The sequence below is a fragment of the Lactuca serriola genome, chromosome 7 (genome assembly GCF_051521515.1).
Source record: "Lactuca serriola cultivar US96UC23 chromosome 7, Lser_US96UC23_V15, whole genome shotgun sequence".
NCBI classification, from domain to species: Eukaryota; Viridiplantae; Streptophyta; class Magnoliopsida; order Asterales; family Asteraceae; genus Lactuca; species Lactuca serriola.
This window is the reverse complement of record NC_136414.1, coordinates 165,407,601-165,695,958: the sequence shown is the minus strand read 5'-3', so window position 1 is coordinate 165,695,958 and position 288,358 is coordinate 165,407,601. Positions and strand designations below refer to the sequence as shown.

The 288,358-nt window shown below is 37.4% G+C and overlaps 1 protein-coding gene across 1 annotated transcript; it reads left to right on the top strand.

Moving 5' to 3' along the window:
* The first annotated feature begins 51,691 nt into the window (after positions 1-51,691).
* On the top strand, positions 51,692-53,849 carry MYB101 (myb domain protein 101). Its single transcript, XM_079009600.1, has 3 exons — positions 51,692-52,193; positions 52,297-53,113; positions 53,415-53,849. The coding sequence occupies exons 1-3, from the start codon at positions 51,858-51,860 to the stop codon at positions 53,720-53,722; spliced, it is 1,461 nt and encodes a 486-aa protein (XP_078865726.1). The 5' UTR covers positions 51,692-51,857; the 3' UTR covers positions 53,723-53,849.
* Positions 53,850-288,358: the final 234,509 nt, after the last annotated feature.

The following is a 288,358-nucleotide window of genomic DNA, read 5'->3' as shown; positions in this document are numbered from 1 at the left end:
TACTGCTCTCGATTATTCTGATTGGGTTCAGGCAATGCAAGACGAACTCAATGAGTTCGAAAGAAATAAGGTCTGGAGACTTATTCCAACACCAAAAGATGCATCGGTTGTCGGTCTCAAATGGCTGTTCAGAAACAAAATGGACAAGGAGGGAAATGTGATCCGGAATAAGGCTCGGCTAGTGGTGAAAGGATATTGTCAGGAAGAAGGAATCGATTATGAAGAGACATTCGCTCCGGTTGCAATGTTGGAATCTGTTCGAATATTTCTTGCCTATGCTGCACACAAGAAATCTGAGGTCTACCAGATGGATGTGAAGTGTGCCTTTCTGAATGGGGAACTTGAAGAAACCGTGTACATGGAGCAACCTCCTGGTTTTGTAAATGAAATGCATCCAAATCACTGCTACATCTTGGATAAGGCAGTTTATGGTGTGAAACAAGCTCCTAGGGCATGGTATGAAACATTAACTAAGTTTTTAAAGATTTCTAAATTCAAACAAGGTTCGGTTGACCCAACCTTCTTTCATAAAAAGGAAGGTAACCACCTTATGATCGTTCAAATCTATGTCGACGATATCATCTTCGGCTCCTTGAATCCTAGCCTAACAGCTGAATTCAGGAAGTTGATGGAGACTAAATTTGAAATGAGCTCAATGGGTCCGATTAACTTTTTCCTTGGTTTAAATATTAGACAGGGACCCAAAGGCATCTTTATCAACCAGGAAGCATACACAAAGACTCTCCTTGCCAAATTCGGCATGATGGGAGACTCAAAGGTCAAAGTCCCTATGGCGTTTGGCACCAAGCTCACACCATCTTTGGAAAAACCGGCAGTCGACATAACGCTATATCGCCAAATGATTGGTTCCCTGGTGTACCTCATAGCTAGCAGGCCCGATATAATGTTTTCAGTATGCTATTGTGCCTGGTTTCAAGCAAATCCTCGTGAACCACATATGCTGGCAGTGAAGAATATATTCCGGTATTTGAAGCGAACCACCTCTCTCGGTCTCTGGTATCCCTCAAACTCAGGTTTCTTCGTTCAAGCCTACTCAGATGCAGACTTAGGAGGATGTGGTCTAGACTGAAAAAGCACCACAGCAGGCTGCCAATTCCTAGACGGGAAGTTGGTTAGCTGGCAATCGAAGAAACTAACATGTGTTTCTCTATCTACAGCCGAAGCAGAGTACATTGCAGCCGCTTCCTGCACATCATAAGTGATTTGGATCCAAAGCCAACTCCGGGATTATGGACTCAATATGAAAAAGATCCCACTATATTGCGACTCAGAAAGTGCAATTAGGATTTGTCATAACCCAGTGCAACATTCCAAGACGAACCATATAGCGCTGAGGTATCACTTTATTAAGGATCATGTGGAAGATGGAAACGTCGAAATTCACTTTGTTCGAACCACTGATCAACTGGCCGACATCTTCACCAAAGCCCTTCCGGAAGCAAGTTTCAATAAAATCCTACAAGGCCTAGGTATGATGGAATCGGAGTCAGTACAAAAAACACCTTCACAAAACTAAAAGTTGGAAGCGAAATGAACCGAACTCTCGGTCTATTTCGGGTTCAGTCCCGCTGCACTTGTTTTCGCTTATCTCAAAAAGGTGATGTCTTTGGTTGTATACTTTTGTACAATTGCTTTCCAAAAATTCAAAAATATATTTTTTTAAGGAACCGAAATGAACCGAGCGTTCGGTCCATTTCTGGTTCGGTTCAAAAAAAAATTTGTTTGGTTTGTTTTGTTTTTCTCTTTACAGTTTCTGGAATATCGATGGGGCAGGTATCAATCTCACACTTTATACTAGCTAAGTGTCCCTAGAAGCATGCTGCTGCATGTTATCCAAAGCCTCAACTGATTTTGAATAAAGCCTTATTGACTGGGTATATACAAACCTCGTCTTCCCAATTAGGCTGCTAAATTTATTCTAATCATGAGCTACCTTACTCTTTTCTCATATGAGTTAAGAGTTTTCTGCTTGGTCATTCCTTTTATAGCAGAGGTACTTTGGTTTCTTTACAACACCTCAAACATTTTTCTCCATCCTATTTCGGTTCATAAATGTAACCCTTGAGACTCTTAGAAATAACCACTGAGGTTTATGGTTACACAATCTCTGTGTTTATGATCTTAGCTTCGTGTCACTGCGTACTAAGTGAAACCCAAAATTCAATACCCACTATGAGTTGACGGTGAACAATTAAATTTGCTCTAGCTTTCACCCATGAATTAACGAAACCACCCAAGTGGTTGTACCATGAAATCTCTATTTTTCTTTTTCTGTGATTCTTATGAAATTGTTACACACCATAACATTTCTTCCCATAGAATCCAGTTTTAAATTTTTTTTGAGATTTCACACCAAACATTTCCAACAAGTCACTGAATATAGTCCAAAACTACTTGTTCAACAGACCACATCGGTCTCACAGGTACTTCATTCGGTTTCGGTCTTATGTCAAGATCCGGAATTCTGAACTGGAGCAAAGCCACCCTTCTAAGCCTCATCAAAAGATGCCTTTCAACACTTCTTAACAAGTGCTTGATCGTAATTCAACGGGAAACCACACAGACACTTTAAAGTCTCTCTTGACTTTGAAGGAAGAGATTTGTGCCCCGGATCCACTATTTCGTGTCTATATTGACATCACAAATTCCCACATAGATGTTACTTTATTTCTTTATCTTTGAAACTCTATGGACGAAAATCTTTTTGATTTTCCAAAAGTCTGGTTCGGTTTTCTACAAGCTACTTTCCTTTATGTAGCCACAGTTCTTAATGATATACTCAACAATGGATTGCTGTGGTTTTTCTAAGTGTTTGATTTTATTTAATGATGACAACTCATTTAAAAGATAAGATAATGACTCAGTCGGAAGATTAAAGGTTTCAAGAATTCAAAAAGGGATTTGGTGGGAAGGCGTGCTAAATGGAAATGATTTTCTCTCTCATCCGTAATCATCGGGGTTGCCAACTGTCACGTTTCAATCAATTCAGGAACTGTTTCGCGTTTCAAGAGGATTTGGGGGCGAACTTTTCTCTCACCTCCACACCCGGTATAAAGGGTTAAACCCTAGTTGTTTTACCTCTTTATTGCAACCCAAATTTCTGAGAGCAAACAAAGGCGATTTTTCTCCCACTGTTCATCTTCTTCTTCGAAGCATTCAACAATGGCGGATTCCTCCTATGTTCATGAAACATCTTCTAGATCCAACATTCTCCCAACCAGACCTCAACAAAGCTTGGTCATCGACCTCACCCCAATCTCCTATGATTCCTTCATGTATCCCATAGTGGAGTGTTTGAAATACTCTCCACTGGTTCTCGCACTCTCCAAGGTTGAAATTGTGCCTATGGAATGTCTATCCCAGATTTTCTCCACAGCTCACTATGACAAATCCGTTGATCGCATCTACTTTGACATCCTTGACACCAAAACCTCCATCTCAAAGCAGCGATTTTACTAGCTTCTAGGGTTTGAACCTGACGAATCGAGGGATAACCCTGATTCGATCTCTGTGGTTCAATTATTCTCCATGTTTTACAACATGGGTTACACTCAAACCCTTACTACTGTCACGAAGTTTAAGAAGTCATGCCTTCCTCCTCAATGGAACGGCTTCTTCACAATTTTGTTCAAAGGTTTATCTGAGAGGAGTGCAGGTTCTGATGGGGCCAGTCGTTTGTTCATGACAATTCTTTATGGGTTGTACAATGGGATCAACCTCGACTATGGCTCGGTTCTCTGGCAGCAGTTGATTCAAAGCCTCGGCTCTACTTCTCGACATACTGAAATCTCCTATGCCAGGTTTTGGACGCTCGTCACCAAATGGGCAATGGACAAGTATCATGTCCCCACTGTGGCCACTTCGATCCACTATCCTCGATTGTCGTGTTTCACACTACAAAGATCATCGTCACTGATCCCTCCAAGTTTATCTTTTTTGGCTCAATTCCTGAGTCCATGTATGCTTGTGTATAAAAGGAGAGCCACATCATCAAGACCTACAAGGAGTCTCCTCTTTCGAGTCCAAGAGAGCTGACTGTAGAGATGCTTCAGTCCATCAACGACGCATACAATCCTGCTACCAGGGGCAAGAAACCAGAGAAAGGGAAAGGAACGAAAGTGGTCAAAGGGGCGAAAGGCCCTACTCCTAAGAAGAGAAAATCAACAAAGGTAGCCCAATCACCTCCACCGAAGAAGGCGAAAACACAGCCTAAAAGAAAACTTGTTCTTGCTTCTTCCTCAAGCGAATCAGAGGATGAAAGTTCAGACTCAGAGGAGTCGGTTCGAGGCGACTCTCCTCCCCGTTTACCTTCACATGAGGTACCAGTCACAACCGAACCTATCTCTTCTCCACCTATCACTATCTCTGTTTCCATTCCCATCATAACCTCCTCTATTTCCATTCCCCCATACCTTCCTCTACTTATATTCCACCCACTTCTATTCCTATACCACCTCCCATTTTCTCTGAATCCACAAAAACAAGAACCACTGGAGTTCGAATCAACGTATCTGATACGGGGGATCGTACTTCAGCACCCGAACACACACCTACGATCGAACCCACTTCCACACCCGAACCTACTCCCACAACCGAACCTCCAAAATCGCCTTTATCTCCCAATCACTCAGCCGAAACCGAGACATTTCTAGGAGGGGAAGATATGACTTTCGATTAAGTTTACTACAGTCCCTACCAGGTTTAGAGCGATGATGATGATGATGCTCCTGTCACCAAAAAGCACATTAGGGAACTTCACGAGAAGATTGATAATCTCGTCGCTTCTTCCTCCTCCTCTCGGTCCCACATCTCGGAAGCAGCCATTCAGGGGATGGTCGATACTTTCACTAAGGCACACGAAGCCTCCATCAACTCTGCTACTGTTGCTATAGATGCATCAACAAAGGCTTATGCTGCCACTACCGAAAAAGTCGAAAAACTATTTCGAGATGCTACCCTCTTTTTGGAGTCTTTGTAGGGGCAGTCGAATCTAATGCAGTGAAGGTTAATTCGGTTGTTAAGAAGCTGGCTACGTCCTTTGAAACAGAACAGCACCACTTTGCCATTCTTCGTCAGACCCTAGAAGCAGACAACAAATCCTTCCAGACAACCGTTGAGGATCGCCTGACCAAGCTCCAAGAAGACCTTGCCATGGAAAATTCTGTGATGGATGCGCTTGCACGCAAAACAACTACGCTAAAAACCAAGAGTCTTTGACTTTCCCAAACTGAGAAGGAGGTTGATTCTCTTCGGTCCGAGCGTGCTGTGATTAAGAGTTGTGTTTCGGATGTCCACGGAGCCCTCTCGAACATCATTGAAGCGCATGACCCGATTCTCAACTACTTAGTGAGGTGAACTCTTGCTGAGAAACTTGCTCCTTCCCATGCCATGCTTAGTAGAATTGAGGGGCTTCATGAGCCAGTGGTCCATCCAAAACAAGGGGGAGAAGGAGCTTCAAAGGGCAGTAATCAATCTCAACCTCCTCCTGTTTCCATAGCTCAATCTCAACCGCCTCCAATTTCTTTATCAGTTCCAACTAAAGCAACCGAACCACCACCAACTGGTCATGCATCAGGTTCCGGTGCTCAAGACAAAGGCAAAAAGGTTCTCGATGACAGTGATGGAGACGAAGACAAAGAAACCATTGCAAATATTTTGAAGAAACAGGCCAGGGACAAGGAACTAGACATAAATGCTCGGATTGCTAGGGAGGCCGAAGCAAATGAAAGGAGGATGAAGGAGGTTCATGATCTCCTTGAAAGTCGAAAAACCTTATTCCCTCCATGGACTCTTTAGAATCTTCTCAAAGAAGCTATCGAGTCCCCCAGCATCCTCTGGCTTGAACCTGTGATCTCTTTGGACAGGGCTAATTCTGTTGAGTCTCAATTCGACATGCCCTTGACCAGAAAGGCATTTATCTATCATGCATTTTCCCACATAGCTGAAGTCCTCATCCTCACCCAAAGGTTGATAGGGAACTTATTGATTTCTATCTGAGGTTTGCTCAGCCTCAGTATCAGACGTGGAGTGCATAGAAGATTGTCAATGTTCGGGTCCTCAAACCCTTTCGGGAGGGTAACTTCATGAACGTCAGATTCAAAGTCTTGAGGGGGTCAGATAAAGCCGAACATGCCATTTCTCTCATTGATCTTCCTAACCTAAATCCTCACGATTGGATCATCCTGCACAACATCCTCCTCACTAATGAAACTGAGTATGGGCCAATCATAGATCACTTCAAGAGGATGTTGGTTTGTTATATCTGGGAGGTTGCCAAGTTGGATTAGGAAATTGCTAATGTATTTAGAAAGAAGCCCACCATCTCCCCAGTCGGTTCTGCAAGTGATCTGAATAAAATGCAAATGGGGAGGATTGATCCGAAGCGAAACTCGGTTATATTCACCAAGAAAGAAGGCGAGAAATTTCTGTTTGCTTTGGCTGACAAACATCTTTACACCACTTCGTGTCTGGAGCATGTTCTGGAGATCATCTATCGGTGTAAGCTAAATTATGAAGATGATAAGAAATACTTCAATGACATGGTCCACTGGTATATTCATTTCCGATGAACTCTTCTTGCCCTCATTCCTTGCGTGTTCCCAACCACGAAGAAGGTTGATGCAGCAGGATCCAGTAAGCCAAAGTAGAGTCTCGCCCCAATTGACGCAAAGGGGGAGATTGTTGGGTCCATTATGTGTTGCGTCTTGGGCTCGGTCCTTAGCCTAGTTTTGCATCCGGATTGGGCCTGTTCATCCGTGATTTAATTATTAAGGTTTAGTATTTATAGATGCTTGCATGCATCTTTGTACGTAGTTGTTTAGTCGATCATTCAAAGCGGTCATTGTTTTATCGATTGTAACCCTAAAAGCCTCTATAGTGGAAGTTCTTCATTGAGCTCTGCTGAGGCGTGAATCTATTGAATCATTCAGCTCATTATTGATTCATTCTCTTGTTTGTTATTTTGTTTGCATTATTCTGATTAACCTGTGTAAGATCTAAACGATCAAAGAGATTTTCATCTCATCAAAAATGAATGGGTCATGCATGTCCATAGAGTGTGGATTTTTATAAGCCTTTAAGGTCCCTTGAAGTCTTTTAGAAAGTTTGAGAAAAGAGCTTATCAGATTATGAGCTCAATCAAGTAAGTTGTCTTCAGCCGGAAACCACGATGTGGCAAGATGCTCGCCATGATGTGGTGAGGGAGGGTTTCACGATTGTTTTGTTGGTTTGCTGGCATGACACAACGGTATGATTGCCACGATGTGGTGGCGGTGTTGATCGCCACTATGTTGGTTATCCACGATGTGGCCATAGATTAGCCATGAACTGGGGACCGTTGACCGTTGGCTTTTTGACCTAGTTGACTTATGGTCATATTGCTAGTTTTAGAGTGTAGACTAAGGTTTGAACTTGGTTATTTCAATAAGTGGGTTGTAGCACCAGTTTAACATGCGTATGAACAGTGGTATATTTGGTCTGAGTGTGAGGTGAGTTTTCTTACTATACTATGTAGGATGCTAGTTGTCTTTATGACTCTTGCATGTATCTTGGGCAGAGCCCGTTATGTATGATGGGCAGGTCCCAATATGTGAGTTGGGTGGGGCCCGTTATACTAATTGGGTGAGGTACATTATGTTTGTAGGTGGGGGCCGTATGGTTATGTGATATTTTGGGGAATTCACTAAGATTTGTGCTTACATGTTTTATATTTAAATATGTAGGTACTTTTGGTTCCAAAATGAAGGACTCGACTTGATTGTACTGCATCCCATGGAGTTTTTTTATAACCGCATTATTGATTTATGATTTTGACTCTGATGTTGAGAATACATTATACTTTGGTTGTCTTTTGAACAAATGATTGAATGATTTTGATGGTTGAAAAATGAAATTTGTACTTAGTATTTTTAGGATGTTATAGGATATGATATGCTAAACTGGTTTAATCAATTTTCATGCCTAATACGCAAAATAATAATAATAATAATAATAATAATAATAATAATAATAATAATAATAATAAAAACACATAAGATCCCGCGGCAAAGCACGTGCTCAAATTACTAGTGAAAAATGAATGGACATATTTCTTGTAAGTCCAAATCTCCAAATTGTTTTCATAGATCCTCACAAATTAATTAGAGAACACACACACACACACACATATATATATATATATATATATATATATATTACGTTAATAAGCATTTAGCATGTTTTGCTAAATTTTAGGAGGTACACACCTTACAGAATCAAATACAACAAATTTATGCATTATATAAATCTTATCTGAAAATAAATCAATCAAAGCTATCTACAAAGAATCGGTCAAAGATACACCTATATTCGTTATTTTCGGCATCAATTGAATCAGTCAATAAGAAATTCACTTTATAAATCATCTCCTCTGTTGATAACACTCTCTATCGTCTCTTCTCTCACTAGGGATTCAGAACACTAAACGCATCTCTCAACCCACCACCACAACTCTTCTCCATGGTGTTCATGTGTGTATCTAGATCTAGCTTTGCTAAGCCATTTGAATCGTTCAAACCTCACTTTCAACCACTTGAATCCGTCAAAGACTAGCTATATTAATACATCTTCGATCTCAATCATATAAAACGCTAAAATTTTAAGCTCTCTCAATTGAAGACCAACACATCTTCACCATCGTTCCCTATCTGCTCCAGTTTTATAACTCCTCTATCATTCTTTCCTTTTCAGTATTTTCTTCTCTGATGATTTGGTTCTTTTTTTATTTTTTGCAGGAGGTTTTGGAGGTGGTGGTTCTTAAACCAGCGACACCTTGTATGATGGTTTTAGGTAAGAAGTAAGAACCCTAAATCAATTTTTGTTGTTTGGCAACACATATTTGAACCAATGAAAACATGACAACACATCACTTCCACAATAACTTCCACAATACATTACTTGTGAAGAAAGAAATGGACACATGTCATTTGATTATTGGTTCCGGTAGATGTTGCCCTAGTTATTTGTTTTCCATAGAACTCATTCCTATATATATATATATATATATATATATATATATATATATATATATATATATATCTTAATTACCTTATAAAGCATTTTTGGTCAAATGCTGAATTTTAAGTCGTACAAACATACAATGCATTACAAAAAGAATAGAGTACATATGGTCAACAGTTGAAAAGGTCAAATCTCTTATCCCCTATTCTTAGGCTATTTTGACCCGGTTCATTCCTTATCTCCGTATTTCCCCAAATCTCGCAATTTCTGTTCACAAATCTTGGATATATATCGCTGACGTTTCCATTTCTAGGGTTTAATTCATCTTTCAGCATTCAACCACCATTGTCACACCCGTCGTTTGGCACGGGTAAACGGCTAGTATGTATATATATATATATATATATATATATATATATATATATATATGCTTAAGTTATTCTATTCTAACTAATTATTGTGCGGATATTGTATGCTATGAGAATCATAAAGAAAATATGTTGTTTGATAATATAAATACGTTCAATCTTACATAACTATTATCATTAATACACATTCTCACTAATTAAATCGTCTATAAGGTTATTATACACTTATTATTATTATTCTAATTTATGTCAGGATGTTTATTACGTCGTATTCTCTTAGAATGAAAATGAGTGAAAATGGATGCGTGAGAACAAAAATAAATAATAATTAGCGAGAATGCATGAAAATGACATTATTTTTGTAAGGTTGAATATATTCGCATTGCTAAACAACTTATTCTCTTATTAATTTTCATAGCATACGATATCCGCACAATAATTAGTTAGAATACCTGAACCTGTACATATATATATATATATATATATATATATATATATATATATATATATATATATATGCCCTAAAAATCATACAAATCTTTTTTTTTTTGAGTTTTTATATAGAAAAATCGCTACTTTTACTTTAATTTCACGGAAAAAAAAATTAAAAACAAAAACAAAAAAAAACGATTTTTAATTTTTTTAAGCGATTTTATAAAAATACCTGCGATTTTTTCATAAAAAAAATTCAAAAAAAGTTTTGTGATCTCTAAGTATTTTTTATATGCATTTTTACGATTTTTAGGGTTTTTTGTTTTCCAAATAACCCTTATATATATATATATATATATATATATATATATATATATATATATATATATATATATATATATATATATATATATACCTTAAAAAACATTTACAAGATTTTGCTGAATTTTAAGAGGTACAAACTTTTAAACATCATATACAATAATTTTATGCATCGGAGAATAATAAATCTTATCCGGTCAAAGACAGATATTGAATAGGTCTTCTAAGCTTATCTTCAAATTGAATGGGTTAAATATGAAAAAGTCAAATAAGATGATGATGATAAGATTTTGAATGGGTCAAAGTTTGACCAAGTGTTCCTCATATCCAATTGAATCGGTAAATACTGAATCTTATCCCGTCAACATTTATGAAAAAGTCAAATAAGATGATGACGATAAGATTTTGAATGGGTCAAAGTTTGACCAAGTGTTCCTCATATTCAATTGAATCGTTAAATACTAAATCTTATCCGATCAACATTTATGAAAAATTCAAATATGATGATGATAATAAGATTTTGAATGAGTCAAACTTTGACCAAGTGTTCCTCATATCCAATAGAATCGCTATATACTGAATCTGTAAATAATAATGAAAAAGTCAAATAAGATGATGATAAGATTTTGAATGAGTCAAAGTTTGACCAAGTGTTCTTCATATCCATTTGAATCGGTCTAATATGATGTACACGTTCTAAAACATTTCATATAAACTGGAAGAGGCGCATTGATCTAGCATTCGTCTATCATGAATATGTTGCCATTGACCGCAAAACCTTGGATCTCTCTCATGCTCGCTACCTCCTCCTTTGTTTTTCTTTCTATTAAAATCGAATAAGCCCAAAAATGTATTACGTTTTATTCTAGCCCAGGTATAAGAAATTTCTATCTTTTCTTCATTTTGTTTAACAAATTTTTTTATCATTTTGTTGATCCGCACCCGTCGCTTTGCGCGGGTAAACGGCTACTATATATATATATATATATATATATATATATATATATATATATATTTTAAGTTTTGTTTCTATTTTATCATTTTTTTTGTTTTGCAATTTATATAACCCTCCCTCCACCTTTCCTTTGCTCTTTTTCATTCATCGTCTGCGTCTCTACCATCCACCACATGCACAGCAGAAAAAAACCCTAATGGTCGCAGGAACAAGAAACCCTAACAACAATATATTGATTATTTGTTTCTCGAAATCGAATATGTCGCTTCCACATAAACCCACCATGTCTCTCTCCGACATGTTCGTTTAGCCAGAACAAAAAAATAGTTCGAAGATTTAGTTTTGCTACTTGCTGTGAAAGGTAAAATTCCTAAAATCCATTTTGTATTTATGAATGTTTTTTGTTTCTAATTCTATTTCATGTGTTTTTTATTGTTTGTTTTTGAAGGGATCACATACACCATTTTTTTTTATTCTTGATTTATGGTGGTTTGTTTGCCATTTTTGCCAAAATGTACCATCTACTCATGCAAATGACTCTTTTGACTCTCGGTGATCACTCACCGCAATCACTTTCATCTTAGACATACCTTCCTGGTCGATTTCATATTGTAATGTTATTTCTCGGCTTTAAATCTTTTTTTTTCATGTTTAGTTGTGATTAGATAATGTTGTGAAACACTATGAGCGACCACTTGACACATACTTATGAGCCTTTTTATTTGGTACACATTTAGTTGTTAACACTGTTTACAGTCCTAATGTTTCACATTTACCACTTTTAATGTTTAGATATGTACTAATTTGCACAGGGAAACACCATCTATTAAAAAAAACAGTATAAAAATTGTTGAAATACTAGTTGGAGCTTTAACTTATTCTTTGGGTTTATAGTTACTTTACATGCTGAATTGTTTTATAGCGCATGTAAATTAATGGGCAATCATGGTAATCATGTGAGCAAATAGACATTATGGTCCACATATTGATAGCTTTTGGTGAGTCAAATTTTGAGAATGTTACCTTTACCCCCCTTCATTTTGTATATAATTTTTAAATAATGTATATATATGAAACTGAAGCTTAGTTTGTGTGATTTGATATCAGGTGAAGGGTGGTGTTAGATTTCAATGAGGTATGTAAGGACATTCTCGGAATTTTGGTTGACAACATGGATGAAACCATTAAGAAATTGGCTTCTGTAAATATCTTCTTGATTTCTAAGCGTAAGAACAAAACCCAAGAGGTTTGGCTTCTTTAAATTGATTGTTTCATGTGTTTATATTTTGGTATTTCTAATGACAATCAATAGGCTTTCTTACATTAGCTAAATTTATGTTCCTATGTTTGCTTGCTTTAGGTGGCATCATTAAGTAGTAGATGCATGTAGTTGGTGGTAAATATAATTAAGTATGCTTCAAGTGGCATCATTTTCTGTTCTTTAAATGTTCATTAATAGGTTATTTTTTTGCCTGCAGTTTGTTCAACTACTTGAATGGTCTTGCTTTTGCAGACCATGTATCATCAACCTTACCAACAATTAAGATATATCACCTTGGTAAGTACATACATAGTCTTAGGATATTCTATTTTTTTTAAACTTAATGGGGACATACACAAACTAAGCTGCATAATAATAGTAGTGATCTTAACGTTAGAAGGCCGAGATTTCCAAACATTAGAACAGTGAAAATTCATTTGGTTTTAAACAACTTGATTGTCTAAAATTGGTTTGTTTTTTGGTTTTAAAAACTAAAAATAAAATTTGAATAGCCTTGAATTAAACATCCACAACTTCAAATGGCAATTGTTTCAATAAATTAAAAATTTTCATTTTTAAGTTAAAAATAGAAGAGTGAATTACATTTTTCGTCTATGAGCACAACTGATTTTCAAATTTTGGTCCCAAAATGATCATTTACAAATTTGGTTTGAACTTTATAATTTCTATTGATTTAAGTCCTTATGCAATCTAGATTAATATTCAACGCCTAATTTGCCATTGGCTCAATCTAAAAAGTAATAATATACCACACCGAAACAATTCTTTTATTTCTATTATCCTTAATTAAGTTTTACAACATTTTAATTTTTTTTTAAATTACAGCAAAATCAAAGGATAAGAGAAAATTAGAAATTTTGTTCCTGGGTTATGCTTTATTTCAACTTTTCAAGGTTAAAATGGTAATTTTTAAAGTAAAAAATGATAATGATTATAATATGCATTGTTTTAATATAAAAAAAACTACCTCTACTAACAGAGTTGTAGAAAAATACATTTTTCTTTTTATTTTGTTTTGATAAAGATAATATCCAAAAGGTTAACGATTCTTTGGTACATACTGTAGGGTATTGTTTCTAGACTTGCCTACTTGGTTAATTGAGTTTGCATTTAGTATCGTGTAACTTGTAGGTTGTAGACATAGCTAAAGAGATACATTTATGTTCATGAGTTGGAATAATAATTTTTATAAAGCAAGATTACATACAAGGAATACAAAAGTCCTATTTAAATTCAACTACATTTTTGTTTTTATGAATTTCAGAAGCTCGAACTGACATTTACTTATTTTCAGTTGTGAAATCTCCTAAATAAACTACATGTGAAAATCATATCGATTAGAAGTGACTAATATTCATGAAATATTTGTATTGAATTACTTAAAAAAAGATTATTTTCGAGTGAGGTTTGATGATTTATGTAAATGTTTCTTGCATTTAACGATTCATAATATGGCAAATGAGATGCCTATATCATTCAAAATTTCTAAAAATGTCGCCTATTTTGTATTCGATTACAAAAGACAGACAAAAGCTTTATTTGCATCTCTGATGATATGTTTATTCCCTACACTAATAAAGTTAAATCAATGGAAGCTTTGATTGATGATGCAATATTTCTGTGTTTGCAAATCAATAGATCTATCTTTTCGCGGGCAATATAATCCACCATAAATGAGAGTATCGATGAGATTATTGAGTATTTGATTTGTTGATTCGGTGGAAAAGAGAGAATTTACTATAGTTTTGATGAAACAGAAGCTGATAGAAATAACTTATATTCGGTGGAATTCTTAAACTCACTTATTGTTAGTGGTTGACCCTCACTACCTTTGGTTAAAAGTTGGATGACTGGTAATATTGCTACGAAATATTAACCCATCAAATGGATTGTGTAATGTCAATTGGTTGATATGCAATAATTGTTGGTCAACATGCTGACACGAGGGTATATTTGCCAAGGATTCACCTATGTCCATCTGACGATGACATGTTCCTATCCAAGTTGAAGAGAAAACAATTTCCTATTCGACTATGTTTTGCAATGACAATCAACAAAGATCATGGACAAACAATTCCAACTATAGGTATATATCTACCAAAAACGGTATTCTCGCATGGACAACTTTACGTTGCATTGTCCAGAGGGACATCACGTGACAATATAAAGGGATTAGTGAATCCTGGAAAAAAAAGGTTCAACGATGATGAAATCTATACCTCAAATGTGGTGTGTAAATAAGTGTTGTGTGATTAATATTGTGCAATCAACCATTAGTAATTACATGTATGTGGTTTTGAGTTTGTCATTTTTTTTTGGTTATTATAATCTAGTGATTAAAAGTTCATAAAATTGTTATTAAAACTCTTAATAAGTTTCAGAAAAAATTACATAAATGGTCCATGTGCTTTCACAGATTCTTGATTTTTTCCCGAACTTTTTTTGTTAGTTATATGCTCTAGATGGTTATCGTCCGTCCAAAACAATTCAACGAATATGAAGTCTATGCTTCAAATGTGTTGTATAAAGAAGTCTTGCACACTTGATAATATGCAATCAATCATGTGTTCGTACACATTTGTAAACAATCCAAACTCTTCATTTTTATTTTTACTAATTTTGTATTTGTTCACATAACTTTTAATGATAGTTGTTTATATGTAGTAAATGTTTGCGCAAAAGAACTAATCGCCTATAGAAACTATATTCTGAAAAATCTATACGCACCCGTCACTTGGTGTGGGTAAACGGCTAGTGTGTATGTATGTATGTGTGTGTATCTATATATATATATATATATATATATATATATATATATATATATATATATATATATATAAGTAAAAGATCAAATGAAAACTCGTGAAGGTTGAAAACTCTATGAAACACTTACTTTTGATGTATTTTTGTTTTTTTAATGTTTTTTTTATAAATGTGAAAAGCAATAGAGACATTATGGTTATTTTGAAGCCTTAACATCAAAACAATAATCACTTATAAAAATAAGATCTAGTGATTTTCTTTCCCTCAAACTTTCTTACAAACTACTAGGAACTTATACCAAAACTCTACCACTATCGCTTCCGACCACCACCACCGCCTACCCCGTCGCTGCCACTTGTCACCACAACTGACTTACTACCATATGTAACATCCTGATTTTCGGGAATGAGATTTTAGGGATTTCATGCAATTACAGAAGCCTACTCGATGAGTTGAAGTCCCCAACTCGTTGTGTAGAGAATAGTTAGCCCGCGTGATTTATGAGGTCTACTCGACGAGTCGAAGGACCCCAAGTCGACAAGTACGAACTGAATGAGAAAACCCTAATGACAAGGTTTTACACCATATTTAAAGGGTCATTAGCCTCCCTCTGCATCCCTTAGCGTCTCCCTTGAGCTCAGAAAACCCTAATCGCGCCTACTCTCCATTTTTGTGTGTTAAGAAGCTTGGAAGGTGGATTTTGTGAAGTGAGCTTGAAGTCTAAGGAGCTTGGAGCAAGGAGAAGCTTGTGAATCTTATTTCTACCTCATCTTAGCATCATCTTGAAGGTAAAAAGTCATTACCTTGACTTCTCTCTAGCTAGATCTCTTCATGCAAAGGTTTAGGGCTATTTCTAGTTCGTTATGGAGTTATCTCTATTTTGGGCATGATAAGAAGTTGTAACTTCAGATCTGGACTCCTCTAGCCCCTTATAGTCATAAAGTTATAGTCTTTAGCAAGTTATGGCCTTCCCCTTACCTAAAACATCTTCCTTAGCTTGGTTTTGGCCTTTTAGACCTTGCATCCACACGTAAAGTTTGCAACTTTACGTGGTAACTATGCCCTAGGAAGCTAGATCTACAATTTGGAGCTTTGGGGAAGCTTAAAAATGTCTGAATGAGAAATCAAATGAAGGGACTCAACGAGTTGCATGGTCAAATCTACGAGTTAGATGAAGATTGGTTGTTTTTGGTTTCTACATGGACTCGACGAGTCAGTGAGATGATTCGACGAATTAGTTAGGGTTTTCCCATATTTCGACACTACATGGACTCGACGAGTTTTTTGGAAACTCGACGAGTCGACAAGGATTTTTGGTATTTCTCGAGTTCTGAAGGAACTCAACGATTCGGTGGGCTACACTCGATAAGTTGGGTCAACATGGACTATTGACCTTGACTATTGACTTTGACTTTAACTAAGGGTTGACCAGTTTGACTTCTAGGGGTATTTTAGTAATTTGGGAATTTATGAAAGTGGATCGTTGGTGGATATAGGTGATTGAGTTTGGAGCTGTATTTGGAGAGTTGACATTATCATCCCGAGCTACTTGTGAGGTGAGTTGTCCTCATTATACTAACAGGGTCAAAGGCACCAATGCCGGCCATTTTTGGATTTATATCAAGGTTTATTGCATGATATGCTTATTAATTTGCATCCTGGTTATTAGGATGGTGATATGCTTAGTGACCTAGTAGGTTGGTATCCTGGTATATAGGATAACGCTATGTTATACCGGTTAGGTCGGCATCTTGATATATAGTATGTTGCTATGATTAGTGATTTGTTAGATCGATTTGAATGTTATATATGCTAGCGTATGATATTTATGTGCACATGATTGTTTGATTTAGGGGTTGGGTTGAGGCGGACCTGATTTGTGCTGAAGGACAACATACCCAGGGCGGAACGGATAGACTATAGGTCAGGGAGGGCATACTAGTCAGGTCGAAGGCCCGACGAGCGGTCCATATAGGTTGAAGGCCCTGAGAGGCGGTTTGGACGTCTCGATGGCTCGGATAGTGGTCTAGATAGACTGATGGCCCTACGAGGCGGTCAAGACGGGCCGATGTCTCATTATGCATGTTGTTTACTTGCTATGATATGATTATGATTGTATGGCGTTGCTATTTTAGTGGAACTCACTAAGCTTTGGGCTTACAGTTTTTGATTTTGTTTCTGGTACTTCTGATGATCGTGGGAAAGTGAAGGCGTGATCGTGCACTTCCTTATGTTCTATGATTTGATTCTGAGATACTCTGACACTAAACCATTTTGAAAACATATTTGTAATAACAATTGGTTTTGAATGAGTTTAGAAAGGCTTTAAATTGGCTTGATTTTTATGGGTGTTAACATAGCATTATCCTATATACCAAGATACCGACCTACCAGATCACTAATCATATCACCATCCTAACTACCAGGATGTAAATCAATAAGCATATCATGCAATAAACCCGTATACAAATCCAAAAAGGGACGACATTGGTGCCTTCGACCCTCTTATTATAGTGACGAAAACTCACCTCACAAGTAGCTCGGGATGATGATGCCAACTCTCCAAATACAATTCCAAACTCAATCACCTACATCCACCAACGATCTAGTTTCATAAATTCCCAAATTACTAAATTACCCCTAGAAGTCAAACTGGTCCACCCTTGGTCAAAGTCAAAGTAAATGGTCAATGTCAACAGTCCATGTTGACCCTACTCGTCGAGTGCAGCCCACCGATTCGTCGATTTCACAAAAGCCCTAGTCGACTCGCCAAGTTTCCAGACAACCCGTCGAGTCCATGTGGTGGCCAAATACGATAAAACCCTAACTAACTCGTCGAGTTCATGTAGAAACCAAAAACGGGCGATCTTGATCTGAGTCATCGATTTGACCATGCAACTCGTTGAGTACCTTCAGTCCATTCCTCATTCAGGCGTTTTTAAGCTACTGCAAAGCTCCAAATTATAGATCTAGCCTCCTAGGGCATAGTTACCACGTAAAGTTGCAAACATTACGTGCATGCAAGGTCTTAAAGGCCAAAACCAAGCTACGGAAGAAGTTTTAGGTAAGGGGAAGGCCATAACTTTCTAAAGACTATAACTTTATGACTATAAGGGGCTAAAGGAGTCCAAATCTGAAGTTACAACTTCGGATCATGCACAAAATAGAAATAACTCCATAACAAACTAGAAATAGCGCTAAACCTTTGAGTGAAGATATCTAGCTAGATACAAGTCAATGTCATGAATTTATTACCTTCAAGATGATGCTAAGATGAGGTGGAAATCAGATCCACAAGCTTCTCCCTGCTCCGTGCTCCTTATACTTGAAGCTCACTTCACACAATCCACCTTCCAAGGTTCTTAACATACAAAAATGGAGAGCAAGTGCGATTATGGTTTTCTGAGCTCAAGGAGGATGATAAGGGAGGAAGAGGGGGGCTAATGACCCTTTAAATAGGGTGTAAAACCCTTTAAATTAGGGTTTTCTCATTCAGCTCCTACTCATCGAGTTGGGGTCCTCTGACTCGTCGAGTATACCTCATAAATCACGTGGGTTGACTAATCTTTACACGCCAAGTTGGGGCCTTCAACTCTTGAGTAGGCTTCTTTAATTATAGGAAATCCCAAAAATCTCATTCCCAGATATCAGGACGTTAAAACTCTCCCCCACTTGAACTAGGCTTCGTCTTCGAATCCTGTTGCAGTAGACAAATCTGGACAATGCTTTGCATTCCAACCTCCGGCTCCCAAACCTACTTGGATCCCCTATGATCCTGCCGCTTGTACCTTTATCAAAGGTATTTCCTTGCTACGCAAATCCTTTACCCTTCATCCCAAGACGGCCACCGGCCTCTTGACGTAGTTCTGGCACTTATCGTCTTGAAGATCACCCAATAATGCAACATCATCCTAGCCCAACATGCACTTTCGCAACTGCAAGACATGGGAAGTGCTATGAATCTAACAGAGCTCCTCCGGGAGACCCAGTCGACACGTTGCCTTGCCTTCCTTAGCAAAACCCGAAATAGCCTGATATATCGGGAAACCAAATTCCCTTCTTCCTAAAGCGAGTAACACCCTAAAAACCTGGAGTCCTTGCCAAAACACAATCATGGACCATACGCGGCTACCGATAATTCTCTGTTGGAAAAGAGTTTATATATTCTTTCCAGGGAACTCATTCTATGACCGAATTTTTAGGGATAACATGGACAACGAGAGGCAAACTAGGAGAAGAACCCTTTTGTGTTGACATGATAATGCTTCCTTCATCTCCCGAACCCACTTACAGTAACAGTCAGCTGCTAACACATAACCGCACACACCTATGATTGCCCTAATTAGCCTCGGGCTGGAATATCAATATGTCGAATCCAATCAACCACTGGATTGAAATTCTCAGGGTTTATCAGCCTGCCGCCTCAACCCCACCGCTCCTCCTGCCTTCGTGCCTACGACTTACAGTCGGCCTACACCGGGTTGTTCGGATTTGAGCATTCTAACACTCCTAAGGTGTACATGCAACCCTAAATACCTTGGATCTATATTTTCTCTATTATACATGCTAACTTGAACTTTCCAAGGTATTATCCTAACTTGCATACAAAACATTGATACTTGGGTAATAAAACAAGTTAGATAACATACCTTTTTCTTGTAGTTGGAATCCTTGGACCTTTAAGAACTTAATGCCCCAAGTGTTGCACCTAAAAAGGAATCACACAACACCAGCAACAAATGGAGGAACTTAATAAGATGTCATTTGCACTCATAAAATTGGCTAGCCCTCTTGTGTTTCTACTCTATTAGGTCTAGGTAACCACCAGTTCCAATTTCATGAGCCTTGGGGTTTCTTATATAGTGTGGAAAACTAGGGTTACACCGTGTAAACCCTAATGATTTTCCATATCCCTCATGCTCCATGGGTTAAAACCTCCATGGAGTATCCATGGGTCAGCACATGGGTTTACCCCAACATGAAGAACTATGGATCATAAGCCCACATTATAAAAATGAATGATATGATTTCATAAAATTAATTCCAAATTAATTCTTGATCAATACTAATCAAATAATATTATTTCATATTAATATATTAGAACTTATAATATATTAATAAACCATAAATAACCTCTTCTCAGTTATCCATCCTTTAGATTGTTCCGGTGCCATGCAACCCAAATGGACCATGCTACTCTCGGTTCAAGTACATACCAATTATTGTTATCGACTTAGACACTAATCCAACAGTCTCCCACTTGGATAAGTCTAATAACTATCATTGCAAGCATGACTCAAACCCGACTATCAATCGTAGCTCTTAAAAGCTATTATCGAACTCTGACGTAGTCAATGATGCGTCCATTAGATAAGGGATCATATATTCATCCATTCTAGATATCATATGGACTGAGACATGGATTATAATCATTCTCTATGTCCATCTGTTGTTTCCTGATTTCTGATTTATAACGACCGACTAATTGAACAAATCAAATCAGTCCAGGCCTGATGTCATGACTAAATCATCGAGGGGCCCATAGATATCGCTTTTATCCACATGTGGTAAAAGGAACGGATAAACTTCGACCCAAATGATCACTTGTACTTACACATCAAATCACACACAACAATATGTTTTATAACACCAAGTTACTGGTGTGTTTACATATGTCAATGTGCAACTGAATTGTAACTACAACTCACACATCTTGGTTTCAAGAATATAAGATATTATCGTCTCACAATCACTCGTGATAAAATCCATGAAGTGATTCAGATGAGCTTGGGTTGAATCCAATACCCAAATCATATTCTAGGAGCACTCATGAACACTGCAGCTATGTCCTAGACCGACCACAGACCCATTCATGACAATCTTGCCTTAATACCTACTTCCAACATATGATCGACTATGGATGGTTTGAATAACCTAGTTATTCGGGAAGTCAAAAAATGCAAAGTGATACACATGAATAATACTAATCCTATATGGCCCAAAAAAATTTGAGTCATATTTATTACTCATTATTCATTATATGATGTTTCGAATAATCAACTTAATACTTGAATTAAAACAATAGTTATGCCATGCTCCAAGCAAGCACATTATGTTTGTCTAAACAATAGTTATTCCATGCACCAAGCATGCACACTATGTTTGTCTATGGTCGTTACTTTGTGAAATAGATCAATTGAAAAACATTTCAATGATGCTCAGTTCAAAATTCCAAATCCTTATTGCAAGTGTAAGAATTCCAAATTCTTGTCACTACTAGAAAGTGCTAGATTCAAAACTATCATGCAATGATTCTTTTGTAATGTCTAGGTGCCAAAAGTCACAGAGACTTGACCAATGATATTACAAAATATTCCTTTGGAGATTGTTACAAGACAATTCCATGGAAATGAAGTCTCAAATTCAAAGTACATTCCTTTGAACATCCTTCTTGTATAAAAGTTTCTAACTTTATCATATATTCTTCAACTCCCAATATGGAAACATTCCATATTTGTCATACGACAACTCATTATTAATAGACTCCTGTGTATTCATAATAATGTCAATATGGTTAATCCATTACTATACTTCCAATTGTCCTTAAGCGACCAATCTTTGGCGAACCTTAGATTGTCCTTAACAGTTGTTTAACCACTTTAGTCATATCCGGTTCTATTCCTTTTTCCCTCTTAATGCCCTAGGAATTTGGAAAATTAGAAAACGAGAATATTCTAGCATATGAATCGATCCTATAACCGAAGCATATGGGTCAAGATTCTTAATTTCTAACTTAAAGATGTGATGCTTAATCAGTCTTTTGCTATAATATTTCTATTTTCCATGTTCCCATAATTTTGAATATGAAGAGGGATGTCATAATCATAATCAAATTTGAGAACGCAATTAACATTTCCATATATAGAATTCCCTTATGTTGAACCATTCCAACATAACATTCATATATATTTGACTAAATTTGATTAAAATCTCAATCTAAGCTTTTAAAATTGAAATGAAGTATAAATTCCTCTCCCTTAATTATAGCAAAACAACTTTTCAAACCCTGCAACTTTGCGAATTGAAACCTTTGTTTTCTATAATTAACATTGCTAACTTGCAACACTTACCATAATAATTATGCTCCCGTTAGCATAAAAATTATTATTAGCATAACATTTATGCTCCCACTAGCTTTGACATGTATTCAGATATCAACTAGACTTCTAGAAATACTTATTGACTTTTATTACCAAAGTTCAGATTTCTGATACGAGATACTTCCATAAGACTTTATCTAGGCTTCTCAAAATCATACACCTTTCCTTAGATAGCTCACATGTGTGTCTTAATGATTTCAGAACTTACAACCATAATTCTGAAATGGTTAGACCTTTTCCATTTCTCACAATTCGAATTATGAAGAGGGATGTCGTAATCATTATTGAATTTGAGAATGCAAATATCATAGTTTCTATCTCCTTAAAATCTACTTAGTGAAAGCGATTCCTCATAATCATTTTCATGAATCGGAGAGAAACCTTATGACACTTAGATTTTATAGTGTATGTTTTCATATCCATGTGAATTTGTCATGACCATAATCACAAGACATGGTTAGTGACATATCCAAATTCATAAGGACTGAAGTTGTTCAATCTTAATTTATTGCCACTTGGTAGCACAATAGCCTACCATTGCTTCCAAGTTGTTATGCAAACAACTAAGAACTCATAGAACTCACATGAATAACCAACTTGAACGGAATGGACACAGAAACAAGAATATGTCAACACGATAGGTTACAACCCTCAAGTCGTGTGCTCGTGTCTAACAATAGGTTTATTCTTGATTAGTTCTTGAAAGTTTTCAAGATCTTTAAGACTCCCACTAACCTCTTGACAAATATGATTCACTTTGTCAAGGAACATTACTTGACAAACCAATATTCAAGAGTTAGTGCGGATTCTAATTAAGACAAACACTTCACAAAATTGGCCTCAGTTGGTCTTTGTTTTATCCAAAACATCACAACTTACCAATTTCAAGTGTACAAGAGTAGAAAAGTTTTACTTTACATTTGATAAATGTTATAAACCTTTCTTAAGGTTATGTCACTCAAGTTTACAATCTTGGAGTATGACTCTAAGACTTGTTTTGGGAACGAAGTATGACTCATCTTCTTGATTTAAACTATTTCAACAATTCACGATTCCTCTTCTTAGCCATAAAAATGCACTAAGATGTCTTTATAAGATCAATTATGATATGGTTTTTCCATAAGCATTAAGATTATCATAAAACACGATACTAAAGTACTCTCCCATCTTTTTAAATTGGAGAAACTTTTATCTTTCTGCCTAATTTGATTCTTCTCATTCGCTCTACCATACATTGAACTTTTTCCAATGTTTCAAAATTATACTTAAACTTCTAAGCATAACCATGTTTACTAAACTTTAGTAAATCATGACGAATAGTCTTATCAATCTTTGTGGTGGATCTTGACCAACGCACACCCAGTGTACCCGATCCCCTAGTCCTTCACTTGACTCACATATACATGTAATTAGTCTTAATTTACCAAAGATGAAAATTCTCATTCATCATACAATAAAAACTTGGGTGATGAGAAACTTTTCTTATTTGGCAAATACTCGACATTACCACAAACGAAAGAATGAAATTCATATTGCTAACATAGAAACATACAAACATCAATTTTCACAAATGTCGTTGCAGGGAGATATAATAAAATAAAATAAAAATTTATTTATTTATAAAATGCGGAAAAAACTTTTCCTTACAATGAAATTACAAATGAAACTATGTTATTACATATTTCCTAGAAATCTATCATAACTCCTAAGCAGCAGCTTAGAAATCTGATCTTCGAACCATGCAATTGAAATCCATCTTCGCGATCAGATTCAACATACTCTTCCTTTAAACTTCCTTCCTTTTGCATGATCCTACAAAACATCAAAATGCAACCTTGTCACATCATGTATTAAAAATCAACAATTAGGAATTTAATAGAGTTAGGCAGTAGACCTACCTGAAGCAGAGTCAAACTTTTCGATTCTACCTTTTCTCAGATCTTTCAGGTAGTTAGGGCATCTTCGTAACCAATGCCCCTTCTCTTGGCAATAGAAACATATAGACTCTTTGGGAATGGTACAGGGGACAATCTCAGACTTAGCCTTTCTCTTTCCCTTGGAAAGAGAAATCTTTTCTAGACTTCCAATGTTTCCATTGTCAGTGTCCATGGAAGTTTGGGGAGTAGATCTTCCAATCAAATTTGCTTTTCCAGTGTGCCAAATATTTGTTGATTCAGCAGCAACAAGCAAATAGGTAAGATCAATAAGGGTCATGTCGTGGTCTGTCACATAGTAGTCCTTAATGAACTCACTGTATGTCGTGGTATGTCACATAGTAGTCCTTAATGACTTCATCTCCAAGACATGAGTACACACAGGCCTTCCATATTGATGTTTCATTGCAAGTAGGGCTTGAGTGACCGTGAATTTTTCAAGTCTTTGAACTTGTGGGTTAGTGAGAATTATTGGAGGAGGTGGAGGAATTTAAGTATGACTTCCATGATCCAACCGCAGGACATCATCTTCAAGAGGAAAGCATGTTCCAAAGAATTTGGGAAGACCATAGTCGTCTGAACTAGACATCTACAATGGGAGAAATTCAAGTTAGTTGATTTAAGTCCTTAATATAACACCCAAATGAATATTAAGGCTAGGACCCAATAAAATATTTTACAATTTGGAAGAGGGATGCCATAATCCAAATCGCAAAATATTTGAAGGTAGGTAAATGACGATTTACCAATTTCCACCACGAAAAATGAAGAAGAGTTTAGGTTTTAAGTGAATTGAAACTCCTAGATCCTTTGAGATTCATTGAACAAATCAATGGCATGTTTAAATCTCGAGTGTGCCCTTCAAGTCTGGGATGTCGAGGATCACAAACAAGGTGTGAATAACCATGCAAATTAGCTTGGTACAACCAATGTTACAACCACCTAATCAATGTGCCGGTTAACCACACACGCTCCATTGATCTATGATTAACATCAAGCTACCATTAGCCACGCACCGTCACCCCAGATTAGTGTGTCGATTAACCACACACGCTCCACTAACGACTTAACAAGGTGCAAAGTCCAATTTCATGGGTTAGCACCGTATTCACATTTTCCTAAGTAACTAAGATTTGGGAATTTATAAGTGTTTTGTTACTTTATATTTATCATTATACTTTTAATGAAGGGAGAATTAGAATCCTATCCTACCCGTTCGGCTAACGACCCTCCACTGGTCAAGGAAGCGGTTGGTGAGAGTGGACACCAATTAAACTGCCATTTTATAGGTAGTAACTTTATACCCCCTTATAGACTGGCTTCATGAATGAGGCCCACTAACGGTAAGACTGACTTTGTTCTTATATATATATATATATATATATATATATATATATATATATATATATATATTAAACCTATAATATTATAATAGTATAAGGGTAGAAATTCAAACTTTAAAATTCTAGGGTTTGGAATTAAATGTTTCAAAAGTTAGACTTTTACATTTACAAATTCCAAAACTTGTGGGCAAGTTTTGAACGATTCAAAAACTTTTGGAATCCATAACTTATGAGTTTAATATAAGTTTTATGAAAAGACTCTTGACATTCCATAACTTGAGGACAAGTTATGGAGTTCATAAAAAATTTATGGGAAAAAGACTCTTCAAGTTCATAACCTATGACTTTAATGATTTCTTTAAAAGAAAACTTTTCATTTTCCATAACTTGAGGACAAGTTATGGAATTCATCACAAGATAATTCACATTAAACAAATTTCATGTAATTAGCCTAACAGTTTGCATGAAGAGATCTAGCTAGAGAGAAGTCAAGGTAACGACATGTTACCTTCAAGGTGAAGCTAAGATGAGGTAGAAATCAGATCTAAAAGCTTCTCCTTGCTCCGAGCTCCTTAGACTTCAAGCTCACTTCACATAATCCACCTTCCAAGGTTCTTAACACACAAAAACGGAGAGCAGGCGCGATTATGGTTTTCTGAGCTCAAGGGGGCGGTAAGGGAGGCAGAGGGAGGCTAATGACCCTTTAAATAGGGTGTAAAACCCTCGAAATTAGGGTTTTCTCATTCAGCTCCTACTCGTCGAGTTGGGGTCCTCCGACACGTCGAGTAGACCTCATAAATTACGCGGGCTGACTAATCTCTACATGCCGAGTTGGGGCCTTAAACTCATCGAGTAGGCTTCTTTAATTACATGAGATCCCTAAAATCTCATTCCTGGATATCAGGATGTTAAAACTCTCCCCCACTCGAACTAGGCTTCGTCCTCGAAGCCTGCTGCAGTACACAAATCCGGACAATGCTTTTGCATTCCAGCCTTCGACTCCCACACTTACTTGGATCCCCTCCGATCCTGCGACTTCTACCTTTATCACAGGTATCTCCTTGCTACAGAAAGCCTTTACCTTTCATCCTAAGACGCCCATCGGCCTATTGACGTAGTTCAGGTGCTCATCGTCCTGAATATCACCCAATGATGCCACAACATCCTTTCCTGACACACACTTTCACAATTGCAAGACATGGGAAGTGCTATGAATCTGACCGAGCTCCTCCGGGAAACCCAGTAGATACGATTCCTAGCCATCCTTGGCAAAACCCGAAATGGCTTGATATATCGGGAAACCAAATTCCCTTCTTCCTGAAGCGGATCACACCCTGAAAACCTGGAGTCCTTGCCAAAACATAATCATGGATCATACGCGGCTACCGATAATTCTCTGTTGGAAAAGAGATTATATATTATTTCCAGGGAGCTCATTCAATGACCGAATTTTCAGGGATAACACGGACAACGAAAGGCAAACTGGGAGAAGAACCCTTTTGTGCTGCCATGATAATGCTTCCTTCAGCTCCCGAACCCACTTACAGTAATAGTTAGCTACTAACGCATAACCACACACACCTATGACTGGCCCGATTAGCCTCGGGCTGGAATATCAATATGTCTAATCCAATCAACCATCAGATTGAAATTCTTAGGGTTTATCAGCCTACCTCCTCAACCCCACCGCTCCTCCTGGCCTTCGTGCCTACAAATTACAGTCGTCCCGCATCGGGTTGTTGGGATTTGATCATTCTAACACTACTAAGGTGTACATGCAACCCTAAATACCTTAGATCTATGTTTTCTCTATTATACATGCAAACTTGAACTTTCCAAGGTATGATCCTAACTAGCATACAAAACATTGATACTTGGGTAATAAAACAAGTTAGATAACATACCTTTTTTCTTGTAGTTGGAAACCTTGGACCTTTAAGAACTTAGTGCCCCAAATGTTGCACCTTAAATGGAATCACACAACACCACCAACAAATGAAGGAACTTGAGAAGATGTTACTTGTACTCATAAAATTAGCTAGCTCTCTTGTGTTTCCACTCTCTTAGGTCCAGGTAACCACCAGTGCCAATTTCATGAGCCTTGGGGTTTCTTATATAGTGTGGCAAGCTAGGGTTACACCATGTAAACCCTAATGACTTTCCATATCACTCATGCTCCATGGGTTAAAACCTCCATGGAGTATCCATGGGTCACCACATGGGTTTAGCTCAACATGAAGAACTATGGATTATAAGCCTACAATATAAAAATGAATGATTTACATAATCATTCCCCATATATTTAATTAGTCTCATTTGATCACAAAATTAAGTCCAAATTAATTCTTCATCAATACTAATCAAATAATATGATTTCGTATTAATATATTAGAAATTATAATATACTAATAAACCAAAAATAACCTCTTCTCGGTTATCCATCCTTCAGATTGTTCCGGTGCCATGCAACCCATATGGATCATGCTACTCTCGGGTCGAGTACATACCAATTATAGTTATGGACTTAGACACTAATCCAACATGGGTATCTTGGGCTACTGTCGCAACCCTACTGCTCCTCTTCAGTCTCCGTGCCTACAACTTATATTCGGTTCGCACGGGGTATCTTCGCCTACTGCATCGAGCAGGACCGCCTCAACCCTCCCAAGACGATGTGTTGTCATAAATTATCAAGAGAAAGATCTAACCCGGTTCTCAGAACCTGACACACATGGACGCTCTAAACCAACAACCCTTGACTTCTCGTTGATCACATTATACCTTTCGCCTGTAACTTGCGATTCACCTCACAAACCTAAAGGCTCCCCCATTCACCTCACTAACCTCCAGAGCGCATGCCTCTCATGGATACACTTGCGATACCCAACACTGGTTTCCACTATAAACCATCCCGAAATGGCCTTCCATGAATCCACCCCAAGTTTCTGACTGAAACTAGCACAAATCATGCATAGAAGACCCTTAACAGGTCGATAATGAACCTTTCACAATCTGAATCCATATGATACACCAAATCCTTAATATAACCTTTGACTCTTTACCATGTCGTTATCAAACTCTGGAGCGAAGAAAAAAGATAATCAACCAAAAACTTCCGCATTACATCCAATCCCTAACAAAAACTTGCAAACATGCATGAATACGGGGCAAACATTCCCCGAATTCATTCTGATACCTGACTGATATACCCCTCAGTCCTTACTGCTTCCTTTATCCAACCAACGGACTTACGACTTGACAGGACCACATCCTATGACTGGAACGCTCCCGATAACCTACTTACGTTGTCGTGTTCGCATCAGTGGCCCATTCCTTCGGGACTAAAGGGATCCACCTTCCTCCGCTGCCCAAAAGGCCTAACCAACGTTTCTCACATCACTAAAGAAGCCTTGCAATATTGAAACTCCACCACGCATGATTCCTTCTTGAAACAAGTTGCTACTAAAGAGTTTCCAGGATCTCCTACATGACCACCGACGGTCGCTAAGGGCACTCTATAAGTGATAACAAGTAAGGACGGGACGTACAATTCCACAGGTTATTATCACAAAGAAGTATGCTCAAAACCAGAATATGGATCTAAAAAAATACATACAGAGTCTTCAGAACGACTGTACCGCCTCATCGGGCCTTCAGCCTATCTGGACCACACTCAGAACCTTCAACATGTCTGGACCACCCCTCCGGGCCTTCAGCCTGTCTGGACCGTTCTCCGGGAATTCGGCCTGATTGGTACCCCCCCCCCCCCCCCCCGTTGGCCTTCAGTCTATCCGGGCCGCCCTAGGTCTATTGAGCAAAACCTTGAACCCATCCTGGTGCCCTGTTCATAAATGACCAACTCTCCTCCACTCAGGGTTCGAACTCTTGATTCAATATGCAGACTATAATCCTAACCTAACCCTACACATAAGTCAAACACAACCCCAATTCTCTCTTACTTGGGACACTAACCATTACCTACTGGTGGTGAAACTAAAACACGACTTAACCGTCCCTACCAAGTATTACCATACTTAACCATGGAATGATTAACCTTGGAATGAATAACCTACGTAGAACAAGCCACCCAACACGGAGCAACCGAACTTCAAGGGAAACCTGAATCCCACTTGAATACTTCTGAATCGCCAGATTACGACTATTAGCCTTGGAATCGTGATTATCTATCCTAACTTCTCATACTTAAATGCATCCCTGGATCCTAACCATCTACCACCCTTCGATACTAGAATTCCCTAACCTTCTCATGTCCAAACGTCTTATGCAGAGGGCAAATGAATTTCACAATATAATCATAAACAATAAGATAAAAGGTAGAAACATACCAGCAACCACGTCTGGTGCTGCCCTAGCCTCCTCCGCCGTAAGCTGGAAGGCGCGTCCCTGAGCCCTCGAGGGCGCTGCTCTACCCTGACTCCCATCAGTAATCCTCAGTGTAGCCAGCGCTGGAGTCTGCGCCGGCCAGGCAGGTAGCTTTGGACAATTGGTCTTCACGTAACTAACCTGATGATAATGGTAACAGATCCTCATATCCTGAACCGAGGCTAGCTGGTGACAATCCCTCGCAAAGTGCCCCTCCTTGCCGCATTTACGGCATGCACTACTAGATCTACAAACTTCCGAGTGACCCTTCCCGCACTTTCCACAAGTATGGCCCTGCTGGCCTCCTGACCCAGAATCAACGGTCTTAGACCGCTTTGCGTAGGTTGCGACTGCACCGGGCCTGCCTCTGCTCCCACAAATGTAACTCAATCTCCATCTCACGCCGCCTAACGGCCTCCTATAACTCTAGCAGTGTATCACAACGTTGGGTAGCAACAAACTGACGGATGTCAATCTTGAGCATGATCAGATAACGTATCATTTGTGCTTGTTAATAAGAAAACTTCTGGCAAAACATCACCCTCTCAGTGAACATACGAGTGATCTATGTCACCGTCTTCGTACACTGCCTCAATTCCAGAAACTCTTGAGCAAAGCGCTCCTGCTCGACCCGTTGAATTTAGCGAGCACAGAACATATCCCTGAACTGCTCCCAAGTAACTGCATCTCTCTGATCATCAGTGTACGACCCTATCATCAACCTGCACCAGTCCTTTGCCCCGGACCTCAGTAACTTCAGGGTAGATCTAACCTTCTGGTCAGCAGGACATGAGCATGTGAAGAAACATCCGTCCACGTCAGACAACCACCTCATGGCTACAATCGGATCCTGTACTCCATCAAAAGTCGGGGCCTTCATGTTATCGAAGTCTCAGTACTGAAAATCCCGACTGGCTCCTCCCCCTTACGTCATTACAGCTTTTGTAGCTGTTGCGGCAGCCGTCTCAGCAATGGCTGCATAATGCTCATCAAAAAACTCAACCATGGTGGTCTTAATAGACCCAAACATCTCCAGCAACTGTGCCCGAAACGAAGTAGCAACCTCATCGTGCAGGATCTCTCGAATCCTAGCGTCCAGCTCATCCAACCTCATCTGACCAATGACCTCGGGCATTGTTGGTTCCTCCTGACCGCCATCTCCTGATCATGATCCGAATCCAGTCACAAATCGTCTAGTAACCACCATGTTGAAGATATACCAAGAAGATATCAGATAATCTGCATAAATAATAGGGAACCAACTCCCAATTAAAACCTAGGAGTTTTGACTTCCTTGCTACCCATATGGGTCATGTGCTTTCAGTAGTATAGGCCAATACTACCTTCCACACCTAACTATATTTGTCCCAAGTATCATCACAACACCCTAACAATATACATACGTATGGCGAGCGATCAATCCTCACTCCTAGAGGAAGGATAAATATCTCATAATTGGCCTACTGACCTCGCACAACCCACCAATGAAACTTCCACCAACCCTGCAGCACTCGTGTATGCTAGCTATACATAAAGTTGGACCCTATAGACTTTCGAATACCTGATCCTAACCTAAGCCCTTCATCAAACAAGAATAGGAAATAAGTCCAAACCAAACATTCTCAGGCTATAAGATCTTAATTATGTACGACCATGATGCATACTCTAAGCAACTACAGTAATGATGTCAATTTCATATCAGGAAAAACCCTAGGCTAGCAGGCATCATATAATCAGGTAATTCTATCATGCAATTCCTGAAGATCCCTAGCTTAGTACTAGCATGTTGTTCTAACATATCACATAATCAAATAATCCATAAGGTATTTTGGGGTCTACTTACTGGCTTCGGCTGATCGTACATTTGCATCCTCCTTTAGTATTTTGAAAACCATTTGAAAAAAAATCATTTTAAAATCTTGCCCTTACTTTGAGACTGGAGACACGCGAGTGTTTCCTCCAATTCACTCAAACCTAGGCTCTGATACCAACTTGTAATACCCATAAAAATCAAGACAATTTAAAAGTTTTTTAAAATCATTCAAAACCAATAATTATTACAAAATTGTTTTTAAAATGGTTTAGTCTCAAAGTATCCGAGAATCAAATCATAAAACATAAGAAGGTGCACGGTCACGCCTTCACCTTCCCGCAATCATCATAAGTACCTGAAACATAATCAACAACTATAAGCATGAAGCTTTGTGAGTTCCCACAAAATACCAACGCTATACAATCATAATCATATCATAGTGAGTAAACAACATGCATAATGAGCCATCAACCTGAATGGACCACCTCGTAGGACCATCAGTCTATCTGCACTGCTCTTCGAGCCATTGACACGTCTGGACCACCTCTTAGGGCCTTCAGCCTATCCAGACTGCTCGTTGGCGCTTCGGCCTAAGTAGTATGCACTCTCGGGCCTACAGTCTATGTGGTTTGCCCTTGGTATGTTGACCTTCAGCACAAAGCAGGTCCGCCTCAACCCAACCTCCAAATCAAACAATCATGTGCACATAAATATCATATGCTAGCATATATAACAGTAAAACCGATCTAACAGATCACTAATCATAGCAACATCCTATATACCAGGATACCGACCTAACAGATCACTAACATAGGATAATGCTATGTTAGTGGTGGCGTGTATGGGTGAGCGAACCCAAACCAAGAAACCGAGAAACCGACCAAAAAAGACGAAATCGAAACCGAAGAATCTGGTGGTGTTGTGAATTTTTGGAAATTTGGTTAAAACCCAAAATCCATGGTTTAAACCCAGAACCCATGAGTATATGGGTTAAACCTAAGAAACCGGAAAACCACCAAAATCGACTCTAGAACCCAAGAAACCGAACCGACCCTATTGGGTTCTGAAAACTAGAAAACCGACCATTTTTGTTTGGGATTGGTTCGAGTTGAAAACCGACCCATGCACAACCCTCGTGGCGTGTGATAATTGGTGGCAGACCTGCACAAATGGACCGGTTTCGAGCCGAACTCAACGAAAACGGAGACCGGACCGCTCTAATAAAAGACTGGACCGAAAAAAGACCGGACCGAAAAAAGATCGAACCAAAAAAAAAAAAGACTGGCTCGAGACTAGTCCGAGACAGACACAAGACCGATCTCAGAAAAGATCAGAAGTCAAAGTTCATAAATACATCATTTTTGTGTTAAATACATATTTTTTAATCGACACTATCTAACATGATTTCTTTTTTTCTTTTATTGAAGTTTAGTGTATCATTTTTAATAAAGTTTAGGTGTTAATCACATATTTGTTAAGGGAAAAAGTCGAAACTGAAACTAAAAAAACCAACAAATACCAAAACTAGGCTGCAAAAACCCGATAACCAAACCGCAAATGGAAAACGGAAAGACCGTGAGACCAAACCAAAAAAGACCAAGACTGCTCCAAAAAAAGGATCGGATTGAAAGAGACCGGTCTAAAAAAGACTGGACCGAAAGACCGGTCCGAGACGTGATGAGACCGGTTCTAAAAAAGACCACACTGCTCCGAGACCGACCGCAAAAACACCAAATCCTTTCGAGACCGACCCGACACCGGTCTGGGACCACAAATGTGTAGGTCTAGTTGGTGATGTCAGAATTTGGATTTAACTTTTTTTAATTGATGTATAATGGATTGTATTATGTTATGTTGTCAATTTTATGTATTAAACTAAAAACAGATTGTATAAAATTGTATATTTTATATAAATTTTGTGTTAAAATATGAATAAAGGTATGCATGAAAATATTAATTTGTGTATTGGTGTATTAATATGTTTATTATACTGTGAATATGTTATTTTAAACTATATATATATATATATATATATATATATATATATATATATATATATATATATTACATGATATATAGATTTTTTAATCATACAATTTAGAAAAAAATGAATTTGTCAAACCATAATTCTATTTTTTTATTAAAATTTTGTATATTTTGCTGCAAAAATTAAATGATATGCGTTAAAAAGTATTACCACAAAAATGATAACTACAATGTTTGTTCTATTAAGCTATGAATATGACCAGACAAAAGTCATTGAATTTGGTGTTAGTCTGGTGGTCCGATAGCGGCCGGACAACAAGTTGTAAACTAGGGAATGAAAAAAATTGCTTAATATAATATTAATTTTTTATTTTCCCAAAATGTTTTTAATGAAAAATTTTAGAAAATGATTTCCGGATTTTCTAATATTTTTTAGTTCTTATTTGGAATATATATATATATATATATATATATATATATATATATATGTGTGTGTGTGTGTGTGTGTATATATGTTAATTTTATTATTTATATGTTTAGTATAGGTTTATACAATTATATAGTTTAGGGGCCCTTTATATAAATATGTTACTCTTTGTCTTATATATATATATATATATATATATATATATATATATATATATATATATATATATATATATATATATATTTTGATGAATGATAATGCAAAACCCTAAGGGTTAATTTCTACAAACATGATATCAAGCCTAGAGATATACGACGCTTGAAACACAAGGGTCAATTTTCCTGCTTGTACTGCTTCTCACGCATTGCTCGACCAACCTAACATCTTCCTTGATCAATACTATTGTTGCTCATCATATATTCTGCCCTTGCTATCTATTCTTGTCGATCCTCCAATCTATCCACTACATTCTCTTCTTATGGTTTGTGTTTTAGCTTTTCTAAATTTCTTCAACCTACTGTTAGTATTCTCTTTGTTCGTATGCTTTTTTTCTGTTTGTTCTTTCGATTTCCCATCACTATGACCACATCTGCATCATTTAGCATTAATGCAACCACTGCACAATAGTTGATCTATGCTGTCAAAAATATCTATAATCAATCTAGTTTCAAACTCACCTCGGATGGTTCCAAATACAAGTTGTGGTGTAGCATATTTAAGGAAATTTGTAATGGTGCTAAAGTTCTTGGTCATATAACTGGAAAATCAAAACCAATAGGAGAAGATGATGAAGATTGAGCATCTATTGACTCTCGAGTTAAATCATGGTTTTACTCCACTTATGACCTATCCGTCTTACAAGTCATCACCACTGATTCATGCACTGGCAAAGACATATGGGATAACTTACATTAGTATTTTCTCAATAACAAGATGCCTCAGATGCTTCAACTTCAAGAGCAATTTTGTAACACAAAAAAGGTGCATCCTCCATCCATGAGTATTATCAAAATCTCAAGAATCTTGCTAATGCTCTTCATGATGTTGATGCTGAAATTTTTGAATTAGATCTTGTGATGCAAATTCTACATGGTCTCCTATACTCCTATCAAAGTATTGTTGATGTTGTCACCAACACTAAACCATTTCCATCATTTATGGAAGCCAAAAACATGTTGCTACTACATGAAGACCATGAAGAACACAGTGATACAATGCTTAATTCAAACTCCACAACTACTACATCTCATTATTCTGTGTCAACACAACCCGGGAAATCAAAAAAATAAATGGAATCAGTACCATAGTAATAATCAGAACGCTTCCAAAGGAGGGGGGATTCTAGTTTTTCTATTACTACTAACCATGTTCTCAGTACAAATACAAGTCAAAACACTTAATTTGCAGGAATTATGGGGTCCTATCCAATTTCACATGCTCCAAATCAGCATCCATATTTTTTTACGGTCAACAAACTGCTATTGGTCACTACCCATTACCTTGGAGGCATAATACTACACCTTATGGGCCACCTTCCTCAGCTATAGCTGGTCACGCTAATTACCCAACTGCTCTTGCAGAAACAACCCAACATGCCCAGTCGACCAAGTTCCAAGCGCCCTAGCAGTCCTTCTCGTCGATCCAACAATATGCTGCACTTTATAAGCAACCAATTCATCACCAATTCAATCCTAATTCTGTTAGCACCCATCAACAGCCCATCAGCCCAATTTTAACTCAAGGATCGATCCATCAAAATTCTCAACAACCCACGGATCTCGCATCCGTGTTTCAAGCCATTTCAATGCAACCTCCTTTGGATAAGCAATATTATATGGACACAGGTGCTAGCTCGCACATGAATTTTAATCAAGGTAGCATGCTCTCTGTTACACCGTGTATTTCTAAGTCCATAATGGTCGGTAATGGTGTTATTATTCCGTTCTCATATTGGCCAAACTTTTCTCCCTTATTCTCATAATAAATTCTCTCTTAAAAATGTTCTTGTGTCAAATCAAATGATTAAAAATTTAGTTTTTTTTCGTTGCTTTACTACTGATAATTGGATTTCTATTTCTTTTGATCCTTTTGGATTTTCTGTAAAGGATCTTGATTTTGATGCTCTTCTTTAGCGATGCAATAGCGTTGATGATTTGTACCTGTGCACTCCTTCTTCAATTTTGTCCACTATAAATAAATCTCTCACGACCGTCTCTCTTCCCACTTGGCATCGACATCTAGGACATCCCAGATCCTTTATTCCTAAATTTTTGAAGTGTCGCCAATTTATTTTTACTAGTAGTAATAAAGCTTTACTTTCTCATGCTTGTTAACTTGAAAAACATTGTCGTTTATCCTTTTCTTCTTCTAGTTCTAAAATGAATGGTTTGTTTGAACTTATTCATTCTAATTTAGGGACATCTCCTATTATTATCTTGATTGGTTTGAAATACTATATCTTATTTCTTGATTATTTTCACATTTTTTGTGGGGTTTTCCTCTTCGTGCTAAATATGAGGTTTATTCTATTGTTTGCGACTTTCGAATGTATGCCAAAAATCAATTTAAAATCTTTTCAGTGCAACAATGGGCGTGAGTTCAATAACCATCTTCTCTTTACGTATATTCAATCTAATGGTGTCACCATTCGTTTCTCATGTCCATATATACGTCTCAACAAAATGGAAAAGTCGAACGCTCCATTCGCACTATAAACAATATTGTTCGCACATTTCTTTTCCAAGCCTCTCTAGCTCCCAAGTTTTGGATAGAAGCGCTTCTTACAACTGTTCATACTTTTAATCTTCTCCCGACTACCACTTTTTCCCTTAAGACAACCTTTGAAGTTCTATTCAGCTTTTTTCGGGAAATATGACCACCTTCGTGTCTTCGGCTGTCTATGTTACCCTAACATATCTTCCATTTCTTCCTATAAACACTCACCTAGATTCACAACTTGCGTCTATCTTGGTGCTGCTCTAGATCATAAAGGATATAAATGTCTCGATCTCATTCCGCAACGTGTCATCATCTCACGTCACATCATATTCGATGAAGAACACTTCCCTTATAGTGATTTTCATCTTGCCCCTTCCGAGACTGATTACAATCAGTTAACTCCTGATGATGATCCTTTACCTACTCTCTCCTCTCCTTTGGTTTCCTCTCATACTGAACAAGTGGTTGCTCCTAGTCCTTATCCTTCTCCTTCCCCCACCCCTTTCTATTCCTTCCCTCACCCTTCCTTTCCCCCACTGGTCATCCCATGACCACCCGCTCTCGGACTAGTTCCCTCAAACTGCGTACCATTTTTAACCTCTCTGTGACCTCAAACTTCTCCCTACTCCTCGATCCACTATTCAGGCTATGAGTGATCTACATTGGAAGCTACTATGGATGCGAAAATAGCAGCTCTTACTAACAATCACACATGGGATCTTGTTCCCCATCCTCCCACTACCAACATCCCGCCCCTTCCAAGACTGATTACAATCAGTTAACTCCTGATGATGATCCTTTACCTACTCTCTCCTCTCCTACTCCCTCTCCTTCTCCTTCCCCCGCCCCTTATGTTCCTACCCTCACCCGTTCTTTTCCCCCACTAGCCATCCCATGACCAACCGCTCTTGGATAGGTTCCCTCAAACCCCATACCATTTTTCACCTCTATGTGACCTTAGACTTCTCCTTATTCCTCGATCTAGTATTCAGGCTATGAGTGATCCGCATTGGAAGCTTGCTATGGATGCGGAAATGTTAGCTCTTACTGACAATCATACATGGGATCTTGTTCCTCGTCCTCCCACTACCAACATTGTTGGTTTTCAATGGCTCTACTGTCATAAATTTGATTCTCAAGGAAACCTTGATCACTATAAAGGTAGATTAGTTGCTTAGGGTTTTTCGCAACAACCTGGTCTGGATTTCGATGACACCTATAGTCCGGTTATCAAACCAACCACCATCCGCGCTGTTTTTAGTATTGCAGTCTCTCCTTATTGGCCTATTCATCAGCTTGATGTCAAAAATTCCTTTCTCCATGGGGACTTAAATGAAGAGGTGTGCATGAAACAACCTCCTAGCTATGTTCATCCTCAATACCCCCATTACGTATGTTGTCTCCGCAAAGCCTTATATGGTCTCAAACAGGCCCTATGTGCCTGGTATCAGCGATTTGCTGCATATATATCTTCCTTAGGATTTACTAGCAGTCATTCAGATAGTTCTCTTTTCACATTTTATAGTGACACTGAGACTATCTATCTCATTCTCTATGTCAATGATATGATCCTCACTACTTCCGGCACATCTCTCATCACGGGAGTCATTTCTCATCACTCATCTGAGTTTTTAATGATCGACTTAGGTCCTTTATCCTTCTTTCTAGGCATTGATGCTACTCGTTTCACAGATAGTTTGTTTCTTTCTTAAACTGCGTATTCTAAGGAAATTCTATCCCGTGATGATATGACTTCCTGCAATCCGTATCGCACTCATCCAGACACAAAACCGAAGCTTTCTTCTTTCGGAAAACCGGTTTCCAACCTGAATCTCTATCGTAGTCTTGTTGGGGCTTTACAATATCAGACCTTTAACTCATCCAGATATTGCCTACGCAGTTCAAAAGGTATGTCTCTTCATGTATGGTCCTTGTGAACCACACTTCTTAGCTCTTAAGAGAATTCTACGTTATCTTCTGGGTACTCTTCATCATGGTCTATTCATACGTCCGTCTCATGTTGATCGTTTGGTCTCTTATTCAGATGCTAAATGGGTTGGCTGTCCCAAGACACGTCGGTCTACTTCTAGGTTTTGCGTTTATGTCGGTGATAATCTCATTTCATGCTCCTCTAAATGCCAACACGTCACCTCTCGGTATAGTGCCAAACTTGAGTATTAGGGGGTAGCCAATGTAGATGCCACAACTGCTTGGCCCCGAAATCTCTTTCTTGAACTTTCGTGCCCTTTATCTCGGTCTACAGTTGTTTTTTGTGATAATGTGAGTGTCATGTACTTAGCTTCTAACCCGGTTCAGCACCAAAGAACCAAACATGTGGAAATAGATTTGCATTTTGTTAAGGAACGTGTTGCCATTGGTCAAGTTTTTGTGTTGCATGTTCCATCGGCTCATCAGTTGGCAAATATCTTTGTTAAAGGACTACCTACATAGTTATTACTATATTTTCGAGACAGTTTAAGCATTCGAGAACCTCTTGCTCAAACTAAGGGGGAGTGTTAATTGTATTATTTACATCTTTAGTATAGGTTTATACAATTATATAGTTTAGGGGTCCTTTATGTAAATATGCTACTCTTTGTATTATATATACCCATATATGATAATGCAAAACCCTAAGGGGTTAATGTAACGTCTATAAAATTCATGCAAAATTTAAACTTTTTAAAACATTTCAAATACTCAAAGTTATTAGAAAAAGGTTTCCAAAATAGTTTATATCAGAGTATCCCATAAATCCAAATCAAAATATGAGGAAGTGTACGGTCACGCCTTCGCCTTCCGACAATCATTAGAAGTACCTGAAACAAAATCGACAACTATAAGCCCGAAGCTAAGTGAGTTTCCCTCAAAATACCAACACCAAACAATCATAATCATATCATATAAACAAACAGAACAGCCATGCCTCTCGAGTCTACAGTATGACTGGTCCGCCCGCACCGGCCTACAATCTAGCCCTTTGGCTCTTCATGGCTTTACCCTTCGATCCCCAGGACAGCAAATGACAAAACTTGGGATGTTACAACTCCCCCCACTCAAATTTGATTTCATCCTCGAAATCATTCCTTACCATCCTTGGTAACCCGACATCCTGAGTGGCACCTCCACAACCATGGCATCCGATGACTTTCGAAGGACACTATACCCAATGGGAATATTTCCTTCCAGAGAAAATGAATCCATAAACCCATGCGGCACACAACCCAGCTCCACCTAAAATCCGCCATCTGGAAACTTGAATTTGGTCCGTTTCCCTAACAGACCACACATACCAGCCCTGGCTAGTTCCCTTCCCATTACTACTAGCGCACTACTCAACCTTGGGAACCTGAGGTTTCTACCCATAAATAGAACCATGGGTCATATTCTGCTGAACCCCTGCGCCAACAACTTACCGTTTGCCCGTGCCAGGTATCTTGGCCTACTGCATAGAGCAGGACCGCCTCAGTCCGATCAAGCACAGCTTGCAATCTAATAGACCATCAGGATAAGATGTTCACATTATACCTACAATAATCCACCATGGCGCTCCTCGTCACCCACCACTTCCATTGAATAGATTCTCGCAAGTAGTTACCACCAACAACATACCTACCTCTACCGGTCAACCAGTACCACACTCATAACTAGTCCATATCACCCCTTCAAGTGGGAATACCAATATGCCAAGTATATTCAACCATCAAGTTGAAATTCTCAAGGTTTGTTGGCCTACCGCCTCAACCCTACCGCTCCCCTTGAGCCTTCGTGCCTACGACTTTTAGTCGGCCCGCACTGGGTATCTTGGCCTACTGCATAGAGCAGGACCGCCTCAACCCTAACCACATGCAATGTGTCCATAGACGGTCAGGAGAAAGATCTAACCCGGTTCCCAGAACCTAACTAACACGACATTCTAATTCCAAGCCTTCCTAAATCTAATGAATACCCATCCGGATCTACTACCAGCCCCCAACTGGAGCATTACCCGATCCAAGAAGATGAAACCTTGGAGACACTTCGAACTGATGAGATCACCAAGATCCTTTGTACTCCATCCGATCTCTAATATCAACTTCCGATCAAACCAGAAATACACTGGAGTCTTCAGTCCACTCCAGCAGCACGCTCAATCCTGGGACAGTCCTACTGATTGTTATAGCATAACAGTCTATTCAATACCTGCACATAGATCTACAACACATACAAAGTCTGCAGCATGACTGGACTGCCTCACCAGGTCTTCAACCTATCTCGACCACTCTCAGAACCTTCAGCATGTCTGGACCGCCTCTCTGGGCCTTCAGTCTGTCTGGACCGTTCTTCGAGCCTTCGACCTGACTGGTCGCCCCACCGGCCTTCAGTCTATTCAGACCACTCTAAACTTTTGAGCATCACCCTAGCCACCCCCTCCTAGTGCTCTCCCTCCCATGCAGCATGTTCTCACCCACTTGGGGCTTCGAACTCCTATTCTATTATGTGGACCATAACCTCGGCCTAACCCTAGGCCTCATGTTGATCGTCCACCCACTCGAAAAGCCATGGTCCAATCCCTGACCCGCACATCTACCACATGCGCTAAGTAACCCACATATATGTGCTGATAGTGCTGTCTAACCCCGACAGCTAACAGAACCCTCAATGATTGATGCTCCATCTGATAATTTCCAATTCTCCCTCATTTGGGACACTAGCTACTACCTGCTGGATGTGAAACCAACACAACTTAACCGTCCCTACTAGGTATTATCATCCTTCACTATGGATCGATTAACCCTGGAGTGAATAACCTCCGCAGAACAACCCTTCCGTCATGGTGCAACCGAACTTCAAAAGAAACCCGAATCCCAGCTGAACACTTTTGCATCTCCGATTCACAGCTACTAGCTCTGGAATAAAGATCCTATATCCTAAATTCTGATAACCAACACCAGGGCCGGTCCATTGTTTTTTACTACCCGGGGCGAAATAAAAAAATTATGCCCTTATATGTGTACCGTACAATAACAAAAACATATAATCAAACAAATGCAATAATTTCTAATATAAAAAATGCAGTAATCAGCCTCCCAATTCCCAAGTCCTGATTCACATCACAGAAACAAGAACAAAACTTTAGAAAAGTAATTCAGAAATTTGTATCATAAACAACCTGAAGTAAACCATAAATCTCATATATCAACAGCAGAATTTGATGCTCGAATTTGTATCAGAAACAAAAGATTACTTTTTTTATTGTAATCAAACAGATGAAATCCAACAGGTAAGAAAAAAATTCCTGACTCCTAAAACAAACGATAAAAGCCATATTTATAGGTGATAGATTGATGCAGCAACCAACAGGTTTGGTGTTCAAACAGAAATAAAAAAAATCATTTGAAGAAAAGTAGAGAACCTGATCAGTTAAAGAGCAGAAGATGAGAAGAGAATTCAAAAACTGATAGAAGTTGTCTATTTGAAAACAATAGAAAATTCCAAGTGTGCAACTTAAACAACAAATCACAATAATCAATTCTTTCCTTCTTCCACTCTCATTGCTAATAGCCCTGATATTCTTTCTCCTCAAGACATACAACTTTTACCCAAATTTACAGCTGCAAGGGCACCATTACTTGAGGTACCTGTAATTTTTTCACCATCTTAGTTGATTAAACCCTGATTGATGATATGATATGATCTAACTCTTGTTTGTGTGTTAATAAGGGACAAATAAGACAGCAAGGAAAAAACGAGTCCCTCCACCGTGACTTGAATCACAATCAAAACCATATTAAGAACAAAGAAACGATGATTGATGGCTAAAAGTTTACTAGTTTAGCAAAATCACAATCAATTGAAGAAAACTCACCAAAAAATTGAGTGGATTACAGGATGAGAATGAAGAATAGATATCGGCAATCGAGTGGACCGGCCCTGCTGTGTTTGATTTTGTGGGTCTCGTTTGTTGTCGTTGAAAAGGAAATCGATCTTGTCTTCGAATTCAGTAATTAAAAATCAAAAATGAGATGTTGAAAGAAAGATCGATTGAATGTATAGACTTTAAGTTTTAGAGAAGATTGAAGAAGAAATTGAGAGGGAGGAATAAGAATCGGCAAATCAAACCACACAAATAATACTTCAGTCGATTTGAACGTTGGTCGACTACTCGACTCCTCGATCTCCCCACAATCCGATTGGCGATTGCGTTCATTTGACGATTGCTTTCTCAAGTTGGCGCTAAAGTCAAGAATCGGTGATGCCCAATGTTGCCGATCGTTGTTTAGGATTGGAGTAATTAGGCTTAATTTACATATACATATTATTACTTGCTGCATAAATTTTATGCCCTATTTTTTTTTTGATGCCCCGGGCCTAAGCCCAACTTGCCCATGTAGTTGGGTCGGGCCTGACCAACACTCCTGGATACTAACCGTCTATAATCCCTTAATACTAAATTCCTGAAACTATCCTATGTCCCTATGACATATGCAGAAAGGGATGGAAGAAAAATTCACAATATAATCATAAAAAATAAGATAAAAGATAGAAACATACCAGTAGCCACATTTGGCGCTGTCCTGACCTCCTCTGCTGTAAGCTGGAAGGCACGCCCCTCAGCCCTTGGAGGCTCTGCTCTACCCTGACCCGCGACAGTAGTCCTCACTATAGCAAGCTGTGGACAGTTGGCCTTCACGTGACCAACCTGATGGCGGTGATAACAAATCCTCACGTCCTAAACCAGGGCCAACTGGCGGCAATCCCTCACTTAGTGCCTCTCCTTTCCACACTTACGGTACGCACCACCGGACCTACAAACTCCGGTTTGACCCTTCCCGCACTTCTCACAACTACGGTCGCTCTTACCTCCAACCCTAGAATCAGAGGTCTTGGACCACCTCGGCGCCGGCTGCGACTGCACCAGGGCTTGACTCTACTCTTGCAACTATAACTCTATCTCCAGCTCATGCCGCCTAGCTGCCTCCTGTAAGTCCAGCAACGTATCACATCGCTGGGTAGCAACAAACTATCTAATGTCAGTCTTGAGCATGCTCAGATAACGCGTCTTCTGAGCTTGCTCGAAAGCAAACTCTGGGCAGAACATCGCCCTCTCAGTGAATATACGGGTGATATCTGTCACCGACTCCGTATCTTGCTTCAACTTCAGGAACTCCTGAGCTAGTAGTTAACGCTCGACCCGCGGAATGTAGCGGGAGCAAAACATCTCCCTAAACTAATCCCAAGAAACTGTAGCTCTCTGCTCATCCGAATAAGACCCCGTCATCAACCTCCACCAGTCCTTCGCCTCGGACCTCAACATGTTTAGGGCACACCTGACCTTCTGCTCAGTCGAGCAGAAACATGTGAAAAAGCATCCCTCAATGTCCGACAGCCACCTCATGGCTATGATAAGGTCCTGAATCCCATTGAAGGTCGAGGGCTTTGTATTATCGAAGTCCCGGTACTGGAAGCCTCGACTGGCTCCCAACCCTATCGATGATACAGCCGATGTTGCTGTGGCGGCAGCCGCCTCAATGAGGGCTGCATAGCGATCATCGAAATACTCTACCATAGCGATCTTGATAGACTCAAACATCTCCGGAAACTGAGCCCAGAACATAGCAGCAACCTCATCATGCATGATCTCCTGGATCCTATAATCCATCTCATCTGGCCTCATCTGGCCGATAGTCTCGGGAACTGCCGGCGCCTCCTGTCCGCCCTCTCCTGATCCTGACCTGGATCCAGTCACGAATCGTCATGTAACCACCATGCTGAAAAACATGCCGAAAAGATATCAGATATTCCTCATAACAATCCGGGAACTAACTCCCAACCAAAAACTCTAGGGGTTGTGACTTCCCTGTTACGCGTATGGGTCATGTGGTTTCAGTAGTACGGGTTCATACTACCTTCCACACCTACCCATATTTGTCTCAAGTATCATCACAACGCCCTAAAACTATACATAAACATAGTGAGCGCCCAATCCTCACTCTTAGAGGAATGCAAAATATCTCATGTCTGGCCTCCCGGCCTCTCACAACCGACCCTACCACCAACTGTCACATAACCCTCCATTGGTGCTAGTTACCTATTGCATGAATACAATCACATGCCGCACGACTTAAACAATCTTAGGCTAATAGATTTAATCCCACAATGGTTGGACTCAAACAAGAGTTGCGTAGCAGGACCAAATCCCTCACCCTAAGACCGTTTAACCCCTGTAGCATGTGACTTGGAGTACTCATCCAATAGTTAGTTCACACACGAAAGAGTCACAAACAATCAATGAGGTACTCTACATAAGATAAGGCATCAAAGATCAGGAAATTCTATCATACGATTCCTAAGGATCCCTATCTTAGTACTAGAATGATGTTCTAACATATCACATAATATCAAATAACTTGTATGGTATTTTCGGGTCTACTTGTTGTCTTCGACTGATCGTACACTTGCATCCTCCTTTAGTATTTTAAAAATCATTTGAAAATCTTTACCTTGATTTGAGACTGGAGTCACACGAGTGTTCCTCCAATTCACTCAAACCAACGCTCTGATACCAATTTGTAACGTCCATAAAATTCATGCCAAATTTAAACTTTATAAAACCATTCAAATACTCAAAGTTATTACAAAAAGGTTTCCAAAATAGTTTATATCAGAGTATCCAATAAATCCAAATCAAAATATGAGGAAGTGTACGGTCACGCCTTCGCCTTCCCACAATCATTAGAAGTACTTGAAACAAAATTGACAACTGTAAGCCCGAAGCTAAGTGAGTTTCCCTCAAAATACCAACGCCAAACAATCATAATCATATCATATAAACAAACAGAACAGCCATGCCTCTCGAGTCTACAGTGTGACTGGTCCGCCCGCACCAGGCCTTCAGTCCACCTGGTCCACTCTCTAAGTCTACAGTCTGATTGGACCGCCCGCGCCAGGCCTTCAGTCTATCTGGCCCACTCTCCGAGCCTCGGCACATCTGGACCGCCCTCTCGGGGCCTTCAACCTATCCAGACCACTCACCGGGCCTTCGGCCTGACTATGTGCCCTCCCGGGTCTGAATGTCTATCTGGTGCGCCCTAGGTATATTGGCCTATAGCACAAAGTAGGACTCGCCTCAACCCAACCCCAATCAAACAACCATGTGCATATATAACAGATAATCACATAATCATCCATAGATAACCAAACTGATATAACAGATCATATAGCATAACAATATCCTAACCAGGATACGGACCTAACCGATCACTAACATAGCATCATCATATATACCAGGATACCGACCTAAACCAGGTCACTAGACATAATACCTTCCTAATTACCAGGAAGTCGATCTAACAGATCAATAAGCATATCAAACAAATACCAGTATACAATCCGAGAAAGGTTCGGCCTTGGTGCCTTAGACCCTGTTGATATAGTGTGGATAACTCACCTCACAACGCCGACATGAACTGAAGTATCAACTCCCAAATTTTTATCTCACCGGAAATCCCAAACTATCACATGGGAAATAGCAAGTCATTAAACAACATAACAATCTTGGCCAAAGGTCCACTCAATCCATCATGTTCATTTTCTTTTATTGGACCAAGGCCCAATTCCAAGTCTCCAACCTTGAAAGTCTTTATGCAAGGCCCATTATTGGCCCAATTTACTTAATTAGGCCCAACTTCCTTATTGGGCTTTACCCCATGATCCACTATCAACAAAACTAGTCCAAAACATATCTAATCAGAAAGTCCAGCAAGGCCTAAACCCTACTAGCCCAAAAAGTAGCCCAAAACACCAAAAGTCCACAGAAGGCGTATGTTGGGCGTACCCCAAGGCTACGCGCGGCGTACACGAGTGTAGCATTGATTGGAAAACGGGGTCATTGACTTTGTATGTTCGGCGTACAGAACTTTACATTGGGCATACGCAGGGTTTCACCAAAACCCTAATAAGTGCTTAATGGCTTAAGCACTTAAGCCCAAACTCCATATCCAGTGACCAAATGTGCCTAGGACTCATAAAGTCTCGAACTTTATCACTTTGGACGTCCAGAAAGCTCTTAATCCAAGGTCTTAATCAATTAAGACCCTTTACTACATGCATGACACATCTTAAGCCATTAGGACCTCATTTGTATCACTTAAGACCTCTTCAAGGTCCAGAAAGGACAACTTATCTCATCAAAAATGCATCATGCGCCATATTGGGGATTTTGGGACAAGAAATGGTTCCATAATGCTAGAAAGGCTAGATCTGTGACTTACAAGCATAAAGTTTGAAGCTTTGTTACCTTCTGGAGCTTCTAGGGCACAACATAACTTCAGATCTATAAGCCAAACTCCTACTTCAACTATTTTTTTGCAATGGCTTCACCTTCAAGAGCTCAAAATACCCACCAATTCACTCTCACACACAAGAACTAGGGTTTGGGGACGTTTCTAGAAGATGACATCTGAGAAAGATAATAGAAATGAGCCATAAGGATGTTTATATAGCCCCCAACCCGAGATATTAAGGTTTCCTTCTGTTATGAGTACACCCAGCGTACTAGGGCGTGTCCTAGTACGCTCCGCATACCCTTATGTAAGCGCAGCGTACTCCTCCTGGTCCCAAAATTACAATCTAGCCCTTAGGCTTTTCATGGCTTTACCCTTCCATCCCCAGGGACAACAAATGACAAAACCTGGGATATTACAATTAATTTCGATAGATAGTATACATAAATGTATATATATATATATATATATATATATATATACACACACACACACTAAGTGTAAGACTCATTTGTTACATGGTTTAATTCAAAAAAATTGAATATAAAGGTCTAAATATTTAAGAACTTTGGATTTATAAGAAAATTAGAAAAATAATGAATTATTAAAATTGATTTTTTTTATCTTTTAAATTTAAATAAATAAGCAAAATAAACTAATGAGCTTTAATTTGGGAATTTTGAAATAAAAAGGTAAGTCCATTAACGAAATTTATTACTACATTTATTGTAATTATTACATTAAAGTATTATGTGGAATTTATTAAAATAGAAAACCTCATAAAATGACATGTGAAAAACAAATTAATTCAAAATAACCACAAAATGACATTTGACAAATTGAATGAGGGTGTGACATATGACAAAAAAAACTTCATTTATTAGAGTATATATATATATATATATATATATATATATACACACACACACTAGGTGTGAAACACGTGTACTACACAAGTTAATTAAAAAATTATATATGAAGATATAAGATTTAAATACTTTTTTTAAAGAAAACATTAAATATCAAACTATGAATAGTAAGTATTTTTTAAAATAAAATTTCAAAATATATATACAAACAAAATGATGAATAAAGAAAAAATTCAATTTATATTAATAATACAAACTACAGAAAATAGTTATATTTTGACCATCTAATACTTTTTTTTAGTTTGTCAATAAAAAGAAACAAAGTTTGATTTTTTTTATATAGACAATTTTGCCTAAAATGACAATGAACTTTAGAAGAAACATGTCAATTTTGAATTGTATATATTGAAGAAAAAATATTAAAATTTGAAAATATAAGAAACCAAATTAATGACACGTTAATTACTTTCTATAACCTAAAAATTAGATAGTTAAATAAGAAAATTAAAAAATTACCTCAAAATCACAAGTGGAAATGAATTTCTAAAAATTAACCAGAAAATTGCATGTGTCCAAATGCATAAGAAATTGATAAGTGGCAAAAAATTATTTATTTAAAAACAAAATAACTTAGCCCTATATATATATATATATATATATATATATATATATATATATAGGGCTAAGTTATTTTGTTTTTACTAAGTATTATGTGGCAGAATGCACAGATCTGGACCAACGGATGAAATTAATCAATAGACATGATTTGAGAGTGTATGATATTACAATGGGGTAACATGTACCATATAATCACATAATTTTTAGCAAAAGGGTATTTTGGACAATTAACTACATTTATAAAAGGAAATTTTCGGATTTTTAGGGATGACTAATTCTCCTAATTTAAAAAAAAAAAAAATCTGAATTTTTTAATTAATTCAATTTCAATTTTTACCGATTTTATTCTGTCAGAATATTTTTTGTTAGAATGATGCTCTTTCAGAATTTTATTCTAATAGAATATTATTGAAGAAAAACAAAATTTTTGAATCAGATGTTGAAAAATAACAAACATTCTAATATACTCTTATACATCCATCCGAACTTAAAATACAAATTCATACATATTCTTACAGACTAAACTCCTTATACATTTTAATATAATTATACATATTCTAAAAGAATATCAACAAAAATGATTAAAATTCTTAAAAAATAACAACATTCTTAGATTGTGGGTATTATCTAACTTTATTCATTTTTCAAGTTATTCCTATTAGGTCTTCAACGCCTTCTTCCAGCCATTCCTATCACAAATACAACAAAAACCAATAATTGTTAAAAACATGTTACTTGCAATTAACTATCACTTAATATATTTTGGTAGAATACATAGCATATGACAGAATACATATAATACATTCTGGCAGAATACATCGATTTTATTCTGGTATAATACATTCTGATAGAATACATTCAAAAGTATTGTATTTACTGCTAATATAATTTTAGATTTAAAAAATACAATAATGAGAGACAACAGAAATTGAAATTCAAAATCACAAATTGAACCAAAATAATACACAGACAAATTAATTATCTTTTTAAACAATTACATAAAACATGTGTTGCTAGTAATTCTGACAGAATGCATACCACCAGGTTAAATTCTTTAAATTCTCTTTCATGCATTTCAACAAACACTTGTTAGACATTATCATCAAACAAGCCAAAAACCATATTTGATTTATTTGCAATAGTTTACCTATAAAAATAATTTCCAGCAATATATTTGATTTAGAATGCATACCACAATTATATTGTTTTACTATGTAGAAGTATCAATGATTTTTTTTCTTCCTTAAAGAATTCAATCAAATTCAGATCGAGATAAAACTGAACCTAGGATAATAAATTGGATTTACAAATAAATTTATTGATTTAAGATTTATTTAATGATTTATTTAATTGTTTATTATTTCTTGAATTCTCATTGGTGCATTTAGGCACACAATACTTGCTAAAAACATTTCAACCTAGCTCTCTCTCTCTCTCTCTATATATATATATATATATATATATATATATATATATATATATATATATATATATATATATATATATATATAACGTAAAGTTCAATAGAGAACTATTATTAAAAAGGAACCAAGAAAAGAATCGTGGGCATCAGAAATTATAATGATCAACGGTCAATGAATGGATATACACTTGTATATTGAACGCATATAAACCAAATTATATCAAAAAAAAAAAACTCACATCTTTTTTCGTTTAAATTTTTTAGGCTATGTTTTCAATGTTGATATAAAAAAAATCGAAAAAAACTCATTTCGTTTTATTATTATTATTTTTTTAATATTTAGGTTTATTTTTTTCATTAAAACTAACTATATCAATATTTTAAATTTTTTTTCCTCTATAAATAAATATTAACATCGATTAAAAAAATAAAAAAAAAAACCTCGATCAGTTCCAATTCACAATGTGAATATGAACTTTAAATATTTCAGTTTTAACATTCACAATATGAAATTAACCTACTATTTCCACTCTTTGATCATACACAAATTAATTTAACGAAATTTATATATGAATCGAAATATATATCCATGTAATTTTATAATATTTTAACATTTTGATTAGGAATAAATTAGTTTTGTAAAATCAACAAATGCATTTATTTACATTGTAAATCTAAACTGTATATAATTTAGTTTTCAGAATTCACAATGTATATCTGACTTACTATTATTCGCAACCTGAATCTGAACTGAATATTTGTTTTAAAAAAATCAATATGGATATATGTTTAAAGAGTACCAAAAAAAAATATGATTTTTACAATATTTATTAAATTTTTTGATAAAAAATAAATCTTAACATCTCAAAAAACAAAGAATGAAATGAGTTTTTTTGAATAAAAAAGTATTTTTTGTATATCAATATTGATCTTGATAGAAAGATGACAGGAAATAATGAATAATGGTATATTCGAATTCTTTTTTTCGATAAAAGCATGCCTAAATTAATAAACGAAAAAAAGAATTATGTTTTGTTATAATCCAGTGTATGTGCGTTCATTGTAAAGTTTACAACTATTCTTTTGTGTTGATAGTTTTGGATTGGTTTATTGATTCTTTGATATATATATATATATATATATATATATATATATATATATATATATATATATATATATATATATATATATATATATATATATATATATATATATATATATATACCACCCCCAATGTAAGAAACATCATGATAGAAGTCTTTGTAATCCATAAAATTTTCAATTTTTTATAAATTATAATTATATTTGGATATTTTCGGATGATAAATGCCACAATACAAGGTATCTTTATCAAGCAAAACAAAGAAAACTTGTGAATTAAAATCAAAATTAAATTAGTCATATTAAACAAGGAATATATTTGAATAGAAGCACGAGTAAATTGGTTAAAAATTGTATAAAGTATTTTTAAAAAACTTTATTAAATTCTAATTTTTAAAAATAGGAATAAATAATGAAAAGGGTGACGCAAAATAAGGAAAATAGCCAGCAATATAAATCACAAAAACAGGGGGTGCTTCCGAAATACAATCTCAAGCATATAAAGACTTGAACACAAAACCACTCCTTTCACTTTCAGCCTCCATTCTAAACTCAACAATCCCCAATCCTCCATTAAAATCCATTTCAAAAGCTTCCTAAAAAAATCCATCTTCCAACAAACTATTTCCCTTTATTTTCATATGGGTATCCATTAAAAACCTGGGAGGAATTATCAAGATGGCTCCAGAAGATGGCGCCACCTCTGCAGGAAGAAACACGGCCGGCGGTGGTGGTTGTGCACGGGCGAACAGCGGACAGGTCTTGAAAAAAGGGCCATGGACGGCGGCGGAAGATGCAATTTTAATGGAATATGTGAAGAAAAACGGTGAAGGGAATTGGAATGCTGTTCAACGGAATTCCGGGTTGATGAGATGCGGCAAAAGTTGCAGGCTCCGATGGGCGAACCATTTAAGACCGAATCTAAAGAAAGGAGCTTTTACACCTGAAGAAGAACGACAAATCATCGAGCTTCATTCCAAATTCGGCAACAAATGGGCTCGCATGGCTCTTCATGTAAATCTTCCCCATACACATATACGATTGATGTATATCATTTCTGATTATAATTATTCAATCTAAATCTATGTGTTTTCTCGTTTCTTTGTGTGTGTTATAGCTTCAGGGAAGAACCGATAACGAGATCAAGAATTACTGGAACACCAGGTTGAAACGACGTTTACGCGCAGGTTTACCGATTTACCCGGTTGATTTCCAGCAACAGCACCACCATCACCGTCGCCACCCTGAACAGCCGTTGCAGAACCAAACGCTTCCATTTTCATCATCTTCATCATCATCAAACCATGCGAACGCCGCCCTAAATTCAATCTCTCCGATGTTGTTCAGTCCTATAAACTATCCCGTTTTGAACACACCTTTGTATTACCCTAATTCACAATCTCATTACAAGCTTCTTCGTGACAACAATGGCGGTGTATCCTTATCACTACCATCACATTCAAACCCACAATTCAATAACAGCTCCGCGTCTTCCATGTCGTTCTTTAATCAAGGGTTACCTTCATCTGATCATGGGATGAGTCCGATACCCACAAGGTTATTTGAAAACATAGAAAATGAGCTTCCTTCAATCCAATCATCATATCAAGCAATCACCCCAACGTGTTCCTCTAACACAGTGAATGATCATATGATTGTCTCATCAAACGATGGAGATAATGCAATATCCCCTTATATAAGCCCTCAGGGAAACAGTGGATTGTTAGAGGACGTTTTGGGTGAATCTAGAGCTTTGTTAAGCTCTCAGATGCTTTCAAATGAAAGTAAATCGCCCGATAAGGGTAAAGAAAAGATCACACATGATTACTCATTAATGGAAGAACCCGAAAATGTGATTTTGGAATCCGTTTTTGAACCAAGAGATGACAACAAGACGATTCTTGACGAGTCGAGTTCCGGCCACTCGTCTATTGGTGAGTTTTATTCTAAATAATGTTTATATAATCATTTTATCGAGATCATATAAGCATATGTTGAGATCATCATAGAACTCCATAACGTGAGAGAACGAGAGAACTTAACTGTATCAAATTCGTCAATCACAGCCGTAAGATGCATTTGATCTGGCCGTGACCGAGTTCTTTGGTTTTGACATTATGAAGTTCTTTAATAACCGTAACCGATATAAGTATTACTTTTTAAATATACCGTGATATAATATATGTATATGTATATGCATTTTTCTAAATATTTTGTTTTTGAAATTGATTACAGATATTGGGGTAAAATCCCGAAGCAATGCATTTGACGAGATTAATACAATGGATGATGATTTCTCAACTTGGATCGACTTCCCAACAGGGTCACTTCAAGATTGGTATGGTGGAAGTGAAGATGCATCGACCGAGAAACCAAATGATGTTTTAAACGGAACTGCAGGGACGGATAATCAGGTCGAAATTTCGTGCTCTCCTGTTGGAACCGAAACGGACCATGATCATGATCATGACAATGACCGTGACCATGAGCATGACTGGACCATGGGCTCATGTTGTTGGGACAACATGCCTGGGTTTAGTTAGCTTGTTAAAGATTGTGGTTAGTTTGGTGTAATTAGGTCTTTATTAAAATGGTCACAATTTGGTTGAGTTTGTATTGTAGTATTTGAATGGGAATGTGACTGCTCAAAATGTTGTTTAAATATTAAGAATGATGAGTTTTGAATTTTATATTAGAAAAAGAATTTCATTTTGTTAGATATGGTTTTTCAGGTTTTAGATAAATTAAATGATAACAAGTTAAATAAAGAAATCTATGATTCTATGCGATATTAAATGATCTTTCTATAACAGTCGAAATTATATATTTATTACAGTTTAACAAAAGGTTTTCTAATTACATTTGTCTATTTAAATATATTTTAGACAAAACTTTAAAAATGGTCCTTGTGGTTTTTAAAAATATCAAGTGTAGTCCCTAAGTTCAAAAAACTTCATAGATGGTCCATGTGGTTTCAAAACTTTTAACATTTGGTCCTTCCGGCTCACTCTGTTACCAATTAGCCGTTATGTAAGGAGCATTTTTGTCATTTCACCACCAGGGACCATTTATGAGGTTTTATATTACTTTTTTTTTAAATAAATAAATAAATAAATAAAATTTAATATGCAAGGGGTCCCACCCACCCCTTCTCTCTCTCCCTCTCTCTCTCTCTCTCTCTCTCTCTCCATTCTTCTTCTTCCTCCAGAAAAAAATTCCCCTAGTTCCTTTTATCTGATCACGATTTTTTTTACCTAATCTAACTCCAATCTTCATCTTCGTTGCAACAACCATCGTAACTATTGGGGGTTTTCTTTGCTCATTTTTAAAAGAGTCAAAACCAGTTAATAACACTTCTACCGAATCGGAATGACAGATTCCTTCTTCCCAACAAAACCAAAACCAGCTAGCAACAATGCTAGGTCGAGATTGAGAAAAATGGTGAGGTATCAAGTCCATGGTGGCAGATCGTCAGAAAAGATGATTTGGGTTTAGCCGTTTCAAAATGATCAAATTCACATGATTGTAATGAGAATCATCTTCTTCCAAGATCAAATCCAGAAAATATTGTCAATCCATAAAAGATGAACATTCATCTGGAATCTTATTACCATGGTGAACCAACGTAGGAAGCAAAAACAAGAAAACTTGACAAATTACTCGGAATAAATTCAAAGGCGAACATGAATTCGAAGACAACAACACATCATAGTGTGCAAACGACCACTGACTCGATTTACTGGGTTCACCGGGGCCCAAGCTCATCTTCATTGTTATCGAATCAAAAGCAAATACTAGAATCGTATGTAGAATGGTTAAACCTCAATGTGATGGACCCTGGTGAAAAGCGATACCATAGCCTTCCCCTTCAATCATCTTCTAATGGTCTTCGAATCCCTCAAGCTTCTGTTGGGTTCGATGATCAACCAGCTACTGTTCATGGTTATCAGATCAAGTGTTGCATGAATCAAATGGAGTCATTAACCCCAAAATCACCATCATTTGGTTCTTTAGCAAACTATAAAACTCTGTATTCTTTAACGAAAGGCCTGCAAAAACAAACCTTGTGAGTGAACCAAACAATGGAATGACATTGGAAGCTCTAAGACATCCTCAAACACGAGGAAGAGAATCAGAAAACGCAGCAAAGGAAGCATATGTAGAGCAAGAGAATTTGTTGAAGGTCATTTTGAGACAGGCATCAGAGTTGCAGTTCTTTGCTTGCAGACAATAGGGAAGCAGGGGGGGTTTTTTTTCTGGAGGAAGAAGAAGAACGGGGAAGAAGAGAAAAAGGGGAGGAGACGAACTAAGAGAGGGGGGGGGGGGGAGGGGACCCCTTGCATATTAAAATTTATTTATTTATTTATTTAAAAAAAAGTAATACAAAACCTCATAAATGGTCCATGGATAGTGGAATGACAAAAATGCCCTTACTTAACGGCTATTTGCTTACGGAGTGAGCCGGAAGGACCAAATCTTAAAAGTTATGAAACCACAGGGATCATCTGTGAGGTTTTTTAAACTTAAGGACTAAACTTGATATTTTTAAAAATCACAGGACCATTTTTGAAGTTTTGTCTATATTTTATTTACAAGAGTAAACAGTTCAATTTGTAACGGTTTTACTTTAATAAAAGTCCCATACACTTGATGAAATCCGAAAGACTTTTACAGGATACTCAAGCCAGTGACGTAAGACAAAAAGTTCAAATCACGATAAATTATTCATTCTTATTTTGTCTGCTTTTTTTTTCCGAATAAGCGAAACATTTTATTAACACAAACAAACAGGAAGTTAGATACTAGGGGCAATACAAGAAATTAAGTTCTGTTTATAGCCAATCAGACCACGCATAAGAGATTTATTACGAAGGGAAGATATACAAGAAAAAGAAAGAAAAAGTAACCACAATTACATAATCGAATACAAACTTGTAATACAAGATATTGGAAGACAGTGGATAGCCGGTAGTTTTTTTATTTGTTATTTGAATATTTGGTAAATTTTCTAAAAACTTTGAAATATATAAAATTATATAAAAGAATAATTGTTTAAAAAGAGATTAACATATAATATATTTTTAAGATTAATTTTGCAAATTGATTAAAAAAACACAATAATTTTTCCTTAAATGCTACATAAAATAGCTTTCAAATTTGATTTTTTATTTTGTCTAAACTAAAAGTTAAATATTCGTATTTCCAAGCAAAGTTTTTTGTTTAAATCAAATTGACAAAACTTCAAACATAGTCCCTATGGTTTTCGAAAATATCAAGTTTAGTCCCTAAGTTCAAAAAACCTCACAGATGGTCCATGTGGTTTCAAAACTTTTAACAAATAGTCCTTTTTGCTAACGTCGTTAGCTTTTGGCCGTTAAGTGAAGGGCATTTCTGTCTTTTCACTACCACAGGGACCATTTATGAAGTTTTGTCTTATTTTTTTTTTTTAAAAAAAAAAGAAAATTAATAATTATTTAATATTATCTCTTTCTCTCTCTCTCTCTCTCTCTCTCTCGTATGATTGCCATAGCAGAACCCACCTCTTATCATCGGGATACACCATAAACAATCACCACCACAGTTGGAGAAACTACGCCTTTCCCTTCATCTTTCCAGTCACGAAGCCCCACCAGAAAACTCAATTGTTTCCTCCATTGTCTGCCACTAAACCACCGTACTCCACTATTGAGTTCCATCTCAATCATTTCCATTTTTATAACGAATGGAGAGTCATGGAGAACTCCCATTTTTGTTTGTTAGGGCTTCTTCTCTCAATTGTTCCCTAAGTTTTTCGCCTTATTTCTCCTAAATTTATCAATTCCTTTGATGGATTTCTTATGAACTCCAATGGGTTGCATCGGTTCCAAACATGTGGTTAGGTCTTTCAATTATTCCTTACACGATTCACATTCTTTCACGCATTTTTTGGGTCTTAATCACTGAAGAATCGTGATCATTATAATAATCATGTTACGATGATAAGATCAATAAGAAGAAGGAGACTCACGCTGTTAGCAGAAACGGCGGAAAAGTTTTGAACAGCTGAAGCACTTTTGAGGCTTTCGGGTATGACCCAACTCGAAAACGGGTTGTTATCGATTTCAATAGATTGTAGAGAAGACATACCATTGAAGAAATCAACAGGAATCGAAGTAAACAAGTTGTTGCTAAGCATTAACACTTGTAATGAGCTTAACCCGTCCAAGCTAGGTAAAGGACCCGAGATATTGTTCCATTGGAGCTCCAAATGCTCAAGTTGAGAGAGATTCGAGAGGCTTGTAGGAAGTGTTCCTTGAAGATTTTGATGCCCGATTTGAATACGGGTTACCCGCTTCTCATATAAGTAAACTACACGGGTCCATTGGCATGGATTCGGATCAGACCAATCGAGATCTGGTGGCGGGTTGAGGGCCTTCTTGGCAAAAGGTTCGACGTCACTGAGAGTGCATCTGATTGATTCCCTCCATAGCCTCGATCAAGAAACTGTTCTTGAAGAATTGTGATGTGTGTGTTATATATATATATATATATATATATATATATATATATACAGAGAGAGGGAGAGAGAGAATATTAAATAATTATTAATTTTCTTTTTAAAAAAAAGTAAGACAAAACTTCATAAATGGTCCCTGTGGTAGTGAAAAGACAGAAATGTCCTTCACTTAACGGCCAAAAGTTAATGGCGTTAGCGAAAATGACCATTTGTTAAAAGTTTTGAAACCACATGGACCATCTGTGAGGTTTTTTGAACTTAGGGACTAAACTTGATATTTTCGAAAACCACAGGGACCATTTTTGAAGTTTTGTCAATCAAATTTGTAGTTCAAAGCTGAAACCTAAAAGCTCTCAAACGCTTACTTTGATGCATCCATAAGATTAACAAGCTCTGTGCCGCTTTTGAGATGACTTTTAGGGGTCGACGATTACTTTCGGTAAAGATATGCGGAGCCTAACGTTGTCTCTCCAAAAGAGTTGTTATGGAGAGAATGGAGACTTCAACATATATATAAAGACATAAGGAAAATGTCGCATTAATGTTGGATACACAAACACTCCTCGTCTGAGACTGAGGATTGATGAGGTCAGAGAAGGATGCATTTAGCCACTGGGGTACGGACACCAAATCTAATACCATGGAAATATATATGTAGTCCAAGATTGTCTATCCAAAAAGAGCCCTTATGGAGAAAAGAGATAATCTAACATATATATATATATATATATATATATATATATATATATATATATATATATATATATAGACCTAAGGGACCGTGTCGCACCAATTGTGAGATACACTAACAGCAAGGTTGTTAGCCTAATAAAATTATTGGTGTTATTTAATTTGGTCTTTTGCTTAGTCTTTTAGCTAGGATAAGCTTAGATAATTTTTCTTTTTATAATTGTATTTTCTCTTCTTTGTAAACACAGTTTTCTGTCACTAATGAAACCCTACTCGTTTTCTCTTTAAATTGTTATTAGTTTACATGATATCAGAGCTCTGTCTGATCCAAATTATTTTTATAGATCGATTTTTGTTTTATTCATTGAAAGTCTAGAAGGAAAAAATCGACAATATTCATTAACTTGACACTGTTCATCAGCTCGGTATTGTTCATCGACTAAGGATTGTTCATCGTTTTTTTTAAAATGATTTCTTTTTTATTTTTTGGGTATGAATTTTTTTTTGGTTCATTTTTGTATTCTTTTTCGTTTGCTTTGTTCGATTTTGAGGGTTTTGATTCTTGTTGTTGTTATGTTTATCTGTTGTTTGTTTCAAATTTTGTATATGCGGTTGGTTTTGGATTATTTGTTTGACTGTTATTGGCAATTAGAAATCCATTTAGTCTATTTTAATCCATTCCAATGCTTCCAACTTGTAGATCTGGACTCCTAAGACTAGGAATACGTGTAAAGTTGCTAACTTTACGTGCATGCATGGTGTTATGAAGCTAAAATACCCATTACAAGCTAAAATGAAGGTCTAAGTCATGAAATAGGGCCATGGCTGAAGAAAGGTGGCAACTTTGAGCTTCTAAAGCTCAAGAGTGCCCAGATCCGATGTCCTTTCATCTCTAAGAGTTCAAATCTCGGAATGACCTTGGAAATGACCTAAAAATGACAACATACAAGCTCAAAAGAATATCTAAGTGAATAGAAGCCAAGGTATAAGATTTATACCTCTATCAAGACAGAAATGAGTCCTTAGCTCTGGATCTTCAACCTTCCTTCTGCAACTCCAAGCCTTTGCTTCCTTCTTCTAGCTTTAAATCACAAAAATGCCAAGGAAATAGGTCAAGATCACTCAAGGTTGATTAGGGTTTCGAGATTAGGGTTTGGAGGTGATGGAGGTTGGGATGGAGGCCAAATATGATGCTTAAATAGGGTGCAAGCCCTAAAGATTAAGGTTTCATCCAAACTTCGAGTCAGGACTTCGACTCGTTGAGTAGCTCACTTAAAAATCTGCACACAATCTGCCTTCTACTCGACGAGTTAGGGCCACCAACTCGTCGAGTAGCCCTTCCAAAATGAATAAATAATAAAGTTAAATGCATACCAGGAACCAGGCGTTACACCATTTCCCAAACAATGATGAAGACCATTATTTTCTTGATTTGACATCTATAATGGGAGAAAAGAGAATTCAAGTTAGTTGATTTTTAATCCTTAATCATTAGCGCACAAATTTTAAATTAAGGCTAGGATCCATATTTTCGATTCGAACCTTGAAGAGAGATGTCGTAATCAAATCGAATCTATTTTAGGTAGGTAAGGCTTTTACCAATTTCAATCTTATCAAACTCCTAGATCTTTTGAGTTTCATTAAATTTAATCAATGAAATGTTTAATCTCAGATTATGCTCTCAATATTGTGACTGGGATGTTGAGGATCACAAACGAGATGTGAATAACCACGCAAACCCGCTTGGCAACCTCGATGTCACTTACATCTCACTGATGTGTCAGTTAACCACACACGCTCCATAAACAATGTTAATTCTCAAGATGTCCATCATAACTCTTTATAGTCCCTGTTAGTGTGTCGGATAACCACACACACTCCACTAACGACATATAAAGCATGATGTGCATTTTCATGGAGTAGTATACTTTTCACATTTTTCCTAAAGTAACTAAGAGTGAGATTTTTAAAATTAGTTTAGTTACTTTATATCATTATACTATTAATGAAATTATGTCCTATTAAATCCGTTCGGCTAACGACCTTCCACCACACAGGAGACCAGTGGGTGAGAGCGAACACTCATTCAACGACCATTTTATAGATCACTTCCTTACACCCTCTTTATAGCATGATTTCGTGAATGAGGCGTACTAGCGATTTGACTAACTATTATTATACATATAATATATATTAAACCTTTAATTATATACATAGTATAAGGTGTATTTTAAAACATTTAAAAAATACAAGGTTTGATTTTTAATAAATTAAACTTTTAATTTAATTAAATTTAAACCAATTTATGGATTTATTAATTATCTTTTAATTAATGATTTAATTAAATTAATAATAAGATCCATAAGGATAATATTAATTAATCTTATAATTAATCGTTATCTTGTCTAAGATTGTCTCCAAACATTTAGGGTTTTATTTAATTATCTTATATAAGGAAAATTCGAATGCGACGGATTTTGTAAGAGATAATTACCAAATAACAACCATATAAATCAAATTGGGCAGAAAAGTCCAAAATTCTCGAAATATTTTGCTCACGTGGTGAGCATTAAGTCTCACCTCGTGAGATCGGTCAGACAAAAAATAAAATTCTTAATTATAATGTGCTCATGTTGTGAGCATTAATTCTCACGTTGTGAGATCAGTTTGAGAATTTTTTTTTTTTTTTGTTTTTTTTTTCAAGTTCAAGCAATAAACATTCAATTGTTAGACAACCATACGCTCTGATAGCACATATAGGTTTTACATGCAATAACGCCGATAAATCATTAACACTTAAGGGTACATGAAACCTATTAGATCTATATCATAACACTATTGAAGTAAAATTCTATTGAACAACAATAAACCTATGAACCCTACGTATTTTCGAAAAACATAAACAAGTTAGGGTTTACATACCTATTAGTTATTACAGTAAATAACTAAAAAAATAACTTATTGAAATACTCGTGGAAGCAAGCACCATAAGTGTCGTGCATCTAATGGTTCAAACCCAAATCCAAGCAACCAATGAAAGTTTAAGAGAGCCAGGAGAGAGATCGAAATTTCGACTATCCTTAGATCTAGAAGACATGGCTGAAATTGTTACGTATAGGGATTGTTATATATTGCAACTTGGAAACCCCAGAAAAACCCTAAAAGGAATAAAATAATATTATTTTCTTCTGGTAATTATCCAACTTTCTATTTATCCTCCAACGATAATTCTAGAAACCCTAGACCCTTCTAAAATTGTCCAAGGCTACAGGAAGGTTCTGGAATGCTTCTTGTTCAACTATTAAACAAGTACACTTTAACCCCTGTATTTTTAATTAATCCAATTAATCCCAAAATTAATTCCAATTAATTTCTGGTTAATTCTTAATTAAATAATAATAATAATATTTTTAATTAATATATTATTCTCATAATATATTAAAAAATCATTTATTTTGATTTCTAATTATTCTATTTATAATATAATAAATTAATAAATCAACATCTCTCTCTAAAAGTTGTCCTATTCAATTACTAGCGTTTGAGGGCAACCCAAAAGGATTGTGTTACCATCAATTCAAGAATATGTCAATTATAGTAATGGGCTTAGACACCAAATACAAAGGAAATTGTGCTCATCGAAAGGAGAAATTTTGTTGAGACCAAAAGATTTGGGATTATAGGAAGTTGACATGGTTACTTGAGTGTATCAAAAACCTTCTCTGATACCAATTGAAGGTTTATACCGATCGAATACACTTCAAGTATAATAAAAAAGAACAAACTAAACTAAGCAAATAAAGAACAGAAAAAGTAAAGAACATGAAGTATTCACCAAATTGTCTTTCATCAAGAAATGGGTTGTTTTCACCAAGAAAACTGGTTGTTACAAACACGGTCACCAAGATGTATTTTTAGGGTTTCACCCTAATGTTGAATATATACTAAACTATACTAGTAGATCCCTTGATTGAAGGGATTGTATCTAATCTATACTGAGAACTATCCTCATCACAAACATACTAGATTTTCTATCTATTCTATACATATCCATATAATTACCTAATATACAAATATTACATAAGATCACTATATACACACTGACGGTGATGCTGATGTTGGCATTGGTGTTGGCACTCAGCATATAGAATGTTTGACTCATCAGATCATAAGGTATGACCTTACAGTATTAATGAGTACCGCCGATCACCCAAAAATTGACGGGTGGAGTAAGAAAACTATCCAAACGTTCGAGGATATATTACGCGTAGGTATTATAGATTTTGGAGGCAATTAGGACGATCATTTAAATTTGGTAGAATTTGTGTATAATAACAACTATTTTTTTAGTATACAAATGGCATTGTACAAGGCTTTATATGGTGCACCATGTAGAACTCCCGTATGTTGGATTGAAGCTGGAGAGAAACCACTTGATAAACTTGATATTGTAGAAGAAATGAAAAGGAAAATCAAAGAGATTCGAGAAAACATGAGAATTGCTCAAGACCGTCAAAAAAAATATACCAACAAACACCAAAAGCCAATAGAATTCCGAGTTGGGGATATGTTGATGTTAAAAGTATTTTGAGATCGCACAAAGAATTGGAAAGTTGCATATCGCCTCAAGCTACCAAGTGAATTTGAATGTATTCATAATGTGTTTCATGTGTCATGTTTGAGAAAAACACTGTTCGATAAATCTCAAGAAGTATTGATAAAAAAAAGTTTGAGGTAGATGAAAACTAAGGTATCAAGAACAACCGAAAGAAGATTTGGATCGAAAAGACACAAAGTTGCGAAATAAACAGATTGGACTAGTGAAATTCAAGTGGTGACATCATAGAGGAGTGGATTTCACATGGAACTTGAAGAAGAATTTATAGTTAAATATATGCATTTGTTTAACTAGATTTTGGGGACAAAATCTTTTAAAAGGGAAAGGACTTATGAAACCCTTGTTGTTATAGCTAGCTAATGGTGTTTTTAATACAGTAATAGTGTAAAATATGCAGGTGTATGTGTTAAATGTTAGAAAATATACTAATAAAAGTGTTTAGACCAAAAAAGGCATTTTGATTATTTCGATTAAATTGTGAATTTGAATAAATTCTAAGTGTATGATAGATGAGTGATATGATTCTGGGGTATAAATAAGTTCTTAATAGAGAGGGCTTAATGTAATAAGAGTAGGATATGAGTTAAGGGTAAAATAGGATAATTCTAAAGAACTGATGAATTCCAGCAACCACGATGTGGTGGAAGTGGTGCCACAACATGGTTCTAAAGCGGTAATATGGTTGACGTAAAGTGAATAGTGAGGGAAATGTACTTTGTAATTTCCACGACGTGGTGGAAAGTAGAATGATATGTTCTTTTCTGAAACATGTGGTGACGGCAAAAAACGGGTCATAAATAGTGGGAAAACGACGATGTCGCAAGCTGATGACACCATGACATGGCGGAAGTATCACCAAAATGTGGTGAAGCTGATTAGGGAAAAATCAAATAAAAAGAACGGAAGTTCTTTTAGTTCTATTCATTTCTTTTTTGTTCCAGAGCTGTAAAACATGAAGAAAGGGCACTTTTGTCTATGTTTTAAGGAAAGGGCAAAAAGAGATTAAGAAAGGGTTAACAAGGTATCATCTATCACTTCTAGAATCAAAATAAGTTCAATGTGTTAATCAATCTATGATTTACGGCATAAACAAATTTGGGGTTTTGAAACCCTAATTGTGCTATAAGATTTATGTAGTGAAATTTTGAAGTGTAAGTGTAGATGGAAATTATAATTACATGATTGTAAGTGCATAGAATGATAATTCAAGTTATTTTCATGAAATTGGAAGTGAATTGATATAAACCCGAGAAATTGAAGTTGATGATTTTGATAAATTGAGTTCATAATGTGTCTAATAAAGATAAATAAATGATTCATTTGGAGTATATGAATGAATTGAACAATTAAATCTGGTGTTACACATAATTAAGTATTATGGACCTATGTTGTGGTGTTATTAGCTATGAATGAGTCATAACACTTAAAAGTTGTGTTGTTGACTAGGTTCTGGTGAAGCAAGAGTTGAAACGGGATTCCACAGAATTGGAACAAGCTCCTGTCAACCTATTCAAGGTGATGAGTTTAACTTTAAGTTGAACTCACAATATGAATTATGTTGTATGATTTGAATTATGTAATCATGTTTACGTTATTAGAAAGTGACTTATAGAGATATTGATATGAGTATTGCAATAAGACTTATAAAGATCATAAGTATATTATGCCTAAAGTATGCAAGGAGAAGGGTGTGTGTGTTGGTGCAACAATATATGAGTTTTTATGAAAGGTTTTTAGCACATTACAAGCCTCTTAATGAGTTATAGGTTAGCATTATGTTACATAATACAAACCTTTGAAAATTGTGAATGTGATCATAAGTTAAATGTTATAAATAAACTATTCACAAAGCTTGTGCTTATTTTATGAGTATGGTTTGTGTTAAGCAGGAAAGGTTAACCAAAGCTAGGTAAATATAGTCATGGAGAATTAGGAGTTACTTTTAATGAAATTTTGTATCTTTTGTGTAGAAAACTTTGTAACTCCTGTCAGGTTTTGAGTGTAGTATTATTATGTATTATATATATTTACTTATGCTTGTAAATACACAACTGAATCTAATGTTTTGATGTATACTATTTGGAAAACGTTTATGTATATTTTGGGAATAAGTTAAGAGAGAAATATAGATGTTACAGGTGAAGAGAATCATCGGAAGGCGGGTGTGAAGAAAATTGTCTTGGAACCGATGGATTTCCTTAATGTTCCAAATTCGTCTTGTGTGATCCTAAGTGATGTTCATGAGATTAGGGAAACTAATTGTTAGAATTGATGTGCTAGAAAATAACTATGTTTTTGTTCTTATGTGAATCAAGTTTTCCACACACTTAAAAACACCAATTGTTCATATAAATAATTTTAGTTATAGTTTATAAATTTTATTATTTACATAATATTAAACTAATAAGAATTAAATGTTATTCGTTACTTATATTGTCAATATGGTAAAATAAATAAATAGTTATTTATTTATTAATTAATAAAAGGTTTTATTAATTAAAGGCTAGTTATTAATTAAAAAGTAATAATAATAACGAGTTTAAGATTTTATTTATTTATATAGAAATCTTCTAAGAAGAAAAACTCAAAATGTCTTAAATAAAAAGGGGTCTCTAATAGATCATTTGTAAGAAAAATAAAGATTACACAACAAACCTTAACTATTCCCTTTAGAAGCAGCCATAGCCACCTCCGTCACCCCTCTATATCTCTCCATCTAGTTCGACCTAAGAAATGGAGATAAGAAGAAGTTAAGGTGTTTGATTAGTTGGAAGTCTAACAACTAACATTCGTTCTCTATATGGATGAATCATTGAGATTGTCTGCACTTTACAATCAATCTCTACTTCTAAGGTAGTAATCCAAAAACCATATGGTTGTATGTTCTTGATTTAATTTTTTTCTAAACAGATCCATGTCTTCAGGGATTAATATTTTAAAATCTATTTTTGCTTATGTTTCTTGTTTAATTTCTTAATTGTATTAAACTACAATCCCCAAAATTTGCAACATACACAAGATTTTTCTAATAAAGGTTTTAATGTCATGGAGATCAATTATATTGCAAGATCATGGGTGTGATTAGGATTTAGAACAAGAAGTTCATGTTTGAAGTTAGAGCAATAAGAGGTTACCAAACATGTCTTCTACTAGGTAAAAGCTTTATCTAAGAACTTTGTGGTAAACGATGATATGGTATGGATCAAGATAAATAGCCTTCCATTGTCTTCTTAAGCCCGAAGGCTTTTAATAAAGTTGTAAAGGCTTGGGCTCGATTATACTTGAAGACAAAGATAAAGACGATAGTCTCGCATGTAGAAGGGTATGTATAAAAACAATTTTCTCTCATTCATTTTCAATGAAATAGTAGTTGTGATTAAAGGAATTGATTATAAGGTCAAATTGAGAGATATATTCGGTTGGGTTCCAACCATTATTAAATAACTAGTGAATCATTAAATCAAACATGAATACCATCTTCAAGAGAAAATTTAATATGATATGAAGGAAGAGGAAATATTAGACTTGGTAGATGAAGAAGACAATGATGATGATGTGGAATTGTTAATGAGTATTTTGAGAAAGAAAAGACAAGTATGGAAATGAGAAGATGGTGATGGATGGTACTATTCAAGCAATGAACAATTATAAGATGGATTAGGTAAAAATAAAGGGAATAAAGAAGTGGGCGGATGAGATGGACAAGAAAATTATGGAAGACTCGAGTGAGGAATTTGGTGAGAAAAAAGAAAAGATCGGGTTTGAAGTGCATAAAAGGGTGGTTGCTTCCAAAGCTAACCATGCTAAGAATTATAGCCTCGTTTTGTGGTTGTTGGCTCAGATTCTCCATCCAAGCCAACATGCTTTGGTGGTATTCGATTTCATTCTTTGGGTGTATCTAAACAAGTGACGGACGACAACGATGGATCTTAGTATTTCTTTTTGCCTCTTTGGTTAGGTGCAAAAGAGGTAATTTTAAATCAAATATCTTGAACTATATATTATTTTTGAAACTAATGTTGTTGGAGTTATAATACCTTTTAATATCGTACTAGCGAACCTCTTGATCATGATCCTCACAAAAAGTGTTCTAGCATTGTCTTTTTACAAAAAGGCAAGTGAGAGCCTTAGAAATATCATGGAACAATCCATAGTTTAAAGATTTTATTACACCTTTTATAGTCATTAGCAATAACTTATTGAAATTTGTACATTATATGAACAAAGTCGCAACATAAAACCTATATGCGTTCAATTTTTGACAAGTCCTTCAGACTAAACTGAGAAATAAGAATCTACCTTGATTTAATCTAAGGTTCAAAAGCATGAACTCTTATGGTTAGTTTAGTAATTAAATATTTTATCTATCTCTAGAAGTGGATATATGGTTTGGAACCATGAACCTAAGAGTAGTTCTACCATGAAATGACCATACATAGTACATAGTTTCATCTCTATTATAAACACGGGTTTTTCTAATATTCCTAAATCATTTTGAGATCGACACCTAAATGGAGAGTATGCTACTTTTTCATGGATCAACATGTTTCAATCCCAACTAAGTGACTTGAGGATATTCTTATTCACCAATAACAAACACTTTAGTCATTACAATCCAATGTAAGGTGTGACACTAACAGAACATTTATTAAAATGTATAAACACCTTTTTACAAGGAAGATTTATATTTTTGTTATAAAGTAAGTCTAACATTGTAGATCAATAATGATGTGTGTTGATAAGCTTCTATGCGAGATCGAGCGAGTCAGTCCTATCTTGCAAAGAAGAGTTGTAATTTTTTATTAGAGCTAGTCGGAGCACTCTAGGTTGAACTGGTTTAACATGAGATAGAGATCATGTGAAGATGTTTACTCAAAATATGAAAAATGTCAGCATGTTTTTCAAAATACTTTATGTGAATGAATCATGCAACAAAGTGACTGAATCATAGTTTGTAATTGGTTTGTCTATATAAAGTCAAAACAATATATCCAAGAGTGTTTTAGTGTACATTACCTCATTTGGACAGTCAGATCAATATAACATGTAATTAATACCATACTGGATGAGATAAACGAATCAATATACTTTTCTTCCATTGATTTTACCACAAATGACATGTCATGTGCATGGTTTGATATTCAATGTATTAAAACGTTGAGTAAGAACATTATTCGTTGGAGAGTATTCCAAAATTAGATAAAGAACTATGAATAACACAGACCTGAATCACGATATCAACTATAAGTTGTACTACATATATAAACCCTTAACATTGTTGAGTATAACCTTAATTATTTTACTTCAGCATTATTATGTAGAATAAATCACTATTGACAGGAGAAATATTACATGTTCAATGACCCACTTCGAGGTTTCACTTCATTGATCTACATTGTTGAGTGAACCTAGAACCGATGGTTGTGAGGTTTTATGTCCTTCAACTTGAGAATATTTCCTAGTTTCTGAAATGAACAAATTTTCATAACTTGAGGTATATCAAATGTTAATATGGAATATGAGAATGATAAAGACTATTTTTAGATATGAGTTTAAACTCAAGAAAAATGAAAATATGTCAATATGATATTCATTTCGTTAGTTCTTTAAAGTTTGATATAGTTTGTGCTCCTTGATGAGTGAATAAGTTAGAGCTAGTTTGTGCTCCTTGATGAGTGAATAAGTTAGAGCATGTGATCACTCATGCAAAATCGATTTAGTATTAATCATTTGTAGATCAAGAAAATCACATATATAGCATGTCACTTTTCAATCCATGAATAGAACTTCATAGATATCAAAACAAAATGATAATTAGAGTGCATGAATCTTCAACCACTAAATATTAGCAGATGCTTTTGTGGATGGCAATGGCTTCACATATGTTCATGGACCATAGAATATTATTAGATGCTTACCATTGTGCTTATATATATATATATATATATATATATATATATATATATATATATATATATATTATATACTTATAAAGCTAGCATTCAAGAATTTGATGCATTTGAAACTCCAATGACTTTTCAATTTCTTTCTAATAATGATTATAAGTTGGTTAATAAGCTTAAATAAATATGAAACCTAAAGTGTAATCATATCTAAACTAAATGTCAATATTAAAAGAATATGTTTTCTTCTACTTATAAAGTTATGTTTTGACATTTAACATATTATACTTAATTTATTAAGTCTAATATGTTGTTGTATGTAAACAGTTATCATTTTAAAGCTACAACTTTTGAAAAATTTGTGTAAAACACTAAAATTGTTATTTTAAATATAACCTTACAAGATCAACTTAAATATAAATTTTAGTTAAACTTAAGTAACCTAAAGAATATTTTGTAAATAGTTAAAAGTGATAAATTGTAGTGTCTTTCTAATAAAGATTATAAGTTGGTTAACAAGGTTAAATAAATATCAAACCTAAAGTGTAATTATAAATAAACTAAATTTCAATATTAAAATTATATTTTTCCTTCTACTTAGAAAGTTTTGTCTTTAACTTTTAACATATTATACTTAATTTATTAGATTTAATATGTTGTTGTATGTAAACCATTCTAAATTTAAAGCTACAACTTTTGAACAATTTGGACAAAATACTTAAATTGTTAATTTAAATATAACATTACAAAGTCAACTTCAATATAAATTTCAGTTTCACTTAAAACTCAAAGAATATTTTGTGAATAGTTAAAAATGAAAAATTATAGTGCTAAATGCAAAAACTAAATTGTAGTATCAATTTAACTAAAACATTTCCTAAAGATATTCTTATAATCGTTAAAAGTTTTCAAATAAGTAGCTTAAAAAACTTACAATAACAATAGTTAAAAATAACTCTATATAAATGATTATATTGTTATCTTTAAAATAAAAAAAAATTGTTTGATGTTTTAAATAATTACAATGATAGAAATTTAAACGTTAAGCATATAAATCTAAAAAATATATAATTATCAATAACAACAACTATAAATAACATTAAACCGTATATTATATTTAATTTTATTCATGAATAACCCACGGGTAGAGACCATTCCAAAGATTGAGAATATACGGTTTTAATAGATGTATATATTATCATATAATTCAAATTAATCAATATATTATACCAACATAGTATACGAATTATTATATCAAATTTAATAGCCACATTATTGTTATATTTAAAAAAACGTATATTGGTATTTATTTCAGCTATATAGATGCTTCTGCGCAACGCGCGGACATTCGCCTAGTCATACATACTTATAAAGCTAACATTTTTTCTTGAATCTCATGCATTTGAAACCCCCATTCTTTTTTCCTTTCACCACATTCATTTGAAACTCCCATTACTTTTCAATTTCTTTATAATAATAATTATAATTTGGTAATTTGGTTAAATAAATATCAAATCTAAAGGGTAATCATATATAAACTAAATTTCAATATTAAAATAATATCTTTAATTCTTCTTATAAAATTATGTTTTGTAACTTTTAACATATCATACTTAATTTATTAGTTTTAATATATTGTTGGATGTAAACCATTATCATTTTAAAGGTATAATTTTTGAACAATTTGGGTAAAATACTTAAATTATTAATTAAAATATAACATTATAGGCTTGGCTTAAATATAAATTTTATTTAACTTAAACAACCCAAATATTATTTTATAAATAGTTTAAAGTGGTAAATTGTAGTGTCCTTTTAATACTGATTGTAAGTTGGTTAATAGGTTAAATAAATATCAAACCTAAAGTGTAATCATAAATAGACTAAATTTCAATTTTAAAATAATATATTTATTTGTAAATTTTCTATTTATAAAGTTATTTCTTTAAATTTTAACATATTATACTTAATTTATTAGATTTAAGATGTTGTTGCATGTAAACCATTATCAGTTTAAAACTACCACTTTTGAACAGTTTGGACAAAATACTTAAATTGTTAATTTAAATATAATATTACAGTGTCAACTTAAATATAAATTTCAGTTCCACTAAAAAAACCAAATAATATTTTGTAAATAGTTAAAAGTGATAAATTATAGTGATAAATGTAAAAACTAAATTGTAGTATCAGTTTAACTAAAATATTTCCTAAACATATTTATATAATTGTTAAAAAAATTTAAATAAGTAGCTTAAAATAACTTATAATAACAATATTTAAAAATAAACTCTATATAAATGATTATATTGTTACCTTTAAAATCAAAAAATAATGTTTGATGTTTTAAATAATTATAATGATAGAAATTAAAACATTAAGCAAATAAATTATAAAAAATTACTTAAAAATAACAACAACTATAAATAATATGAAACCATATATAATATTTAATTTCATTGATGTGTAACTCGCGAGTAGAAGTCATTTAAATGATTGAGATTATGACGTTATAATAGATGTATATATTATCATATAATTTAAAATAATCAATATATTATATCAAATTAATATACGAATTATTATATCAAATTTAACAACAACGTTAGTGTTATAACTATATATATATATATATATATATATATATATATATATATTTGTAAGGACTTCAACTATATAAGTGTTTCTGCGCATTACAATGTCAACTCAAATATAAATTTCAGTTCCATTTAAAAAACTAAAGAATATTTTGTAAATAGTTAAAAATGATAAATTATAGTGATAAAAGCAAAAACTAAATTGTAATCTCAATTTAACTAAAATATTTCTTAAATATATTTTTATAATCGTTAAAAGTTTCCAAATAAGTAGCTTAAAATAACTTACAATAACAATAGTTAAAAACAACTCTATATAAATGATTATATTGTTAACTTTAAAATAAAAAAACAATGTTTGATATTTTAAATAATTATAATGATAGAAATTAAAACATTAAGCAAATAAATTTTAAAAAATTAATTAAAAATAAAAACAACTATAAATAACATCAAATCATGTATTATATTTAATTTTATTCATGTGTAACTCACGGGTAGAAGTCATTCAAACGATTGAGATTATGAAGGTATAATAAATGTATACATTATCATATGATTCAAAATAATCAATACATTATATCAATTTAGAATATACAAATTAATTATTATATCAAATTTAACAACATAGTTATTGTTATATTTAAAAAATCATATATTTGTAAAGACTTTAACTATATAGGTGTTTCTGTGCAACGCGCGAGCATTCGCCTAGTATATTATAAAGGAAGCATTTTTCCTTTCACCACATTCATTTGGAACTCTCATGACTTTTCAATTTCTTTCTAATAATAATTATAAGTTGGTTAATAAGGTTAAATAAATATCAAACCTAAAGTGTAATCATATATAAACTAAATTTCAATATTAAAATAATATCTTTACTTCTACTTATAAAGTTATGTTTTTTAACTTTTAACATATTATACTTAATTTATTAGTTTTAATATATTATTGGATGTAAACTATTATCATTTTAAAGAGACTATTTTGGAACAATTTGTATAAAATACTTAAATTATTAATTTGAATATAAGATTACATGGTCAACTTAAATATAAATTTTAGTTTAACTTAAACAACCCAAATAATATTTTGTAAATAGTTAAAAGTGATTAATCGTAGCGTCTTTCTAATAATGATTATAAGTTGGTTACTAAGGTTAAATAAATATCAAACCTAAAGTGTAATTATAAATATACTAAATTTTAATTTTAAAATAATATATTTACTTCTACTTATAAAATTATGTCTTTAACTTTTAACATATTAGATTTAATATGTTGTTCTATGTAAACCATTATCGATTTAAGGCTACAACTTTTGAACAGTTTGCATAAAATACTTAAATTTTTAATTTAAATATAACATTACAATGTCAACTTAAATATAAATTTCAGTTCCACTTAAAAAACCAAAGATATTTTATAAATAGTTAAAAGTGATAAACTATAGTGATAAATGCAAAAACTAAATTGTAATCTCAATTTTACTAAAATATTTCCTAAAGAATTTTTATAATCTTTAAAAGATTTCAAATAAGTAGCTTAAAATAATTTACAATAAAAATAGTTAAAAATAACTCTATATAAATGATTATATTGTTACCTTTAAAATCAAATAACAATGTTTGATGTTTTAAATAATTATAATGATAGAAATTAAAACTTTAAACAAATAAATTTTTAAAAATTAATTAACAATAACAACAACTATAAATAAAATTAAACCATATATTATATTTAATTTTATTGATGTGTAACTAGCGGTTAAGAGTCATTCAAACGATTGAGATTATGAAGTTATAATAGATGTATATATTATCATATAATTCGAAATAATCAATATATTATATCAATTTATTATACGAATTATTATACCAAATTTAACAACAACGTTATTGCTATATTTAAAATATATATATTTGTGAAGACTTCAACTATATAGGTGTTTCTGTGCAACGCGCGGACATTCGCCTGGTATATATATATATATATATATATATATATATATATATATATATATATATATATATATATATGCGTGTGTATCCTATAATGGGAATTTTAGATTTAATGTGCAATGGAAAAATAAATAAATCAAGTGTCTATTCATAAGTTAATCTTAGTAATATATTTAAGAGCATATATACTAGAAACATATAAATACTAATATTTATATTTTATAAATATTTGTTATTTACCAACAATTAAAACATAAGAATTAAAAGCTAGTTAGTTATCTATAATGCACGCTAAAATAAATTTGTGGTTATTTATTGGGAAAATGAGTAATCTAACCATAATGTAATGTGTATTTGAAGAAAATAGTAAAAAAGATGGCAACATAAGCATCAAGTTTGGAAATAGACATTTCAAAATAAATAAATAAATAAATAATCCCGATGAGTGATTATATTTCGGAGTGACATTCCATAATTCGGGGCCAACATTTCAGATTCCAAACTGAAATTTTGGAGTTCGGAAAAAAAAACTTCAGAAATTTATAGAAAAGATCCGAAATCTGATAAAAAAATTGTAGACTATCGAGAAAAAATTATTTTTTACTTAAATCTACTAAAAAGTTAAACAAATATAATAATTATCAACAATATACGTTATTATGGCATTAAATCATAAATTTGACTGGAAACGATGACATTAAACACTTTGAAATTGATATTTCAGAGACAAGTAAAAAGTTTTTTTTGGAAAAAAATTAAAAAAAAAAAACAAAAAGAACTACGAAATTAGAAAAGCAAATCGGGATGTGGCTTTTGGAAGTAAGTTATCATTTTTCAAAAACTGAAGAAAAAAATGGTTATTTTTTAAAGCTAATTTATAATGATTAAGTTATACAATTTTTCTTATTTATTTAATTGATAAAAGGGTTTATTAATTAATAATTTTGATAATTATTAAGATTAATAATAATAAAAAATAGGTTTGTTTATTTGACAATGAAAAAAAAAATCATATACTTGCTATAAATAAAAATGGGCATTAACATGTCACTTGTTATATTAGATATTTAATAAAAACACATATTATTATTCTTCTAAATATGTGACCCTCAAAAGATAATCTTTCGCAGGAAAATTACGAACACATAAATTAATTTACGCCTTAATTTATCCGAAATCTCGCAACATTTTCTAAACTCCGAGGGCTCTCTTTACTTTTATTTATTTATATCTTTACGGCAAACATTTAAGAAATGAACGCAAACATTCAGCTTGAATACCAAGTATCAAGACGTATATATCTATTTTTGGCATGCTTATGCAAGTTATGATCATCTTTGTCTTTTACACACTCATTTCAAAATCAAATTGATAAAAAAAGCACATACACAAGTTGTGACTATACACAAATAGGCACGCTATTGTGTGCTACACATGATGAGCCCATCATGTTTGTATGTTTGTGAAGTCTACCAATGAACTTTTCATGTATTTTGATGTTAGATATTCTTTTGCACGTCATTGATTTGAGAAATAAAGAAAACTTTGACAAAGAACTATTTTTATCAACTTGTTTAAAGCTGAAACTTTTAACTCGGGATAGACTTATCTTAAAGCCCTTATATATGGAAAAAAAAGAAAAAAAAAAAAGACGGATATACTTCCAATTTTTCCATATTCATTTTCGAGAGGCGGTAGAGTTTTCTACTTCTACTTGGCATCCCTTATTTTCTTACTGACAAGTTTGTATTTTAAGTTATTGTGGCTTTTAAAATAATGATTTTTTAACATTCGTCCTAAGGTTATATATAAGTATTAATTATGAGGAATATTAGCATAATTAAATGTGATAAATATTAATTATAAATAATATTCTTTATAATTAATTTATTTTACATTTAATTATGGTAATACTACACATACTTATTGTTTATTATATTTAAATATGGTAATATTTTTTTATAATTAATACTTTGATTAATACTTTTTATACGTGGTCTTAGGATACACATTAGAAAATCTCTTAAAATATATGAGGAAGTTAAAGGGGGATTTGTTTTAAATACACTGTGTTAAACATAAGCTTCAACAACACTCATTTTCATTTGTGCATTCCCGTTATACTTCGCTGACATCAAGTACATAATAGGAGATAAGAGGGTTATAGGTTTGATACAGAGTATTGGAGTAGTCTAGATTTCTTTATACATTTTGTATTCGTTTAAAGTGAGACGAATTTATTTAAGAACATTGTGTTAAAGTTAAAGGTAGGCTTCAACAACACTCATTTTTTCCGTTTCTTTGTCCATTCCGGTTATTCTTTGCTAACATCGAGTAAATAATATATGATAGGAGGGTTTAGAGGTTCGGTATACTAGATTTCTTTATACATTTTTTTATTCATTTAGACATGTCTATCGGCTTCCATTTATTTATTAGTTTTTGATTTATTGCATTATATATTCTTACTATTGTTATGCATTTAACTTTTGTTAGCAAATATATTCATGGTTCATGTAAAATTTTCCTCGAATGATACAACTTGAAACCAAGAAAAGCATATTCTGCCAGTATGACCTAAATCCTAGCCGTATGTCAAAAGCATGTTGATTGAGGCATTTGTTACATACGTTTATCTTAAAACAAACTTTACTCACATTATTGGTATAACATCCCAAAATTTGTAACATCCTAAACATGGAGACCAAAAATTTCTTGTTTTTAGTTATATTACACTTAAAATTGTTTGAGGAAAACATTACTGATATCACATCAAACCACAAAATCATAGTTACATGTCTCAAAACCATAATGTTAAATAGAATAATGTCAGAGTACAATCCTAGGGTTCACAAATGTGGAATCATATGTGTGCGATACGTTGCTACCTTGTCGGCTCATTCCCCTTAGATGAAGAGGTACCTGAAACCAAAACTGAAAACCGTAAGCATAAAGCTTAGTAAGTTCCCCCATCATACCACATACCATACAACATACATGCTGCGGGACAATTCTGGGGTGCCCGACCTACCCATGTCAAGCCATTCTGGGGTGCTGACCTACTCATGTCAAGCCATTCTCGGGTGCTGACCTACCCGTGTTAGGCCATTCCGGGGTGCCTGCCTACCCTCCGGTCTATCTCACCCGGTTACGAGGAGTATTTCATCCCCTACTACTATCACACATAATAAAATATCATAATCATGTTGTCAGACATATATGGGGTGTCCAACCTACCCTTCGGTCCTAACGACCGAATCAGGGGACTATTTCCCTCCTAATACCACTATCACCTATAAGATATCATAGTGCACATAGAACACATCAGGTAATAGCAAACCAGACAATCATCACAAAGACAATCATCTCAACTATAATCATCTACTAGTGGGCAGGCCTTGGTGCCTTAGACCCACTTCTACTGGAAGGTAACTCACCTTAATGTCTATAGTGTCTGCACTGTCCTCGGTGTGGAAATCAACTCTTCTCGACTCCTCGATCCCTACACAAAATCCTTTCTAAATTTCCATTTCATACTCATAACCCTTACAAGGGTCAACTCAAGTCCAAGTCAAAGTCAAGGTCAAAACCTTGGTCAAAGTCAACATCTAGTTGACTCGACTCGCACCGTTGGTCCACCAGCTCGTCGAGTCCCCACGTCCACAAATTGCTACAATCCCGTCCCTACTCCTCGAGTCTAGCAAGAGCTCGACGAGTTCTCCTTCAACAAACATCGGGACCTTCTTCGACTAACTCGTCGAGTTCATCTTCATCTGTATGAAGGTGTTTAGTCTATGACTCTCCGAGTTCTCCCTGAACTCGTCGAGTCCGTCTTCATGTGGTTGGGACATTACCTTGAACTCGCCGAGTTCCTCCTTGAACTCATAGAGTCCTTTGATCTTCAAGTCCATAACTAACCCCAACAAGATGAGTTTTCCTTCAAATCAACCAAAGACCACTTCCAAAAATCGTTTTGGGGAAACTGCGACCCGAGTCACCCGAGCGACTCATTGAGTCCCTCTTTTTGCAAAACTATACATCCGATTTTAATCTGTCTATGCATCCAAATAATAGATCTGACCTCCTAGGGTCCATATTATACGTAAAGTCACAAACTTGATGGCCATACATGGGGTTCTTGGCTCAAAAAGCCATAAAAAAGGGGTTTATATGTTGCATGGGTCACCCATGGCCATAAAGTTGGCACCTTTATGCCATGGAAACCCTCAATGGTTCCAAATTTGAAGTACAACTCCAAATATACACACAAATCCAAGTATAACTTCACTAAAGCTTAGAAAAAGGTAGAAAATAGTCCCAAATCCAGATCTAAGTAATGAATAGCCAAGGTATCAACTTTATACCTCAAATGAACAAGAAATGTGCCAAGACTTCTGGATCTACTTGCTCTCTCTTGATCTCCCAAGCTTCCTTCTCCTTTTCCAACTTCAAGCACACATAAAAGGCACCAAAAAGCTCAAGAACACTCAATAAATGCTTAGGGTTTCTCTGGGTTGGGAGAGATGATGGGGGCTGGTTTGAGGCAGAATAAGTCATTTAAATAGGGTGCAAACCCTAAATTTTAGGGTTTCATCCAGACTGCTTCAAGTCGTCGAGTCGGTCCCCCGACTCGTCGAGTAGATCACTAAACTTCCCGGTTAAAATCGACCAACTCGTCGAGTCCCAGAGTAAAACATGAACTTATTTGAATTTAAATATGTAGCAAGAACCAGTTTTTACAAAAATCAAGACCAAAAATTTAATTTTTAATTAAGGAATTACAAAACCAATAGTTTAAAAACGTTCTTAATATCAGCCCATGTCAAAAACCAATATGTCACTAATCAAAACATGTCATAGTAAAACAACATCAGAGTATAACTCCCGAAGATCTCATGTGTGGAAACCATGGTGTGATGCGCTGAAATCCTGTCGGCTCATTTCCTTTCGAAGAAGAGGTACCTGAAACCAAATCTGAAAAACATAAGCACAAAGCTTAATGAGTTCCCACATCATACCACATACCATATAAAAAATACATTATGGAGCATATCTAGGTGCTCACCTCCCCTTCGATCCATTTCAACCGGATACTGTCAAGCATATCTGGGTGATGGCCTCGATTTCGGTCTATTTCAATCGGATACTACAGAGCATATCTGGGTGATAGCCTCCCATTCGGTCTATTTCAACCGGATATTGGGTCTATTTCACCCTACTACTACCATATAATATTGTAGCAAATAAGCACATAAAACATAACTGATAGTGGCAAGCCAAAAAATTATCACAAAGACAATCATCTCTTACTACAACAACTATAAGTGGGACGACATTGTTGCCTTCGACCCAATCATACAGGAAGGTAACTTACCTCAACTGTGTGTGCCGAAATCGTACTCCTCGAATGGATCGGGACTCCTCTCCCTAAAAAATATCAAGTCCGTTAGTTAGTTATTGGGCCCAAGTACGACTCCCTTATGGCCCAACTTCTAATTCATACCCTATGGCAAGGTTCCCTAGTGCTTGCCCTAATGGGCCATTTCCCTAAGGTCTAATCCATAATAAATTTAAGGCTTAAATCCATTACTTTAAACTTTAAGGCCCAACACCATAAATCCTAGTCCTAGGCCCAAAGGCCTTAATCCATAGTGGGCCACGAGGCCTACAAATCCAGGCACAATCAGCCAAGGACCAAAAACTCATGTAACCATTCTGTATACGTACGTGCGACGTACCTGGCACGTACGCTGGTCTTGACAACTTCGAGGAGGTTGACCCAGTACACGCAGTGTACCCATGGGTACGCCTAGCATACTAGTCAGTTTTCTTAGAAATTCCTTTGTGACTTAATCCATTAAGTCTTAGTGTCCAAAACATAGATCCATATCTTTTAAGACGTCCTAAACCATAAAGGTATAAACTTTATGTCGTTGCATGCATTGATGGGGGTTAATACATGATTTAAGTCCTTAAACATACTTTGTGACCATCTAACACTTTCATGGTTGTGGCTTAACCATCAAGATCTGATTTTTATGGTTCTAAACATCTTCAAGACCCAAAAAGGACAACTCATTTGGACAAAATCTTCTGAAACTCAAAGGATCTCAAGTATGGAACCAAAATGTGACATAAAACACCCCAAAACTAGATCTAAGCATGCAATGATCAAGTTTAAATCTTTATACCTATAATGGGTCAGAAATGATGCCAAACTTCTGGATCTACAAGCTTTCTCCAAGATCTTGCTCCTCCTTCAAGCTCCTTCTTCTTCAAAGCCACCAAAACAACACCAAAATGTTCAAAGTAAGATCCAGATAGATGCAATGGGGTTAGTATGACATCCCCAATTTTACGGTCAGAAAAGACCAGTTTAATTTATGCTTTTAAATAATTTAAGAGTAATCATTTGATTAAAAGTGTTGCGGAGTTTATTCCCAGAAAAACATGATAAATATGTTATCAAATCATTTCTGAAGAAATGTATTTTATTCACTTAAAACATTAGGATGTCATTGTCAATACAAAAACATAAGCATAAGCAAAACTTACATTCATTTACACTAGTGATCTACTTCTCTTTTAATTTCTCAGTGTAAAGCAACTTCGTATCGATACCTGTGATACAATTAAACTGAGTGGGTTAGGCTTGGGAGCCTGGTGAGCATATAGGGTTTTCACCCCATAATAAATAAATTTATTATGCTTAAACATCAAACAATCAACCCAATTACCCAATCCCTATTATCTTATTCATTTCTTAAGGATTTACCCTAAGAATCAACTATCACTCATTCCTAAGGATTCATCCTAAGGAACAGGCACGAAGTCCGTCGCTGCCTAAGGTTTATATTTCAAGTACTAACAACGTCGATCCCCACATACTGATCCTATACAGTGGTCTTACTAGATCTAGCCTAAATGATCGATATGAACAACCAACTAACGAAATTGCTTCGAAATTCCCTAGCAGCAAATGAGGATCGAATAAGACATAAAATGAATGGAATAAGTTTAACCACGAACCTTTGTTCGTAAAAGAAAGAACCACAAGACAATTAAGTCAGCGGTAGTTATCAATGCCTAGGCTGTGGTCTGAATATCGTCAAATATGTAATCCCCAGACGCACCCTATCCAACATCGAACTTTGCCTAGGCTGTGGTCTGAATATCGTGAGGTATATAATCCCCAGACACACCCTATCCGGCAATGGAAACGCTGACTAATGCTTAGCCTGTGGTCTGAATATCGTGAAGTATATAACCCCCAGATGCACCCCTATCCGGCATCGAGAATGGAAACACTAACTCATGAAGCTCGTCCGATCGCTTCATAAAAGAAACAAAGACTCCAAAGCTCTTCAAAATAAAAGTATAGGGAAAATACTAATAAAGTACTCCCGTACGCTCCCGTACCCCGACACGTAATAGTGTCAAAAAGAAGAGCTAATGGATAAACGCATAGTTCAAAAATACCTAATGAACATATAGTTTGAGAACACCTTATGAATATATAGTTCAAACATACCTACCGATTACGAGTCTGCTAACGTTCCACTGGACTATTTAAAGTAGTCTGTGGCCATTGTCTATACTCTGCTAGATGACTAGATCATCTTAAACATCGATACATCTCATCACTTTTATTTCATTACACATCATCTAATTCATCTACCCATGTTTTACCCAACATATTTGTAGATAAAAATACATATACAGTTTAAAACTTGTATCAAACACCTATTCAACTGTCACCTTCATTAAACAGTTAATATAATTCCACGTAGCACGTATTTTAAAGAAAATACTTCATATATATATGTAAGGTGAAAGTGACTGTACACTCACATGATTTAATGTGACAACCCAAAGTTATTCCGTTACATTACCCCATCACTGTTAACGAAATACTCCATTTTATAAAAGTTTCGTTAAATAGAGGTCGCAAAATAAATAAAAGTTTTGTTTATTTATATTTTATGTCGTTAACGTCGTGATAAGATAAATAAAAACTCGTAATATACATTTCCATTTAATTGGAAAAAGTTAGTTTTTATTATTACGACCACTAAATCGGGTGCGACCAAAAGCCCCGTCTAACGGCAGTATCGGGTAGAATCCCACTGAGCCCCAAATCCAACCCCTATATAAGGGTGAGTGGAGTCCATTAGAGACTTTTTACACTCTCCCCACTCTCTCTCTCTACAACTTAAATTCGAGCCAAAAATCGTCCGTTTCGAGCCCCAAACGAGTAGGTAAACTATCCTAACTCGTATAACTTATCTAGCCTGCAAATTCGAGTTTAAAACATAAAATAGGTACAAAATCATGTGTTTATGGCCCAAGAACACTATTGGGCCGTGAACACCATTTAATGGGGTTTTTAAGCCCCAAAACCCCTCCAAATTGTCCCTAAGGCTTAGATATGACTTGTAGGCTTATGGAATCGGACTTAGAACACCTTGAACTAGCATTTTGGGGAGTAAACATGATTTTACTGCCCAAGATTGTGCTTGGGCCGTAAACTCCCCTTCATGGGGAGTAAACTCATTTCCTTGTGTTAGAAATGCCCTCAACACCCCCTAAGGCCTTTGAAAAATAGCTTGAATGCAATACCATAGTTGTAAGGGCCTTAAACTTAAATAAAACCAAGGGAGTAGGAGTTCACGGCCGTGAACTCCCATAGAGGTGGTTCATGGGCCGTAAAATCCCATTTAGTGCCCAAATGGTGCCCAAACTCCTTCATGTGACTTGGAAAAATGCATGGGATTTTATCCTCTACCATTTAAGCCCTTAAAACACCAAAAGATATGTACATAGGAGCTTACGGCCGTAAACTCCCTAGTTTAGGGCCGTAAACTCCCATTTGGTCCATATAAGTGCCTTAAATCCCATCAAACACATTAGAATTGAACCTAGCAAAATTCCACAATTAGTGTAAGGCCTTTAAGCATGCCAGAACCCCTCACCATGAGTTTATGGCCGTAAAATCATGGGGATTTGTCCCAGGGCCGTAAACACCATATGGAGAGTTTACTCTTGGAGAGTAAACTCCATTCCTAAGCCATTCACACCCTTAAATGTTACCCGGGACACCCCAAACACTTAACCAAAGTGTTTTCCGCTCCTTAGAGTGCGTATACTTGTTTAATTAGTATTAAATGTACTAATTGTATGTGAACATATGTTATCATATGTTAAATAGGTCACTAAGTGTGTCCAAGTCTTTACTTGACACCGAGCTCCCAACCGGCACCTTTGTCGGATCCACTTACACCAGGTAAGTTCATACCCCTGAATGAACCTTTTTAAATGTTTTTACATGTTTTATAGGGGGGGGGGGATACAAGTTAAACATGCCAGTTATCATATCAATCACATGTGATTGATAACCCACATGCACAAGGATTTACCACACTGTAAACTGTTTTACCGAGTAGGATACTATAAATGGTTTTCTAAAATGTTTTCACTTGTTCAAAACTCTTACTTATACTGTTTTATCAAAGTTCATTTTAAACTGGTCTATGAAAGTTTTCCAAAGAATTTCTAAAGGTTTTCAAACTTATTTTACCAAAGAACACCAAGTTGTGATTTTCTTAAGTATAAAGGTTTTTCCAAGGTTTTCATCAAAGTTATCTTTCATGTCGTATACTCTTATTTGTTAGATACCGCTGCTTCGCTTTAATTAGTTTAAACTCCTACTTGATAACATTTCCACTTCGTGATACACTTATATTCGGTAATGCTTGTACTTCACGATTCGATTATTCACACTCTTAGCTTATACTTCACGATTCGGTTATTCACACTGTTCATTTACACTTCACGATAGGGTAATTCCACACGACTCGGTTATACATCACGATTTGGTTATTCCACACGACTCGGTTATACATCACGATTTGGTTATTCCACACGACTCGGTTATACATCACGATTTGGTTATACTTCACGATACGTTTTCACTAGTTACAAACTCAGACGTAGTTAGGTGTATGCCTGTGCTTGTATAGGTGCATATAAATAATGATTGAAGGACTTAGGAAGGCTTGTCTGCCCTATTTCCTTTTCTTCGTTGAGATGTGGTCTGGTGGGATCGGATGGCCGTCCGAAGGTCGTTTGATTCATTAGTTATATATTATGTATACGGGCATAGACATATAGGTTCACTCTAGTCAGTTCAGTTATGAGTCTCTACCTCTAGTTCAGCACTTATATTGGAAACCCACTACCCACTATTTGGGATGCATCTTCGGGACACGGCCTTCTTTGTCGTCTAGTTGGTAACCAGAGTCTCCTGTAGGGAGAGCGGACATTGTGTGTATAGATCTATACGGGATTGACACCCCCGCACCCTGACTACTAGCTATAGTCCACGACCTACCAAGCCAAGGGGTGAAAATGTGATATTTTATATAGACGCTTGTAGGGCGTCAGGTACTCTAGTGTCGGTTAGTATGGTTACGAGTATCCCAGGTTACCTTATAATTCATGGCCTTAAGGTAACGGTATTTTGACACTGTATTCTACACTGTATGCTGGAAACCCACTCTCAAAGTCACACTGTTTTTAGACCTTTCTAGCTGTATCTTTCATTTGATACTGTCTGGGGTCTGTATTCTCTGTTTTTAGACCTTACTAGCTGTATCTTTCATTTGATACTGTATGGGGTCTGTATCCTTTGTTTTTAGACCTTGCTAGCCGTACCTTTCATTTGGTACCGTCTGGGGTCTGTGCCTCTTTTGTTAGACTGAGCCAGGCGTGTCGTTCGTTCGATACTCTCCTGGAGTCTATGATTCCTCTTGCCTTAGTCAGCAGTCTGCACTGCTGAGGCATATGTTATTTTCCCTAATTTCTCCTGCTTTCTTTAATAATCAAATTCTGCATTTTGATAGTGATAGCGATTAAGAGAAAACTACTTTTTACCACATAACTCCGTCCAGTCTTGGTAGAAGACTGCTTTTATTAAAGAAAATATAGGATTTTCTGGAAAAGACACTAATGTAATGGACACTCTAAAACTGCCACTTTTATTAAAGTTATTTGGATAGAATGACACTAAATACTTATGAACTCACCAACATTTGTAAAAATGCTGATACTCGCTTTTCAAATAACTTGTATTCTCAGGTCAGCATTAGACAGGTACATCCCCGGAGCTTCTGACGAAGACAGTTTAGTACCAAGCTGCACCTATATATTTACTTGTATTACTTTGATGTATTGTAATGTAAACCATGTAAAACTATTACTATTAATGCAATGGTTGTTGTACTTTTATTACTATAATGCATGTGTTGTGATACTTGACATGACGTCATCCACCCCAGAACGTTTCCGCCGTTCCGGTTTTGGGGTGTGACATTTAATGATAATCGGGCAGCACTTCGTTGCTTAAAACGATCGTTTCTAATAAAATCGGGAGTTTTATTGAGAAACCGGGCTCAACGAGGGTCGGGCTTCGAAACCGAAAAAATAAATTTCCCGGGCTTCTCGGGCACTCCAGGACGTGTTCCGGGCGTTGGAAATGATCTCGGGGCTTCGGGGGATGTGAAAATAGCCAAAATATTGAAAAAGGGGCCAAAATTGCCAATTTTCCAAAAGTACACGGGAAGGCTCGCATGCCTTCTATATATATAGGGCCGAGGTTCGGACCCGAAGCAGTGAGAAGAAGACACGCGTCGTAGTCTACGAGGCTCAGAGGCTAAAGGTGGTGCGAGGCTCGGACATGTGTTGTCTTCGGATTGGTCCAGCTCCGGATGACTCACCTGCTTCGGATGACTCACCGAGATCGGACACGGGGGTGCACACACGTTGGATGTGCGAGGGTCGAGACTTTGGTCGAATCAGGAAGCGACATGCCTTGCCAGCTGGCCTCGGGTGACTCAGTAATTCGGATACGTGGCACGCTACGAGCGATGGTGACATGGCATTTCCGGATGAAGCTCATCCATGCGAAATTTCTCGAATTTTGTGCCAAAATCTTCTAAAATTCATAATTTTCGCATTAGAGCTCCGTTTTTGACGTTCTTTATATGCACACGTAGGTAAAATTACGCTCTACAGCTTTCGTTTAGACTTTGTTGGCGAATTTTGACTTTAATTTTTATATTATTATTTTTAACAGACCGGGACAGGAAATCCGTTAAAAATTCATAACTTCTTCATCCGACGTCCGTTTTTGTCAGACTTTTTACCGTTGTACTACTATAGAAGAGACATTCATTTCTTGTTTAGGTTGCATCGGATAAAAATCACTCGATCTAAAATTCAAGTTTTTAGCTGTCTACTGCTAAGCTGAAACTTAGAAAAATCATAACTTCCTCATACGAAGTCAGATTTGGGCATTATTTTTATACATACTCTCGGTTTAACGAACACTATGACTTTCATTTAGATCACCAAGGCTAAAAAGTAGTTTATCAAAAACTCACTTTTTACGACATTCGGCCCCGTGCATGTTTTGTTGCGAAACTTCGACAGGTCATAACTTGTTCGTTATAACTCAGATTTTGGTATTCTTTATATATCCGTAATCCTTGTCACACCCACTACAAGTTTCTTAATAGATATCGGCTTTATCTAATATTTATTTTTGACGCTCATTTTTATTCTTAATTAATTAACTCCTAGTAATTAAGCATAAAACACTTAATTTTCATATAATTCCCTTTCATTTCTGCAAAGTGAGTTACAAAGGTTAACCTAGACTATCATGTCAATATTAATGCCTAGCCTAAAAATACGGGCCTTACAATTCTCTCCCCCTTAAAATGATTCCGTCCCCGGAATCACACATCAGCAAACAAATATGGGTAGCGACTCATCATGTCACTCTCCGTTTTTTTCTAGGTTAGATTTCGCCCATTCGTATGTTTCAAACGTACAAGCACTAAATCGACCATCTTGTGTCACAACTTCTTAGTCTTATGGTCAACAATTTCCTCAGGTTCTACAATTAACCTCTTGTTTTCATCCAACCTTAATTCAGAAATGGGAATTATGTCGGGCACATCTCCCGTGAACTTTCTTAATTAACACACCTGAAAGGTATTATGAATACCCTCCAGTTCTTACGGTAATTCTAGCTTTTAAGCTTGATTCCCGATCCTCTGAAGAACTTTAAATGGTCCAATCAACCTTGGACTCAACTTTTCCCGTTTTCCAAATCTTATAAGTCCCTTCGACGGCGAGACTTTAAGTAAAACCGAATCTCCAACTTCGAAGGATATCAGTTGTCTTTTCTTGTCAGCATAACTCTTTTGTCGATATTGAGCAACTAACATCCTTTCTCTAATTACTTTCAACTTTTCAGCAGTTTGATGGACTATTTCAGGTCCCATAAACTGCTTTTCCCCATCTTCCAGCCAACATGACAGCGTTCGACACTTTTCCCCATACAAAGCGTGATAAGGTGCCATCTTGATGCTTGAGTGGAAACTATTATTATAGGAAAATTCTACTAGAGGTAAGTGTTCATCCCAGTTACCTTGGAATTCTAGGGTACATGCTCTTAGCATATCTTCCAATGTTTGAATCGCTCTGACCATCGGTTTGCAGATGGTAAGCTGTATTCAAACACAACTTGGTACCCAATTCCGCTTATAGACTCCTCCAAAACCTTGAGGTAAAATGGCTGTCATGATCGGATACAATCGTTAACGGAACACCATGAAGCCTCACAATTTCCTTCACGTAAGAATTCACAAGTTTATCCATAGACCATTTCTCTTTTGGCTGCTATGAAATGCGCACTCTTAGTGAAGCGATCAACGACCACCCAAATCATGTCGTGACCGTTCCTTGTTCTGGGCAGTTTAGTCACAAAATCCATGGTAACACCTTCCTATTTACCCATGGGTACAGGTAAAGGTTCTAAACTCCCATACGGGTTATGATGTTGTGCCTTAACCCAAACACATGTTACACACTCGACCACATACTTTAGCAACATCGAGCTTCATCGTCGGCTACCAGCAATAGGGTTTTAGATCCCTATACATTATTTTACTTCCTGGATGAATCGAGTACATGGTCTTGCGAGCTTCTTCCTTTAGAAGACCTCTTACTCCTCCCGTCTTAGGTACCCAAATCCTACCTTTGAATACCTTCAGTCCTTGACCGTTTGTATCAAACACCAACGTTTTATCCCAAACGTTCTTCCTTTCGATCATTTTCTCTAAAGCTTCCTCTTGAGCTTTCTTTATACTTTCCACAATTATCAAGACAACTTCAATTCTCAACGCTCTTGGCCTTTTCTTTTCAAAATTTACCTTCCGACTGAGAGCATCAGCACCAACATTTGCTTTACCAGGGTGGTAAAGTATCTCACAGTCGTAGTCCTTGAGTAACTATAGCCATCTTCGTTGCCTCATGTTCAATTCCTTCTTATTAAAGAGATGTTGAAGACTCTTATGATCAGTGAAAAGTTTGCATTTGGTATCATAAAGATAGTGCCCCTATATTTAAGGCGAATACTACCACTGCCAATTCCAGATCATGAGTGGGGTAGTTCTTTTCATGCTCCTTCAATTGCCTTAATGCATACGCTATCACTTTATCCCTTTCGGTCAGAACACAACCTAACCCAACTTCTTTAACAACGAACGCGATACTTCTATTGATCGCTTTGATCATCCTTTACTTCGATTTGACTTAAGTCAACTGCAACATCGAACTTGGTTCTTTGAACCATGTAACAAGCTCATCGTAGTGGGACTCAATTTGAAATGACCACTAGGGTCGGAATAACAATCATCTTCTTAATCATTACCGAAACGATGGTTATGACATACTAGAATAAGACAGAATTAATTACTAGTTCCTTGGTAACCTTGTGACTTTCCCTGATCTAAGTGTGAGTCATGTGCTTCCAGTAGTATAGATCTCTACTACTATTCACAACTACTCATACTCATCTCAAGTACTGTCTCGCAGTCCCCACGTCCAAAAATCACAAAACAATTTAACACATATGAATGTGTCTAATTAATTATAAAATTTTCCTAGACTCTACTAGGACTTCTTCCATGTGTATCTTCAATCATCAATTCTACTTCAACTTGGTTGGTGATGGAAATTCCAGACGATGGGACAACTTCAAGAATTACACCAATCATTCCATCATCCTGCCAATCGAAGGTGTACTTCAAACGTATCGTACCCCTCTAAACGTTCCGTTATTTTATTAGACATATTTAAAGGCATGATACCGCTTTTACGATATCTTCTGATAGGTATCATTCACTATCTTAAGCTTTTCATTTCCTCCATCTACTCAATTCTCTACGTGTCTTCACCATAATGTTTTGTACACCCAAACAGACGTTCGGCATATTGGGTGAGAATTTAAGATAGGAAAGCTTTATGTACGATAGACGTATAAATCTCCTTATCACTTCGAAATGTTCACATGCTAGTTCTAATATCGTAGTCATACGCTTAGAATCCTAAACACATAAAGTTTCCAGATCCGGTCGGCAACATACCATAGATCCGAACAAATAATAGCATATAAGGCATCTTTATAGCTATAACATAAAATATTTAACACATAAAACATTTTAGGCATCTTTCCGAAAATAAACTTGTGCTCGTGTCCAAACTATAGCGGACACTCATCTCACAATCATCGCTTAGCATTCTAAGTTTAAGTCTAGAAATCTTACAAATTCCTAGCTCGCTTAAATTAATGCTCTGATACCAAGTATGACATCCCCAATTTTACGGCCAGAAAAGACCGGTTTAATTTATGCTTTTAAAATAATTTCAGATTAATCATTTGATTAAAAGTGTTGCAGAATTTGTTCCCAGAAACATATGATAAATATGTTATAAATCATTTCCGAAGAAATGTATTTTATTCACTTAAACCATTGGGATGTCATTGTCAATACAAAAACATAAGCATAAACAAAACTTACATTCATTTACACTAGTGATCTACTTCTCTTTTAATCTCTTAGTGCAAAGCAACTTCGTATCGATACCTATGATACAATTAAACTGAGTGGGTCAGGCTTGGGAGCCTGGTGAGCATATAGGGTTTTCACCCCACAATAAATAAATTTATTATGATTAAGCATCAAACAATCAACCCAATTACCCAATCCCCATTATCTTATTCATTTCTTAAGGTGTAACGACCCAATTTTTATCAAGAAATTTTTTTCATTTTTAATTACTCAAATAATTCCCATCACTCATAATTTCCAAACCATTTGTTTTCCAAATCATAATTATTACAATTTCAATGTACTTTTGAAAACATCAGATAGTCCCATCCCACAAAAGAGAGGTAGAGTGCACGCCACGTCATCACGCCTTGCCTTTGCCCTTTGGCTCTGAAGTACCTGAAACAATCAACAACATGTAAGCGAAATGATTAGTGAGTTTCCCAGAGCATACCACACACACAAACCACATATCATATATTCTGTTAGCTATAAAAGCTACACATATATCACGTAAGCCATGCATACATGAAACCTGAGAAAGTGCCATGGGCTACCCCACATGGTCTTTGCCTAGGAATGCCATGGGCTCCCCCATATGGCCTTACATCCAATGCCATGGGTGCCCCACATGGTCTTCACCTAGGACTGCCATGGGCTACCCCACATGGTCTTACATCCAATGCCACGGGCTCCCCCCGGGGTCTTCATGCATAACATGCCATCACATAACAGCACACAAAATATCTACCACATATGTCATAAACACATAATGGGCCGGCCTTGGTGCCTTAGATCCATGGGTATGGTGAGAAGAATTACCTTTCACAAATGCTGAACTGACACTTTGCGACCAAATGTACCCCATGGGCTGCTCCACGCAACTGCTTACAAAGTGTCATACAATATCCAGTCATTTCCCCAAAGTCCATCCTGGTCAACTACAACCAAGGTCAAGTCAACTGTCCATGTCGACCCTAACTTGCCGAGTACAACTAGTGACTCGCCGAGTTTCCCAGAATATCATCTACTCGCCGAGTCATCGAGGCGACTCATCGAGTTCATACAGTCTTGATTGATAATCTAAGGTCATACGTCAGGTTCCCTTGCTTGACACTCGACACGTCTACAAACATCCAGCCATTGGGAAATCCTACTCGACTCGCCGAGTTGTTCCTTCAACTTGCCGAGTTCTAGGTAACCTTCATCCGACTCGCCGAGTTGTTCATCTAGCTCGCCGAGTTCATGGAAAAATTCATCGGGCTCGCCGAGTTGTTCATCCAACTCGGAGAGTCCATGCCTTCCTTCAAATGACTCGCCGAGTCACCCCCTGTGACTCGCCGAGTCCTTTCAGATCTCAACCCATACATACCCTTTTGAGCCATGCAAAGCTTCCAAACTGCAGATCTAGGCTCCTGAGGCATGCTTTCCACGTAAAGTTGCAAACTTTATGTGCATGCAAGGCTTTAAGGCCCTAAAATAGCAAATCTAAGCTTGGAATGGGGTAATACGCTTGAGGGAAGGTACATGCTAAGCTCAGCTGATAACTTTATGCATCTTAAGGCCAAAAGGAGTTCAGATCTGAAGTTACAACTTCAGATCTTGGCTTAAACACAAAAACCCTTTCTTAGAATCGATGCACAAGAGGGTTTTGGGTGGAAATGACCCAAGAGATAGCTTAATACCTTTAGAAAGCGCTCCACAGAAGTAGATCCAGAATCCCCACGAGCCCTTACTTCTTCTAGCTTGATTCCTCAAGTGATTCCTTCACCAAATCTCTCCTTCAAGCTTCAAAATCACAAAGAACACACTCACACTTGAATCGGGGTTTTAAGGAGGTATGGAGCTGTAAAGGAGAGGCCAAGGGAGGCTAATGACCCTTTAAATAGGGTGCAAGGCCCTGGAATCTAGGGTTTCATCTGCCAGCATCTACTCGGCGAGTACCACAATGGACTCGACGAGTAGATCATTAAACCCCCGCGTCCAAACCCGCTACTACTTGACGAGTTGGGAAGCCAACTCGCCGAGTAGGTCCTCCAAAAATCCACACCGAAATATCTTTATCAATACCTAAGGATTAGGGTGTTACAACTCTCCCCCACTTGAATTAGGCTTCGTCCTCGAAGCCTGCTGGTCCAAACAACTCCGGATAGAAGCCTCGCATCTCACTTTCTGGTTCCCAAGTCCATTCGGAACCCTTTTGGTGCTGCCATTGCGCCTTTACCAACTTTACTTCTTTATTATGGAGCCTTTTCGTCTTCTGGTCTAGAATCGCAACTGGTCTCTCGACATAATTCAGGCTCCCATCCAACTAAATGTCGTCCAAGGATATGACTGAAGACTCTTCGGCAACACACTTCCGGAGCTGAGACACATGGAAGGTGTGGTGAATCCGACTAAGCTCCTCTGGGAGCTCTAAATGATTCGCCACCTTGCCCACCCGGGCGATGATCCTGAACGGGCCTATGAATCGAGGCCCCAATTTTCCCCTCTTGCAGAACCGGATAATCCCTTTCCAGGGTGACACCTTCAGTAAGACAAAGTCTCCTTCCTGAAATTTAAGGTATGATCAATGCCGGTCCGCATAGCTTTTCTAACGACTCTGCGTGACTCGCAATCTATCGCACACCTGCTAAATCAGTCTGGTGGTCTCGAGTACCACCTCCGTGCTCCCCAAAACCCGATGTCCAACCTCATCCCAGCATACTGGGGTCCTGCACCTCCGTCCATATAACATCTCAAATGGTGCTCGGTCAATACTGGCATGATAGTTGTTATTGTATGAAAACTCTACCAGTGGGAGGTACGTATCCTAACTCCCTCCGAAATCCAGTACACATGCCCGCAGCATGTCCTCCAGTGTCTGGATCGTGCTCTCACTATGGCCGTCGGTCTGAGGGTGATATGTCGTACTAAAATGCAGCTGGGTACCCAGTTCCTCATGGAACTTCCTCCAAAACCTGGATGTAAACCGAACATCCCTATCTGAAACCACTGATACCGGCACTCCGTGCCTGGCCACCACCTCTCAAACATAAATGTCCGCCAACTTCTCTACAGATATACTCTCGGAGATCGGAATGAAGTGAGCACTCTTCGTCAGTCTATCCACAATCACCCATATGGAATCGACTCCCCTCGCTGTCCGCGGTAGCTTTGTGATGAAATCCATAGTGATCTCTTCTCACTTCCACATGGGAATGGGTAATGGTTGAACCTTACCATGAGGTCGCTGGTGCTCGGCCTTGACCTTCCCACAGGTCAAGCATCGCTCCACATACTCGGCGATCTCCTGCTTCATGCAGGGCCACCAATAGCTTATTCTCAAATCATTATATATTTTTGTCGCACCTGGGTGTATATAAAATTTGGACTTATGCGCCTCCTCTAACAATCTCCGCATCACTCCCTCCGACATCGGCAACCATACTCGGCCACACTGCGTCAACAAGCCACGACTATCCTTAACAAACAAAGGATACTGCCCCCGAATTCTTTCCAATTTCCAGTTCTCCTTCTTCACCCCTTCGACCTGAGCCTCTCGAATCATGTCTATCAAGGGTGGGCTTACCGTCACCCTCAAACAAATATCCCTGATCGGCGACCCCGTCTCTTTGCGACTCAAGGCATCGGCCACCACGTTGGCCTTCCCTGGATGGTATAGGATCTCGCAGTCATAGTCCTTTAGCACGTCCAACCATCTCATCTGATGCATATTCAGGTTTTGCTGGTCCATCAAATACTTTAGACTCTTGTGATTGGTATACACAACTAATTTCACCCCATATAAATAGTGCCTCCAAATCTTGAGGGCAAACACCACTGCCTCTAACGCCAGGTCATGCATTGGGTAATTTGCCTCGTGAGGCTTCAACTGCCTCGAGGCATATGCAATCACACGACCCCTCTGCATCAGTACCGCACCCAGACCTGAAATCGATGCATCACAATATACCACGAAATCGTCTAATCCCTCGGGTAATACTAGGATTGGAGCCTCACATAACTTCTGCCTCAGAGTCTCAAAAGCCCTCTGTTGATCCTCACCCCATCGAAAAGCCACATTCTTCTTGGTCAAACGGGTCAATGGTACCGCAGTCTTAGAGAAATCCTGGATAAATCTCCGATAATAGCCCACTAAGCCCAGGAAGCTACGAATCTCCGAGGCATTCCTCGGTACCTCCCATCGCATCACAGCCTCCACCTTCGATGGGTCAACCAAAATACCCTCTTGATTAACAATATGACCAAGAAACTGCACTTCCCGTAACAAAAAGTCACACTTGGAGAACTTCGCATACAGTTTTTCTACCCTCAAGGTCTCCAATACTTCTCTCAAATGCTGCTCATGTTGTTCCCTGGTCTTGGAGTAGACCAGAATATCATCAATAAAAACAATCACCGACTGATCCAACATCGGCCTGCACACCCGATTCATGAGATCCATGAACGCGGTCGGAGCATTGGTGAGCCCGAATGGCATCACCACGAACTCGTAATGCCCATAACGAGTCCTGAAAGCTGTCTTCGGTATATCCTCATCCCGAATCCTCATTTGATGGTACCCTGACCGAAGATCAATCTTAGAGAAACACGATGCTCCGTGAAGCTGATCAAACAGGTCGTCAATCCTAGGCAAAGGATAATGGTTCTTCACCGTCAGCTTATTCAGCTCCCTGTAATCGATGCACATCCGGTGCGACCCGTCCTTCTTTTTCACGAAAAGGATTGGAGCTCCCCACAGAGAACTACTCAGACGGATGAACCCTCGGTCTAGTAGCTCTTGAAGCTGTGCAGATAATTCCTGCATCTCGGGTGGCGCCAACCGATATGGTGCCTTTGCTATCGGGGCGACACCGGGTACCAGATCAATTCGAAACTCCACGTGCCTCTCAGGAGGCACCCCAGGTAACTCTTCGGGAAAAACGTCCCGAAATTCCCGCACCACCGGTACACCATCGATATCTGTCACCGCCTCCACTCGCATATCTGAAACATAGGCCAAAAATCCCATGCAGCCCTGCTGCAAAAACCTCCTCTCCCTCGCGGATGAACAAAGGGTCGGGCCCTGCGTAGTCCTCTCACCGTGGATAACCAGTTCTCCCCCTCTTGGGGTTCGAACCCGGACGAGCTGCTGCTCACAATCGATCATAGCCCCATTGGTTCCCAGCCAGTCCATCCCAATAATCACCTTCAATCCTCGCAATGGTATGGGAACCAAATCAACGCGAAACCTTTCGCCGTGCACATTCAGGACGCAATCCTGACACACCCTCGCAACACTCACAGTGTGATCATCCGCAATCTCCACCTCGAGCGGGGTATCCAGAGTCCCCGGTGCATCTCGGAATTTCTCGCTAAGCGCAAGAGATACAAAAGATCGGGTAGCCCCCGAATCAAATAAGACATGGGCTGTCACACCATTGACCAGAAAGGTCCCTATACAAAGCATAATAAGCGTACATACAAGCATTTAACATAAAAGAGACAGAGGATAATGAACACATACCAGCCACAACGTCTGGCGCGATCCGAGCCTCCTCGGTAGTCAGCTGGAATGCGCGACTCTTCACCGCTGGAATCTCCGCATTAGGGCGGCCATCAGTAATCCTCATAGTGGCGGGCACGGGTGCTGCCACAGATCCTCCTCCTCCTCCTTGCAACCTCGGACAATCGGCCTTTTTATGGTCTGTCTGGTTGCAGTGAAAGCATATCAACCCCTTCTTGGGGCAATCCTTACTCAAGTGACCCTGCTGGCCACATGAGTAGCATCCCGACATCCCAGCTGTCCGACAAGTCCCACTATGAAATCTCCCGCACTTGGCACACTGGCTGCTCCCACCTGACTAGTAATCTCGCCCCACCAATCTCGGGCCCTGTCCCTCAGCATACAGGAAGCAAATCCAACCTTTGCCTCCTCCGGTCAAGAACTCGTGCGCTGGGCATTCTCAATGTCCGCCACCCAGCGTCTGCTCGCAACGGGGTCCCTGACGCTTGAAAATTCCGGAACTCCACATGCCTTGAACTCCCTAAACGAGGGGGTTCGAGCTCCACCCTGGCCCGCAGAAATATCGGCCCTGAATGTTCTAAGCCTCTCTTCCATGATCTCCATCATACCCTCCTTGATCGTCCCAAAGATGATTGGGGTAGCGTCAAGGATGCCCATCGTAACCTCCGCCGCAATCAGCTCACGCAGCCTATGATCGATACCATCAGTAGGGATGCCTGACCCAGCCCCGGATCCCGATCCCGATCCTGATCCTGATCCCGGTCCTAATGCCAATCGCGTAACCACCATGCTGGACTGTCATTTCACAAAACATAATGATCAGGACACCGATAACGAGGTCACTTCCATACGGTTTCCTTTGGGATTACCAGGTAGAACATGGGTTTGGGTACGGGTCCTGTGCTTCAAGTAGTACGGGCCCAATACTACCTTCCGCACCTACTCGTACCTTACCCCTCTACTTTACCTGGTACTTCCAAAGCTATTCACATAAACCATGACTCACAACCCTCGCATGAATAAAACTTGGACACCCTACGGTCTATTTCGGGTTTTGTGCACCTGAGAACTGAAATGAACCGAACACTCGGTCTATTTCGGGTTCGGTCCTTTTGAACTCGTTCTTTTCTTTTTTATTAAAAGGGATTTTGATTTTATTCTTTTGTACACTCTTTTACATACTTATTTTTATGTTTTTCTTTTTCTTTTTATTCTTTTCATAAAAACCAAAAATATATTTTGCCTTTTGTTTTATTAAAAGTTTTCCACAAAATACAAAAATATGTTTTCTTTTATTTTTTTCATGCTTTTCTTTGTATAAATGCTACTCTCAATGGTTAACCTCAAGCAGGTATAAATTCTTTTCTTTAAATTAGTTAAGTGTCCCTAGATGCATGCTGTTGCATGTTGACCAAAGCCTCTATAGATTTTGAGTGAAGCCTTAATAATGTGATATATACAAATTATGTTTTCCCAAACTAGGCTGTTATATTCACTCTAATCATGAGCTACCTGACTCGTCTCATATTGAGTTTAGAGTTTTTCTGCTTGGTCCTTCTTTTATAGCAGAGGTACATTCGCTTCTTACACCTTCTATATCATTTTTCTTCATTACACTTCATCTCACTAATGTAACCCTTGAGACTCTCAGCACCTACCACTGAGGTTTATGGTTATACAAAAATCTATGTTAATGATCTTAGTATCATGTCACTACGTAATAAGTGAAACCCACAATTCAACACCCTTAATGAATTGACGGTGTACCATTACCATGGTCTAGCTCTCATGAATGAAATCTCTTTTTATTTTGAGCGATCCTTCTAAAATGTCTATAAGCAAGACTTTTCTTCCCCAAGGATCGAGTTATATTTTTTTTTTTGAGATTTCTCAATTGTCAACAAGTCACTGAATATGTTTCCCACCTACTTGTTTAACAGACCACATTGGTCTCACAAGTACTTTGTTCAGTTTCGGTCTTATATCAAGAACCGAAATTGTGAATTGAAGCGAAAGCCACCCTTTATAGCTTTAATTAAAAAGATGCCTTTCAATACTTCTTAACAAGTACTTGAATGTTATTTAACGGGAAGCCACATAAGCACTTTGAAGTCTCTCTTGACTTTGAAGGAAGAGATTCGTGCCCCGAATCAGTCACTTTATGTCTTAACAGACATCACAAATTCCCATAAAAAGTTTGCTTTATTTCTTTATCATTCACACTCTATGCACCAAAATCTTTGATTTTCCAAAAATCTAGTTCTATTAACGATGCCCTAATTTTTACAGCTTCGTTTCTAAAAGCATTATGGTGATTGATAAAGATAACGGTGATGACGGTTCATGTAAATTATGTGGGTGACGTTTCGGATAAAGTTCTTGGATGAGTCAGCAATTATCCAATCGTTTTGACGATTTGAAAAAGGTACTTTCTATGGAAAGGCGCGTAAAAGTGGAACATCCTTTCTCTCTCCTGCATCATCATAGGGGATGCCAACTGTCCACTCCATCGTATCAGGAACGGTTTTACATACAGCCAAGATTTTAGCCAGATATTTCTCTCTCCTACTCTTACGTATAAAAGGATTTCTCACGTTCCACTTTACCCTTTTATCACTCTCAAATCCTCAAAAAGAAAAGGGTGATCTCTCTCACTGTTCATCATCTTCTTCTCCAGCTTCATCAATGGCGGAATCATCTTCTGTTCAAGATACCTCTGCTCGCTCCAACCTTCTTACCATTAAGCCACAACAAAACCTCATCATTGACCTTACCCCCGTCATCTATGAACCCTATATGCTGTACGTTGTCAAATGCCTCAAGTACTCTCCTCTTGTTGATGCTCTTACAAAGGTGGAAGTGGTTCCCATGACTTTCCTCTCTTACATCTATTCAACCACTTATTATGATAAGGTTGCTGAGAGGATTCACTTTGATATTCACAACGAGAAGACCTCCATCTCCAAGAATCGCTTGTGTGCCCTAATTGGTCTTGCTCATGAACCCACTCTGGTAAACCCGGACTCCATTACTACTAGTCAACTGTTCTCCATGTTCTACCAAATGGGCTACACAGAAACCCTAACCACTGTTACCAAATTTAAGAAGTCTTGCCTTCCCCCACAATGGAACGGCCTCTTTACTCTTCTTTTCAAAGGTCTCTCAGAGCATAGCGCCGGTTCAGATGCAGCAAGCAAGTCATTTGTGACTATGCTTTATAGGTTGTATAATGGTGTTACTCTGGACTTTGGGGCAGTCATCTGGAAACAAATGGTTCAGAGTTTATATTGTTCTTCTTGACATTCTAAGATTTCATGTGGTAGGTACTGGTCCATTATCACAAAGTGGGCGATGTATCGTCTTCACGTTCCAATCATGGCAGACTCCCTTCTTTCATCTATCGCAACCTTTCAGACCACGAAGATCATCATCTTAGATCCTTCCAAGTACTTCTTCATTGGATCGATTCCAGAAGTTATGTATGCCTGTGTGTCTGAGGCAAGCATTGTCATTCAAGAATACAAGAAACTTCCTTCTTCGGGCCCAAAGGAACTCACTCCTGCCATGATTCGCTCTATCGAGGAAGCAGACAAGCCTGCGAAGAGGGGAAAGAAACCAGAAACACAAAAGGAGGTGAGAGTCACTGATGTGTGTAAAACCCACTAGTTTTAAACCTACTTTTAATTATCAAAAACACACAAAAGGCAGTGAACCTATGAATTGTGGTAAAGCTAAATAAGCAGGGTATCGAACATAGGGAACGACAAATTAAACTAAAAACTAATTTAATCTAAGTTAATTAAAAAGCAGGGGTTGTTCTCTAGTTTTACAAGACTAGAAACTTACTAATTATTACTAATTTAAAGCTAGAAAATAAAGATTTAACTAGATTCAATAATTGGAAAGGAACTTCTGTTTAGTTCAACTTGTTTAACTCTATGGTTGATTTTCAAGGTAATAGTGCAACAGATTAATTCTTTCGTTGGTTACCGATTCAAGTGATTAGATTGTGTTCACTACCCTAATCCTTAGCAAATAAACTAACTCAAACAGTGGCCAATCGTCTAAATTAATTATATTTACTAGATTAATTATTCGAGTTAAGTTAGACTTGCAATAGTTAACTAATTTAGTCTTTTTAATTAACCTCTTGTTTGATAGTCATCTTACAAGCTTGCACATGAATTTACTCAATTTTCTTATTAATTCTAGTTTCATATTCATTAATCCTAGACATATAACTATGTGGTCACAATATATCATATGAGGACAATAATCAATAGATGTTCATTCTAATCAATTATCTTCCTATTAACAGAAAATTAATTATTATTCACACACAAGGTTCTTTAGCAAGCTAAAATAACAAAAATTCACCAACTTAGAATTAATCCTACCAATCAATCAAACCATATTGTCAACTTTGTATCCCCAAACAGAAGTCTAAAGGTTTTAGGTCATAATTAAAGTAAATAACAGCAAACAATCAAAGTCAAATTGCTTAGTCATAATGAATAAACAAAAGAATAAATGGAATGATGAAATTTTGCCTTAATTACTCTCCGGAATTGAATTCTAGCTTCCTTCGTCGTCTTGTAGGGTTTTTTAGGCTTCTCAATCGTAGCAAGATACTTCTGAATCGTCCCAGAACTCCTCATCATCGATCTGTGGAATTATCTTTAAATAAGCGATCCGACTCGTCGAGTCAAGTGGTGACTCGTCGAGTCCCTCTCACATTCCCCGTATTGCGATAACTATCTGGACTTCCGAATCATTATCCTTCTGATTCCTCGACCGGACTCGTCGAGTAGCTATCTGACTCGACGAGTATAAGCTTTTTTAGTGTTTTTCCTTCTTCATTCCACTCTCGAGCTCCTAACCGCTTCTCTTGCTTCCTTTTGCTTCCGAGCTTCATCTTTGGACTGAAAAACATAATTTAACACTTTTAAGTACCTTTTGTCCATAATATGCGATAATTTAGCTAATATATGAATAAAAACTATACTAAATACACACTAAATATGCACATATCAAAATACCCCACACTTGTCTTTTGCTTGCCCTCAAGCAAAACTGAATTTTAACACATTAGAATTATGTATAACAACTCCAATCTAACCCAGCCATTATGCCAAGACCGCAACGCATGCATTTGTGTCTAAAATTTTTCCTAAAGAACCCCCCATACTCCAAATACTCACAATCCTCATAAACATTCGCCCACTCACCCCGAACTATGCTCATTTTATGCAACCCTCCGAATCCATCCTCAGAAAACCTCTTTACCCTCAAGGTATTTTTAATTGAGCAACCCAAGCATACATATTCTAGAAAATTACAATTTTTTCGATACCACTATGAAATTCTTTAAATTCTTCACTTTCTTGATAATTTGATCTTTGATATCTTTGAATTCACCAACTTGTATTGTTTGATTTTCGGGTATCCTCAACTTTTTTGGATTTCTTGGAATTTTGATCTTTAGATCTTCACTTCATTTGCTCCAAAATTCTTACAACTTTTCTTGTAATTCTCTTTTTTTTTACATGTATACCTCACTTTTTTTTTTCTCACTCAAAACCCTACATGCTTAAGCAAGGGCGCTCAATCTCAACCTTTATTGGCTAATGATAAAAATTTTCCTGGATACATTTCAGGTTTAGGCTGCTAAATATATTGCATCCCTCGGGCTGAGCAAGGTCGTGTTTTTGTCTCATGATTTCACTAGAATAAGGAAGCCACAAATGCACTAGAACGTATATAGACTCAACTAAACATTTGGGTCTTCATGCAATTATCAACACAATCCTAACATGGAATCCTAATTTTTTACCAAAGTTTTCTAATTAAGTCCTAAATAAAATTTTTGGTATGCAAATTTTTTTAAAATTGACTATTATGTAACCAACCCCCTACCCCACACTTATGTGATGCAATGCCCTCATTGCATATGATGCATAAAAACATAAAAAGAAACTAAAGAGGGAATTGGAACAAACTCCCCTGGGATAGCAGTGGATAGGTTGATCACTCTCATTTAAGCTCCAACTTCAATCAACTTTAGAAATGGAAACATCTCATCCATGCCTTGGGTGTCTCGTCTCGTGTGGGTCGCTCCAAATACGCGGAAATCAGTGTAAGATCTTCAAGAATGGATATGGAAGAATAAGTGAGCAAGTGGGACAAGTAGCAGCATCAAATCAGCAGTCCGTCGGTATAAAAATTGAACGACTCGTCGAGTCTTATGGTGGACTCGTCGAGTACCAGCGTGCCTTCTCAGAATATGTAGAAATACAAGGCGACTCGTCGAGTCGGCTTAGTGCACTCGTCGAGTAGGCCACTGAAGAAAAAAACTTGGGTATTTTGCAACTGTTTTAGCCTCTAAAAACTTCTCTAACTCTTCCCTATGTTTAGACTCAATTGCTCATACCCCTAAGGACCGGACTCGACACTTTGAAGTTAAAGTTCCGCTTCCTTGACTCGCTTTCACTCGTGATAACATCCAAGCTATAACTCTAAACCATCCTAAGCAAGCAATCCTAATCCAATCCTGAAAAATAACTAAAGCATACAATCATTAAACACAATAAAATCTCAAACAAGTCATACACACCAAATAAGAATAAAAACAAAACAAAAATAAAAATTGTTTAATTAAAACACAAAAATCAATCTTCGTCCTCCTCATCATTATTGGCGGCTCCACTTCCTCCGGCTCCACTTCGTCTCGCACCAATCACCTCATCCCAAGATGGAATAAAGGGATAATTTCCACCATCAATATGTGGGATATTGAAGTGGTCAAAAAGTCGTATATGGGATTGGTTGCTAAAGTTCAGCCCCCTCGCCATTTGATCTTGCATCCGTCTCATCTCCACATTGTACCAATTCGTTGGTACGTCTTCATTCTCGACCAGAATCACTGGCGGCTCGTCCTCCACATCCCGCTCTCTTCTTGATCTTACCCTCCTTACCGGTGCTTCGGGACCAACAACGGGGTCATCATTTGGGATGGCATAATGGCCACCACCATAGTCTTCAATAATCCGTGCTCTTCGGAAAAGAATGGGATTGAATGGAGTTGTCGGGATCAATGTCATGAAGTTCCATGCACCGCGGTTCATCAACCCGAATGAGTTAGCCAATCGGGTGACAAACATCCCACCATTAATACGGGAGGTTTTGCGATCCTTGACCGCACCCTCCGAAAGGTATGAAGCTATACACCAAGGGATGTTGCAAAAGACGCCGGGTGTAATTATACTCCATAAATAGAAGACGTCAAGGTTGGAAACATTGTCATCATCTTTTCTTTGATTGATGGTGGAGGAAATAAGGCGGTGAATGAGGCGGTGAGTTGGGGATCGGATGCTCCCTTCCTGTGCAGACTTCGGGATGTAAACTTTATTTCCAATGGTATTCCACCAACCCGTGCTTGTAACTCCATCGGGAAATGCCATATGTGCTTGTGCTAAAAAGGCCCGAAAGATGTTTGTTGAAACCAAGGGCTGATCATAGATCCCTAGTCGGCAGGCAAGATCCACCACCGAGCATTGACGATACTCGCCCCCAAGGCAAAAACTAAAGCTTGTTGGGTGAAAGACATCCACTCCCCCGGTGAAATACACCGTGGAGAAAAACTCCAAACAAAGCTCTAAATAGACCGACTCTTGTATATGGAAGACCCGGCTCCACCCGTCGCAGATCATTGTTTCACCTTCATGTTGGAACTCCTTTAAAAGGTAAGGAGCTAATTCCTCCTCATATCGAACACTTTGCAGCCACTCCCAATCAATCCTGTTTGGCACATAAACCTCCTTCTTCTTAATATCAGATAGCTTCTTCTTCCATTTCCGCATTGTTGAAGCGGACTCAATTTGCGAGAAGTTTAGCCATGGAAACTCCCCTTGGTTGCCACTTGAAGTTTGTCCCATTCTGAACATGATTTCTGCCAAATAAATACACAAAACCCAGAAAACACAGAATATAATTAAAAAAAATGTCTGCTGTCTGTAACTCGACTGGACTCGTCGAGTCCAGGCCCGACTCGGCGAGTCGCGCAACCTGCACGAGTCGGTCGACGGGTCACTACAAATTGGACCATAAAACCTGTAAATTCTTTCAAGGGTTTTGTCTCAACACTTAGTATTGATGTATTATGGCCAAAATAGACATTCAAAACAACTTAATTCATGAAAAATCAAAACCCTAGAAATTTAATACTTCTCAAAAACGGGTTTTTCATGCAATTACTACCATGGATGGCCTTATAATCATGCTCTTAACAAAAAATAGAAAGAAATTTGTTACCTTTTTGGATTGGGCTTGAGAAATTTGAAAGAACTTGAAGAAGAATGATGAATGCTTGAGAGAGAATGAAAATAGCGGCACCCGACGAGTGTGGTTTGTGAAAACTGATTCTTAGGGTTAAAACCCTACTTACCCAATGTAAAAGTAATTTCGAAATATATTTTTTTTTTCTGTAAATAATACCGACTCGTCGAGTCATGGTCAGACTCGGCGAGTTTGGTCGCGAAGTCAATTTTTTTCTGAAATCCATGCGGACTCGTCGAGTCGTGGTCAGACTCGGCGAGTCGCTTAAAAAAATGCATAATTTTCAAAATTTTGTTATGTATTGTAAATCATTTCACCCCACACTTAGCTTATGCACACTCTCAAGCAGACATGCCCGATGATTTGGAAGATTAAGATTTAAAAAAAAAACGAAGGGAAAATAAATAAATAAAAAGAAAACTAAAACGTAAAAGAAAGCAAACTCTATATAACGGGTTGCCTCCCGCCAAACGCTTCTTTTTGAGGAGTCATTAGCTAGACTCCTCCCCATCTACGGTTTGTCATCTTCGAGCATCGGGAACGCATGCCTAACTTTTTGTGATTTGTACTTGGTCTCGTAAGCGTGGATCTTTTTCTTGTAAGCCCTTTTTAATGCATCCCTTTTTCTTTTCATTGCCTCATCTTCAGCTGCTTGGGCTTCCCTTTTTCTCTTTTTCTTCTTTACCCCCTTCTTTTTCACCATCTCTTGAACCTCCTTCTCTTTAAATTTAATAACTTCACATTTCATAATGGTCCGTGCTCTAGGTTTAGTGGTGAATAGGTGATCAGCTTCCTCCCTCCTTTCCTTTATCTCTTCGTTCGTTCCAGTGCTTAACCCATCTTCAAGATGAACCGTATGAAGACATGCTACATCGGCGTATTGGACTCTCCTTTCCTTTCCTCTTTCTGCTATTTGTTCTTCTAAAGAATCCTGTATATTATTGAAATCCAAGGTATGTGAAGAACTAGTAACAAGCAGATCCAAGTCGGTCAAGTGTTTGCCCAAATCGACTGGACTCGTTGAGTCCATTAAAGTGACTCGGCGAGTCGGTACTAATTCCATAAAATCTTGGGTTTTTTCTGAGTGAGCTCCTTCCAGTAGCTTTTCTAATTCATCCAAGTCCTTGTTAACATCTCCTTCTTCTTCAGAGTGTATCACAAACTTGTTTGGGTCTTCTTTCATCAAACGTGCAAGCTCTTGTTCTAATATCTCATCATCCAATTGGATCATTGAGACTTCATCAATCTTTTCCTCTTCTTGCTTGATTTCTGGAATAGCTTTAAACGTCACAGCCTCATCACCCACTCTCAATGTCAATGTAGACTCACTTATATCAATTAAAGCACACGCGGTGTTCAAGAAAGATCTCCCCAAAATAATTGGAATTTCGGGGTCTTCTTCCATATCAACAACCACGAAGTCTACTGGGAAAATAAACTTGTCAACTTTTATAAGGAGATCTTCACAAACGTCTTTTGGATGGATTGTTGTCTTGTCCGCCAAATGGATCTTCATATTCACCGGTTTTGGTTCTGGTAGATTCAACTTCTTATAGAATGACAAAGGCATCATATTGATGCTTGCCCCTGAGTTAGCTAATGCTCGTGTGAAGACTTTATTACCAAATTGGCACGGAAGCACAATATTTCCTGGATCACCCTTCTTTTTAGGCAGTTCACTCATCAAGACTTCTGCAACTTCAGCCAAATCCTTCCTAGCAGCAAAAAGGCCCTTAAGCAAGTTGAAGTATTTAGGCGTTTGAAGTATTGTTTCCATAAATGGCACATTAACTTGTAAAGTGTTAACATGATTCATGAAGGTTCTGTATGCTTCAACTTTTTCTGTAGGCATGGCTTTGGTTGGGTATGGCAGTGGAGGCTTATAAGGTTTCGAAGAACTGATAGGTTTCTCAATTTCGCATGGACTCGTCGAGTCCATAGGAGTGACTCGGCGAGTCGGGTCGGGTTTGGCTGGCTCCGATTCTTCTACCTTTTCTTCCTTCTTCTTGGAGATCCTTAGTGCTTCTGTAAGTTTTTCTTCACTGCTGGAGGTTATTACGCTCATGTTCTCCATTCTTGGATTGGGCTCGGTGTTGCTCGGAAGTTGACCCGGTCTTCTTTCATTCACTTGATGTGCAAGCTGTCCCAGCTGTTTCTCAATGTTGAGAATGGAAGCTTGCTGATTCCTCAACATGTTTCTGGTTTCTTGCATTGCTACATCGTGATCATTATGTCTTTTCTCGGACGCGGTTATGAACCTTGTGAGTATATCTTCTAAATTTGCCTTCTTTTCCATCACCGACTCTTCCTTTTGATAGAATCCCCTCTCCCTCTGTTTGTATTTCTCCTCCTTAGCCTTTTTATATTCTTCGTATGGGAGCCATTCCTTCTTCGGTTTCCTCCAGTCTTCATCGTATCTATCGCCACTGGAATAGAATACTTGAGCCTTTTTATTTCCATTCTCGTTTAGATCACAATCCTTGGTAAGATGGGGGCCGCCATAATTTTCGCATCCTACCCTAATAGCATGGATCGTTTGATCCATTTTCGTCATTCTTCGGTCTAGGCTATCGAGTTTAGCTATTACCGCCGCCATGCCATCGTTCACCGAGTTTACTGCTCCACGACTCACTTCATTCCTCGGATTGTGGTATTCTCTAGAATGCTTAGAGAATTCTTCAATTAATTCCTTTATTTCCGGAGGTGGCTTTCGGGTGAGCGGGCCTTGTGAATCGAGTAGTTGCCTTGTGGTGACATTAACTTTATCATAAAAGATGGAGACCTCTTGTTGGCTATTAAGATCATGGTGTGGGCAATTTCTAAGTAGGCTCTTGTACCTTTCCCAAGCTTCATAAAGAGATTCACCGGGTTGTTGCTCGAAGTTGGCAATGGCTTTCTTTAGCTTGGCTATCTTGGAAGGTGGGCAGAAATGGTCAATAAACTCTTCTTTCATCTTGGCCCATGTGGTGACCGATCCGGGAGGGAGTGACTTCAACCAATCTTTTGCAGCGCCTTTAAATGTGACAGGAAGCATGCGAAGAAGCTGGATCTCGCGAGGCACATTGGGTACATTGAAGTAATCTGCTACACCATTTACTTCATCCAAGTGCTTATAGGCGTCTTCATGATCTCTCCCGTAAAAAGGGATCTCCTTGAGTTGAGCGAGAATATGGCCCTTTAGCTCAAACGTAGCGGTTGCGGGAATTGCGGGTTGCACAAGTCCCGGCCCGGTGTCATCACGCATCCTTTTCTTCCACTCCCCCATGGGGACTTCATCGATGTTAGCCATAGTGATAGCTAACTCTTCTTCAGAATCGGTTTCATGCTCGGAAATATGCTCTTCTTCTTCCTCGGTCTCGTACTCGATATCTTCGTGAATTGGTTCTTCAATTGTTAACGAGGCACTGGATGCTCCTGATTTGCTGCCTTTCTTCTTGCTGAAAACGGATTTCAAGTTCTTGAGTGGTGAGTTCTTTGAAGTTGCGGTTTCTCCTACGACTTTTCCCTTGCTTCTCTTTAGTGCGGATTCCGGGTCTTCCAAAGGTGGTACTAGTGGTGTGTCCAATCCTCGGGTCATGAAAAAGCTGAAAACGAAACAAAAGAAACGAAACGCGTAAAAGGAACAAAAACGGAATAAAAAAAAATAAAGACTAAAACAGCGATGGACTCGCCGAGTCAACACGAGTGCACTCGGCGAGTGCAAGGCAAAAACAGAAAAGAAAAATTTCTAGTAAAAAAAACGGAATTGTAATAAAACTAAGTCTACTTACTGGATTTGCTTTGTAAATAACTTTGTGTAAGATAAATCCCACACAAAGGATCGATTAAACTAGACTTTATTATTAATTTTAGAACCGTTCCCCGGCAACGGCGCCAAAAACTTGATGTGTGTAAAACCCACTAGTTTTAAACCTACTTTTAATTATCAAATAACACACAAAAGGCAGTGAACCTATCAATTGTGGTATAGCTAAATAAGCAGGGTATCGAACACAGGGAACGACAAATTAAACTAAAAACTAATTTAATCTAAGTTAATTAAAAAGCAGGGGTTGTTCTCTAGTTTTACAAGACTAGAAACTTACTAATTATTACTAATTTAAAGCTAGAAAATAACGATTTAACTAGATTCAATAATTGGAAAGGAACTTCTGTTTAGTTCAACTTGTTTAACTCTATGGTTGATTTTCAAGGTAATAGTGCAATGGATTAATTCTTTCGTTGGTTACCGATTCAAGTGATTAGATTGTGTTCACTACCCTAATCCTTAGCAAATAAACTAACTCAAACAGTGGCCAATCGTCTAATTTAATTATATTTACTAGATAAATTATTCGGGTTAAGTTAGACTTGCAATAGTTAACTAATTTAGTCTTTTTAATTAACGTCTTGTTTGATAGTCATCTTACAAGCTTGCACATGAATTTACTCAATTTTCTTATTAATTCTAGTTTCATATTCATTAATCCTAGACATATAACTATGTGGTCACAATATATCATATGAGGACAATAATCAATAGATGTTCATTCTAATCAATTATCTTCCTATTAACAGAAAATTAATTATTATTCACACACAAGGTTCTTTAGCAAGCTAAAATAACAAAAATTCACCAACTTAGAATTAATCCTACCAATCAATCAAACCATATTGTCAACTTTGTACCCCCAAACAGAAGTCTAAAGGTTTTAGGTCATAATTAAAGTAAATAACAGCAAACAATCAAAGTCAAATTGCTTAGTCATGATGAATAAACAAAAAAATAAATGGAATGATGAAATTTTGCCTTAATTACTCTCCGGAATTGAATTCTAGCTTCCTTCGTCGTCTTGTAGGGTTTTTTAGGCTTCTCAATCGTAGCAAGATACTTCTGAATCGTCCCAGAACTCCTCATCATCGATCTGTGGAATTATCTTTAAATAAGCGATCCGACTCGTCGAGTCAAGTGGTGACTCGTCGAGTCCCTCTCACATTCCCCGTATTGCGATAACTATCTGGACTTCCGAATCATTATCCTTCTGATTCCTCGACCGGACTCGTCGAGTAGCTATCTGACTCGACGAGTATAAGCTTTTTTTAGTGTTTTTCCTTCTTCATTCCACTCTCGAGCTCCTAACCGCTTCTCTTGCTTCCTTTTGCTTCCGAGCTTCATCTTTGGACTGAAAAACATAATTTAACACTTTTAAGTACCTTTTGTCCATAATATGCGATAATTTAGCTAATATATGAATAAAAACTATACTAAATACACACTAAATATGCACATATCAGTCACTAAACCAGCTAAAGGACAAACTCCTAAGAAGCGAAAGTCCGACAAAACTGCTCCTTCACAGCCTAAACAGAAGAAGCTGAAAAAGCAAGCCAGGAGATTCATTCGTCAATCCTCTAGTGATTCGGATTCTGAGTATGTTGCTCTTGGTAACAAACCTTCTTCTCCAACAGAATCAGAGAGCGAAAGCTCTGACGAGGAGGCTTCGGCTCGTGGTGATACTCTGCCTAGATCACCAACACATGAGGTATCTGTTCGCTCCCCAATTCCTTCTTCTCCACCAGCTACCATCCCCATTTCATTACCATCAACCTTCCCAGTTATTACATCCCAACCTACATCCACTATTCCCATTCCCATTCCTATCTTCTCTGACACATCGAAAACCACCACCACTGGAGCTCAAACCAACGTATCTGATATGGGGGTTTGGTCTTCAGTCCCAGAAACAACCAAACCATTATCTCCCACACCATCAACCGAAACCAACCTTGTACTGGGTGGCGAAGACATTGAATTTGATTCCTTTTACTACATCCCTTATCATGTTCAAAGTGGCAAAGATGATGATGCTCCTCTTACCAAAAAGCATCTCAAGGATCTGAATGCCAAACTTGATACTCGCATGGCCTCTTCTTCCTCTCACACTCCTAATTCTGAATCCGCTATTCAGAAAATGATTGACTCTTTTGTCATAGCACATGAGGCTTCCATCTCTCGTGCCACAGAAGCCATTAATGCTTCCACCAAAGTGTGTACAAAAGCGACCGAAAAAGTCGATAAACTAATTCAAGACGCTAACATTTTTCTTGAGTCCTTACAGGGAGCCGCTGCCTCAAATTCTTCTAAAGTGACCAACTCAATAACCAAGGCTGAAGAAGCCTTTGCTGTCGAGAAGCAAAATTTTGTCCATCTTCGCCAGGATATTCAAAAGGACAATGCTCCTCTTCTTTCGTCTCTCAACGAGCGTCTTACCAAGCTTCAAGATGACCTCGCTATGGAAAACTCCCTGATGGATGAACTTGTTCGCAAGACAACTCAACTCAAGACCAAAAGTCTTCAACTTTCTCAGGCGAAGAACGAGGTCACTCAGCTTCGCTCTGAAAGAGCTGTGTCTCCGACATTCACACAATTCTCTTACGCATTTTGGAGGCTCATGACCCTATTCTGACTATTTCTATTCGACGCCATCTTGCTGACAAATTCCGTCCTGCCCTTTGGAGTTTGAGTCGCATTGAAGGTGTTTCCGAGGCGGTGGTACCTCTAAAACAAGGGGGAGAAAGACTCACATCGTCGTCTCAACCTCCTCCTAAGTCTCAACCTCCTTTCACTTCCCAGGCGTAATTACAGAAGCCTGAGCTTGCTTCAGGTTTGGATCCTAAGGGTAAAGGCAAGGGTCCAATAGTGGATGACAGCGATGAGGAAGAGGAAACAATTGCTAATGCCTTGAAGTGAAAGGCAAGGGAAAGGGAAATCGATCTCAACGCCAAAATAGTGAAAGAAGTTGAATAAAGAGAAAGGAGATTAAAGGAGGCTCAAGTTCTCTTAGAAAGCAAGAAAACTCTTTTTCCCTTCTGGACATTGGAGAAGCTGCTCAAAGAAGCCATTGACTCTCCTAGCACTCATTGGCTTGAGAGAGTAGTGTCTTTGGACTGTGAAAACACAAAGGATTCACAATTTGACATTCCTATCACCCGAAAGGAATTTGTGTTTCACTGCTTTCTTCCTGTTGCAGAAGTTCCACATCCAGACCCGAAGGTTGATAGTGAGCTCATCGATTACTACTTAGATTTCGCTCAACTGCAATGTCACTTGGAGCGCTCAGAAAATCATCACAATTCGGGTCCTTAAGCCTCAAGCAGCAGGAAAATTTATCAACGTCAAGTTCAAAGTCACAAGAGGTTCGACTTTTTCTGAGCATACTTTCTCTCTTGCTGATCTGCCCAATCTTAATCCTCGTGATTGGATTGTCCTACACAACATTCTACTCTCCAACCCAGTTGAGTATGAGCCAATTATTGATCATCTTAAAAGATTGTTAGTCTGCTACGTTCTGGAGGTAGCTAAGATGGATCAAGAGGTCGCTTCGGTTCTCAGAAAGAAACCCACCATTCTGCCAGTTGGTTCTGCAAGTGATGTCAACAAGATGAAGATGGGAAAGATTGATCTAGTCTTAAATTATGTGATGTTCACCAAACAATATGGTAAGAAGTGTCTGTTCGCGTTAATGCATAAACATCTCTTCACTACTTCGTGCTTGGAGTATGTTCTAGGGATTATTAACAAATGCAAGCAGATTAGTGAAAGCGACAAGAAGTACTTCACTGATATGATAATATTGTCTATCCACTTTCGCCATGTTCTTCTTGCTATAATTCCTTGTTTATTCAAAGTGGTGAAGCGAACTTCAGCTAATCAACCGAAGTGAAGGTCTCGCCCCAATTGACACAAAGGGGGAGATTGTTGGGCTAATAGTGTTGCGTCATGGGCTCGGTCCTTAGCGTAGTTTTGGTATCCGGTTTGGGCTTGACCAACCGTGATTGTTTTTATTCTAGGGTTTTAGTATTTAAGGTGCATGCATGGATCCTTAGTCAGTAACGCTTTAATTATCTTTCTTATCAAAGTATTGTAAACACTAGCTCGCCTCTACAGTGGAAGTTCTTTATCTAGCTCTGCTGAGGCATGACAATATACCTGTGAAAGATCTAAACGATCTAGAGATTAATTCTCATCACAAGGGGATTTTGGGAATTTATGTTAATGTAGTGGTTATATATGAGTAGAGAGAATGAGTGGAAAGCATCTTTTCATTTGTGTGAAAACTGGAAATTATTCCTTTGGGAGAGGCTAGGCTCTTGATTCTCTAGGGTTGTTCATTTTGAGTGATTAATGAATATAGTGAAGCTTTTGTTCTTATTTTCCTATTCATATTGTTAACTAGTTGATAGTAGATGAGAGATGAAAAGTTAAATAATATTTTTGTGATTTTTTATCCACAGAGAGCACGAGCTGAAATAGATATATAATGTTTCCATTTGGTTTCAAGGTTGCTGAATTTAATGTTGAAGCTGCACAACAAGGGATGGTTTACATTGATGAAGTTGATAACATAACCAAAAGGTTTTAGCCAATTTAGTTTATTGTGATCCTGAGTTTTTGGAGATGTGAAAGTTTTGATTTTGCTATAAATATAATTTGACAGGCTGAGAGCTTAAACATTAGCAGAGATATCTCTGGTGAGGGAGTCCAACAAGCTCTACTTAAGATGCTAGAAGGAACTGTAACCATTATTATTATTATATTCCTGATAAATTGGGAAAATCAATGAATTGTTGATTTACCGAATTCAACAGATGACAATATGCTTATTGACTTCATCAAACACATCACTACTTGTAATTATTGACTTCATCAAACACATCACTACTTGTAATTATTGTCAAGGCATTTGTTCTATGTAACTATCTTCATTTTGTTTTGGTTATATGATAAATTTGTAAAAAAGTTAAGACTTAAATTCTTGAATGATTAGGATGTATATATTCCATTTGAAAAGGTTAACATCATCTGGTGTGGTCTTTCTGTAGATAGTGAACGTGCCTGAAAAGGTGGCAAAGAAGCATCCTAGAGGTGATAACATTTAGGTACAGTAAAGGCACATGATTCTTATGATGTACTTGTTTTGATTTCCTATTATATATAGCCCTCCATGTGCATGCCTACTTATGGTGTAATTGCATGATCAAAAAAACTTATCCAGTTTCTTTGCTTTTCCTATAATCTTGTGATATAAACATTTAAGAAAAATGACAGCATACTGACTAAGTGTTGTCTGGAATGGATAAATAATAATAGTATTCAAAAAAATACTTGTGAAAATAAATGAGAGAGACTGCTTGCTTGGAAGGAAACATACTATGGATAGCATAGCAAGGTCATCAGAGGGTTGTAATTTTAATCACAATAATAGAAAATCACAATTATACACTTATGCTTGTAATCTTTGATGTTCACCCTTAAAATTAATTTAATTAATCCTGAGGTGCAGACTTCATCATCATCTAGTTGGTTTACTTCTTCAAAATCTACAAAGAAGGTATGCTTTTCTATTTTTCTTCTCATTTTATTATCAGTCATTAAAGTATATATATTATCAGTCATGTTTTAAATATTATGTTTTCATCTCATATTATTTATGCATTATCAGGTTCCTTTAACTGTTGTTACATCAATCATCAATCATCTCACTCTCTCTCTCTCTCTCTCTCATATGACTAAGTTTTGACCATCTTTCTAACAGGAGCTCATATTGGACCTAAGCCTACTATAGATAGATTTGTAGCTGTTATGGTATGCTTTATATCTCCATTTTACTTTTTTGATTTTATTTCAACATATCTTTTTATTGATGGTGTTGTATTGTGCGCAAATTATTTGGAACTCTTCAATATGACCGGAGTTATTGAAATTTGTAGACTAGAAGCGTGTACATTGAAGTTGAAGTTGGTTTTTGTCTATGTAGGAAATTTTCCAACTAAAGGTATATATGTATTAAGTCACTTCATTAGTTTTAAATCCTCAAATAATCCATTTCATTTGTTAGGATTTATTAGGCCTGCGAGAAGTATACACAACACACCATGCAAAAGAGGAGACGATTAATGATCTCACAAATCCTAAACATTTCTGGAAATTCCGAAATAGTTTGTGCTTTTTATGTTTGTTCTTATTTGGATTAGGAAGATTTGTTTTTCTAGTTGGATTGATGTTAATAAACTAACAATTAAATGTGATTTGTTTTGAATATTAGTACATTTATTTTATGAAATTGATTATTTTGTTATATAAGTATTTTATTTTGCATTATGAGAATTTAAATGTGTTATTTAATTTTAAAATTAGTAAATCTATCAAATATATATATATATATATATATATATATATATATATATATATATATATATATTTAAAAATTTTAAAATTATGACACGAAAAAACCGATGGGTTTTAGTATACGACAACATCCTATGGTGCACGTACAACCCTAAATATCTTGGATCTATATTTTCACTAATTATACATGCAAATGGTTTACAAGGTATTAAACCTATAACTTTCATGCAATTTGATATAAACAATACAAGATACTAGTTAGAGTAAAATACCTTTTATGTGGCTTGAAGTCTTGATGTATTTGGTGTTGCTAGAAAGACTTTGGCTTTTAAGAACTTAGTCCCCCAAGTGTTGCACCTCAAATGGAATCACAACTCACCTAGGACAAAGGTGACTCTTGAGAGAGAATTCCATGCACCAAAAACACCTCCAAGAACTCCAAGAACTTCTTGTTGCGTTTTTAGGTAATGGACTGCATATTTATATATGGGATTTCAAGAGTCATGAATATAACCCAAATCCATAACCATGGGTTTTATGATCCATGGTTCATGTGGCCCAACTCTTTATGTGTCCATACATAAACTTGGTCCAACATGGATCATAAGTCCAACACATATAAATATAACTAATTACCATAATTAGTCCCCATAGATTTAATTAGTCTCTTTTGATCACCAAATTAATTCTTGATCAATACTAATTAAAACATATGATTTCATGTTAATATATTATAACTTATAATATATTAACAAATCATATATAACCTTCATCTCAAGAGTCCATCCTAACGAATGGTCCTGGTCTTATGCAACCCAAATAGACCATGCTACTCTCGGGTTGAGTACATACCAAAATAGTTATCAGCTTAGGCACCTAATCCAATAGTCTCCCACTTGGATAAGTATAAACTATTATTGCGTACGAATCCATGATCCCAACTAGCAATCATAGCTCTTAAAAGTCTCAGTCGAACTCTGACCTAGTCAATGACATGTCCATTAGATAAGGGGTCATATATTCCTCCATTCTAGATATCATATGGACTGAGACATGGATTATGATCATTCTCTCTATCCATTTATTGTTTCCCGATTTCCGATTTATGACGACGGACTAATTGAACAAATCAGATCAGTCTAGGCCCAACCGAGCACTTACGTTTGTCATCACTAAATCATCGAGGGGCCCACAAATATTGATTTTATCCCTCTAAGGGTAAAAGGAATGGATAAACTTTGACTCATATGCTTGCACTATATACTTATCAAATCACACACAAAAATGCGTTTAATAACACCAACTTACTGGTGCGTTTTCACATAATCAATGTGTAACCGACTTTTAGATTGCAACACATATCTCTTGGTTTGAAGAATATAATATATTATCATCTTATGATCACTCGTGATAAAATCCATGAAGTGATTCAAATGAGCGTGGGTTTAAGCCAATACTCGAATCTCATTTCAGGAGCACTCATGAATACTTGCAGTTATGTCTAGGCCACTGAGACAAACTACAGACCCATTCATGACAGTCTTGATTCATACCTGCTTCCAAAGTATGATTGACTGTGGAGAGTTTGAATAACCTAGTTATTCAAGAAGTCAAAACATGCAAAGTGAAACACGAGAATAATACTAATCCTATATGGCCCCAAGCACCTTTGAGAGTAAATAAAACACCTTTTATTTAAACACCATATTTATTACTCATTATTCATTGTATAATGTATCGAATAATCAACTTTATACTTGAATCAAAACAATAGTTATGCCATGCTCCAACCATGCACACTATGTTTGTCCAAACAATAGTTATGCCATACTCCAAGTATGCACACTATGTTTGTCTATGAACCTTACTTTGTGGAATAGATCAATTGAACATAATTCCAATGATTCTCATTTCACAATCCCAAATCCTTATCGTAAGTGTAAGAATTCCAAATTCCTGTCATTTACCGAAATCTGTTAGACTCTAAACTTTTATGCATTGATCCTTTTGTAATGACTATGCACAAAGTCACAAATACTTGTCAAAAGACATTACAAAGTATTCCAATGGAGATCAATTCCATGGAAATGAAGTCTCAAATTCAAAGTACATTCCTTTAAAAATCCTTCTTGAATTAAGTTTCCTAACCTTACACAGATTTAATGAAAAACTTCCACCCATGGAAACATTTCCACATTCCCATTTTGACTATCACTTTTGAACAAGAGTTGCCTCCTTTCAGAATATGTAGATATGGTCCTTTCAAAAATTTACACCATACTTCCAACTGTCCATGAGCAACCAATCTTTGGTAAACCTCAGATTGTCCTCAACAATTGCTTAATCATTTTATTCATATCCAATTCTATACGTTTTCCCCTCTTAATGCCCTAGGACTTTGGAAAATTTAGAAAGCATAAGTATTATAGCACATGTAATCGATCCTATATCTAAATCATACGGGACATGATTCATGATGTCTCACATAAAGACATGATCCTAGACCAGTCTTTTTATACAATATTATTTATTTGCCATGTTTTCATAATTCGACTATGCAGAGGGATGTTGTAATCATAATTGAATTTTGAGAACGCAATATATATAAAATTTTCCTATGTTGACCCATTCCAACATAAAATTCATATATATATATATATATATATATATATATATATATATATATATATATATATATCCTTGACTAAAGATGATTAAAATCTCAATCTAAGCTTTTAGAATTGAAATGAAGTATAATTTTCTCTCCCTTAATTATAGTTAAACAACTTTTCCCAATTGAAACTTTTGTTTTCTATAATTATCATTGCTAACTTGAAAAACTTATCATAATTATCATGCTCCGAGTAACATGATAATTATTAGCATAACAATTATGCTCCAACTAGCTTTGACATGTATCCAGAAATCAATTGGACTTCTAGAAATATATACTTAACTGACTTTCTTACCAAAATTCAGATTTCTGATACGAGATGCTTTGACAAGACTTTATCAAAATCATACACTTTTCCTTAAATAGCTTACATGTGTGTCTAAACAATTTTTAGAACTATGAAAAGGGATGTTGTAATCATAGTCTCAATTGTTTAGGCCTTTGCCATTTCTCACAAGTCCATGTTAGTGTGCCGGTTAACCACACATGCTCCACTAACGACTTTGAGAATGCAAATATCACAATTGCTATCTACTTAAAATCTACATAGTGAAAGCGTTTACTCACCATCATTTTCATGGATCGAAGAGAAACCTTATGACAATTAGATTTCAATGGTGTATGTGTTCCTATCCATGTGAATTTGTCATAACCACAAGAGGCAGTTAGTGACAAATCCAAACTCATCTGGACTTAACTTGTTCAATCTTAACTTCTTGCCACTTGACAGCACAAGGGCCTACCATTGCTTCTAGGTTGTTATGCAAACAATTCAGAACTCATATAACTCACATGTATAGTCAACTTTAACTGGAATAGGCACATTAACAAGAATATGTCAACACAATAGGCTATATACCTCAAGTCATGTGCTAGTGATAAACAATAGGTTTTATTCTTGATTAGTTCTTCAAACTTTTCAAGATCTTTAAGACACCCACTGACCTCTTCACATATACAATTCTATTTTCAAGACCTATTCCTTGATAAAGAAAATATTCAAGAGATAGTGCAGATTCTTATCAAGACAAACACTTCACACAATTGGCCTTAGTTGGTCTTTGTTTTATCCAAAACATCACATCTTACCAATTTCAAATGTAAAAGAGTAAGGAAACGTTTTACTCTACATTGACAAGTGTTTTAAACCTTCTAAAGATTATGTTACTCAAGTTACAATCTTGGAGAATCACTTTAAGACTCAATTTTGGAACGAAGTATGATTTATCTTTTTGATTTAACCAATTAAAAAATTCACGATTCCTCTTCTTAGTCAAACAAATGCACTAAGATGTCCTTAGAGAATAAGTTGTGATATGGTTTCATAATCACTAAGATAGTCATAAAACAAGATACTCAAGTACTCTCCGATCTTTTTAGATTAGAGAAACTTTTATCTTCCTACCTAATTTGATTCTTCTATTTCGTTCTGTCTTACATTGAAACTTTTCCAATGTTTCGGAATTACACTTAAACTTGTAAGCACAACCATATATACTAAACTTTTAGTAAATCATGACGAATAGTCTTATCATTCTCTGTGGTGGACCTGACCAGCGCACACGCAAGTGTACCTGATCCCCTAATCCTTCACTTGACTCACATATGCATGTGATCAAGGAATTAGTCTTAATTTCCCAAAGATGATAAATTCTCATTCATTATACAATACATGTTGCATGATTCCAAGTTTCTATCCAACTGAAACTTGGGTGATGATAATATTTCCTTATTTGGTAAATTATGACACTACCACAAACGAAAGAATCAAATCCATTTTCCAATGTTGCTATCAATGCAATCATATAAACAACAATTTTTCAGAAATGCCATTGTAAGGAATAAATAAAATTTAAACTTTTTTTTCCTTTTATTTTAAAACTTGCAGAAAACTTATCCTTACAATGCAAATGCATATGAAAACAATGTTGTTATTTATTCTTAGGCAATCTATCACAGCACTAAAGCAACAACTCAAAATTCTGATCACCGAACCATACGATCGAAATCCATCTTTGCAATCAGAATCAGCATGTTCTTCCTTTAAGCTTGCTCTTATTTTCTTTGATTCTTAAAACATCAACATGCGACCAAGTTGCATCATGTAATAAGAATATCCAAATAGGAGCTTAATAGAGTTAGATAGTGGACTTTACTCGAGGTAGAGTCAAACTTTTTGACTTTACCAACCTTATGATCTTCCAGGTAAATAGGGAAGCTTCGCAACCAATGCCCCTTCCTTTGGCAATGGAAACATATGGACACTTTGGGAATGGTACACATGACTATCTCAGACTTAGCCTTTCTCTTTACCATTTGGTCAACCGAGTTGACTATGGCCGACCCCTTTTCATTGGGAAGAGAAAGCTTTTCTGGATTTCCAATGTTACAATTATCAATGTCCATGGAAGTTTGGGAAGTCGATCTTCCAATCAAATTTGCTTTACCAGTGCTCCAAATCATTGCTGATTCAGCAGCATCAAGCAAATAGGTAAGATCATTAAGGGTTATGGCATGGTCTGTCATATAGTAGTCCTAAAGGAACTCACTATGTGACTTAGAAAGTGATTGAAGAACCTAGTCAACAACCAACTTCCTCAAGACTTTGACACCTAACTCTCCAGGCTTGTCAATATGTGACTTCATCTCCAAGATGTAAGTACACATAAACTTTGCTTGTCATTAGGGCTTGAGTGACCTTGAACTATTCAAGAACTTGTGGGTTAGGGAGAATAATTAGAGGAGGAAGAGGAAGAGAAGTATGATTTCCATGATCCAACCACGGGACATCATCTTCATCAGAAAGCTTGTTTCAAGGGATTTGGGAAAATCATAGTTGTCTGAACCAGACATCTACAATAGGAGAAATTCAAGTTAGTTGATTTAAGTCCTTAATATAACACCCAATATGAAATATTAAGGCTAGGACCCAACACAATATTTTATAACTTGGAAGAGGAATGCCGTAATCCAAGCTATAAAATATTTGAAGGTAGGCGAATGACGATTCACCAATTTCCACCATGAAAAATGAAATAGGAATTAGGTTTTAATTGGTTTGAAACTCCTTAATCTTTTGAGATTCATTAAACTTTTCAATGGCATATTTAAATCTCTGTGCCCTCTGAAGTTTGTGACTGGGATGCCGAGGATCACAAACAAGGTGTGAATAACCATGCAAATTTATTTGGTACCATTAATATTTATAACCTAATCGATGTGTCAGTTACCCACACACGCTCCACCGATCTATGATAAACATTAAGTCACCCTTTTCTACTGTTACTAGTCCATGTTAGTGTGCCTGTTACCCGCGCGCTCCACCAACGACTTGGTAAGGTAGAAAGTGTAATTTCATGGGTTAGCACCAAATTCACATTTTCCTAAGTAACTAAGATTGGGAATTTATAAGCGTTTAGTTACTTAGTATTTATCATTATACTTTTAGTGAAGGGAGAATTAATTTCCTATCAAACTCGTTTGCTAACGACCCTCCACCAGTCAAACAAGCGGTGGGAGAGAGTGGACACCCATTAAACTGTCATTATATAGGCAGTAACCTTATACCCCCTTATAGATTGGCTTCGTGAACGAGGCCTACTAACGGTAAGACTGACTTTGTTTTTATACACATATATAACTATTAACAATTAATATTATAATAGTATAAGTGTTGAATTTTAACTTTTAAAATTCTAAGGGTTTACTTGGAATTAAAGTATTCATGAGGGGAAAATTTACAAATTCCAAAACTTGAGGACAAGTTTTGAACAATTCAAAAACTTTTTGATTTCCATAACTTATGAGTTTAAAGTAGTTTTAAAGAAAAACTCTTCAAGTTCCATAACTTGAGGACAAGTTATGGAAGACTTTAAAACATTTAAAAAAATGAGACTCTTCATTTTCATAACTTATGGAAATTTTATGAGTTTTAAAAATCATAAATGTGACTTTTCATATAACTTGAAGACAAGTTACAAAAACACATATTATGAACAACTTTTAGATCAATTTGTATCGAAAACACATTATCACATAAATTTTCTATTAATCTAAATCAACGCATAAGAACAAGATAATTCAAATCATCAATCTTCAAGAAATTAGCATGAACATTTAAACTAATACAAATCTTGAAATTATGATAATTATTTTTGAGATTGTATTAGCATGAACATTACCACATCAAAAATAGGTTTATAAGTTCAAAAACATCTTAGGGTAATGTTCCTAGTCAAATTCCAGCCAAAAAACTCAAAAAAATGTTGTCAGGGGGTCCAACTCGCCAAGTGGATGAACAAACTCAACGAGTTGGATGAGTTTGTACATGGAATCATCGAGTCCCCTGTCCTGACAACAAAAAATTCTTTTTCTTCCGCTTTTTTTCAGCAATTTGCATCAAGAATAATTGAAAACAACCCATGGCTCTGACACCACTTATGGGTTTTAGTATACTACAACATCCTATGGTGCACATACAACTCTAAATACGTTGGATCTACGTTTTCACTAATTATACATGCAAATGCTTTCCAAGGTATTAAACCTATAACTAGCATGCAATTTGACATAAACAATACAAAATACTAGTTAGAGTAACATACCTTTTATGTGGCTTGAAGTCTTGATGTATTTGGTGTTGCTAGAAAGACTTTGGCTCTTAAGAACATAGTGCCCCAAGTGTTGCACCTCAAATGGAATCACAACTCACCTAGGACAAAGGTGACTCTTGATAGAGAATTCCATGCACCAAAAACACCTCCAAGAACTCCAAGAACTTCTTGTTGCGTTTTTAGGAAATGGATTACATATTTATATGTGCGATTTCAAGAGTCATGGATATAACCCAAATCCATACCCATGGGTTTTATGATCCATGGTTCATGTGGCCCAACTCTTTATGTGTCCATACATAAACTTGGTTCAACATGGATCATAAGCCCAACACATATAAATATAACTAATTACCATAATTAGTCCCCATAGATTTAAGTAGTCTCTTTTAATCACTAAATTAATTCAAATTAATTCTTGATCAATACTAATTAAAACATATGATTTCATGTTAATATATTATAACTTATAATATATTAACAAATCATATATAACCTTCCTCTCAAGAGTCCATCCTAACAAATTGTCCTGGTGTTATGCAACCCAAATGGACCATGTTACTATCGTGTCGAGTACATACCAATAATAGTTATGGGCTTAGACACCTAATCCAATAAAAATGTGTGTCATCTTTCTTTATAACAGGGGCTCTAACGATAAGCAAATGCGTGTCATCTTTTTTATGTCAGGGCCTTACTTGACGCACATTGTGTGTCGTAAGATCGCGTCTTAAATGTACGTCGTAAATAGACGACGCGCAAAAGCATGTGGTCTCTCGTGATGACAATGCCTTCATTAACACACATTTGCGCGTCATATGAGCGTTTTACAAAACGCATTGCGCGTCGTAAAAGACTGTTTTTCTAGTAGTGAGGCCCCTGAAGTTGGTCGAAGAGATCGTCAATCCTCAGGAGTGGGTAGCGGTTCTTCACCGTTAGCTTACTCAACTCCCGGTAGTCTATACACATCCGGTGAGACCTGTCCTTCTTCTTCACAAACAAAATCGGGGCTCCCCAAGGTGAAATACTCGGCCTGATAATTCCTTTGTCTAACAGCTCCTGCAGTTGTGTAGAAAACTCCTGCATCTCGGGAGGAGCTAGTAGATACAATGGCTTGGCTATCGAAGCCAGACCTAGAACTAGGTCAATCCTGAACTCCACCTGTCTTTCCGAAGGTACCCCAGACAAATCCTCCAAGAACACGTGTGGATACTCCTGCACAACTGGCACATCGCTCATAGTCGCTTTACCCTCCTCCCGGGTATTAATAACATATGTGAAAAAATCAATACATCCCTGATGAAGGTAGCATCGGGCTCTCGCTGCTGAAGACACGATCGGTCCACGATGCGTTCTCTCACCATGAATCACCAGTTCTCCCCCACTTGGGATCCTGACCTGAACCAACTGCTTCTCGCAGTCGATCACTACCCCATTAGGGTTCAACCAATCCATGCCTATGATGACCTTGTTGCCACGCAAAGGAATGTGAAGCAAGTCCATCAGGTAACGCTCGTCATACATCCTCAGGACACAATCCCTATAAAGCTTCGATGCTCGGACGGATCGGTCGTCCGCAATCTCAAACCCTAAAGGACAATCCAACAAGCTCGTAGACTCGGCAAATCTCTTGATGGGTGCAAGAGAAATGAAAGATCGGGTAGCCCCCCAATCAAATAACACCAACACTGGATACCGTTCACATGGAACGAACCTAAAACAGAATACATGGAACAAAAATATCAAAACCGAAATATAATTAAAGATAGGGAGAAAAAACATACCTGTCACAACATCTGGTGGGACACATGCCTCCTCGGCAGTCAGCTAGAAGGCTCGACTCCTCACCACAGAAGCATCTGGCTTGCCCTATCGGCCATCAGTGATTTGCAGGGTTGTTAGAGTTGGCACCGTCATTGGCGCTCCTGATACCAATCTTGGGCAGTTGGCCTTTTTATTGCCTCTCTGGTTATAGTGAAAACAAAGCATATCTGATATCTGAATAGTGGGGATAGGGGCAGTACAATCCTTGTTGAAGTGCCCAGTCTTGTCTCACCTGTAGTAGCCCGATCCCCCTGCCCAGCAACCTCCCTCATGCAACTTGCCGCATTTCCCACAGCGGCTATGGCCCTGCTGGCCCTTCTTAGCTGAAGCCGTAGTCGTCTTTCCAACCACCGCCTTCCTCTTCCGAAGGTGCTCTATATCAATCTCCCTCTCTCGTGCCCTGGCTATCATATCATCCAACATCGGGCACACTAAATAACTGGCATATTTCCGATTCTCAGCTCTTAGCATATCATGGTACCTGGTTTTTTTTCATCTCCTCATCACCCGCGTACTGAGGCACCAACATGGTCCTCTCCCTAAACTTGGTAGTAATCTTCACCACTGTCTCTGTAGTCTGCCTCATATCCAAAAACTCTCTGGCCAGCTGCTGAACCTCCACAGCTAGCGCAAACTAGGCCCGGAACCTGGCTACAAAATCTGACCAGGTGATGGCCTCAATGGATGGGGCTCCCAAAGTATAACTGATTGCCTCCCACCAGTCTCTAGCATGCTCCTTTAAACACCCAACAACATCCTTGAGGCTTAGTGAGTTCCCCCATCATACCACATATCAGATAACAAATACATTACAAAGCATATATGGGTGCTTGCCTCCCCTTCGGTCTATTTCAACCGGATATTACCGAGCATATCTGGGTGTTGGCCTCCCCTGTGGTCTATTTCAACCGGATACTGCCGAGCATATCTGGGTGTTGGCCTCCCCTTCAGTAAAGTCTATTTCACCCCTATTACTACCACATAATATCATAGCACATAAGAACATAAAACATAACTTATAGTGGCAAGCAAGAAAATTATCACAAAGAGAACCATCTCTTACTACAACAACTACTAGTGGGTCGACATTGGTGCCTTCGACCTAGTCATACAGGAAGGTAACTCACCTCAACTGCGTGTGCTGAAATCTTACTCCTCGGATGCCTCGAGACTCCTCTCCCTAAAATATAGCAAGTCCCTTAGTTAGTTATGGGGCTCAAGTACGAATCCCTTATGGCCCAACTTCTAATTCATGCCCTAAGTCAAGTTCCCTAGTCCTTGCCCTAATGGGCCTTTTCCCCCAAGGCCCAATCCATAATAAATTTAAGGCCCAAGTCTATTACTTTAAACTTTAAGGCCCAATAAATCCCAATAAGGCCCGAAGAGGCCCAACACCATAAATCCCAATCTTAGGCCTAGAGGCCTTACTCCATAGTAGGCCATGAGGCCCACGAATCCAGGCGCAATTAGCCAAGGCCCAAAAACTCATGTAACCATTTTGTATGCGTACGCGTGGCATACCTGGCACGTACGCTTAGCATACGCTTGTCTTGACCGCTTTGGAGAGGTTGACCCAATACATGCAACATACACAGGGGTACGCCAACGTACTGCTCAGTTTTCTTAGAACTTCCTTTGTGACTTAATCCATTAAGTCTTAACGTCCAAAACATAGACCAAATCTTTTAAGACGTCCTAAACCATAAAGTTATAAACCTTATGTCTTTGCATTCATGGATGGGGTTTAATACATGATTTAAGTCCATAAACATACTTTGTGACCATCTAAAACTTGCATGGTTGTGGGTTAACCATCAAGATCCAATTTTTATTGTTCTAAACATGTTCAAGAACCAAAAATGATAACTCATTTGGATAGAATCTTTTGAAACTCAAAGGATCTCAAGTATGGAACCAAAATGTGAAATAAAACACCCCAGAAATAGATCTAAGCATGCAATGATCATCTTTAAAGTCTTATACCTCTAATGGGTCAGAAATGATGCCAAACTTCTGAATCTACAAGCCTTCTCCAAGCTCTTGTCCTCCTTCAAACTCCTTCCTCTTCAAAACCACCAAAACAACGCCAAAATGTTCAAAGTAAGCTCAAGATACATGCAATGGGGATAGGGTTCGAGTTGGGCACTGATAATACAAGAGAGGCTGAGAGGATAAGGGTTTAGATGGTGATAAGTTGTTTAAATAGTGGGCAAACCCTAAAATTTAGGGTTTGCATCTGGTCACCCTACGCCCAACATACACATGGGGTTCCTCGATCCGCGCCACATGCATGTACGCCGTGCGTACATCTTGTACACCCAGCCTACGTTCCGCCCACACATCCCAACATTTTAAATAATTAACTTAGATTCATAGATAAATAATACATGTTAAATCTTGGGAGTTACAATTAGACGTCTGTCTCCTAAGATACCATTCATAAACCAGTTCTTTGAAACTACCACACATCACCATATTTAAAATTTACCTCAATTTAAAACCTTACCTCAATGTGAAAGATTGAGCTTACGCAACAATAGTATAGAGAAAAAGTAGAAAGAAAAGGTTCGATGATTTTCACATTGGCGATTCAATATGGACTAGTGAAAGTTAAAGCTTGGTGATTTTCACATAATTATCGAAGACTATAATATAAACCTATATTAATAGTATTCATAGTTAACTATTTGGGTTATGCCCCATAATGATTCAATTGTGTTATATGTAATTAGGTAGTCTGTTACAACTTCTTCATCCCGGGTATTTAATCCCATTTCTTTTAATGACCTTTCACTTCAAGCATTTTGTTGATATCACTAAAGATAATTCTTATTGAGAGTCATTGTCAAATGGTGTTATGTCTTTGACAAATGCGTCTCGACTCACAATTAATTATATTTCAATGAAAGTATAGATCTGTTCAACTTGTTGTTTAATTTAGTAAAAAAAATAAGTTGATTCTCCTGTATTTTTCAAAAAGTGTTGACTAGTAGCAATATGATTTTCACTACACCATAATCACCATAATTGGATTTCTATATAAGTGTGTCACATTAATATGATATGCATACATACATACACATATACACACATAAAATACATACATATATACATACATACATATATGTATTGGTGAACATACATACATACATATATTGGTGAATTTACAATAATCACATTGGCTATTTATGACATGTATATGTAATACACAAATCTCTTTTTGAATATCATATGCTATTTATGACATGTATATATAATATACACAAATCTCTTGTCAATATCATATTTTCCATGCAATTCTTGCATTACCATCTACATGTATTATTATTGAGAGCATCATATGTCAAGAAATCCTATACGTCAAAAACAAGGGATACATAAAATGGCAAAAGAGTTTAAAGTGTTATTTATATGGATCCATATTAGAACATAATTTATGTTAGATTAGTATTCCCACATGACATATTCAAACTTTTGATACCATTTTTTAATACTTGCTTTAAGTTACATAGTGGCTTCTTAAATATATACACATTTTTTTGTTCTTTCCCACAGGCAACATAGTCGGTAGAAAGTTTATGTCGATTTATACTTCTAAATATGCACTTATAAAATTTGGTTTCATATTCTAGATTCCAAGAAGTAATAATCACATATCGTTATTACGAATATTATTCTCAAAATAAAAACATGAATATCAAAGTAATAAAGGGATTCTTTTGTTTGTAATCTAACCTTGTATTTCAAATGTGCCCTAAACTGTTAACTCCCATTTTGAGAACCACTAAACCTTGGTGATTATTTTAACGTTGAAAACTCCTAGTTCTAATAATTGATCGTTTTGGTTTCTATAGCTTAATTTGTAATGATTTTCTGAGAAAACAAGTATTTCTCAACAACACAATTCCAAGTTTCGATTACATATATTTCCACATATAGTCATTTCAAGTTTATGTTGAATGCCTTAAGATTCATAAAAAAGCTTTATTCATTGTTTTGATAAAATTCATACAATATAATTAGATCTATGGAGATATCTCTACATATATATAATTAAGCACCACTTGATTATAGATCTATAACCATCAAATTGGTAAGCATTTATGTGAAAAACACAACCGACTATTGTTAAACAGATTCTTATATATATTTTTTTAAGACAAAACATTATTTTCATATACAGGTAAGGGTTTCATATATTTTTTTAAAAAAAAAATGTTTCATGTATCGCTTTATGTTGGATTCCTTTTACAAAGTAGACTGTATAAAGTCCATTGTTCCGTACCATCCATAATGTAAGAAAGTATATTTTGTGACTACAAATAATATCATCTTGCACCAAAATAGTTCAACCTAATCAATATATATATATATATATATATATATATATATATATATATATATATATATATATATATATATATCTTTTGCTTTCATCTTAATATTCTATTACAATGATAATCAACATCTTATAGAAAACAACCTTAACTAAAGCTTTACCTATTGATGATACTTACGACTCACGCTATCATATAACGTTATGGAATACATTCCTAATTAAGTTATAATTAATATTGTATTCACTTGGTTAATACATGAAAAACCATATCAAAAGATAAAAGTATGATCTCTTGGTTTTTTTAAAATAAGTTATTTCCATATTATGTAGAGATATTTGTTTGGAATAATGTTCTTTAATTTGTGGTAACCAAATTATCAACTACTGTATTTTGACTCGGATAAACAACATAAATGATTTAAAACATAGAGAAGTTTTATAAATTTTAAAATCTAGATTCATCAACAAGGAGATAACTCATAATTAATTTATGAAGAAATTACATTGCTCACATTGTTTGGTTAGTTTTGCATATATGTCATGAATTCCAACATATACATCTCTTTTTGATGCATCATGTAACAATAACATGTTTCCGCATAATGATAACTTATTCTTGAGTATCAAAGACAGGATACTATCATGATATTGCAAACATATTTCGGGTCGTTACAAACATATTTTGGGCTCAGAACGAGAGAGGAAAAAAAGACTCTTAAAACACATAAATTTCATTAATATTTTTATAATAACTCAATAATTGAAAGAAAATTATTTATACTAGCTTCTAGCTTCTAAAGATAACATTTTCGATTATCAAAATCCGTGTATTTAATGAAAAAATATCTTCTAGTTTTTTGAAATGCAAAATTATTAATGATATCTTCAAGATTAATCTTTTCTAATATATAATTTGAGTCCCTTTAAAAGATGGGTCATGGACGGTGGTCCTATCGCCCACCGGACGAACCCGGATACTATTTCTTTCATGATAGTCGGAATAAATGACCATTCCTTAATATTAGTAAATCTCCAATAAAGACTATTCGTTATAATGTTTCATGGTTGATCACTGCTATATCTTGATGACCATGAGATCATTCACCGTCATCATTATTTGATCCAACTTGTCAATTGGAACATTTAGCACTTCGTTGTTTCAGTGATGATGATTGTTATTAATCACAACATTACTCTATTTGTTTTCATGTTAATAATGTATCCTCGATAAGTTGACTAACTGTTTTAGCTTGATCCACTCCCATCTTCTTCATGACCTCATCAAACTTTTTCATTGTTGATTTGGATATACTTTGCACAATGATGTGTAAATATAGTCTTAAATTTACAAATCCATTTCACCAATGTTAGAGACTATGACATAATTAAACAAGAGTATCTTATCGTAATCGATCAATATAGTATAGCTTTGGTAAGACCGGAATGTCAAACTCAAAGGGAAGGGATATCTTTCAATTCGGAAAATGTGATTATTAATTAAACTAAAAAGACACTAATTAAAATTGGGGAGGTTTTGTTTTAACTAGACAACAAATAACACTAGAACGGGGAATCTGAGAACAATTAAAGAAAAAACAAAATGGAAAAATGGATTTAGAAACAGATAAAAAAGGTGCTTTCACTCATAGTTGTCAAAATCGCGATCCTGATCGTAGGATCGTACGATCCTACGATCCTAGGTATGAAAAACGATATGAATCGTAAAAGGATCGTATTTGGGGTAGGATCGCAGGTAAGATCGTAAGATCGTAGGTAGGATCGTAGGATCGAGATCCGATCCGATCCTACCTTCCTTTGATTTTTTTTTTTTTTTTTTTTTTTGCAAATGAAATTTTTTTTACCACTTTATACCTTTTATCCTTTACCAATCTACCATTTATCATTTTTTATTATGACTTATGACTAATATTTTGAAGTTTTTATAACTTTTGAACGAAAACTAAATGTTTGAAATAGTTTTCATGATTAAATATTATAAATTAAAATTATATTCTATTTTGTGGGATCTTAGGATCTCGATCCCGATCTTACGATCCCGATTTTGCAAACCCAAAATCGATCTTAGGTAGGATCCCGATCTTGACAACCTTGCTTTCACTTATATTTTATTATCCCATTTAGTTATTGTTTATTTCATAAAAAGTGCAATAGATATTAGTTTCTCGTTTACTGATTCCTAGTTTGATTATTTTTCATGGACAGGTTACTAATCCTATGACTCTAAGGAATTTTAATCACAATGGTCATGTAAAATAATTATCCCTATTCTAAGTCTTTTAGTTCGTATAATGCAAGTTTTGATCTAGTGGTTCTAATGATTATAAAAGTTAATTATCTACACCAAAAGAAGGTCATCATATGTAGTTTACACACATTAAAGTTAAATGTTTTATAACCTAACCTCAGGATTTGGTTCATCACTATTTATAACAATCTTAATGGTCATAAAATAAAACAATCATGCTTCAAACAAACTCAATCAGAATTGTCATCTGAAATAAGTTAATGCAAAAATAGATAACAAAGATAAAAACTATAACACATATAGATCTTTGATCAAACAAAGATTACAAATAATACAAATAATAATATTCAAATAGTGGAAATGAACACATAAAATTAGAGTTCATGAATTTTAAGTGAAAGCAAACAACATTTAGCCCACAATATGAAGTAGAAAATAGAAAGCATTCATAAAAGTTATGTAAAATATGATTTATAAAACAAACTAAATGCAATCCTAATGATTTATCTTCTGGTCCTTCAAATTTATGCTCCAGATATGAATCTCCATCCTTTAAATCACTAAAGAATGGGTTCCGGTCATTATAACATCTCTAAAATTATTGTTGCTTGTTGCGAACCCTTTAGGTCGAAAATAGGGTTCTATTCTTAGTTTTAAAATTTTTCGAAAGATGGGTGTCGTCATACAAGTGGACGTGTCATGTTCTTCAAAACTTTACGATGTTCTCAACCTCAACAAGTTCAATGCATCATGTGATTCTAAATTTATGCGTTGCGTAATTCTGTTGTGCAGTTTTCCTACTTCTTATGATCCATCTCTACTTCTTGTTCATTTTTAATGCAGATTTGTGTCCTCCACTTGTATAAAATATTGTCTCCTATGATGTTGTCCACGTTGTGTTGGTTCCTTACTCGGCTCCTCAAAATCTACAATCACATCAGCCTGATCAACCATTACAATCTTGAATATTTCATCCACATCCGACTAACGAATCACCCTTATAGTCTTTAAGTATGAACGCCACATCTATTTTGCATCCTATCTCAACATATTCCTCATGATCTCCCGTAAATGCTTCTTTATTAACGAGTGATGATATGGACTCCACCCCACACTTCTTCGATTATCCTTCTTTGTAGTCCTTTACTCGATTACCATTAACATTGAAACTCGTGCCATCATCTTTCATCTGATCAATTGCACCATGCGAAAACACTTTCACAGAAAAAGCTTCGTTTAGGAATGGAACAAAAGCACTCTTTTACATGGTACAACTTCCTTGTTCCATCGTAGTCTTGCATCATTCCACTTATTTGTTCAGTCTTTGTAAATTAGAGAATTAGCATAAGCTTTAATCCTTAACTCTTCTAAGACATTCATCTACATAAGACAGTTAGTACGGGTCACACCCCCGCTGGTGGTGGAAACGCCAGGCTCTGCAATGTAGTCATTAGATCACATTTATTGAACATAAATTGAACAATAAAAAAATATACACTTCTATTATTACTGAAATAGAATTTACATCATCGTTGTCTATTACCAAAACATAATACAAGCCTAACGATTTTACGTTTACAAAATGTAGTGCAAAAATCAAAGGTCACCAGTGTGCATATTCTTCAGTTGCTTATGATCCTAAGAATACATGTTTTTAAATATATGTCAACAATAATATTGTTGAGTTCCACTGATAGTTTATTTTATTTCCTTCTTTTTATATTATATTTTAAAATTTTTAGCTTATTTATTAGTATTGCATTATATATTCTTTATTTTCTTTATCATGGATCGTGTCAGGTACTTTCTATTTTGCATGAGGTATTTTGAAGTGTTTTGGTGCTCGTTGCAGCTATGGGTAGCTTGGAGACGGGTTTTGTGGGCTTTAGAGGCGTCATTAGGTTTTACGGATCCTTCAAAGAAGATTTAGGCTTAAAATGTTGAAGAATTGGATGAAGTGGCTTATGAAGATGGGTCTTGGATTCTTATTTTGGGTGTGGAATATCCACTTTTGAAGCTTGAAGATAATTGGCCGAATTTGAATCATGTAAGGTGTGGAGGGAACAAGGGAATCTTGAGTAGTGTGGTGGTGTAGTATAGAGAAAAAAAGAACCAATACCATTCCAACAACACTTGCGCGGGTGGAGTCTTAGTCATGTAACACTTGCGAGGGTACTCGTGCAACTGCACAATTTAGGGCATTTTGGTCATTTTGCATGATATACTTTAGGGGTTAGGTCTAGCAGCTCATACTTTCATTTTACATCATTAGAGCGCATTGGAGGTGATTTTGGGAGCTTTATACACATTCTTCTCTTCTTTCTACGAATTGTTAGTTTCTTGATGCAAAAACACTTTTCTGAATGTTATCTTGTTGCCATGAATGGCTAGTTTCTTTATTTTGGTTAACTTTGGCTAAAACCCTTGGATATTTGTGGGTTTTGAAGAATGCATGCTTGATTGTCATTTATCTTATGTTTATGATTCTAGTTCTTATTTATTATGCGTGTTTAATACTTTGATCATGAGCTTGGTAATTGTCACACCCCCGAACCAGACGGCGGAAACGTCCGACGGCTCACGTGACTAAAATTGAATATCATCACAATGAATATACATGAAACATAACATAAACATCACCATGCATTAATACATTACAACTGACCATGTTCACATCAAGTACATTGTCTAAATATTACATATCCATAGCATAAATTGTTTGAGAGTTTTCAAAACATAACATCCTAACACACTTGGTATTGTTCTTCAGCTTATCTACTACCTGAGAATACAAGTTATTTTGAAAATGTCAACATATTGAATGTTGGTGAGTTCATAAGCAGGGTTGATATGAAAATGTTTTGTGCAGTTTATAAAAAACAAAAACCCGGAAAATCCGATATTTTCTGAAACCACAATTGTTTATACAAAAGTGTGAAGATCCATAGGTTTATGCATGAATGATTTCAAAGCGTGTATAAATGAGAAGTTTTGCATTATAGTTATTGAAAATACAAGTGAATAGTGTTCATTTCCCCCGCAAAACCTGATGATTTCCGATAAAATAGTATGATTGTTTCAAATTATTATACCATCACAACGAATGATTATGAATTCCCTTGATTACTTAGATAGTATTGGATTTATTATGTGAGTCGTTATAACCATGCATGATAATGACTAGTTTGTCTGTCTTGGCATTTTATTGAACGCCGAAATTGATCTTAAGATTTTGTCACCCTAGACTGGCCGAGTCTAACTATAGCGAACAACTGAGGTGTGGGGGAGTCACCCCCGTATAGATTTATACACAAACTCTCGCTCTCCCTTTAGGAGACTTTGATTATAACTATAGACTACGACCGACACTTAAAGGTTTCCCCCGTTATTACTCAGTTAATCCAAATGAATTTGATTACTCATGATTAACGACCTGATTTTGTTTACTTGAATAGAAGGTAAGCCTAATAGACGAGGAGAAGAGGACTGCGAGGTTCAACTAATCGCGTGTGTTATCCAAGGCTGTCAAGTATACGAGGGGCGTGTTGGCCTACTTCGCAATATAATTTATTTGGAACTTACTAGCAATACTAGTGGGCCACTAAGGCCCAACAACATGTAGTTGGCATTGAGGGTCCCTTAAGCATGCAATTGGGTCACATGAGGCCCAAATAACATATATTATTATTGTTAGGCCCAAAAGTCATGTTTGATGGGTCACGAAGGCACAATAAGCATGATTTGAATCTTTCAAGCCCAACAGTTTGAATATTTACTTGTTTTAAATATTGTATAATTATCGGAAGGTCTGATTGATCAATTCTTGAATCGCAAAGGCACAAAGTTTGTCGATTGTTTTATAACAATATTTAAATTAATGAAAGTATATGCACACTTTTCCATTCTAAGTTCCAAGTTAGGATTTTGGTATTTTTGACCCAATATCTTATTAATAAAGTAATTGACTCAAAAATATGAGTTTGACCTTTTCAGCCCTTCTTTAAGAAAAATTACACTTTTAGTCCCCTTTTATAAAAAAATGGCATTTGAGGTACTTAAACTATTTTTCTTGATATTTTGACCCAAATACTTATTTAAAAGACTTTTTCAGCCCAAAGTTTACTTTTTGGCAGTTTCAGCCCTTTTAGTAAAAGATTTTCATTTATAGTCCAAACGTTTCGCAACTTTTACAACTGTGGCCCAAAATCCAAAAACTTTGCATTTTTTATCCTTTTTTTTGGCAAAAAGGTCATTTTAACCCTTGAAAAAGATTTATCTTCCTTTTTACCCATTGTTTTGAGAAATTTACCATTTTAGTCCCCTAAAACCCATTTTTTCGCAAATTTGGGCCTATGGGCCGAAAAGCCCAAAGTTTGGCCCAATAGAGTACAATTTGCATTTCAAGTCCTTTGAAGAGCATAATATTCATAAAAGCTTCTATTTTAACTTTTTTTGACCCTTTTGGTCCTTATAAAAACCGTGAATGACAACCTTTAACCCAACTTTTGTTTATTTGACAAAAATAGCCCAAAAATGAGTTTTATGTTATAACATGTTTATTATAACCTCAGATGATGTTTTTTCTTGACTTGTTAAGTGTAATACATCCTAGATCATGTATATTTTCCTCCTTGAGCCTTAGATCTCGAGATTTCTTTCCTTTTGGCATATATTTACCACATAAACACATGAAACCACACATAACATACACATACACAGATCTACACATTTTACTTGTATTCTCCCTCATAAAACATTTGAAAACAGAAAATAGAGTGGTATGAACTCAACTTGCTTTGTTGTTTCTGTTTGAAGAAAGAAATAGAAGAGTTTGATGCTATTTTTCGGCCCTAGCAAGCTTTTTTGGGTTGATTTTGAACTTAAGAAGCTTCTAAGGAGTAGATCACGAAAATTGTGTGAGTTAGGAAGAAGTTTTGATGAAATAAAGAGACTAGGTTATGGATCTAAACAATAACTTATGAAAGATGATGATTCTTATGGAATAACCTACTTGAAATGCCCTAAATCTCGAAAATTTTGAAGTAGACATGAAGGTGTTCTTGAGAGGATTTGGAAGTGAATTAAGTGTGTGTGTGTGGGTGTCTGTTGATACTTTCGACCGAGAGTAGAAGAAGGAGAAGAGAGAGAGAGAGGTGAAGGGATGGATGCATGGAGATATATGAAATTGCATGGAAGTCCAATATGTAATAAGGAGGTGTCTAACCCTCCTTAATTCCCTTAATTTCTCCCTTTTTTCTACTTGGGCCGAGAGAGGGTAAAGGAAAGGAATGGTTTGGGCCTTTTTGTGCTTGACTCCATAATATAGGCCTAATTTGATGGTTTTCGGCCTATTGGGCTTTTTAGAGTAATTCACGGCCAATATACATCAAAGAATGAGTTTTATGGCCCATTAGGGCTAATTAGATTTTTTATGGCCCAATAAGGACCATTAAGATAAACTAGCCCATTTTAGGCTTATAAGGCCCAAAAATGTTAAGTCTCATGAGAGTGGGTCCAATTAGAGCCCATTTAAGAGTTCTAAGCCCAAAATAGTCAAATTGGAAGCTTATTGGTCCATTAGGCCCAATAAGGAAATCCTAGTCCATATGGACTTAAACCGGGATTTTTAGGGTTTCCAACCTTTTGTTCACTATTTGAATGTTTGTATAGGGTGTTTGATGGAATTTTCTTTTCATTGAATAAGAACCATACATGCTTTCAAGTTTTAGTTACAATGTTATCCTTGTTAAAGGTTTACAAAGCATCGGAATTCCTAGTCATGACATCATCCCCCCGTTAGAGGGAATTTCGTCCCGAAATTCGTTTTAAAGCTAGATTTGAGAATGCGAGAATAGGTGAGGGTACTTCTACTTCATCTGGTCTTCACGTTCCCATGTGAATTCTGGTCCACGTTTTGCGTTCCACCGAACTTTCACAATCGGAATGCGACTTTGCTTAGTACGCTTCACTTCCCTGTCCATGATTTCAACTGGTTCCTCGATGAACAAGAGATTCTCGTTGATTTCGATTTCTTCTAATGGGATGACGACAGTTTTATCAGATAAACACTTTTTCAAATTGGAAACATGGAACACGGGGTGTACACTGCTGAACACAGTGGGTAGTTGCAGTCTATAAGCCACTGGACCGATTCGGGAAAGAATCTCGAAGGGTCCAATGTATCGTAGGTTTAGTTTTCCTCGTTTCCCAAAACGAATCACCCCTTTCCAGGGAGAGACTTTTAACAACACCTGATCCCCGACTTGAAATTCCAAGGGCTTTTGTCGTTTATCAGCGTAGCTCTTCTATCTGTCTCGTGATGCTTGTGGTCGAGCTCTGATCTGAATTATCTTCTCAGTCATTTTGCGTATAATTTCTGGTCCCGTTAATGCATTGCTTGGTGTCCGTCCTCTTGCTAGCTGAGTGTCACCTACCTCAGCCCAACAGAACAATGATCTACAATTACGCCCATACAATGCCTTGAATGGAGCAACTTTGATGCTTGAGTGATAACTGTTGTTGTACGAGAATTCGATTAAAGGCAAGTGGGTATCCCAAGACCTTCCAAAGTCTATCACACATGCACGAAGCATATCTTCAAGCGTTTGAATGGTTCACTCGCTTTGACCATCCGTTTGTGGGTGGTAGGGAGTGCTCATGTCAGGTTGTGTTCCCATATCTTTCTGAAGCGATTGCCAAATGCGTGAGGTAAACCTACTATCTCTATCTGAGATGATAGATATTGGCACTCCATGGAGTCTCACGATTTCCTTGATATAGGTTCTTGTCAATCGTTCCATCTTGTATACTCTTTTATTGGCAGGAAATGAGTGGATTTTGTCAACATGTCGACTATTACCCATATGGTATCCAAACCATCTGTTGTCTTGGGTAGTTTGGTCACAAAGTCCATAGTAATCCTTTCCCATTTCCACTCGGGTATTACTGGTTGTTGTAATAGTCCTGAGGGCTTCTGATATTCTACCTTTATTTAGCACAAGTGAGGCACTTGCTAACGTAAGTGGCAATTTCTGCCTTCATGTTAGGCCACCAGTAATGTTGCTTGATATCCAAGTACATTTTATCTGAACCCGGATGGATAGAGTATCGTGTCTTGTAGGCGTCATTCATGACTAGTTCTCTGAATCTCCAAGTTTAATCCGAATTCCGTTCATGAAATAATATGCTCCGTCCTCCTTAACTTCTAAATTCTTTTCCATTCCACGTAACACTTCGCTTGTTCGGTTTTCTATCTTCATAGCACCGAGCTGGGCTGCTTTGATTTGTAGGGACAGATGGGATTGTATGGTTATTAAAAGAGTTTTTAGACGAAGATTTGAGTATGCTTTCCGACTCAAGGCATCAGCTACCATGTTAGCCTTGCCTGGGTGGTACTTGATTTCACACTCATAATCGTTTAGCAGCTCAACCCATCTTTGCTGCCTCATGTTTAACTCCTTTTGATTTAAAATGTGTTGGAGACTCTTGTGGTCAGTGAAAATGGTGCACTTTGTACCATAAAGGTAGTGCCTCCAAATCCTCAAGGCGAAGACCACGGCTCCCAATTCGAGATCATGGGTGGTATAATTCACCTCATGTGTCTTGAGTTGTCGGGATGCATAAGCTATCACCTTCCCACGCTACATGAGTACAAAGCCTAAATCTTGATTTGAAGCATCGTAGTAAACTACGAAGGCCACTGTTCCCTCTGGTAGTGATAGTACCGGTGCACTGCAGAGTGCTCGTTTTAGAGTTCGGAATGCAACTTCTTGCTTATCTATCCATTCAAAGGGTACACACTTTCGTGTGAGCATGGTAAGTGGCTTGGCTATTTTGGAGAAGTTCTGAATGAACCTCCTGTAATAGCCAGCAAGGCCTAAAAAATAGCGAATTTCTGTGGGTGTCGTTGGGATCGCCAATCCTTCAATGGCTTTGACCTTAGAAGGATACACATGTATCCCTTCTTGACTAACAACGTGACACAAAAAGTTCAGACTATGGAGCCAGAACTCACACTTAGAGAGTTTTTCATATAACATTTCGGTTCGTAGGGTTTCCAAGATTTGCCGGAGATGTCGGCCATGCTCCTCTTCGCTTCGAGAATAGACTAGGATATCGTCGATGAAAACAATGAAAAAATTGTCGAGGAATGGTCGACATATTCGATTCATCAGGTCCATGAATGCGGTAGGGGCATTCGTTAGACCGAAGGGCATTACAACAAATTTGTAATGTCCATAACGAGTTCGAAAAGCGGTTTTGGGGATATCCTCTTCCCAAACCTTGAGTTGGTAGTATCCGGATCGCAGATCTATCTTAGAGAAGTAACTTGCTTCTTGGAGCTGGTCAAATAGATCGTCGATTCGCGAAAGTGGATAGCGATTTTTTATAGTGAGCTTATTTAGTTCCCGGTAGTCAATACACATCCTAAAGGAACCGTCCTTTTTCGTAACAAAGAGAACCGGAGCTCCCCAAGGTGAGAAGCTGGGTCGGATGAATCCTTTGTTCAAAAGTTCGCTGAGTTGGTTGGACAGTTCTTGCATCTCCGCAGGAGCCAACCTATAAGGCGATTTGGCGATGGGTGTCGCTCCTAGCACAAGGTCAATTCAGAACTCGACTTGTCTTTTTGGGGGTATCACCCGAAGATGTTCAGGAAAGACATCCGGGAAATCGCAAACCACTGGGATGTCTCGAATATTGACCTCCTCCTTGGACTTATCCACTATGTGAGCCAGAAACGTCAAGTCTTTCTTTCGTAGATACTTCTATGCCTTAATGCACAAGATAAGACGAAGGTTCATACTGGGTTTGTCTCTGTATATAATTAGGGTTTTGAGATTTGGGAGGTGAAGGCGAACGGCCTTCTCGTGACACATAATTTCAGCATGGTGGGGGCTTAACCAGTCCATGCCGATAATCACATCAAAACTCCTAATGGTTACAGGCATCAAGTTTATTTGAAAGACGTGATGATTTAAGGTCAGGGTACATCGTATGTAGATTTCCCTAGTGGATTCTTTTTTCCCATTATCCATTTCCACCGTAAAGGTTTCATTATGCTTCTAGGGTTGTTGTTTTAGCAAGTGTTTGAATTTATTACTCACAAAGCTTCGTTCTGCCCCGGTATCAAATAGGATGCATGCATATGTGTGGTTTAGGAGAAACATATCAGTGACGACAGCGGGATCCTGAACCACTTCTCCTTGACCCATGGTCAGCACTCTCTCTGCTCCTCCATTCCTAGGGTTGTTGACGGTGGGGCGGTTTCGACGGAAATGCCCAGTCTTTCCACATCCATAACAGGTGTGACTTGGCCTCGCGTTGTTGCCACTATTGTTGGTGTTGTTGTTGTAGTTGTGGTTGTTGTTGTTGTTTCCCTGCTGTTGGTTCTGGGAAGGATAGGTCCTACAGTATTTTGCTGTGTGAACCTTTCGACTGCAACTGGTACAATGCACCTCCCTGCATTCGCCATTGTGATGGAGATTGCACTTGTTGCACTTTGGGAGATTCTCGGAGTACTGCCTAGTGGCACTTGGAGTAGATGAGATTGGAGCATGTGGTGTGGAGGGAACTTGGGTGTTTGCAGCATTGACTGTCATTGTTTGTATTTTCTTCGATGACTCTAAGCCTTGTCACCCCTTTCTCTTGTTATTCTTTCCCTTCTTGTTGTCACTCTCCTTCTTTCCTTCAGTTTCCCCTGACTTCTCGCCCTTCTTGTTGTTGTGGTTGTACAACTTCTTGGCCAACCTCTTGGCACTATCGAAGGTTTCAGGATTTGCAGCTATCACATTTCCTTGAATTGGGGAGGTTAACCCCCAGATGAATCATTCGATTTTCTTTCCCTCTGAAGTAATCATGCCAGGGCACAAAAGAGACAGTTCACTAAACCTTGATATGTATGCATCAATGTCGGAGTTTCGGATGGTGAGATTCCATAACTCTTGCTCCATTTTTTGAATTTCGCCACGCAGGCAGTACTCGGCCATCAGCATTTCTTTCAACTCTACCCACTGCATGGCATTGGCTACGGGGAGAGTCATAGCCTCTACATGTCCATTCCACTAGGTGAGAGCTTGGTCAACGAATGTGCATGCAGCAAACTTCACTTTCATCTCCTCGGGGCATTCACATATCTCGAACACTGATTCCACCTTTTCAATCCATCTCTTTAGGTTTATCATTCCCCCTGTGCCATTAAAGGTTCGTGGCTTGGCGTTGGTGGAATCTTTGTAAGAGCATGTCTTGGTAGGCCCTTGATTTATTCCATTGTTTGAGCTTCCAGCCCCTTGTCCATTTCCTCTACCATTGTTCCCATTGTGGATATGTGTTAGTGCCACTGTGACCGCCACAAATATAGCTGCTTGAAATGCAACTGAGTTGATTTCTAGCGGTATCGGCTCAGGGTTTCCACGGGTTGGTCGTTGTGGCATCTTTCTATCATAGAACAGAAAGATGTTGAGTGCCTAAAATTTTGTGAGTTCGTGGTCCTATAAACTAGGTGTATTGCATGTACTTAAGTAGTTTCACATATTAACATACAATCATGGAAACATAACACATAACAGATAACAACATTACAAGAGAACACATATATTTTCCACTAATAATATTCGTACTTTGATACATGAAAATTTGCTCGAAAGAGCATACATAAAGGGGTACAAGTTCGGCAACGTAATGACTTTATGAGTAGTGTAATCAATTAAACATAGATTCGATGGTACATAAGAGAACATCGTACTAGTAGGGTAAAGCTGGTCCTAACACTCTACGGAGCGCCCGACGGTGGCAGCGAGGTCATATATCGAAGTGTTGTGCCAACAACTGGGCCATCTCAGTCATCTCTCCAATGATTTCATCTCTTTCCTGTTCAGCCTGCACCGCTCGTGCTTCCATGGCGAATAGTTGTTGCCGCAGAGCGGCAATCTCAGCTTCCAAAGAGCGATTCTCTCTCACGGGGTTCCCTGGTGGGGCAGGATGGTTCTGCTACGTCTCGCTGGTAGGTGGTGTGACAGAGGCCTCGTCTGTGTCTCGTTCTTCCTCCATGTTATCATCGGTCCCATCAAACTCATAGTCTGAGTCTGTGTACTCGTCGGGCCCAACGCCGTGTGCTCCCCCTGATCTTCCTCGGGTTCGTCCTCGATCATTCCGTGAGCAACCAAGGCCTGATGAAACTGAATGCCCTGGTGTTCCCCTTCCATGGTGACTGTGAGGAGGTATATGAATAAACTATTATTACTCCTAAGGTTTATTATTCAGATTTTTAAAAGGTTAGGTTGATGTGTTCTTCTGGGTAACAAAGGGGTATGTTTGTAAGTTTACCGACCATCGCGATTTCCACAGGGCATGTGATAGTTGTACTCCGGAGGAAATCTAGTTGATCAAGCTACATTCACCCCTTAATACAACTATGAACAGTCCCGGCTTAACCGAGATGCCAGGATCAGTTTATTTGATTTGGTAGTATGTTCTTTTTACTATATTGCACAAGTGAAGGTGTTTTATCGTTATATCTTATTTGTTTTGTTCAGAGTTGTTTAGTCCCTATTTGGTTTATAGTTTCATATCAATGTATGGTTAGATATGTCAGTTCACTATAAATAGAGCTCTGATACCAACCTGTCACACCCCGAACCAGAAGGCGGAAACTTCCGAGGGCTCGCGTGACTATAATTGAAGATCATCACAATGAATATACATGAAACATAACATAAACATCACTATGCATTAATACGTTACAACTGACCTTGTTCACATCAAGTACATTGTCTAAATATTACATATCCATAACATAAATTGTTTGAGAGTTTTCAAAACATAACATCCTAATACACTTGGTATTGTTCTTCAGCTTATCTGTTACCTGAGAATACAAGTAATTTTGAAAACGTCAACATATGGAATGTTGGTGAGTTCATAAGCAGGGTTGATATGAAAATGTTTTGTGCAGTTTATAAAAAAAACCCAGAAAATCCGATATTTTCTGAAACCATAATTGTTTATCCAAAAGTGTGAAGATCCATAGGTTTATGCATGAATGATTTCAACGCGTGTATAAATGAGAAGTTTTGCATTATAGTTATTGAAAATACAAGTTAATATTGTTGATTTCCCTCGAAAAACCCGATGTTTTCCGATAAAATAGTATGATTGTTTCGAATTATTATACCATCACAATGAATGATTATGAATTCCCTTAAAACCCATTTTTTCGCAAATTTGGGCCTATGGGCCGAAAAGCCCAAAGTTTGGCCCAATAGAGTACAATTTGCATTTCTAGTCCTTTGAAGAGCATAATATTCATAAAAGCTTCTATTTTAACTTTTTTTTTTGACCCTTTTGGTCCTTTTAAAAACCGTGAATGACAACCTTTAACCCAACTTTTCTTTATTTGACAAAAATAGCCCAAAAATGAGTTTTATGTTATAACATGTTTATTATAACCTCAGATGATGATTTTTCTTGACTTGTTAAGTGTAATACATCCTAGATCATGTATATTTTCCTCCTTGAGCCTTAGATCTCTAGATTTCTTTCCTTTTGGCACATATTTACCACATAAACACATGAAACCACACATAACATACACATACACATAGATCTACACATTTTACTTGTATTCTCCCCCATAAAACATTTGAAAACAGAAAATAGAGGGGTATGAACTCAACTTGCTTTGTTGTTTCTGTTTGAAGAAAGAAATAGAAGAGTTTGATGCTATTTTTCGGCCCTAGCAAGCTTTTTTGGGTTGATTTTGAACTTAAGAAGCTTCTAAGGAGTAGATCACGAAAATTGTGTGAGTTAGGAAGAAGTTTTGATGAAATAAAGAGACTAGGTTATGGATCTAAACAATAACTTATGAAAGATGATGATTCTTATGGAATAACCTACTTGAAATGCCCTAAATCTCGAAAATTTTGAAGGAGGAATGAAGGTGTTCTTGAGAGGATTTGGAAGTGAATTAAGTGTGTGTATGTGTGTGTGTGGGTGTCTGTTGATACTTTCGACTGAGAGTAGAATAAGGAGAAAAGAGAGAGAGGTGTATGGATGGATGCATGGAGATATGTGAAATTGCATGGAAGTCCAATATGTAATAAGGAGGTGGCTAACCCTCCTTAATTCCCTTAATTTCTCCCTTTTTTTCTACTTAGGCCGAGAGAGGGTAAAGGAAAGGAATGGTTTGGGCCTTTTTGTGCTTGACTCCATAATATAGGCCTAATTTGATGGTTTTCGGCCTATTGGGCCTTTTAGAGTAATTCACAGCCAATATACATCAAAGAATGAATTTTATGGCCCATTAGGGCTAATTAGATTTGTTATGGCCCAATAAGGACCATTAAGATAAACTAGCCCATTTTAGGCTTATAAGGCCCAAAAATGTTAAGTCTCATGAGAGTGGGTCCAATTAGAGCCCATTTAAGAGTTCTAAGCCCAAAATAGTCAAATTGGAAGCTTATTAGTCCATTAGGCCCAATAAGGAAATCCTAGTCCATATGGACTTAAACCGGGATTTTTAGGGTTTCCAACCTTTTGTTCACTATTTGAATGTTTGTATAGGGTGTTTGATGGAATTTTGTTGTCATTGAATAAGCACCATACATGCTTTCAAGTTTTAGTTACAATGTTATCCATGTTAAAGGCTAACAAAGCATTAGAATTCCTAGTTGTGACAGTAATTGAATGAGCAAGTGTTGGTTTATTTCCTTGGTTTAGCATTTAATCATTGAATTTACTTAAAAAAAGAGCTTTATGAGGGTAGAAATCATCTCTACCTTATGGATCATAACTCCTTTATGGATGTGTAAGCATTGGCATCCTCTAGGAATTGGGGATTCCTTCATTCTTAAGGCTAGTCAACTTTCTTGGGTTCAATTGCTTCAATTAAAGCCTTGATTTTGATTAAGAAGGTGTGTTGTGGGATTTCCCAACCTCCATACTACCTATGAGGAATCTTGGCATGTCACACTTCATGATTGATATAATCAATTTGGGATGAATGATAAGCTTCATAAAGATTTTTAGTTATTCAAGTCTTTTAGTTTTCAAGCAATCACAACAGCCCGTTTTAAGTTTAATTGTAGTTATTTAGTTTTATTACACTAGTTCTATTGGATTGCATTGGTGATTGAATACAATCATTTGCCCGAGGATCGATACCCCTCTTTACCATTATATTACATTTTATTTGCAAACAAGGGGTGTAATTTGCTTGGTGGACTTCACATCCCACCAAGTTTTGGCATCGTTGTCGGGGAAATTGGTTATCGTTATGTATTTTTTATTCATAGGTCTACAAGAACTGGTGAACTAGTCTACAATCCAGTGATTAAAAAAGAAGAGAAAAGGTTGAAAAAGTTAGACAAACAAGCAAAGCGACAACAACTCGTTCAAGCTTCTTCCTCTTCTCCCCTAATCAACATAAAAGACCAAGTTCATACTTCAAGTGATACCGACACTGAGCCAAGTTCTCCAATTGTTGGCCATTCTTTTGAAGAAATTCCATTTGAAAACTATATAGCCATGAATCACATTCCACCTCATAATCCTAACCCAAACCAAAACAATCAAGATGCCTATACCCCATCCTAACAACCAAGCAAACAACAACAACACCAAGACCCTTCATAGATCTGTCACCTTGGAATCAACCCTTTCCTCACCCAAATCAACCCAATTATCAACAACCACAACCACAAAACCAAAATTTCCACTAAAACAATCAAATTTAAAACAATGCTTTTCAACTTCAAGAACAATAAGAACATGAACCACAACAACCCATTTACCAAAAACATCTAATGTACCAATACCCAATGTACCCACAACAACAACCCCCTTACCACCAATATCCTAAGTACCCAACTTATCCACCACAAATGTACAATCACCAACAATACCCATACCCACCTTAGCAACAAATTCCTTATTATATGGAACAAAACCCCAATCCACCCAATCCCCCTCAAAAGTTGACACTTAGATAAATGATGGAGACGGATGTTACCCACACACCTCTTGGTATTGTTTATCCCGCAAACTGTAGAGGGGTTGAATTGAAGTCAAGTTTCATACATAAAATCACAAAGTCCCATGGTTTGGATAGAGAAGATCGTCAAAGTCATTTGAAGTCCTTTCATATGATATGTGTTAGTATGTTTCCCGAACATGTGACATTGGATGATTTCAAGTTAACCGCTTTCCCGCTCACCTTGGAAGATAAATCTAGAGAATGGTTCTTCAAATTACCACCGAGATCTGTTCACACATAGGAAGAGTTAATTAAATCCTTCAATAGAAAGTTCTATCCCACTTCCCGAATATCAAGTCAAAGGAGTGATAGTTTGGGGATTCGTCAAGGGGAGAATGAAACTTTTCATAATATTTTAGGAGCGATTCAACAACTTGTGTACAAGTTGTCCTCAACACAACATACCCGAACAACTACTTCTTCAACAATTTTATGAGGGTATGAATGAAAAAGGTGGGAGGATGAGATGATTGATGCTTTAATTGGTGGTGACATTTTCAACAAGATAGCTCAAGAGATAAGATTGCTTTTTTGTACCATTTCTCAAAATCAAAGAAACTTCGGGTCTCAACATGAAGTGAAGAGAAATTCTCCACAAGTGGTTGGTGAAGTTAGAAACACCCAACACTTGGAATCAAAGCTCTTTCATTTGACTAATGTTGAGTCAAATGGTGGTGGGAAATGGTCAACAATTGATGGTTTGTGGTATTTGTGTAATGACAGGGCATTATACGAATAAGTGTCCCACGCTTTGAAGTGAACCAAAGGATGTCAATGCAATGGGAGGATATCAAGGTCAACCAAGACCCATGGGATTTCAAAACAGATACACCTCAAATTAGATGAATAACCTAAACGATCCATACCCACCAAAGAAAAACCCACCAAATTTTATGATGAGACCCTAATATCCATAATATCCTTCCAAAAAACCTCCATATCCACAAATATATTATACCCTTCCAAATTACCAACAAGCTCAACAACAAGGCTAATCAAGTGGTAACCATCAAATGAGTCTTTTCAGGAACTTGTTACTTCTCTTGCTCAAAGCCAAACACAATTTCAACAAGAGACAAAGAACACCTTCTCCAACATTCAAGCACAAACTGGAGACTTGGCAACTACTCTCAATAAGATGGAAAAAAGGGGTAAACTTCCATCTCAAACAAAAAGAATCTGAATATGAGTGCCATAACCTTGAAAACTGGGAAAGCAGTTGAAGAAACCAACCCAAAATTTTTTCAAGAGAAGAAGAATGTAAGGTTATTGTTGTTGAATCTTCAAGGGTGGTAGTTACTCCAAAGGAACTGGTTGTGAAAAATATTGAGCAACCTGAATCTTACAACAAGACCATCAAGCCATTGGTCATACCACCACCCTTCCCTTCTCGGTTAGCCGCTTTGAAGAAAAAAGAGGAAGAAAATGAATTCTTTGAAACTTTCCGCAAGTTCTAAATCAACATTCTACTATTGGATGCTATTAAGTAAATTCCAAGCTACACCAAATTTCTTAAAGATTTGTGCACCAAGAAGAGGAATTTCAAGGCAAATGAATAGATTCAAGTCAATGAAAACATTTCCGTGGTTATCGAAAACAAGTTACCTCCCAAATGCAAGGATCCAGGAATATTTTCTATGCCTTGTACAATTGGTGATTTGCATGTTAAAAGTGTCCAGTTAGATCTTGGATCCTCAATCAATGTGATGTCATATTTGGTTTTTCAATCGCTAAATGTTGGACCTTTGGAAGAAACCAGAGTAATCATTCAATTAGCGGAAAAGTCAAGTGTGTCTTTAAGAGGAGTGTTGGAGGATGTGTTAGTACAAGTTAATCATCTTGTTTTTCCCATGGATTTTTATCTCGTTGATCTTGAAGAGAAGACTCCTTCAACATCTTGGAAGACCTTTCATGAATACCGCTCACATGATCATTGATGTCCATAATGGGAAGATCACAATGGAGTTATGAAGAGAGCATTCACTTCAACATCTTTGAAGTAATGACGTACCCTAGCAACATTTCTCCATTATGGGGTTAATGTGATTGAGCCAATAACCCAAGGAATATTTTATTTATCACATGGGGATATTTTGAAGACGGTACTAAACATGAGTCTTGATTACGAGGGTTTGAAGAAAACATTGGAAATGTATAAATTGGACTCTAAATTAGAAGAGATTGTGAAGACTTTAAAAGTTAACAACTCAACAAAGAAAGACGTCTCTCAAGTTTCCTTATATTAGTCTCCAAACAAGATGCACCCTTCCATTATCCACCCACCCACACTTGAATTGGAAGTCTTACCTAGCCACTTGAAGTATGTTTACCTAGGTAAAGACGAGACTCTTTTGGCGATCATCTCCTCTCAACTAAAAGATTTTGATGGAGACAAATTGGTTATAGTTTTGAAAGATCACAAAGAGGCCATGGGGAAGAAAATAATGGGCATAAAGGGATAAGCCTTAACGTATGCACTCACATGATCCTCATGGAGGACAGTTGTAATCCTAGGAGAGAAGGTCAAAGAAGATTGAATCTTGCAATAATGGAAATCGTCAAGAAGCATATAATCAAAAGGTTAAAAAAGTACAAAGACAAGAAAAAGGTGTTTCATGACAAGCACATAACTCAAAAGCACTTTGTTTCGGGTCAAAAATTTCTTCTTTATCATTTGCGTTTGAAGTTGTTTCTGGGAAAATTGTGATCTCGATGGAACATACATTTTATTGTTTTAAAAGTGTTTGATCATTGTGTGGTTGAAATCAAGAGTTTGGAAACGAGTAAAATCTTCAAAGTGAATGGACGTCGTTTGAAACCATTTTATGAAAAGTTTGACACGGGAGAATTCGACAACATCACATTGGAAACTCCGATTTATGAAAGTTGAAGGAAGCGGGACTACGTCTAGGAAAAGATATTAAATAAATGCATTGTGGATAAATAATCTCCGCTTGATGTTTGGATGATTCTAGGATTAAAGTGTAACGCTTGATATCTGGTATGAAGTTGATTCCAAGTTGTTTAAGTTTTATCCTTGGAACTCGGCGAGTTGGAGCCTCAACTTGGCGTGTCGAGATGTTATTGGTCGTGGAATTTAATGAACCAATGCAGCGTGTTAAGGTGCCTCAACACAGCGAGTTGGCAGCTGGGTTTGAAACCTTAATTTTTAGGGTGTTGCACGCTATTTAAAGGCCTTAAGTCCGTTTGACTAGCCTCCTTCTCAGCCTCCATTGTTATAAAACCCTAAAACGAGTTGTAGCCTCCATTCTAAAGCTTTTGAGCTTTGGAAGGAAGTTTGGTGTCCATTTTGTGTATTCTGGAGGAGTTAGAAGATTTTGAAGTTGCTAAGCTTGGAGAAGGAAGACTTGGATTCAGAATCACTACCCATTTTGCAAGGAGTTTGAGGTATTAAGTTCTTATCTTGATGGATAGATGTTTAGATCTCTCTTTTGGGTTAAATTGTTGTGTTTTAGTCATTGGTTGGATGGATGTTGGGATTAGGACGTCCCAAAGCCTTATTCTTTCAGATCCGGGGTTTTCATGGACTCTTTTGGCAAAAACGTACCAACTTTATGGATTTAAGGGCTTCATGCATTCATTAAGTCCCTTATTAAGCCCTTCTTGAACATTTGAGCCTCTCCTAGTCATGCATGAGCATAAAGTTGGAAACTTTATGTGGTCTTCTGGCTCTAGGGTGTTACATCTGCAATTTGGGGCGTTGTCTTTGAATATTAAGTGCTTAATGGTTAAGCCCTCAATCTTTTAAGTCTAGGGTTTGGGCTTGGACCCATTTCGGTGGTTCTTAGGGGTAAAGTTGGAAATGTTACCCTTCTAGATCTCATTTTGGTCAAAATCTGAGTTGTGAAGCTCTTAGAATTGATAATGTCAGCTTAATGTATTAAGATGTTGGGTTTCTGGCGAACTCGGAGAGTTAGCTTAACATATTACGGAAAACCCGCCGCTATAGATTTTGGTCGAAATCTAAATTGTGAAGCTCTTAGAGTCGAAATCTGGCGAACTCGGCGTGTTATTGGATAAAATCGGCGAGTTGGCTCGGTTTTCCTCGACTTTGCAGATAACGGAGAAACACGGCGAGTTGAAGGACAACTCGGTGTGTTGGGTCAAATCGGGTCGTTGACCTTGAATTTTGATCTTGTCTTTGACCAAGTTGTTCTAAGGGGGTTCTCGAGGTAATCAGAATTGTAATGAAAGAAATTATGGGCTTAAGATTATGGGGTTGGGTCTAGTTTGGAAAATTGGGCCATTAGTGGGCCTTTGTAGATCTTTTAGATTTGGGCCTCGATTTTGATACATGTTGGGTCAGGGGTAAAATGGTGATTTTACCCCAAGTATGGATGGTGGGCCTTATAATGGAACCCAATTGCTAATTGGGTGTTGTTTTGATTTGATAGATCGGAGGCGTCGTCAGGGGCAACAGCTAGGGATTTCTTTCTATGAGCTTCTGCATTCAAGGTGAGTTTCCTCACTGGGTTAGCGGGTCTAAGGCACGAAGGTTAACCCTATATTGGTTATGTTTTTTTATACTTGTTGTCTGTATGATACTTGTATGTTCTTGTATATGTATGATTATTGGGCGGCGCCCTTTACGTGAGTGTAGGCAGGGCCCGTATCTCACTATTACCTGAGTGTGGTTGGGGCCAGTATCTCATTATTATCCGAGTGTGGGCGGGGCCCGCATATCATTGGTTGGGGCCTGTTATTCGAGTGTGGGCAGGGCCCGTATCTCACTATTATTTGATTGTGGGCGGGGCCGGTATCTGACTATTATTCGAGTGTGGGCGGGGCCTGTATCTCATTATTATTCGAGTGTGGGCAGGGCCGGTATCTCAATTAGGCGGGGCCCGTTATATGATATGTATGGTATGTGGTATTTTGGGGATCTCACTAAGCTTTGTGCTTACGATTTTCAGTTTATGTTTCAGGTGATTCGATTTTCAAAATAACGGAAGAGCTCGGGATGATTGCAGGGCACACACCGCATGTTTCCGCATTCTGTGATATACTCTGATCTAATGATGTTTTGGTAAATCTTGGCTACCTTGGTTTTATGGAAATGATATGTATTAACGATTTATTAATCTAAAAGGGAAAATTTTATGTCATCATTTTTGGGATGTTACATGAAGTCAGTCAAATTAAAATATCTTGAGGTTTAGCAATGATTTTGGTGAAGTTTGGAAGAAAATCGCAGCTTGTGGAGCAAAAAATTGCAAAAGTGTCAAAAATCGGCAATCTGTGCGGCCTGATTGCTTACTCCCACAAAAGTTGTGTGACCCAGCACCAAGCACCAAGTCATATGTAATATCCCAAAAATTTGGATCAAAATTTTCATTTTTAAGGTAACGATTTATAAAACAATTTATAGAAAACCTCATTTAGTTATTTATTTCCATAAAAACCATAGATCATATGTCTCAAAATCATGCCATAAGATAGTAACAATGTCAGAGTAAAAATCCCAAGAATCTCATATGCGGAAAATCATGTGTGTGCGATGCGCTGCTACCGTGCTAGCTCCTTTCTTCATGGAAGATGTACCTGAAACCAAAACTGAAAACCGTAAGCACAAAGCCTAGTGAGTTCCCCCATCAAAGCACATACCATACATAACACATATTGTCTAACATATCCGGGTAATAGCTACCCCTTAGGTCGCTTTCAACCAGTAACTTGCCTTGCATATCAGGGTGCTGGCCTACCCCTTCAATCCTGTCGACCGGTACCTCGCCTAGAATATCCGAGTGTTGGCGTACCCCTTCGGCCCTATCGACCGGTACCAGGGTCTATCGTACCCCTCCTACCACTATCACATAACATCATAGCTTACTAGCATATAAGCATAATAGATAGCGACATACCATATAATTATCACAAAGACAATCATCTCTACTATAACTCTTACTAGTGGGTCGGCATTGGTGCCTTCGACCCACTTCTACTGGAAGGTAACCCACCTCAATGTCTTGAACTAGCTGAACTGTCCTTGGTGCTGGGATCAACTCCTCTCAACTCCTACACATAATAATCTCCTTTAATTAGTCTTTCATACTCATAACCCCTTTAAGGGTGAACTCTGGTCAATGGTCAAAGTCATAGTCAACATCCTAGTCAAACTCAACATCCTGGTTGACTTAACGCACCAAGTAGGTCCACCAACTCATCGAGTTCCATAATCCATAAAATCTTGAAGTCTCGATCTTACTTGTTGAGTCATTTCATGAACTCATCAAGTTCTATGATTCATAAAACTTTGAAACCCCTGACCCTACTCGTCGAGTTCTTTCATGAACTCGTCGAGTTCTTCCTTATAACGTAGTTGGAACCTTTTACTCATAACTCGCCGAGTTCCTCCTTGAACTCGTCGAGTTCTTCTTCATATAGAGTCGGGAGATTTTTTTCATAGCTTGTCGAGTTCTTCCTTGGACTCGTCGATTTCTTTAATCTTCAAGCCCAAAACATGTCCAACACACTGAGTCATCTCCTAGACTCAGCGAGTTTACTCAGTAACAGAAAAGGTTGGGGGACCACGACCCTGTTGGATTAGGTGTCTAAGCTCATAACTATAATTGGTATGTACTTGACCCGACAGTAGCATGGTCCATTTGGGTTGCATATCACCATGACAATTTAATAGGATGGACTTTTGAGAAGAGGTTATTTATGATTTGTTAACATATTATAAGTTCTAATATATTAATGTGAAATCATATTATTTAATTAGTATTGATCAAGAATTAATTTGGAATTAATTTTGTGATCAAAAGAGACTAGTTAAATATATTGGGAGTGATTTGGTAAATCATTCATTCTTATGGTGTGGGCCAATGATCCATGATCCATGATTTTTTAGGTTGGGCTAAACCAATGTTACAAACCATGGATGATCCTTGGGGGTTTAAACCCTTAAAAAGTCTAGTTTGAGACTTATCGAAGCATCGTGTAACAAAAACCTATACTTCCTTAAGAAAGTCAAAGGGTATTGATTTCTAAAACTCCAGTTACTTTATGGGTATATGTCAAAGCTAATGGGAGCATAATTATTATGTTGGCATTGCATGTTGACAATACTATTTGTAGGGAACTATGTCTCTGCTTTTGCAAGTTGCAAAGTTCGTAAAATGCTTTGTTGTAGTGGACATAAGAGATATGGCACTCATACTTCATATCGAGTCTAAAGGTTTAGATCGTATGGTTTAACAGGACCTAGTCAAATACATATATGAATATCATGTTGAAATGTTTCAACATAGGAGATTCGATATATAGAAATATTATAGCAAGATATCGAACAAATATCAAATCCTTGTGTAGGATATAATGAGTCGAGTCCCATTTGGTTCAGATATAGGATTGATCACATATGATATAATGTTCGCTTATTCTAATTTTTCAAATGCCTTTAGCATTATGTGAATAGGATTAGAATTTCATATGACTAAGTTTGTTAAACTACTGTCAAGAACATTCTTAGGTTTTACTGAAGATTGCTTGCTTGTGGACAGTTAGAAGTATTAAATTATTTGGGAAGGACCATAGTGACATGTTTTGGATTAATATGATTCTTGGTCAAAATTGATGGTCATATGGAATATGGAAATGTTTCCGTAATGGGATATGTTTGCAAAATCTAGATGTAAGTTGGACCCTATAATGCAAGAGAAGTGTTCAAGGAGTGTATCTTAAATTTAAGACTTCATAACCATAGAATTATTTTGATTAACAAGTTCCAATGGAACATTCTGTAATATCGATCGTAGGCTCGGTCTATATGACTTACAACAACTATGCCTCAACATCACAGGAGGACAATGTATGTAATTTTGGAATTCCACTACATCTTAGATAATGTTTCGAATTTGGAATTGTGATATGTGCACCATTGGAATAGTGTCTAATGGATCTATTCACAAAGGAAGGATCATTGAGAAGCATAGCATGCATGTTCATAACATAGGCATGAATAATGTTATCTAATCCAAGTTGTTAGTTTATTACTCGAAATATTATACAATGAATAAATACATAATTGCTACGGTGGTTAAATAATATGGTGATTACACTACTAGAAACAGACCTTTAATGACGCGCAATTTATGACACGCAGTGATTTATGATACGCAAAAGCATGTGAGCTAAAAATAATTTCAGCTCTCTAGAAATTTTTTGGATTTAGAACGCGCATATTTGCGTGCCCTAGAATAAGTGTTAGAAAAAAAAAGAACACGGAGCGCACTTATTATAAAATGTGCGTCATCTAAACATGTCGCTTTATAATTTTTTAATGAAACGCCCTCTTTAGTAATAAGCGGGAAAAAGAAAAACCCAAAAATTAGAAAAGCCCGCTTTTACTTCCCTCTTTACCCTAATCGGCGATACTTCTTTCCCCTTCCCACATCAACCGCTAACTACTCCCCTCACACTCCGACCACCACTTTGTGCTATTTCCTGGTCGTCGACCCTTTACCATCATCGACCCTCCGCCAGTGTCGCATCTTTTTCACACCTTCCTCTGTCATCGACCTATTAGCTCTTCGAAATTAGAAGGATTATGTAACAATTCCAGTAGAAGATCAAGGCCAACAAGAGAACAATCCCTTCCAGTTCCTAAATCTCTACGGGAAGCCGAACCAGAAGACACAAAACCAACAACAATTTCATTCACCTGGGAACAAATCTCGGGAAAAGCAAAACACCCAAAAAAACATACAAAATTTCCCGATAGACGACCAATCATAAGACGATGTTCCTCCTGACGCCATTGAAACACCAATAAGAAATCGAGAAATAAGGGTTTTGGTTTTTTCCTTCCACGAATATGCACAAAACGTAATTCATTCCTCTTGAATCCAACTCCGGTTTGCATAGAAATGGATATCTAGCTTCTTGAACGCATCTTAACACTATAAAAGTATCCCAACAGGTGCTCTCTCTCTATCTCTATCTCAATCTCTCTCTCTCTCTGTCTATCTCTTTCTCTGATACATAGAAATGGAGATCTGAGCACTCGTCCCTATCTTTACATACATATATGAAATATTTCTTTACATTGTTATTTTACTTATTATAGTTCAATTCAGGTTTTGAAAAAGCTTATCGATGATGCTTCAAAGTTTCTACACGATTGGCACCAAAGTGTTGTGATTGTTCATGTGTATATCGGTTTTTTATTGAGGCCATATGAACTTATGGTTTGCATCTCCTGATCAAGCAAAGTGTGCTCTTTTGGAGTTGAAAGATGGAGTTGAGGTTTGAGCTCTGCTTATGTGGTTTTGGGAATTTACAGGAGGTGAACTCAACAAGTCAGATTCTAATATTGGTTTTCTATTCCTAGGTGATGGGCAAGCGTGTAAAGATATAAGAAAGCCAGGACAATCATACACTATATTAGCAAAATATTAGCAAAAAATGGAAAAGGGAAGAAGTAAGTTTACATGTTTTATGGTCATTCACTTCTATTCTATTTGTTCAAGTATCAATGCTACCTCTGTTGCATAACATTGCTTTGAAAGCACCACTCAATGTTCCCATTTTCCTCTTTAAGGTGTTGCAACAACTGATACAATATGGAATTGAACACATCTAGATGATCCGTTTACCAGAGAATCCCAAGCTTGAAGGGAAAAATAAAACTTGTTATAATTCCCTGTTTCCATGCTCAGTTGATTAATGTGTTTCTTATTGTGTTCTAGGCCAAAAAGGTATATCTGGAAGGACTCACTAAAGATTGGAATGAAGAGAAAGTGAAGGAGATTTGTAAAAAGTATGGTGAGATTCTTAGAGTTGATACATGCCTAAACCCACGATCCAAAAATAAAGATTTTGGGTTCATCACTTTTGCATCAAATGCGAATGATTTAGCTTGTGTTACCCAAGTCTACAAGGTGAGCTTTGTGGTTGGACACGCTTTTACATTGGTGTGGCTGTTGCTGCTTTTGGATCCTCTTATTATCACCTCAGTTCACTGTTTTGTAATGATTAGGTTTATCAGGAAGAGGAAGAACAGCTATTTTCTTGCTCCAAAGAAGACAATAGAATTTCAGAAGCAATGGGATTGTGTCTGCATAACAATGCAGCCATTGCTGCATCAGCAGCACAAGCTGCAGGAGCAAAAAAAGTTTTGATTGTTTATTAGGTAATAATATTTATAATTTATTCAGTTTTTTGTTTTAAATTGTAGTAAAAAACTATGACTTGTAATTATCTTATCTAACCTTATTTATTTGCAGGATGTACACCATGGAAATGGAACTCAAGATATATTTGAACAGAACAAAACAGTAAATTCTTTTTTCTTACAAAAATCGATGCTACTTTTTATTCAACTTGTTAATGATATTATATGACTAACTCGATATTCCATTATTTTTTTTGGTTTAACCACATAAAGAATTTTTTTCTTGGTTAACCACAATGAGTTTGTTATATTAAAAAAACACTGTAAGTGTTTCCTGGTAATAAATTGCAGGAAATCATGGAAAATTAATATCCGTCTATTTCTGATGATATTGGTTTAATTATTATAGGTTTTTTATATATCCTTACATAGACATGAAGGTGGAAAATTATACCCTGGTACATGTGCTGCCCATGAGGTAAACTTAACCCTAATTTTTTTCTTTCATTTTTTACATTGAGAAGGGTAAACTGGTCATTTTACTCATATGTTATCAGGTGGGGTCCATGGGTGGAGAAGGGTACTGTGTAAATGCTACCTAAATTCATTGTTTTGTGATGATCTGGTTGAGTTTGCAAAAAATTCCACTCCAGAACAGAAGCAATGATGTGGAGAGGTTGCTTAACAAGGTTACATTCTTTTCATGTATATTTTTAGCATTTTACCCTAATATCCTTTTGTTGTATTGAAAAGACTAAAATACCCTTTTGGTGTGTAATATTTTTTTATTTGTTTAGTTCCAGGAGTTGAGAGAGTAGTCTACAGCATGTGTTCTGCTCACCAAATTGAGAATGAAGATGTGATAAAATCAGTGTTGCCTTTTGTTGCATCTTCCAAGTTTAATAATTTATCAATAAAAATATGGATAAAAATTACAATTTTACTCTTTTCTTGTGGCAGCCAGATCCATTGATTGAGGCTTTGGAGGCTGTTGTTGGTGATCAAGCATACTTGGATGGACAATTAGAAGCAGCACAATCCGATGAAGAGGTATTTTTTTGACATTATATTAAAAAGCATTTTCTGGATGAATTCTTGACTTGCACTGTCATAACTGTTGCTCACAGTTAGAAGCTTTATGAGACCACCTCAAATTAGAGATAGAAAAATAGACTCTCTTTCAACTTGAAATCAAGCAACACAGAAGAGAGTTACTACAAAAGCTACTGGTAATTAAAGAAAGACTAATCAATGATGAGTTACAGGATGCTCGCAAAGAGTTGATTTCTGTGAGCTTCTTTTCTTCTAACTTTATAAGCAATCATGTTTATTGATTTATAATAAAATTATGTAATTTACCTTTTTGTTATCCCACCTGATGTTTGGTGTGTGTGAAACAGGATTTGAAGGAAATATGCGGTTCTGTTAGGGCCCATATTGGTGTGAAAAGAATGGGGGATCTTGATGAAAAGCCTTTCATAGTTGATGCTAAGAAATGTTGTTTAAGTCGAGAGGATACAGTCAAGTTTCTATCAATATAGGAGGATCATCTCATGGATCCAAGCTGGCACCCATTTAAGATCATCACCATTTGAGATGATTACAACGTATGTATGAAGAAGTTAATTAACATGTATATCAAAAAACCATTTAATTTATTTTTTGAACTTATTTTTTGAATGCGTTTGTAGATTCAAAGGCCACCTTCTTGCATTGACTCAACGTGTGCAAAAGGTACAAATTTATTAGACCAATTTACATTTTAGGAAATGTATACAGACAATTATGTTGTGTTCCACACGGGTTATGGCTACAATTCCCAAATGCCATATGGTCCATATTCTCTAGTGACCACACCTCTCCCTTCTGTTAATGGTGATGCACAGCTATTTCCACCTCCCACTCAGCAATATACATTCTTTAGATCACCATATTATCAGATTATCCCTTGAATAGCTGATTGCAGCATCCTGAGAATTATTAGGACAAAAGAACATCTCATTTAGATCATTTATACCTTCCATTTATCAAATGATAGCAAATAAATACCTGTTCTTTAATAATATCAGGTTGCACCAATTTATCCTCTACATTCATTACCAAGGACTCAGTAATAGAAGAGTCTTGAGATACCAAGAATTAAAAAGGATTGTTCATAAAAGGTTAGTGTGTTGAATATAAATTTCAACTAATGAAACATTTTAATTAAGACATGGCATGTTGAATACTCAATATAATTAGTACTGAAAATTACATTGTATTTGAATAACATTGATCATTGCAAGGGACTTTTTTTCTTCTGTTTAACCCAACTTTCAATATCCAACATAGTAATAAACAACACAGTTACACTATATCTACAAAGTTTATATTATATATAAAACCATAACCGTTAGAAAAAATAACATTTTTCATTGTTTTACTAAATTTGTTTTTTGATTGATGATTGATATGATGAAGATTAGATCAGTATGAAATTGGAAAATTTGCAGAGAGCTTTGAAATGATACCAAAAACATTAGCTGAGAATGTTGAGCTTAATGCTATGGAGATCACATCTACTCTATATGCGGATCATGCCAATGGAAATGTCAAAGTTGGTACAGATTTGGAGGAAGGAGCATGTAAGGATGTCTCCACATTGAAGGAAATCATATCATTATTTCTTGTGTTGCGCTTACAGGGTTGATGAAAGCGAATAGCTCTGGAGTTAGAAGAGGAAAACAAAGCTCAAGATGAAAGAGATAAGATGCTGCAAATGCAAGTGTTGCATTCTTCATTTCAATTGTTAGTAAAACGCATAGTAGATTAGAGGAATGTAAATTTATATATTGTAAAAAATAGAATTGTATGACATTAAATTTTATGCAATGGATTGTACTTTTTGTATATGGTATTTTATTTCTATTACGTGACATTAAATGAAAATTTAATTTAAAAATTAATAAATATATAAATATTTTTTTTAAACATTTAAATTTACGATACGCAAAAATGTGTGTCATCTTCATTTATGACATGACCTTTCTTGACAGGGGCTTTCTTGATACGCATTGCGTGTCATTAACACGCGCGTCGTAAGGTTACGACACGCGAATGCGTGTCGTCTTCCTTTATGACAGGGCCTTCCTTGATACACATTGCGTGTCGTAAACGCGCGTCGTAAATGAGCGTCGTAAATGCGCGTCGTCTATAGACGACGCGCAAAAGCGCGTCGTCTCTCTTTATGACAGGGCCTTCCTTGACACACATTTGCGCGTCGTCTGAGCCTTTTACGACGCGCAATGAGCGTCGTAAAAGGCTGTTTTTCTAGTAGTGTTAAATAATATGAATTATTTAGTAAGTTTGAAACCATAGTTAATTAATTTGTTATTGTGTTTCACTTTGAATGTTTACTTCCTTGAGTAATTTTAATATTATTTAAAATTCCACAGTCACTCATACTTTTGGAAGTAAGTAATAATTTAAGACTGTCATGAGTTGATTGTAGATTGTCGATTCATGTTAAGACATTGCAATTGGAATTACTACAATATTTATGAGTACTTTGAAAATAGGCATTTTAAGTATTGGATAAACCCACGTTTAGAGTTTATTTCATGGATTTTATCACGAGTAATTCTAAGACGATAATAACTACTATTCTTAAGCGGAGATATATAGTTCTTAGTTTACGAATCAGTTTTGTATTGGTTTACCCAAATGCATCTCGTAACTGGATGTTATAAAGTGTAATTTCTTGCATGATTTGGTTAGTAAAATGTATGAATATATACTCAAAGTAATTCATTCCTTTTGTCTTAATGGTAAAAGTGATATCTTTGGGCCGCTCGATGATTTGTTGACTGACATCTAAAGTGTTTGGCTGAGCCCGGACTAAATTGATGTTTTCAATTAGTAGTCTAATGTCACACCCCTAAACCTGAACGGCGGAAACATTTGGGGGTGGAGGACGTCATATACAGTATCATAACAAATGTAAAATAGTAATTAAAGCAACAACAACCATTGTATTGATAATAAAGTTTTTACATCTTTTACATAAACCAGAGTGATTGATTTCAAGAGTAGATAACAAAAATAAAGACTTACAACAACTATGCTCCAGCTTCTCGAAACTTGAATAAGTACCTGTTTACTAGTTTCCTGAGAATACAAGTGATTTGGAAAGTGTATCAACATTTAAGTTGGTGAGTTCATAAGTATATTGATTTACAAAGTAAGTTCTTTGTTCCTTGAAAATGTTCGTGTATTACTACAAAAAATCCTATATTTTCTTAATAACATGAAATGTAGTCTTAAGCCTTAAGACCAAAATATATATGCTTCCTTACGTTTAAAGAGTGATACATGACGCTTTGAATTCGCATACGTAAAGTGATCAATACTAGTTCTTATCATGATTACCTAGTGCATACAAGTTATATAAAATTAAAAATCGAACAGACAGTCGAATGGGTGGATTTGCCCTAATCCTACAACCAAACGAGGAATAGGGAATGAGGCGGAAGTCACACATTCCATTATCTATCGAATCTTAATTTTATATAACCCAAACATATCCACTAAGTAATCACACCAGTATGTAAATTATTGTATATGTTTTCCAGAAAATCCGATATTTTCTATAAAATGAGATATGATTCATTGTGTATGAAATGAATGTAGTAGATCCGTAAAAACATATAATTTCCCTAAGAATGAGTTTGTAAAACTGTTTACTTGTAAAGTGATAGTGTTTAACCCGGAAAATCCTATATTTTCCTGAAAACTGAGATGTAGTCTAAATACTCTGATACCGTAAGTGTAAGTAAATATGTCATACTTAATTTGGTAACTTGTAGTTTTATTATCAAGTAAAACTAGTTGAAGATGTGTTTATCTTGAGTTCTGAATGTGTTGATAATACCCTATCATGATTACTTAGTTCCAACAAGTTATATATAACTAAGATCTGAACCGGCAGTTGATTGGGTGATTCTGCCATAAGTCCACAACCAAACAAGGAACAGGAAATGAGGCGGATGTCACACATTCCACTGTCTATCGAATAAAATTTATATATAACCCTGATGTAAATACGAAGTAATCATATAGTTATTATCCCTTGAGCTTGATTGAGTTGTGTATTACTACGTGCATGAGTCATTGTTTCCGCATGCGAGTTCTTATAACCATACTAATATGACTGTTATCCAGATACTTCATCACATTTGTCACCCCAGAACTTCCGTTCCAACTGCAGCTAATAGTCAGGGCGTGGGATTATCAGTCTCGTATAGATCTATACACAAAATCACGCTCTCCCTCCAGGAGACTGTGGCTATAAGTGAGGGACTTTCATTTGATACTAAACAAAGATGTTGTCTCACATAATTTGCTAACAACAAGTTCATGAGTAATATGCTGAAAAATCTTTTAGTAAATAAAAATAACTATTTTTATTTATAACTTTGTACGATAGAAATAGTGGATTGACTCATAAATTATACTTATCACAATTTATATGTTTGTTTTCATATCGTTTGCCTTCTAAATGAACTAACATGTAATTTCCATACAACTATACCTATCATAGTTTAAATGCATATTATTTGTATAATGAAATCTTGTTACTAACAACTTTTAAAAGATTACAGGTTTGATAATAGTGTTTATTATTCTTAGTTGGTATCTTCATGTAATGAATACGTAAAGTATAAGAAAAATATAAACAGTAGTTTATAACACAAGTTTCCTTGTGTTATACTTGTATCCCCCCCCCCTATAAAACATATAAAGAGTTTGGAAAAGTGTAGAGGTATGAACTCACTTGACAAGTGGTGAATCGGGCAGCGTTTCGTTTCTAGGAATAATCTTTCTTGACGTAATTGCGGGTTTCTGGTGAAGAAACGAGCTTCACGCGGGCAACACTTCGACTGGAAAGAAGTTGGTTTCTCGGGAGATTCGGGACGGGGCTTGCGTCGTGTTGTAGGGGTGTTGCCGAGGCTTCGGTATGGTTTAGAGGGGCTTAACATTGTGTAGAAGTAGGAGAGAGGATGGATTTCAGCAACCAAAGTCGGAAGGCTTCGATTTCTATATATAGACCTGAATCTTGAAACTTACGTCGTGAGTTTTGCATAACTCACGTCGTGAGTTTGGTCCTGATCCGCTCATGGCATGCGTGATCTATCCACTTGCTCTGGATGGGCCTATCAACATGTTCACGTCATGAACTCTGCACTCACGATGTGAATTCTAACATGTGTCGAAGTTTGTGCCCCGAACTTCATAAATTCATATCTTTTGCATATGAGTTCCATTTTTGATGCTCTTTATATCCACACGTAGGTGAGATTATGCTCTACAACTTTCGTTTAGACTCTCCTGGCTAATTTTGACTTTATTTTTAATATCAAATTGTTAACAGGCCGGGACAGGAAAAGTAAGTTAAAAATTCATAACTCCTTCATCTGACGTCCATTTTCGTCTGTCTCTTTACCATTGTACTACTATTGTCGAGATCTTCAATTCTCGTTTAGGTTGCGTTGGCTAAAAGTCGCTCGATCTTTATTTCGAGTTTTTTTTGTTGTCTAGTGCTATATCCGAAACTTAGAAAAATCATGAATTCATCATACTAAGTCAGATTTGGACGTTCTTATTATGTACATTTACGGTTTAATGATATCTACGACTCTCATTTAGATACATAAGGCTAAAAAGTCTTTTATTGAAATTTCACGTTTTACGCTTAATAGTGTTTTATCGGATTTGTCGCGGATCTTCGATGAGTCATAACTTCTTCGTTATAACTTGGATTTAGTGTTCTTAATATTTTTGGAAACCTGGTAACAATCTCTACCACTTCATTCATCCCAATTGAGATTATTGAACAATTTTTTTAGACCTAAATTTGACTGGTGTTACATCTAATTTCAGTTGTCATAAATCAGCGAAATCGAGAAACATAATTTTGGACTATGAGATTGATTCTAATGTATATCTCATCTCCATACTGTCACACCCCAAAACCGGAACGGCGGAAACGTTCTGAGGTGGATGACGTCATGTCAAGTATCACAACACATGCATTATAGTAATCAAAGTACAACAAGACATTGCATTAATAGTAATAATTTTACATGGTTACATTAATACATCAAATCGAAGTAATACACGTAATAGAATAGATACAACATAATACTAAGCTATCTTCATCAACAGCTCCGAGATGTACCTGTTTAATGCTAACCTGAGAATACAAGTTATTTGAAAAGCGAGTATCAGCATTTTTACAAATGCTGGTGAGTTCATAAGTATTTAGTGACATTTCCTTCAAATAACTTTATAAAGTAATAGCTTAAGTGTTTACAGTGTATTAGAGTTCTTTCTAGAAAATCCTATATTTTCTTTAATAAAAGCAGCCTTCTACCAAGACTGGTCAGTGTTATGTGGTAAAAAGTGGTTTTTCCCTTAATTGCTATCATTATCAAAATACTGAATTTGATTATTAAAGAAAGCAAGAGACAACAGGGAAATAACATATGCCTCAGCAGTGAGGAATGCTGACTAAGGCAAAGGAATCATAGACTCCAGTAGAGTATCGAACGAACGACACGCCTGGTTCAGTCTAACAAATAGAGACACGGACCCCAGAAGGTACCAAATGAAAGGTAGAACTGGTAAGGTCCAAAACAGTGAATACATACCGCAGACAATATCAAATGAAAGATATGTCTAGCAAGGTCTAAAACAGTGAATACAGTGAATACAGTGAATACAATGGATACTGTGAATACAGTGGATACAGACCCCAGACAGCATCAAATGAGAGATACGTCTTGTAAGGTCAAAACAGAGGAGACAGACCCCAGACAGTATCAAATGAAAGATACGTCTTGTAAGGTCAAAACAGAGGAGACAGACCCCAGACAGTATCAAATGAAAGATATGTCTTGTAAGGTCAAAACAGAGGAGACAGACCCCAGACAGTATCAAATGAAAGATACATCTTGTAAGGTCAAAACAGTGTGCCTCTGAAAATGAATTACCAGCATACAATGTAAATTGCTGGCAAAATACCGTTACTTAAAGCCAATGAATTATAAGGTAACCCGGGATACTTGTAACCATACTGACTAGAGTACCAGACGCCCTACAAGCGTCTATAATGTGACATTTGTCACCCGTTGGCTTGGTAGGCCGGGACTGTAGCTAGCAGTCTGGGTGCGGGGTTGTCAATCCCGTATAGATCTATACACAGGATGTCCGCTCTCCCTACAGGAGACTCTGGTTACCAACTAGACGACGGAGAAGGCCGTGTCCTAAAGATGCATCCCAAATAGTGGGTAGAGACTTTCAACTAGTGGGTTTCTAATGTAAGTGCTGAACTAGAGGTAGAGACTCTTAACTGAATTGAATGAAGTAAACCCGTATGTCTATGCTTGTGTACATAATATATAAGTAATGAATCAAACGACCTTCGGATGGACATCCGATCCCACCAGACCACATCTCAACGAAGAAAAGGAAATAGGGTGGATAAGCCTTCCTAAGTCCTTTAATCATTATTTATAGGCATCTATACAAGCACAGACATACATCTAACTACGACTGAGTATATACCAAGTAGGAGTGATCTTTGTGAAGTAGGAGTGTCTAACAAGTGAAGTAGGAGTGATCGCAAGTGAAGTAAGAGTGTCGAGCAAGTATAAGCGTATCACGAAGTAGAGACGACAATAAGTGAAGTATGAGCGCATCGAGTATAAGTGAAGTAGAGTCGATATCAAGTATAAGCGAAGTAGAGTCGTATCACTAAGTAAGAGTGTGAATAAGTATAAGTGTCCATCAGGTATAAGTGACTTCAAGTATAAGTGAAAGCGTTACAGAGTAGGAGTATAAAATAAGTATAAGCGAAGCAGCCGTATTTAACAAGTAAAAGTATACGTCGAAAAAAAAAAGAAACTTTGACGAAAAACCTTTATATCCGGAGAAAATCACAATTTGTATTCTTTTGTAAAATATGTTTGAAAACCTTAGAAAATCTTTCATAAACCAGTTTAGAATGAATTTAGATAAAACAGTATAAGTAAGAGTTTTGATACAATTGAAAACCATTATAGTGTCCTACTCGGTAAAACAGTGTATAGTGGTAAAATCTTGTGCATGCGGGTTATCAATCACATGTGATTGATGTGATAACTGGCATGTTTAACTTGTATTCCCCCCCCCCCTATAAAACATGTAAAAACATTTAAAAGGTTCATTCAAGGGTATGAACTCACCTGGTGTAAGTAGGTCCGACGAAGGTGTCGTTTGCGTGCTCGGTGTCACGCAAGGACTTGAACACACACAATGACCTATTTAACATATGATAACATATGTTCACATACAATTAGTATATTTAATACTAATTAAACAAATATACGTGCTCAAAGGAGCGGAAAACACTTTGGTTAAGTGTTTGGGTGTCCCAGGTAGCGTCTAAAGGTGTGTATGGCTAAGGAATGGAGTTTACTCTCTGAGAGTAAACCCCCTTATATGATGTTTACGGCCCAGGGACTACTCACCATGAGTTTACGGCCGTAAACTCATGGTGGAGGGTTCTAGGGTGTTTAAGGCTTCTAGCTTGCTCATGGAATTATTCTAAGTACTTTTCCAAAAAGGCATGAGTGGGTTTAAGGCTTCTAAGGGCACTATAATGGAGTTTACGGCCTAGGGACAACTCCCAAGGGAGTTTACGGCCGTAAACTCTCATATAATGGATTTAATGAAGTTTTAAGCCCTTAACTCACTTCTAGAAATCATTCAAGGCTATAGGGGTGTTTGGGGTTCCAAAAGGGCACTCCTTTAGTGTTTATGGTCCAAAAGACTAATCCTTGAGAGTTTACGGCCGTAAGCTCTATGGCTTGGTCGTGAACTCTCATACACCCACCATTCTTTGATTTTAAGCCTTTAAATCCTTCCTAGCATTTTATAGAAATAGTCTAAGGTCATTTGGGGGGCAAAAACCACACTTTGGGCATGTTTTGGGGTGTTTACCGCCTTGGTATAAGCCTGGGCCGTAAACTCCTTTTTCCCCTTCATTTTGATGTGTTTAAATGATCCAAACCCCAAATACTAAGTCCCTAAATTATGTATGAAGCCTAAGGGTGTTTTAGGAGTGTGTTTGGGGCTTTTTGACATGGTTTTGGGGGGTTTACGGCCTAAGCATGTGCTTGGGCCGTAAACTCTCTTTTATGCCCTTAATCATGGTGATTTAATGTTTAAATACTCCTAGGCAATTCCCTTGATTTATTCCCAAGCCATTAGGGACATTCTTGAGTCATTTGGGCCATTTTTTGGGGGTTTACGGCCTAAGGAGGCACTTAGGCCGTAAACTCGTTTTTTATGTCTCAATCTTGTGATTTCTAGGCTAAAAAGACAATAATGTACGCATAGAACAAGTTAGGGTTGATAGTCTTACGTTTAGGAGTCGAAAATCGCAGTTTTTGAGTCGAAAACGAGCCTAGAGAGAGAGTATAGAGAGAGAGGGTGGAAAAGCTTCAAATGGAGTTTACTCCCCTTTATATATGGGTGGGAGTTGGAGCTCAGTGGAATTCTACCCAATACTGCCGTTAAACGGGGCTTTTGGTCGCACCCGATTTAGTGGTCGTAATAATAAAAACTAACTTTTCCATTTAAATGGAAATGTGTGATGTGTGTTTTTATTCCCTTTTATCACGACTTAATGGCCTATTAAATAATAAACAACTGAAATGTTTATTTAATTGACGACCTCAAATTAACGGAACCTTTATAAACTGGAATATTCCGTTAACGGTAACGGGGAAAAGGTAACGGGACAACTTGGGTTGTCACACATACGATATCTTGTAGAATGAAGGAATAATCGATCACTTATTTTAGGGCCAACGTTTGATTTCGGCAGTAGCTTTCGAAGGCTTACTTTGGTGTTTAGTTCAAGGTATATTTGCAATTATAGTTATAGACTTATCCAAGTGAGAGACTGTTGGATTAAGATGTCTAAGCCAATAACAAAATTGGTATATTCTTGTAGTTAGAAGAAAAGTCCTTTTTGGGTTGACCTCATAGCTAGAACTTTGTAAGAATCACATTTAGAGAGACTGAGAGAGGATATGTTTATTAGTTTATTATATGATTAATAAATTGTAATGAATGACTTGTTAATATATTATGATTAATATATTAATTGGAAATAGATAATTGATGTGTTTATTTATATGATTAATAAATTAACGTGTAATTAGTTAGAATTAATTAATTATCAATCTAAATTAATGTGGGATTAATTGGAATTATTTAAAGGTGCAAGAGATGAATTGTAATTGTTCAATAGTTGAACAAAAGAGGCAATTCTAGAACCATCCTAGGGACGATGGTTTTAGGAGCCATTCTAGGTTTTATAGAAGGCTCATGAATGTTAATAAGGAAATAATTTAAATTAGAATTAAATTCATTATCTAATTATTCAAATCTTGCTTTGTCCATAAGATAACTAAACTATAAATAGGGCCCCCTTGGACACTTGAATTCGTTCAAGAACTTCCATAAACCTTAGAAATGAATTCCCTCTCCTCCTCTCTCCTCTTGTCTTCTTGTTCAAGGGTTTAGGTGGAAGCCATTATAGACAACATTCTTTTGGTGCTATGCTTTCCAAGACCTACACTACAAGTAGATTTATGTAATTTGTTTAATACAACAAATCAAATGTATATAATCTAATCCCATGATTTCAATTTCATTAGGGTTTATGCTAGTTTTGTTGTTCATAGTATGTTGCGTTCAAGGTGTTATGACATAGACCCTTTATAGGATGCATGTACCATCTTAATTGTTAAGTGTTTTTTCGCATTATACATGATTTTGTTTTCTATAAAACCCATCACCTATAAAGCACGGAAGATACTTAAAGGACTGAATGGGATAATATGGAAAACGTCGTAGGGCTAGTTTGTCATTTTCCGTAAAATCTAATCTTAAATTTATAAATTGATTTCATCAATGTAACTAGGCAACTGTACCTAATCGTATGACATAAAAAATTCTTTTATCAATGTTCGATATGCAACATATACACCAAGATTGTAAGGATTGTTTGGAAAGATAAATATAGTTACTTGGTTGTTGCTACTTTTTCCGCTATATTGATTCTCAACAAACATTTTCCTTGTTTATCTACTAGAGTTTCCTCTGTTGCTAGATCGATTCACACCAATAATAGATGAATATGTTGTTGGAATAGTGTCTAAGGCTATAACTATATTCGGTGGTGCATGGTCCTTTTGGGTTGCCTTCACCATAGCAACTTAAAGGATGATTTGTTAAGAGAGAGTAAATATTATAAGGAATAATATTTAGCTATTTGATTAATATAAGTCATAGATTAATTGGTATTAATTTGGTGACTTAAAGAGATTAATTAAATAAGAGGGTATAAACTGTCAATTGTTTGATAGTTAGACTTTAGACTATAAATCCATTAGGATGGACTTTGGACGGTTTCTAAGAGCTTTAGGATAGCTCAAAATAGTCCATAAGGATATCTATGGAGTGGATTTGGATAGCCTTAAGTGAAGATTATCCAATTAGGGTTTAGGGTGAAACCCTTAAGGAGTCTAAAGGTATAAATAGGCCCTTGGGGTGTGGAATTCGTGGACAAGCTTTCAGAACCTAAAGAAAGGAACCTCTGGCCGAATTCCATCCCCTCTCCTCTCTCCTAAATCATCTTGCTTGCTATTGGTGTTTGTGAACCATCAGAGGAGTGACAATTGTGACTCTAGAAGCTCCAAGACAAGAAGATCAACAAGGAACTCAAAGGTATGATTCTAGATCTGTATTAATGTTATTGTTTAACCTAATTAGCCATTAGAAGTCTTGGATTCAAAAGCATGTTTGATAGAAAGCCTAGATCCAAGCAATAGGGTTTTGCATGCGCACATAGGAAAGTTCTTATGGCTAAAACCCAACAGTGGTATCAGAGCCTAGATTGGTTTTCTACATATTGTTGCTTGTATAACTGAAACAAACCTGCAAAATTCGATTTTTTGAGTCACTGACTCGTCGAGTTCCAAAGTGGACTCGGCGAGTAGGCCTGACTCGGCGAGTCCATTTGTGTACTCGGCGAGTCCAAGCGTCAGGAAAGGCCAGATTCGGGATTTCTTTGTGTTTATCTTATCCAAACTTACCATAAACTAATTAGATCAATATGAATCCGTTTTTTTGATAAATATAAGTGTTATATTGATCTAGTTAAAGGTAATTATCAACTAATTAAATATTTAGTTTCTTTATATGATAATTAATTAATTGTTTTAATTATTTTTGGTAATTATCTTCAAAGAAATCAAAGATAAATCAAATAAAGATAATTAAGATATTAATTGTTAATTGAAATTATTTGTTATTTGATCCTCCATGTTTTTAAATGTTTAAAACCTACCCTATAGTTTTGAAATTTAAATTTGTGATTAAAAGCTTTAATTTAGACAACTTAAATTTCAAACCCTAGATTTTGAAAAGTTTAAATACAACCCTATACTTATATGACATTATTAGAATAATATATATATGTATAACTAAATGCTAGTCTTACCGCTAGTAGGCCTCATTCACGAAGCCGATCTATAAGGTGGGTATAAGGTTGCGGCCTATAAAATGGCGCTTAATGGGTGTACACTCACACCCACCGCTTGCTTGATTGGTGGAGGGTCGTTAGCCGAACGGGTAGGATAGGGCAGCCTCATCCTCTCATTAAAAGTATAATAAGAAATACGAAGTAACTAAATCTTTTTCAAATTTCCCAATCTTAGTTACTTTAGGAAAAGTGAATTGATGCAATTCCATGAAATTACACTTTGCACCTTGCTAAGATGTTAGTGGAGCGTGTGTGGTTTACCGGCACACTAATTGGTTCTAAGCGAAGGTGGCGGAGGGTGATTCATTGTTTATCATAGTTCGGTGGAGCGTGTGTGGTTTACCGGCACATCGAATAGGTGATCGTAACAATGAAGGCACCATGTAAATTTGCATGGTAATTCACACCCGCTTTGTGATCCTCGGCATCCCAGTCACAAAAAAGAGGGGCATATCGAGATTTAAACATGCCATTGAATAGTTCAATGAATCTCATCCGAACCTAGGAATTCTCAAAAACACTTAGGACTAAAAGTTTAAGTTTTGTGATGGAGAATTAGTGAATCGTCATTCACTTACCTTCAATTTATTTGCATGTTGGATTACGGCATCCCTTTTCTAGTATGTAAATGTTATTGTTGGATCCTAGCCCTAATTTTTCTTATTGGGTGATAATTAGGGATTCTTGTTCTAATCTATCTTTGTCCTTTCTATAGATGTCAAACGCAAACAACGCTGCTGCTGGTTCTTTCACGTTGATGAGCCTTTGCCAAAAGGTCACCTTCGATGGAACGAACTTTGGCGAATGGATAAGATACATTCGCACCATTGCTCGCTATGAGGATAAAGAGTATGTCCTCGACGAGAAGCTCGAGAAAATCAACCCCGAAATTGCTACTCCCGCTGAGATCACCGCCTTTGAAACCCATGAGCGAGATGCGACGAAAGTACATTGCATCATGATCGCCACCATGAACTCAGAATTCCAAAAGTCCTACGAGGACATGTATCCATACGAGATGCATCAAGACTTGCTGGAGAGGTACCACCAAAACGCGAGACAAGAGCGTTACGAGATCTTCACCAACATGATTTCCGCCAAGATGGGTCATGGAGAATCTCTTACCGTGCACTTGCAAAAGATGCAAAGGTATGTCGACCGCCTTCGCAAGTTAAACGTTGACTTCGGCGAAGACTTGGCGATCGACATGGTGCTTCACTCTTTGCCTCCGATGTACAATCAATTTAGGATGACCTACCACATGAACAAAGAGGAGGTCACTCTAAGTAAGCTCCAAGGTCTCTTGAGGGTTGCTGAGAGCAATTTCAAGGACAAGTCTGTTGCACCAACTCCCAATCCGTCTGCTGCTCCTGTCTTGGCAATTGGTCAAGGGAAGGGAAAGAAGAGGAAAGCTTCTTCAAATAACTATCGAAAGGTGAAAGCCCGAGATGGTTCCTCTTCTAGTGGAACAAAAGTTGATCCCTCTAAGCCCTGCTCTAACCCGAAGGAGGCAGAGTGCCACCACTGCCACAAGATAGGACATTGGAAGCGAAGCTGCCCGGACTACCTGCAAGCCATCAAGGAAGGAAAGATCAAGCCATCTTTCGCAGGTATATATGCAATAAAATCTAACGATTCTAATCATGCTATTTCTTGGGTTCTTGACACCGGTTGTGGTTATCACATTTGTTCAAATGTGCAGGGACTAAAAGGAAGTAGGGATGTGGAGCAAGGAAGGATCAATCTAATCATGGGGAACAGAAGATCGTCGCCTGTGACCAAGATTGGAGTGTATTCTTTGGTGCTTAAGAATAGTTTAGTTTTAAATTTGAACAATTGTTGCTATTCGCCAGAAATGGCTAGAAACATCATTTCATTTCATGGTTTGTATAGACAAGGTTTTAGATTTTCCTTTAATAATGAGAATGGTTCTATTTTGGCTTATCTAAATGGTGTCTTTTACTTTGAAGCTATACCATGTAATGGAATATATGAAACTGTTATGATTGTTGATAACTTAGGAAATGATGTTTTGAATATTGATTCTTCCACTAGTATGGATAAAGCATCTTTGTGGCATTGTCGTCTTGGACATGTCAACAAGAAACGCATAGCCCAACTCCAAAAGGATGGAGTGTTGGAGTCATTCGACCTTAGGAAAGATGACACATGCGAATCTTGTTTACTTGGAAAGATGACTAAGTCACCCTTCACGAGCACTTGTGAAAGGGGTGAGGGACTATTAGACCTAATACATACCGATGTATGTGGACCTTTTAGATCAACCACGAAGGATGGGAACCGCTTCTATGTGACCTTTACCGATGATTATAGTAGATATGGGTATATCTACTTAATCAAGCAAAAGTCAGAAACCTTTGAAAAGTTCAAAGAGTTCAAAAATGAAGTGGAGAATCAATTGGGCAGGAAAATCAAGATGCTTCGATCCGATCGAGGAGGAGAGTACCTAAGTCTTGAATTCCACGATTATCTCAAGGAGTGTGGAATAGTTTCGCAATTGACGCCTCCTAGGACACCGCAATTGAATGGTGTGGCAGAAAGGCGTAATCGAACCTTATTGGATATGGTTCGCTCTATGATGAGTCGTGCTTCACTACCTATCTTCTTTTGGGGGTATGCCTTAGAGACTGCCGCCCATATCCTTAACCGAGTCCCTACCAAGAAGGTTGCCAAAACTCCTCACGAGATGTGGACGGGGAAAGTTCCCTCGTTGGCACATATCAAGGTTTGGGGTTGCGAGGCTTTCGTAAGACGAGATACTCACGACAAGCTTGAACCTCGAAGTGAGCGATGTATTTTCATCGGCTACCCGCAAACTTCCTTTGGATATCTCTTCTATAGACCGAAAGATAATGTTATCTTTGTTGCGAGGAGAGGAGTTTTCCGAGAGCGAGAACTCATAAGCCAAGGAGACAGTGGGAGGCAAATCGAACTTGAAGAGATTCAAGAATCGATAGATGAAGGAACCTCTACCGCTGGCGTTCAACCCGAGGAGGAAACTCCGGTTGAACCGATTGACGAATCCTTACCTCTTAGACGTTCCGATAGATTTAGAGTTCAACCCCAGTTTTATGGTTTTCATATTACTACCGAAGGGGACACGTATATTAGTGATGGTACACTAATAAATCTTGATGAACCTAATAGCTATAAGGAAGCCATGGCAGGCCCGGAGTCTGCGAAATGGAAAGAGGCGATGGATAGCGAGATCCAATCCATGTACGATAACCAAGTTTGGAATTTGGTTGATTACGTGCCCGAACGTAAGACCGTAGGGTGCAAGTGGATCTTCAAGAAGAAGACCGACGTGGATGGGAACGTACACACATACAAAGCGCGATTGGTTGCGAAGGGCTTTACTCAAACTCCCGGAGTTGACTATGATGAGACCTTCTCGCCAGTTGCGAAGATTAAATCTATTAGAGTGATGCTAGCAATTGCCGCATTTCATGATTATGAGATTTGGCAAATGGATGTCAAGACCGCTTTCCTTAACGGAAAGTTGGCTGAGGATGTTTACATGGCTCAGCCAGAGGGGTTTGTGGATCCGAAGCATCCGAATAGAGTGTGTAAGCTTGAGAAGTCCATTTATGGACTTAAGCAAGCGTCTCGCAGATGGAATCTTTGCTTCGATGAGAAAGTCAAAGAGTTTGGATTTGTACGAAGCGAAGACGAATCTTGTGTGTATGTCAAAGCCAGTGGGAGTATAGTAAGCTTCCTCGTTCTATATGTCGATGACATATTACTCATAGGAAACGACATCCCGACTCTGCAGGAGGTTAAGTCCTGGCTCGGGAAGTGCTTCGGTATGAAGGACCTCGGAGAGGCTTCTTACATATTGGGAATAAGGATAGTAAGAGAAAGAAGTAAGAGACTAATTGGACTTAGTCAGAATACTTACTTGGAGAAGGTACTAAAACGTTTTAGTATGGAAAACTCAAAGAAGGGAGAACTACCGATACAAGGAAATGCCAAGTTGAGTAAGACTCAAAGTCCGAGTACCGAAGCCGAGATAGCAGAAATGAGCCGAGTACCATACGCTTCCGCAGTTGGCTCAATCATGTACGCTATGACTTGTACTCGCCCTGATGTAGCCTTCGCTTTGAGCATGGTTAGCAGATATCAAGGGAACCCTGGCAAAGCACATTGGATTGCGGTGAAGAACATCCTTAAGTACCTTCGGAGAACGAAAGAATGGTTCTTAGTCCTTGGAGGGAGTGATGACTTGAAGGTGCGAGGGTATAGTGACGCCAGCTTTCAAACCGACAGGGACAACTACCGTTCGCAGTCGGGCTGGGTCTTTACCCTAAATGGAGGAGCAGTGACATGGAAAAGTTCCAAGCAGGAAACCGTAGCTGATTCAACGTGCGAATCAGAGTACATCGCAGCGAGCGAAGCGTCGAAGGAGGCGATATGGCTGAAGAACTTCATCGGTGATCTTGGAGTTGTACCGGCCATAAAGGAGCCCATGGAGATTTTCTGTGATAACGAAGGTGCGGTTGCCTTGACCAAGGAACCAAGGGATCATGGTAGATCTCGACATATCGACAGAAAATATCACTTCATTAGACATCGTGTAGAAGAAGGACAACTCGTAGTGAAGAGGATATCATCAGAAGATAACCCAGCAGATCCGCTTACGAAGGGACTGAGTAGGGTTAAGCACTTACAGCATGCTAGGAGTATTGGGCTGAAGGATGATATTAGCATAGATTAGATTGTATTAGAAACGTATAATAGATAAATGTAATTAACATTTGATGATTAAATAAAGAAGTTTTATTTATGAGTAAAGTTACTATCACATGTTAGTTGTTTAACTATTGTTTCACTTTGCATGTTTTGACTTCCAGAATAATTGAGTTTATTAGGAATAATCGAATTATTCAAATGGTCCACAATCGTTCATATGTTGGGAGTAGATATGAATGAAGATTGTCGTGAATTGGTGTGTAGAGTGTCTAAATAGTGTTAGACATAGCAAGAGTTGCTGCAACGTTCATGAGTGCTTACGAACTGGTTTTGAGCATTGGAATAAACCCGCGCTTGCTGGAATCACTTTATGGAATACGATATAAAAGGTGATCGCAAGACGATAATATCATATGGTCTTAAAACCTAGATATATGGTTTATTATTTGTTATTTGATTGTGCATTGATAATGCGAAAACGCATCAGTAACTTGATGTTATAAAACGCATTGTTGTGTATAGTTGGTTAATGAATAAGTAAATGCATATAAGTCGAAGTTTATCTGTAAATTTTATCTTAAGAGGGTAGAAGAGATATCTTGGCCACTCGATGATTTGATTTGACTTATGTGCCGGGCCCGGTCAGAACTGAATTGATGTGTTCGATTAAGTTCTATGTCAAATAAATCGAAGATCGAGAAATCTAAATGCTAGACTAACCATTCCATAGGATTGTCAGCATGATATCTAACAGAGGATTGTACGATCCCTTATCTAAAGGACAAGATTGATTAGATCAGAGTTGACAGCGTCTTTGAGAGCTACGATTGCAAACCGTATTATACTTGTATAGTTACTAGACTTATCCAAGTGGGAGACTGTTGGAATAGTGTCTAAGGCTATAACTATATTCGGTGGTGCATGGTCCTTTTGGGTTGCCTTCACCATAGCAACTTAAAGGATGATTTGTTAAGAGAGAGTAAATATTATAAGGAATAATATTTAGCTATTTGATTAATATAAGTCATAGATTAATTGGTATTAATTTGGTGACTTAAAGAGATTAATTAAATAAGAGGGTATAAACTGTCAATTGTTTGATAGTTAGACTTTAGACTATAAATCCATTAGGATGGACTTTGGACGGTTTCTAAGAGCTTTAGGATAGCTCAAAATAGTCCATAAGGATATCTATGGAGTGGATTTGGATAGCCTTAAGTGAAGATTATCCAATTAGGGTTTAGGGTGAAACCCTTAAGGAGTCTAAAGGTATAAATAGGCCCTTGGGGTGTGGAATTCGTGGACAAGCTTTCAGAACCTAAAGAAAGGAACCTCTGGCCGAATTCCATCCCCTCTCCTCTCTCCTAAATCATCTTGCTTGCTATTGGTGTTTGTGAACCATCAGAGGAGTGACAATTGTGACTCTAGAAGCTCCAAGACAAGAAGATCAACAAGGAACTCAAAGGTATGATTCTAGATCTGTATTAATGTTATTGTTTAACCTAATTAGCCATTAGAAGTCTTGGATTCAAAAGCATGTTTGATAGAAAGCCTAGATCCAAGCAATAGGGTTTTGCATGCGCACATAGGAAAGTTCTTATGGCTAAAACCCAACATATGTGACATTATATTGATAAGTCAATCTTAGACTGTACCTATTTAACTGAATTGTTATCATATATATATGAGTTGAAAGTTACCGAATATACTTCAATATAGGGTTTTGGGAAGACAAACCGAAAACATGTTTGTCTTCCAAACCAACCTTTTGTTGGACTAAATTTAATATATTTGATGAAATTTTAATACCAAAGTTGTTAACAAACGGTCTAGCATGTATACAATTCTTATTTTTTGACTATCATGAATCACTCATTTTGAATATTCGAAGTCATGTTTTTTTTTTAGAAAATCAGAGAGGATAAGGTGTTGACTTTGCTAATAAAATTAGACAAAGAAAAGTGGAAAAAATTGTTAACAAATTAATAGACACAAAAAGGTAGATAGTTTTGTTCAACAAAATAATATCTTATAAAACAACAATTCAATGTATTGTACAGATTTTCGCAGTACAAGTTCTTATTTTCACAAAACGGACTCTAATTTTTGCAGTCCGCTAGACATGCCAATACATGCTTTCTTTTTGAGAAAATCCAAACGTCTAATAAATTTTCGCAGACGACTGAGATTTTTACAAGTCACCGCGTGCAAAAACCTAGATATTCACATGTGTATATCTATGAAAATCTCCAAAAAGAAAACGTTGTTGCCAAGCTAAATATTCACAAGTCGTGATAAGTGAAAATTGTGACTATTTGAGTCAAATTTGCTAATTTATCATTTTTCTCCTTGCAAAATATGAGACTCAGTAGTTGCATGCTTAATAATCCTCAGCTGGATATTCTCGCTAAAATCTTCTATGATCTGGCCCAACGGGACCTAAAATCTGTCATTTATGGCTTTATAATTTTAAGATTATTTGAGTTTTGTTATAGTTCACATTTGATTTTAATTGCGTGAAATCAATAAAGTCTTCATCATGCTCTAATATATGAGGTATGCTTTAGTTATTTTAGGTTTTTATTAATTTTTGAATTTTATTCTAAAGTCTAAAATGTCAAAGTGACGTTGTACTTTATGAAAGATGATGCCCTTTGTAACTTTCAAACTATTTGAAGTAATAATATTTTTACCTTAAAGCACATGTTAACACTTGGGTGACTTTTACTTCTTGCATCCAATCCCTTTTAGACTTTATTAGATCACTAGTCGATTATGTTGTACTAAAGGGATTTCAATCATATTAATCAATAAAATTTTAGAAAATGTAATTATACCAGGGTTACAATATTCTTGATGAAGAAGCACAAAAATTGCATGAACAATGGAGTAAGGGGGTATTTTGTGCATGCAATAAAGCTGAGAGATTCACTACATGTACATGCACCCCAATTATCCCCCAATTTCAAGCCATTTAATCTTCCTCTACAAATGTTCCATCTTCCATAGTCCATGCATACATGCACCTCATGCCATCATTTTCTTCACGTAAATTGGGAACCTTGTCTCCCTTTTTATAATTAATTTAAGGTTAGAAATGTCATTTTGCATTAATGTTTCCAAAAGAAATATTTTACTATTCTAACAAAAATATTATAATTATTACTTGTATCAGAAGAAATTCCCTCGGATACAAACCAAAGCCGTATTTGCTACGATTTAATTGTTTCTTTTTCATATTTGCTTACATATGAAAATATATTCTTAACGTGTAGACATCATGACTATTTGTTCTCGGATATTATTTTATTTCTCAAATCAAATTACATGTGAGTTGAACTTGCTAGCTGACTTTAGCTTGTCACTCCATAATATTAAAAAGATATAAAAATAAATATATTTGATGAAAATTTTAATATTTTAAAATTTTCTTATTTTAAGTAGGTGATGTAAAAGGGGTATCATGATGCGCAAGGAGATGGCACAAAGCCTTGAAGTAACCTTGTGGGGTCTCTATTCTATTTATAGCAAGGGCTAATATACTACCCATTCAAGAAAGGTTGCAATATGGGTACTTTGACCTCGCTTGGAGCCTTCTTGTTGGGGGTTCAATTTTTTTAGTAAAAACTTGAGCCACTTTTAATGTATGTTATGGAGGATTTTGACTTAAACGGTCTACTTGAACAAATCTCAAATATCATAATAATTACGAAAAATCAAAGGGATATAAAATAAAAAGTAGACCAAGATGTGTTTTCAGCCCAATTTTGAAGATTCAAATCCCACTTACTAGAAAGATATATAGATTTAAGAATATAATAAAGAGTGTAAATTATATGTTTAAAGGAAATAAAAATAATACAAACTGGTAAATACTTTTCTTATAGATATTCTTAAAAAAGATTGGAAACTAATTTTGTTAATTGGGTTCAAAATTTGTTATATAACAACAATTGTAAACTATCTTAATGAGTAACGGTCGCAATCAGTGTAATTTTAATAATTTCTTATGAAAAACACTTTCGTACAATAGAAACGATTTTATACAAAATAACATATGGGCCAACTATACAAGGCCTTAAGAAATAATAAAGGGCTATACTTGAATAAATACAAACAACCGTATACACAAATAGATCCATTAACAGCTCCCCGCAATTGGAACGGAAGATGGTTGATGAACCTTTAAACTAGACCAGAAGTCAAGAAATAAAATGGAAGAAAGGTTTTTAGTGAAGATATCTTCATGTTGAGATTTGGATGGAACATAAAGGACCCGACCATGACCGGTGACAACCTTATCTCGAACAAAGTGCAAATTAATTTCAATATGTGTAGTCCTTGATGTTGAACAAAATTGGAAGAAATATACACGACACTCACATTATCATAGTATACAATTGTAGTTCGATGAGGAGATTAGTATAGCTCAAGAAGTAAATTCTGAATCCAACATGTTTCAGCAACAAAACTAGCAACCCTACGATATTCGGCCCTGGCGCTGGAGGGGGATATAGTAGATTGGTGTTTAGAGGACCAGGATAAAAGATTGTACCCCAAGAAGACACAATAACCCAAGGTGGAGCGTCTGGTAATAGGACAACCAACTTAACCAACATTAGAATATGCTATAATGTCATGAGATGGAGAACAAAAAATTTGAAGTCCTTGATTAGAAGTACCATGAACTTAACGCATAATGCGTTTAAGAGCAGCAAAGTGAGGCTCATGAGGATCATGCATGTAGAGACATATCTGTTGAACAGCGTACATGCTGTCTGGTCCAGTAAAATTCAGAAATTGAAGAGCACTAGCAAGGTTGCGATATAGAGTAGCGTGAGTAATAGGAGGTCCTGACACATTAAATTTGGCACTAACATCGGCTGGAGTAGAGGCAGGTTTGCAATTCAACATAGAATCACAATCAAGAATCTCATTAGCATATTTCTATAGAGACAAAAACAGGCCATCACGGTCCGGGTGGTAGCGTTACCTAAAAAATAATGAAGATCTCCAAGACTTGATATAAAAAACTCAGGTCCAAGTAGCTTAAAGATATGAGTCAAAAGTTGAGCCGAGGAGCCGGTGAGAATTATATCATCCACATACAACACTAGGTAAGCAATATGAGAGCCATGTTTGTAAATAAATAGAGAAGAATCACACCTGTTGTTAGTAAAACCAAGACCAGTAATAAACATAGTAAACCGCTGAAACCATGAACGTGGGGTCTGTTTGAGACCATAAAGAGATCATTGAAAGAGACAAACATGATCCGGTTTTGAAAAATCCTGAAAACCAGGGGGTTGATGCATAAAAACGGTTTCCTGAAGATGACCATGGGGAAAGGCATTCTTCACATCAAGTTGTCGAATTGGCTAGTTGTGACTAACTGCAATGCTAAGAACAATATGGATGGTAGTAGGTTTGACAACTGGACTGAAAGTCTCATCATAATCAATAACGGGTCTTTAAATTCATCCATTAGCAACAAGACGATCTTTATATCATGCTAAAAAGCCCTCCTCATTAAGTTTCTTCTTAAAAAGCTAAATGCAATTAATAATATTAGCACCCGAAAGGTCATGGCATTAGAACCCATGTTTTGTTAGAGATAAGAGGAGAGTGTTCCTCTTGCATCGATTTGATCCAGTTAGGATCGTTAAACGCATGTAAGTAAGTTCGGGGGAGAGGAGAGGATGACTTGAAATGAAGGTTAAGCTTGTCAATAAGATTTTTAATGCCACGTTTAGCATGTATGAGCATTAGATGATAGGATAGAGACAAAAGAAAATTGGCAGAAGCAGAAGTGGAATTTATGGGGGCTGTCGAGGGAGTGCTCTCAGCTGATGAGACATAATCGGTGGTGGCTAGCATAGCCACATCATCTAGATGAGTAGGGGAGGAGGTATCGTGAGGAGGCTCCTCCGTAGAACCGTGATCAAAAGGAGCCGATGGAGTAAAAGAGAAATTGGATTCATGATGGTGGGAGTTTGGATCAAGTGGGGATGAGTGATTGGAAGGGAGGTGAATATTTTCAAGGAACGAATAAGACGGGGGAGCATCAGGAGTCATGGATCCAAATGGAAACACAATTTTATCAAAGACAACATGTCAAGAGATAATAATCTACTTTATATGGAGATTGAGACACCGATACCCCTTGTGATTGGTGGGATATCCAAGAAAGACACACAGAGTGAAGTTATGAGGGGTGACGACGTGAGGGAAACAAAGACACCTGAATACTCGAAGATGATCATATGTGGATCAAATATGATAAAGTTTATGAAACGATGTGTTATTGTTAATGTTGGTAGATGGAAGAATGTTTAAGATATGTTCGGCCATTAGAAGAGCCTCAACCTAATAATCGGGAAGGAGGCGAGCATGAACGAGAAGGGTACAAACAATATTGTTTATAGTGTGAAGCATGTGTTTAGATTTTCCATTTTGTTGAGATGTATGAGGACATGAAAAATGCATGAGAATTCCATTTTGATCAAAAAGTTGATGGAATTGATTATTATTATATTCACCCCCATTATCACATTGTAGGGCTTTAATATCAGTTTTGAATTTATTTTGAACAATACACCAAAAATGAAAAAATTTAGAGAAAGCATCCGATTTGGCACATAAGGGATAAACCCACAATAAATGAGAGAAATTATCAAGAAATATTACATAATATTTAACGCCACTAATACTCGTGACCGGAGACGTCTAAACATTAGAGTGAACAAGTTCAAAAGGCGACTCAAAAACATAATTAGATAAAGTATATGGTAATTTAACATTTTTTCCCAATTGACAAGATGGACATAAAGTTGAAATTTTATTAGTGAACAAGAAATAGCTCGAATATCAACTAATTGCTTGAAGATGTGATGACTGGGGTAACCGAGTCGATGATGCTAGACAAGTGGAGCAACAGAAACAAATGCTTGAGGAAAAGGAGTAGTGATCAGATAGAGGTCATTGGTACTATCACATCGCATGCAAATGTCTTTGGTTTTGAGATCCTTCATAGAAAAACAAAAATGGTCAAATTCAATGGAACAATTATTTTCACAAGTAAAATGACGGACATAAATGAGATTTTTAATAATTTGGGGAGTGACTAAAACATTTTTCTAAACAATAGTATAAGAAGGATTAGGGAGAGGAATTGTGGTGTGTCCGAACTTACTTACAGGGATTGTGGATCTGTCCCCAACTAAAATAGATGAAGAAAAATTGATTTTTTTTCTAAAACAGTTTTAAGTATACTTGAATTTGCATGAAGATGCGACGCAACACCGGTTTCCATGTACCATCCTGCATTTGCCATATCATTTAAGGACATGTCATTAAACATTTCCGGGATGGTAGTTGGTTGTTTATGTGGTTGTTGGACTTGATGAGGGGATACAAATGCTTGATGTACAGGTGCAGATGGAGTACCAAAGAAAAAATGAGGTTGTTGCGTTGATTTCTTAAAACCGCTGAAGTGTTGTTGTGCTGGTGAAGTTGGGTTTGGCAGCAGGCTTTACTGGGCTCGTTGCTGCTGTTAAACCCGGAACCATCTGTAAGCCCACCAGGCTGGTGCGTGAGGTTGTTGTCGCTGCTAAAATGTACCGTCGGACTTCATACTTCCTGTTCTTCTGCCCCTGCCACCACAACCATTCCGGTCACCCCTTCCGCCACGAAAATTATTGGAGACTCAAGAATTGTTTTGATATTGATAGGAGCCATCAGTAGCAAGAAAAATAGGGGAAGATGAGTGATCTGCGTGAGGCATGGGAATGATTTTTTGATCATCTTGGAGCATTTGATGTTCTTTCATGATTATCGTAGAGCAAGTGTCCATGAAAGACAGTACCGACCTTTGATGACGGATGGTGGTGGCAATGTACGGGAACTTCTTTGTTAGACCATTAAATGTGTAAGACATATGATTTCTTTCCAGAATAGGAGCATTAAGGTTCTTTGGTAAATCAGCTATGGTTTTTATGCGGGTACAATTGTCCGTAACGGAAGAATCACCCATGGTGATGTTTCTCAACTCAGATTCAAGTTGAAGAGCTTTGTTTTCATTTTTATCTCAAAAAAGTTTTTCAAGATCAACCCATATAGAATGAGCAATGACTTTCTTTTTAAAAATCATGTGTAAAAAAGGTTGATCAAGGGTGTTGTAAAGCCATGACTTAACAATGGAATCAACTCAAATCCATTCAACATCATCGATTTCCTTGGCTTTGGGGGTTGAAGGTGATGAGCAACACCAATTCCTAGATAGTGAGTTTCAAATAACTCTTGCCATATGTCATAATTTATATGGTCCAGATCCAATACCAAGGGAACATCATGCTTAATGTTGATGGTAGAGGAAGGTTTTTTAGAAGAAGAAGACGATGAACCTGTAGTGATTAAGATGTTGGAAGCAGCAAGAAGTCTTGATTAATTAAGATGCACGAAGCAGCAAGAAGTCTTAATCGAGGAAGGAGAGTTTGACAGAAAGGAGAATAGCGAGGGGGAGAAGGTAAGGATCGGCTAGGGTTAAGCGACTTAGTCTGGTGCCAGGTAATTTTAATAATTTCCCATGAAAAACACTTTCATACAATAGAAGCGATTTTATAAAAATACATATGGGCAAATTATATAAGGCCTTAAGAAATAATAAAAGGCTATAATGTTGGGTTTTGAGCATTCTAACACTTCCTAAGTGTAAATGCAACCCTAATAAACCTTGGATCTATGTTTGTCTAAAATACATGCAAAACTTGTTTTCCAAGGTTTATAACTCATCTAGCATGGCATGGGGAACTTTTAAACATAAAAGAACTAGATTAATTACATACCTTTTGATGAGTGTTGATTCCTTGGAGTTTGAGAGCCAAGCACCAATAATGTGAATGCCTCAAATGGAAATCACAAATCACCACAAACTTGGAAAACCTTATGAAAGTGTATACTTTGCACTAGAAATCGGCCACCACTTCTCACACACACTAGGGTGTCAATTCATGCACCATAGGCTTGTTTATATAGTGGAGATGATTAGGGTAAACCCTAATAACCCATGTCTTTTCCTCTTCCAATGATCCATGGGTTAAAAGCTCCATGGATCATCCATGGACTTCCATATAAGCTAAGCCCATTCCTAAATGAGTGTTAGCCCACACCATACAAATATATTAGTCCATGATTTAATTAGTCTTCCTTTAAATCACTAAATCAATTCATAATTAATTTAAGATTAAAACATAATTAAATAACATGACTTTATATTAATATATTATAACTTATAATATATTAATAAAACATAAATATACAATTCTCATAATATTATCCATAAATCGTTTGGGTGAAGTGCAACCCAAATGGACCATGCCGGGTCGGGTCAAGTATATACCAAATAAGTTATGGACTTAGACACCTTATCCAACATATACTAGAATAAATACAAACAACCGTGTACACAAATAGATCCATTAAAAATCAGTTCACAAATAAGATCAAATAATTTTGTTGGAATAGACATATATAATTTCCACCAAACTCAGAAACCACATTAATTCTTTATTTATCGTTTTTGTCTTGCATAACAAAATTACTTTAGTTTACAATATAAACTAGGGGTGTGCATGGTGCAGTTTTGTATAATTTAAAGTTAGAATCGTACGTCATGTGCTGTTTGAGATTTTTGGAAACTATGGACCGCACCATGAAGGTTTAAAGCACGTTATGTTGTACAATGAGGTGTGGTGGGATGTCAAGTCCACCAAACAAATTACACCCTTTTCTTGCAAATAAAATGTAATATAGTAATAAAAAGAGAATCGATCCACAGGGAAATGGTTGTATTCATTCACCAATGTAGTCCAACAGAACAAGTGTAATGAAACTAACTAACTACAATTAATCTAAATGGGGAGTTTTGTGATTGTCTGAAAACTAAAACACTTGAAGAACTAAAATACTTGCAACTAAGAAAGATGGTAAGATGCTTAAATATTAGTGAGAGGATGTTAAATAAGGAAATTCAACACAATGAACATTTGTATGTTTATCATTAGGATTCATATGTAAGCTTATCATTCATCTTAAATTGGTCATAGCAATCATGAAGCATGATTAGGCCCAATTTTAAGCAGGGGCAACACGTGCATGTGCACAGGGCCCATTTTTTCCAGGGGCCCAATTTTTGTTGTACTACATTCATTAATCAAGGCCAAATACAAAAGGAATGGATAGTTAGATTAGTAGTCCACACACTAAAGGGAAGGCAATCAGCAGAAGCGAGTAGGCGAGAAGCGATCATTCAGTGAGAAGGTGTGAAACGATCATTCAATCGATTACCATTGGTCTGTCGTCCACTCCTAATTCATGATAATCAGGTTAGAAGGTAATCGATTATTCTAGTGTTTATGTTATCATATTATCAAAAATTGAATATTCTTATCTGATCAGAATTCAGTAATTGAATGAATCAGATTATCAGAAATTCCACTGATTAGGTTATAGATTATTAGAAAATGAATACTTGAAGTTAAGTGGTAGTTTTTCAAGTTTTTTGAAGTTCTATTGTTGGACTAGGTTATACTGATTTCCATGTTTTTTGAAGTTAAGTGGCAGATTTTCAAGAAACTGAAGTTACCTTTTTGAGGAATCGACAAACAAAGATGAATGAAAGGAAACAAAATATTCAGGTGGAAGATGGATGATTGAATATTGAATTCTCTAATTCTTGATGCGTTTTTAAATTCTGGAATGTTATAAATTTTATGAAAAAGGTTATTTTGATAACATATGAAATAATAAGTATCATAAAATCTTGATTTTAGAGAAAAGAATATGCACAGTTGAGGGTATTAGTTTTTGTTAGGCTCATATTCATATTTGGATTTTACCTGTTTATACCATTTGTCATTTGTAATTTTTATTTTGTGGGTCCTATATGATAATTCTTAATACTGTTGTATATGATAGGTTTTCATAAACCTTGAAATGATATCACGAAAAACATAAGTAGCTTCGAGAATTGGTGTATTATATTTGGCATCATGATAATTATATGCTATACCTTAAGGATGCTATGGTCATTCTGAGATAACGAATGATACAATACCTTGAGATATCCTTTTACATTAATCTTATATGCATCATTGGCAATAATGTAATTTTATGCCACTTTAATCCTTATTTCCTAACAAGTGCGTTCTTGAGATTTAAGGGTCATATGGTTACATGTGCAACTACCCTGATAGGACATGTTACTAACTTACTATATAACTACCCAACATGACAACATCTATGTTCCAATGTTAGTCATCTCCAAAAGATATATGCATATATCAGAATAAAACCTTTGAATCATCAACATTACAAACTATGATTTTGCTATGTCTATTGTTATAATGTTTATCATCGTTTAAAATAAATGTTTATATAATTTAATTCGTTACACATTAGGGCCTAAGGGCCTTTTTTCCATCTTGTCCATGGCATTTGAATCCTCATGACCGTCCCTGAGCATGGTAAAATTCCGCAAAGGTAGTATGGAGATTGGGGAATCCCACTAGACACCTTCTTAATCAAAATCAAGGACTCAACTGAAGCAATTGAACCCAAGAAAATTGATTAGCCTTAAGAATGAAGGAATTCCTAACTCCCGGCGGATGTCAATGCTTACACATCCATAAAGGAGTTATGATCCATAAGCTAGAGATGATTGATACCATCTTAAAGCCCTTGTTCTAAGTAAATTCAATGATTCATTGTTAAATCAAAGAAAGAAGCCAATAATTACTCATTCAAGTACCAAGCTCATGATCAAAGTATTAAAGAAGCATAAGAATTATGAATTAAGGATCAATAACATGAGATAAATGAAAATCAAACATGAATCCTTCAAAACCCACAAATATCCAAGGGTTTTAGCCTAAGTCAACCAAAATAGAGAGCGCAGCCAATCATGGCAACAATACAATAATCATAAAAGTGTGTTAGCATCAAGAAATTAGTAATTACTAAAAGAATGAGAAGATAATAGCTCCACCTCTCTAAAAATACCTCCAAGGTTCTCCAGTGGTGGAAAATTTGAAACTATAGATACCAAACCTAACTCCAAGGTAAATCATGAGCCAAATGATCAAAATGCCCCCAGAAGTGCAGTTACGCAAGTGTCGGCAAAAAATTGCGCATGTAATACCCATACCCCACAAATGATGCTAGAATACTATTTGTCAACTTCTTGCACTACTCCACCCCACTATTCAAGATTCCCTTGGCCCCCTTACACCTCACATGATTCAAATTTGGCCAATCATCTTCAAGCTTGAAAATTGATAGTTCAAGCCCAATAGCAAGAGTCCATGACCCATCTTCATAATCCCCCTTCATCCAAGTCTTCAACATTTTAAGCCCAATTCTATTTTGATGGATCCGTACAGACCAATAACTCTCTGTAAGCTCATCTCCAAGGTAAACTGCAACCACACTGAGACTCTAAAAGCTTGCAAAACACCTTATGCAAAATAGAAAGCACCTGATATGATCCCAGATAAAGAACGAGATTGAATATGCAATGCAATAATAATAAAAAGGGCTAAAATGCTAAAATAAACTATAAAAAAAGGAAACAAATTAAACTATCAAGGTGTGGGCAGTTTTTGTGCGGTGCAATGACTAACTAAAGGTGCCTAATGTATAATATTTGAGAAATGACCGACTAGGTCCCCATTAATCTCTAGGCACTACCTGACCAACTAGAAGGCGCCTAACAATTAATCCATGGCTACAAAATTAGTGAAGCATTAGCAAACGATGAAATTTTAACACCTTGAATAAGTTCTAACTCAAAAGAAACTATTTGAGAAATGACTAGTGTTGTCTTAATTATATTAACTTATTTTGTTATGATATTAGTGATATTGCGAACTTTTTTATGATATTAGTCATATTTAATATTTTGAAATTCAACGAATTAGCAATTTATGGTTCCCGATTAATCTATGCGTATCCGATTAATCCCTTAACTCTATTCCATCGACTAGCTATTGTCGAACATTTTTTACAAACTTGATATATATATATATATATATATGTGTGTGTGTGTGTATGTGTGCGTGTGTGTGTGTAGAGGGGGCGGTATGTTGTGTAGTGTGGTGGGGTTTGAACCATGGTTTCATAATAAAAAACCGCAAACCGCACCACATTGTGCAGTTTCACAAATTATAAACACCATACCGCAAATATCACATGTAGTCCTATCAATCTACCAGACTAGCATATCAAAACTAGCACCCATATATATTCCATACTTAACATATCATCAAATATCAGCTTATAAAACCAATAGGCCGGTCTTGGTGCCTTTGACCCGTAATACAGTGAATAAAACTCACGTCACAAACTGAACAGAAGTTGATAAGGTTTTGAATTTGAGTCTCAGCTTTGACTGCCTGCTATTCCATCCAAGTGGCCAAACCAATTAGAATTTACAAAATATCCTTAAGGTCAAACTTGGTCAAAGTCAACTGGTCAAACCCACTATGCCAACTGAGTCAAACTAGCCGAGTTAACACAACAAGGCTGACTCAGTGTGAGTACGCAGGGCGTACTTTGAAAGTACACTTAGCATACGCGAAGCCTCGCAGCTGACCACCAATAGGGTGGTTGACTGGGTACGTGGGGCGTACTCCGTTGTACACAAGGCATACCCTCGTACCCTCCAAACTCCTTTTAGTGCTTAATGGTTTAAGCACTTAAGCCTATCTTTCAAATCCAAGGTACAAATACACTCTAGAGTCATAAAGTTTCCTACTTTATGACTTTACAAGTAAAAAAGTGCGTAACACAAGGTCTTAATCCATTAATACCTTCTACAAGATGCACGAAGCAATTCTAACAAAAAGGACATCATTTTTATTCCTTAGGACCCTCCAAGGGTTTGAAAGGACAGGTCAAAACATCCAAAACGAACCATGCACAAGATGAGACTTTTGGGAGCAAAAAGGTAACATAAAACACCCAAAAACGAGATCTAGCAAACAAGTCATCAAGGTATGAGCTCTATACCTTGAAATGATGGAGAATGGTGTAAAACTTCTAGATCTAAGATACTTAACTTCTCCAAGTTGAGCTTGAGCTCCTTCATTCTTCTTCTAATCACACAAACACACTCTTTAACGCTTGAAATGGCCTTACTAGATGATTGTAGAGTTTCAATCAAAAAGAGAGGCTACAGGATGGTTAGGTGAAGAGAAATGAGGCCATAAAGATGCTTAATTACCACCCAAACCCTAAAAATTAGGGTTTCCATCTTTAGCTAGTACGCTCCATGTACGTAAGTGTACGCCCGAACGTACACACATGTACGCATGGTGTACTTCTCCTGCCAAAATTGCGAGAATGACACTAGGGCTTCAAGGCACATTCTCTTGAACTTTAGGAACAAAATTTCATATAATAAAATTAAAGGGATGCATTTACAAGTACCTTAACATCGAGATGTTACAATTCTCCCCCACTTGATCTAGACTTCGTCTTCGAAGTCTGTTGCGGCGAATAGCTTTGGATAATGTTCCTGTATGTTAGCCTCAGGCTCCCAGGTCCACTCGGAGCCTCTCTGATGCTGTCACTTCACCCTGACCAAGGGTATTTCCTTGTTACGCAAGACCTTCATCTTTCTTTCCATAATAGGCATTGGTCTCTCAACATAGTTCAGGGCTCATCAGCCTGAATATCATCCATGGAAACAACCACATCCTCGTCCAATACGCACTTTCGTAGCTACGAAACATGGAATGTGTTATGATTCTAAAAGAGCTCCTCAGGTTGCTCCAACCTGTAAGCAACCTTGCCAAACCTAGAAATCACCTGAAACGGCCCAATATACCGAGGACCCAACTTCCCCTCTTCCTGAAGCGTATCACACCTTTCCAATGTGAGACCATCAGTAATACCACATCGCCGACGTGAAATTCCAACTCGGATCGGTACCGATCAGCATTGCTCTTATGTCGACTCTAAGTAGTCGGCAGTCTCTACCTGATCCGCGGAATAAGCTCTGTGGTATGAAGGACTACTCCAGTCCTTCCCATAACCCTATGACCAACCTCGCCCCAACAAACTGGGTGCGACATCTTCGCCCATACAAGAGCTCAAAAGGTAGAGCACCAATGTTGAACTTAAAACTGTTGTTGTAAGAGAACTCCACGATATGTAGGTAGGAGTCTCATCTCCCACCAAAGTCAATAACACAGTCCCGCAACGAAGGTTGTAGAACTCGTTACTCGGTACCTGTTCGACCGACTACCGAGTAGCGAGTACTCGGGAGTACTCGGGGAGCACTCGGATTTGGAAATTTGTGTTGAAATGTTTTTAGGGAAATTATATATGTCAAGATCATAAGATAAAATCATAAGTTGCTTGAAATATATAACAAAACTGGATACATGTGAATACACAAAAAATGAAAAACACATAATGGTATCACTTCGTGAATAATTACTGAAAATTTAAGATATATATATGTAGTAATAATCACATGTGTGTGTTAAATAATAAATCATTAAGTATATTATACATATTAATCACCAAGTTGACCGAATTTCACAACACTACTTAGTTCGTAAGGGGACGATCGGGGAGTACTCGGGATTATGTAACTCGCATCAGCAAGGGGGGAGTAGCGAGTACTCGGAGGAGTAATCGGCCAACTTTGTGAGTTTTACAACACTGCCCGTAACATATCCTCAAGGTTTTGTATCGTCCACCCACTCTAGGCATCAGTCTGCAGATGATAAGCAATACTAATGTGCAACCTCGTGCCTAGTTCCTCATGGAACTTCTACCAAAAATGGGAGGTAAACCGAACATCACGGTCTGAAAAAATGGATATCGGAACCCTTGACGACCACTGATCTCGTGAACATACACATCGGCTAACTTCTTTGCCAAGGAACTCTCCCGAATGGCCAAAAAGTGAGCACTCTTGGTTAATCGGTCCACGATGACCCAGATAGCATCAAAACCCTTTGCCGTCTTCGGCAACTTGGTGATAAAATCCATCAAAATCTGCTACCATTTCCACATGGAAACCTCTAGAGACTATAGGTTTCCACGTGGCCTCTGATGCTCAGCCTCGACCATCCTGTAGGTCATGCGTCTCTCAACATACTAGGTTATCTCTCTTTTCATACATGACCACCAATAGCTTAATCTCAAATCCCAATACATCTTCGTGGCCCCCAAATTAATAGAAAAGTGAGACTTATGAGCCTCCTCTAATACAATCTGTCTGACCCCACCAGACATCAAAACGTAGACCCAACCACACCAGGTCAATAGCTCTCGACTATCCGTGACAAATCTGTCAATCTCACCCATGATCCTCTCCTGCTTCCAATTCTCCTTCCGAACTCCCTCGGCCTAAGCCTCCTCGATCAGTCCCAAAAGCGGGGAATCAACTAATATCCTCAAACACAACTAGTTCCCTATTTGAAGATCCATTCATTTTGTGGCTCAAAGCATCCGCTACCACATTTGCTTTACCCGAATAGTAAAGGATCTCACAGTCATAATCCTTGACTACATCCAGCCACCTGTACTGCCTCATGTATAGGTTTGGCTGGTCCATGATATGCCTCAAACTCTTTTGATCTTTGTATATAGTACAATGGACCCCATAAAGATAGTGTATCCAAATCTTGAGGGCAAAAACCACTGCCCCCAATTCTAGGCCATGCGTGGGATATCGTGTCTCGTGCGGCTTCAACTGCCACAGAAACATAAGCAATCCCTCGTCCTCTCTTCATGAGGCTTCCCCCAAACCAGTGATGGATGCATCACAGAATACCAAAAAGTCCTCAACTCTCTCTTGGAGGGTCAAAACCGGGGCCTCATATAACCTCTGCCGAAGAGTCTCAAACGTTGACTACTGCTTAGGGTCCCATCCGAAATCCACCCCCTTCCTTGTCAGACGAGTGAGGGGTACCGCAATCTTGGAGAAATCCTAAATGAATCTCCAATAGTGCCCTACTAAGCCCAATAAACTCCTGATATCAGAGGGAGATTTTGGAACCTCCAACTACATCACAGCCTCGATCTTGGCCAGATCGACTAAATTCCCATCCTGGTTAATGAGGTGCCCAAGGAATTGGACCTCTCATAACCAAAACTCGCACTTCAAGAACTTAGCGTAAATATGTTCTCGTCTTAAAACCCCCAAGTAGCTCATGTAGATGCTCCCCATGATTCTCTCTGGTATTGGAATGCACCAATATATCATTAATAAACCCAATGATGGAATGATCGAGAATCGGCCTGCATACCCGATTCATCAAATCCATAGGCACCGTAGGTGCATTGGTGAGCCCAAATGGCATCACCACGAACTCGTAATGCCGATAGTGAGTCTGGAACACGGTCTTTTCCACGTCGTCCTCTCTCACTCTGACCTGATGATACCCATATCTCAGATCTATCTTAGAGAACCATGATGCACCCTGCAACTAATCAAAGAGGTCGTAAATCTACAGAAGGGGATAACGGTTCTCCACCATTAACTTGTTCAACTCCCGTTTATCAATGCACATCCGGTGTGAACCATCCTTCTTCTAGAGGTACAATATCGACGCTCCCCACGGAGAACTGATCGGTCTGATGAACTACTTAACTAGCAGCTTCTGTGGATGAGATGATAACTTATGATCTCAGGCGGTGCCAAGCAGTATGGTGCCATGGCAATTGGGGTTGAAACTAGCATAAGGTCGATCCTAAACTTGACCTGCCTCTCGGGAGGCACACAGGGTAAGTCCTCCGGACATAAATCTGCAAACTCTCTGACAACCGAGACCTCTAAAACTGAAATTTGATACCCAACATGTGTATGCACCACATAAGTGAAGTAGCCCGCACACCTGTGTTAAATCTACTGACGAGCGCCGGCTGCTAAATAAAACCCTGAACCCATCTTGGTGCCCTCTCCATAGATAAAAAGTTCTCCCCCACTTAAGGTTCGAACTACCACCCGCTAGCCCTCGTAATCAATCAAGGCACCAAACCAGCTTCGCCAATCCATTCCCATAATCAGACTGACACCCCCCATGGGAATAGGGATCAGATCGATCGGATAAGGCACTCGGAAGATCTCCAATACACAACCCTCATACACTGATTATGCAGAAACCTTGTGTTCGTTGGCTATAGAAACTCGTAACGGACACTCTAACTCCCCAATAGGCATATCAAACTCTTTACTGAAGGATCGAGATACAAAGGACAGACTTGCACCCGAGTCAAACAACACAAGAACAAGCAAAGAGTTCACTAGGAATGTGGCTAGTAGAGCTACTTTAGCTTCCTCGGTAGTGAACTGGAAAGCACGACCTCGAGCCCTTGGGGGCTCCGCCCTGCCCTGACTCCCATCTGTGATCCTCAAAGTATTCGGCATTGGAGCCTGTGCTGGCCTTGCAACAAGCGAGGGGCAGTCGGCCTTCACATGGCCAACCTGGTCTCAATGGTAAAAAAATCCTAGAGCTGAATGTTGGGGCCTACTAACGGCAACCCCTCGCCATATGGACATGTCGGCCACAATTGTGCCACCCAGAAGATGATCGGCAAGCAACCTCATGAACCTTTCCATACACAATCGATTGTGTTGGGGCCGGTCTCTACTCTATACTCTCTTATCTGGAGCTCCTTCTCAAGCTCATGCCACCTGGCGGCCTCCTGCAAATACATAAGGAACCATAGCGCTAGGTGGATACAAAGTGTCAGATCTTCGTCTTGAGCATGCTAAAGTAACGGGTCATCTGAGCCTACTCAGAAGCGGCAAACTTAGGACAAAACATGGCCCTCTCCGTGAACATCTTGGTGATCTCCGTCACCGACTCCGTTCCCTACCTCAAATCCAGGTACTCCTGGGCCAAACTATCACGCTCCACCAACAGTACATATCTGGAACGGAACATCTCTGAGAACTACTCCCATGATACAACAACTCTGTGCTCAGAAGAAAACGAACTAGTAGACAGTCTCCACCAATCCTTCACTCCGAACCGCAGAAGGTTTAGAGCGCACCTGACCTACTGGTCAGCTGGGCAAGAGCAGGTGAAAAAGCATCCCTCAACACCATACAGCCACCTCATGTCTATAATCGGGTCCTGGATTCCATCAAAAGTCGGGGGCTTCATATTGTCGAAGTCCCGATACTGAAAAACCCGACCAGAACCAACCCCTGCAGCCGTGACCATTACGGAGGCTGCAACAACAACAATCTCAGCAATGGTTACGTACCTGTCATCAAAGAACTTCGTCATTGCAGTCTTTATAGAGCCAAAAGCTCCGGTATCTGCCCTCAGACAATAGTTACAACCTCCCCATGCATAATCTCTCTAATACAGTCCTTAGTCACTGCTGGCACACCCTGACTGCCAGCACCCGATCCCGATCTAGATCCAACCAAAAATCGTCTCGTCATCACCATAAAAACAATAAACCAGTAAGATATCAGATAGCACATATATCATTAGCGGAACCAACTCCCAAAAAAGCCCTATAGGGTTGTGACTTCCCTGTTACGTGTATGCGTCCTGTTCTTTCAATAGTACGGGCCCATACCACCTTCCACACATACCCGTATTTGTCTCAGAGGATTATCACAACAAACCTAACAATACACACTAGCATACGCACTCGCTCAATCCTCACTCCCTAGAGGAAGGCTAAACATCACGAGACTAATCGGCTAACCCCACACAACTCATCCATGAAACTTTCACCAACCCTGCAGCACTCGTGTATGCTAATAAAACATAACACTGGACCCTATACACATTTGAATATTTGATCCTACCCTAAGCCCTTCGTCAAACAAGAATGGGAAATAAAACCAAACCAAACAGTCTCAGGCTATGGAATCGTAATTATATATAACCATGATGCATACACTAAGCTATTACAGTAATGATATCAATTTCATATAAAGAAGGTTCATAGGCTATCAGGCATCATGTAATCAAGCTATTCTATCATCCAATTCTGAAGATCCCTAGCCTATCTCTAGCACGTTTTTCTAACATATCACAATATCAAATAACAGCGTGGTAGTTTGGGGTCTACTTTTTGGCTCTGACTAATCGTATACATCACATCCTCCTTGATATGTGGGCAACTGATGAAAATACAACGCTCACTACTAGGTTCGAGCTTGTCGTGAGTCTCTCGTCTTACGAAAGCCTTGCAACCCTAAACCTTGATATGTGATAATGAGGGAACCTTCCCTGTCCACATCTCGTGAGGTGTTTTGGCAACCTTCTTAGTTGGGACTAGATTAAGGATATGGGCGGCAATCTCTAAGGCATACCCCCAGAATGAGATACGTAACGAAGCTCGACTCATCATGGAACAAACCATTCCGAACAAGGTTCTATTGCGCCTCTCAGCCACACCATTAAGCAGTGGTGTCCTAGGTGGTGTAAATTTTCAAAAAAATTCCACATTCCTTAAGATAGTTGTGGAACTCGATACTAAGATACTCTCCACCTCGATCGGATCGGAGCATCTTTATCTTCCTGACCAGCTGATTCTCCACTTCTTTTCTAAACTCTATGAACTTTTCAAAGGTTTCTGACTTATGCTTGATTAAGTAGATATACCCATATCTGCTATAATCATCGGTAAAACTCACATTGAAGCGGTTACTATCCCTTGTGGCGGATTTGAAGGGCTCACACACATCAGCGTGTATGAGATCCAACAAACCATCACCTCTTTAACAAGTACCAGTGAAAGGTGACTTGGTCATTTTTCCAATCAGACAAGATTCACATGTGTCATCCGACTTTAAGTCAAATTACCATAACATTCCATCCTTTTGGAGTTGGGCTATGCACTTCTTGTTGACATTTCCAAGACGACAATGCCATAAGCATTCCTTGTCCAAACCTTTGGACGAATCAATAGCATTACATTATTTCCTAAGTTGTCTACAACCATCACAATTTCATATATACCATTACAAGGAAATGATTCAAAATAAAAATACCATTATAAAGAGCATTTATAGAACCAATTGCATTATTAAATGAAAATCTAAAAGCTTGTTTATACAAAGTAATAATGAATAAACTCCAATCTTGGTGACAGGCAACACTCTCATATTCCTCATGATCAAGTTCATCTTTCCGTGCTCCACATCCCTACTTTTTAGTTCCTGTGTAACAGCCCAAATTTTCAAAGGAAAACTTTCCTTTTTACTTAATGAAAATATTTCACAACCCATGGGGTTTCCAATTTCAATTGTTTCCAAAATTCATAACCATTACAATTCATTTCATATCATCAGAGTATCCCATAAAAGGCATGTGAGAGAGAGAGAGAGAGTACACACCGCGCCATCAAGCTTTGCCCTTGCCCTTAGGCTCAGATGTACCTATATAGATCCACAAACTGAAATTTAACGCTTAGTGAGTTCCCCATAGCATACCCCATACACACAAGCCACATAACACGTATCATATTAGCTATAAAAGCTATCTCTGCCATTAGCTTTAAAAGTTATCTCTACCATTAGCCATAAAGGCTATGTCTACCTTTAGCTATATAAGCTATCTCTACCATTAGCCATAATGGCTATCTCTACCATTACCTATAAAAGCTATCTCTACCACTAGCTATAAAAGTTATCTCTACCAATAACTGTAAAAACTATCTCTACCATTAGCTGTAAAAGTTATCTCTACCATGAGCTATCAAAAGTTATCTCTACCATTAGCTATAGAAGCTATCTCTCCCATGTATCACTGCATAAGTATGCCACACACACCAACTATCATAAAATGGGCTGACCTTTGTGCCTTAGACCCATTGGTATGGTGAGAAGACTCACCTATCATAAATGTAGATTTTGACGGGTTTAGATTAGATAATCCCCACGTGTTGCTCCAAATCAACCTCCTATAATCATTATATGAATAACTCATCAAATCCTATAGACACTCTAAAAAACAACCCTAGTTAATCCCGTTCAATAGTCAAGGTCAGCATTCCGTGTTGACCTCTACTCGTCAAGTGCATCCACCAACTCACTGAGTTCTCTGAATAATTCATCCAATCACCAAGTTACCTATGTAACTCGTCGAGTCCCTCGAAAACTCATGAACCCTGAACCGAGAATCCATCCAGCCAAAAACCCTATTCAGGTCGAAAACTCATATGGCCGAAAACCCAATTCTCCACTGAAAACAACCTGGATCCTAAAAATGGGAAAACCCCTCTTGACTCGCCGAGTCCGATGAGGAACTCGACGATTTCCTTCAATCCTCTTATGTTCGGTCCTTTTTAGTGAGATCTAAGGTCCCAAATTCTATATCCAAGCTCTACTAGTGTAGATACCACGTAAAGTTGCAAACTTTACGTGCATGCAAGGTTTCCCAAGGCTATATCTTCAAAACTAGGCTCCTTTCAAGATTTGTCTGCATGGAAAGTGGCTAGACTACACAAAGTGAGCAACTTTATGTTAGTGGGGACCTAATGGGGTCCAAATCTAGAATCATATCCTTGTAATAGGTTCAAATCTTACTTTGGACCCCATTTTGCCCCAAAATGGTCATATACATGAAAGAGAAGAGATCTAAGAATCCACAGCTCAAGGTAATGACTATTTAGCTTAAAATGGTAAGCAATGCAATGTAAATCTCAGATCTACTGCTTCCCTCCTTGTTCCTTCTTCTAAATTCCCTCTCCAACACACCAAAGTTTTCGAAACCAAGCTCTTACTCTCACTCAAGGAGGTTCGCGGCCGAAAACGGTTTTCTCTGGGTAGTAAAGTGCTAAGGGAGTCCACAAGTGGAAGGTTATGATCCTTATATAGGGTGCAGACCCTTAAATTAGGGTTTTCTCTTTACAGCTCCTACTCGCCGAGTCAGGTCTTCTGACTCGTCAAGTATGTCCCGTTCTCGCGTCCAGAAATCATTCCTCTACTCGATGAGTTGGACTCCCAACTCGCCGAGTCCACGCCCAAACCCTAAAAATTAATTGAAGCAAGTAATACCTGGAACCGGTGTTACAAGTCTCCCCCACTTGAACTAGAATTCGTCCTTGAAGTCTGTTGATCCCAACAAATTTGGGTAGTGATCTTGCATCTCTTCCTCTGGCTCCCATGTCCACTCGGAGCCCTTGCGGTGCTGCCATTGCACCTTCACCAACTTCACCTCCTTGTTCTGAAGAACCTTGCTCTTACTATCTAAAATGGCAAGAAGCCTCTCGATGAAGTTCAGGCTCTCATCCACCTGAATGTCGTCCAACGAAACGACCGTGGCCTCGTCAGAGACACACTTCCAAAGCTGTGACACATGGAGGGTGTTGTGGATCTAGCTAAGCTCATCCGGTAAGTCCAAACGATATGCCACCTAGCCCACCTGGGCCATGATCCTAAACGGGCCTATATATCGGGATCCTAGCTTACCCCTCTTCCGAAACCTGATGACCCCCTTCCACGGTGATACCTTCAGTAACACAAAGTCCCCCACCTGGAACTCAAAATCTGATCGTCGCCGATCAGTATAACTTTTCTGATGGCTCTACGCGATACGCTGTCGTTCGCGAACCTGCTGAATTAGCCCGATGGTCTTGAGCACTACCTCAGTGCCCCCCATGACCCGATGTCTAACCTCTCCCCAACAAACCGAGTTCCTTCATCTTCTACCATACAACATCTTGAATGGCGGTCGGTCAATATTGGCATGGTAACTGTTATTGTATGAAAACTCTGCCAACGAGACGTATGTATCCCAACTCCCCCCAAAATCCAATATGCATGCTCAAAGCGTGTCCTCAAGTGTCTCGATTGTCCTTTCGCTTTGGTCGTCGGTCTAGGGGTGGTACGTCGTGCTAAAATGCAGTTGAGTGCCCATTTCCTCGTGGAACTTCTTCCAGAACCTTAAGGTAAACCGAACATCCCTGTCAAAGACTACCGACACTGGCAGTCTGGCACCCTATGTCTACCTACCACCTCCCGTACATAAATATCTGACAACTTCTCAGTGGATATACCTTCAGAGATCGGAATAAAGTGGGCACTCTTTCTTAATCTGTCCAGAATCACCCATATGGCATCCACACCCCTCGCTATCCTCGGTAACTTCGTGATGAAGTCCATGGTGATCTCCTCCCACTTCCACATGGGAATGGGTAGTGGTTTAACCTTGTCATGAGGTCCCTGATGCTCGGCCTTGACCTTTCTACAGGTCAAGCACCGTTCCACAAACCAGGCGATCTCCCACTTCATGCAGGGCCACCAGTAACTTAGTCTCAAATCCCTATACATTTTTGTAGCCCCTGGATGTATAGAGAATTTGGACTTGTGTACTTCCTCCGATATCTTCTGTCTCACTCCACCAGTCACTAGTACCTACACCTAGTCGCACTATGTCAGAAGACCTCAGCTATCCTTAACAAACAAAGGATACTGCTCCCAAATCCGCTCAATCTTCCAATTTTCCTTCTTCACCCCTCGACCTGGGCCTCCTTAATCAAATCCAAAAATGGAGATATCACTATAATCCTCAAAAAAACACTCCCCATTGGGTAACCCGCCGCCTTGTGGCTCAAGCATTGCCACCACGTTGGCCTTCCTTGGATGGTACAAGATCTCAAAGTCGTAATCCTTCAGTACATCCAGCCACCTCCTCTATCTCATGTTGAGGTTCTGTTGATCCATCAAGTACTTCAAAATTTTGTGATCGGTGTAGATCGTTCACCGCACCCCATACAAGTAGTGCCTCCAGATCTTGATGGCGAATGCTACTGCCCCCAATTCTAGGTCGTGAGTGGGGTAATTCGCCTCATCGGGCTTCAACTTCCTCGACACGTAAGCTATCACGTGCCCCCTATGCATCTGTACCGCGCCTAACCCTGAAAACGATGCGTCACAGTACACCACCAAATCTTCTAACCCCTCGGGTAGTACTAGGATCGGAACCTTGCATAACGTCCATCTCAGAGTCTCAAAAGCCAACTTTTGATCCGTTCCCCATCGAAATGTCACATTCTTCTTGGTCAAGCGTGTCAATGGCACAACAATCTTGGAGAAATCCTTGATAAATATTTGACAATAGCCCGCTAAACCTAGGAAGCTACGTATCTCAGACGCCTTCTTCGGTACTTCCCACCGCATCACTGCCTCAACCTTAGCTGGATCAACCGAAATGCCCTCCTGGTTGATGATGTGCCCCAAAATTGTACCTCTCGCAATCAAATATCACACTTGGAGAACTTGGCATACAACCACTCCGCCCTCAGGGTCTCCTTGCTCGTGTTGCTCCCTGGTCTTAGAATATACCAAGATATCATTGATAAACACGATCACCGACTGATCCAACATCGGTCTACACACTCTATTCATGAGATCTATGAACGTTGTTGGGGCATTGGTGAGCCCAAATGGTATCACCACAAACTCGTAGTGCCCATACCGAGTCCTGAAAGTTGTCTTCAGTGTATCCTCATCCCGAATCCTCATCTGATGGTATCTCGATCGAAGATCAATCTTGGAAAACCAAGATGTGCCCTGCAGCTGAACGAACAAATCATCAATCCTCGGTAACGGATAATGATTCTTTACCGTTAGTTTGTTCAGTTCCCGATAGTCAATGCACATCCTGTGCGATCCATCCTTCTTTTTCACGAAAAGGATTGGAGCTTGTGACAACCCGAAATTTCCATTCTAATCAAACTATTTCAATCCAATAGAAGTAGAACAGTTATAGTGAAAATTCAGACTTATGGTATAAGTTTGGCAGTTTTTAGGGTTTTACACCTAAGGAGATATTAGGAGAGTGGATGCACTAGGATTTTGTGCAACACTGTAATTCCATTACCCTAGGTCATTAGAATCCATTCCGAGAATAGAAATATTTTCTGCCAAAAATCTCAGGACTATAAATAGAATTCTGAACCAAATTGGTTCATTAGTTGAATTCCAATTAGAGAAAAGCCAAATTCTCTCTCATGGATCTTTGGGTTTTTATCCCAGATTGTGAGTATACTTCTCTAGTTGTTTTATACTACTTGTTATAAGCTTAATAACATAGATTGCTTGCCAAATAAGTGAGATCCGGGAGTTTACCTCCCAAGAACGTTCTTGGGGAGTAAACTCCATTTTAAGGTCCTTAAGGGTTCAAATGACCCTCAAAGCTTTAGAACTCGAACTAGAAGCCTTAAATTCATGCTTTATACCAACAAAATCATTAGGAATCATAACTAGAAGGGAGTTTACGGCCAAGAAGCTCCTTAGGCCGTAAACTCCATGCTTTAGGTGCCAAAATGCCTTAAAACTTTCCCTAAGGCTTAGAATTTATTTTTGGCATGTACTCCTAAGTGTTTAGAACCTAGAAAACTCATGGAAACATAAGTGTGGAAGAGTTTACGGCCAAGAGTATTTCTTGGGCTGTAAACTCCTATTAAGGGGTCAAAGGACACCCTAAACACTTCCTTAAGCCAAGAGACAATTTGCGCATGTACCTAAATGTATTATGGACTAGCTAAAACACTTAGAACCCCATTAGTGAGGGAGTTTACGGCCCAAAGAGTTCTATGGCCGTAAACTCCATAAAATGGTACAAATTGGTGCCATAAACCCTCCTAAAGCCAAGTACTAAAGCCTAGACTTGTTCCTAGGAATGTTTGAGACTTGAAAGCATCATAATAACCCTCCCAAGGGAGTTTACGGCCGTAAACTCCAAGGGAAAGTGGTCTTTGGGCCGTAAACTCCCCAAAGGAGTCAATGTGGTGCCCAAACACTTGTATAGGCCTTGAAACAATTCCCACTAAGGTTGTAGTAATTCTAAGTACAATTCCAAGCCTTGGTTGAGAGTTTACGGCCAGGAGCTTACTCCCCTGGGCCGTAAACTCCAATGATTATGGTTATTAGACCTTAAACTTCCATTAGGGGCATTGCACTCCTTTGTTGCAACCCATTAGCCTCTTAGCACTTGACCAAAAGTGTTTTCCTCGCGTTTAAATGTTTATACTTGTATAATTAGTGATTTAATCTCTAATTATTTATATACATATGTCTTCATATGTAATTAGGATCATTGTCTGTGTCTAAGTCTTCACTTGACACCAAGCACTTGTCTGATCCTTCCGTACAATAACAATCTGTTCAATTCCAGGCACTTACTGCAGGTGAGTTCATACCTCTTAACTAATGTTTTAATCTATTTTTAAATGTTTTATGGGGGGGGCATACAAGTAGAATCATGCTACTTATTACATCAATCACATGTGATTAATATACATCATTCAAATGATTTGGCTACTCATTAGCCGTTTTACCAAACAGTTTCCTTCAAATGATTTTTATAAACATTTTATATGTTTTAAACTCCTTATTACACTGTACATCTTACTCTATACATTACCTTTCAAACTTATTTACAACTGTGTTTCAAACAAATGCTTTCTTGTACTTAAACTGTTTTATCAAACTCATGCCTTCAAATTGTTTTATAGATTGACATCAAGTCGATCTTTTCTTAAAATAATGTTTATGTTTCAAATGTCTTACAAAACTTATTTATGCTTTTATATTATAAATTGCATGCCTCTATATGTATAGTTATATAAGAAATGTTTAAAAGGCTTAGGAAGGCTATCCACCCTATTTTCTTTTCGCGCCTTGAGATGTGGTCTGGTGGGATATCGGGTAATCGTCCGAAAGTCGTTTAAATATTAGTTATATATATATATATATATATATATATATATATATATATATATATATCATGTGTACATATATAGTCATAAAAGGTCCTTCCAGTTCAACATATGCCCTTGGGTAGCAAGGGTATACATCCATGTTCATACGTACCAGATAGATTACTAGTAAACTACCATATGGGTAGTTTTAGGAAGATACTAGTGATGGGTTTTGGTCATAAGACATCCTATGTGCTCATACAAACCCTAATGCTTGGATCTAGGTTTCTCTATTGTACATGCTTTGAATCCAAGACTATAAACCCTAATTCTAGCATATGGAAATCAATATTAACATATAATTAGGTTTAAGATATTACCTTGATTGTTATGTAGCAATAACAATCCCAATTCCTCCTTTGAATTGACTTTGGAAGGCTTAGAGTCACAAGTGTCACTCCTCTAATGGTTCACAAACACCATAAGCAAGAGGATGAAGATGAGAGAGGTTAGAGGCTGCCCAAAAACGTGTGAAACCCTAGAAGGTTCCTTGTCCACGTTTTTGAGGCATAAGGGGTCTTTATATAGTAAGGCTATTAGGGTTATCTAACAAGGAAATCCTAATTTGGTTGCTTAAGCCCTAAGCAACCCATGGAGCCCTTTTCTTAAAGCCTTGGACGATTTCATATGGGCTTCCCCCATAGAATTCGTCCACCTTATAATAAAAGGCAATCCATGGCCCTAATTGCAATTATCTTATAATTACAATTTCAGTCCCTTAAGTTTAATTAATCTCTTTTAGTCACAAAACTAATTACCAATTAATTATTGACTAATATTAATTAAACAATATGATTTCTCCTTTAATATATTATTCTCATAATATATTAATAAATCATGTTTAATCCTTTCTCTCCATAATCCATCCTATCAAGTTGCTTTGGTGAAGGCAACCCAAAAGGACCATGCACCATCGGGTCAAGTACATACCAAAATAGTTATGGACTTACACACTAATCCAACAGTCTCCCACTTGGATAAGGCTAACAACTATTTTGCGTATGACTTCGGATCCCGATCTGCAATCGTAGCTTTCCAAAGCCGCTGTCAACTCTGATCCTATCAGATACGCGTGTCCTTAGATAAGGGATCATATATTCCTCCATTCTAGATATCATATGAGATATGATTTCAAATCATTCTCTTTGTACTATATCTCGATTCCCGATTTATGACGACTGACTAATTGAACAAATCAAATTAGCCCTAGCCCGGCCGAGCATTTACGTTTGTCATCACTAAACCATCAAGGGGCCCAAAGATATCGCTTTTATTCTACTTTGAATAAAAGGAACGGATAAACTTTGATACAATGCTTGCTTGCACTCACCCACTGAATTACACACAACAATATGTTTTATAACACCAAGTTACTGGTGTGTTTACATATTATCAATGTGCAACCGATTTGCAAGATACAACTCACACATCTCGGTTTCAAGAATATAAGATGTTATCGTCTCACCAATCACTCGCGATACAATTCATGGAGTGATCCAAGTGAGCGTGGGTTTAATCCAATGCTCAAATCATATTCATAAGCACTCATGAACGTTGCAGCAAACATTTGCTTATGTCTAATGCTCTTTAGACAATCCACACACCAATTCACGACAGTCTTCATTCATATCTACTTCCAACATATGAATGACTGTGGCCCGTTCGAATAATTCGATTATTCTTAATAAACTCAATTATTCTGGAAGTCAAAACATGCAAAGTGAAACACAAGAATAATACTAATCCCATATGGCCTCAAACCTTTGAGTATAAATTAAACACCTGTTATTTATCACCATATCGATTACTCATTATTTGTTGTTTCGGTTAATCAACTTCTTACTTGAATTCCAACACTTGTCCCATGCTCCTAGCATGCACACAATGTTTACCTATGGTTCTTACTTTGTGAAATAGATCACATTGAACACATTTCCAATCCTTCTCATTTCACAACTCCAAATCCGTTTTTCATAAGTCAAAGAATATCAAATTCTTGCTACTTATAGAATATGCTAGATTCTAACATTCTATGCAACTATCCTTTCGCAATGTCACTGCACCAAAGTCACAAAGACTATTGCCAATGATATTACAAAGTCCTTTATCGGAGATTGTTACAAGACAATTCCATAGACGTGATGTCTCTCACTCAAAATACATTCTTTGAACATCCTTTTGCATAGAAGTTTCTAATCTAGTCATAGATTTCTCAACATTCAATTCCCAATATGGACACACTTCCATATGTTCCATATGACAACTCATTCTTAATAGAATCTTATCTATTCGTAATAATGTCGATATGGTCCATCCAATATGGAAACATTTCCATATTTTCCAATACTATACTTCCAACTACTTACAAGCGACCAAACCTCGTCGAACTTTGGGTTGTCCTTTGATAGTTGTTTAATTGTTTTAGTCAAAACCAATTCTAGTCCCTTTTCCCTCTAAATGCGCTCGACATTTGGAAAATTTTAGAATGGTCAAACATTAAAGCATTTGCAATCGATCCTATACCCGAAGCGTATGGGGCACGACGCATAATGTTTTATTTGCTATGTTCTCAAAATTCGAATTGTGAAGGGGGATGCCGTAATCATAATCGAAATTTTAAGAACACACTATGTACCTTTGACTAAGTTTATTAGCATTTCTTAACCTAATCCTTTAGATTTGAAATGAAGCATAATATTATCTCCCTTAATTATAGCAAAACAACCTTTCAACTCTTACAACTTTGCAAAGTATGACTCTTGTTTTCTATAATTAATATTGCTAACCTTGCAATACTTTTCTTAATAATCATACAATCATTTATGCTCCCACTATCATGACGATTATTATAAAACATAACACTTATGCTCCCACTAGCTTCGACATGTATTCATAAACATCTTAACTTTCAGAAAACAATACCTATTGAATTTCTTGAGTCCATGTTTCTAATACATAGTGCTTTGATAATCTTTTATCAAGGCTTCTTGAACTTATACACCTTTGCCTTCGATAGTTCGTATGTGTGTCTAAACAATTTAGACTAATTGCCAAACCTCACAATTCAAATTATAGAAAGGGATGCCGTAACCATGATTGAATTTGAGAATGCAATTTTACAATCACTATCTTCTTAAAATCTCTCTTAGTGAAAGCATTTCTTCACAATCATTTTCATGAAGGAGGAAATCTTATGACACTTAGATTTGAGCGGTGTATGTGTTCTTATCCATATGAATTTGTTAAAACTAAAGTTTACGACAAATTCAAACTCATATGGACCGAACTTTCTTAATCTTGATTTCTTGCCTTATGGTAGCACAGCTGCCCACCATGTCTTCCAAGTATTTAAGAAGCTCACGCTTTCCTATCAATGTACCTTTCATTGATTAGGGAGCTTTGCCTTTTATGCGTTCAAAATGAGAACTCATAGAACTCACATGCATAATTAACTCGATTGGATTGACTCATAATCAAAATAATGTCAAAACGATGGGTTGTAAACCTCAACTTGTGTGCTAGTGATGATCGATAAAGTTTATTTGATTTGTTCTTGAAACCTTTCAAGACCATTAAGACTCCCACTGACTCCTTGACATATAAGATTCTCTTGTCAAAAACCATTTCTTAACAAACAAATATTCAAGAGTTATTGTAGCTTTTACCAAAACACTTCATAAATTGGTCCTAGTTGGTCTTTGTCTTATCCAAGACATCACAACTTTCCACATTTAATGAAAGTTACAAACCTTCTTAATACCTTTCACTCAATGTCACAATCTTAACTTTAAGACTTGTTATTGGAACGAAGTATGATTGACTTATTGATTTAACCATTTCTTCAATTCTTGATTCCTCTTCTTAGACATACAATTGTACTAAGACTCATTTAGAGGATCAATTGAGATATGGTTCTTAATCATTAAGACCTATCATAAGCATAAAAGGTACTCTCCCATCTTCTTAGAATGGAGAAACTTTTATCTTTCTGCCTACTTGATTCTTCTTATTCGTTCTGCTATTGATCTAAACCCTTTAATCAATTCAGAATTACACTTAATCTCGTAAGTATAATCATATTTACTAAACCTTTAGTAAATCATGACGAATATCATTGTTACTCTTATCGTGGACTTGATCAACACGCAACATTGTGTGCTCGATCTCTTAGCCCTTCACTTGACACTTTGTCAATGAATTTGTCTAATTTCCAAATATGAAATTTCTCATTCATCGTGCAACCAAGTTGCGTGATTCCAAATTTCTGTCCAATTGAAACTTGGGCGATGAGAAACTCTCCCTATTTGGTAAATTCTCGACTTTCCATAAATAACAATATAAGAACCAAATCCATTATTGCTAATAATAGAAACATTTTTACATCAATTTTTTCATACACGCCATTGTAAGTATAAATAAATAAAATTTAAAATCAAAATTTATTTTATTGCGGAAAAAAAAAATTTGTCCTTACAATGCAACTCATTGAAAAACTTATGCTAATACATATTTCTTAGCAATCTAATTCTAACTCTAAGTAGTAGCTCAAGAATCTAATCTTCGAGAAATGCGATCGAAATCCATTCCTTCGCGGTTAGATTCTGCTCACTTCTTCCCTTAAGCTTCCTTTCTTTGATTCTACAAAACATCAATTGTAATCTTATCACATTATGTATTCAGAATCTAGAATGAAGCTTAAAAGAGTTAGTCAATGGATTTTACCTAAATTAGAGCCATACGTTTCGACTCTCCCATCTCTTAGATCTCTTAGGTAAATAGGGCAACTTTTTCTCCAATGCCCCTTCTCTTGGCAATAAAAGCAAATCGACTCTTTTGGAACAGCACATGGAACTACTTCAGACATTGCCTTTCTCTTATGATCAAACTTTTCGATCATAGCATGTCTTTCGTTGTCATCGTCTATATCCATAGAGGTCTTGAAGGCAGATTCACCAATCAACTTTGCTTTTCTTTTGCGCCAAACCATTGCTGATTCAGCAGCAATAAGCATATAGGTGAGATCTATAAGGGTCACGTCGCGGTTCATCATATAGTACTCTCTTACGAACCCACTATATGATTTAGGAAGTGACTGAAGAACCCAATCAACAACCATCTCCTCACAGACAACGGATCCCAACATTCTTAACGTATCAATGTGTGACTTCATCCCTAGGACGTGTGCACACACCGGCTTTCCTTCTTTATGTTTACTTGCCAAGAGGGCTTGAGTGATCTTGAACTTTTCAAGCCTTTGAACTTGTGGGTTAGGGAGAATAATTGGAGGAGGAGGAGGAAGTGAAGCATGATCTCTTGTTCCTCGATCGAATCGTGGAATATCATCTTCATGTGGAATGCTTGTTCCACGGGATTTGAGAAGACCATAGTTGTCAAACTTTGACATCTACAAAACGGGAGAAAATGAATTCAAGTTAGTTGATTGATTGAGTCCTTAGTAAATCACCCAAATGAGATACTAAGGCTAGGACCCAACACAATATTCTACAACTCGGGAGAGGGATGCCGTAACCCAAATCGCAGAATATTTGAAGGTAAGTGAATGACGATTCACTAATTTCCACCACGAAAAACGAAAAAGAAATTTAAGTTTTAAATCAGTGAAAACTCCTAGATCCTTTGAGATTCATTGAACTTTCAATGGCATGTTTAAATCTCGATATGCCCCTCTTGTTTGTGACTGGGATGCCGAGGATCACAAAGTGGGTGTGAATAACCATGCAACTTACATGGTGCCCTCACATGTTACGGTCGCCTATTCGATGTGCCGGTAAACCACACACGCTCCACCGAACTATGACAAACATTGAGTCACCCTTTGGTACCTTTGCTTAGACCCATTTAGTGTGCCGGTTAACCACACACGCTCCACTAACGTCTTCGCAAGGGCACAAAGTGTAATTTCATGGAATTGCATCAATTCACTTTTGCCTAAGTAACTAAGATTGGGAATTTGTAAAACATTTAGTTACTTTTGAATATCATTATACTTATAATGGAAGGTTTTGTCCTATCCTACCCGTTCGTCTAACGACCCTCCACTAGTCAAGAGTGCGGTGGGTAAGAGTGGATACCCATTCAATCGCCATTTTATAGGCAATTTCCTTAAACACCCCTTATAGACCAGCTTCATGAATGAGGCCTACTAACGGTAAGACTGACTTTTACTCATACATATATATAATGTAGACTTTTAATGTTATATATAGTATAGGGTGTATTTTACATTTTTAAAATATTAGGTGGTTCAATTTAACAATTATACTTTTAATTCACTTAAATTGTAAACCTAAACTTTTATGGATTTATTAAACCTCTTTAATTACACACCTTAATTAGTTAATAAAACCATAAGGGTGTGATTTGAACCTTTTCAAAACAATACTAGAGTTTTAGAATTTAACATTCCTAATTAAACTTTTAATCAACTTTTAAATTCCAAAACTTGAGGGCAAGTTTTAAAACATTTCAACACATTAGGGTTTAGAATTTAAATATACATCAAAATTAAACCATTTAATCAAAATTTAAATTCCAAAACTTGAGGGCAAGTTTTGAAACATTTTTCAAAAACATTAGGGTTTTAACTATTTAAATTTCAAAACAACAAAACTTTTGGGGTTCAAATTTAAACTATAAAACCTAAAGGGTAAAATATGAAACTTTTCATAACAACAAGGATCAAATAACAAATAATTCAAATTAACATTTAATCACATAATTATCCATATTTGATTTATTTAATGATTTCTTGCAAAACAATTTATCAATTTACTCAAAATAATTAATCAATTATCTTATAAGGAAACAATTATCTTATTAATTGATAAATATCTTCAATTAGATCAAAATTATAGTCAAATATATCATATAATCGGATTAATATTGATCTAACATGATAAGGTAACTATCCATAAGCAAAAACAGTAAGAAATCCCGAAGTACCCTCCATCTGACGAGCTGACTCGGCGAGTCAGGCTTGGACTCGGCGAGTCTGCATGGACTCGGCGAGTTCAGCCATGCACTCGGCGAGTCCAGCCTCCAGAAACCCAAAAAACGATTTTTTTCAATTATACAATGCATCAATACAATTGAAACCAAGCTAGGCTCTGATACCACTGATGGGTTTTGGTCATAAGACATCCTATGTGCTCATACAAACCCAAATGCTTGGATCTAGGTTTCTCTATTGTACATGCTTTGAATCCAAGACTATAAACCCTAATTCTAGCATATGGAAATCAATATTAACATATAATTAGGTTTAAGATATTACCTTGATTGTTATGTAGCAATAACAATCCCAATTCCTCCTTTGAATTGACTTTGGAAGGCTAAGAGTCACAAGTGTCACTCCTCTAATGGTTCACAAACACCATAAGCAAGAGGATGAAGATGAGAGAGGTTAGAGGCTGCCCAAAAACGTGTGAAACCCTAGAAGGTTGCTTGTCCACGTTTTTGAGGCATAAGGGGTCTTTATATAGTAAGGCTATTAGGGTTATCTAACAAGGAAACCCTAATTTGGTTGCTTAAGCCCTAAGCAACCCATGGAGCCCTTTTCTTAAAGCCTTGGACGATTTCATATGGGCTTCCCCCATAGAATTCGTCCACCTTATAATAAAAGGCAATCCATGGCCCTAATTGGTAACATACTAACACATATCTTATGAAAAGATTTCAAATGCCTTTGTGGGTCTTCTCTATCCAAACCATGGAACTTTTTGAGTTGATGTATGGAACTTGACTTCAAGTCAATCACTCATTGATTCTTGGTAGGTTATTGTTATGGTGGGTATGGGTGTTGTTGGTGATTGTACATTTATGGTGGATATGGTTGATAGTTATGTTGGATTAATGTCTAAGTCCATAACTATAATTGGTAAGACTTTACCCGACCCGGCATGGTCCATTTGGGTTGCATGGCATCAGGACAATTGGATAGACAAGATGAGGAAAAAGGATACTAGTGATTTATATTAATATATTATAAGTTCTAATATATTAATATATAATCATATTATTTAATTAGTATTTACCAATAATTAATTTATAATTAAATAAGTGATCAAAAAGGAACTAATTAAATATGGACTCTTAGATATATATATATATATATATATATATATATATATATATATATGTGTGTGTGTGTGTGTGTGATGGGCCAAGTTCATTTAGGTTGGGCTACGCTTTCATGGATAGTCCATGGAGTGTTTAACCCATGGATCATATGAAATGAAGGCTCATGGGTTTAACCTTAATCACCACACTATATAAAGATGTCCTTGTTGGTGAAATTGGCACTAGAGTGTGTACAAAAAAAAAGGGCAAGGCCGATTTCACTAGAGAGAACGAAAGTATCCTTACTCTCAAGGTTATTCCAAGTGTTCATGGTGTTGTGTGAACCATTTGAGGTGTCACACTTGGGGCACTAGGCACTCAAGCTTCATGAAGATAAGATTACAACAAAGAGATATGTATTCTAACTTGTTACATTACTATGTATCAATATTTTGGTATGCTAGTTAGGATAATACCTTGGATATTCATATTTGCATGTATAATAGAGAAAACATAGATCCAATGTATTTAGGGTTTCGTGTACACTTAGGAGTGTTAGAATGCTCAAAACCCAACAGTGGTATCAAAGCCATGGTTTGTTTTCTATTATATTGATGCAAATGTTTTATTTTCAAAGTTGGAAAAAAAAAAAAGAAAAAAAAAACATGACGTTTGTCAAATTTTAAGATAATTACTTGTTTTTGTGAAAAACTAATTATTTGTAAAATTTGAATCATTTGCTATATGAGTTGAATTGGGTCAAATTTAGTAAAAGATAAAATTATATGATTATTTTGTTAGTTTTAAAAGGTTGATCTAAAGAGTCTTTTAAAACCTCCATAAGTTATGGATATGAAAAGGTTTTAACAAAATTGATTCAAAGTTTTTTATGGAGTTACAAAACTTGGTCTTAATGTTTTAAAGAATTCCATAACTTGTTCTTAAGTTATGGAACATGAAAAGTTTCAGCATAAAAGAAACATTAAACTTCATAAGTTATGGAATCCAAAAGTTTTTTTTTGTGTTACCTTGTTTTACGAGTTATTTTTTAGATTAATGAAAAATATGTGTTAGTAGTTTTCAATCCAAATTTATCTAAAAGTTGTTCATAAAATGTGTTTTGTAACTTGTCCTCAAGTTATATGAAAAGTCACATTTATGAATCTTAAAAACTCATAAAAATGTCTTAGGTTACAAAAAAAATGAAGAGTGCTTCCTTATAAATAGTTTTTTTTGGCTCAATACACTACTAGAAAAAAGGCCTTTTACGACGCTCATTGCGCGTCGTAAAATGCTCAGACGACACGCAAATGCGTGTCAAGGAAGGCCCTGTCATAAAGAGAGACGACGCGCTTTTGCGCGTCGTCTATAGACGACGCGCATATACGACGCGCATTTATGATGCGCATTTACGACGCGCGGTTATGACACGCAATGCGTATCAAGGAAGGCCCTGTCATAAAGGATCACGACACGCATTTGCGTGTCGTAACCTTACGACGCGCGTGTTTATGACGCGCAATGCGTATCAAGGAAGCCCCTGTCAAGAAAGGCTATGTCATAAATGAAGATGACATACATTTTTGCGTATCATAATTTTAAATGTTCTAAAAAAATATTTATATATTTATTAATTTTTAAATTGAATTTGCATTTAATGTCTCATAATAGAAATAAAATATCATATACAAAAAATACAATCCATTGCATAAAATTTAATGTCATACAATTCTATTTTTTACAATATCTAAATTTGCATCTAATCTACTCTCTACATCACTAACACTAACACCTTTTGTAGCCCCACATGAAACATCTTTTCCATCCGTTATAAGACAACGTACTGGAGATAATTCACACTCTACATAATCAAAAACACGTGTTAGCATGAAAGAATCTTCTAGAAGCTAGAATATAAGCATGGAGATAATTCAAATTCTACAGAGAAAATCACCATTTTTGGTTGACTCTGTTCCAAGTTGCCCATGCTTGTTCCAACCAAAAGAGAAAGAAAGGCCATCTTCAATTAGAACAACAGTATGGCCTACCCCACTTCTTGCTTTCACAACTTTATACCTGAAAAATGATTTGAAATTTTTCAAAAATCGAATCACAAATACAGAAATAGACTAGAATGGTGGAGCCAGTGATTTACACGTGATATTATAAATAATTCTGATTACAAAGTCAAAAATATGTAAAGAAAAGTCAAAAGTAATACCTAAATGGTGGAGCCAGTGATTTTTTCAATAGAAAATGCAGTTCCATACCATGGCTCTGTTAGCTCAGTATATCCATCAAAGTTTGTTGACTCCCAAATGTTTCTGGAACCAGAAGGGCATACTGAGAAATCATATAAATTTAGCCAGCACTAACAAACTCATTGATAGATGATACGCTACCTTACATTGTTTGGTGTGATCTCACTTAGTGCAGACTGAATAACTTCAGGGGAAAAAAGTGGAAGGTAAAGATGATCCAACTAGCCAATATTTTGAAGGGTATAACTACAATGTTGTTCAAAATCAAAATGATTATTCAAATAAGTAAAGCAAAAATATGATAAAAAGTGCAAATACCTGCATATTTGATGAAAACTAGAGGGGTTACCCGCGCGTTGCGCGGGGCGGAATGTGTTCATTTTCTGACACGCATTAATCCAGAAAAACAAAAAAAAACTGTTGAAATGATAGGGGCGATATGGTCATATTGCTGCTCGTACAGTGGTTCAAGCAGCTTCACGTCTTAACTCAGCAGCCTGCCCACTGCCTCGGAAATACATGTATACTTGCTGCACAATGACATATATACCCTTTAGTTTCAAAAAGAAAAAATCTTTCCGCAAGGGCAAAATGGGAAAAGCGATGAGAAATCTGACCTGGATAACCCAGAAGACCCCATTCATGAACCTGCCCAGCCTTTTTCTTTTTCCTCCATTGTCCCTATTGATTTGAACAACAATCCAAACACCTCTGTCAACTCAAAGAAACGATCCAAGCACTCCTACCCCTTACGGCTGTTGTACCGATCTCAGCCTCTCCCTTTTCTTTCGAAGCGACGAAGTGGGGAAGAAGGACCGATGACCTAACTGATTGTGTCGAGGCTTCATAGATATTGAGTGGTTAATAGAAGAAACATTGGAGAGATAAAATAGAAGAAAACGTTAGTAAGACAAATAAGTAAAATGCATTTGCCATCTCTTTTATTTAATGAGGTAAATGGTGCTTCTGAGATTTTAGTGAAGAATATGAAAGAAACATATTGCAGGTCTTATACTAACCTGATAAAGCAATAAAAGGGTAAGAATAATTTGTCATTTCTGCTCTCCTTTGATGCAGATCTGCCATTGCTTTCACCTTCCCTACTGCCAAAGATTTATTAGTTCAGTTAATCAAAATGTAGATGTTAGTAACGGTAAAAATACTATAACCTGCGTTTAAAAGAACACAAAAATAATATATAAATGTTAGTTTGACAATTGTAGATTTTGAGTACTTAATTTTCATTTCAAAGTTTTTTTTATTAGAAGGGTAAAATGGTAAGTTTTCTAAATTAGCAGATCCGTTCAACAATCTTACCCAACATGATTGAATCATTCAGGCGAGTTATTGGGACAAACCTCTTAACGATGCATAGAAATTAAATTATTTTAAATTTAAAACTATTATTTTAATTTATAAATAAATAGAAATGAGCATACCCAATCTTTTTGCACAATAACTTGCCATCATGCAATAAGGTTTTCTCCAAGATGGTTTGCCTTGTTGAGGTGCTGAAAGTTCTTTTCTTTTAGAAAGTGTAGATTCCAATGAGTACAATGTTGTCCATACGGGTTTATTATTGTCTTCAACCTTAACATAGTAGAAAAAATTAAAAATTTAAAAAATAAATAAATAATAAAAGCAACAATTAAGCACACCTCAAACTTTCTTGATTGTTTTAGTTAACCATAATATCAGTTCTGAGTAAATAAACATACAAAGACCAAAATCAAGATTTAAATATCACACAAACACACTTGTTTATCTTTGGATCATCTGTCATTTTCTTTTCTGTTGATTTTGCAAAAAGATAAATATAATTTAGATTTTAGAAGGTGTTTGTTTTTTATACGAATAATATTTTGGAAGAAATTGGAATATAGATCTGAAAATCAATTAGGAATTAGTGTAAAAGGATTAGCCTTTTAATAGTTTCTTGTTCATGAAGCCTTTTTAAAACGTTTTTAAAAAAGGGTATTTCGGTCATTTACAACATATGTAACTAAAGGGATATTTTGTTCAACAGAAAAAAAATGAAATACAAATACAAATTACACTAGTATGTGTAATTTTAAAGGAATGGTGAAAAGTTTAACAGCAGAACATGGTAACCTGCTATCTGGTAACACCAATGGTTCCTAAGTGCAAATCAAGAAAATAAGAGCAACAAATATCACAGGTTTCTCTCCCTCCTTGAAATTGAGCACAAGTCTAAAACAAAAGAAATATGATGAAATTGAACACAGGGCCTAAATTCTTTGAGAAATTTTCAGAATTCAATGAAGAACCATACATGTTCAACAGAAAAATCATAAATCAAAACCTATATATTATCAAAAAATCGGACCTGATGAGAAGAGGAAAAAGGAAGAAGCGTACCTGATGAGAAGGGGAAGGAGACTTCAAAAAATTGGAACAGATGAGAAGAGGATCGTCGACGATTGGTTGTTGCGGGAGAAGAAAATTGGCGTTGAAGTAGGAGAAGAAACGATGGAGTCGCTGATTTCTTCCTTTGGTAGGGCAAGGGTATAATTGGAAACCCTTCTCCCTTTCTTCCTCCTTTCTCAGTCAGTCGATTTTTTCCATCTTACCCGATTAGATTAAGCTTTCCGAGTCAGATACACAAATTTAGTTCATCAAACGTCTTTATCTGACCGGGTCATCAAAAAAAGTCGTTGATGTCTGAGATTCGATACCTTGAACCAAGAAATCCCTAAATCTCTATGAGATAGGAGCGCCGACACCTCGATCGATTTTGTTGAGAAGCATCGAGCATAACACTAAATCTTTTGGGAGTCACAGTCGCATGCCAGGAGAAGTGAATGTGATGTTGCAGTGGTCTGTTAGAGATAGACAGAAAGGAGGGACATGGATGGAGGAAAAGGGTGGCCTGGTGGTTCTAGGGTTTTTATACAAATGGTGGTGTTAGTAACCAACGATGGTGATTGACCATGGAGTTTCGAGACCTTGACTTTAATGGAGCTATTGTTCTACTTGATATGGAAATTACTCTAAATTTGTAGTTGTAATACAACTCTTCTATTGATTGAGAGGCTAAGAAAGTACTTGAGGAACTGAAGATCGAGGGAAGTATATGAAGGGTTTTTGAACTGAAACCCTAGTTCCAACAATAGTCATGGTTCCAAAAACTGTACCCCTTTGATCAATTTCATGGCCTGGTGACCAAAAAACCTTCGATTTCACTAAGAACCGGAACCCTAGTTCCAACAATAGTCGATTTTTGGTATTTGATTGAGAGAGAGAGAGAGAGAGAAGAACGATTGAAAGAAGGTAGAGGAGAGCTTGGCGGGGTTTTTAATTTTTTCAGAATTTCATTTCCCCCTTTCCCCCACTATTAAAGGATGGAACGCGCGTTCCATTAAAAAATATAAAGCGACATCCTTAGACGACGCGCATTTTATTATAGGTTCCCTCCGTGTTTTTTTAGACACTAATTTAAGGGCGCGCAATAATGCGTGTCTTCTATCCTAAAATTTTTTGAAGAGATGACATTTTTCTAATGTCACTCTCCTTTGCGTAACATAGATCAATGAGCGTCGTATTTTGCGCGTCGTAAAAGGCCTTTTTTCTAGTAGTGATAACTTGTCCTCAAGTTACGGATGCCCAAGAGTCTCTACATTAAAAAGTTTTAAAGTTTTAATTAAAACTCATAAGTTATGAAATGAAAAGTTTTGACTAGATTCAAAAACTTGCCCTCATGTTTTGGAATTTGTAAAGTTTTCCCATGAATACTTTAATTCCAAGTTAAGCCCTTAGAATTTTAAAAGTTAAAATTCAACCCTTATACTTTATAATATTATAAGTTAATAATATATATATATATATATATATATATATATATAGAGAGAGAGAGAGAGAGAGCAAATCATCTTACCATTAGTAGGCCTCATTCACGAAGCCGGTCTATAAGGGGGGTATAAGGTTACTGCCTATAAAATGAGAGTTTAATGGGTGTCCACTCTCACCCACCGCTTCCTTGATTGGTGGAGGGTCGTTAGTCGAACGGGTAGGAAAGGAGTATAATTCTCCCTTCATTAAAAGTACAATGATAAATACTAAGTAACTAAACACTTATAAATTCCCAATCTTAGCTACTTAGGAAAATGTGAAATGGTGCTTACCCATGAAATTACACTTTGCATCTTGTTAAGTCGTTATTGGAGCGTGTGTGGTTAACCGGCACACTAACTTGGGACTGACAATGTGTAGCAAAGGGTGACTCAAGTTTTATCATAGATCGGTGGAGTGTGTGTGGTTAACCGGCACATCGATTGAGTGATAAAATTAAGGGTACCAAGTCAATTTGCATGGTTATTCACACCGTGTTTGTTATCCTCGACATCCCAGTCACAAACTTGAGATGGCACAATCGAGATTCAAACATGCCATTGAAAGTTCAATGTATCTCAAAAGATCTAGGAGTTTCAAATCCAATTAAAACTTAATTATATTTCGTTTTTCATGGTGGAAATTGGTAAATCGTCATTTACCTGCCTTCAACTATTTTATAACTTGGATTACGGCATCCCTCTTCCAGTTATAAATAGGTTGTTGGGTCCTAGCCTTAATATTTCATATTGGGTGTCATATTAAGGACTTTAAATCAACTAAACTTGAATATCTCCCAAAAGATGTCTAGTTCAGACATCTATGATCTTCCCAAATCTCTTAGAACTTCACTTCCTCCACCTCCTCCAATTATTCTCCTTAACCCACAAGTTCAAGGTCACTCAAGACCTATTGGCAAGGCAAGGTATAGGTGTAATCACATCTTGGAGATGAAGTCACATATCGACAAGCCGGAAGAGTTGGGTGTCAAAGTCTTAAGAAAGTTGGTGGTTCAATCACTTTCTAAGTCACATAGTGAGTTCCTTTGGGACTCCTATGAAACAGACTATGACAAGACCCTTAATGATCTTATCTATTTGCTTGGTACTGCTGAATCAGCAATGATTTGGAAGGCTAGTAAAGCAAATTTGATTAGAAGAACGACTTCCCAAAACTTTATGGACATTGACAATGATGACACTAGAAATCCAAAAAAAGCATTCTCTTCCCAATGGAAAGGGATTGGCCATAGTCAACTCGGTTGACCAAATGGTAAAGGGAAAAGTTAAGTCTGTGATAGTCCCATGTACCATTGCAAAGGGTCCATTTGTTAGAGTTGCCAAAGGAAGGGGCATTAATTGCGAAGCTGCCAAATTTACCTAAGGATGTTAAAGTCAATAAGTTTGACTCTACTTCAGGTAAAGTCCATTGTCTAACTCTGTTAAGCTCCTATTTGGAGATTCTTATTACATAATGTGACTGAGTCACATGGTGATGTTATAAGAATCAAAGAAAAGAGAAAAAGCTTAAAGGAAGTATATGCTGCTTCTGATCGCGAAGATGGACTTCGATCGCATTAGAATTTTGAAGTTCTTACTTAGGAGTTATGACACATTGCTTTGGAATATATAACAACAAGGTTTTCATATGGATTGTAAGGATAAGTTTTTCCTCAAAGTTTTTAAAATAAAAGGAAATTTTTGATTTTATTTATTTTAAGTATCCTTACAATGACATTTGTGAAAAAAAATTGTTGTTTATATCATTCCATTGCTAGTAATATAGGAAACTGGTTTTGATTCTTTCATTTGTGATAATGTCTAAATTTACCAAATAAGGAAAGTTTCTCATCACCCAAGTTTCAATTGGACCGAAACTTGGAATCATGCAAGTTGTATAGTATGATGAACGAGAACTTTCAAGCATTGGAAAATTAAGACTAATTACTTGTTCACATGGATGTGTGAGTCAAGTGAAGGGCTAAGGGATCGAGTACACATTCATGTGCACTGATCAAGCCCACCACAAATAATCGTTAATACTATTTGTCATGATTTACTAAAGTTTAGTAAATATGGTTATACTTACAGGCTTAATTGTAATTTTGATACATTGGAAAAAATTTCGATGTATGGCAAAACGAATGAGAAGAATCAAATTATGCAGAAGGATAAAAGTTTCTCAAATCTAAAAAGATGGGAGAGTACTTTGGTATCATGTTATATGATCATCTTAATGATTAAGAGACCATATCAAAATTCATCCTCTAAGTGCATTCTGATAGCTAAGAAGAGGAATCTTGAATTGTTGGAATGGTTAAATCAAGAAGGTGATTCATACTTCGTTCCAAAAACAATTCATAGAGTCATAGTCCAAGATTGTAACTTGAGTGACACATCTTAAAGAAGGTTTATTAACACTAGTCAAATGTAAGAGTAGAAGGTTTTCTACTCTTGTACATTTTAAATTGGTAATTTGTGATGTTTTGGATAAAACAAAGACCAACTTAGGCCAATTATATGAAGTGTTTGTCTTGATAAAGAATTCACACTATCTCTTGAATGTTTGACAAGAGAGTCTTATATGTCAAGAGGACAGTGGGAGTCTTAAAGATCCTAAAAAGATTTTCAAGATCTAATCAAGAATAAAAAAAACCTATAGTTTAACACTAGCACACGACGTGAGGTTTATAACCTATCGTGTTGACATATTTCTATTTTTGTGCCCATTCTAGTTAAAGTTGTCTTTGCATATGAGTTCTTAGAGTTCTCAATTGGTTGCATAACTACTTTCAAGCAATGGCAGGCCCTGTACTACAAGGTGGAAAGAAGTTAAGATTGCATAAGTTCAGTCCATATGAGTTTGGATTTGCCACTAACCTAGTCTTGTGATTATGGTTTTGACAAATTCACATGGATAAGAACACGTACACCATAAAATATACGGGTCATAAGGTTTTGTCTTCGATTCATGAAAATGATGGTGAGGAAACACTTCCACCAAGTAGATTTGAAGCAGATAGAAAAGGTCTAAACAATTGAGACTATGATTACGGCATCCCTTTTCATAGTTCTGAATTTGTTTAGACACACCTATGATCTATCTAAGATAAGGTGTATGATTTTGATAAAGTCTTATCAAAGCAATCTAGTTTCAGAAATCTGAACTTTGGTAAGAATGTCAATAAAGTATTGACTTCTAAAGGTCCAGCTGTTTTCTGGAGACATGTCAAAGCTAGTGGGAGCATAAGTGTTATGCTAATAATCCTCATGTTAGTGGGAGCATGATAATTATGATAAGTATTGCAAGTTAGCAATGTTAATTATAGAAAACAAAAAGTTTCAATTCGTAAGGTTGCAGGGGTTGAAAAAGTTGTTTTGCTATAATTAAGGGAGAGGAAATTATACTTCATTTCAATTCTAAAAAGCTTAGATTGAGCTTATAATCATTCTAAAGAGCTTATATTGAGGTTTTAATCACCTTTAGTCAAGAATACATATATGAATTTCATGTTGGATTGGTTCAACTTAAGAAAATTCTATATATTGCGTTCTCAAAATTCGATTATGATTACGACATCCCTTTTCATAGTCAAACTTTGAGAATATGGCAAACAAAAATTATTATGGCAAAAGACTGGTCTAGAACCATGTCTTTATGTGAAACATGAAGAATCGTGTCCCATTTACTTTGGGTGCAATATCGGTTACATGTGCTATAATATTTATCCTTTCTGAATTTTCCAAATGCCTTGGGGCATTAAGGGGAACAATGTCAAGAATTGGATATGACTAAAGTGATTAAGCAATTGTCGAGGACAATCTAAGGTTTACCAAAGATTGGTTGCTCAAGGATAGTTGGAAGTATACTGTTAATATTGGAAGGACCATATTGACATAGTCTGAAAAAAGGCAACTCTTGTTCAGAAGTGGTAGTCAAAATGGGAATATTGAGTTGTCTCCGTAGATGGAAGCAATCTGTGTAAGATTAGGAAAAAACTTAGTGCAAGAAGCATGTTCAAAGCAATGCATACTTTGAACATAAGGATTTCTGTCCATGGGGTAGGTCTTCATTGGAAAACCCTATAAGTCTTTGTGACTTTGTACACATTCATTACAAGAGGATAGTGCATTTAAGTTTAAAATCTAGCAGATTTCGATTTGGGAGAGTGAAATTAGAATCATTGTATCACACCCTCGAACCGGACGGCGGAAACGTCCGAGGGCTCTTGTAACTTAAACTGAATACCATCACAATGATTATACATGAATCATAACATCATTCATCACCATGCAATGAAATATTACAACCGACATTGTTTACATTCAGTACATTGTTTTAAACATTACAATTTCACAACATAAACCGTTCGATAAATAATCTAAGCAAAACACCATGACATAACTTGATACATATTCTTCGGTTTACCTGTTCCCTGAGAATACAAGTTATTTTGAAAACACGTCAACATATGAAATGTTGGTGAGTTCATAAGTAATGTTATGGAAAAATGATTTTTGTGAAGTTTGAAAAACCCAGAAAATCCGATATTTTCTGAAAAGAGTATTTGTTTATAAAAAAGTGTGAAGATCCGTAAATATGCTTGTCGATTTTGAAAACCTGTATAGTTGTTGAACTTTGTATACATCACATAGGTAAAAATGTTGAACTCCCCGAGAAAACCCGATGTTTTCCCAATACGTAAAATTACATGTCTTATTTGTTGTTATACCGATACGACGATTGTTTTTGATTACCCAGGTGACATTGGATTAATTATGGGTTGTGAGTCGTTACAATCACGCATTAATGAAAATGACTAGTTTATAACTACAAATTACGAACGATCCTTAAGGCGTCGTCCGTACTACTCACTTAATCCAACCACCCTGACTTCTCTTGATTTACGCCACGAATCTGTTTACTTGATTTCTCATAGCCCCATAACCGAGGACAAAGGAGGGTACGAAGCCCCCTTTATTTCCATAAGTTATTCAAGGCTATCGGGAATGCGAAAGGCACTTGGCCCGACTCGCATTTGACTTGTCGACTTCGCTAGCAGTACTAATGGACCCTTGGGGCCCTACAGCACAATAGAGCTATTGAAAGTCCTTTTACATGGAATTAGGTCATGGAAGGCCCATTAACATGTAAGCGCGTTCCCTTCGGGCCCAAAGATCATGTTATTGGGCTAGCGAGGCCCAACAAGCATGATTTGAAACTTTCAAGCCCAAAGATTGAATATTGACTCCTCGTAGTTATCGCGTGTTTATTGGAATACTATGGTTTATTGATTTTTGTGTTGTTATTGATTCGAGACCGAATCAATTCGTTTTGGTAACGATATTGGTTGTTGAAAGTGTATTTATTTTTACGTTTCGCCGATAGTCGTGGATCTCGTATTTTGTCTTAAGGAATTAGTTTGTTTAAAAGTAACATTTTTACCTTTTCACAACCCTTCTTTTATAAAATTAGCACTTTTAGTCCTTTATATAAAAGAATTTCCATTTTAGTCCTTAAACCATTTTTCTTGACACTTTGGCATCATAACTTGTTAAAAAGACATTTTTAGCCCAAATTTATTTTGTAAACAGCTTTAGTCCTTCCAGAATGAAGTTTTCTCGGTTAGAACTCCCGGTTTTGCAACTTTTACAGTTTTGGCCCAAAATAGAAAAAATTTACATTTTTGAACCTTTTTGAATTTGAAAAGCATTTTTGACCTTTCCAATGGTTTTAATACACTTCAAATCCCCTGTTTTATAGAAAACTTCCTTTTCAGCCCCTCAAACTTGAAAATCTTGCATATTGAGGCTTATTGGGCCGAAAAGCCCAAGTTTAGCCCATTAAGTGCAAAATTTACATTTTAAGTCCTTCAAAAATGTTTTGTTTCAGAAAAATTATTATAGAAACTGTTTGGACTCTTTTGACCCTCCAGAAACTATAATTTGTCGGTTTGGGCCCTTAGTTTTGTATTGACAATTTAAGCCCAAAAATGGGTTTTACGTTCAAGCATGTTCATCCTAACAATATGAGTTATTTTTCTTGACTTGATTAGGGTAAAATAGTTTAAGTTATTTTTATTTCCTTCCCTATGTTTTAGATCTCGGTTTTGTTTACATATTTTTTTTGGATAACATATTCATCACAACACATGATATCACACACAAACATGCATCAAATCACACATAGCATACATTTACACATAAATCAACACATTTGCTTGTATTCTCCCCCATAAAAACTCATAAAAACCGAAAAGAAAGGGGTATGAAGCTCACCTTGAGTTGTGGATCGGTTTTGAAGAATAAAAGAGAAGAGTTTGTTGTTTTTTTCGGCCTTAGCAACCATTCTTGGAAGATCTCCAATTTAAAGAGCTTCTTAGATGATGAATTACTTGATGAAGATCCTTAGACTTCAAGCCAAATTTTCGAGATTTCGAATGAAGAAGAGTGGATGATTCTTGAGTGATTTAGAGAGAGTTTTGTGAGGTGTGTGTGTTCATTCTCTTGCTCTCTGCCGAAGGAAAAAGTGGGAGAGGGAGAGAGAAGATTGATGAGATAGTGCATGGATACCTGGGTTATTTGCATGGATAACCTCCATGTAAAAATGAGGTGGCAAGGCCTAAGTCAACTCTTCCCCATGGATTGGGCTTGGGCCGAGAATGGAGAAAAAAGAATAGAGTTTTGGGCCTTGAATGCTTAAGCCAAATTTTTATGGTTATGTTGAATGATTTTTGGTCCAAATAATTATAAATGTGTTTTTTATGACCTATTAGGGCTAAATTAGGTTAATTATGGCCCAATATGGTTCATTTAAATAATTTATTTCATTATAGGCCCAATATGGCCCAAAATATTGAAATAAATGCAAGTGGGTCCAATTAGAGCCCATTCAAGAGATCTAAGCCCAAGATAGTCCACTTGGAAGCTTATTGGTCCATTGGGCCTAATAAGGAAATCCTAATCCAAAATAGACTTAAACAAGGATTTCTAAGGTTCCGAATTGTTTGCTGACTATCTGCAGTGCTTGTATGAAGTGTTTGATTGAAATTTTGTTGTCATAGAGTAAGCATCATACATGCTTTCATGTTTTTGATTCATAATTGTCATAAGTGTTGTAGTTACAAGGCATAAAAATTTCTAGTTGTGACATCATCCCCCGTTAGAGGGAATTTTGTCCAGAAATTCTTTTGAAAGCTAGATTTGAGAATGCTAGAATAGATGAGGGTACTTTTGCTTCATTTGGTCTTCGCGTTCCCACATAAATTCTGGCCCATGCTTTGCGTTCCATCGTACTTTCATGATCGGGATGCGACTTTGCTTAGTACGCTTCACCTCCCTGTCCATGATTTCGACTGGTTCTTCAATGAACAGGAGATACTCATTGATTTCAATTTCATCAAGGGGAATGACGAGAGTTTCATCGTATAGGCACTTCTTTAGATTGGAAACATGGAACACGGGGTGTACACTGCTGAGCTCAGCGGGTAGCTGCAATCTGTACGCCACTGGACCTATTCGGGAAAGGATCTCGAAAGGTCTAATGTATCGTGGGTTCAGTTTTCCCCGTTTTCCAAAACGAATGACCCCTTTCCTAGGTGAGACTTTTAACAGTACTCAATCCCCGACCTGAAATTCTAAGGGCTTTCGCCGTTTATCAGCGTAGCTCTTTTTTTGGTCGCACGAGGCTTGTAGTCGAGCTCTGATTTGAACTATCTTTTTCGTGGTGTCACGTATGATCTCCGGTCCTGTTAACGTCTTGTCTGATGCTAGTTCCCTTGCTAGCTGGGTGTCGCCCACCTCAGCCCAACACAACGGTGACCTACACTTACGTCCATATAGCGCTTCGAAAGGAGCGACTTTGATGCTCGAATGGTAGCTGTTGTTATACGAGAATTCAACTAAGGGTAAGTGGGTATCCCAGGACTTCCCGAAGTCTATCACACATGCGTGAAGCATGTCTTCGAGCGTCTGGATGGTTCGTTCGCTTTAACCGTCCGTTTGTGGGTGATAAGCGGTGCTCATGTCAAGATGGGTTCCCAGTGCTTTCTGAAGTGATTGCCAAAAACGTGAAGTGAACCTACTATCTCTATCTGAGATGATAGATACTGGCACTCCGTGAAGCCTCACAATTTCTTGGATGTATATTCTTGTCAGTCTCTCCATCTTGTAGGATTCTTTTATTGGCAGGAAATGGGCAGATTTCGTCAGTTGGTCAACTATTACCCATATAGTGTCTAATCCGTCTGACGTCTTGGGTAGCTTGGTCAAAAAGTCCATGGAAATCCCTTCCCATTTCCACTCGGGGATTTCTGGTTGCTGTAACAACCCCGAGGGCTTCTGGTACTCCACCTTTACTTTGGCGCAAGTAAGGCATTTGCTGACATAGGTGGCAATTTATGCCTTCATGTTAGGCCACCAATAAGGTTGTTTAATATCCAAGTACATTTTGTCCGAATCTGGATGGATGTAGTATCGCGTCTTGTGAGCTTCATTCATGACTACCTTCCTAAATCTTCCAAATTTAGGGACCCAAATACGGTTCATGAAATAGTATACTCCATCCTCTTTCACCTCGAGATTCTTCTCCATTCCGCGTAATGCTTTGCTTACTCTGTTTTCCGCCTTCATGGCATCTGACTGGGCTGCCCTGATCTGAGTGGTTAGGTGAAATTGGATGGTTATTGAGAGTGTTTTCACACGACGATTAGAGTATTCTTTCCGGCTCAAGGTATCAGCTACCACGTTGGCCTTGCCTGGGTGGTACTTGATTTCACACTTGTAATCGTTTAATAGTTCCACCCATCATATTCAGCTCTTTCTTATTCAAGATGTGTTGGAGACTCTTGTGGTCCGTGAAGATGGTGCACTTCGTACCATAGAGGTAATGCCTCCAAATCTTCAGAGCGAAGACCACTACTCCCAATTCCAAATCATGGGTTGTATAGTTCACTTCGTGTGTATTTAGTTGGCGGGATGCATAAGCTATCACTTTTCCACGCTGCATGAGAACGCAACCTAAACCCTGATTTGACGCGTCACAGTAGACCATGAAATCTTCCGTTCCCTCTGGTAGAGATAGTACCGGGGCACTGCAGAGTGCTTGTTTCAGAGTTCGGAATGCAACTTCTTGTTTGTCCGTCCATTTGAATGGTACGCCCTTTTGTGTAAGCGAGGTAAGTGGCTTGGAGATCTTAGAGAAGTTCTGAATGAACCTCCTATAGTAGCCTGCTAGGCCTAAAAATTGGCGAATTTATGTGGGTATCGTCGGAACTGCCCATCCTTCAACGGCTTTGACCTTATAAGGATCCACATGTATTCCTTCCTGACTAACAATATGACCTAAAAAGTTCACACTACAGAGCCAGAACTCACACTTGGAGAGTTTTGCGTATAGCTTCTCCGTTCGCAGGGCTTCCATGATTTGTTGGAGATGTTGGCCATGCTCTTCTTTTCTTCGAGAATAGACTAGAATGTCGTCAATGAAAACGATAACAAAGTTGTCGAGGAATGGTCGATAGATTCGATTCATTAGGTCCATGAATGCGGCAGGGGAATTCGTTAGACCGAAGGGCATTTCAACAAATTCATAATGTCCGTAACGAGTTCGGAAAGCGGTTTTGGGAATATGCTCTTCCCAGACCTTGAGTTGATGGTATCCGGATCGTAGATCTATCTTAGAGAAGTAACTAGCTCCTTGGAGCTGGTCAAACAGATCGTCGATTCGTGGGAGTGGATAGCGATTTTTGACAGTGAGCTTGTTTAGCGATTTTTGACAAAGAGGACCGGAGCTCCCCATGGCGAGTAGCTGGGTCGGATGAATCCTTTGCCCAGGAGTTCGCTGAGTTGGCTGGACAATTCCTGCATCTCAGCAGGAGCTAGTCGGTAAGGCGATTTAGCGAGGGGAGTTGCTCCTGGAACAAGATCAATCCGGAATTCAACTTGTCTCTCTGGGGGTACTCCAGGAAGATCTTCGGGAAATACGTCTTGGAATTCACGTGCCACTGGAATGTCTTGAATGCTAACCTCTTCCTTGGTTTTATCCACTATATGAGCCAGGAATGTCAAATCGTTCTTTCGCAGATGCTTCTGTGCCTGGATGCACGAGATGATGCGAAGGTTCGTGCTAGGTTTGTCTCCGTAAATAACTAGGGTTTCGTGATTGGGAAGGTGAAGGTGAACGGCCTTCTCGTGACACATAATTTCAGCATGGTGGGGGCTTAACCAGTCCATGCCAATAATCACATCGAAACTCCTAATGGAAACAGGAATTACGTCTATTCGAAAGACGTGTTGATTTAGAGTTAGGGTACATCCGATGTAGATTTCCCCAGTTGATTCGGTTTTCCCATTGGCCATTTCCACCGTAAAGGTTTCATTGAGCTTTTGGAGTTGTTGTTTTAACAATTGTTTAAACTTATTGCTCACAAAACTTCGCTCTGCTCCGTTATCAAATAGAATGCATGCATAACTGTGGTTTAGGAGGAACGTACCGGTAACAACAGCAGGATCCTGAATCGCTTTCCCCTGACCCATGGTCAGCACCCTTCCTGTTCCTCCAATTCGGGGATTGTTGTTGTTGGGGCAATTTCGACGGAAATGCCCAGTCCTTCCACATCCATAGCAGGTGTGGCTAGGTCCTGCATTGTTGCCGCAGTGTTGGTGTTGTTGTTGTTGCGGTTATTGTCGTTGTTGTTTCCCTGTTGTTGGTTCTGAGGAGGGTAGGTCCTGCAATACCTTGTCGTGTGTCCTTTCCGTTTGCAACTGGTGCACTGCATCTCTCTGCATTCTCCGTTGTGATGGAGACCGCACTTGTTGCACTTGGGAAGATTACCGGAATAAGGTCTAGGAGCACTTGGAGCAGCTGAGGCTGGAGCATGTGGTGTGGATGGAACTTGAGTGGTTGCAGCATTAACTGCCACTGTTTGCTGCTTCTTGGACGATTCGGAGGCTTGACGTCCCTTCCTATTTTTGTTCTTCCCCTTCTTGCTATCATTTTCCTTCTTAACTTCAGTCTCCACTGGCTTCTCACACTTCTTGTTGTTGTGGTCATACAACTTCTTGGCCAATCTCTTGGCACTGTCGAAAGTTTCGGGATTTGCAGCTATCACGTTTCCTTGGATCGGGGAGGTTAGTCCCCAGATGAATCGCTCGATCTTCTTACCCTCTGAGGTAATCATGCCAGGGCATAGCAGAGACAGTTCACTGAACCTTGATATGTATGCATCTATATCCGAGTTTCGGACGGTGAGATTCCACAGCTCTTGTTCCATTTTCTGAATTTCGCCACGAGGGCAGTATTCAGTCATCAGCATTTCTTTCATTTCTGCCCATGGCATGGAATTGGCTACGGGGAGTGTCATAGCTTCCACGTGTCCGTTCCACCAAGTGAGCGCTTGGTCAGCGAAAGTGCATGCGGCAAACTTCACCTTCATCTCTTCAGGACAATCGCATATCTCGAATACCGATTCCACCTTCTTGATCCATCGTTTTAGGGTGATCATTCCACCAGTGTCGTTAAAGATTCGTGGTTTGGCGTTAGTGAAGTCTTTGTAGGAACATGTTTTGGTAGGTCCTTGATTCGTCCCGTTGTTCGAACTTCCGGCGCCTGGTCCGTTGACTCCTCCATTGTTCCCTTGGTGAATTTGGGCCATAGCCGCGGTGACCGCAGCCGACACCGCTGCCTGAAAAGCAACAGAGTTGAACTCAGGAGGGTTTGGCTCAGGGTTTCTACGGGTGGGTCGTCGAGGCATCTTTCTGCCATGGAACAGAAAGATGTTGAGTATCTGTGCTTTTTGTGAGAGTGTGATCCTATGAACTAGGTGTGAGGCACGAACTTAGGTACTTTCACAATTTGGCACACAATCATGGATATGTAACACATAGCAAATTACAACATCAAAGTAAAACATATAAAATTTTTACTAATATTATCCGCATTTGATACATGAAAATTTTGCTCGTAAGAGAATACATAAGTGATACTAGTTCGATAGCATAACGACTCTATGAGCAGTGTAGTCACTTAAACATAGAGTCGGGGTACATAGCATGGATCCTAATGACATAGCACTAAAAACCGATACGGCTATCCCTAGTACTCCATGGAGTGTCCTAAGATAGGGGGTGAGATCATATGCCGAAGTGTTGAGCCAACAACTGAGCCATCTCCGTCACGTCTCCAATGACCTCATCCCTCTCTGTAACGCCCGCGTTTCCAAGCTAGGCATTATCATTGATGTAATAGTCTAGGTTAACCCTTGTAACTCTTTTTGAAGTATTAATGATGAAATATTTAAGTATTATGTGTTATGTGCTTAATTGTGTGACTTAATTTAATTAAGAATAAAAATAAGCGTCAAAATTAAATGTTAGATAAAGCCGATATCCATGGATAATGTTGTAGTGGTTGAAACGAGGTTTCCGAATATATAAAGAATGCCGAAATCCGAGTTATAAAGAAGAAGTTATGACCTGTCGAAGTTTCGCGACAGAACCGGCACGACCCAGCGCAACGTAAATAGTGAATTTAAGGTAGATAGATATCTATCCTTAGTGATCTAAATGAGAATTGAAGATCTCATCGATAGTAGTGCAACGACGGAAAGACGGACGAAAACGGAGTTCAGATGAAGGAGTTATGAATTTCGAACGGAGTTTTCCTGTCCCGGCCTACTAAAAATAATATATAAGTAATATAATTATAATATATTAAAAATAAAGTCAAAATTTGTTGGATATAGTGTCTAAGTCCATAACTATATTTGGTATATACTTGACCCGACCCGGCATGGTCCATTTGGGTTGCACTTCACCAGAACAATTTATGGATAATATTTGAGAATAGTACAAGTTATGATTTATTAATATATTATAAGTTCTAATATATTAATATAAGATCATATTATTTAATTAGTAGTGATCTATAATTAATCTAGGATTAATTTAGTGATCAAATATATTACTAATTAAATATGGGCTTCTATATTTATATAGTGTGGGCTTATGCTTATTTGGAATGGGCTAGGCTTGGATGGAGAATTCCATGGATACACCATGGAGCTTTAACCCATGGATCTCATGGAAATGAAGAGACATGGGTATTAGGGTTTACATGGATGTAACCCTAATCCACCACACTATATAAAGGAGGCTTTGGCTCTTGAAATCAAGCTAGTGAACACTAGTTGACACATGTTGAGGTGAGGGCCGATTTCAAGAGAAGTGTGACTATTCTCTCAAAGTTCCAAGTTTGTGGTGATTTGTGACTTTCATTTGAGGCATCCACATTATTGGTGCTAGGCTCTAAAAACTGCAAGGAATCAACTACAACTACAAGGTAAGTGTTTCTACTAGCTTTATTTGATTCAAGTTCCCCATGCCATGCTAGTTAGGATATAAGCCTTGGAAAAAATAATTTATTTGCATGTATCTTAGACAAACATAGATCCAAGGTTTATTAGGGTTGCATGTACACTTAGGAAGTGTTAGAATGCTCAAAACCCATCAGTGGTATCAAAGCCAGGTTTGTTTGTTTGATACTTGTTGCAATATGCTTGAAAAAGTCGAAATCTTGCTGTTTGACTGATGGACTCGCCGAGTCCATGGGGGGACTCGCCGAGTCCACTTGTATCTTCAACCTACTCGCCGAGTAGGTTCATGCACTCGACGAGTAGGGTCGACAAAGTGCAGTTTCTCGACTTTAGTTGCTGGAAATGGATTAGAAACATTACCCTAAACTGTTTTGGTACTTGAAAACTTGTTTTAGAAGGTGTAATGTCTTTTCTAACTCATTTACAACAACTAGTTATCAAAATTACAAAGATTAAAGTGTGATTTTGATATATGAAAGTGTTCATGTTCATGATCCTGTTCTTATGATGTTTAGATGATCATAGGAATTATTTGTAACCTATGTGGTAGATTAATTCTTGATCATAATGTTATTTAATGGAATCCATAACTTGTCCTCAAGTTATGGACAACCAAAAGTCTCTTGGATTGAAAACCATTAAAAGAACACAAGAGTTAGAAAAGTGAAGAGTCTTCATTTTATTACTCTATTAAACTCATAAGTTACAAGATATGAAAAGTTTTGAAAGTTTACAAAATTTGCCCTCAAGTTTTGGAACAAGTAAAGTCAAGTTAAAACTTTAATTCCAACCCTTAGAATTTTAAAAGTTAAAATTCAACCCTTATACTTATATTATTATGATTTAATAATTATATATATATATATATATATATATATATATATATATATATATATATATATATATATATATATGTATAAGAACAAAGTCGTCTTACCGCTAGTACGCCTCATTCACGAAGCCGGTCTATAAGGTGGGTATAAGGTTGTTGCCTATAAAATGGTGACTTAATGGGTGTCCACTCTCACCCACCGCTTGCTTGACTGGTGGAGGGTCGTTAGCCGAACGGGTAAGACAAGGACTTATAAATTCTCATTCAAAGTATGATGAATATTATAAAGTAACTAAATGTTTTATTAAATTCCTAATCTTAGTTACTTTAGGAAAAATGTGAATAAGGTGCTAATCCATGAAATTACACTTTACACTTTGTTTAAGTTGTTGGTGGAGCGTGTGTGGTTAACCGGCACACTAACTTGGACTTAACAAGGTAGGTAAAGGGTGACTTAAAGGTTTATTATAGTATCGATGGAGCGTATGTGGTTTACCGGCACATCGATTGAGTGATAAACTTTAAAGGGTACCAAGTGATTTGCATGGTTACTTCACACCTCGTTTTGTGATCCTCGGCATCCCAGTCACAAAACTTGGAGGGCACACTCGAGATTGAAACATGCCTTTGAAAAGTTCATTGAATCTCAAAGAATCTAGGAATTTCTAAGAACCAATCAAAAACCTAATACTTAAATATTTCGGTTTTCGTGGTGGAAATTGGTGAATCGTCATTCACCTACCTTTCAAATATGGTATAGCTTAGATTACGGCATACCTCTTCTAAGTTATATTATATTGTGATTGGATCCTAGCCTTAATATTACATTTGGGTGTTTTATTAAGGACTCTCTTATATCTAAACTAATCTTGTTCTCTTCTTTTTAGATGTCTTCAAACAATGCTGCTTCTGGCTCTAATCCTAATGGCTCCTTTACCCTTATGAACTTGTGTGGGAAAGTCCCCTTTGATGGATCCAACTTCAATGAGTGGATCAGAAACATCAGGATGATTACCCGCTACGAGGACAAAGAATATGTCCTTGACAAGGAGCTTAAGGAGATTGATGAGACCACCGCAACTCCTCAGGAGATCGCTGAATTTCGGGCACATGAAAGGGATGCTACAAAAGTGGCTTGCATCATGATGGCCACGATGACAGCAGAACTCCAAAAGTCTTATGAGGATTTCTACCCTTATGAAATGCACCAAAATTTGATGGAAAGATACCATCAAAGTGCAAGACAAGAAAGGTATGAAATCATCTGCTCCATGATAACAACCATGATGAAGGACGGGGAATCCGTCACGAGCCACATGCAGAAAATGCAAAGGTATGTGGATCGTTTGCTGAAGCTTAATGTGAACTTCCCTGAGGATCTTGCAATAGATATCATTTTGCACTCCTTACCATCGTGCTATGATCAATTCCGCATGACATATCACATGAATAAGGAAGAGGTCACACTCAGCAAACTTCAGGTACTTCTCAAGACCGCAGAATCAGGTCTTAAGGGGAAGTCGATTGCTATCACTCCTACTCCAAACTCAACTCCGGCTTTGGCAATTGGGAAAAGTCGATGGACGAAGAGAAAGAGATCCTCGAAGGGTACCAAGGCTCGGACCCTTGATGGCTCTTCTTCAAGTGGAACCAAGAAAGGTTTCGTCACTCCTTCTTCTGACCCAAAAGAGGTTGAATGCTTCTATTGCCATGAAAAGTCTCATTGGAAGCGGAACTGCCCAAAGTACCAGCAGGATGTGAAGGATGGGAAAGTCAAACCCAACCATGCAGGTACTTACACTATCATTTCTAATAACTCACCCCATTCTAAGTCTTGGGTCCTTGATACCGGTTGTGGTATTCATATTTGTTGTGACTTGCAGGGACTAAGAAGAAGTGAGAATGTGGAGCAAGGAAGAATAAACTTGATCATAGGGAATAGGAAAGCTTTACCTGTTACCAAGATTGGAGTTTATACTTTATCGCTAAGTAGTGGGTTTAATTTAGATTTGAATAAATGTTGTTATTCGCCAGGAATGGCAAGAAATATTATTTCCTTTCATGCTTTGTACAAACAAGGGTTTACCTTTTCATTTAATAATGAAGTTGGTTCTATAGATGTTTTCTATAATAATGTTTTTTATTTTAAAGCATTACCTTGTGATGGTGTGTATGAAGCTGTATCTGTTGTAGATAACTTAGGAAATAATGTTTTGTGTATTGATTCTACTAATAATAATAACTTGGATAAAGCATCATTATGGCATTGTCGTCTTGGACATATAAGCAAGAAACGCATAGGCCAACTCCAAAAGGATGGAGTCTTGGAGTCGTTTGACCTAAAGTCAGATGATAGTTGCGAATCATGCTTACGTGGAAAAAATGACAAAGTCACCCTTCACAGGCTCGTGTGAGAGGGGTGAAGGTTTGTTGGACCTTATACACACGGATGTGTGTGGACCATTCAAACATGCCACAAGGGATGCTAATCGTTATTATTTGACTTTTACTAATGATTACAGTAGATATGGATATGTCTACTTAATCAAGCATAAGTCAGAGACTTTCGAGAGGTTTAAGGAATTTAAACAGGAAGTCGAGAATCAATTGGGCAGGAACATTAAGATGCTTCGATCCGATCGAGGAGGTGAGTATCTTAGTTCAGAGTTCCTCGACTATCTTAGGGAATGTGGGATTGTCTCACAATTGACACCTCCCAGGACACCACAGTTGAATGGTGTGGCTGAGAGGCGTAATCGAACCTTGTTGGATATGGTTCGTTCCATGATGAGTCGAGCTACGCTACTAATCTCATTCTGGGGGTATGCCTTAGAGACTGCCGCCCATATTCTTAATCTTGTCCCTACAAAGAAAGTTGCCAAAACTCCTCACGAGATGTGGACTGGCAAAGTACCTAAGCTAGACCACATCAAGATTTGGGGTTGTGAGGCTTTCGTGAGACGCGAGACTCATGATAAGCTCGAACCTCGAAGCGAAAGGTGTATTTTCATCGGCTACCCACAGCAATCCTTTGGTTACCTCTTCTACAGACCTAGTGACAATGTGGTCTTTGTAGCAAGAAGAGGAGTCTTTCGAGAGAGAGAATTTATAAGCCAAGGAGACAGTGGGAGGCAAATTGATCTTGAAGAAATTCAAGAATCAAGCGGTGAAGGAACTTCAAACACTAGCCCTCAACTTGAGGAGGAAACTCCTGTTGAGCCAGTTGATGAGCCTGTACCTCTGAGGTGTTCCACGAGAGTTAGGAATGCACCTGAGCATTACTATGGTTTCCATATTACTGCGGAAGGTGAGACACTTATTAGTGATGAGACACTAGTAAGTCTGGATAAACCTAACAGCTACACGGAAGCCATGGCAGGCCCTGAGGCTGCTAAATGGAAAGAGGCCATGGATAGCGAGATACAATCCATGTATGACAATCAAGTTTGGAACTTGGTTGAGAATGTACCAGGTCGTAAGACTGTAGGGTGCAAATGGGTCTTCAAGAAGAAGACCGACATTGATGGTAAAGTACACACTTATAAGGCGAGACTGGTTGCAAAGGGATTCTCTCAAATTCCTGGAGTGGATTATGATGAGACCTTTTCTCCAGTAGCCAAGATTAAATCTATTCGGGTTCTGTTGGCCATAGCTGCATTTCATGACTATGAAATATGGCAAATGGATGTCAAAACCGCTTTCCTTAATGGAAAGTTGGCTGAAGATGTTTACATGAGTCAGCCAGAGGGTTTTGTCAGCAACGAGTACCCTAATAGAGTGTGTAAGCTCGAGAAATCCATTTATGGATTGAAACAGGCACCTCGCAGGTGGAATCTTTGCTTTGATGAGAAAGTCAAGGAATTTGGCTTTTCGAGGAGTGAAGATGAATCTTGCGTCTATATCAAGGCTAGTGGGAGCATAGTCAGTTTTTTGGTACTGTATGTGGATGACATACTACTCATAGGAAATGACATTCCAACCCTGCAGGAAGTAAAGTCCTGGCTTGGGAAGTGTTTCGCTATGAAGGACCTTGGTGAAGCTGCCTATATCCTAGGGATAAAGATTTTCAGAAACAGGAGTAAAAGGCTAATTGGACTTAGCCAAAGTACCTACTTGGACAAAGTGTTGAAAAGATTCAACATGCATAACTCCAAGAAAGGTGAGCTACCCATTCAGTGTAACGCCAGATTGAGTAAGACACAAAGCCCTAGTAGTGAGGCTGAAATAGCAGAAATGAGTCGATTTCCTTATGCTTCAGCTGTAGGATCGATCATGTATGCCATGACGTGTACTCGACCTGATGTAGCTTTTGCTTTGAGCATGGTTAGCAGGTATCAGGCGAACCCTGGCAAGGAACACTGGACTGCGGTAAAGAATATCCTCAAGTACATGCGAAGGACTAAGGACTGGGTCCTTACCTTCGGTGGGAGTGATGACTTGAGAGTTGTAGGGTATAGTGATGCTAGCTTCCAGACTGATAGGGATAATTTCCGCTCTCAGTCAGGCTGGGTCTTTACCCTAAACGGAGGAGCAATTTCTTGGAAAAGTTCCAAGCAGGAGACAGTGGCTGATGCCACTTGTGAATCAGAGTATATAGCAGCAAGCGAGGCAGCAAAGGAGGCGATATGGCTAAAGAACTTCATCGGAGACCTTGGAGTTGTACCAGCTATAAAAGAGCCAATGGAGATTTTCTGTGACAGCAATAGTGCGGTTGCCTTAGCCAAGGAACCAAGGGATCACGGGAGATCCAGACACATCGACAGAAAATACCATTTTATCAGACATCGAATTGAAGAAGGACTCCTCATGGCGAAGAGGGTATCATCGGATGAGAACCCGGCATATCCCCTCACGAAGGGACTGATTAGGGTTAAGCATCTCCAGCATGCTCGGAGCATAGGGCTGAAGGATGATATAAGTTTTAGTAGTTAGATAACCCAGAAATTTGTAAAGTGTAATTGACATTTGATGATGAATAAAAGGTGTTTTATTTATGAGTAAAGTGTTGCTATCTCTTGTCGATCTTTTACTATTTTTCTTTTGCATGTTTTGACTTCCAGAATAATTATGTTTGGTATATCATATTATTCAAACCTCCACAGTCGGTCATATGTCGGAAGTAGGTATGAATCAAGACTGTCATGATTGGTTGCAGAGGCCTAAGGTGTTGGACATGGCTACAACAATCATGAGTGCTCATAAGTTCTGAGCATTGGACTCAACCCACGCTCACTGGAATCACTTCATGGAATTTTATCTCGAGTGATCGTGAGACGGTAATATCATATAAGTCTTCAAACCTAGAGATATGATTTGTTACTTACGAGTTGGTTATGCATTGATTGTACGTAAACGCATTGGTAACTCGATGTTATAAAACGTGCTTTTGTGTGTAATTCAATGAGTGGTAGAACAAACATATGAGTCGAAGTTTATCTGTTCCTTCTTGGATTAGAAGTTGATATCTGGGCCCCTCGATGATTTTGTTTTGACCTATGTATCGGGCCCGGTCAGAACTAAATTGATGTGTTCAGTTGAGTTCTATGTCAAACAAATCGGAAATCGGGAAACAAATGCTAGACAATAAGCAAGACAATGTTCCATGTATTTGTCCGGCTGATATCTAGAATAGAGGATTATATGATCACTTATCTAAATGGCGCGTTCTAGTTCAACAGAGTTTAAAGAGCTATGATTGCGGATCGTTTCCTGAAGTTATACTTGCAAATATAGTTACTAGACTTATCCAAGTGGGAGACTGTTGGATATAGTGTCTAAGTCCATAACTATATTTGGTATATACTTGACCCGACTCGGCGTGGTCCATTTGGGTTGCACTTCACCCGAACAATTTATGGATAATATTTGAGAATAGTACAAGTTATGATTTATTAATATATTATAAGTTCTAATATATTAATATAAGATCATATTATTTAATTAGTAGTGATCTATAATTAATCTAGGATTAATTTAGTGATCAAAGATATTACTGATTAAATATGGGCTTCTATATTTATATAGTGTGGTCTTATGCTTATTTGGAATGGGCTAGGCTTGGATGGAGAAGTCCATGGATACTCCATGGAGCTTTAACCCATGGATCTCATGGAAATGAAGAGACATGGGTATTAGGGTTTACATGGATGTAACCCTAATCCACCACACTATATAAAGGAGGCTTTGGCTCTTGAAATCAAGCTAGTGAACACTAGTTGACACATGTTGAGGTGAGGGCCGATTTCAAGAGAAGTGTGACTATTCTCTCAAAGTTCCAAGTTTGTGGTGATTTGTGACTTTCATTTGAGGCATCCACATTATTGGTGCTAGGCTCTACAAACTCCAAGGAATCAACTACAACTACAAGGTAAGTGTTTCTACTAGCTTTATTTGATTCAAGTTCCCCATGTCATGCTAGTTAGGATATAAGCCTTGGAAAAATAATTTATTTGCATGTATCTTAGACAAACATAGATCCAAGGTTTATTAGGGTTGCATGTACACTTAGGAAGTGTTAGAATGCTCAAAACCCATCAAAATTAGCCAATGGAGTCTAAACGAGAGTTATAGAGCATAATCTCACCTTCGTGTCGATATAAAGAACGCCGAAAACGGAGTTCGTATGAGAAAGTTATGAATTTCTGAAGTTCGGGGTGCGAAACCCCAAAACTGTCAGAGACCACGACGTGGAAAGCAGTGCCACGACGTGGCAAGTCTCCTGACACCTCCGGGAGTCCCCCAGATGCAACTTGCAATGATGTATGCAACGACGACCAAGCCCACGACGTGGAAAAAGGATCTCACGACGTGGCAAGGGCCAAATTTGCCCTATAAATAGATTTGAAGGGCCAGCCGACTATGGTTGCTCCATCCCTTCTCTCCCACTCCCGATACACCCTCTAAGCCCTATTTTAACCCCCCGAAGCCCCGGTATCAACCCCGAGACCCAAAGCAAGTTCCGAAACCCGAAGATCCCGAGAAGAAAATAGTTTCCAAGCCGAAGCTCTGCCCGCGAGAAGTTCGATTTTTGTGAAGATCTTCCAGATTTGCTGAGGATTACTACTACTATAAGCTGTAGTGCTGTCCGATCATCTTCTGATCAAGTGAGTGTGTGGTTACTTTCTTCTAACGCATAATTATAAAGTATTTTATACGAAATACGTGTTATGTGTATATTTTGTGTTATATGTGTGAATGTATATTCACTCTCTTCTATCTCATGGATCTGATTTGTTTTCTATGAAATACGTGTTATGTGTGTGTGCCTCATCTGTTATGTGGAATATGTATTGATTAAAGCATGCTATACATGTTTTTAAACTATGTATAAAAATGTATATTTTTATCTACTAATATGTTGGGTAGAACATGGGTAGATAGTTGGTGTGTAATAAACAGATGAGAGGCCTCGTTGTTGTTTTGATTCAGTCATCTAGCAGAGTTTAGATGACGACCACATACTTTTCTAGACAGTCATGTGGAACACTAGCAGGCTCACCACCTGTAGGTGTTAATGAACTTGGGTGTTCATTCGCTGTACTCCATCCCCCTCATGGTTGCCTTATTTGACTTATATTACTGAGGAACCCCCGAAGCATGTGTTGTCGCCTCAATGAAATATTCTTAGACTAGGTCCCTTATGTTAGTTGTCTTAGGGATGTAAAGTGAGAATAACGGGAATGGGTAATTGGGTTATTGTTGGTTGGTGGAATTAAATATAATTATTTATTGTGGGTTGAAAACCCTATATGCTCACCAGGCTCCCAAGCCTGACCCACTCAGTTTTATTTGTATTACAGGAAGTGGCGCAAGGGCATAAGATGGATGAACCATCAAGTTGTTTTGTTTACAAGTCTGTATATGTATATATTTGTTGAATGACTTGTAATGTTATCGTTTATGCTTTATGGTCTGTATCGGAACATGACATCCCGAGTTTTGATTATATAACGAAAATACATTTCTTTTATGAAATGATTTGGTAAACATTGTTTTATCACGTTTTGTTTTTGGGAATAAATTCCGCAACTCTTTCAAATCAAAAGGATTTACTCTGAAATTATTTTAAAAGCATAAGTGAAAATCGGTCTTTTCTGGCCGAGATTTTGGGGATGTCACAATTGGTATCAGAGCAATAGTTTAAGCGAACTAGGAATTTGTAAGATTTCTAGACTTAAACTTAGAATGCTAAGTGGAATTTTGAGATGTGTGTCTGTGATATTTTAGACACGAGCACTAGTTTATTTTACGCGGGTTTCCTAAAATGCTTTTATGTGCTAAATGTTATATGTTTCCATATATGATATTATTTGTTCGGATCTATGGTCTGTTGCCGACCGGATCTGGAAACCTGATGTGTGTAGGATTCTAAGCGTACGTCTACGATAGTAGAACTAGCATGTAAACGTTTCGGAGTGATAAGGATGATTTGAATATCTATCGTGAATGAGGATTTAATTTCACCTTATTCGGTGTGTAGATCAAAAATGGTGAGAACAAGAAGTTGAGTTGGAAACTCTGATGAAAACAGGAATCAACCACCAGTGATTGAACAAATACCTGTCGTAGCAGCAGCACCTGAGCCAATAATCATGGCTGGTGTGCAAATGATGATTCAAACAATGTTGGATCGTCAAATGGAAGAGACTAGGCGGTTGCTTCAACAGAATTGTGAACAACTGTCAATTCGTGTGGAAGAGCCTGAATTAAATGAAGGGCACTCGGAAGGTGGAAACTTCAGTGGGTCTGTTGGTCAAGCCAACCCACCGATAGTTAGGCAAAACAACCATGATGTAAGGAATGATGGAATGGGATGCAAGTACAAGGACTTTCTAACTTGCAAACCATCGACCTTCAATGGAAAGGAGGATCCAATTGGAGTTATGGATTGGATCTCCGAAATGGAGTTAGCCTTCATGACTTGTGGCTGCAGAGGCAAGTTGAAGACTATCTATGCAGTGCGTCAGTTCCGAGGTGGAGCCGTTCGTTGGTGGAACACTCTAGGGAAGACTTTAAGTCCTAATAAGCCACTGCAATTGTCATGGGCAGAGTTCTTGGCGCAGTTCAAACGCAAGTTCTGCTCGGCTCAAAATCTGCTGGAGTTGGAGAATAAGTTTTTGGCATTGACGAAAGGCAGCATGTCAGTTGATGAATACACAAACGCTTTCACCGATAAGATGGAGTTTTCTTTGCACATCGTTCCAGATGAGCTGACAAAGGTTGACCGATACGCAAAAGGAGTCCCATGGGAGTACGAGGTGCCGGTACGTCAGGCACATACTCTAGAGGCAGCTATCTGGGCTGCCAAGTCTGTTGAGAACATGATTAAGGGGAGAACCACCAACAAGGTTGAGGTTGGTGAGAAGAGAAAGTTTGAGGGAACATCTGGTTCCGGTAAGAAAAGCAAATTTTCGAAATCTGATTCGGAAAAGTTTGGTGGAGGAAAAGGAGGCGAAGCGAAATGGTGTGATAAGTGTAAGAAAAAGCACTTTGGGAAGTGTAGTGAGGGTGTAACCTGCTACAAGTGTGGAAAAATTGGGCATTTTGCCAATGATTGTCCGAACAACAAAAGGATGTGTTTTGGTTGTAATGAAGAGGGGCACATTTTGAGAGACTGTCCGAAGAAGAAGGAGGTAGCTAAGCCCAACATTCCACCAAAGCCGAAGGCGAGAGCCTTCCAGATGACACTTGAGGCTACGAAAGATGAAGCTGATGTTGCTTCAGGTAGCTTTCTCGTAAACAAATTACCTGCTCAAATTTTGTTTGATTCTGGAGCCAACTACTCCTTTATTTCGCATGAGTTTGGTAGAAAACTAGCTTTGCCTATTGATAGACTAGATAATGCTTTATTAGTCGAAGTTGCTAGTGGCAAGTTTGTACCTGTTAGCCATCGTATGAAAAACATCTTAATCGACCTTAATGGGAATAAGTTTCACGAGGAATTATTACCTATCGAACTTAATGGTTTCGACATCGTGTTGGGAATGGATTGGCTTAGCGCCAATGACGCCGAGATATTGTGCAAGAAGAAGATAGTTAAAGTAAACCCGCCTGGGAAAGATTTGTTTATGGTGTATGGGGACAAACGCATAGTAAATTCTGGAATCATTTCTATAATGAAAGCCAGAAAGTGTTTGACCAAGGGATGTACATCATACTTAGCATTCGTGATTAATGCTAAGAAGGAAAAGAAGGTGATGCAGAGTATTCCAGTGGTGTGTGATTATCCGAAAGTATTTCCTGAAGATCTTCCTGGATTACCACCTGATAGACAAGTGGAGTTCAGAATAGGCTTGTTACCAGGGACCACGCCAATAGCAAAAGCACCGTATCTATTAGCACCGACGGAGATGAAGGAGCTGATGATGCAACTTCAGGAGTTATTGGACAAAGGTTTCATTAGACCTAGTTCATCACCCTGGGGAGCTCCAATGTTATTCGTGAAGAAGAAAGATGGAAGTATGAGAATCTGCATCGATTACAGATAGTTGAACAAGGCAACAATAAGGAATAGATACTCGTTGCCAAGGATTGATGACCTATTTGATCAATTGCAAGGTTCGAGCTATTTCTCGAAGATCGATCTTAGGTCAGGATATCATCAGCTAAAAGTAAGAGAGCAAGATATCAAGAAGACTGCATTCAGAACTAGATATGGACACTACGAGTTCTTGGTTATGTCGTTTGGACTAACAAATGCTCCAGCAGCATTCATGGATTTAATGAATACGGTTTGTAATCCGTTCCTTGGTAAATCCGTGATAGTGATCATAGATGACATTCTGATTTATTCGAAAAGCCAAGAGGAGCATGGCAGACACTTGCGAGAAGTGTTGGAAGTCTTGAAGAAGGAGAAGCTGTATGCGAAGTTCTCCAAATGTGATTTTTGGATTTGAGAAGTCCAATTCATGGGTCACGTGGTCAACCAAGAAGGGATAATGGTTGACCCAGCAAAGATTGAAGCTGTGATGAAGTGGGAACAACCGAAAAGTCCCACAGAGATCCGAAGCTTTTTTGGATTAGCCGGATATTACCGAAGGTTTATCCAAGGCTTTTCTTCGATTGCTACTCCATTAACAACTTTGACCCACAAAGGAGCTACTTATTCTTGGAGTGATAAGCATAAAGAAGCATTCGAGAAGCTAAAGAAGAAGCTACGCGAGGCACCGATACTTTCTCTACCTGATGGAGTTGAAGACTTCACTGTCTATAGTGATGCGTCTGGGGTTGGATTGGGTTGTGTTTTGACCCAAAGAGAAAAGGTGATAGCATATGCGTCTCGACAGCTGAAAGAGCATGAAAAGAATTACCCGACTCATGATTTGGAGTTGGCAGCAGTAGTTTTCGTTCTAAAAATATGGAGGCATTACCTCTATGGCATGAAGTGTAAACTTTTCACTGATCATAAGAGTCTCCAATATCTCTTTAATCAGAAAGAGTTAAATATGAGGCAACGATGCTGGCTAGAGTTACTCAAGGACTACGACTGTGAGATACTTTACCACCCCGGTAAAGCTAATGTTGTTGCTGATGCTCTCAGTCGGAAAGTCAATGTTGAGAGAAAAAGGCCAAGAGCATTGAGAATAGAAGTTGTCTCGACAATTGTGGAGAGTATAAAGAAAGCTCAAGAAGAAGTTTCTGAAAAGAATGACCGGAAGGAGGAACGTTTGGGCAAAACGTTGGTGTTTGGTACAATCGGTCATGGACTGAAGGTGTTCCAAGATCGGATTTGGGTACCTAAGTCAGGTGGAATAAGAGATCTTCTGATGGAAGAAGCTCACAAAACCATGTACTCGATTCATCTCGGCAGCACTAAAATGTATAGGGACCTGAAACCCTACTACTGGTGGACGACGATGAAGCTTGGTGTTGCAAAGTATGTGGCCGAGTGTGTGACTTGTGCGAGAGTCAAGAAACAACATCAGAAACCATATGGGAGTTTAGAACCTTTACCTGTTCCTATGGGTAAATGGGAAGACATTGCGATGGATTTTGTCACTAAACTACCCAGAACAAAGAATGGTCACGACATGATTTGGGTGGTCGTTGATCGATTCACTAAGAGTGCGCATTTCATAGCATCCAATGAGAAATGGTCTATGGAAAAGCTCGTGAATTCTTACGTGAAGGAAATTGTGAGGCTTCACGGTGTTATGTTAACGATTGTACCGGATCGTGATAGCCGTTTCACCACAAGGTTTTGGAAAAGTCTACAAGAGGAAATGGGTACCAAATTATGTTTAAGTACAGCTTACCATCCACAGACTGATGGTCAGAGTGAAAGAACAATACAAACACTTGAAGATATGCTGAGAGCATGTACCCTGGAATTCCTAGGTAACTGGGATGAACACTTACCTTTAGTAGAATTTTCCTACAATAATAGTTTCCACTCGAGTATAAAGATGGCACCTTATCAAGCTTTGTACGGACAAAAGTGTCGCATGCCGTCTTGTTGGCTTGAGGCTGGGGAAAAGCAGATTATGGGTCTCGAGATGGTCCATCAAACCGCTGAAAAGTTGAAAATAATTAGAGAAAGAATGCTAGCAGCTCAGGATCGTCAAAAAGATCTATGCTGACAAGAAGCGAAGACCGATGGCTTTCGAGGTTGGGGATTCGGTTTTGCTTAAAGTCTCGCCGTGGAAGGGACTTATAACATTTGGTAAAAGGGGAAAGTTGAGTCCAAGGTTTATTGGACCGTTTAAAGTTCTTCAGAGAATTGGGAACCAAGCTTACAAGCTCAAATTACCCGAATAACTGAATGGAATTCACAACACTTTTCATGTGTGTTATTTGAGGAAGTTCACGGGAAAAGTTCCCGATATAACTCCAATTTTTGAATTGAGAATTGATGAAAACAAGAGGTTAATTGAAGAACCAGAGGCAATTGTTGACCGAAAGACTAAGAAGCTTCGATGCAAGATGGTCGAATTAGTGCTTGTCCATTGGAAACATACGAATGGGTTAAATCTCACTTGGGAAATGGAGAGTGACATGTTGAGTCGCTATCCGCATTTGTTTGTTGACGTGTGATTCCGGGGACGGAATCATCCTAAGGGGGAGAGAATTGTAACGCCCGCGTTTCCAGGCTAGGCATTATCATTGATGTAATAGTCTAGGTTAACCCTTGTAACTCTTTTTGAAGTATTAATGATGAAATATTTAAGTATTATGTGTTATGTGCTTAATTGTGTGACTTAATTTAATTAAGAATAAAAATAAGCGTCAAAATAAAATGTTAGATAAAGCCGATATCTATGGATAATGTTGTAGTTGTTGAAACGAGGTTTCCGAATATATAAAGAATGCTGAAATCCGAGTTATAACGAAGAAGTTATGACCTGTCGAAGTTTCGCGACAGAACCGACACGACCTAGCGCGACGTAAATAGTGAATTTAAGGTAGATAGATATCTATCCTTAGTGATCTAAATGAGAATTGAAGATCTCATCGATAGTAGTGCAAATACGGAAAGACGGACGAAAACGGAGTTCAGATGAAGGAGTTATGAATTTCGAACGGAGTTTTCCTGTCCCGACCTACTAAAAATAATATATAAGTAATATAATTATAATATATTAGAAATAAAGTCAAAATTAGCCAATGGAGTCTAAACGAGAGTTGTAGAGCATAATCTCACCTTCGCGTCGATATAAAGAACGTTGAAAACGGAGTTCGTATGAGAAAGTTATGAATTTCTGAAGTTCGGGGCACGAAACCCCAAAACTGTCAGAGACCATGACGTGGCAAGTCTCCTGACACCTCCGGGAGTCCCCCAGATGCAACTTGCAATGACGTATGCAACGACGACCAAGCCCACGACGTGGAAAAAGGATCCCACGACGTGGCAAGGGCCAAATTTGCCCTATAAATAGATTTGAAGGGCCAGCTGACTATGGTTGCTCCATCCCTTCTCTCCCACTCCCGATACACCCTCTAAGCCCTATTTTAACCCCCCGAAGCCCCGGTATCAACCCCGAGACCCGAAGCAAGTTCCGATACCCGAAGATCCCGAGAAGAAAATAGTTTCCAAGCCGAAGCTCTGCCCGCGAGAAGTTCGATTTTTGTGAAGATCTTCCAAATCTGCTGAGGATTACTACTACTGTAAGCCGTAGTGCTGTCCAATCATCTTCTGATCAAGTAAGTGTGTGGTTACTTTCTTTTAACGCATAATTATAAAGTATTTTATACGAAATACGTGTTATGTGTATATTTTGTGTTATATGTGTGAATGTATATTCACCCTCTTCTATCTCATGGATCTAATTTGTTTTCTATGAAATACGTGTTATGTGTGTGTGCCTCATCTGTTATGTGGAATATGTATTGATTAAAGCATGCTATACATGTTTTTAAACTACGTATAAAAATGTATATTTTTATCTACTAATATGTTGGGTAGAACATGGGTAGATAGTTGGTGTGTAATAAATAGATGAGAGGCCTCGTTGTTGTTTTGATTCAGTCATCTAGCAGAGTTTAGATGACGACCACATACTTTTCTAGACAGTCATGTGGAACACTAGCAGGCTCGTCACCTGTAGGTGTTAATGAACTTGGGTTTTCATTTGCTGTACTCCATCCCCCTCATGTTTGCCTTATTTTACTTATATTGCTGAGGAACCCCCGAAGCATGTGTTGTCGCCCCGATGAAATATTCTTAGACTAGGTCCCTTATGTTAGTTGTCTTAGGGATGTAAAGTGAGAATAACGGGAATAAGTAATTGGGTTATTGTTGGTTGGTGGAATTAAATATAATTATTTATTGTGGGTGTAAAACCCTATATGCTCACCAGGCTCCCAAGCCTGACCCACTCAGTTTTATTTGTATTACAGTAAGTGGCGCAAGGGCATAAGATGGATGAACCATCAAGTTGTTTTGTTTACAAGTCATTATACGTATATATTTGTTGAATGACTTGTAATGTTATCGTTTATGCTTTATGGTCTGTATCGGAACATGACATCCCGAGTTTTCATTATATAATGAAAATACATTTCTTTTATGAAATGCTTTGGTAAACATTGTTTTATCACGTTTTGTTTTTGGGAACAAATTCCGCAACTCTTTCAAATCAAAAGGATTTACTTTGAAATTATTTTAAAAGCATAAATGAAAATCGGTCTTTTCTGGCCGAGATTTTGGGGATGTCACACTCTCATGCTCAGCTCGCACTGCACGTGCTTCCATGGCGAACAACTGTTGACGCAGGGCGGCAATCTTAGCTTTGGGGGAGCGATTCTCCCTTGCGGGGTTCACTGGTGGGGCAGGGTGGTCCTACTGCGCCTCGCTAACAAATGACGTGGCGTGATCTTTGCCCGAGTCTTGTCCTTCATCCACGTCATCATCGGTCTCCTCGAACTCATAGTTGGTGTCCGTGTACTCGTCAAGACCGACGTCGTGTGCTTCCCCTTGATTCCCTTCAAGTTCATCTTCAAGCATCCCGTGAGCCACTAAGACTTGATGGAACTGAATACCCTGCTGCTCTCCCTCCATGAAGACTAGGAGAAGGTATATGAATAAACTATCGTTACTCCTATGACTCTACAACTATTGTATAGACTGAACGGATGTTCTCTTCTTGGGGTAAAGGGGTATATTTTTAGGTTCCCTAGCTATCACGATCTCTTCAGGACATGTGATAGTTGTACCTTGGAGGAAATGTAGTTGATCAGGCTACTTCCACTCCTTGATACGACTAAGAACAGTCCTTGCTTAACCGAGATACTAGCATTATCTTGTTTGGTTCGGTAGTATGTTCTTTTTCCTAATACAATCAACGATGTTTATATTGTTATGTTTTACTTGTTTTGTTCAGAGTTGTATTAGTCCCTCTTTTTGGTTTATAGTTACATATCAATGTGTGGTTAAATATGCTAGTTCACTATAAACAGAGCTCTGATACCAACCTGTCACACCCCCGAACCGGACGGCGGAAACGTCCGAGGGCTCCTGTGACTTAAATTGAATACCATCACAATGATTATACATGAATCATAACATCATTCATCACCATGCATTGAAATATTACAACCGAAATTGTTTACATTCAGTACATTGTTTTAAACATTACAATTTCATAACATAAACCGTTCGATAAATAATCTAAGCAAAACACGATGACATAACTTGATACATACTCTTCGGTTTACCTGTTACCTGAGAATACAAGTTATTTTGAAAACACGTCAACATATGAAATGTCGGTGAGTTCATAAGTAATGTTATGGAAAAATGATTTTTGTGAAGTTTGAAAAACCCAGAAAATCCGATATTTTCTGAAAAGAGTATTTGTTTATAAAAAAGTGTGAAGAACCGTAAATATGCTTGTCGATTTTGAAAACCTGTATAGTTGTTGAACTTTGTATACATCACATAGGTAAAACTGTTGAACTCCCCGGGAAAACCCGATGTTTGTCCCAATACATAAAATTACATGTCTTATTTATTGTTATACCGATACGACGATTGTTTTTGATTACCCAGGTGACATTGGATTAATTATGGGTTGTGAGTCGTTACAACCGAGGACAAAGGAGGGTACGAAGCCCCCTTTATTTCCATAAGTTATTCAAGGCTATCGGGAATGCGAAAGGCACTTGGCCCGACTCGCATTTGAATTCTCGACTTCGCTAGCAGTACTAATGGACCCTTGGGGCCCTACAGCACAATAGAGCTATTGAAAGTCCTTTTACATGGAATTAGGTCATGGAAGGCCCATTAACATGTAAGCGCGTTCCCTTCGGGCCCAAAGATCATGTTATTGGGCTAGCGAGGCCCAACAAGCACGATTTGAAACTTTCAAGCCCAAAGATTGAATATTGACTCCTCGTAGTTATCGCGTGTTTATTGGAATACTATGGTTTATTGATTTTTGTGTTGTTATTGATTCGAGACCGAATCAATTCGTTTTGGTAATGGTATTGGTTGTTGAAAGTGTATTTGTTTTTATGTTTCGCCGATAGTCGTGGATCTCGTATTTTGTCTTAAGGAATTAGTTTGTTTAAAAGTAACATTTTTACCTTTTCACAACCCTTCTTTTATAAAATTAGCACTTTTAGTCCTCTATATAAAAGAATTTCCATTTTAGTCCTTAAACCATTTTTCTTGACACTTTGGTATCATAACTTGTTGAAAAGACATGTTTAGCCCAAATTTATTTTGTAAAAAGCTTTAGTCCTTCCAAAATGAAGTTTTCTCGGGTAGAACCCCCAGTTTCGCAACTTTTACAGTTTTGGCCCAAAATAGAAAATTTTTACATTTTGATCCTTTTTAAATTTGAAAAGCATTTTTGAGCTTTGCAATGGTTTTAATACACTTCAAATCCCCTGTTTTACAGAAAACTTCCTTTTCAGCCCCTCAAACTGGAAAATCTCGCATATTGAGGCTTATTGGGCCGAAAAGCCCAAGTTTAGCCCATTAAGTGCAAAATTTACATTTTAAGTCCTTCAAAAATGTTTTGTTTCAGAAAAATTATTATAGAAACTGTTTGGACTCTTTTGACCCTCCAGAAACTATAATTTGTCGATTTGGGCCCTTAGTTTTGTATTTTTCACAATTTAAGCCCAAAAATGGGTTTTATGTTCAAACATGTTCATCCTAACCATACGAGTTATTTTTCTTGACTTGATTAGGGTAAAATAGTTTAAGTTGTGTTTATTTCCTTCCCTATGTTTTAGATCTCGGTTTTGTTTACATATTTTTTTTGGATAACATATTCATCACAACACATGATATCACACACAAACATGCATCAAATCACACATAGCATACATTTACACATAGATCTACACATTTGCTTGTATTCTCCCCCATAAAAACTCATAAAAACCGAAACGAAAGGGGTATGAAGCTCACCTTGAGTTGTGGATCGGTTTTGAAGAAGAAAAGAGAAGAGTTTGTTGTTATTTTCGGCCCTAGCAACCTTTCTTGGAAGATCTCGAATTTAAAGAGCTTCTTAGATGATGAATTACTTGATGAAGATCCTTAGACTTCAAGCCAAATTTTTGAGATTTTGGATGAAGAAGAGTGGATGATTCTTGAGTGATTTAGAGAGAGTTTTGTGAGGTGTGTGTGTTCAATCTCTTGCTCTCATCCGAAGGAAAAAGAGGGAGAGGGAGAGAGAAGATTGATGAAATAGTGCATGGATACTTGGGTTATTTGCATGGATAACCTCCATGTAAAAATGAGGTGGCAAGGCCTAAGTCAACTCTTCCCCATGGATTGGGCTTGGGCCGAGAATGGAGAAAAGAGAATAGAGTTTTGGGCCTTGAATGCTTAAGCCCAATTTTTATGGTTATGTTGAATGATTTTTGGTCCAAATAATTATAAATGTGATTTTTATGACTTATTCGAGCTAAATTAGGTTAATTATGGCCCAATATGGTTCATTTAAATAATTTATTTCATTCTAGGCCCAATATGGCCCAAAATATTGAAATAAATGCAAGTGGGTCCAATTAGAGCCCATTCAAGAGTTCTAAGCCCAAGATAGTCCAATTGGAAGCTTATTGGTCCATTGGGCCCAATAAGGAAATCCTAATCCAAAATGGATTTAAACAAGGATTTCTAAGGTTCCCAATTGTTTGCTGACTATCTGCAGTGCTTGTATGAAGTGTTTGATTGAAATTTTATTGTCATAGAGTAAGCATCATACATGCTTTCCTGTTTTTGATTCATAATTGTCATAAGTGTTGTAGTTACAAGCCACAAAAATTTCTAGTTGTGACACATTGAAAGTTTGGTCAATTGGTTTATTTCACAAAAGTAAGGATCATAGACAAACATAGAGTGCATACTTGGTGTATGGCAAAGCTATTGTTTAGAAAACATAGTGTACATGCTTGGAGCATGGGACACCTAGTGTTTAATTCAAGTATAAAGTTGATAAAACCGAAACAATGAATAATGAGTAATCAGTATGGTGATAAATAGAAAGTGTTTTATTTATATTCATAGGTTTTGATACCATATTAGATTCATTTATTCTTGTGTTTCACTTTGCATGTTTTGACTTCCATAATAACTAGGTTATTCTTCCGAATGACTAAGTTATTCAAACCATCCACAGTCGGTCATATGTTGGAAGTAGATATGAATCAAGACTGTCATGGGTTGGCTTGTAGAGGTCCAAGTTGGTGGACAAAGTTGGGCTACAACACTCAAGAGTGCTCATAAGTTCTGAGTATTGGATTCAACCCGCGCTCATTTGAATCACTTCATGGATTTTAGCACGAGTGATCATGAGACGATAATATTTTATATTCTTCAAACCTAGAGATATGAGTTGTTACTATGAGTTGGTTGTACATTGATTGCACGAAACCGCACTGGTAACTCGATGTTATAAATTGTGCCTTTGTGTATGATTCAACAAGTAGTAGAACAAGTCATATGAGTCGAAGTTTATCCATTCCTTTTACCTTTTGGATAAAAGCGATATATGTGGGCCCCTCGATGATTTAATGATGATACATGTGAGTGCTTGGCCAAGCCAGAACTGATTTGATTTGTTCAATCAGTCAGTCATCATAAATCGGAAATCGGGAAACAACAAATGGATAGATAGAATGATTATAATCCATGTCTCAGTCCATATGATATCTAGAGTGGAGGGATATATGATCCCTTATCTAATGGACAAGTGATTGACAAAGGTCAGAGTTCGACAGAAGCTTTTGAGAGCTACGATTGCTAGTCGAGGTTTGAAGTCATACTCAATAATAGTTTTAGACTTATTGGATTAATGTCTAAGTCCATAACTATAATTGGTAAGACTTGACCTGACCCGACATGGTCCATTTGGGTTGCATGGCATCGGGACAATTGGATAGACAAGATGAGGAAAAAGGATACGAGTGATTTATATTAATATATTATACGTTCTAATATATTAATATATAATCATATTATTTAATTAGTATTGATCAATAATCAATTTATAATTAATTAAGTGATCAAAAAAGGAACTAATTGAATATGGACTCTTAGATATATATGCGTGATGGGCCAAGTTTATTTAGGTTGGGCTAAGCTTTCATGGATATTACATGGAGTGTTTAACCCATGGATCATATGAAATGAAGGGTCATGGGTTTAACCCTAATCACCACACTATATAAAGATGTCCTTGGTTGGTGAAATTGGCACTAGAGTGTGTACAAAAAAGGGCAAGGCCGATTTCACTAGAGAGAACCAAAGTATCCTTATTCTCAAGGTTATTCCAAGTGTTCATGGTGTTGTGTAAACCATTTGAGGTGTCACACATGGGGCACTAGGCACTCAAGCTTCATGAAGACAAGATTACAACAAAGAGGTATGTATTCTAACTTGTTACATTACTATGTATCAATATTTTGGTATGCTAGTTAGGATAATACCTTAGATATTGATATTTTCATGTATAATAGAGAAAACATAGATCCAATGTATTTAGGGTTGCATGTACACTTAGGAGTGTTAGAATGCTCAAAACCCAACAAGTTAGTGTTAGGGCCAGATCCTCAATCCTATCCAGGATCCCGGATCTCAAAGATATCTAAGGATCCTTAAACCTATCTAGAATCCCAGATCATAAAGGAGTCTTAGGATCCTGAACACCGCCATTATTATTTCCTAACAAATTTAACAGCTATATTTCTTATTTATTTCTCACATGTGATGAAATGTTCAACATAAGACTCGTTCATAACGAAGAATCACTTCAACCATACTTAAAACTCGGGAATAACAAGTCAAAGCACGTTGGTTCAACAGGATCCCGGAACTATCGGACTTTTAGTTACCTAAGCTAGATTATATATAGACTTGTAACATGCACACAAGGACACAATTAGTTGATACCGTAGACACCTTGAGCTACTTAAACACTTGTACTTATATATTCATCATTTTCTCTTTAATTTACTCTCCAATCAATAAAATCAAACAAGGCAGGTAATCATTATCACCTCCTAAGGTTTCACGTTGGAGATCCTATCAAGGATCAAGGGATTTCCTTTTAAATCACTTGTATCACTTCAATCTCAATATGATACTTATATTAATCAGAACACCACAGCCTCTCATATATTTCTATGACATTCCCATTTTCACGGCCAGAAAAGACCGGTTTGTTTATGCTTCATTTTTAAAAACAGAGTATACTTTTAAATAAAAGTGTTGTAGAATTTGTTCCCAGAAAACATGATAGTGATATTATAAAAGCATTTCTGAAGTAATGCATTTTTTATATTAAAGCTTTGGGATGTCATCGTCAATACAGAAACATAAGCATAGACAGACCTTACATGTATTTACACTAATGATTTCCATATCCTTTAATCTCTTGGTGTAATGTAGCTTCGTATCGACACATGTAATACAAATAAACGGAGTGGGTCAGGTTGGGATACCTGGTGAGTACATAGGGTTTTCAACCCACAATAATAAAGTTATTATGTTTCATCATCACACAATCAACTCAATCACCCATCCCCATTAACTTATTTATTTCTTAAGGATCTATCCTAAGAATCATCTATCATTCACCTTTTTTAATTCCTAAGGATTCTCCAAAGGAATAGACACGAAGCCCATCGTTGACTATGGCGTAGCTGCCAATGCTATCTATTAGGCGCAACTGTCAGGATTATGACGTTCTCTATTAGGCACAACTGTCGATATTATCCTTTTGCGTAGTTGCCAATATTCATTTATATCATCTTACATCCCTCATCATTTATCTACCCATTTTCAACCCAACATATTTGTAGATATACATATACAGTTCAAATCTGAAGAAAAAGTTTAGATCTGAAAAGAAAATACATATACGGCTCAGATCTGAAGAAAAAGTTTAGATCTGAAAAGAAAATACATATACGGTTCATATCTGTAGAAAAAGGGTCTAGATGAAAATACATATATGGTCCAGATCTGAAGAAAAAGTTTAGATCTGAAAAGAAGATACACATGTGGTTCAGATCTGAAGAAATAGTTTAGATCTTAAAAGAAAATACATATATGGTTCAGATATGAAGAAAAAGTTTAGATCTGAAAAGAAGATACATATACAGTTCAGATCTGAAGAAAAAGGGTCTAGATCTGAAAGGCAAAGTTTAAATCTTTCATCCAGCACAGATGTCAAGTAAACAGATAATATGCACACTGAACACGTAATTTATATAAAATACTTCATATCTATGTGTAAGTTGAAGGAAACTATGCACTCACATGATAAGGTTGTGATTCCAACTTGGACATCGTTTCGCTTTGATGAAACCGACAGGTTTGCTTGAAAACTGGGCTCTGCGGGGGCAGAGTTCTAAGCCGAAAAACTCTTTTTCTTGGAGCCTTTGGGCGCTCCGGGACTCGCCTCTAGCACTTAGGAAGTATTAGGGAATGGAAGAGAGGTTTTGGGGGTAATGGGAGAGAAATAATGGTTTTGGTGTGGGTTTTGGTGGTGATCTACGCCTCTAATTATAGGTTGTCTAGGAGCGTTCCACGTCGTGGCACTTAAATCCACGTTGTCGACTTGCGTGGGCACCAAGGCTTCTCCTGGTGCTGACACGTGGCGCTGGAGGCAGATAAAATAGTCAATTTTTAAAAATCATAAATTTCGCATACGAGCTCCGTTTTTAACATTCTTTATATCCATGTGTAGGTATTGACAAGATCTACAACATTCCTTTTGACTCCATCGGCTAATTCTTGACTTTAAATTTAATAATATGAGAAGATTACATTGTTAAATCACCGTGTAAAATTCATATCTTCTTCATACAGACTCCTTTTTCGACTTTCTTTTTATCGTTGAGTTCCTATTAATGATATCTTCAATTCTCATTTAGGTTGTGGCAGCTAAAAATCGATCCACCTAAAATTCGAATTCTGGGTTGTGCACTGTTATGCTAAATCTTAGAAAATTCATAACTTCCTCATACGAAGTCAGATTTGGACGTTCTTTTTATTCACGCTCTCGATTTAAGGTATACTACGACTTTCATTTAAATTGCTAAGGATAAAAAGTGATTTGTCAAAAATTCACTTTTTATGTTACGCGGTGTCGTGCCGGTTTAGCCATAAAACTTCGACAGGTCATAACTTCTTCGTTTTAACTCGGATTTCGGTATTCTTTAAATCTTTTGAATCCTTGTCACGACCACTACAACTTTCTTCATAGATATCGGATTTATCTAACATTTTATTTTTGACACTTATTTTCATTCTGAATTTATTATATCATTATAAACAAGTATAAAACACATAAATTCACATGATTCACATAATACTCAAATAATTCCTTTTTATTACTTAAAAATGAGTTACATTTGTTGACCCTAACTATTACATCATCGCATCAATGCTTATCCTCAAAACACGGGGGTTACAAGTTCGGTTCATTTCCATTTGGTTGATTTTTGACCAAAACAATTTGGCACAGACCGTGGGGTCGTGGTGTTCATAATTCTTGAAAATAATGTCTACACAACTAATTATATCTTCTTCCTGTATTCCTACTTTTTCCTAAAAGAATCTTCCACCACCTCCAAACGGACCTCCCGGTCAGAGGAAAACTTCAGATACATCTAAAAAGAACACATCTCTGATCATCAGCCATCGGAATCAAGGATCCTTGGGATTCCAGGATCCTCCTATTCTGATCATTAACAACAAATTCTTCTCCATGGCGAAGATGATAAACAAACAAATAAATCAATAACATGAGGACAATAGAACATTACTCAAAGAAATGGAAAGAAAAAGAGCAGAGATCTAAAAACCACGTGAAACAACACCTTCGATTTTGCAACCCAGGATCCTCGGTTTTGACAGCGCAAGTTCCCTAGGGAATCATTGAGATACTACAACTTCGACACATGTTGCTGCTTCAACATGGGGAGAAATTGCAAATTATCAAACCCCTGTGATGCAAGATCCTAACAAAACTTCACTACCCTTAAAAACCAAGACACCGGTAACTTACTAAATAATAATGCATTTAATACTAACTCTAAGGGTCTTAATGCATGTATAACTCATATCATGGATAGTGAACTTCAACAACTAAGACAGATGATCTCGAGTGTACCGGGAATAGCCCAACCTATACCAGAAGCATCCCATGCAAGCCACATGATCTCGAGATTTGCTCCCACAATAGCCGATACTGAAGTTCCAAAACACTTCTAGACTCCCAGCATGAAGCCTTACAATGGAACTACGGATCTTGAGAACAAGTAGCACAATACATGGAAAGAATATAAATCACTTCCATCCCATTACACTTAAAATAAGCATGTTTATGTAAGGGTTTTGATTCAACCCTCATAGGATCATCCTTGAAATGGCTTCTTAACATTCCACTTTATCCTATTACTTCTTTTACTCATTTAGTTAATTTTTTTAATAACAAGATTTCTTATAGCAAGACATTCGAAAGGAGATCCTAGAAAGACATCTCAAAGAGATCCTAGGAAGACAAAAAGAAAGATCAGAGGAAAAGGAGCAAGATCATGTGAATATCTGAAAAACCAAGATCCTCTCCTTCGGACGCCAAGGCAATTAATGTTATCACTGGGGGGTTTGATATTTGTGGAACTTCTTACTTTACAGCAAAAAGACACGCCAAGCTATCCAAAATAGAGAAAGAAGAAAGATCCCGGAAGAAGACATTTATAACAGAAGGATGCTAGTGGACGAAGGATCCTTGGTGAACATCATACTCTTAGATGCTTTGACTAGGGTGAACATCCCAAAATCCGAACCAAGAGATCCTAAGTACTAAGAGGATTCAACAGTGAAATGAAGCATACTATTGGAGAGATCAAGCTACACATCTACATCGAAGGGGTAAACTCTATGCAACGCTTTTGTGTTATTGATGCTTTGTCTTCCTAAAATGTTATATTAGGTAAGCCCTGGATCCATGACCTGAAAGCGATTCCATCAACATACCATCAATATGTCAGGATGCCTACCCATTGGGGGATATTGAAGATCATCAGTGATCAATAAGAATCCAAAGAATGCTACAAGACCTCGATGAATCCTTCCACAGTACCAAGAAAAAGCATAGATATTAGAGAAAAGGGCACAAGATGTACTAGAAGCTGAAAAATCTAAAAAGAAGTTCCCCTAAACCTTGAGTATCCTGACACTAAAGTACTCAAAGGATCCTCAATACCAGAGGAAATTGAGTAGGACCTAATAAAGATCCTAAAAGATAGAAGAAAGACCTTCACATGGAAACACGAAGATATGACAAGTATAAACAAAGAAATTATAATTCACAAACTTAATATAGACCTTACTTTTAGTTCTATACGTAAAAAGAGAAGAAAGTTTGCACCCAAAAAGGACTAAATCATCCAAGAGGGAGTTAAAAACTTCTAAAAGATAGGAATGGTGACGGAAGTTAAGTTCCCAAGATGGCTAGCCAATGTGGTGGTAATACAAAAGAAGAACGAAAAATGGCAAGTATGTGTGGACTATACTGATCTTAATAGAGCTTTCTCTAAGGATCCTTTTTCTTTTCCATGCATCGATTCCATGATAGATTCCACATCATGCCATGGGTTACTAACATTCATGGACGCCTAGACTGGATTCCAACAAATATAAATGGAACCATCTGATCAAGAGGATACTACCTTCATTACCGCTACATGTATATATCTATGTATTGCAATGCATCTTGGTTATAAAAATGTAGGTACAACGTACCAAACACTGTTCAATCGATTGTTCAAGAACAAACTGGGGTACACCATGGAAGTCTAGATTGATGACATGATGGTCAAATCTGTAAAGCCTGTGTTTCCAGGCTTGCCATTTTTAGCAATGTAATGGTCTAGGTTAACCTTTGTAACCCGTTTTGAAATAATAAGATTGTATTATTTGAGTATTATGTGTTTTGTGCTTAATTGCTTAATTATGTGGTTTGATTAATTGAGAATAAAAATAAGCATCAAAATTGAAGTGTAAAATAAACTTAATATCTTTGATTAATGTTGTAGTAATTGAAACAAGGTTTCCGAATATATATAGAACGCCCAAATCTGACTTCGTATGAGGAAGTTATGATTTATCGAAGTTCCGGCTTAGCGGTATGCAGCCTGAAATACTCGATTTGAGATCGAGCGGTTTTTAGCCGAAGCAATCTAAATGAGAATCGAAGATCTCATTGTTGGTATCGAAGCGATAAAAAGTTAGGCGAGAACGGACGTCAAACGAAGAAGTTATGAATTTATAACGAAAGTTTCTGTCCCGGCCTATTAAAAATAATTAATAAAAATAAAGTCAAAATTAGCTGACGGAGTCTAAACGAAAGTCGTAGAGCGTGGTCTCACCTTTCCGTGGATATAAAGAACGTCGAAAACGGAGTTCGTATGAAGAAGTTATGAATTTCCGAAGTTTATTAATCATTTTGTATTTAAATTTAATTATAAATTCGGAGGTATTATCCGAAGACGAGTCACCGGTGTGATCCGGAGTACGCCCCGCGTACGAGGGTACGCTACCGCGTACTCAGCATAGTGTCGACACTTCGGATGACGCATGCAGTGACGATTTCGGAAGCAGTACGCGCTGCGTACTGCAGTACGTCCCGCGTACTCCGAGGCTCCAGCCTCTATAAAAGGGATCCGAAGGCAGCCAAGAGTTTTGTTCATTTCTTCTCTTCTCTCTCCCGTTTTGCATCGTTTTGCGTGCCAGAAATACCCCGAAGCCCCGGTATCATACTCTAGCCCCGAGGCAAGTCCCGAGATCCCGAAGATCCCGAGAAGTGCGGTTCCCGAGTCGAAGCTCTGCCCGCGAAAAGTTCGATTTTCGAGGAGATCTTCGAGATCTGCTGAGGATTACTACTTTTGCAAGTCGTAGTGCTGTCCGATCATCTTCTGATCAGGTGAGTGTGTAGTTATTTTCTTCCAAATACAATAATATGAAGTATTTTATATAAAATACGTGCTATGTGTATATATTTGGTTGTGTTATGTGTGAATGTGTATTCACTCTTTTCTATCTTATAGATCTGCTTATTTCTCTATGAGATATGTGTTATGTGTGTGTGTGCCTCATCTGTTATGTGATATATGTGTTGATTAAAGCATGCTATACAGGTTTTTAAACTATGTATACAAATGTATATTTTTATCTACTAATATGCTGGGTAGAACATGGGTAGACAGTTGGTGTGTAATAAACAGATGAGAGGCCTCGTTGTTGTTTAATTGAGTCATCTAGTGGAGTTTAGATGACGACCACTGGCTATTCTAGACAGTCTTGTGGAAACATTAGTAGGTTCGCCACCTGTAGGTGTTAATGAACTTGGGTGTTCATTCGCTATACTCCATCCCCCTCATGGTTTCCTTATTTGACTTATATTGCTGAGGTACCCCCGAAGCATGTGTTGTCGCCCCGATGAAATATTCTTAGACTAGGTCCCTTATGTTAGTTGTTTTAGGGACATTAAAGTGAGAATAACGGGAATGGGTAATTGGGTTATTATTGGTTGGTGAAAATTAAATATGATATTTATTGTGGGTTGAAAACCCTATATGCTCACCAGGCTCCCAAGCCTGACCCACTCAGTTTTAAATTGTATTACAGGAAGTGGCGGAAGGGCATGAGATGGATGAACCATCAAGTTGTTTTGTTTACAAGTCTGCATATGTTTATATTTGTTATATGACTTGTAATGTATTCGTTTATTCTTATTGGTCTGTATCGGAACATGACACCCTGAGTTTTGATTATAATGAAAATACATTTCTTTTATGAAATGCTTCGGTAAACATTGTTTTATCATGTTTTGTTTTTGCGAACAAATTCCGCAACCCTTTCAAATTCAAAAGGATTTACTCTGAAAATATTTAAAAGCATAAATGAAAATCGGTCTTTTCTGGCCGAGATTTTGGGGATGTCACAGTTGGTATCAGAGCATTAGTTTAAGCGAACTAGGAATTTGTAGGATTTCTAGACTTAAACTTAGAATGCTAAGTGAAATTTTCAGATGTGTGTCTGTTGTGATTTAGACACGAGCACTAGTTTATTTTAGGAAAGTTGCCTAAAATGCTTTTATGTGCTAAATGTTATATGTTGCCATATATGATATTATTTGTTCGGATCTATGGTCTGTTGCCGACCGGATCTAGAAACCTTATGTGTGTAGGATTCTAAGCGTACGTCTACGATATTAGAACTAGCATGTAAACGTTTCGGAGTGATAAGGATGATTTGATTATCTATCAAGATTGAGGATGTAATTTCACCTTATTCGGTGTGTAGATCAAAATGGTGAGAACAAGAAGTGGAGTTGGAAATGCTGACGAAAACAGGAATCAACCACCAGTGATTGAGCCAATACCTGTCGTAGCAGCAGCACCTGAGCCAATAACCCTGGCTGGTGTGCAATTGATGATTCAGACGATGTTGGATCGTCAGATGGATGAAACTAGACGGTTGCTTCAACAGAATCGTGAAGAACTGTCGATTCGTGTGGAAGAGCCTGAATTAAATGAAGGGCACTCGGAAGGTGGAAACTTCAGTGGGTCTGTTGGTCCAGCGAACCCACCGATAGTTAGGCAAGAGAACCGCGATGGAAGGAATGGGATGCAAGTACAAGGACTTTCTAACTTGCAAACCATCGACCTTCAATGGAAAGGAGGAGCTGATTGGGGTTATGGATTGGATCTCCGAAATGGAGCTAGCCTTCATGACTTGTGGCTGCAGAGGTAAATTGCAGACTATCTATGCCATGCGTCAATTCCGAGGTGGAGCCGTTCGTTGGTGGAACACTCTAGGGAAGACCTTAAGCCCTAATGAGCCACTGCAATTGTCATGGGCAGAGTTCTTGGTGCAGTTCAAGCGCAAGTTCTGCTCGGCTCAAAATCTGTTGGAGTTGGAGAATAAGTTTTTGACATTGACGAAGGGTAGCATGTCAGTGGATGAGTACACAAATAACTTCACCGATAAGATGGAGTTTGCCTTGCGTATCGTTCCAGATGAGCTGATAAAGGTGGATCGGTATGCGAAGGGAATTGCATGGGAGTACGAGGTGCCAGTACGTCAGGCACTTACCCTAGAGGCAGCTATCTGGGCTGCCGAGTCTGTTGAGAACATGATCAAGGGGAGAACCACCGACAAGGTTGATGTTGGTGAGAAAAGAAAGTTTGAGGGAACATCTGGTTCCGGTAAGAAAGGAAAATTTTTGAAATCTGATTCGAAAAATTTTGGAGGAAAAGGAGGTGAAGCAAAGTGGTGTGATATGTGTAAGAAAAAGCACTTTGGGAAATGTAGCGAGGATGTGACCTGCTACAAGTGTGGAAAGGTTGGACATTTTGCCAATGAATGTCCGAACAACAAAAGGATGTGTTTTTGTTGTAATGAAGAGGGGCACATTTTGAAAGATTGTCCGAAGAAGAAGGAGGCAACAAAGCCCAACATTCCACCAAAGCCGAAGGCGAAAGCCTTCCAGATGACACTTGAGGCTGCGAAAGATGAAGCTGATGTCGCTTCAGGTACCTTTCTCGTAAACGAATTACCTGCTCATTTATTGTTTGATTCTGGAGCCAACTACTCCTTTATTTCACATGAGTTTGGTAGAAAGCTAGCTTTGCCTATTGATAGACTAGATAATGCTTTATTAGTCGAAGTAGCTAGTGGCAAGTTTGTACCTGTTAGCCATCGTATGAAAAACGTCTTAATCGACCTTAATGGGAATAAGTTTTACGAGGCATTATTGTCTATCGAACTTAATGGTTTCGACATCGTCTTGGGAATGGATTGGCTTAGCGCCAATGATGCCGAAATTTTATGCAAGAAAAAGATAGTTAAAGTAAACCCGCCTGGAAAAGATTCGTTTATGGTGTATGGGGACAAACGGCGAGTGAATTCTGGGGTCATTTCTCTAATGAAATCCAGAAAGTGTTTGACCAAGGGATGTACATCATATTTAGCATTTGTGATTGATTCTAAGAAGGAAAAGAAGGTGATGCAGAGCATTCCAGTGGTGTGTGATTTTCCGGAAGTGTTCCCCGAGGATCTTCCTGAATTACCACCTGATAGACAAGTGGAGTTCAGAATAGACTTGTTACCAGGAACCACGCCAATAGCAAAAGCACCTTATCGATTAGCACCGACGGAGATGAAGGAGCTGATGATGCAACTTCAGGAGTTATTGGACAAAGGTTTCATTAGACCTAGTTCATCACCCTGGGGAGCTCCGGTGTTATTTGTAAAGAAGAAATATGGAAGTATGAGAATGTGCATCGATTATAGAGAGCTGAACAAGGCAACAATAAAGAATAGATATCTGTTGCCGAGGATTGATGACCTGTTTGATCAATTGCAAGGTTCGAGCTATTTCTCGAAGATCGATCTTAGGTCAGGATATCATCAGCTGAAAGTAAGAGAGCAAGATATCGAGAAGACTTCATTCAGAACTAGATATGGACACTACGAGTTCTTGGTTATGTCGTTTGGACTAACCAATGATCCAGCAGCGTTCATGGATTTGATGAATAGGGTTTGTAACCCGTTCCTTGATAAATCTGTGATAGTGTTCATAGACGACATTCTGATTTACTCGAAAAGCCAGGAGGAGCATGGCAGGCACTTGCGAGATGTGTTAGAAGTTTTGAAGAAGCAGAAGCTTTATGCGAAGTTCTCCAAATGTGACTTTTGGATTTGTGAAGTCCAATTCTTGGGTCACGTGGTCAACCAAGAAGGGATAATGGTTGATCCAGCGAAGATCGAAGCTGTGACGAAGTGGGAACAACCGAAAAGTCCCACGGAGATTCGAAGCTTTTTGGGATTAGCCGGATATTACCGCAGGTTTATCCAAGGCTTTTCTTCGATTGCTACTCCATTGACAGTTTTGACCCACAAAGGAGCTACTTATGCTTGGAGTGAGAAGCATAAAGAAGCATTCGAGAAGTTAAAGAAGAAGCTATGCGAGGCACCGATACTTTCTCTACCCGATGGAGTTGAAGACTTCGCTGTTTATAGCGATGCGTCTGGTGTTGGATTGGGTTGTGTTTTGACCCAAAGAGAAAAGATGATAGCATATGCGTCTCGACAGCTGAAAGAGCATGAAAAGAATTACCCGACTCATGATTTGGAGTTGGCAGCGGTAGTTTTCGCTCTGAAAATATGGAGGCATTACCTCTATGGCACGAAGTGCAAACTTTTCATTGATCATAAGAGTCTCCAATACCTCTTTAATCAGAAAGAATTGAATATGAGGCAACGACGCTGGCTAGAATTACTTAAAGACTACGACTGCGAGATACTTTACCACCCCGGTAAAGCTAATGTTGTTGCTGATGCTCTCAGTCGGAAGGTCAATCTTGAAAGGAAGAGGCCAAGAGCGTTGAGAATTGAAGTTGTCTCGACCATTGTGGAAAGTATAAAGAAAGCTCAAGAGGAAGCTTCTAAGAAAAATGACCGAAAGGAGGAACGTTTGGGTAAAACGTTGGTGTTTGGTACTAACGGTCATGGACTGAAGGTATTCCAAGATCGTATTTGGGTACCTAAGTCAGGTGGAATAAGAGATCTTCTGATGGAAGAAGCTCACAAAACCATGTACTCGATTCATCCCGGCAGCACTAAAATGTATAGGGACCTGAAACCCTACTACTGGTGGACGACGATGAAGCTTGGTGTTGCAAAGTATGTGGCCGAGTGTGTGACTTGTGCGAGAGTCAAGACACAACATCAGAAACCTTACGGGAGTTTAGAACCATTGCTTGTGCCTATGGGTAAGTGGGAAGACATTGCTATGGATTTTGTCACTAAACTGCCCAGGACAAAGAATGGTCACGACATGATTTGGGTGGTCGTTGATCGATTCACTAAGAGTGCGCATTTCATAGCGGCCAGGGAGAAATGTTCTATGGAAAAGCTTGCGAATTCTTACGTGAAGGAAATTGTGAGGCTTCACGGTGTTCCGTTAACGATTGTATCGGATTGTGATAGCCATTTCACCTCAAGGTTTTGGAAAAGTCTACAAGAGGAAATGGGTACCAAGTTATGTTTAAGCACAGCTTACCATCCGCAGACTGATGGTCAGAGTGAAAGAACAATACAAACACTTGAAGATATGCTGAGAACATGTACCTTGGAATTCCTAGGTAATTGGGATGAACATTTACCGTTGGTAGAATTTTCCTATAATAATAGTTTTCACTCGAGCATTAAGATGGCACCTTATCAAGCTTTGTATGGACAGAAGTGTCGTACGCCGTCTTGTTCACTTGAGGCTGGGGAAAAGCAGTTTATGGGACCGGAGATGGTTCATCAAACTGCTGAAAAGTTGAAAATAATTAGGGAAAGAATGTTAGCAGCTCAAGATCATCAAAAGAGCTATGCTGACAAGAAGTGAAGGCCGATGACTTTTGAGGTTGGAGATTCGGTTTTGCTTAAAGTCTCGCCATGGAAGGGACTTATAAGATTTGGTAAAAGGGGAAAGTTGAGTCCAAGGTTTATTGGACCGTTTAAAGTCCTTTAGAGGATTGGGAACCAAGCTTACAAGCTCGAATTACCCGAAGTACTGAATGGAATTCACAACACCTTTCATGTGTGTTATTTGAGGAAGTTCACGAGAGAAGTTCCCGATATAATTCCAATTTCCGAATTTAGAATTGATGAGAACAAAAGGTTGATTGAAGAACCAGAGGCAATTGTTGACCGAAAGACTAAGAAGTTGCGACGCAAAATGGTTGGGTTAGTGCTTGTCCGATGAAAACACACGAATGGGCCGAATCTCACCTGGGAGACGGAGAGTGACATGTTGAGTCGCTATCCGCATTTGTTTGTTGATGTGTGATTCCGGGGACGGAATCATTCTAAGGTGGAGAGAATTGTAACGCCTGTGTTTCCAGGCTTGCCATTTTTAGCAATGTAATGGTCTAGGTTAACCTTTGTAACCCGTTTTGAAATAATAAGATTGTATTATTTGAGTATTATGTGTTTTGTGCTTAATTGCTTAATTATGTGGTTTGATTAATTGAGAATAAAAATAAGCGTCAAAATTTAAGTGTAAAATAAACTTAATATCTTTGATTAATGTTGTAGTAATTGAAACGAGGTTTCCGAATATATATAGAACGCCCAAATCTGACTTCGTATGAGGAAGTTATGATTTATCGAAGTTCCGGCTTAGCGGTATGCAACCTGAAATACTCGATTTGAGATCGAGCGGTTTTTAGCCGAAGCAATCTAAATGAGAATCGAAGATCTCATTGTTGGTATCGAAGCGATAAAAAGTTAGGCGAGAACGAACGTCAAACGAAGAAGTTATGAATTTATAACGAAAGTTTCTATCCCGGCCTATTAAAAATAATTAATAAAAATAAATTCAAAATTAGCCGACGGAGTCTAAACAAAAGTCGTAGAGCGTGGTCTCACCTTTCCGTGGATATAAAGAACGTCGAAAACGGAGTTCGTATGAAGAAGTTATGAATTTCTGAAGTTTATTAATCATTTTGTATTTAAATTTAATTATAAATTCGGAGGTATCATCCGAAGACGAGTCACCGGTGTGATCCGGAGTACGCCCCGCGTACGAGGGTACGCTACCGTGTACTCAGCATAGTGTCGACACTTCGGATGACGCATGCAGTGACGATTTCGAAAGCAGTACGCGCTGCGTACTGCGGTACGCCCCGCGTACTCCGAGGCTCCAGCCTCTATAAAAGGGATCCGAAGGCAGCCGAGAGTTTTGTTCATTTCTTCTCTTCTCTCTCCCGTTTTGCATCGTTTTGCGTGCCAGAAATACCCTGAAGCCCCGGTATCATACTCTAGCCCCGAGGCAAGTCCCGAGATCCCGAAGATCCCGAGAAGTGCGGTTCCCGAGTCGAAGCTCTGCTCGCGAAAAGTTCGATTTTCGAGGAGATCTTCCAGATCTGCTGAGGATTACTACTTTTGCAAGTCGTAGTGCTGTCCGATCATCTTCTGATCAGGTGAGTGTGTAGTTATTTTCTTCCAAATACAATAATATGAAGTATTTTATATACAATACGTGCTATGTGTATATATTTGGTTGTGTTATGTGTGAATGTGTATTCACTCTCTTCTATCTTATAGATCTGCTTATTTCTCTATGAGATATGTGTTATGTCTGTGTGTGCCTCATCTGTTATGTGATATATGTGTTGATTAAAGCATGCTATATAGGTTTTTAAACTATGTATACAAATGTATATTTTTATCTACTAATATGTTGGGTAGAACATGGGTAGACAGTTGGTGTGTAATAAACAGATGAGAGGCCTCGTTGTTGTAATTGAGTCATCTAGCGGAGTTTAGATGACGACCACTGGCTATTCTAGACAGTCATGTGGAAACATTAGTAGGTTCGCCACCTGTAGGTGTTAATGAACTTGGGTGTTCATTCGCTATACTCCATCCCCCTCATGGTTTCCTTATTTGACTTATATTGCTGAGGTACCCCCGAAGCATGTGTTGTCGCCCCGATGAAATATTCTTAGACTAGGTCCCTTATGTTAGTTGTTTTAGGGACATTAAAGTGAGAATAACGGGAATGGGCAATTGGGTTATTATTGGTTGGTGAAAATTAAATATGATATTTATTGTGGGTTGAAAACCCTATATGCTCACCAGGCTCCCAAGCCTGACCCACTCAGTTTTAAATTGTATTACAGGAAGTGGCGGAAGGGCATGAGATGGATGAACCATCAAGTTGTTTTGTTTACAAGTCTACATATGTTTATATTTGTTATATGACTTGTAATGTGTTCGTTTATGTTTATTGGTCTGTATCGGAACATGACACCCCGAGTTTTGATTATAATGAAAATACATTTCTTTTATGAAATGCTTCGGTAAACATTGTTTTATCATGTTTTGTTTTTGGGAACAAATTCCGCAACCCTTTCAAATTCAAAAGGATTTACTCTGAAAATATTTAAAAGCATCAATGAAAATCGGTCTTTTCTGGCCGAGATTTTGGGGATGTCACAAAATCCAATAGAGTTGAAGGTCACCTCAGGGATCTTGAAGAAGTCTTCCATATATTAGATGAATCCAACATGAAGTTGAACCAGTCCAAATGTCACTTTGGAATGAATTCACGCAAGTTCCTTGGTTATATGGTCACCATGAGGGGAATAAAAGCGAGTCTTGGCCAACGTTCTTTGAATCGGGAACCACTCCTCCTATATCTTTCAGTATCTTCAGATAATTTAAGTGTTGTTCTAGACAAGGAGCTTGACGAAAAAGAACATCCTATTTACTATGTACGTAAAAGTCTCTTGGATCTTGAAACCAGGTACTCTCTCCTTGAAGAACTAATACTTGCACTAGTTACAACTTCTACCAAATTAATACATTATTTTGAAACTGATACTATACATGTAAAAACTCACTATCTTATTAAGAATGTCATGAGAAAGCAGAAACCTCTGGTAGAATGACTAAGTGGTCAGTGAAGCTCATCGCATATGACATCAAATATAAGACAAGATCCTCAATAAAGTCACAAGCATTAGCAGATTTTGTAGCTGATTTTAGGGATGATCACAACTTGAGGTTGAGTTAGAAATCCAATGACTTCAAAAAGACAAAAACATGGGGGAGTGGATATTCTATACAGACGGAGCATCCAAATTTAGAGGAGCATGCATTGAGATCATACTGAAATCACCATATGGGGACATCCTACCTAAGGCAGTTAGTTGTGAATTCAATGCAACTAACAATGAAGCAAAGTATGAAGCACTGATCATGGGGATACAACTAGCCAAGGATCTTCAAGTATATGTCGATTCATTATTCATAACTAACCACTTTAATGTATTCTATGCAGTTAAAGATGAGAGACTAGCACTATACCACCAAATTCTTAATAAATTAGCCTTTGAATTTGAAGCTTTTAGTCTGAATCAAGTTCCTAGAGAAGATAACACCGAGGCAGGTGCATTAGCCAACTCAGAGTCTTTCCTCAGGATCCTGCCAGAGACCAGGATCCCAATAACCCACATAATAATCTTGGCAATAAAAGATCCCTCCCGGAGACCAAACGACCCCACGAACATGATCAGATGGCCAACATAGCAGCAATCGGAGGCCCAATTCCACGATCCTCTAATTAGGATCCCTATGTTCAGGATCTCGATCCAAACGGTCATGATCCTCAGAGACATTTGAGATCCTAGACAAAACCCATCATAGAGTATCTCCAGAATGGTACAATCCCAAACGAAGTAAAAAACGATAAAGCATTCACGATGAAGATCTCACGCTTTGTGATGATCAATGGAGTTTTATACATGAAATCCATAACAGGTCCATATCTAAGATCTAGAAGCCATGGAAGTTCTAAAATACATACATGAAGGGGATTGTGGCAACCACATTGGGGCCAGATCCTTGTGTTCTAAAGTGTTAAGAACAATATATTATTAGCCAACCATGAACAAAGATGTCTTCCTACATGCTTAGAAGTGTGATGCCTACCTCATTGATTTAAAAGCAGAAATGGGGGTGTATTGGCTAGCTACGATAGATGGAAGCATCTTTCCAAGATCCTGAAATGCTATACACCTTCAAGCGTACTTTATGTAAGTCAATTTAGTCACAATTCATCACAACTGAGTCGATGTACATACCTACTCCTTACCCTCTTTTATGTTCTTGGTTTATTTTTATTTTGAGAACACTACTGACTTAAGCATTGGAGGGATGTTAACCAAGCTAACGCCCACCCCAAGCTAACGTTTGCAACATGTAGAAACTCAAGGATCCTAGCAACTATGAATAGAGACTGATCATCTCTTCTCCGATGAAGGGTACATAATCTCCTTTAAGGTTTAAAGAGTTAATAACCTCTTTCATTTGTGTTTAGGTTTCCACACCCCGCTTGGATGCCTGATATCTTACTATGGAATGTGTGTAAATGGATCATTTCACGCTTTAGTAACTTGGCAACCCTCTTATTTCTTAACATATGTTAAGATCCTAATGTTTAAAGATTTAATGACCTCTTTCTCATGAGTTTAGATTTCTACACATCGCTTGGACGAACGATATCTAACTATGGTATGCGAATAAGGGAATCATTTCAAGCTTTAGTGACTTGGAAACCCTCTTATTTTTGAAAATATCTTAAGATCCTAAAGTAAGTTTCTATGGTTTATAACATTATCATGTTATCCTAAGTTGGGATCCTCCCCAGTAAATTTCTAAGGTTTATAATATTATAATGTTATCTTACGAAATGGGATTTTCCCCAGTTACTATCTAAAATTGGGATTTTCCCCAATTATTATCTAAAGTTGGGATTTTCCCCAATTATAATCTAAGTTGGGATCTTCCCCAATACAATCTAAGTTGGGATCTTCCCCAATATTTTCGGTAGTAGTTCTTAAGCTTGGATCTTCCCTAGTATTTCTTAAGTTAGGATCTTCCCCAGTATTTTTTAAGTTGGGATTTTCTCCATTAAAACTCTAAGTTGGGTTCTTCCCCTGTGAATTACTATGTGGGATATTTCCTAATATTACCTTAGTGGGGACTTTTCCTAGTAAATTCTAAAGTTGGGATCATCTCCCAAAAACATATTCAGAAGAACTCTCTTCAAGATGATAAAACATATCCAAAGAAATGTTCAGAGAGATGACCAAAAGATAAATTGGAGTTTAAGCTGACATCAGGTTCTATTTATCCTTACACCTAAGATCTTCATTTACATTCCTTTCTCTTTGAAAAAGTTTTGAAACAACTTTCAAGATTCTTTAAATAAAAATTAAGGATCCCGGATATTATAGGATCCCAATCAGATGGTTATTTATTTCATATTATTAAAGTTCCTAATATTTTGTATAAACTCTAAACTTCTTAGGATCTTAATTATCCGAAAAGCTTTGGAAAAATTCATTATCCTATTTCTACAACCAAAGTAACCATGCAAGAAAAGAGAAAAACCAAAGCATCAAATTTAAAAGGGTTGCCCTCCAACCCAACAAATGAAAATATTTTTTTACATACCAAAAAATGAAAATTGTTATAAAAATTAATCAAACCTAATTCAAGGTTTGATCACGCCTAGCCAGGGTATCCTCTTTCTTCTTCTTCTCTTCCTCCCTTCTCTTCTTCTTTTGTGCGGGATCCTAAATGGAAATAACGTTGCTACCAGTCACCTTAGGTAGAGCTTCACGTCAACCAACCACATTCCAAGATCCTGTGTTCACCACATCCTTTGCCAACTTAATCTTCGTCTCCCAGATGGCTACGGCGGCACTACTCTTAACCTCAAGAATACCCTCTTTGATCTCCAAGGTGTGCTCCAGCAAGATGTCTTTTCCTTCTTGGCCACAAGCTGACCGATTGACATGGGCTCATCAAGTTCCAAGAGGGAGAAGCGAGCGCTAGAATGTGTAGCCTTGGATCCTAAAAATTGCAAAGAACCCTCATCAGTCAAGGTCCCCGAAATGAAACAAAAAAAGATATTTACCATTAGACATCAGAGCAATGGTGGAAGAACCTTCTTGGAAGCTGGAATGGTCAAACTTGAATGATCTTTCAGCCTCAGGTAGAGAAAAAAATCTTTCAATCTTCTCCTCAATATATTCAGCAGCTAGAACAAATTCCTCAAACTTAAAAGTTGCTTTAGAACAAACAAAATAAGGAAGTGTGAATTTTAGGATGCTTATCATATTTAAATAAAATCCTACCCTTTTTAACCCAGATTATTATCAGGAGATCGTCGTTGGAGATAGAGTTGTGTTTCACAAAGAAAAACCTTTCTTTCCGAGCACCATCTTTTTCTTTTGATTTCAAAATTAAATGTGATTTATAAGTTTTGACTTTGAGCAGGAAATGAGAAGATCTAAAAGTTTGAGTATCATAAACATTGGCCAATTCAACTAACCGCATGTCAATATTTTTAGACTAATTCATCCGATTGATCCAAAAAAGGATCCTCCAGATCACAAGCATAGTTTGAAAATAAGATTCGAAGAACTTAAAGATGATGCCCAAAAAAGGGTATGTCAAGCCCAGGGAGAAAGGATATTCAGGAAAAAAACCCAAGTAGAAGAGACGAAGTCAAGTTTGTCCTTAGCATCACAAGTCTTGAAAATGACGTCGATAAGAAAAGCTTCTATTGATTTTAAGGTCTCAGTGTCGTTACCATCAAAAGCGTAAGTCCCCTTGTAAGACAGGATCTTTTGATTAAGGAAGTCATCATCAGAAAGAGTAAGGATGATCGAGTGAGAACGTAGTGCCTTTTTACCCATGATCCTCAATTGTATCCAGGATCCCGAATCTAAAAGATATCTAAGGATCCTTAAACCTATCTAGGATCCCAGATCTTAAAGAAGTCTTATGATCCCGAACATACATCAGGATCCTAAACACTACCATTATTATTTCCTAACAATTTTAATGACTATATTTCTTGTTTATTTCTTACATGTGCATAAATGGTCAACATAAGACGCATTCACAATGAATAATTACTTCAACCAAGCTCAAAACTAGGAAATACCAAGTCAAAGCACGTTGCAAATACCAGTTCAATATGATCCCAGAAACATCAAACTTTTATTTACCTAACCTAGACTATATATACACTTGTAACATGCACATAACAACACAATTAGCTGACACCTTAGACACCTTGAGCTACTGAAACACTTGTACTCGTTTATTCATCATTTTTATGTAATTTATTCTTCAATCAATAACACCAATCAAGGCAGGTGATCATTATTACCTCCCAATATTTTATGTCAGAGATCCTGTCAAGGATCAAGTGCTTTCCTTGTAAATCATTTACTTCACTTCAATCTCAAACTGATACTTAAATTAATCACAACATCACAGCCTCTCATACATTTGGGTTGATTTTTAGCCAAACAGTTAGGATATTAGTTGTAGAGAGGTTGTGGTTGTTGTACATACGGTATTGGTACATTAGAGGTTGTTGGTAAATGGGTTGTTGATGTTGTTAAAGGACTTGATGTGGTTGAACTTGAAGGATATTGTTTTGAGGTTGATTGCTTTGTTGGAGGTTTTGGTTTTTTGGTTGTGGTTGTTGGTAATTTGGTTGATTTTGTTTCGGTAGGGGTAAGTTAGGATTCTCATAATTCTAAGGTGGTGGCATATCTATGAGAGGTTCTTGGTGTTTTTGTTGTTGTCTTGGTTGTTGGGGTAGGGTATTGACAACTTCATTGTTTGGGTTGGGATTGTGAGGTGGAGTTTGATTCATGGCTATGTAGTTTTCAAAAGGAACGTCTTCAAAGAAATGACCAATAATTGGAGAACTTGGTTCGGTTTCGATATCATTTGAAGTATGAACTTGGTCTTCTATGTTGATTAGTATGGAAGAAGAAGAAGGATCGTGAACATGTTATTTTTGTTTTTCTTGTTTCGCTAACTTTTTCAACCTTTTTGCTTCTTTTTCAATCTCAGGATTGTAGAGTATTTCATTGGTTCTTGTAGACCTAGGCATAAACAATCAAATAAAAATAAACCAATTTCCCTGGCAACGGCACCAAAACTTGGTGGGATGTCAAGTTCACCAAGAAAATTTCACCCTTAACGTAATATAGTAGTAAAAAGGGGATCAATCCACAGGAAAATGGTTGTATTCAATCACCAACGCAATCTAAACGAACAAGTGAAATAAAATTAACTAGTAATAGTTAAACTAAAAGGATGGTTTTGCTCTTTGTTTGAAAACTAGAACTTGAAGAATTAAAATGTTTGCAATTAATCAAGATGGTGAGCTGCTCAAACTATAAGGGGTGTTATTTGTCTGTCTATCATTAGGATTCAATATGTAAGCTTATCATTCGACCCAAATTGGCTATATCAATCATGAAGCATGATATGCCAAAATTCCTTAAAGATAGTATGGAGGTTGGGGGAAGCCCACAACACACCTTCTTAATCAAAATCTAGGACTCAATTGAAGCAATTGAACCCAATAAAATTTTTTGGCCTTAAGAATGAAATAATTCACAATTCAAGGTGGATATTAATCCTTACACATCTACAAAGGAGTCACGATCCATAAGCTATAAATGATTTCTAAAGATGAATAATATTAATTGAGCATAATAATGTTGATTATGTGATTAATGTGATGCCATGATATGTGAGTTTTTGAATATATGATGTCTTGTTTGACCCATTTTTGATATGTGTGTTCCATAGCAACGTGCTATGATTGACTCACTTAGCATATGCCGACACTTGTTTCTTTGTTTGCGGTTTGCCTTGCATTGCTACATGTAGCATAGTCTGATGTCTTCAAGGGGATAGGGTTTTTTGGGGTATTTATGTTATCATATTTTAGAGATGATACCACTTTGTACTTGTCGATGAGATTTTGTCTATTTTTGGTTTAAAAAACTTATTCGGAATTAGTTTTTTAGAACTCTTATTTTGATGGACTTGTTTTGATAATAAAGTAACACCGGTGATGTTTTCATATAAACTTTAAATAAGACTTCCATAGCAATATTCCATTAAATGATTTTTTTAAATATTTTAAAAAGAAATGGTAGAAAAATCATGATGTTAGATTTAAGGTGCTAGAATTCCATTCTAAAAAATGGAATTCCTCATCTGAGTACAGAAATGGCTTATTATAGTCAAGATCAAGGAGCCTCTATTCAGAAGTTCTTATCACATTATTTTTACCAAATCAATCATGAAGTTGATGAAAATTCCAAGGAACTTGAGGCCCGATCTCAATGTTTAAAAAAAACCTTTTTCTTCTAGAAGAAGCTTAAAGAGCTCACCCATGTGTTGATTTAGAAACTCATTTTCTATGATTTAGTCACCAATGTAGTGTTCAACTGATGGAAAATATACATATAATCTTTGCATGATTTTAGTTAACTTTTTAGTTTGGTATTTTCAATGCATAATGATTTATCTTGTACAAAGATCAAATTATATCATTAGCCATCAGAGCGTAATGCGTGTCTACGGACTGAACCAAATAGTAGATGAGAAACTTTTGAATACTTGACCAATACTATGAGTTGCTATACATTATTGTTCACTTGTCTTGAAGAGGAATTGTAAGACCCATAATGTAAGATTATACCTTTTGATGTGAAAAATGTGAAATATAGAAAAATAAGAAATTACAAAGGAGTAATATGCTACAATATCTAAGAAAGAAATTCCAGTTGAAATGTTGATTAAAACTAAAGAAGTTAAAGTTTCATTTATTAAAGTAGAGGATAAAACTTAGATAAAGAAGGAAAGGTATATGGGCAATGTTTTAAATCTGTTTCTCCTTCTTAAAAGCTAAAACCAAAGCATAAGGTGTTTGACCTCTTGTATAATGACACACTCCCTATAATAACGATAGACATCCTTTCCATTTATAATTATTTAATACACATATACTTTGAGTACGTACACACAAAGAATATGGTAAGGATTTTTCTTGGGGGTGGATATTCTTTCTTCTACCAAAGAACCAAGAAAGAGAGAGACTATAATGAGTAATACTAGAATCCGACTATGGAATGAAATTGGGTAATTACAATAACCTAATTCCTAAGTCATGGTTCCCAAAAGCATTTGTAAAACCTTTTCATAAATATCAAACCATTTCCAAGACAACTTTTAACAACATATGAAATTAAGAGTATATGAAAATATAATCAAATGATGAAATACATGCATCTAATCCTAAACCCAATCCTCTACTCTCAAGGAAGGCCCTCACATACTAGTATCCATTTTTAGTTCAGCCCATATCTAACTTACGAGACGAAAAATGTTCATTTTGTCAAATGAGACAATATTTAGCCAACATCTAGCTGAAAAACAAGGAAAGTGTTCACCTTGTCGAATGATCTCGCGCATAGCTCAAAATAACCCAACATCTAGCTTATAAAGAAGGAAAAAGTTCCATTTTTCAAGTAAGGCCATATCTAGCTTAAGAAGAGGAAAGTGCTCCCTTTTTCCAATAATCCTATGTCTAGCTTACAATAAGCCTATATCTAGCTTATAATGAGGAATTTCATGATTTGTCACATATACTCTCAAATCCCATTCTATATGTAATACATATTGAGTTTGTTTAAACCATTTTCCAAAAAAAAAAATTACTTTAACTATTGAAACTATATTCAAAATATAATTTCATGCAATGCACAAACATCCCCCACGTCCACATTATACAAAAGTACATACATAGTTTAGATCATATTCCAAACAATTCAATAAGGTAGTAGGGTACATGTTCTTTGGGTAAGTAGTCACCTCAGTTTAAAAACTATACTTCTTAACCTTCAACAAATTGAAAAATCCTCTACTACATCCTTTTCTCTTTAACATGGTTTGGAAACTCGAGTGTCACCTATGAATATCAATAGGTGTATTAAAACTATATTAAGTGTTATATTAAGTCATTTATTAAGATATTAATTTCAAATATAAAACTTAATGGTTTCAAAACCTTTCTTATATTAAAACTTGACTTAGACACACCCTCTATGATGCCACTAAACAAATTATTCACTTTTAGCATCTTTTTTTCACTAACTTGTCCCAACTTGCTTCTAAGCTTTACTAATCATTCCTAACAAATGTTTTAGCATAAATTAAGTCCTAAATACTCTAAATAACATCCAAAAAAAATTTATTACTTACAATTAATCTAGATTTCAATACTAATTGCAATACCAGGTTATGATTCCAACCACAACTAAAGTGTTATGTTGATTTCTAATTCTCCAATGAAGTTGTACAGTCATTAATACTTAGATTCATATATATTAAAACCAAAGTCACATGAGTTGACTTTATATAAAACATTTTTCACAACCATTTCCCTTATTTGAATCTAAAATCTAATCTATTAGTTGTGTTTTTCCATTGGAATTACTAATTTCATTCTTAACTTCAATGAAGAAATGTGGAATCATAATTATGTCTAACAATGAATCAACAATTACTTAGATTAGCTTATATTGCTATCAATATCAAGCTACATAAGTAACATACAATTAACTTATTAGAGCATAAGCATAAATAAAACATGGGATTAGAGCTTGAAATGCCCCAAATTCCACCATCAAACTCAATCAAACAACTTATTGAACACACTTTTGTTGAAATTATGCTCTAATGAAGATTAATGTAACGTCGTGATTTTTCACCTCAATTTTTTTTTATTAAAATAAGTATTTTAACCATAATACGTTAGAGGAATTCTTATTTAACATTTATTTCAAAAACATCACCAACATTACTTTATTTTCAAAATCAACCCTCAACAAAGTTTAAGTTTGCAAAAACCAGCAGTAAATGAAATTTGAAATAGCATGTCCAAGATGGTATCGTCTACTAAAAACCATCAAGAACAAGACTACCCAAAGACCCCATCCTCACCAAGCCAACAATCAAGTTACCCGAACCAATGCAAGGCAAGAGCAACCAGCAAAGAACAAGTGTTAGCATATGCTACATGAGTCAATCATATGTACAATGTTATTGAAACATACATATCCCAAAACGGGTCAATAAATCATCACATAGCAAGTAACCAATTTCACACATTGCATAGCATAAGATACATCATATAATAATGACAACAATATATTACTATTATTTTTCATTTGGACCTTAATTAATAATTACTCATCACTAAATCATATTTGTAGTTATTCATCATTTTCCTCACTATAATATTATTAAATATTGATCGTCATTATCTTCATTTAGCATCATTATAATATAATTGATATTATTCTTCAGTGTCCTCATTGTAATTAGTTATCCACATCCTCTTTGTAATTACTATTAATAATAATTCATCATTTTAATTACTGTTATTATTATGGGAAAAAATTAGAAAAACACAACCACTTATCTATTAGCATTCAGAAAAACCCCTTATTTTTTATGCGGAAAAACCTTTATATTTTTAGTTACCTTTCATATTTACCCATATCTATGTTTTTTTTAAAAGAAGTTACCGGTTGTTTTATTATATGATATTTATCTAGTTTGTTTTTAGGTTGATATAGAAAAAATAAGCAATGTTTCTTAATTTTGCTTGAGTAAATGGTCGTTAAGTAAATGATGTATTTCTCAGGTTTTACCTTAGACAACATGCAACAACACTTATTTTTGTTTCCATTTTAACATACAAAAAAAAGATAAATATCATGTCACAAAACAATCAAAATTTTATTTAAAAAACCAGATACTTGGGTTAACGTGAAAAGTAAACTGAAAATGTAAGGGTCTTTCTAGATATAAACAAAATGTAAGGGTTTTTCTTAATTTTGGTAGATAAATGGTCGTGCTTTTCTGTATTTTTTCCAACTATTAATTCATCATTGTAATTACTTATCCTCATTCTTCTTTTTAATTACTATTAATAATAATTCATCATTGTAATTACGATTATTATTAATTCATCATTGTAATTACTTTATCTCATTCGTCTTTGTAATTACTATTAATAATAATTCGTCATACATGGGTCTCTACATCGCTAATTGAGTTTCTACCCCGCTCAACCCCAAAAGAGTACCCAGTTCACTACAAATCGGCATGGCTAGACCGATGCACGGGGTGAGGTGCGACTCTCACCCAAGACATGGTGTTACATTTCATAGCGTTCGTTACTCCTATGTTACATAATATAAGTATTCCACAGTTTCATTAAGTATCAGTATAAGTGGTGCCAATTATATAATAATACACCTCTTAAATCCCACATGATGTTTGCATATCTTTTGATTATGTAAAATTTCACTCGTTTAATTATTACATAATACATCACTATTTAAAGTTGTCTATTATCTCATCACACTATTAAAGCATATCACACCACTATATAAACATGCATATTACATCTTCGTTCTATTAAAACATATCACATCACCATTATGTCAAAGCACATTATATTACTTGTAACATTCGATTAACATGTATTTCTATCTTCGACCTTAACCTAATTGAAGTTTGCTCTTTTGGTCCCTTGTTGTTTAAACTTTCGCAATTCAGTTGTATGTTGGGCGTACGACGGGGGTGTATGTAGTGTACTCGTGAGAAGTCCGGATCGATGAGTCTATGCTAGTATGTTGGGCGTATATGTGGTACGCCGGGCGTACTAGCACAGTCTCTAAAACCCTAAAATTTAGGGTTTCACCTCTATTTAAATACATTAACTCACCCTTGGACCTCCCATAATCAGCCTCCACTCCTTTCAAACCCTAATCTCAAGTGTATTCTATGTGAGTGAAGATCTTGAAGCTTGCTGGTGATTTTGGTGGCCTTTTGTTGAGAAAGACTAGTGAAAAGGTGGTGTTGCTTGCAAGCTTTTGGATCCAGAAACTACTCCTTATGGTGCATTTTTTTCAAATATAAAGTTTATACCATGATGAGTTTCCTTTTTGATCTCCATGGATGAGTTTTATGAGCTTTTTGTCCTAAAGCTTGGACCTTTATGAGTTTGAACTACTCCATATAGTATTAGTTGTCCTTTCATGCATATCAGGTCTTGAAGGTTCATAAAAATGGTTGCTTGAACATTTCCCTTGGCCCATGCATAAGTTGAGTGGCTTAGAGTGTGATGGATGTGAGAGTTTTACGTTTTGGTTCTTCTTTAGTGATGAAAAGGCTTAAAGTAGGTGACTTTATGAGTTAAGACGTTCTAAGAAGGCCAGATCTGATTTTGGATGCATGTCTTAATGATTTAGACCATTTTAGGGTAAATTGGGGGCATGACGGCGTACGTCCCATGTACTAATGGCAACGCCTAGCGTAGCCCGGTGAGCCCCCGATCCCGCCTGGTTCTCGAGTACGCCTCGCGTAGGAAGAGAGTACACCTAGCGTACGCGCTGGGCAGTTTACTTTTGTTGACTTCTGACCTTTGGTTAAGAGTTAGGGTTTTGGACCATGGGAAGGAAAAAATAGATTTTTTCCCATAAGGGACTTAGTTGTGAGATTTCGACTCGCGAGTTAAGTTATGGACCTTAATTATTAATTAGGGTTAATTATTTTGTTGGGCGGAGTCTAGTTCCGGCAGTTCCAGTGAGAGATTTATCTATCATCAGTATCAGCTGAGTCTCCTCACTTATTCTTACCTATGTGGTAGAAGAGTTGTATTTGGGGTGACCAACTGGGTCTAACTAATATCTTACTTTATGATGTGTATATGTGACTAAGACTGCGGATAGTTTCCAGGGTTGCTGATAATCCATAGGGCATGTTGTTGCCCCCTGGGACGGATGATAGTCCCCAGGGTTGCTGATAACTGATAGTTGTTTATTTTTATGTTGTTTTGTATGTGGTATTTTGAGGAACTTGCTAAGCTTCGTGCTTACAGTTGTTAATTTATGTGTTTCAGGTACTTCTGGAGATTGTGGGAAGGCGAAGGTCGGATTGTACACACTCACTGGGAGATTTGTTACTGGGACAGTTCCAAATACTCTGGTGTTTTGTGATGATGTTTGTTGTCGACACTTATGTTTTTCATGAATTGGATTGAGAGACCTTATTTAGTAAATTCAAAATGAAAATTTTGGTCTAAAATTTGAGGTGTTACAATTTGGTATCAGAGCCATGTTTTGAGGGATTTAGACAAAACTTAGGTTAATTCCAAACTTAACTAAGGATTGGAATATTTTCATAAAAACTTTTCAAATAATTGAAGCTTTTTAAAGGAGAAAACCCAATGAAGCAGTGTGTAGAATAAACCAGAGCCCGAGCGGTAGTTTCTCATAATACCTCAATTTATAATATGAGTAGTAGAAAGCTGATATTCTATGAGTTCATAGAATTGTATGCTAGTTAGTGGTAGGCTAAGGATCCTGCAAGAATGGTGTGATAGTGTTGCCTGATTTGTGATGCCTTTAACCTATGAGTTCATTCTTATAAGATTAAATTTGTCATTGTTATTTGTTTAGTGTATGTTGTATAATTATACATAGTTAGGATTCTATAGCCTTAGAATGTCTGATTTAGCCTTTCTTCATGCTCCTTGTTTGGTTGTTAATTTGAGGTAGAATCATTTATTTGAATGTCTATCGAGTCTCGTATTGTGCATAATTGGCATGTGCGAAGCAAATGGCGAGGACAACGAAGATCATGTGAGGCGGAGCAGTGTTGGGGAGCAGTCTAGATTTAGTGCTTCTATGCTTAGTCGAGGCTCTTAGGAACCAGCAGGGGAGTGTATAGTTGATCTAGGAAATAGATTACTTGTGACTTAGAGTCTTGAGAGGACAACTTGAGACAAATACGGGTTGGTGTGGAAGGTAGTATTGGGCCCTTACTACTGAAAGCACGAGATCTATACGTGACTCAAGAAGGATTATTAAGGAATTAAGGAATTTATAGGAATGTATGGGTGTTGTTGTGTGCGCTTTAGAATGATTTCGGATAGTTTTCTTGTGTGTATTAGTATGGTGGTTACCCGAGGTTCAGGCTCCAGCGACCCCGAAAGGCCGAGTGTCAGTGATGATGAGATATGTAGGATTGTTGCCGCCGAGGTGACTGCAGAAATCAGAGGGGCTATTCCAAATATGTTTGGGTCTATCAAGACCATTCTGATTGAGAATTTTTGACGAGTCTTATGTCGTTTTCACTGAGGCTATTGTTTCCGCAGCCGCAGCCACTGCAGCTGTTGCAGCTGCGAGAGCACATGAGATGATTCGTTGTGGTACCGCGAGTGCAACAACACGAAGCCACCTAATTTTGATGGTACCCATGATCTGATTGTTACTATGAGATGGATTTTCTGATGTTAAGGGATGTTTTTTACACTTTCTCATGTCCGTAGAATCTGAGGGTTCATTTTGCATTGAACCTGCTCCGCTTGGGAGTGAAGGATTGGTGGAAGTTTGTGACAACTCATTACATTCTTGCAGAGCATTCTGTAGTGACCTGTGAGTCATTTATTGAGATGTTCAGGGATGAGTTTATACCCATGGTTGAGCGGGAGAGATTAGCCAAGAGTTCTTGTGTCTCAAGCAGAAGACAGAGACGATGACTGAGATCACCAGGATGTTTCATGAGAGGGACTTGTTTTCCCTTGAGCATGTGTCTACGGAGTAAGCACATATGTGTTAGTATTTGAGCATTCTAAGGAGGGATATCCATGAGTTAATGGTGAATACTTCATATCGGACAATGGATGAGCTGCATACCAATACCAGGAGGAGAGAGATTGAGCTAGATACCCAGGATAAGGAGGAGAAGGAAACCCAGGTGAGAGATAGGAGGCTAGTATAGTCACAGCTGACGACTAAGAGGCCCAAGTCCACTGACTCGAGAGCTGGAGACCAGAAGGGCCATACTTGCGGAAAGTGAGGCAAGGGACATGAGGGACCTTGTCGATTAGGGATGGTTTGCTACTTGTATGGCAAGGATGGTCATTTGGCCAGGGATTTCCCCAAGGAATTCGAGTTTGCTTCAATTGCAACCAGACAGTACATATGAGGGCCGAGTGTCCTCATCTTGAATATAGGGTGGTTTAGACTCTGGCCCCCGCGACCCTGTGTATTATTCATGGTCGGCAGGGGAAGGTCGAGGCACCGAGGGCTCAAGGGAGAGAATTTCAGATGACAGCAGAGGAGACCCGAGTAGCTCCATACGTCGTCACTGGTATGTATTCTTATTATTATGTTGATTTATTTATGTTTCTTATGTTATTGATTGTGGAGGTACTTTTCTTGTGAATTCTGTACCTACACTTGTGTTGTTAGACTCGGGTGCGAGTGGATCTTTTGTGTCATCATCTTTTTGTCGTGGTTTTTGTTTTACGCAGGAGGATTTGAGCAGACCCTTGACAATATCTATACCTGATGAGCGTTCGGTCTCCGCTACGGATATCTACCGAGGTTGTGTATTAGAGATCTTCGGTGTTGGTTATCTAATAGATCTTATCCCTATTGCGATGGGAGATGTCTGTGTGATCGTGGGTATGGACTGGTTGAGCTAGTTTGGGGCTCTGATTAACTATGAGCGTTAGATGGTGACAGTTCAAGACCTTAGTGGGGGAGTGCTGACCATCTACGGTGAAGGTACTAGGTCGGGGTCAGCCTTCTGTTCTGCCGCCACGGTGAAATAGAGTTAGCAGCATGGGTGTATGGGTTATCTGGCATATGTAATGGATACTCAGGTTGAGGAGAAGGGATCGGTTTACATTTCTGATGGTCCTGTGGTAAGCGATTTTCCAATGTTTTTCCTGAGGATTTACTGGGTGACCCTCCTGCAAGGCAAGTGGCGTTTTGGATTGATCTGATTCCAGGTGTGGTGTCGATTGCCAAGGCACCATACCCTATTGCACCTCTTAAGATGCAGGAGTTATCCTATCAACTTCAGGAGCTATTAGGAAAAGGTTTTATTCGGCTAAGCAGCTCTCCTTGGGGAGCACTAATCCTTTTTTTTTCAGAAAGAATGATGGTTCACACCGGATGTGTATTGATTACTGGGAGTTGAACAAGCTGATTGTAAAGAACTGTTATCCATTGCTGAGGATTGACGATCTCTTCAATCAGTTGTAGGGGGCATCATGGTTCTCCAATATCGATTTGACGTCTGACTATCATCAAATGAGGGTACGAGAGGAGGATATTCAGAAGACGACATTCTGAACTTGTTACGGGCATTACAATTTTGTGGTGATGCCTTTTGGGCACACCAATGCACCGGCGGTGTTCATGGATCTCATGAAATGGATGTGTAGGCCCATGATGGACAATCGATAATCCTCTTCATCGATGAGATTTTGGTCTATTCGAAGACTACAGACCAGCACGAGGAGCGTCTGCGCGAGATTCTTGGAGTTTTGAGGATGGAGAGGCTCTATGCCAAGTTCTAAAACTGCGATTTCTGGTTGCACGAGGTTCAATTTTTAGGAGACCTCGTCAACCGGAACGGTATCTTAGTCGATCCATCCAAGATAGAGGCGGTGATGCGGTGGGAAGTGTTGAGATCTCCATTTGAGATTCGGTGCTTCCTTAGTTTGGCAGGATATTATTGGAGATTCATTAGAGACGTCTCCAAGATTGTTGTTCCTATCACTAAGTTGACGAGGAAGGATGTTGTGTTTGGTTGGGGGCCTGAGAAGAAGTCATCATTCGAGACTCTCCGCCAAAGACTGTGTGAGGATCTGTTACTTGCACTCCCTGATGGGGTTGAGAATTTTTTTGGTCTACTGTGATGCATCCATTGCAGGGTTGGGTATGGTGTTGATGCAGAGAGAGCATGTGAATTCATACGCTTCGAGGCAGCTGAAGCCTCACGAAGCAAAGTATCCCACTCGTGATTTGGAGTTGTTGGTGGTGGTTTTCTCCCTTAAGATTTGGCACCACTATCTCTATGTTGTTCAGTGTACCATCTACACAGACCATAAGAGCATGAGATATCTTATGGATCGGCCTAACTTGAACATGAAGAAGAGGAGGTGGTTGGATGTAGTGAAAGACTACACCTATAGGATTCTGTATCATTCGAGAAAGGCCAATTTGGTGGCTAACGCCTTGAGCCGGAAGGCGGTAAGTGCCCCGATTCGGTATGTGTGTATGACGATGATTGTGATGAAACCAGTCTTGGAGATTATCAAAGAAGCACCGTTAGAGGCTAATAAAGGGAAAAAATCGGAAAAGTGAGCGGGTGATCGACTAGATTTCAGCCTTTGATATCGACAGCCGCTGGCTTTTGCTTCTTCATAAGCGAGTTTGGGTACCTTATGTAGGTGTGGCTCGATGGATTTTAATGGAGGAGGCCCATAAGTCTAGATTTTGTATTCATCCAAAGGTTACCAAGATGTTTCTCCATCTGAAGGGTAACTACTGGTGACTAAGTATGAAAAGATATGTGACTTCGTTTATGGAGCGATGTTTGACCTGCCGGAAGGTCAAAGTTGAGCACCAACGCCCTCATGGAAAATTGCAGCCTTTAGAGGTTCAACTATGGAAGTGGGAGCAGATCACCATGGATTTTATTACAAAATTTTCAAGAACTGAAAGGGGTGTTAATTTTATCTGGTTGATAGAGAACTGTTTGGCGAAAACTGCTCACTTTCTAGCCATTAGCGAGGGCTCTTCTGTAGAGAAGCTGGCTGAGATTTATGTCCGAGAAGTGGAGGCTCGTCATGGTGTGCTGACTTCGATTGTGTCAGATCAGGCTGTTCATTTCACTTCCAAGTTTTGGAAGAGATTTTACGAGGAGTTGGGTACCCGGTTACACTTTAGTACTGCATATCATCCACAGAAGGACGGGAAGAGCGAGCAGACTATCCAGACACTCGAGGATATGTCGCATGCCTGCATAATTGATTTTGGTGGGAGTTGGGACTCCTATCTCACATTGGCTAAGTTTTCTTATAACAACAACCATCACACCAATATTGTCATGCCTCCCTTTGAGCTTCTATATGGGAGAACGTGTCGGACTCCAATTTGCTAGGGTGAGGTCGGCCAGAGGGTCATGGGGATCACGGAGGTAGTGCTCAATACAAACGAGCTTATACAACAAGTCAGAAAGAGATTGTTGATGGCCTGGAGCCGCTAGAAGAGTTATGCAGATTGGCGACGCTCTAACCTGGATTTTGTTGGATTAGGTGTCTAAGCCCACAACTATAATTGGTATATACTTAAATTGATTGTAGCACAATCCTTTTGGGTTTCCCTCAAAACTACCAACTGGACTGATGATTTAAGAGAGAGAGGTTGAATTTATTATTTGATTAATAACTTGAAATAAATGATTGGTTAATATATTATGAGAATAATACATTAATTTGAAATAGTAATATTTAATAAAAAAATTAATTGGAAATTCGGGATTAAAAGAATTAATAAAAAGTGCAGGACTGAATTGTAGTTGTTCAATAGTTGAGCAAGATGCAATCTAGAACCATCCATAAGGTTGGGACGGTTTTTTGGAGCCTAAGGGTTCTATAATAATCCCTAAATGGATAATCAAGAAAGTGGATATTTACCCGATTTAAGATAATCTTGGATTTGGGCTTATCTAAGGTTTCCTGAATGCACTATAAATAAGGCATAACCCTATGATTTTCGTCCAACTGATTCCTTAGAGGGTTAGGCCTAAAATTTCATACTCTCTCCTCTTTCTTCATCAACTTCCTTTGCTGGTTTTGAGTGTGAACCATTAGAGGCGCGACATTTGTGGCGCTTCCTCTCAAGGCTTCAACAACACAAGGTTTTAATTGTTATTACCAAATAACAATTGAGGTACATTTTTCTTAACCCTTATTGTGTATTTTGATTATATACTAGTATACTAGGGTTTCCATTTTGTTGGTCAATTTGTATGCTCAATTAGAGAAAATGTAGATCAAATTATTTAGGGTTGCATGCACACATAGGATTGTTTGTTAAGCTCAAAACCCATCAGAGTTCCAGGTGTGGGATTTGGTGCTTCTGAAGGTGTCACCCTGGAAGGGTGTTATCCACTTCAGGAAGCGGAGCAAAATGGGCCAATTTATTGTCCATTTCCGAGTTTTGGCATGTGTGGGCAAAGTGGCTTACTGATTGGAGCTACGCGAGGAGTTGAGACAGATTCATGATACCTTCCATGTTTCCCAGATAAGGAAGTGTATAGCTGGCGAGACAGCTGTAGTTTCTTTGGAGGATATTCAGGTAGACGATCGCCTAAATTACATCGAGAAGCATGTGGTGATTCTGGATCGGAGGGTGAAGACCTTGAAGAACAAGGTAGTGAACTTGGTCAAAGTTCAGTGACATCACCGAAAAGGCTCTGAGTAGGCATGGGAGCCCGAGTCTGAGATGTATGAGCACTATCCTGATCTGTTTTCTGAGGATGACTTTGAGGGCGAAGTCTGATTCTGGTGGGGGAGAATTATAGCATCCGATTATCAGGTATTTCTACCTTAACCCTTAACCTAATTGAAGTTTGCTCTTTTTGTCTCTTGTTGTTTAAAACTTTGCAATTAAGTCGTATGTTGGGCGTATAAAGGGGGTACGCGTTCGTGAGAAGTTCGAATCGAGGATTCCATGCTAGTACGTTGGGCATACTTGGGGTACGCCGGGCGTACTAGCCCAGTCTCTAAAACCCTAAAATGTAGGGTTTCACCTCTATTTAAAGACATTAACTCACCCTTGGACCTCCCATAATCAACCTCCACTCCTTCCAAACCCTAATCTCAAGTGCATTCCTTGTGAGTGAAGATCTTGAAGCTTGGTGGTGGTTTTGCTGGATTTTTGTTGAAGAAGAAGACTAGTGAAGAAGGTGGTGTTGCATGAAAGCTTTTGGATCCAGAAACTACTCGTCATTATGGATCTTTTTCAGGTATAAAGTTTATACCTTGATGAGTTTCCTTTTTGATCTCCATGGATGAGTTTTATGAGCTTTTGTCCCAAAGCTGGACCTTTATGAGTTTGGAGCACTCCAAAGAGTATTAGTTGACCTTTCATGCATATAGGTCTTATAGATAAATAAAAATGGTTGCTTGATCATTTCCCTTGGCCCATGGAAAAGTTGAGTGGATTAGAGTGTGATGTAAGTTAGAGTTTTATGTTTTGGGTCTTCTATAGCCATGCAAAGGCTTAAAGTAGATGACTTTATGAGTTAAGATGTTCTAAGAAGGTCGGATTTGATTTTGGATGCATGCCTTAATGATTAAGACCATTTGGGGTAAATTAGGGGCCTAACAACATACGCCCTACGTACTAATGGCTATGCCCAGCGAAGCCCGGTGAGCCTTCGATCCCGCCTAGTTCTTGAGTACGCGTTGGGCAGTTGAATTTTGTTGACTTTTGACCTTTGGTCAAGAGTTAGGGTTTTGGACCCTGGGAAGGGAAATATGGTTTTTTTGCCCTTAAGGGACTTAGTTGTGGGATTTGGACTCGTGAGTTGAGTTATGGACCTTAATTATCAATTAGGTTTAATTATTTTGTTTTTAGGCGAAGTCTAGTTCTGGCAGTTCAGGTGAGAGATTTAGTTGGCATTAGTATCAGGTGAGTCACCTAACATATTCTTACTTGTGTGGTATAATAGTTGTATTTGTGGTGACCAGCTGGGTCTAAATGATATCTTACATTATGATGTGTATGTGTGACTGAGACTGCAGACAGTCTCCAGGGTTGTTGATAACCCATAAGGCGTGTTGTTGCCCTCTGTGACTGTTGATAGTCCCCAGGGTTGCTGATAACCCATAGTTGTTTATTTTTGTGATGTGTTGTATGTGATATTTTGGGGAACTCACTAAGCTTCGTGCTTACAGTTTTAGATTTATGAGTTTCAGGTACTTCTGAGGATCGCGGGAAGGTGAAGGACTAATTGTACACACTCGCTGGGAGATTTGTTACTGGGACAGTTTTAGATACTCTGATATTTTGTGATGATGCTTGTTTTTGACACTTATGTTTTTGATGAATTGGATTGTGAGACCATAATTGGTAAATTAAAAATGAAAAATTTGGTCTAAAATTTGAGGTGTTACATCACTAGCATGCATTGTCCTAATCATCATAGACAGTATAATTTCAAGAAAATCACAACATGCATACACCATACCACACCAACAACACATATCCCTCTTTCTAGCATGAACCTACCCACACATTTCAAACCAAGAATCATAAAAAGAGTCTAACATGCATTATGTAATGGAATTTTCTTTCATAGAAATGGATTTACATTTCCAGTACACATATCATGGACAGTTAAGGTACATACTTACTATAGCATCTTAGGGTCAATTCACATATTCAAGGATATGAAATTTCTCCAATAAGGTAACTCACCTATAGCCCAAGTTTGCAACATAAGATAAACACTTATAGTCCAAGTTTTGGGAAGCAATGAATGGAGGAAAAGTGCTCTCCAAGAAGCAATTAAGCATCGGAAGAGAGTACACAAAATCTTGATCAATAAGGAGCCTTAAATCAGAAAATGATCGATACAGGGCGAATTTCGTGTTGCGGTTAGTATTGGGTCGCGCCACGATTGGTTGACTAAACATGAAACAAGAAAATATGAACCCCTACGTCACCACTCCACGGAAGTGCTTCTAGTTACAACAATGATTTCTGATCATCTTCCTTTTCAATTCTGATATAGGTATGATCAAACCCTCTTTTCTGAAGATTTCAACCATCCAAGACTATGACTAAGTGCTCATGATGGATGAAAAACTTTACAAACAAATCAAACACTCTACACCATGGATTTTGCACAGTCCATGGCTATCTCTTGAATGTGACTTGAAGGAATAGAAAAAGAACTCAAAAGAAGGACCATAAACCTTATGGAAGTTCATGGACAATACAAAGTGCAAGATTAATAGAGGAACCAACACCAAATCCCCCAATAAGGATGCTTCAAAATTCACTCCTTCTTAACTTGAATAATCACCAAAACCCTAGAATGATCTACACATTCTCTTTAGGACATGTTGTCTTCAAATAGAGTAAATGTCCAGTATTTTAGGGTTAGCATAGCTTAAATACTTCATATATTACAATCTAGGCCCTCAAAGTATATTAAAATAACCTTTAGACCTATATACATGATCAACGTTCCTTTTATTACACTTTGGCCCTAATAACTTAAATCCAAACCAAGTAGAATGTTAGTGTTAAGAATAAACTTAATGGAACACTAACCTCGATGACAGACGGAAATTCGGGTCGTTACAAGTAAACCACTTAGAATTTAAATGCATTACTAGAAAACACAAGGAAGTACAAATTTATGAATCCTAGGTTAAGAAAACCTATAAAACTCATTTAAATCTCCATTCAAGTATCTATAGAAGAGATGTTGTGCAACGCCCGTAGATCAAGGCTAGTCAATTTAGAGACGATAAGCATCAAAAATGAATTTTTGATAGAAGATTATTTAGAATGAATATTCTTAACTAAGTAGTAGTATATGTTACAAGGATTCCGTACAGATAAAGAACGCCAAAATCCGAGTTATAACGAAGAAGTTATGACTTGTCGAAGTTTCGCGACAGAACCGGCACGACACAGCGCGATGTAAAAAGTGAACTTACGTTAGAGCGATATTTAGCCTTAGCAATCTAAATGAAAGTCGTAGAATATGTTAAACCGTGAGCGTGCATAAAAAGAATGTCCAAATCTGACTTCGTATGAGGAAGTTATGATTTTTCTAAGTTTCGACTTAACGGTATGCAGCCCGAATACTCGATTTGAGATCGAGCGGTTTTTAGCCGAAACAGTCTAAACGAGAATCAAAGATCTCGTTAATTGTAGTGAAACGATAAAAAGATAGACGAAAACGGACGTCGGATGAAGAAGTTATGAATTTATAACGGAGTTTTCCTGTCCCGGCCTACTAAAATAATATAATAAAAATAAATTCAAAATTAGCCGACGGACTCTAAACGAAAGTTGTAGAGCGTAGTCTTACCTACGTGTGGATATAAAGAACATCGAAACGGAGTTCGTATGAGGAAGATATGAATTTTTTAAGTTTATTAAATATTTTCGATATTAAATTTAATTATAAATTTTCGATATTATCCAAGGGGGGGAGTCACCGGGCTTATCCAGGTTACGCCCAACGTAACCTAAGATTATGTCCAGCGTAATTTAAGTTCCAGCCCCTATAAAAGGAAGTTAAGTGCAGCCGATTCATTTGCTCATTTCTCTTCTTTCTCTCATGTTTTTGCATCGTTTTTCGTGCAAGAAATATCCCGAAGCCCCAGTATCATTCCCGAGCCCCGAAGCAAGTCCCGAGGCCCCGAAGATCCCGAGAAGTACGATTCCCGAGCCGAAGCTCTGCCCGCGAGAAGCCGATTTTTGTGAAGATCTTCCAGATCTACCCAAGAATACTACTTTTACAAGCCGTAGTGTTGTCCGATCATCTTCTGATCAAGTGAGTGTATAGTTACTTTCTTCTAACACATAAATATAAAGTATTAGCTATTAAATACGTGCTATGTGTTATATATTATTTGTCTATTTGAGATGGGCTTGGAATTGTTGTTTTTATATAGGTGTTAAATGATTTAAACTATATATGTAATTTATATCTACAAATATGTTGGGTAGATGAAATAGTTGATGTGTGTTGAAAGAATTCTGATAAGAGATAGGTGAGGATATAATGGTGATGATAATTAGGTGATGATAGATAGGTGATGAATTACGAGTCCAGGCGATGTTGTGGCTATGTATTCATGCGATGATAGTCTATCTCTTATTATGAATTACGAGTCCAGGCGATGTTGTGGCTGCGTATTCATGCGATGATAGTCTAACCCTTATTATGATTTACGAGTCCAGGCGATGTTGTGGCTATGTAATTCATGCGATGATACCCTAACCCTTACTAGTCACATATTGAGGGAGTGATCCCCGAATTAGTATTGTCTATAAAATGCAGGCGATGATCCTTAGGAAAAGTTCTTAGGAACAAACATATAAGGAAATAAGATGTAAGAAGATGAGAGGTAAACATGACATAGGAGATGACCCTTAGGATAATATCTTTTGGGAAGATTAAACGATGATAATGGGGATGGGTAATTGGGTTGATTGTTTGATAATGGAATATAATAAATGTATTATTGTGGGTTGAAAACCCTATATGCTCACCAGGCTCCCAAGCCTGACCCACTCAGTTTTCTTTGCATTACAGGTAATGGCACAAGGGTATAAGTTGGTGGACTTGACGAGAGATTTTGGATTATAGATCAGTGGTTATAAATAACTGTTGTAAGGTTTATTTTATATTGTTTATGCTTTTGGTCTGTATCAAACATGACATCCCGAGGTTTTATTATTTAATGAAAATACATTCTCTTTGAGAAATGTTTTGATAAATGATTATCATATTTTTGTTTTTGGGAACAAATTCCACAACAGTTTTCTTTAAACGATTACTCTAATTTTAAAAATAAAGCATAAACAAATCGGTCTTTCTGGCTGTGAAATTTGGGGATGTCACTTTTGGTATCAGAGCATTAGTTTAAGCAAACTAGGAATTTGTAGGATTTCTAGACTTAAACTTAGAATTCTAAGCGATGATTGTGAGTTGAGTGTCTACCATATTTTAAGACACGAGCACTAGTATATTTTAGGAAAATTGCCTAAAATGCTATTATGTGCTAATTGTTATATGTTTGCCATATATGATATTATTTGTTCGAATCTATGGTCTGTTGCCGACTGGATCTGGAAACCTTATGTGTTTAGGGTTCTAAGCGTATGTCTACGGTATTAGAATTAGCATGTAAACGTTTCGGAGTGATAAGGATGATTTGAATATCTACTGTGAATAAAGATCTAAAATCACCTTATTCGGTGTATAGATCAAAAATGACAAGAACCAGGAGTGGAGCTGGAAACGTGAACTAAAATAGGAATCAACCACCTGTGGTTGAGCGAGTGGTTATTGTAGCAGCAACACCTGAACCAATCACAATGGCTGGAGTACGAACCATGATTCAAGCCATGATGGTTGAACAAAAGGAAGAAATGAGACAATTGTTGCTGAACAACAGGAGTGAACCCTCAATACCAGTTGAACAGCCTGATCTGAATGAGGGGCATTCAGAAGAAGGGAACTATAGTGGGACCATTGGTCAAGCCAACCCACCAATAGTTCGCAGAAACAAT

Excerpts from the sequence above, each read along its gene's own strand:
- MYB101 (XM_079009600.1), top strand. The coding sequence starts at position 51,858 with ATGGCTCCAGAAGATGGCGCCACCTCTGCAGGAAGAAACACGGCCGGC. Across the intron at positions 52,194-52,296 it reads GGGCTCGCATGGCTCTTCAT|CTTCAGGGAAGAACCGATAA; the intron begins GTAAATCTTCCC and ends TGTGTGTTATAG. Across the intron at positions 53,114-53,414 it reads TTCCGGCCACTCGTCTATTG|ATATTGGGGTAAAATCCCGA; the intron begins GTGAGTTTTATT and ends AATTGATTACAG.